General features: G+C 42.8%; 4 protein-coding genes across 4 annotated transcripts; 2 read left to right on the top strand and 2 right to left on the bottom strand.

Annotated features, from left to right (window-relative positions):
* Positions 1-41,457: 41,457 nt before the first annotated feature.
* On the bottom strand, positions 41,458-42,952 carry LOC135713263 (uncharacterized). The gene is made up of 3 exons (XM_065236353.1): positions 42,801-42,952; positions 42,545-42,740; positions 41,458-42,489 (listed from the first exon to the last, which is right to left on the bottom strand). The coding sequence occupies exons 1-3, from the start codon at positions 42,950-42,952 to the stop codon at positions 41,458-41,460; spliced, it is 1,380 nt and encodes a 459-aa protein (XP_065092425.1).
* Positions 42,953-45,392: 2,440 nt separating this feature from the next.
* LOC135713262 (uncharacterized) lies at positions 45,393-47,642 on the bottom strand. The gene has a single exon (XM_065236352.1). The coding sequence runs from the start codon at positions 47,640-47,642 to the stop codon at positions 45,393-45,395; it is 2,250 nt and encodes a 749-aa protein (XP_065092424.1).
* A 7,683-nt stretch (positions 47,643-55,325) lies between these two features.
* On the top strand, positions 55,326-64,094 carry LOC135713260 (cytoplasmic polyadenylation element-binding protein 1-like). Its single transcript, XM_065236351.1, is given in 5 exon segments — positions 55,326-55,389; positions 55,553-56,288; positions 56,290-56,433; positions 56,435-56,515; positions 62,867-64,094. Coding segments are annotated over 5 exon segments (2,253 nt in total).
* A 67,789-nt stretch (positions 64,095-131,883) lies between these two features.
* On the top strand, positions 131,884-288,041 carry LOC135713333 (cholecystokinin receptor type A-like). Its single transcript, XM_065236436.1, has 6 exons — positions 131,884-132,109; positions 256,288-256,485; positions 256,544-256,801; positions 259,591-259,599; positions 281,018-281,357; positions 287,379-288,041. The coding sequence occupies exons 1-6, from the start codon at positions 131,959-131,961 to the stop codon at positions 287,968-287,970; spliced, it is 1,548 nt and encodes a 515-aa protein (XP_065092508.1). The 5' UTR covers positions 131,884-131,958; the 3' UTR covers positions 287,971-288,041.
* The last annotated feature ends 317 nt before the right edge of the window (positions 288,042-288,358 follow it).

Here is a 288,358-nt window from a genome sequence, read left to right as displayed (position 1 = left end):
TCTTCTTCGGGATATTTCTGTGTACTACCAAGGCTTTAGTGGTAGCACTGATGAAGACTACACATTGTAGTCGAAATACGTATCTGTCATAATAAGTGGAATTAAATGGAAAATAACCTTTTTTGCTGTTATATTTACTAGACTCTAGTTCTGGTAAATTAAAACATTTCGAGAACTTTAGTGAAACCTTAAAACTTCATTAATTATTAAGTTTTAACTTCAGGAAAATACCATGAACCGTAAATAAATTTTGAGACTTTTAGGGAAGTACTTAAAACTCTGACTGAAATTTTAAAAAAAGCAAAACTTGAAAAACTTTACATAAGCTGTTAGAATTTCAGTGAAGTTTAGGAAATGCTGGGAGAACTTTGAGAACTTCAGGATAGATCTAAAGAATTTAGGATAATTACAAAAACTCCAGAGATTTTCAATGACGCTTAAGCAGATCAATTTTAATTGAAGTTCCGGAAACTACAAAGCAGTTTGAAGGATTGTGGAAACATAAGGGAAGATTATTGCAGTTCCATTAATTTCAGGAAAATAAAAATAAATTTGTATTGAAAAGATCTCAGTTTTTTAAGAAGTTCAGAGAGGTTTATTAAACATTACAAAAAATTCAGGAATTTTTCAAAAGTTCAGAGAACTTCAAGGGAATTTACCATCACATCGAAGACGAAATACATGAGAGGAAGAGGTTCTAGGGAAGACACCCCGAGGTAAGATTGATGGTGATGAAATCAAGGTGGTCGACGAGTTCATGTATTTGGGCTCACTGGTGGCCACTGAAAATGATACCAGCAGAGAAATTCAAAGTCGCATTATGGCAGGGATTTGGACTCCGGAGGACGCTCCGGTCGAACAAAATTCGCCGCCGCACGAAATTGACTGTCTACAAGACGCTGATTAGACTGGTGATCCTCGAGATCTGGACTATGCTCGCGGAGAACCAATGCACCCTCGGTGTTTTCGAACGGAAGGTCTAGCGTACCATCTACGGTGAAGTGCAGATGGATGACGGAACGCGGCGACGATGAATGGACGAATGAAAGACGAATTGCACCAGCTGCTGGGAGAACCATCCATGGTCCACATTGCAAAAAATAGGCGACTACGGTGGGCTTTGCACGACGTAAGAATGCCGAACGACGACCCAGTGAAAATGGTTCTCGAAAGTGACCCAAGAGGAACAAGAAAAAGAGATGCGGATCTTTCGCAGAATACGAGGCTGGCGACGTGTGGCCATGGATCGAGTAGAGTGGAGACTACTTCTTCGGACAGCAGAGGACAACAAGGCCTTACCCTGATCGGTAAGTAAGTACAGAGAAATTCCGAGAACGCTGAAGTTAATATAATTGCTCTGAGGTTCTTTGAATCAGAGAAGATCAAAGAACCTCAGAGCAATTATTTTAACTACTGTGGGATTGCAAATAATTTACAGATGTTTCGCAGAAGTTTCGAGAATTGCACAAAAAATACGAAAACTTCAGAGAAGATCCACGTACATTAGGAATATTAAGTAAATTTCAGGGAGTACAGAGATGTTTAAGGAAGTTTAAATATCTCACATGAAGTTCTGGGAGCATAAAAATTTCGAAAACTTCAGGAGAAATGCAGGAACATCCAGAGAGATCAAAGATCATCAAGGCAGTTCCATTAACGTTACGAAAATTGTACGATCTTTTAAGGAATACGAAGGAAGTCTAAAGAATTCAAGGGAAGTCCAGAGAACTTCATCAACTTCCCAAAGTCGAAAGAAATATACGAAAAAGTAGATACCTTTATGAAAGTTACGTGAACTTCTGCACTTTGGTGTGCTGCATGAAAATTAAGGGATCTTAAGGGCCTCTAGCAAAATACTCTCAAAAACAGCTTTGCAACGTCCTTTTCTAACTACCAGCTGGGGTCGGCTCCAAAACTCCGGAGCAGTTATCAGGCGAGTTATCAGGATCCGCTTCCAGTTGTTGAAGTCGGCCACCACATGTCATAATCCCGACAAATACAGTTCCCTTGGGTCGAATCAAAACCCTGAATACTATGACTGAAATTCCATATCTTATCAGGTTATGGGCCGAGATTTTGTGCGTGTCGGGAATTTGTAACAGTGAAAAGTTTCGAGTCGGAATGGGGAATGAACCAGAAATTATGCGCGTTCCGTTGTTTGATGGATCCAACATTGCGTCGTGGAAGTTTTGAGTTCAAGTGGTGCTCGAGGAGCATGAGTTGCTTGAATGCATCGAAAACGAGATGGTGGAGGTTGATGAACTTACCATCAAGCAAGAAGACACCGACGCTGTACGGCAAGCTAAGGAGAAGCTGACAGAAAAGCGCCCGAAGAAGGATCGGCGATGTAAATCGGTGTTGATTTCTAGGATTCACGACAGCATGTTGAAGTATGTGCAAGGAAAAGCGACCCCAAGAGCAATTTGGCTTGTGTTGGAGAAAGTTTTCGAGCGGCGCAGCATAGCGAGTCGACTGCACCTCAAGAAAAAGCTATTGACGCTGCGGCACGATGGAGGCAGCCTGCAGGATCATTTTCTTACTTTTGACCGAGTCACGTGAATATAAAGGTACGGGTGCAGTAATGGAGGACATTGACATTGTTTGTCATTTACTGGTAACTCTGGGGCCGGCATACGCGACGGTGGTTACCGCTCTCGGGACGATGCCGGAGAACAATTTGACACTCGAGTTCGTCAAATGTTGGCTCCTCGACGAGGAGATCAAATGCAAGGGATCCGCTGTGGGTTTGGTTACCCCTAAACGTGAGCCAGCTGCATTCACGGGGAAGCCGAAGGAATTTGTGAGGAAAGTGAAGTGTTTCGTTTGTCACAAAGTTGGACACAAAGCTCTTGACTGTCCAGAGAAGAAAACGAAGAAGGATAATAAACATTATAAATCCAGTGCTAATGTGACAGATAAGGGCGTTTGTTTTGTTGCTGGTGGTAGTGATGTGGGTTGTGATAAGCTGCAGTGGTATGCTGATTCAGGTGCCTCAGAACATATGGCTAACGATAGGAACCTCTTCGAAACGCTGGTTCCATTGAAGAAGCCGATCGATATTGCAGTGGCATTGAACGGAAAATCCGCGACCGCGAAGTTTTCGGGAACAATCAAAGTGATTGCGGTTATCGGAAACAAAAAGCGCGAGTGTACTTTGGAGAATGTGCTGTTCGTCCCAGATCTTCGCTATAATCTTTTTTCTATAAGAAAAGTTGAAATGGCGGGAATGGAGGTCGTTTTCAAGAACGGTGGTGTGAAAATTCTTCAAGATTCTGAAGTGTTTGCGAATGGTAGACGATGCGGTTTTCAATACGAGATGGATTTTTACCCCAAAAGTGTAAACTACCCAACATTGTATTCGTGTGGAAAAAATCTGAAATGCCACGAACTTTGGCATAAACGGTTTGGACATTTAAGCGAGAAGAATTTGGAGAAGATTGTGGCCAAGGACATGCTGAATGGCCTTGAAAAGCTTGTGAGTGACAACAAGAACGAAGTGATCTGTGAACTCTGCATTGATGCGAAGCAAACTAGAAAACCTTTCGGTGAACGTCCGGAGAAACAATCTAAACGAGTGTTGGAAGTGATACACAGTGATGTTTGTGGTCCTGTGACACCGATGGGACACGATGGCAGCCAATATTATGTCAGTTTCATAGAGTTAAGACACCCTTTGAACTTTGGGAGGGTAGAAAGCCTGATGTTTCGGTCTTGAGAGTCTGGGGTAGTCACATTCCGAAAGAACAACGGAAAAAGTTGGACAAGAAAGCGTGGAAAGGAGTTTTTCTTGGGTATCACTGTAACGGATACAGGGTGTGGGACCCAACGCGAGGAAAAGTTATTGCAGCTAGGGATGTGATAGTCGACAAATCCAATGGTGCTTCGAATACTTTGGGAAAGTCACAGGGAAACGAAATAACTTATATTAAACGTTTGACGGATTATAACAGTATCAACAGTGACTCGAAGAATGAAGATCAAGAAGATGATTTGGAGCAAGTAGAAAGTTTGGAACAGCTTGACTTGGAGGTGACCAACGAAGAGTTTGAAGACTGTGCTGATGGTACTAGCGACAGTGAGGGTTCAACAGGGGCCAATCAGCGGATGGTGCCTGCGGTTGAAGAAAGTGTTCGGAGGCGAGTTGCTCCTATTTGTCAAAAAGACTACGAGATGAACTTTTCTGCATGGGCTTTGAGTGCCGTAAGTTATGTTGACAATTTTCCTGATACGCTAGCAGAGATGAAGAAGCGTGAGGACTGGAAGATGTGGGAAGAGGCTGTTCGAGAAGAGATGACTTTGTGTAAGTTGCCAGAAGGAAGAAAGCCTATTACGCGTATATGGGTTTTCAAAAACAAGAAGGGTGATAATGATGCTCCTGATCGGTATAAGGCTAGGATGGTAGCTCGTGGCTTTACACAGCGGTACGGCTACGACTATGTTGAGACGTATGCTGAGCCTGAGGGTCTGCAGCAAGAATCGAATCTAGTGTGTCGTCTCAATCGTGCATTGTATGGACTCAAGCAAGCATCCCGGTCGTGGAACGAGAGGTTCCACCAGTTCATGGTGAAGCTCAAGTTCAAGCGCAGTGATAACGATCATTGTTTGTATGTGCGAACGGAGTGCGGAAAGCGATTGTTTCTAGTGCTGTACGTGGACGATATTCTCATCGTTGGTCATGATTCGAAGGTGATTGTGGCAGTGAAGAGCTGTTTGAAGAAGGAATTCGCAATGTCAGATCTTGGCGATATTAGCTGTTTTCTCGGAATGAGCATAGAGAGGAATATCGGGAAGCGGTTCATGAGGATTTCGCAGAAGGGATATTTGGAAAGTCTTCTTCGACGCTTTGGCACGGAGGACTGTAAGCCAGTTGCTACACCGATAGAATGCCATCTGAAGCTAACGAAAGGAACTGATGCGGAAAGAACGGGATGTGAAGGGATCTCTCGACGTCAGCCCGGAATTCCAAGGAGGTGAGGATGAACCAGCTCTGGTGGCGTACTCAGATGCGGATTGGGGAAACGATGTCAACGATAGAAGATCCATGAGCGGCTACATTGTACGAGTTTTTGGAGGCACAGTGGCTTGGCTTACACGCAAGCAACAAACCGTGGCGTTGTCGTCAACAGCGGCGGAGTTCGTGGCACTTTGCACCGCTGCTTGCGAAGGTGTTTGGATGCGAAGACTGTTGGAGGAATCTTGGAATCGTCATCAGGGGAGCCGTGACTTATTATGAGGACAACCAGTCGTGTATGAGAGTGGCAGAAGAGTTAAGGTACAGTCGGCGAATGAAACACGTTGATAAAAAGTTGAATTTCATCCGGGAACTAGTGCAAGAAGGTGATATTGAGTATATTCCATCGGAACAGCAGCTAGCGGATGTAATGACTAAGGGGATACCATCTGTGGCCTTCAAGCGTCTTCTGGAAGAAATTGGTGTTAAGCGGTCCAGAAATTGAGCAGGGGTGTTGAAAGACAATTTCAGTGACGGGTATTTGCGCAGCCCTGCTAGCTAATGTGACATTTCTTTGATGCACTGTCAGACCTTCTATCAGAAAGACTCTTGCTATGTGTGGGTTAATTTTTATTCGAAACTAAGTGTTCCGTGATTAGCGGCGCCGGTGGTGTAGTGGTAAGCGTGATTACCTCTCACCCCAGCAGGCCTGGGTTCAATCCCAGTCGGCGCCGCTGGGATGTTCTGAGGCATAACATCTCTGATCACGCCTTCCTTCGGATGGGAAGTAAAGCCGTTGGTCCCCGGTTCATGAGTTGATGGGTCGATAGGTAGGGTCCAGGTGTGGGAGCTGCCTTCCTGGCGTCGGTAGCATTGGTGCTCAGCACGGAAAACAAGATCGACGGAAAACAAAGCCAAGGAAAAAAAAAAAAAGTGCTCCGTGAATATACACGTTTTATACTTTCACTCTTGAATGCGTCATGTTTTATTTTCTGACTGGAATTCCATATCTTATCATAAATGTCTGCACTGTTTACTTTAATGATTTCGATTACGTCACTTGAGCTTGCATCTTCTTCTTCTTATTCTTCATTCCTTTATTTAACGTCGATCTCTGTTCCTCCCATTCGCACCCATTAAAACACACATGGGCCGGGACCAACGGCTTTACTTCCCTTTCGAAGGAAGAAGTGACACAGGGATTGAACCCATTGAGGTGAGACAGCAGTCACGCTTACCACCGGCGCAGGTAGGGCTTGCATCGGCTGATGTTTTGCGTTTTTAGTGTATGGGTAAACAATTATCAAATATTGACTGAAACTAGCTAAGAGTGTAATGTTTACGCTGGCAGAATTTCATCACAATCTGTCAAGTGGTTATAGAGCTGGCATCGGAGCAAGAGATGGATCGGGAAACACCTGGCAATCCATCATTCGACGATTTCTCGGGTTGTGGAGTCATTCAAGGACACCCAGACCACCCAGTGGCGGGCAGGCTCCGGCATAAAACCGAAGGCAGGTGTTGAGTCTGTTCAAACGTCGGCCGAATCTTTCGATCCATGACGCGGCGAAAAAAGGCGAAACGTGCCGGCATCCACGTCTACAAGGTCCGGAAGGCACCGAACCGGAACGACACACAAAACCTGCACTAGGAAGCTGTACCGGGAGAGGCTGACGATACGCTGTGATGCGCCGTGATGGACGATGAGACTTACATCAAGGCGGACACAACGCCCGGCAACTGCAGAAGTTTAACATTTCCACATCATAGTTGGCCGTTCCTGAGAAGTTAAGGAAGAAAAAGGTGGACAAATTCGCCAAAAAGCTCTTAGTTTGACAGGCCAGCAGTGGGTGTGGCATGATGAGCCAGCCATAAATCACGACAGGTACCATCAACGGGCAAATCTACCGAGATGAGTGCCTCCAAAAGCGCCTCCTACCCTTTCTGTGGTCTCACGGAGGTTGGCATCCTGCCACTACGCGTGGCCGGTGCTAGACTGGTACAGAGGCAACAATATTGTTTTTGTACCAATTTAATTGACTCTAATGAGCTAGCCTTGACAAAATGCAAATGGCATTGACTTTTCAAAAAATAATTTTTTTTTTTAAGAAACCGGATGCATTTGATGGAAATTTATAGAGCAGTTTTTATAAATCATCTGGAATGAGGAGATGTTCCGGATTTTGAGGGATATGTCAAAAACAGATTTTTTTTCGTCGCTTGTCTGCATTTAGGATATGATTATTTATTTCAATACATATTTTTGCCTAATATAAGAAACATTTCTGAAATCAATGCTGGCCACAGATCCAAGATCAGTTGAGAAACAACGGAGATCTGACCATTTCCTTGAAATTGGTTCCAGTAAAGGGACCAGTAATATGTGTCCCAGAATCGGTGTTGCGATAGCCATCCTAGAGCAGGTTGTGGGTTTCCCAGAGAAAGTGGCCAATTCGGGACATAACCGGAACCATATAAATGTGGGTGTGAAACTTGAAGATTTTGTAAACCAATTCCAATAGTAAATTGTTCGTATACACAGCTTGCCCCGGTTACACTGAAGCAGGTGCTGAGCGCCTCGGGAGAAGTGGTCAATTTCAAATTTGTCCGGAACCATGTTAATATGTATGTCAAACTTCAAGATTTTACAAGCCAACACCGATGACACTTTTATCAGGTAAACAACTTGTCATGGCTACTCTGTAGCAGGTTCCGCGTGCCCCGGGGGAATTGGCTCGGGGCATGACCGGAACCATATCAATTTTGAATTGCAAAATCTTGAAGTATGACACACATATTGATAAGGTTCAGGTCATGTTTCAAATTGGCCACTTTCCTCGGGGCACCCGGAACCTGCTCCAAGGTAAACATGGCAAGGTCTGAACATGAAAAAAAAAGCCGTGGCTTGCAAAATCTTGAAGTTTGACACCCATTCTATTGATATGGTTCCGGTCTAGGAGCGTCTCACTTTTGGAATACAGATTCAAAATGCATTTAATAAAAAAAAAAATGAATTTAAGTTCCATCGTTTGCATCAACCATTCTGTGGGATCTGAACGTCAAAACAAAGCATGCTCTTTTTTGGTGACACCATCGATACATGCATCGATGCATCGATACGAAGATAAACAAACACAACAGGAAAAGAAAACACGATTTCGGTGGAGTAGAGAATTCACGAGAAATTCCTTGCAACCTCCTCCGGCAGCAACGAAAATCTTCAACAAAATCCTGCAGAAGCTCCCTCCAGAACTTCCACTGCCAACATCGAAATCACGCAAAATTCGCTCCACCGAGAACGCTGTACAACTCCTCCACCGAATACAAGAGATAATACCGTAGAGATTTCCTGAAACTTCCATTGGCAGCACCAAAAATAACCACCGCGAATGCAAGAAAATTCCATTGAAGTTGGTGCCTCCGCTGGGAGAATCGGAAACACCCATCAACATTTTGTAGAACCTCCTCCGCTGAGAACGCGAGAAAACGGGATCGAAAATTCGCATTTTTTTAGGTCATACTTTGTTACCGCGAGACAATTAATCTACATATCAAAGCCATAAGCAAATCCACATAGTTGCACAAGGTCCGTTGATGTCGATACCAGTTTCAAGAAAATGAAATGAAAAGTAGGGTAAAACAAAAACGATCGCTCGTTTACATAATATGCCTGCACTATTTATCTAGGAACGCTCATGCTTTCGAGTGAAGAATAACACGCCCACGTGCGTATACCATAAGGCATAATTTTCCCTCTCGGTTTATCCTTAAGGAAGGATATGATTTACTGTTTAAGCGCTACAAATGTTTCAAATTCTTATTTGTTAACCTTTTCAGACCTGAGTAAAATAAACCAATAAACTTAGAAAAATGACGACCAAATCACGGTTCTGAAAAGGACATAGTACATAAGGACTCAATATATAAGTTAGCCCTTTGAAGGACAAGTGGCATTTTTTCAGCCAAGGAAACTAGTGAGAGGCCCGGTATTAAAAGGGACATGGAAAATTCCGTAAGAACAGGAAAGATTTTTACATAATTATAAATCACTTATGCAATACGTAGACCTAAGATCACTTTGTACAGAAATTGAAAATAAAGTTAAGTTCGAAGCTTACTCCAGGTTCTTCATTGAATCCGAAAAACTCTCGATCCTTAGAAGTGAAAACTTCTCTCCTAACGGAGAAAAAAGTAACTTCAAGAAGCTGTTTTTTGGCATAGGTGTCACAAAAGCGAAAGACTCTCTAATCAGAGAAGAAAGTAGCTTTTGGCAGTGACATACTTTATGTAATTTTAATTTATTTATTTCACAAAATCAACAGACTCAAACCGTGTCAAACGTAATCCTGGTGGATGAGCCCTTAATCAACAAACAAAAATCCTAGAACCTTCGTTGGCAGCATGTAAAATCTTCGCCGGAATCATGCAGAACCTCATCTGCCGAGAAGGCCGTTGGAATTTCCAAAAACTCCCGCTGGCAGCATCCAAAATCACCGAAATCACGCGGAACCTCGTCCGCTGAGAACGCGAGAAAACGCCGTCAATATTCCCTGGAACTTCTGTCAGCAGCATCCAATCTCTTCACTGGTATCGTACAAAGCCTCCTTTGTGGACAATGCGGGAAGCTCCGTCGAAAGTCCCTGGGAGCCTCCGTTGGCAGCATCTGAATTTTCGAGGGAAGTTTCGACGGAGTTTTCAACCTGTTCATAGCGAAAAGGGTTCCGGTAAATTTCAGTGGAGATTTTCGGTGCTGCCAACGAAGGTTCCAGTGAGTTTCAATGGAGCTTTCTCGCGTTTTCGGTGGAGGATTCCGGTGGAGTTTTGTGATGGTCGAGGAGCTTCTGAAATTTTTTTCTCGAGTCAGGAGTGTGGATTTGAGCGAACCCAGTGTGGATTCGAACAACAAAACAGGACAAAACTTTTCATGCTAATATGCATTTATTTTTTTGATTTTACAATAAATACACCTCAAGTGATCTCCCCCTAGATTCCGGTCATGTCTCAAATTGACCAATTCTCCCGAGGCACCCAAAACTTTCTCCAAGAAAACCGGCAAAATCCTGAAGTTTGACATCCATATTGATATGGTTCCAGTCATGTTCGAAATATGCCACCTCCCCCGGGGCACTCAGAAACGGCTCCAGAGTAACCGGAGCAAGCTGTGAATATGAAAAATCTACCGTTGGCATTGGTTTGCAAAATCTTAAAATTTGACATCCATATTGATATGGTTCCGGCCATGTCCCAAATACGCCACTTCCCCTCCAATTGCTTGATGCACGACTGGTTGTCCTCGTGAATTTGGATCGGTTTCGTCATGACAACGGAAAAATCTTATCCTTAAGAAACTCAGCTTCTGTGCTGCTCAAAGCAACACATGGCTGCTTCTGGGATGCCCAGTGGATTGGACCACCACCAAACATTACCAGAAATCCAGAATTCGACATCACATCGCCGGCCCAGTCAGCGTCGACGTAAACCTCCATGACAGCTCCTCCTGATCCAAGTACAAGTTCGTGGTCGTTGGTGAACTTGAGGTATCGAAGTATCCGTTTCGTTTCCGTCCAATCCGTTTGTGATGGACAGCTCACCGATATGTTTACTGCCACGTACAACAAACCACCAACCAAACTTGAGTACTGGTGATTGTTCGGCAGTCGCTCGTTCTCCTCCTTTTGTTGCAGGTGGCCAGGGTCGAAAGGAATCTTCGATGACTTTGCGTCAGTCAACCCAAAACGCTCCAACAACTTCTGGATGTAAGCCCGCTGGTTGAGAGAAAACTCCTTCTCGTTGCGTCGCACTTGGATGCCCAGGAAATGGCCGATGTCTCCCAACGATGTTACCGTAAAGCTACGGTTAAGGGCTGCGATGAACTCGCTGTACTCCTCTTCGGTGTGGCAAGCGATGACCATATCGTCCACGTAGATGACTAAATACGTGAATTTCTTGCCTCGACGTCGCACGTACAAACATGGATCATTTGCTGACTGTGTGAAACCAAGATGCTTTAATACGCCGTTTCTTGTTCCAAACATGTCCCGCTTGTTTGAGGCCATACAAGCTTTTCTGCCACAGACATACCACATCCAGCTTCGTAGCCTGGCGGTTGCCGCATGAAAATCGTTTCGTCCAGATAGCCGTGAAGATAGGCGGTCTTCACGTCTGCATGTTTCATCAGCATGTTCCGTTCGCTGGCAATCGTCAGCAGTGTCCTAAGTGCTGCCTGCCGCACCACCGGGGCGAACACTTCGTCGAAGTCCGTTCCATACTTCTGGGAAAATCCTTGCGCAACCAGACGCGCCTTTTACCGCACAATGTTGCCGTCCTCATCGAGTTTGCGCTTGAATATCCATTTACTACCGACTGCTTAGCGGTCTGCGGGCAGTTTCGCTAGCTTCCAGGTACCATATTCCTTCAACGATTTGATATGTTCATCCATCGCCGTACGCCACTGTTCCGCTTCTGGCCCGTTCATTGCCTCAGCGAATGTCCTTGGTCCACAAGCCTGCGTGCCATTCCAGTGGTTTCTGGATAACGTACCGGTATCTGTCCCCTCGTATTGCTGGTCGAACGCTGGATTGGCGTTTCCACAGCTGCAGTATCGCTTTCGTATTCGTTGCCCTCATCGATGCCGTCGCATGTTGAGTCATAGGACGAGGTATCTGACTCACACTCCTCCTGAACCGACTCGTCATCATCGGATTCTTCTTCCTCTTCTGGAGTTTCATGCGATACTTCAGGCTCGTATTCCACAATACTTGTTGAAGCCTCGTTTTCGATATTATCCTCCATTTCAGCGAATCGAACATAACGGTTGATTACGACCTTCTTCGTTGCTTTATCGATGAACCGGAACGCCTTGAGACACTCGGAATAACCGAAGAATGTTAAATTTTTCGCCGTCGGTGCCAGCTTGCTTCGCTTCTCAGCAGGAACGTGAACGAACGCAGTGCAACCAAAAATATGCAATCGTCCGTAATCCAGTTTCTGCCCAAACCAATGCTCGAAAGATGTTTTCTCGATGGACCGTGATGGAAGTATATTTTGCAGGTGCACGGCCGTGTTGACCGTTTCCTCCCAGCACTGGTAGCCCATCTTTGCGTCGATCAGCATGCACCTAGGCATTTCGACAATCGACTGGTTTTTCCTCTCCGCGACTCCGTTTTGCTCCGGTGCCCGTCGTATACAGGGGCGCTATTCCATTCTCCCTGTAGAATCGTCCCAAACGCTTCGATTTATATTCGCCTCCCTGGTCCGAGCGAACAACCGTTGGATTTCTTCCGAATCGATTGTGTACCATACTCACGTAATCCTCTATAATTTCCGCAGCTTCCCATTTTCTCTTGAGGAAATACACCATGGTGTATGGACTGAAATCGTCGATCATCGTCAGGAAATATCGTGCACCGCCAGGCGATAGCGTGTACATTGGACCGCAGTTATCCGTGTGCACTATATCCAGGATCCTTGCTGATTGTCGATCGAGTTTTCTTGGGAACGGTAGTCGAGTTAGCTTGCCTTTGACACAGCACTCACATGTCTTGAACACTTTACACTTGTGGATGGTCACGCCCGTCACCAAATTCTCACACACAGCTCTCTGAATTTCTTCGGGATCACGATGACCTAACTTCCGATGCCAATGGTGGATGCAGTCCTTTTTGTGGTGTGACGCATTCATACCGCGCTCTTCCGCAAACTTCAACTGCTACAGCCCAACAATTCTCTTCGCTACGGCTGCTACGACTCCGTTACGTTGGATCACGCAACCACGGCAACCTCTGCTCCCTTGGAAACCAGTCTTCCAATAGAAATCAGATTCGATTCCAAATTTGTTCTGTTCTTCTTCCTCGTTTTGGCAAAACAAGCTGCCAGATCCGATGCCTTTCACCAACGTCTCGTTACCATTGGCCAGCGTGATGGAAATCCCCGAGCTTGGCTTCAGCAATTTACGTTTCACCAGTTCCATGGTGAGCTCCTCGTCGGAACGGCTTTCCAACGCAGTAGTGAGGGTATAGAAAGAGTCAGGCATACTCTTCAATATCACGCTGGATTCGAGATCCTGGCCCGCGTTCGCGAAGCTTGCGAACAGTTGTTCCATCCCTAAAAGATGGCCTTCCATGTCCTCGTTGTCGTTGTACTCAGCTTTGCACAGCTTTTTCAGGTACGAGGCACGAGTGGACATCGTCGTCTTCTGGTGATGCTTCTTCAACTCGTTCCAGGTCTCCATGGCGGTCTTGCAGTTCCGGATCATCTACGAGCAAAACGATGGTGGCCCGTGCTTTGTCATCTCCTTCTTTCCACGCGTTCGTTAGAGGTTCAGAGGTGGCCTCCGTAACGTGCTTCCAGAGATTTTCTCTTACCAACAGCATTTCCACCTTGAATTGCCAACATTCGTATCCGCCACTCTTCAGCTTTTCCAGACCGAGCTTGCTTCCGTCCATACTGGGAACGTGAAAAAATCATGATTATACGGTGGAAAAAACTTTTGCTTGAACAGCTTCTTGAATTTTCTTCACAAAGGCCCATAACCTATGGGAATATGCCGTAGGTCAGACCGAAGAATGAAATGAACTTGTTTCATCGACGGTCAAGAACAGAATGAAAATTTTATTGAAACCAATTAAACACGCTCTTAGCAACTAATTCATGGCTTGCTGGAGTCTTCAGTCGCTTCATCTTCAACAAAAACGATTCTGGAGACATCGCGCTAGAAAATCATGAGAACTGATACCCATATTGACATGATTCAAAAGATCAACGTTTACATTTTGGACATAGGCCCATTTCAAATGCTACTCTAGGTATCCAGTTGTTTACGCTTTCTACGCTCGAGTGCCGTAGCAGTTGAATCATCCCTTTCTGACATATGACGATAGTCATTATGGCAAAGACCAAGATGAACATGATTGAAGAAAATTTTCTGCACTTCGACAGCGCAAGCAAAACAAATCTGATTTACATTTTGGTTCAGTTGATTTCGCGCATAATTTAATTTTAATCATTATTCAGAAGTGTTATAATTTCCCAGATACCGGAATACACCTGTAAAGTGTGGCGTGGATGGGTGAGCTTTCATCATCATTTGCCTTCGGTTCAAACGGCGCGTGATAATATTCGAAGAGAACTGTGGTTCTGAAGCCGTAGGCATGAAAGGAACAAACCAGTTCACGGTAACCGTTTGAACCAGCACGTTCTGATTTCGCAGTATAGCATTAACTCTGTGACGATGAATGGTGCTTCCGGAAGCGATCTGGTGTGCACCTCCCGGTTGCTGTTGTGTAACGTGCGGTAACCCGAGCAAAGCTGAAGATCAAATTGAAATCAAAATTTGCTGTTATGATGTAACTTATTTTGAATACTCCAGTTGATCTCATTTTGGTTGACTTAACGGTTAACACAGCAAAAATGAGAGCAAAATTTTACACTGTTGAAGCAAACGGAAAACTAATCCTGCTTTCAATGAAATCAATTTGATTACTGATTTTGCATTCATAATGTGTAACTGAATACGGGCCTAGAGTAAATGGTTACCATTCATGTTTCTCAAGCTGAAAGACTTAGGCTCCAATCTCACCGCGGGCAAGTCACGAATGACCTAAAATGTGTTAAACAAATCAGATAAACGATAATCATTAGTTCAACGACAGATGAATTTCAATTAAATTTTAAACAAGACGTAAACAGCAGAACTTCAAGTTAAGTTGCTTTCATTTAAAACGTCTTGACTGCATAATGAAAGCACAATATGATATCAGACTTATGTCGCAACATTTGAAATCAAAATGAGTTTTCATTATGATAGGAACTGCACACTTTAATATCGATTTGCTTTCATTTTGTTAACCGACTTTGATCGGGAATAGCACACCTCCTCCACCCTGAACCGAGAGCAGTCCAAGGGTTCGCTTCTGGTGGCCAATCACCTCGTCCAGCTTCGTGTTGAGCATCCGCAGCTGATTGTGAGTCGAAGTTTCTGGATATAGCTGGAATTAGGGCTTAACAGCTTTTGCAAACAATGACTTCTCTCGATGATTTCTCGGAAGCCATGGCTCTCCCTGGTAAATCGACATCACCATCGATTAGAGGAAGACTTCTCCTACCCTATAGATATGTTGGATTGTGTAGGCGTTGAATTCCGAGAAATCAACGAGAGGAGTCATTGTTTACAAAGGCTGTTACGCCCAAATTCCAGCTCTATCTAGAATTTATGCTTCCCAAATCTGTCTCAACTCCCGTTGTAATCTTCGAACTAATTCTCCAAATCGTCCATCTGCAACTGGGGATTTGTTTTTCGGTATTCTTTCATTTGCAATTTGAGCTTCCTCTGGTAGTCCTGATATTGCTAGCCCAGCTTGGCCTGGTCCTGATCCTGTTGGACTTCCTCCGTGGTCTGTCCGGGGGCATTGACCTGTCTGACGTTTATAACACGCGCACTTACGTAATCCCATTTACAAGTGCGAAGTTTGTTATCCTCACTTTCGCTTCAGCCAAAAATTTTGGTTTGTTACTGTTATCCTCACTTTCGTACTCGTGCGCATAGAATGGACAATGGTAGGAATGTTGAATCGTTCATTTTTCAGTTGTCACTTGTGAAAACAATTCAATAAATCATCGCCTTCTACAACTGTGCCATAAAAGTGGTAAGCTTCTAATGTCAAAGATGAATCGCCGCTCGGCGAAATTATCGCGAGCGTAAAAGGAGGGGGGGGCTGATTTTCTTCTGAGAAGATTTTAAATTCCGTAGATTTCCTACAAATCCAATTCAACTCTCAAGAAGGTAAATTGCAAGCTAAAATCCATAGCGCACGATTCAAAGATTTCGAAGCGAGCAATGAATCAGTAATTCACGAGGAAGCGCCACAGTTGAAGGAGATTAATCATCGCTGCCAACACTTATAGCTGGAAATGTCCTCACCGGCAAAATTGGAATGGATTCCTAGATCTGCACTGACGCAAGTCAAGGGAACGTTTTTTTTTTTTTGCGGATTCGCCATTCGAATGCGGGGCCGAGCGAGGAGTGCTTCGGTTGCTAATCAAATTTAAAGAGTGAAATGCTCGTTTCTGAAAAGCGACTTATCTCGAATGCGGGCTAGGCACAATGACGGAAATTGAAAAGGAAACCTGCCGGATTTCCCCATGGCGACAAAGAAGCGCAATTCCCCGCGTTTGAAACAGGCAGTTTCGAGGTTGGTATAAGGTAGGTGGACCAATTATGACACTACTCGATAAAAACTTCATAATTGGTGCAGCTCCCGTATGCCAATGTGATTGAACAATTTTGCAGTGAAAATTTGACATTCCATCATCGGTCCACCGTAGACGAATGTGAGCAAATATAGACGTTTCGCTTCGAAGACTATGTTTTACTGTCGAATAAGCAATAAACGGTGAATGTTGTTTGAACCTACACACTTTGTGCCGTAGACCATCACTCCCACTTCATCCGCCCCAAATAATGCAAATGTTCTGTGAGAATGGAGAAGGAGAAGCACTCCTCTTCGCTGTAGAGCGAAAAAAGAAACTTTGAAAGAAATCACACTGTCTCTTATTTTTTCCGTTTCATCTTGAAAGGTGGGAGGACAACCGTTGTTTCACAGACAAACAGACTCGCAAGTTGTTCTTCGAACAAGCATTTAACGGTCAATTTAAAAATATCGTAGTTTGCAGTTGGCAGTGCGTTTGACGTACTGCTCACCAAAATGCATTCAATAGATGGCGGTAATGTTTGAGCGACGATGTTTTAAAGTGAGAAGTATTCAATGCGTTATGTCGGTTGGTCTGTGGTTGTTGTATTGATTTAGTTCGACTTTGAAGTCAGCAAATCAATCAGCGATTTCTCGGTCTAAAACAGAGAAGTTGCCATTTTGTGCAAGCTCATTTGCAATAATTTTCTATCTCATTCGGCCGTATCTTAAGGCTTGCAAATCAATTCACTGTGGCCTTCATATCAAGCAATAAATAACGGACGCTGCTCCCAGCTGGTGCAGCACATTGGAGCCGATCGATCGAGGCAAATAAATTTTGGCTGGCTGCTGCTCCAACAGTGACCGTGTGCTTGAAAACTTTTAGATTAATTACGGTTCAAGATAGCAAACATTATCGGTTTTTATTCCAGCCTGACATCGGTCTCTGCCAACTGTCTCTTCTTGGCCGCAACTCGCCGTTATTAATGTGTTTGTGGGTCTCCGTTTATATTGAAAAATAAAAACAGTGTATACACCACAATTTACCCATCAAGCATATGACAATACACGCGATTGCCAAATTGCAAATGAAGATAAAATGTACAATAATTTGTATGCACTGCGTACATTTTTTTCTGTTTGCATGGCTATGGTTGTTTAAAGAGGAAGCCAACGCAGAGAATCGATCAATGCAGAAAGAACGGAAAGGACCTATTGAAATTGCCATCTAAAGCACAGAACAGAAGTGGAACGTCGGATCAGAAAGTGGCTCCACTTATCATGACGAACACTAGCGCACCTAGCGGTAGAAGGCATTTCTGCCTGCAGTTAAGATAGGCAGCATGCTATGATAGACTGAGTGCGCATAGAAAGCCCGTGTGGAACGCTACCACAACGCATCGCTTATTGTTCTGTGTCTAAAGGCATTCTGAAATGAATAGAGTCTTCACTATCCCAATGTTTATTCGTCTGATGAATTTTCAAGAGTTATAGGCACGAACCATGCCTCAATAAATCGTTGTGAACCACATTGCCTATTAATGCATAACTGTCCCACAATTCATACTTGATTTCCTATTCCTATGGGACAGCTATGCAGCATGGACTTACGAAACTTCACGGTTCATCAGGAGGGGGGCGATACATCTAAATCTCAATTCTAGATGCTCAAAAAATCTCACACTAGCGAATAAATCTTCGAAAAATCTTCTTTAATTTCTCGCATCTACTTGCATCGCGCATTATCTTTTTACAGGAAATCTTCAAAATCGTGATATTGTCGCGCTCATGTTTATCTATTAATTATTTATACGCGTGGTGACAGAGTCACCTCGAAAACTTTAGACAACCAGTTCGAGTGACTTCGCTCCACTCAGATTTCGACGACATGAAAACTGGTTCACTCAACACAAACGAACCTACCGAACCAATGAAGGGTAATGAAGGGTTGATATATGAGACTTCCAAGTCAGCGGTTGGTGAAATAATTGATATAAATTCCTGAGCTTGCACTCCCTAATGATGATACCCATAAAGAGACGAGATAAGAGGTAGCAATCACTTTACTGACTACATCATGTGTGTCTTCAACACCACCAGATCAATTGCGATAAACTAACCCGCGGAGAAGAACGTGCAATAAAGTATAAATAGATTGCATTGCAGCTGCCACAGCATGCCATGGAATGTTGCCTTCAAGGGGGAGTTTACATCGTTGGTACGTGAGCTTGTTCAAGTACAGTGTGCCATGCTTTCGAGCAGCGTTACCAGTATTCCAGATTTATCAGGACTGGCCAGAATTTCAGTCATCTTGCCAGATACACAGACAGAGTATTTTAATTGCCAGATTTATGAAATATACTCCAGATGTTCCCAGGTTGTTCAAACATAATTTTATCACTGCTATATCCAAGTAACCAACAAGCACGCTAATTCGCCTTTTTGCAATATAAAGCTAATATGCGGCTAATATGAAGCTTAGCATCCCCTACAGTATGACCCATAAAAAAATGCGACATTGATTACAGCTTATTTTTGGGTTTATTTTAAAACTGTTTTTACCACTATTTTATATGCGTGTATTCGTTAGAATCTCTACTGTCAAGTGATGTAAACAAAACAGTGATTTTCGTTTTAAAAGTTTGCAAAAATGTACGCAAAAGAAATTGTTACCAGTTTGCTTCTCGCCCAAAAGTCAGTGAAAGAGATAACAAAGATCGTAGGATGCCACCGGTCCACTGTTCATCGAATTAAACGTTCTCTCCTTGCTGGACCACATCCACGGAAGCCAGGAAGTGGACGTCCGCGATCGGCACGCACTCCAGGGGTCATCAGATCGGTCAAAAGAAAAATAACGGTGAATCCGGTAAGATCGATCCGGAAATTGGCAAAACAAGCCAATATCTCCAACACCTCGATGCAACGGTTGGTCAAAGATGACTTGAAGGCTTCGTCTAGGGCTAGAGTGAAGCGCCACCTGATAACGAACCGGATTAAGGGACTGCGGCTTGAGAGATCTAAGCGGCTTCTCTCCATCTTGAAGAAGAAAAAACCAATAATCGTGTTCTCTGACGAAAAACTTTTCAACATCGATCCGGTGTCCAACACGCGCACTGACCGGTTTATTTCGCCGAAGAAGATCGAGGAGGTTCCTGAGAACATAAAATTTAAGTTTACCACCAAGCATCCTGCAGGAGTTATGGTTTTCGGAGCAGTCGCGTCCAACGGCTTGAAAATGCCTCCGGTATTCATCAAAGAGGGTCTAAAAGTGAATACGGAGGTCTACATCGGCAATTTGAAGGACCATCTGATGCCATGGATTAAGGTCAACTTTGGAGAAGACCAATTAGTCGTTTTCCAGCAGGATGGAGCGCCCTGCCATACTTCTAACAGGACCCAAGCTTGGCTCACCGAGAACCTGAATTTTTGGTCGAAGGAGCTTTGGCCCCCCAGCAGCCCGGACTTGAATCCATTGGATTATTCAATATGGGCCTATGTTCAGGCTAAGGCCTGTGAAACCCCCCATCCCAGTGTGGATTCGCTCAAGTCATCCATTCGCAAGGCATGGAACTCGATGCCAGCGTCATATATTACGACCGTGTGTTCCAGATTTCGACCCCGCCTGGAGCAGGTGATCGAGAACCAGGGAGGACACATTGAATAAATGTATTCAAAACATGTCAAATAAACATGGGAAAGCAAAAATATATTTGTTTCAATCAGCAGTTTAGAAGGAATCACATTTAATTGGAAAAAATGTCCCATGTCGCATTTTTTTATGGGTCATACTGTATGTTATCCGTGTATCAGCTTTATATTGCAAAAAAGCGAATAAGCGGTCAAATCTCTGCGTACATCGTACGGGTTAGGCAAAAGGTGTGCGTTTGACTTCATACTGTCGCATTAATGTCCTTTCGGTCATTTTCAACTTCTTTTCAATTTTCATACTGCCGTACTCTAACGGAACTATCTACCAACCCCCTCCTAAAGACCATTCTCTAGCTTATAAATTATCACACTATAGTTTCTTGTTAGATAGCGTTTCTAATCAACTACAGTCTTGTTGGTTACTTGGGTGGATTCATCGTCTCATAAACTGCATAAACTTGACACCAAAGATGAATTGCACGCCAACTCGACTATGGGGTTGGCAGCACCCTCTCCGATTTCAATGAAACTTTGAGGATGTAAAAATTTCTTCTGCTTAAGAAATCTTGAAACTTTGAATACGTATTTTAAAAAAAATCAAGACCACCATTTGAAAAGGGACGAACTTATTTTTCCAACACTTTCTAAAAAAAAATATAACTCAAAATTTATAAGTCCTACAAAAATGCTTTCAAAAGATGATTTTTTGAAAATTGTACAAGGTGTCATAAGAAAATATTAAAAAGTAAAAAAAAAAAACAAAATATTGCTACAATAAAACAAGCTTTTAAACATTTCTAGTTTCTCAAAATCTTAATTTAAAAAAAAATCTGATTTCATTTAATGAGCTAAGCCACTTTTCTTCAACATATGTATTTTTACCCATTAATGGGTACTTTCAAATAAGCGTGTAGGTTTTCACTTCGCATCCTTCCCTGGACGGGACCGGTGGTAATTTTCACGTCGTCTATTATTTTAATACGCCGGATTTACGCGGATTTGAGAAAATCTCGGGTTTTCAAAAAGAACGCAACCAAAACAAAATCTACTTTCTCAAACACTTAAAAACGGTGGTACAACATGTACAAGAGGTCCTATTGTAAATGTAATATTTCCGTCAGGTTGGCTGATAGCGATAATTTAAGCCTATTAACCTGAACGGAGGCAGTCATTCCATCCCGAGCCCCTAAACTCTCCTAGTCTTGGTCACACGGGCGTCTTTTATAAGTGAGGAGTGGATTCAAAACAAACTGTCTTGGCAACCTATGCCTAGGTGCAGTGTTGTGAAAATATCAAAAGATCTAATCTCACCAATGTGCATAATCTCATTTGAGTATCGTAGACCAAAAACTCAACACGCAAACAACAACCGATGATATTACAAGCTGTGATACGGTTGCTATGATATCATGCTAACAAAACTCCCCGGCTACAATTCTCACCAAACTGTGTTGAGTTTGAGCTTCAAGATTTTTGCTGTACATCCGAACACGAAACGAAACTTCCATCACTGCTGGCAGCAGTAACTTCGTGTCTGCCATCTGTGAAGCGTAAAGAAAGATAGCAAACTATGCTTTCTCTTTCTAAGAAAACGATGTGCAAAGGAATCATTTTTGTGGTAAGTAAACAATTTTACATGTTCTGAATAGTCTCGCAATATCAAAGGAGCTTGTAAAAACAATATCATGCTTGATATTTTATTCCAATATCATGCGTGATATTGGGAGCCCTTGAGAGCGAAACAAAATCATTTGAGTGAGGATTATGCCATCACTGCCTAGGTGATATCTAGCAATACTGCCAATGCAATCAAGATAGGCGCTGCTCCATTGGCTCTTGACTGTGTTCGTTTGACTCAAAACCAGCCAATCCACTCCTCCATTATACTAAATAGACCCTCTCTACTTCTGCCTTATCTTCCAAATCTAAGATGGCTATCATCAACCAATTTTTCCAATTCTCTTTTCACCATATACAGCTTTCCCCCGAAGAACGCGTTACCCACTGAGTTCTACCCACCACTTTGTCTCGGTGGGTTTTCAACCAAGCGTTCTGATTTTCTGCGAGTGACTAGTTCTCCATTGGCACAATTCACATGCAAAAAATCAGACCGACTGGTTAAAACCCCGCCGAGAAAAAGCGGTGGGTGCAACTCAGTGGGTAACGAGTTTATCGGGGAATATGTTACTCCTTTTTTTACTTCCCTTAGTCCAAACATGGAAGGGAACGGTCCCAGGGGTCGTTTTACGCTTTACTCGATAGACCATAGATAGATGTTTTGCGACCATTATTCATGTGTTCATTTTAAGTAAACAGGGCCCCGCTGTTGTGTCACTTTTTGTCGAGTGAGTGAACTCAAATCCATCCGTGCACTAGTCTATGTCTGACACTGTAATCGCAGCATAAAGAAGAACCAAGAACTGGATGAACATTAAAGGGTTCATCGGCCAGGGTCGAACCTCCTAATTACACCGCCCTAACCTTTTCAAACCACGGCAAGAGTTAAGAAAGTGAGGGGTGGGAAACTTCCACTTTGTATGAAGTTTTCAACGTAGTAGAACGAATTCAAATAAAAGGTGTGAAACCCAAGGAAGACTATCTTCTTCTATTAATAGAAAAGCTACTCCCCCCTATTCTGCGAGTCACGTAACTCTCTCTCACCGGTGAGGTGACAATTGTCACCTCACCAGTGACAGAGAGTCACGTGACTCGCAGAATAAGGGGGACTAATTTGTGGTTTGAAAATCGAACTTCGTACATCGGGTATTATTCATTTCCCCATTTAACCTCACTACAAACTACAACGTGATCACGTTTTTAACTTGTTTGTGTATGTGTTTGTCTACCAATTTTATAATTTTAACAATTTTCGTGTTTTGTCTTATGTCCTAACTCTGCATGCATATCGGTTTTCAACAAAAAAAAACATAACCAGTCGCGACTTACGGTTTTTCAGGAGGGTGCTGTGGTGGTGGTGGTGACTTACGGACACAGGTGCTGATGAACTACGGTGGTTATTGGTAATGCGGGGTGGTGGTGAATCCACTGCTCTTCAATGGCCACCTGACCGTCGATCCGGTCAACCTGGAGGTCTCAGGTGATGTTCAATTTCAATGGCCGCTTTGCGTGGTGACTTCCAGCCAAAGTGGCCGAAACAATGGCCTTATCCAGGGGACGCAAAGCTCCCCAAAATGGCTGACACAATCGATGGTCCCAGCCTTTGTTCTGGCGACGTGTAGCTTCCAGAGTGACCGAAACAATGGCCGATCTTAGCCGTTGTTCTGCCACTAAAATGGCGTACTGGGAGAGATGTGGTGGACCTTACCACTCGAGAGAATCCCTCATCTGTCGTGGCCGCCAATGGAGCACCCGCAGGGACGATTCCTGGGTCTGGGATGTATTTTCCGGAGGACAACAATGTCCACGTGGTATTTGACCGTCGATTAACGAGCTGTGCGGTCCGAGGTCTATCTTTTTCCAATTTGCACTCCGGTAACTCTTCGTATTGGAGATGGACAATGGTCCCTTTCTCCGGCACAGCACCCCTTCACTAACACGTACTAACACTAACTTTTTCAAAAACTCTAACTTTTTCTATCACTAATTAATAATTAATCTCGATTATATTAAAGCGCCGCGCACTTCTTACTTCCTTGAATTCTTATCACTAATTAATAATTAATCTCGATTATATTAAAGCGCCGCGCACTTCTTACTTCCTTGAATTCTTGAGCCAGAAAGCACGAATCAGTCCGACCGAAGTAACTAGAAAGTTTTAGAATCGCAGGGAGCCTACAAATTTCCTGTTCATTTCTTCGACAAGCCCCGCACTGTTCAACCCGATAATTATGTTTCTCCCCTAGCTTGGATTTACAGTGTAGGACATCCTGGAGTAGACCCAATTAATTTGCTTAGAAAATGAACACAGATTTGTGACACACAGATAGCAGCACTTGACTACCAAATGCAAGGTGCGTTGAAAGGAGTAACTCGGTAACTTTATGTTAGTGCACGTGATAAAGTCAATGCAAATGGGTTTATGAAACCAACGGCTACAGATAGCTGTATGCGCATCCATTTTAAGCATAAAGCTGAGATTTTCCTCCCTTCATTATCGTTCGAGTGTTTTGGCAGCGGTACTACACAGCAAAAAAATAATTTTGATATCACATCAAAGTGGATGCACTTCAATCGTGACAATAATATGGTGTAATATTATTTGCCAAACAGGACAAAATTATGATTAATACAGTGCATGAACTGACATTACGCTGCTTTTACTGCATTTGTTTATTTTTGTGGCCATAAAAATTACATGAGATGATTGAAGTGCATCCTCTTGGATGTAATATTAAAATTTATTTTTTGCTGTGTAACCCTTCTGCTGCATTGTGTACAACAACAACTTATACAGATGCAAATCCACGCAAGTGGGCTAAAAGCATCGGTTTCAAAATTTCTACGGCGTTCAAACGCCTTGAATCAATCGGGGAGTTGTACGGAAGACGACGAGGCTGAAAATCATCGTAGTTACCCTCGACCGGACACCGACTTTTAAGCTGCAAGACAGTTAAAACTGCTTGCGAATCAAGGCTGCGAATCATGAAAATTATTGAGGCTAGCATTCCGCGTGGGCAACGTGACTCTTTGTTGTGCATCGATTCGGCAATCATCACTTCGCGGCTTCTCTACGGCATTGGACTCGTCAGCAGAGCATAGGATTCAGTCATCCAAAATCTCGCACCCGTCCACAACCGGATGGTCCGGTTAGCGTACGTCACCAGCCAGATTTCAGCGACCGTCTTAAGCTGGTTGATCAACGACTCTCGAAAATCGCTGTGCGGATACGATTCACCAACCGAAGAAGGCATGAACCTATGCCACGGATTGTGTGAAACGTGAGAAGACAAGTGAAAGCTGGAGATCATCCGGATATGGTGCGTTCCATTATGCAGGAACTTATAGCAAACCGTTTCAATCGTTCTTCGGTGCAGTAGGTGCAGGTGTATTCTTCCGTCACAGTGTAGCGTTTTTTTTTCGGTGGAGGCCTTTGCTATCTAATCGGCTCTCAACACGGATATATCGAATGAATTGGTCATCTTGTCCAACTCGGAAAGTTGCCTATTGGTCATAGAAAGTGGATCTAAGAGATCGAAGGGCTGTTACGAAACCGACCGATACAACTTTTTTGGATTTCCGGCCACGCTGGCATCCGTGGCAACGAAGAAGCAGATCGACTCACCGGTGAAGCACGCAACAGTCCGCCACTCAACATCGCCATCCCGAGGAAGGTTGCCATCAGGGCAATGAACCATGCCATTTGGTCTGCTATGGGAAGAACACTGGGCGTAATTAACGGAAGTCAAGTTGAAGGGGGTTAAACGCGAAATCAAAAAGTGGACCGACCAGCAAAGTTCCGCCGCTGCGCATCGGCCATACATGGCTTACAAACGAGTTTCTTTTGAGAAAATGCTGCGAGACGGTCGTGGATGTCCGCCAAGTGATTCTGCACTGCATGATGTTTTAAACAGCCAGGATGAAACACGAAATTGATCAAACCAGCCTACATGTGGCGTTATGCAACGACGATGACAAGGAAAACCGGTTGTTGAAGTTTCTGCAGCAAGTCAATATGTATCGGAAATTGTGACAAGAGAGAAGAGCGATAGCGACCCCGATGGTGCAGTGGTAAACGTGATTGCCTGTCACCCCCTGGGTTCAGTTCCAGTCGGCGGTGTCGGGATATTCTGAGGCATAAAACCATTTGTTGCGACGAAGAAGACAAACTCTTGAAAGCTGATACAGTTTTTATTGCTTCAAGCTGGGTAATGAAAGGATTCTTAGTTCAACTCTAACTGACTGCTGTTTTATACTCTTATACTCACATTTATAGTTTTTCTCTTCTATCTAGAGCAACAAATTACATCTTGTCTCTTGGACGTTTAACTTGGAAATGATTCCTTACTCGTAATATTCCATACCTACTTCTATTCATTCATCAATCGGAAAGTATGCAGCGCCTACCTGTTCTACAACAACATTCCCCAACCTGTATTGCTCGGAGCCTGCTTCAGCTATACGATCTACATCTAGAACATCCAGCTTTACTACAAGGCGGTGCAAGATTCCAGTAGCCGTTTTCACTTCTGCACTACGAACTCGTTGATCTCGTCCCGGAAAAACCTTCACCACCTGTCCTCTCGTCCAACTGTTTCGTGTTCGCTCGTCCACAATGATTACCAGATTGCCAACCTTGATTGAGCCTGTGTCTTCAAACCATTTAGTCCGTTTCGTAATTATGGGAAGATACTCCTTAATCCACCGACTTCAAAATTGATCCAGCAAGTGTTGACAAATATTCCAGCTTGACCGAAGTGTTGCTATTTCACCCACTGGTAATCTAGCTGGTTGATTCACCCCGCTGGTGCTTAGCAGGAAGCAGTTCGGCGTGAGTGCTTCCTGTTCAGCTGACCCCAAAGGAATGTAAGTAAGCGGCCTCGACAAGCTTGTGACAACCTCCAGATGAACTGCTCTAACCGTCAGACAAACAAACAGCGCCACCCACCTCTTGACTTCACTGCGACCTTGTTTAACAAGTAGAGGTCCAAAATATTCGATGCCAACGTAACTGAATGCTCGATTAAACGGTGTCACGCTTGCTTCAAGGAGTCCTTAGGGAACCTTACACCACATGCAGTTTTTCTTGATTTTCCGGAACAGAACTCTCAATTTGGCTACGTGAAATTTTTGCCGCATTTCGTTGACCGCAGTCTCGTTGCTACCATGCTTGTATTGACGATGATACCATTCCACCAACAGTTGTGTTCCATGATGTTCCTTAGGCAGAATGATAGGATGCCTCATACTATCTGGAACGTGCACAGCATTTGGAATCCTACTATCCATGCGAATTACACTTCGATCATCCATCATCGGGGATAACTTGTAGAGTTGACTTCTTTTCGTTATCCGTTGATACTCTTCACGGGGCACCTTCAGGTTTTGCTCCATAATTGATAATTTTCTCCATACGACTCTCTTTGTATTAATCGGCAGACAGTTTCTTCCGCTTTTTGAAGTTTATTTTGGTTTAACCATTGTGGTTTTGCAACCGATTGATTGCAAAAAAAAATCATGTAAATTTAAGTGCTCTGAGAGTGACATATACGAGCGTCAATTTTGACATAAATTTGAGTCATAACAGACGTGAAATATAGCTCAATCAAACGCACTTTTCAGTCTCGGAGCACATAATATTACATAACATGTTTGATTACGTCTCATCTTTTATGTCAAAGACGGATTCCGTCACGTGTAAAATTAGTTATTTCTAAGTGTGTATATCTGTGGACATAAGCAACTGTGCGCACAAGTCGGTCCCATTTTGAAAATCTCTTGAAGTTGAATAATTGTGGAGTTAAGTTGTGCACATTCACGCGAGCGGTACGGAGTTTTTCTTCATCTTCTTGAGGTTGTGTTGAGATTTCTGATTGCTCTGGCCATGTAGACTCGTTTTCATGCAGGAATCCTGGGGCATTAAACCAACGACTATCCTCGCTAGGGGTGGGGCCTTTTCCCTACTTGGTAGCTTCATCTGCAACGTTTAGGTATGAGGGAGCCCACCGCCATTCATCCATTCGTGACGCATCTAGGATTTCAGCAACTCGAAAAGCTACAAACGGCTGGTATTTTCATTGATCCGATCGCAACCAAGATATTACAGTTCTCGAATCCGACCAAAAGGTTCGTTTCGTAATTCGCAAAGTCTGGATTTCTTCAACAGATTTTGCCAATCTTGCTTCGAGTACAGCCGCCTGTAGCTCAAGACGAGGAATTGACATGAGTTTCAAAGGAGCTACACTCAGGTCTTTTTTTACACGGGGGATACGTACCGTGTAAAAAAAAACCGTGTAAAAAAAAAACCTACGAGATTTTGATTTTTCACATGTTTAAATATTTTTAAAAAATCGGATTTTGATGCCATTTGTAATTAAAGCATGATATGGTCCATATAGACATATTTTAAAAATTTCTGTATTTACACCAAAAATTGTGATTTTTTTTTTTTAAGTATGCCATTTGATTACCTATAGCTTTAAACGGATAATGTGATTGGAATCAAGTCGATAGGTTGTATCGTTGTCGAGAAATCGTTAAAAACGTACCGTGTAAATCGTGGAAAACCGTGTAAAAATAACCGTGTAAAAAAAAATCACTTAAAAAAAACCGTGTAAAAAAAGACTTCGTTTTTGACAAGATCAGCGAACATCGAATTTGACCTCTGTCGAGGATGCAAAAATATGCGACGGCAGCAAACGCGTCCTTGCTTGCATCCACGAACACATGCAATTCCAGGTTTCTATAACTTTCAGAATCGTAGCCAGAAAAATAATAGCTAGGCACTCGTACTTCATGCAGGTTCCTTAAGAGCTTTATCCATCGATTCCATAGCGGCAACAGGTCTTCCGACAGAACATCATCCCAATCGGTGCCAGCTCTCCACACTTCTTGCAGCAATATTTTTCCATGGATAACGAACACTGATACGAGCCTCACCTGTTACGATTGATTGATTATCCAGAAAAAGGAAGACGTTTGATTCCGACACCCAGATCATTCCTAGCACTCTCTCGAAACTTAAAGCAGGTTGTGTATTGAATTTCTTGACAGATTCTAGGCTCGAATCCCCGACCTGTTCCAGCACTTAAGAGCTCGACAACCAGGTTCGCATCTCAAAACCTCCTTTGGCGTGTGTGATATACCCAGGATCATCGGTATTAAATTCCAATCAAAACACTACGCTTACTCATTTAGATTATCAAAACACACCATCTTTATTCCACCTTCGTCGTCTCCGACCCTTTATGCCCAACTCTCCCAGAAAGCTCACACACACTTTAGTGCACGCTCAACCAGAATACCACATCCTCCCCATTAACAAAAGCATGAATAATCCAAGAAATAGTACTAATAAGTTTCCACATCACTTCAAATATCGTTGTTCACAGTATTAAGATATCTTTGCGACCGCTTGATTTCTCTTGTGTTTCGGCGTTTGGGTAAGGACTGTTCATCCGCTTTCATTGTTTTCGGTATGTGGTATGTGTTGAAAACCCGCTCAAGTGCATTCTTTACTGCTTCCGTATCCGTCTTATCCATCGGCAGACATTCCAGGATTGTTTCCTTCACTTCAACCGTGGTCAAAGCTAGTAGATGATCATTGATAATTCCTGGGTCCGCTGTAACTGAACATATATGGGTGATAATTCCGCGTACTTGACAATCAGTTCGATTTTATGCAAATTCGTTCAAAAAGCCAAATGCGTGTCATTCTAAATGTCCATCGAAAGCCATCCATGTAAAATTCAAAAGACGTTTAATTGTACATGCATGTAAATTTCAAGTCGTGTAAATTTAAAAACCAATTTAATTTTACATGAATATGCATGCTCGTTTTATGTGCATGGAAATTCGTGTAAAATTACAAAATAGTTTTAACTGTGTAGTACCAAAAGGCACAAATGATTTCCGGATGGTTATCGATTATAAGGCCGTCAACAAAGCAATAATTCGGGAACCTTACCCTATGCCATCGCTAGAGAAAATCTGGTCAAACATTCCAAAAGGGACAATGTTCTTCTCGAAGCTGGATTTAAAAGACGCATATTTCCATGTTTAAACATTACAATTAATTACACGAAAGTGTGCGTCATGTCATAACTTTCATGACCGCGAATGGACTTATGCGTTTCAAAAGGTTGCCTTTTGGTCTGTCATGTGCACCCGAACATTTCCAACGGGTGATGAAGAAATTGTTGATCAAATTCAAAAACGTTATAGTTTATCTCGATGATATTCTTATTTATGGCAAGAGAGCTGAGGAAAAATGTGGTGGCTGTTAAAGAAACGCTGTTCGAAAATAACCTCACCATAAATGAAGAGAGTCGATGTACAACCAACAGTTGATTTTTTGGGGTACACTATCGACGGATGCGGTATTCTACCTACCAAGCAGAAAATATCAGATATCAAATCGTTCGAAAGGCCCAAAAACATATCCGAAATTCGAAGCTTCCTAGGTATGCTGACCTTCATAGCCCGTTTATCAGTAATTTTGCGCATAAAACCAAACCGATATTGTCAGTCGACATTAAATTTGAGTGGAACGAAGAGCGTCAGATTGCTTTTGACGCGCTGAAGGATGCAGCTGAGAATGATTTGTTAAAACGTTGGGTATTTTGATGAAAACGATGTTACCATTTTGTACACCGATGCATCACCTTGGGGAATCGGAGGAGTTTTAGTACAGGATACAGCAGATACCGAAAATCGACGGATCATCGCCTGTGCGTCAAAAAGTCTGACCACGGCAGAGTGCCGTTATCCGCAGTTGCATAGGGAGGCGTTGGCTATTATCTGGTCAATGGAGAGATTCGCTTACTACCTTTTAGGAAGAAGATTCATATTGAGGTGTGACAGCGAAGCACTTATGTTCATGACAAAAGCGAAGGGCAAAGATGTTGGGAAACGGATTTTGTCTACAGCTGAAGGTTGGATGTTGCGGATGGATCATTATTGTTTTAAGTTCCAGCATGTATCGGGAAATGACAACATTGCTGATGTGGTTTCAAGAATTGGCAGCAGGCGCGACGATCCGCCGTTTGGTATTGATAAGGAACCCCATGAGCTATAGCACATGCACGTGGAATTACCCGCCTTCACGGCACAGTACATACTCTACACTTCCTCCGCTGCATCAAAAGTATCAGTTAGGAGAAAAAAGGAACCACGAGCGCATATTTGAATGTTTTTCTATATTTCTATATCCAAATTTTTGATTTTCTGCACGAACTAAATAAAACCGCTTTAATCAATATTTTGTCTGCCCTCCATTTTCTATTTGTGGACGCGCGTATGCACGATAAATCGTTCCACATACACAGATAAAAATTCTGAATTTTAATAGTGATGTAAACATTCATTCACGTAAACTTCTATTTCATTTCACGCAACCGAGCAACTTGTAAACAATGTTGTTTACAACAATGGGCTTTTGTATACAATATTTGCTACATTGCATGAAATGTCTCAGAACTTTACATGATATATCATGTAAACTTATATGATATGTGACGCTCCATTTATGTGCATCATACTGAACAGAAATTTACATTACTTTTTCGAACTGTGTAACCAAAACTGAGCGCACAAAACAAAACAAACCAAGTGGAGAAAAAACTGATCGAATAATCGGTCCGTCCGCCATATTAGCTTTCTCAATGTTTGTTGATTTAAATTTACACGAGCATGTAAATTTATAGGTTTCATCGTTGAAAATCGAACATCGATAAGTTTTTACATCACGTGGTGATATTAAACTGTAAGAGAAAATTAATCGAATTAACGTGTAATTTTATGAGTTTTATCATGCTTCTATTATGTGCATGATTTTTAATGTAAAATTAAACTAAAACATAGCGATGTAATTTTAAAATGGTTTTGGTTTACATGTCATGTAATATTCCTAATTTTTTTGCTGTGGTGAGACGTATCATGTTCCTTAATCATGTTCCCTATCTGCTCGCTCGATCATTCCCTTTAACTCCATAGTCCGCACCCTATCGCTAGTAGCATTCTCAAAAGCTTTCGGAATGTTATATCTAATAATTTTCTTCGGAGTTACCGAGTCGTCCATTTTGAACTTGACAGGGTCGGAAAGAATCTTAGGAAATTATCGAGCATCCGTCACCAGACTGAAGGTAGTTTGAGAATTTTGAACATAATCACTCCTATCTTCATCCAGGTCCAGCTTCTGTGACGTTTCAAATCCGAGCAATGATAGTTGAGTTCCCCTTACAACGAAAAATGTAATGGTTCCCTACGATTTGCCACTCCAATGTAGGCTCTAAAAGACCACTCGACCTCGAGAGGACGTTGATGGACATAGGCTTTCAAAATATCTACCAAATCATGAACCACCGATCTTCATTTTTTCTTGATCATGTTCCAACTATCGACTGTTATTGTGTTCACATTAGCACCAGAATCAATTAAAAAGCATTCAGTACCGATTACGCAATCAACAAGCCTAGGATCAAAAATCGTCTACTACTTGCAGACTTCATCAGTGCCAAGTACTCAACACCACTGAAGAATCCATCTTTTATCTACGAGTTATATACTAATCAGCAGGTATCCACTGCCATGTCAAAATTTACCTAAACAGGTACCTAAATTCAGTCTCCAACAGGTAGAGGCATGCTACGATGTGTTGTTTTAGGTAGCATGCTAAAGAGTCTCGAGTATCCGTTTCCTTGATCTCTATTAAGCAATGTTGATGGATTATGTTTAAATATTTCTAGACTTTCAGCTACATCTAGTTTCCAAGGCGAAGATACAGTCCGCAGGATATTAATGTTTTCCTTAGTCAAATTGTGCCCCTTTGTAACGATATGTTCTGCAACCTTGGATTTGAATTCATAATGAAGCCCTTTATCCATCTCATTGTTAGCCTTTTTTACCTCTGCGATGTGTTCCTTAAACCTTGTTTCCAAAGTCCTTTTCGTCTGACCAATGTAGATTTTATTGCAATCCGGACAAGAGATTTTGTAGGCTCCGGCTTTCCCTAAGACATTTATTGAATCTTTAGTTGATCCTAACAGTGACTTCAGCTGATTTATCCTACTGCTGAATACTAAATCTAGGCCAAAACTTCTAAATTTTGAAATCAATGGTTTGGTAATGTTTTTGTCGAAATTCACCGCTACTCGTTTTAAACCCTCAGTTACTGGTGTAAGAGTTGTCGAAATACGCCTAAAAAGATCCCTTGTTCTTTTATCGATTACTGCTTGAATTGTTTTTTTTTCTTGATACCCATTAGGTCTAGCGATTTCAAAAATGTGAGCTATTTCCTTTGATTTGCCTGTATCGCTAAGAGGAAGAGTTTGCATCCTGTGAACCATGTGGTGAAAAGCGGCAGAGACTAAAAAACTTTTTTTTTGTTTGCCCCAACCAGAGATAGGGGAAATGACGGCTTCGGCATGACAGACTATTTTCGGCAACCCAAATTGAAACACTATTTTCACTGGATTTTCTTACGAAAACACTTCGCTGAATGCATGCAAACGATTCTTTATGCTTTCAGCTTCAATTTGACTATATTTTTACCACTGATAAAAAGCAATCTAGCAGGGTTTTCTTGAAATGAAACACACGCACTACAAATTGTAGCTGATTTCGAGTTGCCGATAATAGAACAGCAGATTTACATGCAGTTCAAATGGAACGGTTGCCGAAGAAAAACTGGTTGCAATCTCTCGTTGTCTGTATCTGCAAAGAACCGATAGGAGCGACGTAAGGAGATCTGGTCCAGATAACATGGCTGAATTGAAGCTGTGTCCTCCAACCTTTGCGGCGGCGTCCCATATTAGTCGCACTTTATTTGTTTTTTTTTTGGATTGATGACAACTCCTAATGGCAAGTACCATAGACGATTTGGATCAAGCGACTTCATTTCTTCAACAGTTAGCTTGCAAATGTGCAGCTGATGATTATAGTCCGTTGTTGATGCTGCAGGTACTTGTCCATATACTGCCCATCACAATCTTGTTTTGGTAGCTACCGGTTCTCCGTTTTTACCTTCTCTAACCTTTAGCGCAAGCTTCAAGCGCGTATTGTCCAAGCCGATTAATATTGTTGGTACAGCGTCCTGGTAGTTGTGTGCTGGTATTCCACGCAGATATGGATATTGCTTGCTGAGTTCATAGAATTTCAACGACTTAATAGGTAACTGAAGAAATGATACAGTATGGACGTCGTTCAGAATATTCGCGAGTTCCAAAACCCTAAATCTCCAATTCAACCATCGTTGAATTTTCTTACATTCGTTCAACGTCTCCGGTTCACTGTAGGCATAGAGTATGCGTCTCCCCTTGCAATTCCAACGTTTCTGCGATTTTTTCTTCCATCAGTGTCGTCGATGATCCTTCATCAAGAAATGCGAAAGTTTCAAGACTTCGGCTCTTCCCATGGAGTGTCACTGGTAAGATTCTGAACATGATAGAATGATGAAGTTGGCGATGCATTGACAAAGTTCCTGAAGTTGATGGTGCTTCTGAGGGATTGGTGATAGATTCCGGATTTCCTGGATGTAGTAGTATATGATGGCGTTCGTTGCACTTTGCTATTCCACAGTTCGGCGCTTTGCAGGGAAATCTTCCGTGAGCCATAAGACAACGTCGACAGAGATGATTTTCTTGTACTTTTTTCCAGCGTTCACTCAATTCCAAATCAAAAAAAAACATGTCAGGCTTTTGATTTATGACCAGCTTTTTGGTAGATGATTTTCCTTACGTAGTATGTTCCCAAATTGACGACCTTCATTCTTTGAATCTGTTCCATCGGAAGAGTGAGCATTCACGAACAATTTCTCCTTTTCTTTGGGCTTCACCGTCCGCTGAATTTGGTACAGTCACATCACTAACGGCCCCCACGATGTTTCCCATATAGTCTCCAAACACGTTGAGATCTACTACAGCAAACTGTCTCTTATATATGGCCCAGTCTAGCTTTATGTTTGCTGGTAATTTATCAACGAGTTCCTGGAGTAACGATGGATTTGACAAATGAGCCATTTGACCTCCTAACCGGTAAATGCTCGCATAAGTTCTGACAAGTGATACCGAAACTGATGAGCGTCTCCAGCTTCTCAGGTTTTGGAGCTGGTGTGGAACGAACCTTCTGTAGAAGCGAATTGATCACCATCTCTGGACGCCCGTACAAGATCTTCAGTGTTTCCAAAACCAAAGGTACCGACGCAGGATTCATAAGGTGACTCCTTACCGCTTCCAAAGCAGCACCACGAAGAAATCGTTGGAGTCACATGAGATCTTCTCCGTCTGAGAACCCGCACATATCAGCAGAATTTTGGTAGCAACTCAGGAACAAAGGCTACTCCATAGGATCACCCGAAAAAAATGGTAATTCTTTGGAAACGACATGTCTTGCTGCAAGTTGTTGGGGGGTGGGTGCGCTGAACATCTGTTGCTGCTCTTGTTGCTGCTGCTGCTGCCGCACCTTCTACTGCTGCTGCTGATCCTGCTGCTGCCTCCGCTCCTTCTGTCGCATCTCCTGCTGCCCCATCTCCTCCTAGTGCTGCTGCCGCCGTTCATGCTGCTGCTGTCGCTCATGCTCCTGCCGTTGCACCGGGATTCTATTGTTGAATGTTGATACGAACGGCGATACAATTGGCGAGATATTGCTGGACACTGCATGCACGGTGGGTAACAGATTGATTGGTACACGCGACATGTTCTGTTGCATCGGTGGAGCTTCGGGAGTGATAGGAAAATGGGGGGGGTATGCATGGTTCGGTATTGACATGAGGCGTATTTGAAGCAATTTGTCGTTGGGCATTATAGGTCACATTGGGTTGGCTTATTGAATACCCGACTGGTGAATAGTTTGAATGATTGAAGTACGCTTGACTTACCGGGGCTGTTGGCAATGGATTCTGGTTAGCAGGTGGCCACCTGGCCGCTGAAGCATGGAACAGTTGTTCTGCTACCCGTAGTCCCGCTTATGACGATACTGCTACCGGTTGATTCTGCTCCGCTTGTAAATGATCTCTCGCTTGATCGTCGTGTTGCTCATACAGTTCGCTGGTTGGCTGTATTCTCTGTAGCGTCCTATTCAAATGTTCACCGCCATGCTGCGGTTGCTCTCGTAAGACTTGCATTCGATGTATTTTCGGATTTGGTTGTGGATTTTCCACAGCTGACCGCACTCTCGAAGCTCTTGAACATCTTTCATAATTTTGCTCATTGGTTCGTTGAAGGAAGCGCTCGCTTCCATTGCCGAAGAAGGGAACTCCTGCTGTGAAGTCGTCTGCACCTGTCCACGTGAGGGAAAACTTGTGTGAACAATTTCAGCATGTTGTTTTGGGGTGCGTATTATGTTCGTGCTACTGGAAACATCTTCGTCCTGCTGAGCGAGATTGTTTCCCGTTGCTATGGGAACATTCGCCATGGGAGGAAGTTGTTTGGAAAAAATCCGAATCTGGGAAAGATTTCCAGCAGCAGGGAACTGCACATTTGGACCATTGACTCGAGTACTCGTACTCACGTTTGGTTGATTCTCGAGCCAACTCCGAACGATTTGCTCGCTGTTTCCGAAGTTTGATCGCTACCGTTATCATTTTGCTCCTCAAGGCGAGCCTGCAACAAAACATATTTCCGCTTGAGATACCTACTCCTGCTCAGCGCGTAGTTTCTCCTGGGCCGCGTTTTCCTGGATTTTTCGTTCCTCCTCCAGTCGCTGCAAATCCAGCTCGATTCTTGCTGCTCGAGCGCTTGAAGTTGTAGATTTTCCAGACTGTGAACGAGAATGCATCATCTGACGTTGCAGTCTTCCAAGGCAAACACCGAGCAAACGAAATGCCGATCTTCTGCTTTTCGATACTGTCGTTAACGTCGGCTCAAAAGAAATGGTAGTAGCGCTAACACATTTCGCATTCGACTATTTTTTCCTCTGCATCATCCGGCCGACCACATCGGCAAGATGGAATCATCGCCATGGAAACGATTATAAATCTTGAAGATTTTTGTTGCGACGAAGAAGACAAACTCTTGAAAGCGAATACAGTTTTTATTGCTTCAAGCTGGATAATGAAAGGATTCTTAGTTCAACTCTAACTGACTGCTGTTTTATACTCATATACTCACATTTATAGTTTTTCTCTTATTCCTAATATTCCAATGCCTACTTCTATTCATTCATCAATCGAGATAAAGATTAAAAAAAAGGAAACTATGCAGTGCCTTCCTGTTCTACAACAACACCATTGGTCCCCGATCTATGAGTTGATGGGTCGTTAATTAGGGTCCAGGTGTGGTAGCTGCCTCCCTGGCGTCGGTAGCATTGGTACTCAGTTCGGAAAACTAGATCGATGGAAAACAATTCAAGGAATTTAAAAAAAGAGAGAAGAGCAAGAAGATTCTACAGCAAACATGAAGCGAGAAGATGATGAAGAAGGAACAAAATAAGATGGATCGGATGTATATGAAGTGGATAACGTAACGGAATCAAATGCAAAAAATGTGTAGATGACGGAGAGGATACTGAAGAAGACGGATCCGGAAGAAAGTTGCCGGAAAATGGAAATTTTGCGAAAATTAAGTTAGAATACGAGAACAAGCAAAGATACGGATGAAGAAGACGAAGCAGTAGACGTATCGGAGAAAAAAAGAAGATGAACAAGCGGGAAGTAAGGCGAAGAAAACAAGGATTCTGATAAGACGAAGGGAGATGCAAGAAAACTACAATGGTGGTGTGAAAATGAAAGAAAATATTGGATAAAGCAAGCGGACTGGATCAAAGTAAGCCGCGCTGCTGAATTGACGTATTTTTGTTTTGCTGCGTATTTCTTTTCATTTAAAATTAAATTCAATTTAATTTGAAATAATTAAATTTTAAGCGGAATTGTAAAAACTGTGTAGTGAAATTATAAGTGAATTGCGTAGCGGTGATCAAATGGAGTCCCACTCCTTTAAGTTGCTGTTGAATAATGGAGTTCCGGAAGACAGCAGCTTGTTCCAGCTGGCGCAGACGCACAGCTCAGTTATATAAATAAAATCAATTATGATGCTCATTCAATACGCATCAATCAAGAACTGTTCTTCTGCTTAATTGAAAGTTTCAAAACATTATCAGTGGTTCATTATCATCGATAATCTATTGGGCGGGGCTTATGCTGTGTGAACATAGCGTCGGAATAATTGCGGTCTTGAAATGGGCTATTGGAACTGCGGTAGAGCTGTCATCTACTAACTCCCGGATTCAAGCTTCTAGCAGCCAGATTACTTGAGTGCAGGGAGATTTTATCCATAATGCCACTGCCAGACAGTTGGGAATGGGATTGTTACAATATTCAAGAAAGAAATACGAAAAGCACCGAAAAGTGATAGAGGAAGCGAGAGAAGAGTATTCCACTGCAGATGCCGATTATTCAACAGGACTCAACGAGAATCGAGATGGCAAAGATTCAGCAGCAAGGACACAATACCTAAGCGGTGAGATCTAACTGATTACAACTAGATATGAAAATATGATATGTATCCTACTAAATACGTGCCATCTACAAAGCAGGAATTGCTTTGATGATGGAAGTGTACACGCAGTACCAATATACATTTTAAATCGGTACTACGTGTATGCGGGGCTTGTTGTAAGTTAAAGTAACCTCGGAATGGACGTGAGTGACCAGGCATTCTGAAATGGGCTACTGAATCTCAACAGAACTATCACCTTTCAACTTCCGGGCTAAAATTGTTTGCAATGGGATCAGCATCTTCTTCTTCTTCTTCGCATTTTAAGCTTATTGCATATCGCATATTAGCTTATTGCGTGCTCTCACCTTAGTGTTCTAGATGCACTTCCACAGTTATTAATTGAGAGCTTTCGATGCCTGTACAATTTTTGCATTGATATGATTGTGTGGCAAGTTCAATCATACTTCTATGCCCAGGGAAGTCGAGAAATTTTCCAACCCGAAAAATTCCTAGACCGGACCGGGAATCGAACCCAGCCGCCTCCAGCATGGTCTTGCTTTGTAGCTGCGCCTTTACCGACTGAGCTAAGGGAGCTGGGATCAGCATAAGACTAATTATAAGATAATAATAGATTATATTGCAAACATTTTTCTTCCATAAAAACACTGCCGGACAGTGGAAGTTGGATTGTATATGCATACAGAAGTTGGATAAAAGCAAGCTAACATAGAAAGATGACGAGAAGATGATGAGGATGATGAGGATGCAGACGAAGCGAAGCGGAACTGTAATGGATAGTAAGGAACGGCTACGGAGAAAACGAAAAATAATGTAGAGAAGATATGTGGAAGATCATGAAGAAAGAAGATGGTGAAGAAAGAAGACGATGTAGAATGGGAACACGACGTTAGGCATACGGTCGTTAGGCATAAAGGACGTTAGGCATAAGGACGTTAGGCATAATGGACGTTAGGCAAAAAGGATGTTAGGCATAAAGGATGTTAGGCATAATGGACGTTAGGCATAATCTACCCGATGAATTCCAGAAGGATGATAATGGGGACCGTCTATTGATTGCTGACTTCGGAGACAATAATGAAAGAGCCTTAATTTTTGGAACTCATGAAACCTTGCGACGTCTTGGACAGGCAAAGTATTGGTTTACAGATGGTACGTTTGCCACGTTTGATTTCAAGATATAGTTCAACACTATGCTGAGTTTTCATTGCCAGATTATTTAACCGCTATCGCTACTAATCTTGGATCTAAGTAAATATGTAGCTACGGCACTTATGATTTGATAAATAATGGATTCCAAACTGTGCTTGTTAAATAAACTATGTTTGTTTAACTTGTATCATTTTTTATTCAACGCTTAGCCTAATTTAAGCATTGTTCCCCATGCTCGAAGCAGGTTTCTAGAGTTGCACAGCAGCAAGGTATTTTATGCCTAACGTCCATTATGCCTAATGACTTTATGCCTAACGCCCATTATGCCTAACGTATATGGGGTACACTCATATAGAATAAAGAAGAAGTACAGATGCAATTTATGGAAAAGAAGTGAAAAACAAGAGGTAAGCAAGCAGACGATGAACCTCGTTGAAATGAGCAAACTATAAGAAAGGCGAGTGAAATTTAAATTGCACTTTAAACACTAACACTCTCCCTCACATAACTCTAAGCACACCCACATACTGTTATAATAAAACCAATAGAAGTGACATGAATGTGACTAATAAATAGCAACAGCAACAATCTTCGGAAGTACTAAATCACTTTAGAAAATGTCTGAATCACTTTTGAAAATACTGAATCCTTTCGGACAACACTAAAACACTTTAAATCTAGATTAATTAATTTAATTCTTGTAATAACTTCGGATAGCACTGAATCACTTCAGAAAGTTTCGGAATCACTTCAGAAAGTACTGTATCAATCCAATCATGTTTGCTATCACTTCCTACTGCATCACTTCAGAAGAATCGGAATCACTTTGAACTCAGTTCTAAAATTACTGAATTACTGCAGAAAAGTTTGAGCTCAATTCAATAAGTACTGAATCATTGTGGATATCACAGAGATAATTGAGCATTTGTTTGTTTGGTTCATTCAGAGTCTTCTAGATTTTTCAGACTTTATATTTCGACTATGCCAGATTTCCCTGCAACTGAGCTGGCAACGCTGCTTTCAAGTGAGTCTTTTGTTGAATAGTGCAAGCATGCTCTGGAGAAATATCCTTCACCGACATGATTGAAAAATCATAGCTCATACGCGATAAGATGGGATAGGATGGTCTTCCGCATCCATACTGAGAACTGCTCCGAAGCAGTTTGTGATGATAAAATATTCATAGATTGTCGAACAAGACGTCGAATTTTGATGTTGTTTTCAATTAGCCTAATAGAGTGCGGCAGCATCATAGAAGTTGTGTGGGCTTGGTGAACATAGAATTTCATTACTGGTCCCATATGATGAAGTAGTGTTGCACCCTTACACACATAGCTGAGTGGTGTACTTGGACGTCTCCGGATTGCAATGCAATATAAAAGTCAGTTGGGAATCAACTAAAAGGAATTCAGAATATAGATGCTATAGATTCCATCGATGAGCGGAGGCGAAGTAGAATGTAGCGAAACGCACTGTCAATTAGTGTAGCCAAATTATTATTTATTTTCACTTCATTTTAATTTTTTTCTTGACTAAATTAATTGAGTAAATTAAAAATCAAAAGTATACATCACCATACCCGACAATTGAACGCTGCAAATACGGTGCTGCCCGGTTCGATGGAAGTCTGCTGGAAAATCAGAAAACGCTTTCCACACTCCACATTCCGATTTATTTCGTGGAAAATTGAAGCAGGAAATATTACCTCTTCTCGATTCACTGTTGCAGGAATTTATTTTGCACTTCATTTTGGACTTTTGAGCACGAACCATATCCAAACAAAGCTGCATAACGAAGAGTTCATTAATGGCTTGAACATTTTTTACAGATGCCAGTAAGAGTATTTATTTTTCATAGTTGCCAAAAACACTTTTTGTGCCTTCGCTTGACATTTGATTCTTGTTTCGTCGAATGTATTATGACGTTTTACGCGTACAACCTTTTCATCGTCACGACGATTGATTATTGATCTGTTGAGATTTCAAATTATCATGACGTTTGAGTCACTAAAGGGCCACCTACATTAGATCCGTTTGCGTCGCGTGACGTAAATTTGACAGTTAGACAATATATTTAGCTGTTAGTTTGCTTAAATGCGTCAGATCCGGATCTAATGTGAGTGGCCCTTAAGGGTACAAAAACGCATTGAAATTTAATGCACAAAGTCCTCATCCAATGTCAATCACCAATGTCAGCTTCCAGTTGAAATTCAACTTCGGTGTCGAATGAGGATTTACTCAATAAATCCACCATAGGAATCATAAAGCTAGATTAGCCACCTCGCATCGAGTAAATATATTTCGATATATGCAATGAAATGTAGATCTAACTCCGAATAAAAAAAATGCCTCCAATTATTATTTCAACAAAATCCCCCATCGGATTAATTCTACCCAAAAAAACATAGAAATTCGCGATCAATCTTCAGGAAAAAAAAATCGAATACTACGCTCCATCACAAGCACAATCCCTCCACCCCCCATCCACAGTAGATAGAATCCTCCGCCCCGTAGACGAACGACCCGGGCCAGGTGAAGGATTTAAGCCAGCGAGCACTTTTCACGTCTGCACACGCTGTTTGCCATTCGCGTGCAAATCCGGTGGCCTTGTAATAAACGGTCACGTCTCGGTCGGAAATGAACTGTCGCCGTTGCGGGTTTGATTTATCATGCTGCTCCGTCCCAAACCGGTCCATTGAGATGCGAGTCAGAACGGTTCGAAGATGGTCGCGTTCCGTGACTTTTCCAACTGACGATTCCAAATTCCCTTTGAAGAAACGTTTGGCGCCCCGGGAGGCGATAATCTTGTCCAGATTTACCCCCGGCAACTCGGACCAATCTCCATCGAACGGATCACTGCAGACGTAGTAGCGAAAAACATTCAATTTCACCTCCAGCAGAGCTTTTGCCGATGCGAACTTTAGCTGGTTCAAACTCAAATCCGATGACGCCAGCGTGGCACTGCAGGAAACCACATCCAAGCTGCCCATCACGCTGAGTTCTACTTCCGGTTCCTGAGCCTCATCGATCGCTTCCTCGATGATCCGATCAATGACGGGAATGGCGACCGCCGTTGCCAACTGCTCGTCCGTATCGGGGGGAATGGCCGCCTCCAGAATCTGTTCGATCATTTCCATGGCCATCGATTCGGCACCGCACCAGTCGGATATGATCGAATCATCCGAGACGGTCATTCGGATGAGTCCCTCTATAACGTCCCGGGCAATTTCAGCCTTTTCCTGGCTAAGTTGAAGCTCCAGTTGGACGGCTTCGAAGCTGTCCCGTTCCAATTCAATGACGTAGTAGCTTCCGGTCAAAGTGATAACCGTGCCCCAGAAGCGGACGGCTTTGACATTTTCACCACGGCGCAGCAGCTCCATCTGGCGGTCAATGAAATAGTCCATGGATGGAGGAAGGGCAAAACCTATCTGGGCCCAGAGCGGGGCAAGCTGGGCAATGTTCAGCGGAGGACGAAGACCTTCCTGCGACTAAGTCTGACGCATTAAAATTTTAAAGAAGAGCGGAAAAAGAAGCGACAACTACCTTGATTTTGCGAAGCACAACGTTGGCAAAGTCCACCTTCAGCTCGTTTTCAGCTCCTTTGACATTTGTAATTTTGTAGTCCGGATGGATGAAATGCCCCTGCTTGACCAGTCGGCAGTACTCTTCGAACAGTTCGACGGCATTTTTCGGCTTTTCGGCAAGTATTCTGGATACCAAGCGCATCAGTAGAGTGAACCTTGGATAAAAATACTGCATTACATTTTATGGCTCGACGATCAAAATGGAAAGCATCTACATATTGTCACCATTGTCTCCGATCTGGGAAAGCAGCAGATTCCGGGCATTAGCCAGGGCATTCTCGGTACTCAACCGACGCTCTTCTTGGCGGTTGTTTGCTTCCAGGATGTCACGTTCCAAGACCGGACTTGCTGGTAGGTTACCCTCCATTTTGAATACGTTTTGACAGGTGCGCACTGACGCAGGTTTTTGGATCATGGTATGCTGCGTTGAATGAAGTTTGCTAATCTGCTCCTAAAGCCTAGTATGTACACTAGAGTGATGCAAATTTTGAAATTTTCGCTCCACAATACTTAAACAATTCCAAATCGGATCCTGAATAACCTCTCAAAATTTGAACCCATATGGTGAGAAACTGAGATGGCACAAACCATTTGAAGTTTATATGGGAATTACTATGGTAAAACCAAGATTTTTGTTCATGTCTGTCTAATAATCCACCATATCGGTCTGCTTCAAAAACTTTCTACTGTACTTGTAGGAAATTTTCCCAGCTACAACTTTGCTAAAGATCACATTTTGATTAAATGCAAGGATCGAAAGTTATCAATGGTTCAATACGCTGATGTCTTATGATCATGCTCAATCAACTGCTCAGCAGGCAACATTGGTGTTTTTGGGGCGTTGAATAGGACACAACAATCATGGCTACTATGTCACACTGCAAAATACAGTGTTGCCTACAGAGCAGCTGCTTGATCATGTCATAAGTTTACCAATCTCTTAAATAATTAATTACTTTTTCCTGTCTCGTTTTCCATAGAAACGATTTTCAGCAAAGTTGTAGCTGAGAAAATTTTCTATAAGAATGGCTATCGAACTGTTTCGCAGCTTAATATGGAAAAAGACTAGAAGGCAATGAACAAAAAGTTGAGATGTCCCATAGTAATTTACAAGTAAACTTCAAATGGCTTGTGCGAAGTCTGTTTCTAACCAAATGAGTTGTAACTTTGGGAGGCTAATCAGGACCCGATTTGAAACCATTTAAGCACTGTGGAGCGAAAAAGTCAAATTTTGCATCAGTCTAATGTACACTGAATCCTCCGTTTACGAATTCTTTTTTATGCAGTATTCAATTTACGTCCCTCGTTTTACGAAGTAAATCACAATTGACGAAGTTTTTTTATTGCGATTTTGCGAAACTGGGAAATTCTGTGAAATACCCCACAATATGGGTATTTTTGGAATCGGAGTGACGTGTAAGGACCAGAAAACCATAGTTCTAGATAGAGCTGGAATTAGGGCGTAACAGCCTTTGTAAACAATGACTTCTCTCCATGCTTTCACAAAGGTCATGGCTCTGCCTGGCAAATCGACATCACCATCGAGTTGGGATGACTTCCCCTACTCGATGGATATGTTGGTTTGTGTAGGCGTGCATTGAATTCCTGGCAATCAACGAGAGAAGGCATTGTTTACACAGGCTGTTACGCCCTAATTCCAGCTCTATCGAGAGTTGACGCCATTTTGAAATCTAAGATGGCGGCTTCCGGTTAGAGAAAAACTTGGAAATTCCGTCAAATACCCCACAATATGGGTATTTTTGGAATCGGAGTGACGTGTAGGAACCGGAAATCGATGTCTGATGTGATTTTGAAATCCAAGATGGTGGCTTCTAGTTACAGAAAAGCTTGGAAATTCTTATATTAGTTAAATACCCCGCAATATGGGTATTTTTGCTATCGGCGTGACGTGTAGGGATCAGAATTCGATATTGTGGCTGATTAACTGACTTTTTTCATATTCGGGAAGTTTTTAATGGACGTTTCGTGACCACGTAGGTCTGGAATTCATACACATAGGTATGAACCAAGCTTTACTGTTTATTATTCGGAAGACCTTGGATACGGAAAGAACTTTGTTGAAACCAGCCGCTTTCAAGATGGTTAGGATATCCAGATACAATATGTTAGTGTTCACACTACCGCTGTGTTGTGAGAAAATTCCGAGATGATCTGAATTGAGCATCCGGAAGACCTTTATCTCCAGAATAAATTTATCATGAACGAAAAACCTCTGATAGAAAAATTCCATTGTTTGTTCAAAGCGAGCAATTTGCGATAGAGCTATTCGCTTAGTGAGAGGAAAATCAGTCGAGTCCACCGGAAGCTCGATGTGGTATTTCAGTTGATCCGAAGCGGGTTTCCAATGAAGACCCAAAGACTTAATGCATTGGTCACGATCCAGATCAATTGAGGCTTTGAGAGCTCGGTTTTCCGGTGCGAGACCTTCCAAAACTGCTTCTTCGTTAGATGCCCATTTTCTAAGTTGAAATCCGCCTCTGGCTAGGAGTGCTTCTAGCTGTTGACGGAGCTTAGTTGCTTCTTCGATGCTGCTTGCTCCTGAGAAAAGGTCGTCTACGTAGAAGTCTTTACGCAATACCTCAGCTGCTTCAGGATAACTGTCCTTCTCGTCGTCTGCCAGTTGCAGGAGAACTCGAGTAGCGAGAAACGGTGCGCTTGCAGTACCGTAGGTAACTGTTAGGAGCTCGTAGGTACCCAATGGCTGGTTCAGTGATGGCGTCCAGACTATTCGTAGAAACGGAGTGTCACGCTCGTCTACTAAAACTTGACGATACATCTGCTTGGCGTCAGCGATGATCATCACTCGACGGATTCTGGAACGCATGATGATTGAACGGATCTCTTGCTGGACGGTAATGAGTGCACGATGCATCGAAGACTACTCGTAGCTTTGTTGTAGTACTCTCTTCTCGAACCACAGCGTGGTGAGGCATGTGATAGCATGGGGACGGAGGTGATTGATAGTCAAAGACTTGCTTCATGTGACCCAAAGCAAGGTACTCGTCTATGAAATCACGATATGGCTGGGCAAGTTCGGAGTTGCGACCGAGGCGACCTTCCAGCATCCGAAAACGGTAAACAGCAGTGCGACGGTTGTCACCAATTTGCTTGATGACGTCATCCTTTATCGGTAAACGAACGATGTACCTTCCTTCAGAGTTGTGCCTAACCGATCGTTGAAAGTGTTCTTCACAAGCTGCTTCTTCGACGGAGTAGCAAGGTGAAGTGTCGTTTTCTTCGATGGCCCAGAATTTCTCCATCCACTGGTGTAGTTCAGCAACAGTGGCAACGTTGGCGATTACTGGAGTCGTAGGAGTACCGTACGAAGCCTTTCCAGATACTATCCAACCGAGGACCGAGTTAACCAAGGTCGGAAGAGAATTGCCAAGTTGGATACGCCCAGAAAACTTGAATAGATCGAAGAACACCTCAGCGCCGATGATAATGTCGATGGGGTTTGCATTGTAGAAAGCCGGGTCGGCTAATTGAACACCAAGAGGAATTTTCCACGAGCTAGCGTCGAAAGAAGCAGTCGGTAGATCTATGGTAACCTTAGGCAGGACCAGGAATTCAACCGAGGTGGAGTAATCGCAAACTCTCGAACGAACAGTAGAGACGATCTTGTACCTTGCATATGTCGATGATTGTCCTATCCCCGAAATCGGTACAGAGACTTTGTAGCGCTTTGCCTTGACAAGCTGCGAGAAAGACTCGGTAATAAAGCAGCATTCACTACCGGAGTCGAGGAGAGCTCTTGCGACATGTGCAGTCCCATTGTCGTCGACCATATTGACGACAGCTGACACGGATGCCATTGGTTGTTCACCAGACGTAGAAGTAGTTGGTGTTTTGGTTTGAGAAGAATCCGTAGTCCTGGAGTTCGCAGCGACTGACTTCTCCTCAGAGCAGAGCTGGATGTGGTGGCGACCTCGACATTTACGGCAAGAACTAGCCGATGGACAGTCCCGAGCATGATGACCCTGTCGTAGGCAGTTACGGCAGAGTTGATGTCGTCGAACCTCCCTTTCCTTAGCCACCAAGTCGAGTTTGGCGAACGACAAACACAAATAGAGCGGATGGTGATCGGAGCAGACGATACATTTCCGACCGAAGTTGAATTGGCTGGCCCCATGACTGGCAACCGGACGTTGAGCAGATTTCTTGAGCTGCTGAGTGAACGCTGGAGCTTCCACAACTTTCCCCTGAATTGTTTGTAGGACAGTTACTCTTCGCTGAATAAAAGACGTAAGATTGTTGAAGGCGATGGCATCCTTCGTTGACGAATACTCCTCCCAGTCTCGTCGAGTGGTTGGGTCCAAACGGATACTCAGCATTCGTATAAGGATGATATCCCAAAACTCAGTCTTTTCACCAAGCTGCTTCAAGACCTTGACATTGGCTTCAAACTTTTCAACCAGCGAATGAAGTTCGGCAGCAGATTCACGTTTCAACGTAGGAAACTCGAAAAGAGCGTCAAGGTAGGATTGCTTCAATCGAGAAGGATTTTGGAAATGGTCTACCAGCAGGTTCCAAGCGACTGGATAGTTGTTCGCACTTATAGGAATCGTTTGAACCAGCTTCAGGGCATCTCCAGCCAAAGAAGAACGTAGATAATAAAACTTCTGGATATTGGACAACTCGAGCGATGCGTGAACCAGCGAAACGAACAAGTCATGAAAGTTGAGCCAGTTGTCTAGGTTTCCATTAAAGACGGGCAACTTCACATCAGGTAAGCGGACATGCGACGATGAAGAAGCAGGGATTTGCGAGCTCAAAGCAGTATTCAGGCAGGGTGTGGAAGGCGTTTTATTGTTTGACAGCAAAAATCCCTTTACACGATAGTATGCTGTCTCGAAATCGGTTCGCTGCTTTAGCTGCTGGTCGATAGTGGCCTCGTCAAGTGTCTCAAGCTCGGACTGGACTAGCTTAAACTCAGTCCATAGAGCGTCGAGATTGTCTAGGCGAACCGGGATCTCACACGCACCGGTTTCTTCATCGTTACTATCGACGAAGGCCTTGATGAGATCGGTAGACATGGTGTTGAGCAGGGTCTGTAATGCGAAAGACCGCGTAGCTCACACGAGAGAGAGTAAATGTTATTGGAAAATTAATTACCTTTTTGAAGGCAATTAGTGCCTTGTATTGAATAATTCCAAGCAGCTGCGGTAAAGATGAATGCGGGTTACGGGATTCAGCGGTTCTGCAAAACGAAAGACCGCGTAGCCCAAAAAAGGAGAGGTAGAAATAATAGGAATGCTAATTACCTTTTAAAGGCAATGAATTGCCTTGAATCGATTGTATCAGCCAATGGGCTTTTGTGATTCCCTCAGTGGCTACGATGGCGGATCCTACGTGACTCGTCTCACGGGTGCAATGGCGGTTTGCTTCTCCACGGGAGGGTTCCAGAAAGGTCGGAGTTTCAACGTCCAATTTGGTTCGAAGGACCAAATCTTCGATGGATCAGCGGAGAACAGTAGTTCTGTGTTAAATTTTCTTCTTTCAGGGCACCACAGAGCACAACGGGAACACGAAAGTCTTTTGAAATCGATTTCTTTTATTTTTAGATTCCTATTATTTCTAATATCACGCCGATATAGAGCACAAGTGAATAGCTACAGACTTCTGTAATTTAATTACTAACGTAACTAGGTCACTACTTTTATTTCTAACTTCTAAAAATATAATTCAAAAAAACTACACTGAACTTTCGGTTTCACTTTGTTTGTTGTGATTCTGGTTCGCTGTCGATGGGTGTCGAGTTGTCGCACGAAAAGAGGACGAGCACGTTGACAAGTCGGCCTTTTATAGGGGATTCCTATAATATATATTCCTAGACCGGATAGAGTGAGACCGACAATTCTCTTTTTAGCCGGGCGCCATGATCGACGAACGAGAATGGTTTATGCTGTCGGTCCATGAGGGTTGACTCCTAGATGGCGCGCCGATACACTTTTCGTCGATGTACGAACAATAGGTAAAGTGCGGATATGGCGGAAATTAGATCTTAACACTATGGTCCGTTTGTAAAATTCGACGATCACCAAACATTAATTGGTACCCTAATGCTAATGGAACACTATGCTTTTTTCAGTATTAAGCTCAAGGTAAAACTCAATGGTAGCATCCAAGGGGCAAGACAGCTCCTCAATGAGCAATTTCAGAGTTGCTTTTGGGGCACCTCGAGTAACTCACATTGCTTAGTGAGCAAGAACGCTGTCTTTTGCTTTCTCACTTTTCGCATCACAGCAACATATGGAGGTGCGAAGCCGAAAAGCTGTTGTCAAGCAAAACAACAACCAAAATCGGAGACTTTCGGCCTACAACTCCAGGGGAGTATGATTGCGATTCTGAAGTCCTAAATTTTTTCGGTTCCCAGCTCCCGGGATCGCTCTTCGAATGGCCTACGAATTAAAAACAAGTATCAATACGTCCGTGGGCTGAGGACTAAAATCGACTCGATTTTCTTGGCTGTTGCGGAGGTTGAATATGATTTGATCGTACTGATGTGGAAACGTGACGTCCCTGAACAGTCGAAAATCGCGCGGTGGAGGCTTTCTGGCTGCTGACTCAACTAGCCTAACCAACTACCTATGTAACTCGCCCATTTACAGCCTGCTGGGACAGCTCTGGATTGTCGTGGAATTTCCACAGAACATTCTCATTTTTGGCGTTGTCTACCTGTTGACTGCACGATCATCCGTGAGCATCATCGTTAGGTCTCGATTGAGTCACCGCTCTACCGTACTATTATTTGGTGACTACAACCAAGCGGGTTTACAGTGGCGCTTTACCGACAGCGGCACACTATTCATTGACCCACTGCTATCGCATATGCCGGTGGCTTGCTGTACTTTTTTGGACGGATTTAACTAACACGGGTTTAGTTTGAGCTTGAGCTAGTTCGACCGCCCACGGTTGCTACTCTGTTATTGCCAGATCAGCTGTAATTACACAGAGAACCAATAGACGATGCTTGGGACTAGCAATCATCCTCAATGTGTAAAAACTGGTGATCTTAAATTAGGCAATACCGGCGCCGGCCGCGCCCGAACACAGGTCAAGAAAGGAATGGGTAGGAATGTGTTGACGTGACACTCGCTTTGATGGAAGCCGAGAACACCTCTGCACTTCCACGAGGAATCACTGGGATGTTGGATAAAAGGGTTGGGTTTGCAGCAGGGTTCGTTTTGGTAAACGATAAGGTGAATTGATGTCCTAACGATCATATAACGCGAAGGAGCTTGGGACTAAACCCACGGTCTTCTGCTCAGTAAGCAAAAACGTTTGCCACTAGGCAGACGAGCACCTTTTTAATCACCGAGTTGCTGTTAGTACCATGTAGTCATATTAACAAATAAAACGATTGACGAATCTTGAATGTGGAAGGGCCTGATATTAGACTCATGATGTTCTGCTCAGTAAGCAAAAACGGTTGCTCTAAGGCCACCGAGCCCCTAAATTCACATAATATCGTTGCTCAAATTTTTGTATCCATTCAAACCCGGAACCAACGACAACAACGAGTTTCGCAAAAAAAACGATACACAAGCGATTTTACCATAAATCTCTTTGATATGTAAGGACCTGGGACCGCGTTTTTCTGCTCAGTAAGCAGGCCACTGTAACCGACGATCTTTCAAATCCGAAAACTAAAAACTACGAAAAAGTACTTAGGCCTTCATTAAGTTCCACGTGTCGTTCAATGACAGGGTCCTATCCAGGATTACATCTGAAAAATCCAACTCTGGCCAACGCCCACCCTAAACCTAAACCTGTTCTAATCCACCTGAAATGACTAACGAATGGAAGACTTTGACTACCCAGCCATGCAATAGTCTCATTCCGTGCCTTATGGCAACTTGATGATTCTATTGCGCTCATCTTCTGGCACCACCCAGGGAAGACTAGGTCCTGTACCCAATGCTTAACTTATCTCCATTCCACTCAGCTACTCGCAATTTCTTGTAACATAGTGGGCGGAATATTATTATATGAGACAATTCAATGCAGACGTCTTTCCAAATTTGGCAGATCGACAGGTAATCGGTGAGTTACCACGATAGTTGTTATTCACCAACTCGACAACGTCCCATCGTCAACGCCTGCTATGAGAATTTCCCATTGCAGACGCCAACGAAATGACGTCGTTGAGCTATCGATCAACTACCCTGGTTATCGCCTGGTACCTTATAGCACGATGCTAGGAGGCGAACCGGAAGAATCGATGAGCTACCTCTCCCCCCGGATTTAACTTACACGGGTTTAGTCAAGAAACACTTTTCCCAACCGAAACGGACGTTTGTTAGATCTTGTCCTGGCAAATGATTTCGCATTACCGGCCACTAATCAGTCTAGATGCTGACCATTCCGCTCTCGTCGTGTCATTCAGGTTACCTAACTCCGATTTCAAATAGACAAAATCTACATTTTCTCAATTCTCAATTCTCTTCATCGACTCTCTCTTTCGTAAATAAGTCGACAGTGAGCATGCATAAGGGCGTAAACGCGATGATCGATTCTCTTCGTCGATTTTCTCTTTTGTTAATAGCTTGCTAGATTTCGACAGTGAGCATGCATAAGGGCGTAAACGCGATGATCGATTCTCTTCGTCGATTTTCTCTTTTGTTAATAACTCGCTAGATTCAACGTTTCTCGGTGCATTTGCCGTTGTTTTTGATAGCCAATACAACCTGTTACAACTCTGCATTGAACAAATTCTAGAGCATTGTTTCGCTTAGCTGTAGCAATGCAAAGAGAAAATCTATGAAGAGAATCGATCATACCGTATACGCCCTTATGCATGCTCACTGTCGATATGAAGGCGTTAAACGGAGTAAGCCAAGGAGTAAACAGACAGTAAATCGATGAACGTCGATTTAATTTTGAGGTACATTGAGTTACTCGCGAGTTACTCGCAGCAAAAACGGAACTCAGAGTAAAGCTGTCTCACCCCTTGGTAGCATCCATTGACTATTTTCAGCAACCAAAATTTAAAGGTAAATTTCACTGTATTTACCTATCAAAATTAGAAAGGGTCTAGTATAAGAGAGGAGCTGGTTTTAAGCCCAACGAACTGTCAAAGCCAGAGCCAATTGAGCAGCGCCTATCTTGATAACATTGGTAGTGTTGCTGGAAATCACCTAGGCATAGGTTGCCAAGGCAGTTTGTTTTGAATCCGCTACTCTTTTATACTAGACCCTTTCTAGGATTGATATGGGGTTGCCAGCCTACTGATCGAAACCGATTCACTAACTTCAACACTTATTTTTTAGACCCGTCGGCATTTACATCTTCTTCCCGGATTTTCGAGTATTTCACTTGACTGTCAATAGCCATCTGATCTGATTCCTCACGAACGGCAATTCGATCCCGGTCCAGACGAAACTACCTTACCGTTGCGGTTAGCCATCACAACAATTGGGGACCACGTTTAGTTTTATCGGCACTTCTACTTCGTCGAGTTTCCCGATCGCTTTCACTACACGGCGAATGAGAACGACTCAAATTTGAGTTTAGTTCACTCATAATCGCCAAAAGTGCAGGAACTCAGCGATGAGTAAAATTTGTCCCATGGTTTCCTGTGGAAAACCTAAAAAATCTGCCGGAAAATGAGGAAATTGACGAAAATTGTATTCAGTCTCGGAGTAGTACCAATAGACTGAGTGAATCCAATCTTTACTTTTCTAGAATTCAGGAATTTTTCCCTGGAAAATCCTGGGAAAACATGAGGCAAATTAAGTCATCGCTGAGTTCCTGCACTTTTGGCGATTATGAGTGAACTAAACTCAAATTTGAGTCGTTCTCATTCGCCGTGTATTTTGTCCTCCAAATCCAACCAAGGTCCTATTGGTCGTTTCACTATTACCGGCTTTCTCTGACCCTGAGTTGATCAGAGCGTTCAATTTCCACGACTCGCACAAAGTTATTTTCTTCGTCTACTACCTGTATTCTCGAAGGTGTAGGTCTTCGATGACTTCGGATTCGGACAATTTTTCGCCATATGGCCAATAACACTACAATTGTAGCAGAATCTTTCATCAAACGCTGGACAAGACTCCACTTTATGCCCCGGCTGACTACATCTATTAGCACGTCGCTACCTTTTCAGCTGCGATATCAACTCTTCTACGGGCTCAATTCTTCCTCCCAACTGCACGCGGGACTTAGAGACGAACTTTCCCAATCCAGCGATCACGTATTTCAATATTATTACACCTTCACCAAAGCCACTTGAGACGACACATACTCTGCGATCGTCTCATCTCTCATTTTCCGACGCTTGGTCGCGAGCCGATAGGTAAGCTCGCGACCAACTTCGCCGAAAATAGAGCCCCTTGGCTTCATTTTGCCCACCAGCCCACCACAATTTAGCGGACCCTTCTAGATTCAAACGAACACAATGAAATTTTGTCAGCCCTTCCCATCCGTAATGCACAGCAGTAGTTTCGATCTCTTGTATCCAGTCTTTGGCCGAAAGACAGGTTGCTTGCTTCGGATCGAAGTTTCTTTTTTTTTACGTTGGACTACGTCTTTAATTTCTATACTGGGGTTCACATTTAAAAAAAATCTAAATTCAGACATGTAACGAAAAACCCCATACAAGGACGCAACGATAGAGCGCAAATCGAACAAACTACACATTGCGCATGTCACATGAGTGAGCTCAATGTCCGGTTGACCGCTCACCATTTCACTAATGAAAGGAAGGGAGGAGAAAAGCAGCGATCATAAAAAACGCTTGTCAAATCGTTTTCTTCGTCATTTGCTTTCGAGCAACGGACGGATAAGCGTCGGACAGTGCATGTCGGATTACTCCATCACTATTGAGAAATGATGAAGTATTCGATTTTTTTACAGTTGTAATTCTTGCATTCATTGCAAGGATCCGACTATAATTGAAAGGTCCCGCTATTTAAACCCTTCGGAGCAGAGTTACTTCCACTCACTTGCTATAAAAAATTGTGTTTCCGAATTATGAACACATTAGATGTGATAATGATAATTAGTACTTGTAAGTTACAAGAAGAGGTCGTGACGTATGTGTTTGACACATTACACCTGTCAACATTGCTTTCAATGCGTCACAATCAACGATTTAACGATTCGTGAGCGCTCACTCAGAGTGAACGCTCGCGAATCATAAGATCGCCGATTGTGACGTTCTGAAAGCGAAATTGACAGGTTTTATGAGTCAAACACATCCTTTACACCCTTTTCTTGTTACTTACAAGTACAGCATGTCATTATATCATCTAATGATCTCATAATTTAGAAAACCATTGTTTTATAGCAAGTGAGTGGAAGCAACCCTGCTTCGGAGTGTTGAAACACCCTCCAAAGCGCGCCCTTTTGTCAGTCAAAATAAGATTCCTTGGCAACAAAATTAAGGTATGACACCGATAATGATCATGCATCAGAACCCTAGTCTTAACCACTTCAAACTGGAGAACAACGAATAGAATATTAGGAACCACATAGGTGAAGACTAACTCATTTTTTCCTTGTTTCAAGATCATCCTCGGTGGACAAAGCCGAGTCTTGTCACTATCAACAAGGCATAAAAAGCAAAAAGGACTAAGATGTGTTCCTTTGATTACTGAAAAATCTTGTTCCCCTAGTTTGAAGTAGTCAGGACAAGGAATCGGTGGTAGATCTAACATCCCGTAACGTACCACGAAAAGGTGATCTACCCACGTTACGGGGCTTGAATTTACTTATTAGCTCTCGTAGCTCACGGAAATCTGGCCGTCGAACCGCCTCACGTGCATGATTACTTTCCGAATTTCTCGTAGCAACAAGTTCGCTGTATGTCTTCAAAAATGCCTTAGTCTTTAAGCATCAATCTGATTACATTTTTACGACTGAGCAATCCTGTTAGGCCACATTTTTCTATAAATGAAATACACGCACTACAAAATGAGCCTGATTCCGAGTTGCCGATAATATAAAAACTGGTTAACATGCAGCTCTAATGGAAAGGTTGCCGAAGAAAAAGAGGCAGCCGACAATAGTCGCACTCACCTGAGAAGTTTGGAGCGTTGTAAAAACGCTTTCAAACGGTTTTGAACAATTCTGTCGATTAGAAGGGATAGACAAGCATGCAGCAGATAAATGTAAGCAAACAAACAATTCTTATGAGTGTGGGACGCTTAGAAAATTCTCCTATGTTGATGTTGCGGAAATTCCCAGTCGATGGATGGTCTCGAAGCTGGTACTGAAATCGCGCCGAAATGAATTGGCGCTGTAGACGACGTTGGGGCGTTGATGTTTTACACGTGGCGGAAATGGCAAAATGGCCGCTCTGTCGAAACGGTTTGTTTCCTTCCGGCTTTCCTCTCAAGCCGGGACTTTTGACGCAGAATCGTGGGGTCGAGAGTCGCGCTTTATCTCGAGATGCGGTGTGTCGAGCTTCGGCCATATATCGCTAGAAGCGAATCCTACATAAAAAGCCGTCGAACGGCTGTTCGACGCGTTAACAATAAAATTTCCACACAAAACAATTATCCACGAATTACCTTTTCTCTACGTACGCACACACAAAAATTGACCGCACGTCAACTTTGACCTAACTGCTGAACTTTAGGCTAAACGAAGGAAACAAAAGTAACATTAAATTCGATCACTAGACTTCTCACATTTTTATAGGTACCAATTAAAACACACCGCGACACAAGAAAACTATTTCACGCACTCTCGCCTCTTCCACGGTCCAGGTCAAAATGGACGAGTGGACGTTCCGAAAACCCTCAGATCAAATCGTGATCATAGTCTTCGTGGCCGGAAGTACGTCAATTACCGAAGTAATTAACGACCTTTTCAAACGACAAATCTCATCAACTACGATCTCGAGCCGATTGAACACTCTATCTCTTTCTCGCTCGTACCGTTTGATTAAACTGTCTCGCTTCAATCTATTTCTGGTTTGATTGATTTTTTTACGAGAGAGAATGTTCGGATTCGAACCTCGGACTTTACGACGAGTCTCGCAAACCAGTGAACGTTTCCAGTGGCGGAACAAATGAAATTATAAGCCGAGGAATGCCATCACCGATCGAAGCAGAAAATGTGTCATTTTTGGATATTTTGGGCTCACCACAATCATCGCAATCTACCTCCAACTCGTCATCACACGATGCCAGCAGTAGTAACAGCAATAGCTGCAATATTTCATCGGGCATGAGCAATGGTTCCCATCAGCAGCTATCGCTGGCGTCCTTTTCGTCTCTTGAATGTCCTGACAGTGCCAGCATACTGAGCCTGAGTGGGTCCAACACGGCCTCGTCGCCAGTTATCAGCACCAGCAATCCCTTCCATTTCTCCGGATTGTCAATGTCCAGCTCCAGTCTGAGCTCACCGGAGATTGGCAGCAAGGGAGGCAATGGAGGAGGAGGTGGGGGTGGCGGCGGCAGTGGCAGCGGTGGCCAATCGCCAACCTACTACGGTAGCAGTGTGCACTAGTCGAAGAACTATGACGATTTTCGATTCGACAGCGACATCAGTTTATCCGGATCAAACGGCGCAAACAGTTTAACCTCAGAGACGTTAAAGCTGCTGCAGCGTAATATGGGCACTTATGACTGCTCCATGCCGACATCCCCCAACACATCCTCCACGGAGCAATGCACACGATATTTTCGCGGATCGCAACAACTCGGCGACCTGAATCAGAGCTTCGAGGCAAACCACATCCTCCCTCTTAGGTGGTAATCAGTCTCTGTCACGTTCCAATTCCCCGCCCGACAACGACTCCAGTTTGCTGTCCAATTTCGATAGCACCAACATTTTGGACATGATCAATTATCTCACCATCAGCCAACAGCAGCAGAAAGGGGAATAACCAGCAGCATTATACCAACAACGGTAGCAGCATTGGTAGCAGTAGTAACAATAACAACAACAGCAGCTCCCAGTATAGTCAGATACCGAATATGAGTCAGTTCTATCCGCATCAATCACAGGGAGGATCTTCATTCGGGAATGAAAATTGCAACAGTCAACCTAGTAGTAGCAACGGTGGCAATAGTTTCGCTACTGACTATGAACGGCTGCAAAATTTGCAGGCATCTCACTGCGTCCTAGCAAGAAGAACGGTCGACTTGTTTCGCGCTCCGTTAATTTGGAAGTTTTCTCGCTATTATCTGACGTAAATAATCAGTTTTTTCTCGCTTAGTGATTCCTGGCATAATTCCCGATAAATTTATCAAAAAGTGAGTTTTTTTTTCTGAGAAGAAAGTGTGTTTTCGGCATCATCGGAAGGAAAATTGTTTTTGCGATTGCCAATTCGCCAACCATTTTGCGCACCATCGGTGCGTGGTCACGCATACCTGTGCACGGATCATCGTCATCGAGTGTCAGCATCTGCCTCCACATTCAAACCGCTCATCCATCTCGTGTGTTCAGCTGAGTGCCGAGCTTCATACAAGCACACACCAACGAAGACCGCCCGCACACGCGGATCGAAGATCATCAAAGCTGCGCGTCGCTCCGCTGCTGCTGTGTAAACGCTCGGTGGTAGTAGTATAGGATTATCAGATAAGTTTTTGTTCTTGTTTCTTTCTCTCTCCCATCAGTTAAATTTTAAGTTTGTGTTTCTGTGTTTGTATTTTTTTTTTTTTTTCGTGTATTGTGTCCGAGTAATTTTGATTATCGTTGCAGTGGTAGAGCGTTTTTCGCTCCCACTAGTACGGCAAAATGGACATTTTGTCGGAAGACGAAATGGACGTTTTGTCGGAAGATGACACCACTTTGCCACGCGATAGCAAGAAGGGTCGAAAACGTCTGTCATCCCAGAAATCAGATGATGTCATCCCTGGTTCGTCATCTCAGTCTGGTAATGGGCAGGGACAGATAAGCCCCCGATCGCGAGCCTACCCAGAAGACTCGACTGGCCCATGGGTTGTTTACTTTCAGCCCAAAAAGAAACCTTTGAATGTAATGCAAATTACTAATGATCTGACGAAGCGGTTCTCGGCCGTGACCGAAATCTCGAAGGTGAGGTACAATAAACTTCGCGTTGTCGTCTCTAACCTGAAACAAGCTAACGAGATTGCTGCCTCCCAGCTCTTTACACTCGAGTATAGAGTGTACATCCCAGCTCGTAATGTGGAGATCGAAGGTGTGGTCACCGAAGCGAGTCTGACCCCCGAGATCTTGGCGAAGCAAGCGGTTGGCCGTTTCAAAAACCCCTTGCTTCCCACGGTTGAGATACTGGAAGTCCAGAAGCTGAACTCAGTATCTTTCAGCGAGGGTAAAAAGAGCTTTACCCCCACAGACTCGTTTCGAGTGACCTTTTCTGGTTCAGCCCTTCCTCACTACATCGAGTTGGGAAAACTTCGGCTACCTGTGCGTTTGTTTGTTCCTCGGGTCATGAACTGCCAAAACTGCAAACAGTTGGGACATACGGCCTCTCACTGTGGCAGCAAGGCACGCTGTTCCAAATGCGGGGAGAAGCACGAGGATGGCGCCTGCACAGTCACTGCACCAAAATGCGTGTACTGTAAGGGAACTCCTCATGGTCTCTCATCGTGCCCGGCGTACAAACAACGCGGGGAGAAACTAGAACGCTCTCTTAAGGAGCGTTCCAGGCAGTCTTTTGCAGCAATGCTAAAAACAGCCACACCATCAACCAACGACAAAAATCCCTTTGCTGTTTTGTCTGATGACGAGTCTGACTCTGACTTGGCTGAGGAGGGAGTTTCTTTCAGTTTTCCGGAAGGTTCTGCACGGAAACGAAAACGCATCCGTTCGCGGAAAGTTGCAGATAAGGAACCCCAAATCAGCTTGCCCAAATCAAGGAGTGATGGAAAAAAGGAAGTTTCAACTCCTCCTGGTTTCCGCAGAACTGACTATAACCAGAACTTTCCATCTCTCCCGGGGACATCAAAAACCCCTGATGGCCCATTTTTAAGAACAGAAGCCCCTTCTTCATCCGGGTTGTTCTCATTTGATAAAATTGTGGACGATATTCTCAAGTACCTCAATATTTCTGATCCTCTCAAAAGCATTGTTCTGGCAATGCTTCCTTCTGTGAAGACCCTCTTGAAGCAATTGACATTGAAGTGGCCCCTCATTGCAGCAATCATTTCCTTCGATGGATAATTTTCCAAACGAGGTCGAGGATTTGATCACTGTTCTACAGTGGAATTGTCGAAGTCTCATTCCTAAATTAGATTCTTTTAAGTTTTTAATTCACAATAATGATTGTGATGCATTTGCTGTTTGTGAAACTTGGCTCTCTTCAGATATCGATCTTCCTTTTTATGATTTTAACATTATTCGACTGGATCGTGAGGATTCGCGTGGAGGAGGGGTACTTTTGGGGATCAAAAAGTGCCATTCCTTCTATAGAGTGAATCTTCCACAATTTCCAGGTATTGAAGTTGTTGCATGTCAGGCTATTATTAAAGGTAAGAGCCTTTGTATTGCTTCTGTTTATATTCCTCCTAGAGCCGTTGTTAATCGCAAACAACTTTCAGATATCGGTTCGGTACTTCCTGCTCCACGGTTGATTATGGGAGATTTGAATTCCCACGGTACAGGCTGGGGGGAACTGCATGATGACAACCGTTCTACTTTGATATATGACCTCTGCGACAGCTTTAATATGACAATTCTTAACAATGGAGAAGTAACACGTTTGGCTGGCCCATCCTCGAATGGAAGTAGATTAGACCTCACACTTTGCTCTAACTCATTATCGTTGGATTGCACGTGGAATGTGATCCAAGATCCCCACGGTAGTGATCACTTGCCGATCAAAGTTTCAGTTGCCAGTGGGTTCAATCCGTCGGAACCCGTTAACGTCGCGTACGATCTTACCCGTAATATCGATTGGACAAAGTTCAAGAATGTGATAGAAGATGCCCTAACGTCGGTAGAAGGGCTTCCACCGTTGGAGGAATATAACTTCCTCTCCAATCTGATCTTGGACAGCGCGCTTCAAGCTCAAACTCGGCCGGTTCCAGGAACGTCTTTCCGTAGGAAACCTCCTTCCCCTTGGTGGGACCAGCAATGCACTGAGGTTTATCGTAAAAAGTCCGACGCGTTTAAGCTTTTCCGGAAACGTGGAACACCCGTACATTTCGAAGCGTACTCGGCTCTTGAACGCGAACTCAAGAGCCTCATCAAAGCCAAGAAACGCGGATACTGGCGGCAATTCGTGGACGGATTATCGCGCGAAACGTCGATGAATACGCTTTGGAATGCGGCGCGAAGGATGCGTAACCGGTCTTCAAACAACGAGAGCGAGGAGTACTCCGATAGTTGGATTCTCAAGTTCGCGCGAAAAGTATGTCCTGATTCTGTGCCGGCACAGATGATTCCTCGCGAAACGACGAATTCGGTAGACGAGATCAGCCAGCCTTTTTCAATGCTGGAGCTCTCACTCGCGCTCCTTTCGTGTGGCAATTCGGCTCCGGGGGCTGATAGAATCAAGTTCAACTTGTTGAAGAACCTCCCAGACGTCGCTAAGAGGCGCATGTTGAACTTGTTTTGTCAGTTCCTGGAGTTCAATATTGTTCCAGATGATTGGAGGCGAGTGAGAGTTATAGCCATTAAAAAGCCTGGAAAACCCGCTTCAGATCATAACTCGTATCGTCCCATCGCGATGTTATCGTGCATTCGAAAATTGTTGGAGAAAATGATCCTTTTTCGCCTCGACAAATGGGTTGAGACGAACCACCTACTCTCAGATACTCAATTTGGTTTCCGTAGGGGCAAGGGAACGAACGACTGTCTCGCGTTGCTTTCCACTGAAATTCAGTTGGCTTTTGCTAATAAAGAGCAAATGGCGTCTGTCTTCTTGGATATTAAGGGGGCTTTTGATTCAGTATCGGTTGAAGTCCTTTCAGACAAACTCCACGCTTGTGGCCTTTCTCCATTAATTAATAACTTTTTGTACAATTTGCTGTCAGAGAAACATATGAGCTTTTCTCATGGAAACTCTACAGCTTCACGATTTAGCTACATGGGTCTCCCCCAGGGCTCATGTTTAAGCCCCCTTCTGTATAATTTCTACGTCAGAGAAATTGACAATTGTCTAAGGGACAACTGCACGTTGAGACAACTTGCAGATGACGGAGTAGTGTCTATGACAGGACCCAGAGAGGCCGACCTGCAAGGACCCTTACAGGATACCTTAGACAATTTGTCTACTTGGGCTATCCAGCTAGGTATCGAATTCTCCACGGAGAAAACTGAGTTGGTCGTTTTTTCTAGGAAGCATAGCCCAGCACAACCAAAGCTTCAACTTTTGGGTAAACCGATCACTCATTCTATGTCCTTCAAATATCTTGGGGTCTGGTTCGATTCAAAATGCACCTGGAGATCCCACATTGAGTATCTGAAGCGGAAATGCCAACAAAGGATCAATTTTCTCCGAACAATTACCGGAACGTGGTGGGAGGCCCATCCGCAAGATCTTCTAACGTTGTACCGGACAACGATTTTATCGGTTTTAGAATACGGTAGTTTTTGTTTCCAGTCGGCGGCTAAAACTCACATCATCAAACTGGAACGGATCCAGTATCGCTGTCTTCGTATCGCGTTAGGATGCATGCACTCGACTCATACAATGAGTCTCGAAGTGTTAGCGGGCATGTTGCCACTCTCTGATCGGTTTTCGGAATTATCCCTCAGGCTCCTCACCCGTTGTGAAATTATGAACCCACTGGTGATTGCAAACTTTGAGAAGCTTCTTGAGCTAAACCCTCAAACTCGTTTTATGTCATTGTACTACGTGTACATAACACAGGATGTCAGCCCTTCGCAGCATAATCCCTATCGTGTTTGCTTCTCCGACTTCGACAGTTCTGTTCATTTTGATTTATCAATGACGCAAGAGATTCGCGGAATCCCAGAGCATCATCGTTCCATGATTGCTCCGTCAATTTTCGCTGCAAAGTTTGGCCAAGTTGATTCCGCAAGATCGTTCTTCACAGATGGATCACTAATAGAGGCGTCCGCTGGTTTTGGTATTTATAACGAATTTCATAGCGCCTCTCGAATGCTTCATGCTCCTTGTTCCGTATATGTTGCTGAACTGGCGGCAATACATTATACGATAGAAACGATCGCCTCACTTGCACCAGATCATTATTTTATTTTTACGGATAGTCTCAGTTCTGTCGAGGCTATTCGCTCCATGAGGCCGGTAAAGCACTCCTCGTATTTTCTCATGAAAATACGAGAGCTTCTAAGTGCTTTATCTTTAAGATCTTTTGTCATCACCTTTGCATGGGTCCCATCTCATTGCTCGATTGCGGGCAATGAGAAGGCGGACTCGCTTGCAAAGGTGGGCGCTATGGAAGGCGATATTTACGATCGACAAATCGCCTACGACGAATTTTTCTTCATTTATCGTCAACAGTCACTCGCCAGCTGGCAAAATAAATGGAGTGAAGGGAGTTTGGGACGATGGTTGTATTCAATTATCCCTAAGGTGTCGAAGTGTCCTTGGTTCAAAGGTTTGGAGGTGGGTCGAGACTTCATTCGTGTGATGTCTCGCCTCATGTCCAATCACTATTCACTAAGCGCTCACTTGTTCCGTGTTGGGCTGGGGGACAGTAATCTCTGTGAATGTGGACAAGGTTACCAGGACGCAGATCACATTATTTGGTCATGTGCTGAGCACCGTGGAGTCAGATCCGAGTTGTACGATTCCCTTCGCGCTCGAGGTAGACAACCTAATGTTCCAGTTCGGGATATTTTGGCTAGACGCGATCTGGAGTTTATGCAACTCATATATGTTTTCTTGAAGAATATTAACCATAGATTGTAAGTTTGATTAACCTTGTGTTTAGTTTGTGTTTTGTATGTGTGTGTGTATTTTTTTTTGTAGATTTGTTTCTGTAATAATTGTATAATTACAGAGTTGATATAACGTCGATAGGATTAAGTATTTGTTTTAGAAATAGTGAAATTTTTGAATCATAAATCATATTCCAAATCTCCTTTTCCCTCTCCCGATCCAAACAATTGTCATCCACTAACCTCGAGAAGACCGCGAGTAATCGGTTCCAATCCTTTAATTTTAGATTTAAGACATTTATAATGTATAAAGAAAATGATAACTTGGCTCTGTAAAGTTTATTCGAATGAGCCTGTACAAATAAAGTAATTAACAAAAAAAAAAAAAAAAAACATTTTGGACATGATCAATTATCTCACCATCAGCCAACAGCAGCAGAAAGGGGAATAACCAGCAGCATTATACCAACAACGGTAGCAGCATTGGTAGCAGTAGTAACAATAACAACAACAGCAGCTCCCAGTATAGTCAGATACCGAATATGAGTCAGTTCTATTCGCATCAATCACAGGGAGGATCTTCATTCGGGAATGAAAATTGCAACAGTCAACCTAGTAGTAGCAACGGTGGCAATAGTTTCGCTACTGACTATGAACGGCTGCAAAATTTGCAGGCACTGAACACATTGCGTATGTTGCAACAGTCGCAACAACTGTCGCAATTGCAGCTGCAGCAATATCATTTCAATAAACTGCTTCCGAGCTACAACAGTACTCAGCTCAAGAACTGGTCTTTGCAGAATTCACCTCCCTCGTCATCATGCAACGGTGCCAATGATATCAATCTGGACCGGATTGCACGATTTCACCGTTCATCAGCTGCACATTACGATGCGACTTGCACGTGGAGTGGTGTACTTCCCCCACGTTCCCATCGATTGGTGACATATTCGTCGAAATTTTTCCTCGGCGGGATGCCTTGGGATATCAGTGAACAATCACTAGTTCAGATCTTCAAGCCATTCGGCTCCATAAAGGTTGAATGGCCTGGCAAGAAACAACAGGCGACACAGCCCAAAGGTTACGTCTACATTATCTTCGAATCGGACAAACAGGTCAAAGCTTTATTGCAGACTTGTACCTATACAGACGCGAAAAGTTACAATGGTTCAAGCCGTGGTACCAGCTCATCATCGTCGGGTATTCTAACGTATTCATTCGGTGGGGAAGAACAGCAACAACAACTATCAGGACAACAACAACAGCTTGTGCATCAGAATAAACCCCTTCCAACACCGGGAGCTCGAATCAACTTCAAAATATCCTCCAAACGCATCAAATCGAAAGACGTTGAGGTTATTCCATGGAATATTGCCGATTCCAACTTTGTCAAGTCCACTTCGCAAAAACTTGATCCAACAAAGACCGTATTCGTTGGTGCGCTACATGGACAACTGACGGCGGAAGGTTTGGCTAAGATTATGAATGACTTGTTCGATGGAGTAGTGTACGTCGGCATCGATACAGACAAATACAAGTACCCGCTCGGTTCGGCACGAGTAACTTTCAACAATTCGCGCATTACTATCACTACAATTCGCTGCATGTCTCGCCCAAGTCGCCTTCGCCACCGTGCAATAACAGCAGCAGCAGTTCAGCAGATTCATCGCCAATCTCCTGTCACGGACCGGCCAATTTACACCAACAGCTGCAGCAACAGTTCGGCGGCCTCTAAACAGTGAGTGACAATCCTAATCTTCTCATTTCCTTTCCGACTGCATATGACTGCAGCACGTGTGGCCAAAGTCACATCATTCTGGTGTGAAGATTTGCACCAGCCGTTGTTATCTAGGTGTTATTTTTGATCATAAATGTTGCAACATTTTGTTTGTTACCTTCCTACCGTCGTAATCCTATGCGTTTTACGTATTTATCAATGCTCTACCTATGCATCAATCGGCCAATAATCATTCGTGAGATGTGAAACTAGTCGCGGATAGCGAAGTGTGGCACTGAAATACACCCGTCGAGGAATTTCTTTGGGAAATTTCTAGGCATGAAATATCCTCCATGCAAAGGAATTCCACCGGGAGGAAATCACTATTTCGCCTGCATCGATTCGTAATATCTCCAGCACGTTTGGCTGAACATTGTTGTATTTAGTAATAATAGTCTGAAATTATTATTTAAATTGCAACAAGTTGCAAAAACAAATGGCATACCATGGATTGAAATGGTACACCAGTAACATGACGTCAAGAGATCGTACGGGTTGATAGCGATGCCAAATACGAACGATGTATAACTTTCGACTATCCAAAGCGTTGAACAAGCTCCAATACTTAAGAAGGCAGTTGTTAGGGAAGAGTAATAGGCTAAGACTTGTAAATCCTAATATGTGTTTGATTACTTTTAAGCGGAATGAGAAATCGTTTAAAACAAAAACAGAAATGAAACGAAACGCTTGCATACAAGCTGCCTTCCAAATTCATTTGTAATGGTGATTTCAATTTAATTTAAGTGACCATGTAGTTATTATGTAATGAATATAAATAATAAATAAATAACGTGAACGATAATTATTAATGGAATTCAAAAATAGATGGAAAAAAACAGAATATAAATTCAAATAAATAAGTGGCAATCCTTAAATTAGTTAAATTATATTTACATAAAAGTGACCATGCTACAAAATATCTTAGGTAAAAATAAAAGGACCTTTCAAGAGCGTCAAGAAATATTTCATCCTGTTCTAAATGGTGGTTAACCAACTCGACTGACATTGTCATTATCCAGCAAGAGCTGTTGCATGGCACTGCATCAGCAGTGAAAACCGATGGCATTGTTAAGTGTAATCATGAAAAAGAACTTGCGATGATGCTGTCGTTAGCGCAATATTTCCGAATGAATTGACTTAATGAACAGTAATTAACAAACGCAAAATTACCATCAACCAATCGATGGCCACAGACAATCGCACATACAACATAAAACATTTCCCAAAATGATAAATTTTTCACCCCAGCAGGCCTGGGTTCAATCCAAGTCAGCGCCGCCGGGATGTTGGCATAACATCTCTGATCACGCCTTCCTTCGGATTGGAAGTGAACCCGTTGGTCCCTATAGTCGCTATATTCATAGTCTGGCGGATAGAATTTCGATCTATCAAAAAGCGGAACCAATTCAATATATTGTAGACCAACAATTAAAAAGGTACTATCAACTTTTAAAAACAAAACGTGGATTATTCTTCCCTCGCCAATCGAAGTTAAATTACCAGCTTCATCGGATAGGGGAAACTTTCCACAACCTAAAGATGGTGTTTGTTTGCGTAGGCGAGCCTTGAATCACGAGAAAAGGGGTTCCGAAGTTTCGTTCGCAACAGCTGATGTGCTCTTTTCTGTTGTTGGTCGAGATTTGCTCGATTGGTTCCGCTATTTGACAGTTTAATTGGTTCCCGAGATTCTATCCGCCAGACTATGAATATAGCGACTATAGTTGGTCCCCGGTTCATGAGTTGATGGGTCGATAGGTAGGGTCCAGGTGTGGGAGCTGCCTCCCTGGCGTCGGTAGCATTGGTGCTCAGCATGAAAAACAAGATCGACGGAAATACAAATCAAGAAAAAAAAATTGTTAATTTACAGGCCTGCTGAGAAACAGAATTGGAATAGAAAATTTCAAATTGCAAGCAAACCTGTCAAATGTCAGACTGGATTTCCATTATGACAACACTGTGAAATATTTGCACCAGATGCTGAACAGGTTGCACTTGGAAGCAATTGTGACGATGATTTTTCACGCATTGTGCTCTATGTATAACATCCAGATCCGCTTGGCTGTGCACGTGCCATCGTTCATGGAAATAAGCGATGACCCTCTTTTTCTCTGGAATATTTTTCCCGCCACCCTGCCTCTATCAATCTGCATTTCCCCTCCAATCTCGATGTTCGTTTTAGTTTGCCAGAATCGCATTTGCATAAATCTCGCAACAAGTTTTTCTACTTTAGCGAAGCAATAAAACTTCCAAAGCAAAGTTGGCTTCTTGCTAAGTGCAACGTTGTTCTATGCGCCATCGGAGAATGGGTCAGGCGGGGAGGTGGGTGGGATGACAACGCTATCACCGTTTTGCATAAGCTCACCGCCGCTCGGTTGTTTGTTTTGTCCGTTGAAAGGTTGACAAACAAAAATACGACCGACCGCACGTGCCGTGGACAGTCGACTTTTAATTAACCGAGATAGTGTGTCAACTTTAATTGGAAAACTAATGATTCATCGTTACGTAAGTACGGATTCAGGATTGATCGACTTTATAAGACATTAACTGAGGTCGAAAAAGCTTTACAAATTATGTGGAAATGCGAATCGCTTAGTGCTATCTGTGCAATATGTGCAGAGGATCTCTACCACTGAAGGCTTGTTTTGTAGTAGCCGATGACCAGACTTTTTGTAATGCGAAATTACAGCCCATAAACGAAGATAACGACTAGGACTTTTACTACATTCGCTTCGTTGACGTGCGCGATAGTCTGTTTGTATTTGTACTCTCATGCTGTACCGTCGTCTCTCTTACACAACACAAACGGTAGAACAATATTCGAGCAAAAATAAAATTATCAAATAACTATCATATGACATGTGTGATTTCGTTCTAGCTCCTCAATTTGGTATAAATTAACACTCCGAATACGATGCCTCCGAAAAACGTGTAACGGCAAGTTTGCAAAGGCACAACTTAGCCATTTCTTAATGAATTTCAAAAATTGTGATGCCTTTAGAATTCCTAGGGTTTCTAGATGATTTTCATTGCAAAAAACTTGAAAATAGAGTAGTCTTCTTTTTTAAAAAGCGAAAAGAGTTGTTACACGTTTTTTTGAAAGGTGTGTTTGTAGGGTTTTGCAAGTGGCGCAAGATCTGTAATTTAGATTAATGGGCACAAATGTTCACAATTAGCCAAAATACAGTCATGGTTCCTATATATGGATTCAGGAGACAACGGAACGGTCCTCGAAAAATCCGGAACATCCGTAAAAATGGTCAATCCATGATCCTGATCCTAGAGCTCTGCGGTTTTTTTGAAAACATTAGGAACTGTGATACAAAAAAATATTTGGGGTCGTGACATAAACATGCACCTGGATGGCCATGGGATCGTCCTCCGGAAGATCCGGAACATCCTTAAAAGTGGACAATCCATGAAACTGATCCTAGAGCTACGCGTTTTTTTTAACATCAGGATCTGTGATATAGAATGAATTTGGGTCATGGACCAAGATGGCCATCGGACCGTCCAGCGGAAGATTCGGAACATCCGTGAAAGTGGTAAATCCACGATCCTGATTCTAGAGCTCCGTGGTTTTCTTGAAAACATTAGGAACTGATAGAAAGAATTTGGGCTTGAGACATAAACATGAGCCTGGATGTCCATGAGACCGTCCTCCGAAAGATCCGGAACATTCGTGAAAGTGGAAAATTAACGAAACTGATCCTAGAGCTCCGTGGTTTTCTTGAAAACGTTATTCCACAGTTTTTGAAAAAACACTAAGAACTGAGATGATAGAATGAATTTGGGGTCGTGACCTAAACATGGACCTTGATGGCCATGAAACCGCCCTCTGGAAGATCCGGAACATCCGTGAAAGTGGAAAATTCACGAAACTGATCTTAGAGCTCCGTGGTTTTCTTGAAAACGTTAGGAACTGTGATACTAGAATGATTTTGGGATCGTGACATAAACATGTACCCAGAAGGCCATAAGACCGTCCTCCGCAAGATCTAGAACATCTTTAAAAATGGTCAATCCTCGAAACTGATCCTAGAGTTCTACGGTTTTTTCGAAAGCATGTGGAACTGCGATATAAGAAATATTTTGGGGTCATGACATAAACATGGACCCAAATGGCTATGGGGCCATCCTCTGGTGTGTCCAGAACATCCGTAAAAGAGGTTAATCAATTCAACTGATCCTTGAGCTCCGCAGTTTTTTTCCAAAAACATTAAGAACTGTGATATAAGAATGAATTTGTGATCGTGACTTAAACATGTACCAAGATAACCGGAAGATAAACAACATCCGTAAAATGGTCACTCCATAAAATTGAGAGGTGGAAGCAATACTATGACGAGCACCTCAACGGTGATGCAGAAAACGAAGGTGGCACGGCACCAGACCTTGGAGCATGTGCAGAAGACGACAGACTACTGGCCCCTGATCTTCAAGAAGTTGAGGAGGAGATCGGTCGACTGAAGAACAACAAAGCAAGTGGTGTAGATCAACAACCAAGTGAGCTATTAAAAAACGGTGGTGAAGCACTGGCTAGAGCGCTGCACTGGGTAATTGTCAAGATTTGGGAGGAGGGGATATTACCGGAGGAGTGAAGCAAGGTGTTGTATGCCCAATCTATAAAAAGGGCGACAAGTTGGATTGCTGCAACTACCGCGCGATCACACTACTGAGCGCCGCTTACAAGATACTCTCCCAAATTATACCGCGCCACCTGTCACCATTTGTAAGAGATTTCTTGGGCAATACCAGCAGGGATTCATGGGTTCATATTCGCGATTCGGCAGGTTCTGCAGAAATGCCACAAATACAACTTGCTTACACATCATTTGTTCATCGATTTCAAATCCGCATATGACACAATCGATCGTGATCAGCTATGGCAGATTATGCACGAGTACGGATTTCCAGATAAACTGACGCGATTGGTCAAAGCAACGATGGATCGAGTGATGTGCGTTGTTCGAGTATCGGGGACACTCTCGAGTCCTTTTGAATCTCGAAGGGGGTTACGGCAAGGTGATGGACTTTCGTGTCTGCTATTCAATATTGCGTTAAAATTTGTGATCAGAAAAGCAGGGATAAACACGAGTGGCACGATTTTCAGGAAGTCCATCCAGCTTCTTGGCTTTGCCGATGACATTGAGATTATGGCACGGAACTTTCAGATGATGGCGGAAACGTACATCAGACGGAAAGCTGAAGCTAGACGGATTGGACTTGCCATCAATACATCAAAGACAAAATACATGAAAGGAAGAGGTTCTAGGGAAGACAATGTTAGCCTCTCACCCCGAGTTCAGATTGACGGTGACGAAATCGAGGTGGTCGATGAGTTCGTGTATTTGGGCTCACTGGTGACCGTCGAAAATGATACCAGCAAAGAATTTCAAAGACGCAGCATGGCAGGGAATCGTCCCTACTTTGGACTCCGGAGGACGGTCCGGTCGAATAAAATTCGCCACGAAGTTGACTATCTAAAAGACGCTGATTAGACCGGTGGTCGTCTACAGCCACGAAACCGTGACTATGCTCGTGGAGGACAAACGCGCCCTTGGATGACGGAACGTGGAGGAAGCGAATGAACCAAGAATTGGGTTCTTTAATTTAGAAAAATGTATCGTTATTTATACATCATCTGAAAGAGTTTCGTTTTCTGAGCACAGCGATATTTTTTTCGAACCCACACACTTTCATCTCGATTTTTAAATCAAGATTTAAAGCAAAATAATAACTTCACTGTTTGACACTAAACTGACCAACTGTCAGCTCGCTCCCATATAAAGTGACACCAAGGGGCGCTAATAAGGTGATTTGTTTATTTGTTTATTTGTTATGGTTGCATCAACAGACTAGAAATAGTCCCAATGATGTGTTGTAAAAAAGTACAGATTATACAGACGACATACATATACTACAGTTACTACAGTTACAAACGAAAATAACTTGGAAAGCATTGTCAAGTTACTAAAAAATTATAAGTCTTAAATTTTACACTTAGCTGTTAGGTATCAAGCGCCTTCGGTCAGCAAAAAAGGCAGAGAATCTTCGGCGAAGCATATTCCGTGTCAAGTGGAAATCGAACATCGACGCTACTCGGTTGAACACTAGCTGCAAGCCGTAAATAGCGCTCCCTATGCTATAATTAGTTCGAAGAAGTGGAAGTCTCAGCATAAGACTGTTGCGTAGTGATCGAGGTTGAACATTAATGTTCACTTGTTGCAGAATTGCTTCGCAGTCGATTCTTCCTTGCAGAGTATCGGCGACGGTTAAGGCTCTGAAAACATCTCTTCGGATACGTAAGGGCTCGATATTGATCAATTGGCAGCGATTCTCGTAGCTTGGAAGACGAAGTGGGTATCTCCAAGGCAGCTTACGGAGCGCGAAGCGAAGAAAACGTCGTTGAACAGATTCAATTCGCTCGGCCCATTATTGTAGTTCGGGCTCCAGACAGCAGAGCAGTATTCCAGCGTAGATCGTACGAGAGAGCAATAGAGCGATTTCAAGCAGTAAATGTCCGTGAAGTTCTTAGTAATCTTGAAGGCAAAGCCAAGCGTTCTGGACGCTTTGTCGACGACATACGATATATGGTGTGAGTATGTCAGCTTTGAGTCTAGAAAAACGCCTAAGTCTTTCACGCAGTGCACCCGTTCGATAGTCGTGCCTAGTAGTTTGTAGTTGAAAATAATCGGTTGTTTCTTGCGTGAGAAAGTAATAACTGTACACTTAGCTGGGTTGACCACCAGTCGGTTTAGACTACACCAGTCAGCAAAGATGTCAATCTGATTTTGGAGAGAACGGCAGTCGGCGAGTGAGCGGATGCGCAGAAAAACTTTCAGATCGTCTGCAAACGATAATCGTGGCTCTGTGATAACATGGTGAACGTCGTCGAAGTAGAGGAAAAATACCAATGGTCCCAGATGGCTGCCCTGAGGTATACCGGACTTTGCGCAGAAGCTTGCTGAGCGACAAGTACCCAAAGTTACTGTCAATTGGCGCTCCGTGAGGTATGAATGAAACCATCTCAAAAGATTTCCACCGATCCCTAGCCTATCAAGCTTAGCGATCGCAATTTCGTGGTTCAGCTTATCGAAGGCTGCCGTAAGATCTGTGTAGATAACGTCCGTTTGGGTCCGAGCAATCAAACTGTCTGTGATGTAAGACGTTAGGCACAGCAGGTTCGTAGTTGTGGAACGCCCAGTTATGAATCCGTGTTGATCTGTACTTAGATATTGCGCATAGATGCGCATTTAGGAACTCTATGACAACCAATTCAAAAAGTTTTGATACAGCACTCAGCGACGTGATTCCCCGGTAGTTGTTTACGTCGCGTTTGCTTCCCTTTTTATGAACAGGAAACATATCCGCAGTCTTCCAGCAAGACGGAAAGATGCCGCTGGAAAGAGAAAGCTGGAATATGCGGCGCAGTGGATCTAAAAGACAAGTGATGTTCTTTTTAAGAATAATCGACGGAACACCATCGGGTCCAGCCTTAGTTGAAGTCTTAAGTTTAGATGCTGCTCTAGAAATCGTATCTGTAGTGGCTTCGACCATGCTGAGCGTTTGGTTGATCAAAGGAACATTACTGGCCGCGGAAGTAATGATATTAGCGGAGAGTTGCTCGGCTTCAAACACACTAGCAAATTTGGCTGAGAACAGGTTGCAAATGTCTTGTTGATTTCCAGCAGTTTCACCATTAAAAATCATGGAAGAGGGTAAGCCGACTTCCCTGCGTTGCTCATTTACGAAGTTCCAGAAGGATTTCGGGTGTGATTTTAGCCGCCGTTGAATCCTCCTTTGATAGCGTTGAAAACAGAGACGACTTAACCGCTTATACTCGTGGTTGAGTCTGACATAGTAGCATTTCAGTGGCAGTGTGCGGAGCTTAGTAAATCTTCTGAGAGCAGCCTTCTTAGTTCTTTTCAACGAGCGAAGATCTTTCGTCATCCACGGGACGCGAGAGTCGATATGGATGATCTTTTTGGAAACGTGTCTGTCAATGACATATGCCAAGACGTGAGAAAAGGTTTGTGCAGCAATGTTGACGTCTACAGGATCTAGAATATGCTCCCAATCTAGATTAGACAGCACATGGACGATACTGCAATGGTCAGCTCTACGGAAGTCATATGACACAGCGTTTGGAGTGCTGGTGAAATCATGGACAATATTATTTTCGATCACGATAACTAAAGCAGGGTGATGATGCACTACCTTGACTAAAGGTTCGGGTGCCGTGGAGAGGAAAGGAGCTGTATCACGAGCACTCACAAAGCAGAGATCCAGGGTGCGGTTGTTTTCATTCAACAGGCCATTGATTTGTGACAGAATTGCGGTACTATAACTGTCCAGGAGCTGGATGGTTCCTACGTGGAAAGATGAACGCTCGTGATCAGGACAAAAGAAACCACTATGGGTTGGAGTCCATGCAATGTCCGGTAGGTTAAAATCGCCAAGAACAATAACTTCGTCGGAAGGGCCTGCTTTGTCTGAAGCGGCCAAGACGGATCGACAATGTGCGTCAATAAGCTCCAAGTCACGGGTTCGATCTGGAGGAATGTACACTGCACAGAGAAGCAATTGACGATCACCAAGTTGAATAGCCACCCACATTTGTTCAACCCTGTTCCAGGAATCGTCCTCGATAACTTCTGCTTTCAGCTTGGAATTAACTGCGATAAGGACGCCTCCCCCAGTAGTTTTCCTACTATTATTCGTGTTTCGATCGCAGCGAAATATTTCGTAGCCAGCACCAAAGACATAGTTTGAAATGGTTCGATAATTGAGCCATGTTTCGGTCAAAACTAAAATGTCGTAGCAGTGATCCATGACGGCCAGATGATAATCTTCCACGAGGCCGTTCATACCACCAACGTTCTGATAGTAAATCGTTATGTCCGACCTCCGCTGTTCGGGAACAACGGAAGGTTCAGCGTGTAGTTGCATTTGGGAGCTGGTAGATGTCACTTGACGGAGGAAGGATGTTCGAGTAGGGTCGCTGGAAACCAAGATATTTTCAGGCGATAATATATTCGTCGGTTGATCATACTTGCCAATAACAGGAATGTGGAAGACCCCTTCTCCCATCTCAAACGCAGGGCTGGGACGACTGCTGGTTGCTGGCAGGAGGGGCTCGACTGCGATGAGTGGAATAGGGGCTTCCTCAGGGCGGACGGCAAGAATGCGTCCCGGAGTGCAGTTGACTGTGGTGGCTCCATTTTGCCGACTGGCAGATGTTTGAGGTGAGTTGAAGGCACTGGAATTATGATCATCATCAGGCAGTGAAAGTTCGCTAGTAAGTGTGTACTTGCCTAATATAGCAAGCTGGGAGACCCTCAATCCACATCTAAACTCAGGGCCAGGACGACTTGGATGAACGCTGGCTGCAATAGGCGCGACTGATTTAGAGGAACTGGGGACTCCCAAAATGCTTTCTACGTTGCGTCCTGGTTGAGAAGTAATTTGCCTCAATAGATTTTCAGAGGGCATCACCGAAAATTCGCTTTGGACCGGGGTCAGAATAACCTGAGTATGGGAGAACTCATCACGCAACGATAAACTTAAATCACAGAGGTACTTGCCTATGCAAGCATGGTGGAAGACCCCCTTTCCACCACCAACTACAGGGCCGCGACGACTATGTTGAACGAAGGCGGCGGTAGGCGGAACTGTGTTGGGGCGATCGGGGGCTTCCATCAGACTTTCTACGGTGCGTCTCGGGGGCATTGTTGATTCGTCAGATGAGGGGATTAAGGGGTGACTGTTATACTGGGTGTACCTAAAGGGGCTGGCATATCGAGAGGTGCTGGTGTCCCAAACGGTGTGCCCGTTGGACAGCCACCCGGAATAGTCTCTGGAACAGCAGGGAGTGCTGGGATATCAGGAGGTAGCCACACATTGTTTTTCGCCTGAGTATCCTCGAATTCTCTGTATACAATCCCCTGTGGCCAAGTTTCAGGGTTCGAAGCGTTCTCTTTTAGTTTCATTGGAATGCTGACCTTGTAGGAGATGAAGTTCATCGATAGTGGGTCGGTGCCTTTTTTGATTTATGCAAATGTAATTGTACATATTTAAAATAGTTCCAGTGTACCAAAATTGATGAAATTTTGGGTTTGGGTTCCTTTTTTAATGCAGATTACGAATATGCATTTATCTCAATACCCTTAAAGAACCCAATTGCACCAGCTGCTGGGAGAACCATCCATCGTCCACATTGCAAAAATTGGGCGACTAAGTTGGGCTGGCCATGTCGTAAGAATGTCGCACGACGACGCAGTGAAAATGGTTCTCGAAAGCGACCCAACAGAAACAAGAAGAAAGGCGCGCAGCGGGCAAGGTGGATCGACCAAGTAGAAGGCGACCTGCGGACCCTTCGCAGACTACGAGGCTGGCAAAGTCTGGCCATGGATCGAGTAGAGTGGATACGACTTCTTCGAACAGCAGAGGACAACAAGGCCTTAGCCCGATTGCAAGCCATAAAATTGATCCAAGAACGAAAAACCGTGGAACTGTGATATTAGAATAAATTTGGAGTCTTAACATAAACATGGAACCGAATGACCATGCGAAAGTCCTCCGGAAGATCCGTAAAAATGGTTCATCCATGATACTGTTTCAAGAGCTCCGTAGTTTTGTCGAAAACACTTCTAACTGTGATATATGAAAGAATTTAGGGTCGAGACATCAACATGAACCTGGATGGCCATTGGAACTCCTCCAGAAGATCCTGATCATCCGTAAAAGTGGATCATCGATGAAACTGTGAAAAAACCGTGGTTTTTTTTTTTTCGAAAACTCTTGGAACTGCGATCAAAGATAGAATTAAGGGTCGTGACATAAACATGGATCCGGATGGCCATGAGACTGTCCTTCAAAAGATCCGGAACATCCATAAATTTATCATACTGTGAAACTGATCCTAGAGCTCTGCAGTTCTTTTTTAAACACTGCGATATAAGAAACCTCTGGATCACTTTTACGGATGTTCCGTATCTTCCGGATGACGGTTCTATGGCCATCCAGGTCCGTGTTTTTTTTTATCTTTATTAAGGAGACTTTCAGCCCTGGGCTGGTTCGTCTCCGGTACGTTTTTATGTCATGACCCCGAATTCTTTCTTATATCGCAGTTCCACATGCTTTCGAAAAAACCGTAGAACTCTAGGATCAATTTCAAGGATTGATCATTTTTAAAGATGTTCTAGATCTTGCGAAGGATGGTCCCATGGCCTTCTAGGTACATGTTTATGTCACAACCGCAAATTAATTTATATATGACAGTTCCAAGTGTTTTTGAAAAAAACCATGGAACTCTAGGATCAGTTCCATACATTGAACACTTTTATGGATTTTTTGGATCTTCCGGAGGACGGTCCGATGGCCATCTGGGTCCATGTTTATGTCACGATCCCAAATTATTTCTATCATCACAGTTCCTAATGTTTATAAAAAAACGTGGTGCTCTAGGATCAGGATCGTAGATTTACTACTTTTACGGATGTTCCGGATCTTCCGGAGGACGGTCCCATGGCCATCTGGGTCCATGACCCAAATTCATTCTTATATCACAGATCCTAATGTTAAAAAAAAACACGGAGTTCTAGAATCAGTTTCATGGATTGTCCACTTTTACGGATGTTCCGGATCTTCTGGAGGACGGTGCCATGGCCATCCAGGTACATGTTTATGTCATGACCCCAAATATTTTTTTGTATCACAGTTCCTAATGTTTTCAAAAAAACCGCAGAGGTCTAGGATCAGGATCATGGATTGACCATTTTTACGAATGTACCGAATTTTTCGAGGACCGTTCCGTTGTCTTCAGGATCCATATATAGGAACCATGACTGTATTTTGGCTAATTGTGAACATTTGTGCCCATTAATCTAAATTACAGATCTTGCGCCACTTTCAAAACCCTACAAACACACCTTTCAAAAAAACGTGTACAACTCTTTTCGCTTTTTAAAAAAGTAGATTACTCTATTTTGAAGTTTTTGCAATCAAAATTATCTAGAAACCCTAGGAATTCTAAAGCCATCACAATTTTTGAAATTCATTAAGAAATGGCTAAGTTGTGCCATTGCAAACTTGCCGTTACACGTTTTTCGGAGGCTTCGTAGTCGACATAAAGTTTTTTACCCACCATATTCGGAGTGTTAAACCATTTCTGATGAGAAATGTTATTACTAGGACATCGCTGCTTGCTATTTTCAGAATTCACACAACCACAATATCAGCAGCACATTTTAGTTTGGTACTGTAATTAGATACCTAGCTTGTTTTGCAAGTGTCGGAAGCGAAGGCAGACAATGTTCACAGAAAATGTGTTGACAACGGGGACCGCTTACAAAACTGATAATGACTAATAAGAAAAATTAATGGTTTTGGCAACATTGCCGATTCACAGAAATCTTAGCATGCATCAAAATTTTACAAACAAGAAGAAGAAACAAGTGTAACTGTCAAATATTTTAAATAAAGCCAATTCAGAACAAAATTTACATTTGGCGTCAGATAATCAGCATTCATAGCATGCTGTGGCTGTCAATTACGTCGAATTATTTTGAAATGGCACTATGTATAGACATAACGTCAACGTCGCTAATTGATTTTGCGCAAGCACCAACTCAACTCTCTCATCAGGACATCAGAAAGCAACTCGGAATCGTGCAGTCAACGGTGAGTCGTGTGATTAAACAATGCTACGAAACTCGGAGCATCGAACGGAAAGAGAAATGCGGTCAGAATGGATGTTCTATCTATTAGTGATCAGGATCACAAGCGTGTCGTGAAAGCATTTAAGCGGAATCCAAATGGTTCGGTCAGGGATGAGGCCAAAATGTTGAATCTGTCCAAGTCTTTCGTTCAGAGTCACGAAGAGAGTGCCAGAAACTGTACACCCAGATGCTGATGAAACCTCATTTCATGCATTCATGTCAATGACAAAAATGACAAAACCTACAAATGCTCTTTACGAGGGGGGCGACACATAGAAAATTCCGTTTAGCTTCAACTCTATTTACATATGATTTTCTTGTTCAGTGTAGATTTGCAGGATTCCGTTTCCTACCGTTCCTACTGTTCGCTGGCATCTACTTTTTCGATGCTGCAGTAGATAAAAGTCAACTCCCCGGCAAGGTGACAGGTAATCTTAGTTTCACGTACCCACTTGCAAATAGTAGATGTCGCCACACAACGTAAACAAAGGGACTGCCCTTCACCGCCGCAATGGTATTTCTCTATGGGAAGGCAACTTTTTGTTTCACCATGTGTGGATGTCAAGCAACAAGCAAGAATGCCATGTGAAAAGAGCGATTTATGATTTTCGTGGTGAAATGAAATAAATCCAAACAAATCAAATAGAAATAAAAACACATTGGTTAATTCTATTATATTTTGCTCTTGAATATTATCAGTCTTGAGAATAATGTTTCTGAGCATACTTGTGGGGTGAAGACTTGCAATAAAAAGCTGTATTATTAAAAACAGTTTACTTCCCCATCTTTCTATTGAGGGGGAAAAAAAATACAAAATTGATTCTTATTCGCGGTGAGTAGCAGGTTTGCTGTGTGAACACTAACATTTCGTATATTCATTCAAACATGAAGAAATAAATAAAATAAATTAAAATAAGCGTCTCTCAACAAAAGATATTCATAATGAGCTTCTAAAACGAATAAATTTCAGTGATTGCCTTTTGTTACACCCGTCCGTTTAATTAACATTGTTCCCCACCAACTTGAAGTTTCAAGAAACAGATGAGGCTATCTGTTTTTATGTTCAGTATTTTATTTACTTTATTTACATATCTGCATTCGCCCTATTCAGATAACACTTCTGAAATTTGTGAGTTTGACAGAACCACCAGCACCAAATTTTCGGAGTACACTGGAAATGTACTGGACTTGTCAAGTTGCCCCCGGGTTGATAAAAGTCGATGGCGATAGGTACGGAATGATTTTTCATGTCAAGTAGGTGTGTGTGTCAATTCATTTGCTGCTAAGTAGACACGAGCCTACATATGTTTGAAATTAGTGAGCTTGCAGCTCTGAGGTGCCGCGGTCTAGAACAGTATGTTTCTCGGAAAGTGAGAGGATTATGTATACCGTAATAAAATTGGCATATTTCATAACGAACCAATACTCAGACATAATCAAGCAGCATACAAACTTTTGTATAGTAGGGGAAATTGTAACCGTTCTGTTACAAAGGTTCAATACAAAATTTAAAATATGCACCATGTGATCGAGCATTCAAATAAATTTGTGTAACACTTGCGGTGAAACCCACTGGGCAGACGATACGGCCATGCTTAACGGCCGACTGCTGAATAAGGCGCGCATGGCCGCGGCAAAATGGTGACACGGAGTCACGGGTGATGAGCTGAAGGGTTCTGCGATGCTTAGAGAACGGCCATCGTTCACTTTATCTCAGGCGAGCGTGTAGACCAGAAGTGTCTGTGGAATACATGTTAACAGAAAACAGTGCGAGTAGTGAATCAAGGTGCAGTGAAAATCACCAATTCAGCTGATTCAGGTAAAGTCCAAGTCATCCTCTAAATTGGTCCAAGGCACTAATGGATGTTACCTCCTCACTAGGACCTTTCTTTTCAACCAATCAAATGGTTTTCTGGTTGGCGAGTCAAGGACCGCCATTGCACGCTACGGTCTAGGTGACATTGAGTTACCTTGACCTAATCGTAAAGGACATCGTTCTCGGGCTGAAGGCCCTAAACGCCAAGGAGAATTTCCCTTCCCGGTTCGACAGAGGGTGGCCTTGCCGTCGTCGACCGGCTTCGTCAGAAGGAAGCGCCTGTGCATCGGAACCATCTCCACAAACCGCTATACCAGCCCCGGTAAAACCAACCCGCCATCGCACTACAGCCGACGTTCGGTCAGCCTCGCTTCGTCCGCCATTGTCGGAATTGTACCGGAATTTCACCGAGCGGTGGTACCGCCATCTTGCCGACAAGGTCGGCCTTTAAGGATCTTTCCGGAACCACAGCGAGCGCTCGCTTGTCTGCAGTCGTCGTAGTCGCCATCGTCATCAAGGGTATGTGCCAAGAAAATCGAACACAACACCACACAATCCACACTATCGGCAATTGGAGAAATATAGTGTTTAAATTGATCCGCGTTGTGTTTCAGTTTAATTGAAAGCTTGAGTGCCTTTTCATCCGCGTAGCCCCTCCAGTTTGCCCAGTAGTGCGCCGACTCTGAGACACAGCTCAAGGAGTCTCGTGCTGCTGAGTTGTTGTCGGGCAGAACATTAGTTTCAAAATGGATGTAATGTCGACCTAAATGCCCCTAATTTGGGCCCATACATAAATTCAACAATGGTCTAAATTTTCAATAGTGACCAAAAATATCCATTTGTACCGTCCCAATTGTGGGACATGCATATTCTCTGACATTTAGTGACTCCAACACGGTAAGCATATTCCCTGGGATTTAGTGACTCCAAGCATATGTTACGCAACAGCGTTACGCAATCACTATACTCGTAGTGTTGGCAACACGGCATTCGTTCGCCGCCTATCGAGTCCGAGCCGACTGCAATGCAGCAGCAGCTCACTCTTCATCTTTCGTATCCAGGACGTCAACGGAGTAAGTCGTGTTCATCGGTCGGGGGCGATTCTTCCCAACGGAAAGTTGAATCCACAAAATGGCGATCCTGCCAGACCTTTTTCGTTGCCGAGAGACGAAAAAAAGGGTTAATTTCCTGGCACTTCTTATCCACTGTGGAAGAATCGCCCCCATTGTTTTTTCGAAAGTGAAGCGAAGTGAAATTAATTGAAATCGCAAATTGTGTTATTTCTTTTTTTTTTCCTACGTTTTCTACGCGAGTGTTTTAGCCAGAATTTTGTGCAGTATGTGTGTGTGTGCAACAGATTTGGCTACCGTCGAGCTTGGTTTTCCAAGAATGGCGTGTTATGGTGCAGAATGTTTTGCTGTTGGATGGCTCAGGCAATCCAATACAAATGGCGCACTGATGAACTTGCCAGATTTCACGCGATGTCGTTGTTTTGCTGTCGTGCGGCTCTTAGGAGTCGCAGCGGAACGAAAATGTGTACCACAGTGCAGGTTGTTTTGCTCTTGAATGGTTTAGGCTATTCAATGCAAATGGCGCACTGACGAATACGCTAGTTTCAATGGCGATGTTGTTGTTTTGCTGTCGTGCGGCTCTCAGGGGCCACTGCGCAAATGTCACATCGCAGCGGAGCAAAATCCGAGACACAGTGCAGGGTGTTTTGCTGTCGAATGGTTTTTGCCATCTATCGCAAATGGCGCACTGACGGTGCCGATGAATTTGGCGGCGATGTTGTTGTTTTGTTGTCGTGCGGCTCTTAGGAGTGGCTGCACAAATGTCACATCGCATTTGGTGGTTGTGTTGCACAGTGTTTGATGTCAAATTTCATACTGTTGGAGTAGCTCAATCGTGTTGTTTCGCTGTCGTTGCGCGAATGTCACACCTTTCATTGCTGGAGATTGTGTATCATGAGCAAATACGCACTGATATAGCTCTTCTACTGTTTGTCTGATGAACTTGTGTCTTCGCATGAGACTGATGAAATACTTTTCTGCAATTATTTTTTTTTGCGCGACAGGTTCCACCGCGACAATGTCAGAGGCCGGACAGTATGTTCGAGCTTATCCGAGTGATGACAGTGAGTACTCATCAGGCGAATACGACGAGGAACGTTCAGCATGTCCGTTGGATTCAACAAAGCCAAACGAAGACATCCATGTGACAGCGGAGCTCAGCCATCCAGAACAACCTGACAAAGAAAATGCTCAGGATTCGAGCAATACGGAGAGAGTTAGTACGACAATGAACGACAGGGTCCTCCGTCTCGAAAATGCCATAGTACGGCTATCGGAAGTAGTAATAGAGAAGCATTTCCCAGAGGTTGCGAAAGCTAACAACAGCTCATGGACCGCCGATGAGCCCATATAGGAGAAGAGCGAACCTGCACACATCCGATGGGACCATGTGCCGACTTTCCCAAAGGACGTGCCAGCCTCCAAACTCTGGGAGACTTGGCGTCGCTACATGGAGACCTTCGAGATCGCTGCTTCTTTCAGCAACGCTACAGATCCCGCGCAGAGAGCAAAGCTTTTGTACCTAGCTATGGGAGATGACCTGCAAGCTATAGTACGAGCTGCGCAGCTACGTCCGAATCTACAAGATCCGGAGTGCTTCAAGAAGCTTGTGCAAAACATCGACGAGTATTTCAAGTCCCTAGCCGATCCAGCCGCAGAACATGATGCTTTCTTAAGCATGAGTCAACAGCAAGGGGAGTCAGTCGTCCGTTTCCATGCGCGTTTGATGGAGAAGGTGCGACTGTGTGACTACCATCTGGATGATCAGATGCAGTTCGTTCGTTCGCAACTTCTGAAGGGTATGAGGAATCAAGACATCGCGAGGGCTGCACGAACCTACGGCCACGACACTGCATATGTCGTACAAGCTGCTACGAGACACGAGGCTTTTGAAGCAGGCTTTCAATCCGGACCATCGACTTCATCGGGAGCTCCAGCGGTGCAGGCGATTGAACGAAATCACCATAAACGAAGGAACTACAGTGCGTCACGTGATCGGGACAATAACTCGAGATCCTCGAAGAATCGGAAGTTCGACGATAGGAAACCATCTGGGACACCGAGAACTTGTGCTATGTGCGGCCACTCCGGACATATCGATGAAAGAAGGTGCCCGGCGAGAACTCGCACCTGCAACGCGTGCGGTAAGCGGGGCCACTTCGCTGTAATGTGCCGACGCAAGCGAGTTAACAGCACTTCTGGAGACTATCCCGAGGATCGTGGTCTCCCTACAAAAACTCGTGAGCCAAGCGTCGAAGATGACAAAGTATGATCTTAAAACATTTTTTTCTATCTCACACTTTTATACTGCTTTTGTTACCCATAACTGCGAAGAACACCTGTTTTATTTGAATTTTGAAGTTTAGTGTTTTATTTCCTTTCCATGCTTGAAAACCAAAAAAATATAGAAAGCAAGTGTTTCTACCCCATTTTCTCGTTTGTTTTCATCTACAGTCTGTAAACTTCATTTCTTATGAAGACGCATTAGTGAGCTGTAGCGTAGGATCTTCGACACCCATTGAATTCCTGATTGATTCAGGATCTGCTGTAAATGTGATAGGCGGTCGTGACTGGGAGCTTTTGAGAAGGGAACTTGAAAATGGTTCAGTGAATATTGACTTCGTAGCGGGGTGTAAAGAACTCACAGTCCGTGCTTACGCTGCCAGTACACCGATGAAGATTGAGCGATCTTTCAAAGCAAAAATTACGACCCATGAAATTATGAAGCCGTCTACTTGGGCAGAATTTCTTGTTGTACCTGACGGTCGCCGATCTCTGCTGGGGAGAACAACCGCAGGGGAAATGAAACTTTTGATGTTGGGAACGGCCGTTAATGCTTGTGAAGCTCCAAGAAATGTCGAATTGTTTCCCAAAATGCCGGGCGTTAAAGTTAAATTCAGTGTGGATAAGTCCATTCCTCCTGTGAGGAATGCTTATTACAACATTCCTGCCGCATACCGCGATGCAGCACGAGAAAGATTACACGAGATGGAAGCCAAGGGCATTATTGAAAAAGTTTCAACCGCCCCCGAGTGGATTAGCGGTATGTCGGCGGTCGCAAAGGGGAAAGGAGACTTCAGACTTGTCGTCAACATGAGGGCAGCAAACAAGGCTATTAAAAGGGAGTACTTCCGGCTGCCCCTGTTAGAGGAGATGAAGATTAAGCTCCATGGAGCAAAATTTTTCTCTAAGCTGGATCTGTCTAACGCTTACTACCACTTGGAATTGGACAAAGAGTCCAGAGAGTTGACGACGTTCCTCTCCGAAAATGGGATGTTTTGTTTCACCAGGTTGATGTTCGGGGTGAATTGTGCCCCCGAAATCATCCAAAGGGAAATGACTCGAATACTCAAATGTTTTCCTAATGTCATTGTGTATATAGATGACATCCTTGTGTTCGCCAAGACCTTGAATGAGCTGAGGAAAACTGTGGCGTCGGTATTACAAGTATTGAGAGTAAACAATCTTTCGCTTAACGCACAAAAATGTGAGCTAGACAAGACCTCCATCAAGTTCCTAGGGCATAACTTAGACGAGCACGGATTCCATGTGGACGAAGCAAAAATAAAACTCATTCAGCAGTTTAGGCAACCAAAGACCGTCTCGGAGCTGAGGAGTTTCCTCGGCCTTGCTTCCTTCATAAGTCCACATATCCAACACTTCGCAGATCTGACCAGCCCGTTATGGGCCGTTGCGGGAAAGAATAGCTGGGAATGGGGACCATCTCAATCAGAGGCTTTTGAAGAGGTGAAGAACAGAATTGCAAAATGCGCTACAACCCTTGGATACTTCTGTGAGACCGATCGAACAGTTCTCTATACTGACGCATCACCTACAGCATTGGGGGCTGTTCTCGTTCAAATTTGCGAAAATCTCACTCCACGCATCATAAGCTTCGCCTCCAAGGCACTCACTCAAACGGAAAAACGATATCCCCAGAACCAACGTGAGGCTCTCGGTGCTGTATGGGCCGTTGAACATTTCGCGTACTATTTGTTGGGACGGCACTTCACTCTTCGCGTCGACGCTCAAGGGGTAGCATTCTTGTTAGACAGGACGAGGGAGGACTCAAAACGTGCTCTAACCAGAGCTGATGGTTGGGCCCTAAGGTTAAGTCCATATGATTATGACATAGAATGCATCCGCGGAAAGGACAATATCGCAGATACACCATCGCGTCTATACGAGGGAACCGATGATCCATTTAACGATGAGTCCAGTCCTTGGGAACTATTGCGCGGAAAGAGGTATAACAACCATTTTTTCTACACCGTTGTATCCACAACAAAACGGACTTCTAGAAAGATACATGAGAATCATCAACAAAGCCATGGCAGCATCCGTGACCTGTAAAACGAATTACAACGATGAATTACAAGCCGCCGTTCAATCCCACAACGCTGCGGCTCACTCGGTGACCAAAGTCCCCCCGGAGGAAATCATGCTTGGAAGAAAGATAAAAAGGGGCCTACCTTTGATGAATCGAGGAAGGGTGAACCACGATGAGGATTTGCTGAATAAAAGGGACCGAGAAGCAAAGCTGCAAGCAAAGCAGCGTGAGGACCTACGAAGGTCTGCACGGGTATGTCGAGTTAAACCGGGTGACATCGTTATAGTCGAGAAACAATCACGATCGAAGGGAGAAGCCAGATTTGGAGAGAAAAGGTACACCGTTTTGCAAGAGAATAATGGTAACTTGCTATTAGCTGATGAAGAAGGGGGCACTTTAAAACGGCACGTGTCCCAGACGAGCAAGGTATGCGAATGGTCGGAGATCCCCCAAAATTCATCTGCGGACTATGAAGACTCTGAGGCAACAATGGCACCTGGGCGACCAATCCGGAAAAAGAACGCTCCATCGTATCTGAAAGATTTTGTACGAATGCTAGCAGACGAGGTAAGGTAGCAAAATAACGTCATATGTGTAATTGCATGAATACTAACCCCTTAGATCGTGGCCCTTGAATTATCTGGAAATTTTATAACTGTTTTTTCAGCGTATTCAACAATAAGGTCATCAACCTCTTCGACTCCATTCCAAGTTCTCGATATTTTCCTTTTACACTTCAACTTTTTCGGATCATCTTTAAATGAGTTTCAACCGACAGCATCAGCGGATAAAATGTCTATTTTAGTATTCCATTGCCCAGCTCGGCAATATATTAACACGATCGTGCATTGTGCATTGTTCTCAACAATCTTAAAAAACGTTATTACCCGTTAAACCCCTATTTCTTGATTTAATTATTAGTAACTAGATTTGTTTAACAACATATTCCGAAGGCATCATGTATTTTTCAATTTGGTACGGTTATTATTTTATGGAGAAGAGGGAAGATGTGGGACATGCATATTCTCTGACATTTAGTGACTCCAACACGGTAAGCATATTCCCTGGGATTTAGTGACTCCAAGCATATGTTACGCAACAGCGTTACGCAATCACTATACTCGTAGTGTTGGCAACACGGCATTCGTTCGCCGCCTATCGAGTCCGAGCCGACTGCAATGCAGCAGCAGCTCACTCTTCATCTTTCGTATCCAGGACGTCAACGGAGTAAGTCGTGTTCATCGGTCGGGGTCGAAGTGACTTTTGTCACTTGTGAAATGAGAAAAATCACGTCATGGTGACGTGACTCTCTGTGCAAATGAAATGAAGAGTCACGTCACTACGACGTGACTTTTCTCACTTCATTAGTGACAATAACCACTTGGACTCTCGGAATAACCCCCGTTGACTGACTTTGACTAGAAAGATGCCGGAGATTTACGATCATTGCGTTTCTCATTGTAGAACCCTAAACTGTCAGTGGCTTTCATTGGCCGGTACGGTAAGGATTTACGTTTTGCTTTGCAGTTGGCACTAGCTTCCACAATGCAATTTCGAAGCGCTGAATTCATTTGCTCTTAAAAGTATAGATTCTTAAAATCTGCAATACTAGAGCTTTCTAAATGACCATCATTTGGCGGCACCATCTCTATCTCCGAACGAACCACTTAAAACTCAAAAATCTATAATGCTACGACGTTGAACAATTATCACTTGACCACAGTCTCACCGAAATGTAAATAAACACCTCCGGCTTGCTGCTTCGTCTGCTATGATTGTTTGTTCGGTGATAGCTCGATCACGAGAAGATTCGAGCATGCGCAAGTAGATGGTAGTAGATGCCACAGATGCAAACAGATGGTGTACGGTAAATAAATATATAAAAAATAGGACAGATTCACGCTGAAAATTAGATAATCTGGATGTGTCGCCCCCCTCGGCTCTTTATAGGTACCATTTTGCGGAATTCTGTTGATGAAAAAAGTTAGGGGTAAATGAATGCACGAAATGAATGTAAATGATTTTCCATGCCTGTCTGGGGCTACTGTTCTTCAGGGGAGGGAGCAGAAACTTTCAAAGTTTTCCAAGAAATACATGATTTGGCAAGCGATCTGCTCATGTGGCAAACGGAGTGCGCCGTTCGTTACTACCGGGACTGTAAACGGGGAGATCTATCTCAAGGAGTGTCTACAGAAGCGTCTGCTTCCTCTGTTGAAACAACACGAGGGCCCTACGATCTTCTGGCTGGATCCGCACCCATACACCGAAGAAAAGGGCAAATAAATGTGAATATTCCTGTGTACTTTGCCCGCGTAGCCCCTCCAAATACCCAGTAACATGCCGGCCCTGCGAAACAGTCTCATGCTACTGAGTTAGTTACCCGGAAGTGTTTGGTCATGCTATAGTCACAATTTCGAGCAGTATCATTTTTGGGTTTGTGTTTCTTGTTATCGAGTCACGATGAACATTCCTCCTTTCGAACATGTTTCGTTCGTCAAGAGCATCAGTTCATTTCATTTGAAGTAAAGATTTGTTTCAATTGACGTAATGAAGACTCGAAAACTGGTTCCTTCGTTTTTTTTTTCACTTTCACTTCGATTCGGGGCTAATTCGACTTGCCACGCGTCACGTTTTCAGGCATCAAAAAGTGGATAGGGGCTAATATCCAGTATTTTTCAATCTGGATAACATCCGCACAATATCGGATGCCGATAGGGATGGCATCTGAATTATATGTAGTAATAAATTGTTATTTTATATTGAACGGAAATTAAATTAACGAGGCTACTGTAGAGTCCAAAATGGTGGCCACCAAGCTCAGAAAAAGTGTCAAATCAAGAGCCACATGTGAAAAGGGCATACAAGCTTTTTGTAAACAAACCTTTGTAGGCCCTCTTCTCGCCAACCGAGGGTCGCCCACGTAAACTAATAACATCATCGGGAAGGGGAATGCTTCCCTTATCTGGTGATGTTGATGGTGTGCGTTGGTGTCATATGGGTGGCGAGAAAAGGGCATAAGAAGGTTTGTTTACAAAAAGCTTGTATGACCTTTTCACATGTTGTTTTTGAAATACCCTAAAATACGAGTATTTTTGGAACGAGGACGACACATAGATACCGAAAATCGATATTCGGCTCCCTTTTGGAATCCTAGCTGGCGGCCATCAGCTTCAGAAAAAGTGTCAAATACCCTGCAATATGCCTCGTTGGCGAGGTGTGCCAGTTTACCCTGCTGGTCTAACGTCAATAAATTCCATGATCCAATTCGTGTCCGTTGTTTTGCGCTAAAAGTCGTTGCTGTTAAATCAGTTCGATGTCTTTCTCTGTTGGTTTCTTGAACAATTATAAAGGTTTCAGCAAGGGGTGGTCACTCTACACACTTGTTTTGCACCAACTTTTTTCTCAGTGTACCTCAGTGTGCCGCAGCTGTACCGGCAGTGTCAAGAAGTCATTGAACTGACTTTTGATTGCTTGTGAATAATGCCTTGTTTGGCAACCCTGTATTTTAACAGCTCTTATTTTTGTTTTGTTTTTTCAATGTTTTCAAAAACGACACGGACTCCAGTTGGGACTACACACTGGATGCATCCGTCTCCAAGGATGCCTGCAACGGACGACGGACGAGCACCGTTGCTACACGATCTTTTCATCTTCGGCGGAAGGCCGACCCCGCACAACGAACGTCAATCATTAGTCAACCAACCCTCCTGGGAGCCGGCGGAGGAAATGGATTTGCATCGAATTTTTCACCGCCCGAGTATCATTGGTCGGAAAACTGGAAACCAACACCGGCCGGAACACACGTCGGACTGATAAAGGACGCACCGCTGACCCGAAACGGACCAGCCAATTTTCCAAGCTAAACTACTTGTCAGAGTCCACCAACCCGTACACCCTGCAGGACAATTCGATCAGCTTCAAGGTCTACAGCGCCTCCAAGAACAATCGCTTTCCAGGCCAGCAAAAATCGCATTCTCCATTTCTTCAATAACCCACCCGTATGCCGTCCGAGGATCTGCTGCTGACTGCATTCACCACCAAGGACTGCCACCCGTCGCAAGTGCAAATGTTCCCGCTGAAATCGGGAAGTTCCTCCTCCGGATTGGTCGAGTTCCCGAGCGTAGCCCTGGCGGTGAACGTCATCATGAAGTGCAACCACAGCGCGATGATCACAAATGCTCAAAACTCCCGTTCATTATGAAGCTGTGCTTCTCCTCTTCCAAGAAGATGAACGGTGCGTGGAGTAACGAGAACACCGAAAACACGTTAGCTTTGAAAGAGCGGAAGCTTTTTTTCTGAGAAAGGAAAGGATTTTCCTTTGTCTGTGTAGTTAATGTTATGATTCGGTATTATAATTTCTTATTGTGTTAGTTAAAAGTGCAAAACGGAACGAGAGTAAAAATTTGTCGAACTATTTGAGATTTTGCCAAGACGGTCCTCCAACATTATATATTGGACGATTGAATGGTTGATGTAGCAGCCACCGCCATGGATGTATTCAAGCAGTTCGAATGGTCGGATGGTATAGTTTTTGTTTGGTTGTTGACTTCCCGATTAAAACTCAATCACCGCTTGTCGTGACCGGCCCAAGATTTCCAGCGTTGACCACGGCTACACAAATTAGCGATGCAGTTCCCACGGCTGCGGCTGATTCCAATGCTGCTGCTGCTGCTGTTCCTTCGGCTGGTCCGTCTCCTCTAAAATTCGTCAAAAAAGACGGACCAGCAGCATCATTGGAAGCAGCCGCAGTTATGGGAGCTGCATCGCTAGTTCGTGTAGCCATGGCCGGAAACCTCGGTCAGGTCAAGATACCGCTGTCAGCTGTTCTTCGTATGGGAGGAAATGTGGATTCTCTGCCGTCACGGGTGTAACGATTTTGAGAATCCATGGCGAGACTTGGTAGAGATTCACGGTTGTTTTGAAAATAATTTGACTAGGAGTGGCAACGTCAATAACAAATTTTGACACATGCACACTGCGCAGGCGCAGAAAAAGTTCAGTGTTGCCAGTAACTTAGAAAATCATAAAAATTGTAACCATGGGTGCCAAACAACGTCAATGACTGCACCCGGGTGTGCCCTAGTTTGATTTTGGCACACTGTGTAGAGTGACCAACCCCTTGGGTTTCAGAGACAGTAGGTGGTTGGCCTAAGGTCTCCTATCCGCCGTGATGGGGCTGCCTTCTTAGGTGTAGCTTCCTGGGAAGAGCGTTTCTTATTCAGCCCCTGAATGCCAGTCAGACGCTGTTTGAGCCGCACCTCCATGGTGTACAGACACTCGGGATGGCGAAGCATTTCCTCTACGCCAACCAGCTGTGTCCATGTTTCAGCTGGCAGTCTTTTGTGATCATATGACTCGTGGAGGCGTGAGGTGTGAGTAAGTTCGCTCACTCGAGAGAAAGTGGAAAAAGCTGCGAGCAAAGTTTACTAATCATGAACATGAATAATGAATAATTAACATTTAGTGTTCATGATTAGTAAACATTGTCCGCAGCTTGTGCCAGTTTTTCTCGAGTGAGTGAACTCAAATCCATCCATGCATTCGTCTATTTTGAACAATATCATTTTCGTGTAAGTCATTGTGTTTCTTGTTATCGAGTCACGATGAACATTTCTTCTTTCGAACATGACTTGACTATCGCTTGTTTCGTTCCTCAAGTGCGTCAGTTCATTTCATTTGAAACAAAGACTTATTTCAATTGACGTAATGAATGACTCATGAAGCGTTTCTGCGGAGAGTTCGTTTTGAAAATGCAAAACCCTGCTTGTGATACAATTTTTGTTTTGTCGCACGTCGTTTGCAGACAATGTTGCAATGGTCGTCATAGTAGCTCAAAATAATTTTCAGCACAGACTAAAAAGGCGTTCGTTTTCCCGGCATCCGATCCGACAACAGCAAGGTATTTAGCAATCCGGTGAATGATCCCACACATGAATGGTTCACATCAAATGTGTTACCCATCCATCCGTACGTGCATCTCAACCAGCCGGATGCAGAAACGAGAACCATTCTCGACCAACAATTTAAAAGGGCCTCCGCTTTTACATTACAAATTTGGTTTACAAAAGCTGATTGGCCCTTTTCAACTGTTGGTCGAGATTTTTTTTTTATTTTCATCGCCCGAGTCGGATAAAAATATAAATCAAGCAAGAAATGCGACTCTAATTCGTTACACCTCACTTCCCCGAGAATTTGTTTTCCATTCGGAATTTAACTTTAAATTTCGATGCATGTTGTTGATTCTCTTCCTTACTTTTTTTTAGTCTTATGCCGGAAGTGGGGCCAATAAAGTAGTCCAACATTATAACGAAGTAGTGTTGCACCCTCTACACCTTCTGAGGATAAAGTTTCTGAAGTACTCCCACAGTGTGCCATCGTTGTAAATATTTTTGTTTTTCTTTTTTAATGGAACATGCATAAATGACGTAGTATTTGAGGGGGGAGGAGGTTCGCAGGTATTGTAACCAGTCGTGCATTAAGAGGTAGAGCAAAATATGATAGCGGATGGAGGTCTAAAATTTGTCGAAAATGTGCTACGTCATTTATGGATAGTCCCTAATATAATCCCATAAATCAGTGCCAACATTTCAAAGGGGCGTAAATGCATTTGTAAACAATGGCTTTAGCCAGCTCACTCATGAAAAATTATGACAATTGCAGGGGTGAGATTTCATTCGCCAGAAATTGACGGCTAAAGCCATTGTTTACCAAATGCAATTACGCCCCTTTGGAATGTTGGCACTGAAATGGAGCATCCTTTGTTGGAAGTCGTTACGTGCATCTGTTGTGAAACTGAAATCAATCCCCAGCAATCAGTGGGAAGGATTGTAGCTGAAGGGCAAAACAAAATGCGGATATGAATGAAAATAACCGACTCTGGATCCCGGGCATTAGTGCTTCATTCGACGATTTCCCAAGGGACGTTACATTAAGTACGTCACGCTCTGAGAGGGGAGGGGTGGACGGAAATGTGTGTCAAGTAGGCAGTGAATAAGGTCAAGGAAAAATGCGACGACGGGCATTGGTTTATCCTGAATTTCACGATACGTATTTAATGAATGCTCCCCAAGAAAAGGCTAGGCAGCAAGTGCGTAGGGAAAGTTTTACGCCATTGGATAAGAATAGAATAAAAAAAAATGTAAATGAAAGCGAATGGATTCGAATGAATGAGTGAATGTAATAAAGCGTCCGGCTTCTGGTGTTCTGTGTTTGAGTGCGTACATGTGAAGCAGAATGTGTGATGGGGAGTTTTTATCTGTGGCTTATACATAAAACCATTAAATAGGGATGATGAAAGGAGTGCAAATTAAAAATTATATGCTTGGCAACGACTGGTAGTTTGCTGCGGCAGGAAGTCTCTGTGGATGTTTGTCCCTGGGGTATTTTGAAAGTTTTTATTTTACATTTCATGAATAATTCTCGATGTCTTATTATTTTATAAGGCTGAATAATCGGTATACCAAATTCCATGTAATATGCAAATCACACTTGAAAACATTAACGTTCAACCGAGTGATCAGCATTCGTTATCTTAAAACCGTGACATAAGCTCAACTTATTGACAAATCAGTTTAAAGTACAGCGAAGCACATCTGTCACTTTGGTGTTGACCGACAAGAGTCCTTTAATGACATTATCCACGGAAGTCTGTTTTTCGTAATTTGTGTCACCAGTTCGCATTTTCTCGGGCGCATCCCCCAACGAGCTCTTCAATGTACGATGCTGAAATTTCTATTCAGTATTTTCTGATGAGGAGCACGCTTTTCATTATTTTATTTTTTTCAAATTTGTCGGCTTCTGGATCACGAGATTTGTGAATGCGAAGCTATGAACTAGAAAGTTGGTCAATGTCAAACTTTTACTTCATTTGCATTCATATCAGCAGAAATGCCGACCTACCAGATCAGGGACGAACTGAAGCCACTCGCTGGAAGCAGTGTATCCTCATCGTTATTATCGGCATGAACTGGATGAAGATACATAAAATTCAATGAAACATGACGCTAACTTTGTTAATTGAGGCTACGCTCTGACGGAATTATCCCCTCAACATTCACACACACACACCCCGGTGTTGACTCGAACTTTGAACCAACTTTGAACTAACTTTGGACTAACGATCTCTGTTCACGTGAATCCGTGAGAGTAAACGTCCGTGCTCTGAAACATACTACAAACTAATTAAGTAGGGTTTAAATGATGGTTTACGTCTCATCTCGCCATCCGCCGGCACCGCCTGCTGTGGTTGATATTTCTGTTTGACGTTCAGTTTAGTTGTAACTTCCACCGCTAACTTCGGTTGCGTTGGCATAAAAAGTAAAAGTAAACAAAACAACTACTAATAAACCTCAAATTTTCCCCCCACGATGATGGTCGCGTTTCGAGTGAAATGAAGCGAACTTGACTTGTGTGCCGCATCATTGGTGAAATAAAAACAACCTGTTTCTTGGGAAAACAAACTTCCGATCGCTGTCGGGATCTGCGGAAAAAAGCTACGCAACGGGGGCAGAAAAGTTGCCAACTTTATTATTATGTGTTTAAGTTGAGCTTGACGGAAGCCTTCATTGCGGAAAACTTCAAGTTGGCGCACGCTGGATATGTTTAAATACATCAATTAGTAACTTTCTTAATCGCTCAACCGTTTGAATGCTGTTGACATAATGCTTACGTATTCATGTGGGTTAATCAGGTCTTTAGAAAACGGTTGAGAAAAGCAGGATGCTAACTTCGCCAGAGAAACCTGAAAACCGGTAAAGAGTTGAGAATATATTTTCGTTCTTTTATGCAACGGTTCAATCCAAAAATGTTAGTGGTAGCAACAAGATATCAATGCACGCAAACCAAAAATGTATTACATTTTATGTTAGTTGCATTTCATATCATCTTCCGCAGCGAATTTATTTATTTAATTATTCCGTCAACCAACGTAGACTAAAGTCCTCTAGGTATAAGTAATAATTCAAGAGCAAATTTTCATTACGTCGAAAGTTACAAAGGTAAACAAAGTCGAGCTATCAGTGTCAATTGACCCTCCTGCTATTTCACTATATACTATCCGAATATAGGATCACATCCCATTTTTTGACGTAGAACTACGTCTGTGATTTCTATATGGGGGTACACTTTGTAAAAACCGAAAATGGAACATGTAACAAAATTATGAAAGATTTTGATTGTTAATAACTCAGCTGCCCCTGAACCAATTTCAATAAATGTATCACCAATCGATCAGAAATATTCCTACGCATCCCCAAACAACCCAACTATGGATCAAACGGGTAACATAACCGAGCACTCTTTGTAGTAGGTGAAAGTTACTACTACTACAATCATACATCGAGCATTTTAACTACAGTCACTGGAATCGTCTCTTCACTCAAGTCTTCGGTTTCTTCGTTTACTGTTTCATCAACTACAAACAACACTTGATAGAAGAAATTCCGGTCCGTTCCACCACAAGTCACTTTTCGTTAGTTCTAAAGGTAATACACCTGTCGACACCAAGTCCGCTGGATTTTCATACGTTCCAACATGCAACCAATCTGCATTGGAGGTGAGTTCGTGAATTTCGGCAATCCGATTGCGAACGAACACTAGTTGGTTAGACTACCATTTTTTAATCCAACAAATCATTATACTCGAATCGGACCTTAGCACGACATGCGAAATGTCTATACCCAAGGATCCTCGCACACTGGTCTGGCTAGTAGTACAGCTGCACACAGCTCCATCCTCGGTCCTTTCTTCTCCTTACGGTTCAGTTCCTTAAGCGGTGCAACTCTCGATTTGCCGCACAGTAACTTCACTTCAACGATTCCATCAACGGTCACGCTACGCGACGCGTCCGAAAACCCGTACAACTCGAACACCGACGGATTGTCAACGGTAACGCGGCGAGCTATCTTCATATTGTTTATTGCACACAAATCGGATCTCAACTTGTTCCACACCTTGAACACTTCAATGGGAATCGGCTCATTCCAATCGATTTTCTTCCACCATAGCTGTTGCATTACATTCTTCGCCAACACTATTGCTGGACCCAACACACCGAGAGGGTCAAAGGGTCTCGCGATCTCGGTAGGCACTTGTCTCTTGGTTTGTGGAGCGGCACACTCCACCATCGGTTTTACTCGCAATACAAAGCTATCACTCACTGGGTCCAACAAGAACCCAAGACCATTTACATCACTTTCTTCCAAGCGGAGTTGCTTCTCACGGTCTTCTGACGGAACTCTTTCAATAATCGCAGGATCGTGTGCACAACATTTATGTAGTTTGAAGCCTCCTCTTCCCAGCAAAACTTGTAAATCTTCACGAAGCTTCTGCTCCGGTAAGTGTATCATCTACATAGAACGACATCGAAACAACCCCTTAAAAAATATCCAGAAAATCTTTCTGTTCATCCTTCGCCAGTTGTACCAAAGATCGCGTAGCCAAGAATCCAGTAGGACCAACACCGTATGCACCAGCAACTCCTAATCCAATATTGGTTGCGTCCGGGCATCTTGAAATAGGCATCTCAAGTATTTCGTATGAGCAGCATGCATCACAAGGTGTCTATATACATCTGCTTACCAATCTCCACCCCAAAAACGATGTCAAACAAGGGGCTCTACACGATAGGTGCCTCCATCAACACACCGTTAAGTGATAAGCTCGTCGTGGTTTTTGCGGATGCATCGAACACCATTTTGTCGACGAGCTATTTGGTTTCAACACACAATGGCGCGGAAGGTCATATCATAGAGGTAACTCTAAGACCAGAAGGTTCCGAATAACCATGCTCAACTTTTTGGCTCAGCTCTGGTACTCGCTTTGGTCCCAAGCTAATCGATGCACCCCTCGAAACATAGGAAAATGCACGAACCCTTCATTTTATCTGTCAATCTTTCATAGCGAATCAAAACAAACATTGCGTAGTACTAAAATTTCGACTAGAATGGGATACGTTAATCGATATGCTTGGGACCAATAGGCTAGTCAAGCAGTGAACCATTTTAAAATCGTTAGTTTCCACCAGTTGATAATATGACCATTGACCATTGACCTTAATCTCATCTTCATTCACAATCTTCGCGTATCCGAGGTCTAGATACTCATGTACGAAATCGGAATACATCTTCTTCATTTCAGGATTTCCATCCAGTCGGTTTTTCCAGTGTCTTGAAGCGCTTCTCTGCTTGGTTGCGAGATTCTCCTAGGCTAACCCGTCTTCCGCAACCAACAAGCCAGCTAATTCGGCTTTTTGCAATACAAGGCTAATATGCGGGTAATGTAAAGCTTAGCATGCCCTATGTTAGCCGTGCATCAACCTTATATTGCAAAAAGGCTAATTAACGGGCTTGTTGGTTGCTTGGGGCGTCACCCTCATTCCAAACAGCATACAGCTCACCAGCCTCATCTGTGTTAAACTCCTTAATAGCTCAGCATTACTCAACTATCACGACAAAACAGTCATTTTAGGACCACCATAAATTTGTAAAAGAGTATTTTTGGACCTTTGTCAAGGTCATCAATCGGATGTCAGTTCCCATATCAATAAATTAGGGCGTAACAGCTTTTGTAAACAATGACTTCTTTGCTTAAATCTAACAAACCATGTACTTTAAGGCAACATTGGAGGTGCAATTTCAAAAACCAAAGTCGGTCGCGGCATGGAAGTGGTCTGATTTTAATCCAGAGATGATGGATTTTAATTATTAATACGCCAATCGATAGGATTTTTTTCTACAAATCTGTTAAAATTAAGACTTCTTCATTTTTTCAAATTTCCACTACTGAAAATTTCACGAATGTACAACTGTTGCTATGATAATTCAAATAATTGCCTGAGAAAAGCGAATTCCCTAACACAGATTTCAAAATTGAATTCCATCCGGTCTCACCAAACGGTGTTTATTCAATCACCACGTGGTCAGTGGTGGTGATCTCCAGTACTCAATGAAAGGCTGCCTGCAAGCAGTGAGCTGCAGCCCACATGACCATCCATAGAAGGAAGAAGTAGCCGCACCGCTATTGATCGCAATCAGTAGCTCTTCGGTATTCAGCAGTCGATGTTGCTCTCGGAGCCACTCTGTAGAGTGATTATAAAAGTATTTTATAAACTTCAAAGTGGAACGTGACAGCCTTAGCATGCCTTGCAGCACGTCGTACTGCTTCTCGGTGGGGTTTATGTCCTATTCCTGGGTGAAGTACGCGCACAGGATAAACCACATCGCATCCTTTCCGCACTCTAGAGTACCGTTTGGGGAATCTTGCTTCTGTCCGGCCTTGGCTTTCTTGATCTCTCTCGGGTCCATGTTGGAATCCTGTATAGCTGCTTCCTTCAACAAGATGCCGGTAATCACATCCATCGGATCGAATCCCGATGGGTTTTTTGACGTATGACTACGTCTTTGATTTCTATATGGGGGTACACTTTGTGAAAACCGAAAATGGAACATGTAACAAATTAAGAAAGATTTTGAACGTTAATAACTCAGCTGCCCCTGGTCCAATTTCAATAATTTTATCACCAATCGATCAGAAATATGGCAACGCATCGATAACAATGCTTCCGAATGTTGATTTTTAACAAGAAACTATTGAAAAACTGGTAAATGTCCAGCTTGGTCCAAGAGCGTCAAATTGACTAACAAATCCACCAATTACCTACATGCATATGCTGCTTCCCCAGCACAGTCGTCAGAGAGTAGTAAGTAGACGAAACAAGTCGAAATGGCATTCGCCTGGGATCCTCGGGCGCGTGCGAATTGGGAGGATGGAATTGCGTAATATTTTGCACATTCATCGCCATACTCAGAACCACACGCTCCGAACGACCACACCACTGTGTGGTGGTGTTCGGTCGTCGAAATTAGTAGCAACAATAGCAGAAGTAGCAGTGCTTTCGGCGTGTGGCGTTGAAAATTGTTCTCCAGTAACAACGAAAGGCTGCCTGCAAGCAGCGAGCTGCTGAGCCCACATAAGCAACCATCAAAGGAGGAAGAAGCTGCACCGATATGCTATGGATCGGAATCAGTAGCTCTTCGTGAGTCGCTGCGGGTCGGTCATCTATGCCAAGCGTGTCACCCTAGCTTCAAACGACATACAGCTCGACAGCCTCATCCGTGTTGAACACCCAGCTCAAAATTACTCAACCATCACTACAAAACGGTCCTTTTCAGGGCCACCAAAAAATTGTTAAAGAGTATTATTTGGACATTGGTCAAGGTCATCAGTTCCCGCAAGCAGCTAGCTATCAAGGCTCAACATGTCTATAGAAGGTGTGGAATTGTAGGCCTAAATATATTGGTGCAATTAGTTTTTCCTCGGCTTTCATTCCGCACGATTCGTTTCTTTCGTTTAATCAATCACCCTTGTAGTGACGTCGAAAAGATTGTTTCAATCGGCGATTACATATGAAATTTAATGTGGATTATAGAATTTTTTTATGTTACTAAAATGTATGCTTGGTTTGCCACTGATTATTGAATTATCACACTGTATACCATGAAAAAGCAGCCTGTTTGTGAGTTTTTGCCTGTTTTCAAGTAAGGAGTTATCATAAAAAAACAAATCGCCAGCTAGTATTTCCCGACGACTTTACAAATAAATAAAATCAAACAAAATCATCATGCAGAACTAGCTAGGATTTGTTTTACTTCATATTTCACAAAATTGCTTTCGAGTGTTAAGACATCGTCTCCCGCAAAGTTTACATTTTTCCCTCTACCAACACGTACATCAGGGCTAGATAGATCTCCACAGGATCTATAGAATTCACGCAATTTCACGCATTGCGTTGGTACGGAGTGCTCGTGGTTGAACGTTAACGTCGATTTTTATAGAATAGAAAGACAATCGATTCTGCCCTGTAGAATGTCTGCCACAAACAGGGCCCTTGTCGTATATCTTCGACCCCACAACGGTTCCAGGTGAGTTAGCTGGCACCGACTTTCGTAGCTTGGAAGGCGATGAGGATCCCTCCAAGGCAATCGTCGAAGGGTAAACCAGATGAATCGTCGTTGAATAAACTCTACTCTTTGTACACTGTTTTGGTAATTGGGATTCTATACAGGGCAGCAGTATTCTAACACTGACCGGACGAGGGAGCAGTTAAGCGACTTCAAACAGAAGATGTCCGTGAAACTTTTAGATATATTCTGAAAATGAAGCCAAGCGTTCTGGATGCCTTGTCGATCACGTACGATATATGCTGGCTGTATGTGAGTTGACAATCTAAGATGACTCCCAGATCCTTAATGTGATTCACACGATGTAGGGTAAGTTGACCAATAGTGGACCCCCTAGTAGGAACAAAAAGTATTTGTGTGTGATTTTTTCATTTAAACAACACAAATGTGATAAGTTTTTAATTGGTCATAATTTTCAACATTTGTGCATGACACCTGTTTGAGAAAGACATCGCTTTCTACGTAAGTTGGGTTAATAAAACTGGTTTAAAAATGTAGTGCAGTTTCCCTATAATAGACCCCTGCTTCCTAAAGTGAACCCCTGTCCACTATACGTTTAATGGTCCCGGGTCCACTAAAGGAAACGTAAGCACTGAGGTGGACAATTTATGCAAACATGTTTAGAGTATGTTGTTATTTATTGTTTTCGAAGTATAGAACATACAACTTGGTGCCCATCAATTGCGTCACGCTTAAAAGGCCTAATTTCCCCGCTATTTCACGTATTTTTGTATGGATCTGTAATGTTATCGTTTGCATCGTCACAATTTCTAAAACCCTCCCCCTTCCTTGCATGACATAATCAATGAGTGTTTCCTAGAGTGACAGTCCAATTTGGGGGCTGATCATAAACTACGTTGACGGATTAGGAGGTGGGAGGCGTGGCAGTTGTCTACGGTTCAATCAAATTTCTAAAAAAAAATTATATGGGCGATCGTCTACGCTGGGGGGAGGGTTGGGGGTTTAAAACGACAAAAAACATCAACGTAGTTTATGTATAGCCCCTTGTTACATATTCAATTTGTTCCCTCCTATCTCCAAGAACGATATTATTGTTAAAATAGTTTAGTTACGGTTAATAATTTTGTGCCATCTTAAATCTTGAACCCAGAAATTAACCATAACATATTTTAATTTTGATTTTATTTAATTATCTTTGTTGTGCTTAAGAAAGGGAGCTAACAATAAACATTGAATATCGTTGAATATTCAAACAATATTTGAAATAAGTGGAGGTTAATCTTTATTGTTGTTAATTTCTTGCAATCCATACTTCAAACGTTCCAGTCGCTCCGCCGCTTTTTTGATCATTTCAATTTGTTTGTCTTCTTCTCGCTTTGCTCGTTGTTTGCGCTTTTCTTCAGCCTTCCGAAATTTCTCTTGTTTTGAGTTTTCTTTGTCTTGTTCTCTCTTCTGATGAAGCTCTATACGTTTTCGAGAAGTCAAAACTGGTGGGCTCTTCGGTTTGTTGAACTTCCTGTTCTTCTTCTTAGGCGTACTGGGTTCACTTAAATAGCTCTGAATGGTCTTGTCTTGGTCAGTACAGTTTGACAAGGACAATGGATCTTTCTCAGAATTTGCATTTTCCATGCATAAGATGTCCGGATCATCAAAAGAAGCATCTTCCATCAGGTCATGAAACGAAGGGATCGGATCGCTCGTGTTGATTTTATCTTGCGATGAGCGGGTGTCGATATCGTCAGAGAAATGATGGAGATCAGTTTTGTCATTAACTTGACCGAGTTCGCCGGTTTCATTATTAAGCACCTTAGGGTGGGCCTCATCTTCTTCAGAGAAAGCTTTAATCTCGCTGTAATTAAAGATATCACAATGTTATTCAAAGAGACAAAGAAATAGGTAAAACGTACTCATCTGAAACGGAATCAGTGCACATCTGTTCACAGCTGAATTCGGCTTCATCATTATTCTGACCAAGTTCGCCAGATTTTTCATTAATCACACGTTGATCGAGGGGCTGAAGAACTGCTTTATACAATTGGCATACTATTTTCTCTGATTCCCCCGTGAAAAAATCCCCATTAAGTTGGCGGTAAAGGGCAGCTTGCGCTGGACTAATCTGCTGAATTATTCCCTCGAGCAATTCACGCGAAACAGCAATAGTGGATTCCTTTGTGGAAGGAACACTCGGTTCCGGATTTGTCTTGCCTGCTATACATTTCGAGTAATCGACAGCGTTTGCATCAAACGAAAATAGGCCACATACTCTGAATCCATTTCTGACAGTTTCTGCTTTAAAAGAAACGCCGATGGCCTGTTGTAAAACTCCACCGAACTCGTCCGTTCGAATTACCTTACCTAAATTTGGAAACGATGAAACAAAATAAGTAAAACCACAACATAACTTCATGAAATCTACTACCTGGATGTGGAGCCTGCCAAATCCGTACCTGCTTGGTCCACCCAGCCTTCAGCGAACGAAAAATTGCTACGTCAGCTGGTTGAATAATATGTGTACTGTTTGCGTAGCGACATACAAGGATGATCCCAAGTTGAATACACTCTTCAGCAGTTGCATACGCGGTATGGCTCTTATGCCCGTCAATGAAATAGATCACCGGAAGTGGAATCTTTTCTCGCACCAAATAAGGGTCGATGATACCTTTTCAGGTTTACGCACCGAAATTTCGGGATGACGCTTCATAAATCCATTGAACCATTTGTATCCTATAACATATGAATGATTTGAGTAATATTACATACGATGAAAATAATTGTTAGGTTATAACTTACCGGCTTTCATTTGAATATTTCCCTTACGAGGATTTTCAGCTAGGAATTTCCTAACAGTTAAAACCAAGCGTTCTTTCGTGATAGGAAAGCCCTTTCGTGCCATTCGCATAATCCACTGCACTATTTCCGATTCTTCCTGGGCCGTCAGCACTGTTGGTGGTCCCTTCCGTGCTTTCCCGGACCATTTTTCACTTTGCCGAAACTTGATTGTGGATCGAGGAATGTTGTACCGTTTGCAGGCCGTCTTGATTGGAACACGGTTCTGAATCGCTTGGAGACATTGAGTAACGTCCGACTCGGTGTACTTCCTGGATTTTGACACTTTTCCCATTTTCACACACTTCCCGAACCGGAATATACGACAGAAACCGTGAATCTGTTACCAGCACGACGATTCCATTACGTTTGTTTATCTTTTCAGTCAGTGAAAACTAGGGGTGTCCAAAATGGGAAAAGTGTGATTTTATTTTCCTTTAATGGACCCCGTAATTATTTAACAAATTTTGATGGTTTCCATCAATGTTCGCATGATTTTTGTCTAATTAATTCATATTCTATCATGTGGGAAACAACAAATGTCCCAAATATAATGAAAATTGCATGAAAATCTAAAAAGAATTGAACATGCTTTCTAACCAAAGCCATAGCATCTCAAGCAAAATTTTGATGCGTTTAATGTTACAATACTTTTAGTGATTAAAAAGAATAAAAATCATATAATTTTGCACTGAGGGTGTTTACAAATTAAGAGTAGGTATGTTCACTGAAATTTTATTTAAAGAAATCATTATTTTAATTGAATTATCATTGAAAACCCCTTGAGGGGGTCCACTATAGGAAAGGGGTCCACTATTGATTAATATACCCTACGTCGACGCCTTCTAGGATATAACTGGATTACTGAGGCTCTGAACCATTTGGTGGATTATTTTAACTTTTGGTTAAAATTTGACAGATGAAAAGTTATCGATTAACCCTGCTATCCGAGCATGGTTATTTCTGACAGACAAGAAGTTAAATTTTGACAACCGTGGCTCGAAAACCGGTCGATCGACAGCACGGGGATTTTCGAACATAGAAAATAACTTTCGAAATGTCACTTTTAACCACGAGTTAAATTTAACTCGGCAAATGGTTCACAGCCTGAACATTTTGTTAGATTTACAACCATGCGGTTCAGTTAGCACCAATTAGCAAAAGCGTTGAGTTGGAGTCAAGGGGGGGAGGTGGCTGTCAAATACGAACAATCGTCGCCTACCTCGCATAACTGGTTCCAAACGTAAACAAGCCATAAGAAACCTACAGCGTTTGTTTACGTTTGGAACCAGTTTCATACAAGATGATCAGTAGGCTGATTTGACAGCACATCCCCCCCAGGTTGGAGTTGGAGAAGGTGGCAGTCAGCGATGGCGCGGATTCGAAGATAGATTTTCATGTCGTCTGCGAACGCCAGTCGTGGACCGTCGAGGACGAAATTGACGTTGTTGAAATACACAAGAAATATCAACGGGCCGAGGTGGCTACCTTGCGGAATATCCGAAGTGGAACGAAGGAGATCGGCAGTCGTCGATTGCAACTTCCAACTGACGATCAGATAGATAAGATGCGAACCATCGATGGAATGGTTGACGACATCTCGCAATAAAACAGAGAAGACATTATGATGCAACTTAATAAAGGATGCTGGAATTTCGTCTGGACCACAGCTTTTGTTGGTGTCAAGATACTTTATTAACACGATGACTTTTTGCTCGGATGTTGGGTGTAAGAAAATCGAATTTCTCAACGGTGACAGACTGGCAAACTTAATGATATCATAGGAACTATTTATTGTCGAGGCTAACTGAGGTCCACCCGTACAAAAATTCTCATAACAAGTGTTTGCGACCGTTTTCCACGTGCAATTATATTTTGTCCAATATTTAGTTTTATAGATTCCTTGTTTTCAACACCATCGATAACTTTATTCAGATTGTTCCACACACTAGTTTGATTTGAGGTGGAAAAGATGTGAAAACCTTCTCCATGGTAAGCTTCAACAACAGCAAAAATGGGATGAAAACTGAAATTGTCAAACGTAAATTCATTTGACACCCTGCAAAAGCAATATGTTACCTAAATACAGCATTCCGTGAAATCTGTAAATCATATCTCCATTGACTGTGCAGCTTTACGATTTCATTTTCTTCGCGCAGGTACAACGAATGAAACCACACGAATTTTTCTATTATACCACATAAATATCGTTACATTTTTTTTCTCATCCCAGCATGCAACTCGCCATAAATCAGGGTAAGCATTCACAATTGGGTTTTCACCACCTTCACTCTTAATTTTTTTTTTTAAATAAATTCTATAAATTCCCGGTCGACAAACCGCAAGACCAAAAATTATACCTTCCCCCATCTCAATAAAATCGTGAAAATTCCAGTCATCGCATCCCCAGGATGACCTGCTTTATGACCGACTGATTTATGCAAAAAAAAACTAAAATAGATTCACGACAAGTCTACCTTTAGTACGAAGTTGATGATGCGCACTTTGCGACCGAACGTGGTTGCTTTCACCGTCTGCCGCAACTAGTGAGGGTCTAGTCTAGGACAGACCTGTCCAACGTTTTTAAACCGCAGGACGAATGCTAGATGGTGGGTCAGACATTTTCATTTTAAGCTGAAGCCGGTTTGTACACGATTTTTTTACGCGGTGCGAAATATAATCAAAATGCGTATATGATCCTATCATGCTAAATTTACATAATCTAACAGACCCCAAATATTTGAAAATGTGTGAATTTACCACCGACCGACCAATCGAGGCTTATTATTGGGTACTTTCAAGTTAGTGTGTAGCACACTCATCTTTCTATTCCTGAATGTATTCCCATCGCATCGTCGGAGCTGGCCATGAATCATGTATAAACAAACAAATTATGACACACCATTCCTAAAGCAGTTCCGATCCGTCGTCGTCGTCGTCCTCCGCGGTCGTCCAGCGGTGCCATTATGGGACATTGGGACGGATGATTTTCATCCGTGATGTTGTGTTTCTTCTTGCTGCCACCATTGCCAACTCATAATAAATAATATGGTGAATTTGTGTTAAACCGCGCATCACACCGAATGTGCTGTGCTGCGTGAAGTTTCTTTTACGGACATTTTTACGGTGTTTGGCTAGCCGTCAACCTGAATTAGTTATTTGTCACTGGGTACTAAACGCACGTAATGCGATTTGAGTTTCGGCATAGTTTTGGGTGGGGAAAGTTTCACTCAGATGGCAGTGGACATCGTTTCCTTCGGAATTAGTTGGTAGGAAAAAGTTCTCAAGAATTGTGTCGTGCTCGATGTAAAGCCGATTAAAACTACTCCGGGAACCATGTGTATCGGTTTGCATTGAAGCAACTTGAAGCTGCTTCTGGTTGCTAGCATCGGACGACAAGTATTATTTCAAATGAATAATGAAACGAGATTTTTACGTTTGATATGCAACCAGCCACTCGCTCACTCAGTCCAGACCATTTCTTTTATAAATATAAGCCTTTTAGCTTGCCAGGGACTTAAAAACACATTTAAATAATAGATCCCAATACTGAATACAAAATACAGTGAAGTCTCTATAACTCGATATTGAAGGGAACACCGAGATAAAGAATTCTGGAGTCCTTTTTGATTAGGTCGTAAGTAGGGTTTTGCATGCCGGGGTGTTGCATTCGACCCTGTGCATTTTAGTGGTATAAAATGTATTATAATGAGTATTATCTCAAGGAAACCGTAGTTATGATTTAATAGACCTTTTTAATTTTTTTTTGACGTAGGACTACGTCTTTAATTTCTTTACTGGGGTACACTTTGTGAAAACCGAATATGGAACATGAAACAAAATTATGAAAGATTTTGAACATTAATAACTCAGCTGCCCCTGGATCAATTTCAATAATTTTATCACCAATCGATTAGAAATATGTCTACGCAATGCTTCCAACTGATGATTTTCAACAAGAAACTATTGAAAAAGTGGTAATGTCAAGCATTATCCAAAGTACACATAAAAAGTGATAATTTTTTCACTGTTTTATGAAATAAACGTTGTTCCCAAACGCAGTCGTCCTTGATTATGACAGGAACAAAATCCAGGTTGCTCAGAACAGAGTGCTTAGGATGATCCTTGATCGTCCCTTTGACACAAGAATTTCAGACCTCCATCAAGAGGCGAACATTCCAAAATTAGATTTCAAAATTGATGACATTAAGACTAGGTTTATGCAGGAATGCAATACATCAGAACATGCTTTGATAAGCAATTTGTATATAGTAGGTTAGGTGTATATAGTAGTTACAAATTAATTGTAGTTGTAAATAGTAGTTATAAGTAGTCTCCTTTTTCAAATTCAAAACAAACCAATCCCACTAAGGTGGACATACTCTTATAACAGGCCTGATAGGACTAGGAACTGTAAATAATAATTGAAATCTCAAATGTACTAAAGTTGAAAAGACGCATCTGTGTCACTTGATAATCATACATGTAAACCAAACAAATACAAGAAATAAAGATCATTTAAATGTCAAAAAGCTTCAACTCATTTTCGGTTTGGACGCCGTGGTGAGCAGCAGAAGCAGCGAAAGCAGTCGTCTGGCTCGCCGCACAGTGGCGGGCCTCCATACAAAGGTCGGACAAAACCTCATATTGTTATCCGAAATGGCTAAAACTCACAGGTTAAGATGATTTTGGTATCCTGAATGTATTTCTGATATGAAACTTTACATATCAAGAGCAAATTTTCATTATGTCGTAAGTAACATTCGCACCGATCCGAGAAAAATAAAGTTTTGTTTTGATGACCGAAAAGTTATTCCTATTTCCAATTAAACACATAGGGTATACGTCCCTAACCTCGGTCTAATATGCAGCCATCGATTACGTTTTTAATCATAACTCATCAATGAATTTACCTGCAAACGATATTCTACTGCTAAATGGTATGCTTAGATATGCTTATCATGTCGTTTGCTATCAGAAACCACGAAAAGTTGAAAAACTTACTTTTTTTAAGACAATAACTCACGAGGGAAATGTATGTAATATGGGTCTATTGTCCCCAAATTGGGTCTATTTATGGATGCAACTTCGTCCTATCTTGTTTGATCCTCAAAAAAACGCTCTTGGTAACGTTTTCTGATGTATTTTTTTTTATCACTATCACTGTTAACTTAATGCTCTTCATTCCTCAAAACATTTCTTAGAGAAAATTTTACGAAAACTACATTAAATCACTCAATTTAAAAATTAAAAATTAAAAATTTCGCTTATCGTCTTTTGACCGCAGAATATCTAAATCAGAACATTGTGATGTTCATTATACAGGTTTGGCAGAAAAAATCTCCCTTCCTGTTCGTTCCTTATCATCCAAATGCAAAACAACATTGTTGACGTTACTCTTATTGCTATATGCTGTCAAATGAATTTCATGGGCCATAGTTAGGAACATAGAAAAGAAATGTGTCCCTAAAGTTGGGTCCATGTTTTACTTGTGAAAACGTTGTTAAACAATTAAAATAAACATAAAATATTCAAACAGCAACTGTAAGTTTTACGTCTAGTGTGTATTATCAGGTAATTCCAATCAATAAATGCCATAATCAGGCCATTTGATGATCGTCAGTCAACCTTCCCATCTTAACCTTATAAGTCATGGCGGCTAAAAACTCCGAACATTGTGATATTCTCAACCAGTTTTATTACTTACGAGAGCTGAAAATGTATTGAAATGTTGTGATATAAATTGATTTGTGTGTGGTACACATTTATCAACCATCAGTGATCAATATTTTCCTTATTTTTTGTGTAATATTCCTTAATTAATTATTTATTTGCGTGATAGGCCGAATGAAAGGACTAGACCCACATTACATACCGTAACCCTATAATCTCATATAGCACACCACCGCGTCCTAGCAAGAAGTACGGTCGACTTGTTTCGCGCTCCGTTAATTTGGAAGTTTTCTCGCTATTATCTGACGTAAATAATCAGTTTTTCTCGCTTAGTGATTCCTGGCATAATTCCGGATAAATTTATCAAAAAGTGAGTTTTTTTTCTGAGAAGAAAGTGTGTTTTCGGGATCATCGAAAATTGTTTTTGCGATTGGCAATTCGCCAATCATTTTGCGCACCATCGGTGCGTGGTCACGCATACCTGTGCACACGGATCATCGTCATCGAGTGTCAGCATCTGTCTCCACATTCAAACCGCTCATCCATCATCGTGTGTTCAGCTGAGTGCCGAGCTTCATACAAGCACACACCAACGAAGACCGCCCGCACACGCGGATCGAAGATCATCAAAGCTGCGCGTCGCTCCGCTGCTGCTGTGTAAACGCTCGGTGATAGTAGTATAGGATTATCAGATAAGTTTTTGTTCTTGTTTCTTTCTTTCTCCCATCTGTTAAATTTTAAGTTTGTGTTTCTGTGTTAGTATTTTTTTTTCTTCGTGTATTGTGTCCGAGTAATTTTGATTATCGTTGCAGTGGTAGAGCGTTTTTCGCTCCCACTAGTACGGCAAAATGGACATTTTGTCGGAAGACGAAATGGACGTTTTGTCGGAAGATGACACCACTTTGCCACGCGATAGCAAGAAGGGTCGAAAACGTCTGTCATCCCAGAAATCAGATGATGCCATCCCTGCTTCGTCATCTCAGTCTGGTAATGGACAGGGACAGATAAGCCCCCGATCGCGAGCCTACCCAGAAGACTCGACTGGCCCATGGGTTGTTTACTTTCAGCCCAAAAAGAAACCTTTGAATGTAATGCAAATTACTAATGATCTGACGAAGCGGTTCTCGGCCGTGACCGAAATCTCGAAGGTGAGGTACAATAAACTTCGCGTTGTCGTCTCCAACCTGAAACAAGCTAACGAGATTGCTGCCTCCCAGCTCTTTACACTCGAGTATAGAGTGTACATCCCAGCTCGTAATGTGGAGATCGAAGGTGTGGTCACCGAAGCGAGTCTGACCCCCGAGATCTTGGCGAAGCAAGCGGTTGGCCGTTTCAAGAACCCCTTGCTTCCCACGGTTGAGATACTGGAAGTCCAGAAGTTGAACGCAGTATCTTTCAGCGAGGGTAAAAAGAGCTTTACCCCCACAGACTCGTTTCGGGTGACCTTTTCTGGTTCAGCCCTTCCTCACTACATCGAGTTGGGAAAACTTCGGCTACCTGTGCGTTTGTTTGTTCCTCGGGTCATGAACTGCCAAAACTGCAAACAGTTGGGACATACGGCCTCTCACTGTGGCAGCAAGGCACGCTGTTCCAAATGCGGGGAGAAGCACGAGGATGGCGCCTGCACAGTCACTGCACCAAAATGCGTGTACTGTAAGGGAAATCCTCATGGTCTCTCATCGTGCCCGGCGTACAAACAACGCGGGGAGAAACTAGAACGCTCTCTTAAGGAGCGTTCCAGGCAGTCTTTTGCAGCAATGCTAAAAACAGCCACACCATCAACCAACGACAAAAATCCCTTTGCTGTTTTGTCTGATGACGAGTCTGACTCTGACTTGGCTGAGGAGGGAGTTTCTTTCAGTTTTCCGGAAGGTTCTGCACGGAAACGAAAACGCATCCGTTCGCGGAAAGTTGCAGATAAGGAACCCCAAATCAGCTTGCCCAAATCAAGGAGTGATGGAAAAAAGGAAGTTTCAACTCCTCCTGGTTTCCGCAGAACTGATTATAACCAGAATTTTCCATCTCTCCCGGGGACATCAAAAACCCCTGATGGCCCATTTTTAAGAACAGAAGCCCCTTCTTCACCCGGGTTGTTCTCATTTGATAAAATTGTGGACGATATTCTCAAGTACCTCAATATTTCTGATCCTCTCAAAAGCATTGTTCTGGCAATGCTTCCTTCTGTGAAGACCCTCTTGAAGCAATTGACATTGAAGTGGCCCCTCATTGCAGCAATCATTTCCTTCGATGGATAATTTTCCAAACGAGGTCGGGGATTTGATCACTGTTCTACAGTGGAATTGTCGAAGTCTCATTCCTAAATTAGATTCTTTTAAGTTTTTAATTCACAATAATGATTGTGATGCATTTGCTGTTTGTGAAACTTGGCTCTCTTCAGATATCGATCTTCCTTTTTATGATTTTAACATTATTCGACTGGATCGTGAGGATTTGCATGGAGGAGGGGTACTTTTGGGGATCAAAAAGTGCCATTCCTTCTATAGAGTGAATCTTCCACAATTTCCAGGTATTGAAGTTGTTGCATGTCAGGCTATTATTAAAGGTAAGAGCCTTTGTATTGCTTCTGTTTATATTCCTCCTAGAGCCGTTGTTAATCGCAAACAACTTTCAGATATCTGTTCGGTACTTCCTGCTCCACGGTTGATTATGGGAGATTTGAATTCCCACGGTACAGGCTGGGGGGAACTGTATGATGACAACCGTTCTACTTTGATATATGACCTCTGCGACAACTTCAATATGACAATTCTTAACAATGGAGAAGTAACACGTTTGGCTGGCCCATCCTCGAATGGAAGTAGATTAGACCTCACACTTTGCTCTAACTCATTATCGTTGGATTGCACGTGGAATGTGATCCAAGATCCCCACGGTAGTGATCACTTGCCGATCAAAGTTTCAGTTGCCAGTGGGTTCAATCCGTCGGAACCCGTTAACGTCGCGTACGATCTTACCCGTAAATCGATTGGACAAAGTTCAAGAATGTGATAGAAGATGCCCTAACGTCGGTAGAAGGGCTTCCACCGTTGGAGGAATATAACTTCCTCTCCAATCTGATCTTGGACAGCGCGCTTCAAGCTCAAACTCGGCCGGTTCCAGGAACGTCTTTCCGTAGGAAACCTCCTTCCCCTTGGTGGGACCAGCAATGCACTGAGGTTTATCGTAAAAAGTCCGACGCGTTTAAGCTTTTCCGGAAACGTGGAACACCCGTACATTTCGAAGCGTACTCGGCTCTTGAACGCGAACTCAAGAGCCTCATCAAAGCCAAGAAACGCGGATACTGGCGGCAATTCGTGGACGGATTATCGCGCGAAACGTCGATGAATACGCTTTGGAACGCGGCGCGAAGGATGCGTAACCGGTCTTCGAACAACGAGAGCGAGGAGTACTCAGATCGTTGGATTCTCAAGTTCGCGCGAAAAGTATGTCCTGATTCTGTGCCGGCACAGATGATTCCTCGCGAAACGACGAATTCGGTAGACGAGATCAGCCAGCCTTTTTCAATGCTGGAGCTCTCACTCGCGCTCCTTTCGTGTGGCAATTCGGCTCCGGGGGCTGATAGAATCAAGTTCAACTTGTTGAAGAACCTCCCAGACGTCGCTAAGAGGCGCATGTTGAACTTGTTTTGTCAGTTCCTGGAGCTCAATATTGTTCCGGATGATTGGAGGCAAGTGAGAGTTATAGCCATTAAAAAGCCTGGAAAACCCGCTTCAGATCATAACTCGTATCGTCCCATCGCGATGTTATCGTGCATTCGAAAATTGTTGGAGAAAATGATCCTTTTTCGCTTGGACAAATGGGTTGAGACGAACCACCTACTCTCAGATACTCAATTTGGATTCCGTAGGGGCAAGGGAACGAACGACTGTCTCGCGTTGCTTTCCACTGAAATTCAGTTGGCTTTTGCTAATAAAGAGCAAATGGCGTCTGTCTTCTTGGATATCAAGGGGGCTTTTGATTCAGTATCGGTTGAAGTCCTTTCAGACAAACTCCACGCTTGTGGCCTTTCTCCATTAATTAATAACTTTTTGTACAATTTGCTGTCAGAGAAACCTATGAGCTTTTCTCATGGAAACTCTACAGCTTCACGATTTAGCTACATGGGTCTCCCCCAGGGCTCATGTTTAAGCCCCCTTCTGTATAATTTCTACGTCAGAGAAATTGACAATTGTCTAAGGGACAACTGCACGTTGAGACAACTTGCAGATGACGGAGTAGTGTCTATGACAGGACCCAGAGAGGCCGACCTGCAAGGACCCTTACAGGATACCTTAGACAATTTGCCTACTTGGGCTATCCAGCTAGGTATCGAATTCTCCACGGAGAAAACTGAGTTGGTCGTTTTTTCTAGGAAGCATAGCCCAGCACAACCGAAGCTTCAACTTTTGGGTAAGCCGATCACTCATTCCATGTCTTTCAAATATCTTGGGGTCTGGTTCGATTCAAAATGCACCTGGAGATCCCACATTGAGTATCTGAAGCGGAAATGCCAACAAAGGATCAATTTTCTCCGAACAATTACCGGAACGTGGTGGGGAGCCCATCCGCAAGATCTTCTAACGTTGTACCGGACAACGATTTTATCGGTTTTAGAGTACGGTAGTTTTTGTTTCCAGTCGGCGGCTAAAACGCACATCATCAAACTGGAACGGATCCAGTATCGCTGTCTTCGTATCGCGTTAGGATGCATGCACTCGACTCATACGATGAGTCTCGAAGTGTTAGCGGGCATGTTGCCACTCTCTGATCGATTTTCGGAATTATCCCTCAGGCTCCTCACCCGTTGTGAAATTATGAACCCACTGGTGATTGCAAACTTTGAGAAGCTTCTTGAGCTAAGCCCTCAAACTCGTTTTATGTCATTGTACTACGTGTACATAACACAGGATGTCAGCCCTTCGCAGCATAATCCCTATCGTGTTTGCTTCTCCGACTTCGACAGTTCTGTTCATTTTGATTTATCAATGACGCAAGAGATTCGCGGAATCCCAGAGCATCATCGTTCCATGATTGCTCCGTCAATTTTCGCTGCAAAGTTTGGCCAAGTTGATTCCGCAAGATCGTTCTTCACAGATGGATCACTAATAGAGGCGTCCGCTGGTTTTGGTATTTATAACGAATTTCATAGCGCCTCTCGAATGCCTCATGCTCCTTGTTCCGTATATGTTGCGGAGCTGGCGGCTATACATTATACGCTAGAAACGATCGCCTCACTTGCACCAGATCATTATTTTATTTTTACGGATAGTCTCAGTTCTGTCGAGGCTATTCGCTCCATGAGGCCGGTAAAGCACTCCTCGTATTTTCTCATGAAAATACGAGAGCTTCTAAGTGCTTTATCTTTAAGATCTTTTGTCATCACCTTTGCATGGGTCCCATCTCATTGCTCGATTCCGGGCAATGAGAAGGCGGACTCGCTTGCAAAGGTGGGCGCTATAGAAGGCGATATTTACGATCGACAAATCGCCTACGACGAATTTTTCTTCATTTATCGTCAACAGTCACTCGCCAGCTGGCAAAATAAATGGAGTGAAGGGAGTTTGGGACGATGGTTATATTCAATCATCCCTAAGGTGTCAAAGTGTCCTTGGTTCAAAGGTTTGGAGGTGGGTCGAGACTTCATTCGTGTGATGTCTCGCCTCATATCCAATCACTATTCGTTAAACGCTCACTTGTTCCGTGTTGGGCTGAAGGACAGTAATCTCTGTGAATGGGGACAAGGTTACCAAGACGCCGATCACATTATTTGGTCATGTGCTGAGCACCGTGGAGTCAGATCCGAGTTGTACGATTCCCTTCGGGCTCGAGGTAGACAACCTAATGTTCCAGTTCGGGATATTTTGGCTAGACGCGATCTGGAGTTTATGCAACTCATATATGTTTTCTTGAAGAATATTAACCATAGATTGTAAGTTTGATTAACCTTGTGTTTAGTTTGTGTTTTGTATGTGCGTGTGTGTTTTTTTTGTAGATTTGTTTCTGTAATAATTGTATAATTACAGAGTTGATATAACGTCGATAGGATTAAGTATTTGTTTTAGAAATAGTGAAATTTTTGAATCATAAATCATATTCCAAATCTCCTTTTCCCTCTCCCGATCCAAACAATTGTCATCCACTAACCTCGAGAAGACCGCGAGCAATCGGTTCCAATCCTTTAATTTTAGATTTAAGACATTTATAATGTATAAACAAAATGATAACTTGGCTCTGTAAAGTTTATTCGATTGAGCCTGTACAAATAAAGTAATTGACAAAAAAAAAAAAATCTCATATAGACCTGTGCACCGCCGCGCCACGCCGCCGCCGCCGACGATTTTCATACGCCGCCGCCGCCGATGAAATTAGACCGGCGCGCCGCCGAAGTAAAATCTTCCACGCCGCCGAATACATTTATATCACGCCGATGAAAAATTCGTAGCACCTTTTAGGTAAAATGCATCTTGAACGCGTTGAAATTAGCGTGTAGTGCACCGATTGTCATTTAGTTTTTTTTACATTTGTTCGCACTTTCTCGATCGAGCACACAATAATGAATCATTCAGGTCGGATTTACATTAAGGTGAATAAGTGAATATAGGGTGTCCCAGAATGTCTAAGCACGACTTTCGAACACCCCTGCTTGTTTTATATGCCGTTTAAACAGCTGATTATCACGCTGAATCATTGTTTACATTTCGACCAACAGTTTCGCATATCGCAAGTTGCGGTTCTTTACATTTCCGTGACAATGCGAAGCATTTCTCTGGAAAAGCGCAAACAGATCGTGCACAAATGGTGTACTATACCCATTTTCTTTTAAATATCATTATTAAGGAGACTTTCAGCCCAATCTCTAACATTTCTCTGAGTAAATTAGCTAAATTGGAAGGTGTAAGTATCGGAGCCGTTCGAAACGCGATTCGGAAGTATGGTGATGAAGCAACTTTCCAGGACAAGCAAAAATCTGGAGGTAAACGGAACCCTGTTGACCAAAATCTGAACCGGAAAATCGTGCTGTGTAATTGTTAATCATTAATGGGTAACAGATACTCATTAATGGGTAAAATTGTTTAATCATTAATGAGTTAAGCCAGTTTTCTTCAAAATGGGTCTTTTTTACTCATTAATGAGTACTTTCAAGTTAGCGTGTAACAAAAACAGAATATTTGTACATTTATAAAAATTCACATTACAAAACCTACAAATTGACGTTCTAAGATCACGAATAGCTTATTTGGTTGTGGAGTAATCTCTTCTGAAAGTTAAAATTTCTAAAAATTTCGAAAATCCAGGGTTGTAGCCCAGAAAGATCTAGGCACTTTAGAGTAAAATCAAAAAAGGCGTTTGTTCAGAATGCCAAAATAAGCGTTTTGGCCAAGTTTGGCTCAAATCGGTGACATCGACCACAACTTTTTTAAATTCTGTACCCACTTGAGCTGGAACGACCTATATATGCGGCTAAAGCATTTGAGTTAACTTATTTCTTAAGGGCCACCCACATTAGATACGTTTGCGTTGCGTTGACGTAAATTTGACAGTAAGACAATAGAAGTGACATAGCCGCAACGCGTCCGATCCGGATGTAATGTGCGTGGGCCTTTAGTGTTCAAGTACTTACATTTGTTAACAGCAGTCAATGTTAATCTTTGAACTAAACCCTACGTAAAATCGATCTTTCCTTATGTGGTATTGATGCATTTTCAACTTTTCGCGGCTGTCGGAATCAACGCGCCTACGTCTACGGAGCTTACGCAGAAGTGATTCGCAATGCGGTAGAGCTCACCAAAGGTTTTTTTTTTTTTTGAGCTTCTGTAGTATAGAATTTGTCCAGTACGGTCGCGAAATCTTGAAATGATTGACGTGCGGTAAAAAAAATTAAATTGAAACAAAGCTCAACAGTAAAATAAGTAGAATATTTAGGGAGGAAACCAGGCTAGTCCTTCTGCTGTATTGTCAAAGATAGAAGCAAAATTTATTCAAATGGGTCAAGTCTTGAAAACTAAGCTGTCACGCAGCTCCAGCTTGATACAAAAAAAAAAAAAAAAAAAAACACGGGCTTGACGTTGTACTTCGAATCGAAGGCATCGCATTTTCCCAAAAACTACCTTGTTTGGCAAGCATTTTGCACATGTGGCCGAAAAAGTAAATCTTTCGTCACTACAGGCACAGGAGATTTACTAGAAAGAGTGTCTACAGAAACGATTGCTACCCTTCATCAAAAGCCACCATGAAATTCCTTTGTGCCCGATTTGCCAACATGTCATTATGCTAAAACTGTGATGGAATGGTACGATGCAAATCAAGCATGTTCACTCCGCACACCAATCTTGGGTCATTTTTTTTTTGTCGGTGTGCCGCATGTGTGCCGATTGTGCCGGTCATAGAGCAAGCTGCGATTGTTTGTAAAATACCCATCCCGGCAACCCGGTATTTCTGACACCTTGAATGTTTTGGTTTGAAATCGCAAGGATAAATCGGATTGAGGATGACGCGGGAAGTGGTGGGTGTGCGAGATTTTGGTGTTTTGTGATCCATAGGGTAATAAAAGTCCTGTGTTTAAGTGTTTTATAATGCCCTCAAAGGCAGACCAGAAGCCTAGCCTTTCGGCTGGAACGAGTTGGAACCGGTGGAGAGCATTGTTGGAGACCGACTATAGAGGGTGATAAATAGACTTCTTTAGTTTGTTTTGTGTGAGTTGCAGCATTATTTGAATCAAGGGTACAAATGAGGTATGATTAACTGCATCTTCCTCTTGAGTCCACTCTAGAACCTACATTTCGTTATTAGATCTATAAGTGAATTGCTGGTCTGAGTTCCTCTGGTATATTCAATTAGAATATGTCCCTGAACATACAGTCAAACAGCACGTAATGTTCTGAACAACTTCAATGACAGTTGTCCAGCAGTGCTCGCATTTTATTTACTACAATCTACGAGATTGTGCCGAAGGTATGCCGAAAATGTGCCGATGGATGTGCCCAAGCTGTGTTGAATGTAATTCCGGCACAATGCGCTCAGTAACTTACCCCTTGAAATCCAGTGAATATTGTACCAAAAACGGCAAATCCGTCAAATTGTCCAGAGTTGCGTCCAATCGAGAGATAATGGGCTCTGATGAAGCGAAAGCTCTCTGGAATGAAACAAGGAATCAAAGATATCAAACACTTCCAACAAATTTCAACAAAGACGGCTACCACGGTATCCGAGGAGTCTGATTAAACCCTAATGGATGGAGATATGCGCAAAGTTCGATCTTTTTATGCAAATACCGAATAGCTATGTTTTGACCTCGTAATTTTTAAATCATTCATTATTCAATGACTGATTCTAAAAAACGTTCCATTAAATAAGATAACTTGAATTAACAACTTGTCATAAATTACGTTACGCAATATTTCAATACCGCTGTTCTGTATACTTATTGAACTGCCAGAAAAGCATAATTTTAGTTTGTTTTACACTCTGGACATTTGAAAAGCTAGAAAAGTTTTTTGGGCAAGCTGTATGAAACTCCCCGGAGGGAAATTTGATTACACTCCCGAAGAAAGTTAAAAGAAATTTATTGAGGAAATTGGATTAAAAAACTTCAAGCCATTATTTGTCGAATTTTTACTTGTTTTCTGAAACAAATAATCACAGCAGGATTGTTGAAATAATCAAAAACTTTCAATGACAGTTTAGAACTCGTTGTTAAGGTGATTTCTTGTAGAGTCCACAAATGGCCACCACATGCTATACATGCAGTTCCACTTCGAATTGCACACATCTCGTAAATTAATGATCCTTTCACTTGAAATTGCTTCTTCATGTATGCTATAGTAGAGCGAACGTGGAGTAACAGTTTCATTGTGGTACGTATCGTAGAGCACTTAAAGTTTTGAAGTGGTTACGAGAATAAGGATCTCACAGTGACCCGAGTAGCACACTTCCGTTAAGAAAAGTTGCAGCAACTTGTTTATGACTGAAATAAGTCGTAAAGAAGTTTAAACAACCGATATGTGACAAGCGTGCTACTAGGGGAAGCACCTTAAATATAACTTACAATTTGTAGTGTAAAGGCTCGAAATCCAAACACTTTTGAGAGTTGATTATCGCTGCCTACTATGCTCAAAATAGCTACTATCGTTAAAAAAACCGTAAACTATCTCCGAGACTCGTGCTGCTGACTTGTTTTTAGGTAGAACAAAAGTTTCATATCCATTTGTGAATTGTGCTCAGAACGTCCTTGAGCAAGCATTAAGCTTCTTGAACATTACTTATAATATCATCCGAATGAAACAATTCAAATCCACATTGCACACATTGTAATACAATGAAGTTCTAAAGAATCCCAAATTAAATCGACAATCCCTTTGAGGAAAGCAAAATCACATCTCTTATGCCATTCCCAGTTACTGCCAGTCAAAGTCAGAACCACTCACTAAATCCCATACCTAACGAAGCAATGAAAGAACTAGATTTACGATTCATTTCCATTTTACGCCACGGTACTTTTCCAACGATACTGGTCCCATTTTTCGGGTCTGGTGTTGAAAAATAAAACTTCTAATGAAAAAAAAAACACACACACACACACCAACACTGAATCGGTAGTAGCAATAGCAACAGCAAAAAAAAAAACAAAGAAACGAGCAGTTACAGAGCTACTACAGAGTTAGATATTTTTTGGCAGCCTGCTTACTATGATCCTGCTGCGAGCCATTGGAAAAAGAAAAACCAATGGAGTGAGTCGTTCACTCCACCACACGCAGGAAGGTTCCCATGGGTCTGCAATTGAGTTTCGGGGCAGCATCCAAAGCGTCATGCATAATAGTGCACGTAGATAGTTATGGGCTCCTTTTATGTGGCTTGGGATCGTTTCACTCTTCATAGGAAACAAGGCAAGAACACGAGTTTCCCTTCAGACTTACATTGGATTTGGAACAGAACGATAAGCTTTCTTCAATGCGTTAACCAAAAAAAAATATGAACGGTATCATACATTGACGAGGAAATATGAAATCCGTTGCACTACGTGAGCTTTGCAATTCGATTTTGGCATGTGCTGACGGATGAGTAGATTCCTTTCCATCCATTCAGTTGCAATCCTGAGGCATGCATAGTCGGCGTCGAACAGGTACTGTAGGCTGATGCCTGCTTTGTTGATGTGTATTCCTGTGACAACGATGGAATCATTTTGATAAATCGATTTTACGTCACATCGTGTTGCAATGTCAATGCGGACCCTTGCTTTGTTTGTGTTTTGTGTGCAAATGTTACACTCAGCCTGTGAAATTTGAAAACATAGCCCTCACCAATCGTGATCGTATTTGCTTGGGTTAGTGAGAAGAAATTTTCATGTTAGCTGTTAGAACTGTAGAAATAAAAATTAAAATTCATCTAGATTCTAGAGCTGTCAACCATCACTTTCAATTGAAAGTCATTCCGTCATCTCTTCGCGCAGATCCCCTTCAACATCCACAGAACCACTTTCGATCAGTTTTCATGCTGTTTGTTTTGGCTTGACTCGTGTTCATTTCCTATTTCATTGTCAAATGAACTTACTTTAATATTGAAGTGAAACTGTTCGGTCCACATTCTGACTTTTGTTGATTGTTCACTCATTTAAGCGCATGTGCACGTGGATGACGTCTAGAAGCCGGAAATCGATATCCGATGCCATTCTGAAATCCAAGATGGTGGCTTCCGGTTCAAGAAATTGTGAAAAATACTGTCAAATGCTAGATCTGCACCGAATAGTGCTATTTGATCTGGTATTCACTGTTTACATGCGAAGTTTCGCTAATACTCGACCATTTTCTTACAAATGAGTGGTCGACAAAACGATTGAGTGAAATTTTGTTAGCTCAACCATTGATATTCGGCCGAATACTATGGGTATTTTTGGAAACGGGATGACGTCTAGAGAATAAAATCAATATCAGACGCCATACAAAATGGCGGCTGCCCATTTAAAAAAAAGTGGGAAATACGGTCAAATACCCATCAATATGGGTATATTTTTTATCGGAGTGACCTCTAGATGCCAAAAATCGATATCCAACGACATGTTGGAATACAAGATGGTGGCTTTCGATTTCAGAAAAAGTGGGAAATACTGTCAAATACCTATCAATATAAGTATTTTTGGAAGCAGATTGACGTCTAGAAGCCGGACATCGTTGATTTTTTAAATAAAATGCGGAAATACCACCGACAAACCGACATGAATGATCATACAAATAACAAATAAATTTCTGATCAAAGCACAAACTGACATCTGCCGCCGTGTTCGCGGAAAATATTTATCCTAGCCACGAGCACGCGTAATACATTTATGAGTTGGTTCGTGTCTAATCGATTTCGAACAAATTTTTGACGAAGGACTACGTCTTTGATTTCTATATGGGGGTACACTTTGTGAAAACTGAAAATGGAACATGTAACAAATTATGAAAGATTTTGAACGTTAAGAACTCAGCTGCCCCTGAACCAATTTCAATAATTTTATCACCAATCGATCAGGGCTAGGCTTACGCATCGATATCAATGCTTTTGACTGTTTATGTTCAACAAGAAACTATTGAAAAAGTAGTAAATGTCAAGCATTGTCCAAAAGCGTCGAAATAATTAACAAACCCACCAATTACGTACATGCATATGCTGCTTCCCCAGCACAGTCGTCAGAGAGTAGTAAGTAGACGAAACATGTCGATATAGCATTACGACGAGGTTCGGTAGTTCAGTGGTTACCGTTTCTGCTTACTGAGCAGAAGGTAGGGAGTTCAATCCCCCCCCCTGTTGCAATGTTTCACTTTGCCTTATTCTATCCCCACTAGATTTAAATAAAGAACAAATTCTGCTTTAACCGATCGCATAACTTACCACAGTGAATCCTAATCTAAAAATAACCTACCTCACTTACATTACTATTCTTCCCGAGATAGCCGTGGAGATGTAGAGGTATTCTCGGTCTCTCGTAACAACCGGACGTCGAACTAATCATCCTTCCCTCCCCAAAAGACCGGAAGGACGTGGCCGGCGCTGTGAATTGATCTATAGAATGAATTAATGTGCTTGTACTTTGAAGATGGAAAGCTTATCCCATGCATCCATCTATGTGGTTCTCTGTGCAAGTGGATCAGTTGTGATCATTCACGGAGGAGCAACTACGAAGTGCACATTCATTGATACGTTTATTGTTGTGGATGATAGAAGAGCATAGCAGAAATAGTGCGAAATAGGAAGCTATGGTCATCACAAAAGAGGAAATCGAAAAAGCGAATTGGCTTTCACCCTTCTGCTTCTAAGCCCCTTACAGTCATCGTCATAGCATCGCATCGCTTTTGGTTCTAGGGCACTTCCTGGTTGCAATTTTTAGATCAGGATTCACTGTGATTCGATCAGTTGTAAGCAGCAGAAATTTCCTTCCCAACTCTCTTGTGGAATCTTTCAGTGGCTCTGAAAAGAGCCGCTTTTGATAGATTTCGACGGAAAATTAAGAGCGTTCACCACAAATACGAAGAGCCAGCTGAATGTCCTTTGGCATAATTGTGACACGCTTGGCGTGAATGGCGAACAGACCGACCAGATAGGTCGGTTTATTTCACTCATCGAGGGTAAACTTATACCTGCGTCGAGTAGCATATTATTAATACAGGGAGGGTACAATACATACAGTGGGTAGCAAAATACTGAAAAGGGGAGGAGTTTCGCTTCTTATGGTACGGACAAGAAACGAGACACCACCGTCGAAACGACTATCATTCTCTGCTTGATCGTCAAGCAGTTCAGTTCGGTGTTAGCTCGCTCTCTCGAGTTGTTTGAAAAGTTCATTGCGATAGTGTTCGCGCTCTCTCTTTCGCGGTTTGTCGTGCGTGTGTGTGTGCCCCGTAATGGGGAAGCATCGGTCGCGAAGCCCGGCGAAGGTCCAGAACCCCGGAGAAGGAAGCTCCGGTGTGCCTACCTCGAACAGGTTTGCTGTTCTCCCCATGGATGGGAATATCCAGCCAGCTGTGTTGGAAAAACGCAGTAAGAAGAGGAAGAAGAATCGAGGCCAGTCCGATGTCACTGCGACGAACAACAGCAATGTTGGAGATTTCGGTGACGCTGCCGAAACCGTGAATACTGCCGAAATGAGCTCGGCAAAAGTGAAGCTACCTCCATTGGTAGTGAAAAATGCCCATCTTAATGTGCTCATTGCGGATCTAGCGACGCTGGGTGTTAAAGCCGAATACAAGTTGGGCAGAGTCGGCACTAAAGTGATGCTCCGTACCAAAACGGAGTTTGACGTGGTCGTCGCCCACCTGAGGACTTCCAAGGTGGAATTCTTTACCCACGACATTCCCGGTGAGAAGCCGTTCAAGGTCGTCATCAGGTGCCTACCAAACTTCGACCCGAAGTTTATCGAATCAGAAATCAGGGACCGGTACAAGCTGGCCCCAAGTGCCGTCTATCGGATGACAAGAAGAGACGAGAATGTGAAGGCGTATCCGGATAGCCTTTTCCTGGTACACTTCCAGAAGGGAACGGTGACGCTCAACGCACTGAAAGCCATCTGGTCCATCAATTCCATCATCGTTCGCTGGGAGCCATACCGTGGCGGCCATCGCGATGTGACTCAGTGCCAGCGGTGTCTGAACTTCGGACACGGTACCCGCAACTGCAACATTAAGCCACGCTGCGGAAATTGCGCTCAAGACCATGCCACCTCCGAATGTGCTGCGGATGAAGCTGTGGCGTCCAAATGCGCCAACTGTGGTGGTGCTCACCAAGGATCCAACAAGCAGTGCCCTAAACGCGAGGATTTCAAGCGCATCCGAAATCAAGCGTCCACCAACAATCAACCAGCACGAAGGAAGGATAAGGCCCCGGCTTTCAGGACAGAGGACTTTCCACCTCTTCGTGGACAAGCGAATCCCAGGGTGCGATCCACGCCCCCTCAAGAAACGTCTGGATCTTCTGCTGGACAAAGCTCTCCATCCCCCCCTGGATTCTGGAGGCAACCAACAGCTCAAACAAACAATCCCAATCTGTTCTCAGCAGACGAACTGATGAAGATTTTTATCAACATGACCGGTGCTCTACGTAAGTGCCGCAATAAGCCCGAACAGATCCAAGTGCTCGGTAAGTTCATCATCCAATATGGTGTCTAAACCGCTAACCATCGCTACCTGGAACGCTTGCTCTGTAAGAGCTAAACAGATTGAGCTTGCCGATTTCCTCCGCAAGCATAGCATCGACGTGGGTCTTCTAACAGAAACCCACCTAAAGTTCGGTGACAGCTTCTGGTTGCCTGACCACAACATTATCCGGCTTGATCGCACCAGCTCCAGGGGGGGTGGTGTAGCGGTCATCGTCAGAAAGGGAATCAAGTTTTGCACTCTGCCCCACATCCGCACTTCTATCATCGAGGCCATTAGTGTGGAGGTGGAATCACCAACTGGAAACGTCCGGTTCATCGCTGTTTACTGCCCACGCCAGTGTACCGCAAGCAACGGATTAGGAATCCAATTCAAGAAGGACCTGACCGCCATCACCCGTACTAGCTCCCGATTCATCGTTGGGGGCGACCTGAACGCCCGCCATGAAGCTTGGCGGAACTACCAGAGGAACCGAAACGGATGTTGTTACCAATACACTGGTAACATTTCCTTGCAGTCAAATGCTACATCCAGGTGGACATAGTCAACTCAATAAAATAAAATAATTATATTAGATTAGTTATTAATAAATTAAACTAGTGGCACATTAGATTAGGAGTTAAAATTAAAGTAAAAAGAAAAGGAAACAAAAATAGGTACAAACACCCCATAAAGACAGCTTACATCTCTGCCTACACATCAGCAGGCGAAATTGACCTGTCAGTTTATTTTGGCATATAAATATCCGGACAAGAGAGAGAGAGAGAGAAGGAAGAAGAGTAGATCGAGGGAGAGAGAGGGTGAAACACAAAAAGGGAGACGAGAGCTAGTTGCTGAAAAAACGAAGAGACAGTTTCCAACCACCGGAGAACACGGATCGAAAAAAAAAATTGAACGATAGAAGAAAAGTTGGTTAGGAAAAGGAAGAGGAGTGAAGAAGACTGGGACAGAACGTAGTTCGGAGTGGTTCCCCAGCGTGTGATCGATCCGCCGGAGTTTTCGCGTGAAGTGGAGAGGACGAACATCTTAACCGACGTTATCGGTGCAGTGGATCCCCGGTGAAGCAATTTGCCCGGTAGTTCGGCGAGCCCAGTGTTAGTGTGTGACGAGCGTTGAGCCATTGCCGCACCACACGTGGCGGGTGGGTGGTAACGGACGTTGTGGAGGTGAGGATTTGGCCAGGTCCGTGTGGGTTCGCCCCCGCTGGTTGGATCCAATATCCGATACGTTACCGCCCCGTTAGCGAGCACAAGGGACGTCGGACCGAAGACACGCACCACGTGAAATCGAGTCAGCCCGTAACCTCGAAGCCGATCCGCTGTCGAAGACGAAGAAGAAGTTATCGGCGAGTCCCGTGCTGGTGGTGGACGAGCGTCGTACTATTGCCGTACCACACGCGTCGGGTGAGTGGTAGCCGAAGCCTTGGAGGTGAGGGTCTAGTGAGGTCTGGCGGGTCCGCCCCCGCTTGCTAGTGCCCAATATCCGATGTGCTACCACCCCGGAAGCGAGCACGAGGAACGTCGACAGGAGTACCAGCATCGGACCAGATCCCGGAAACCCAGCAGAACCACCAGCTCGCTAAGGTAACGCCAAGCTCTCTCTCTCTCAGCATGCATGCTTAAAAAAAAAACAACGGCCGCAACGAACCCCCCCCCCCTTAACAATATGTATCCTTGGTTAAATAAAAAAATGTAAATCAGATAATTTATTGTGTTTGTGCCACTATCCCTCAATAAGAAGTCTCTGCATGTAGTCCGACTGTGTGGTTGTTGTCCCCTTCGATTTTGAAACGGGTTGTGAGTCCACCGAACAGGAAGCCGGCCTTGAGATAGAGGTAAGAGTACCCGGTTCGAGCTAGCCGCTACTTACAATGTCTATTGTTCGACCACGCACAACATGGACTGTACACAGTGCAATTTCCGGACGAACCAATTTTCATCTCTCCGGCGGGAAATCCCTCCACGCTAGACTTTTTCCTGTCAAACATCGGACTATCCAAGCCGGAGGCGCACAACGATCTCAGCTCCGACCACCAACCGGTGGTGACTGAAGTCGGTGTCAACGTGGTTCCTGCTAGAGGCTGCCTGCGTAAAGACTACCACCATGTCAACTGGGTGCAGTACGGTCGAATGGTGGACAGCAACATCGATGAAAATCCACTGCTCGACACCGTAGATGACATCGACCGGGCGTTGGAAGGACTCCAACAGGCCATATCCGAGGCTGACGAGACATGCGTTCGACAAGTTCCTGTGAGGGGTAAGTTTGTTGCTATTGATTCCCACACCCAATTATTGATTCGATTGAGAAATGTGCGTAGACGCCAGTTTCAGAGGACTGGAGACCTGGGCAAAAAACGTGAAATGGCCGATCTGAACAGGCAGATTGCTTCCAGAATGGACTCACTCCGAAATGAAAGTTTCGGGCGTGTTGTCCAGAATCTGGGCGACCGCTCCAGACCATTCTGGAAGGTAGCCAAGGTCCTGAAAAATCATCCCAAACCCGTTCCACCTCTCAAAGTCGAAAATGATGACGATCGGCTTTTAATTACCCCACAGGAGAAAGCAAATGCGATCGGCAAGCATGTCGCTTCATCGCATTTGCTTGGCTCGACTATCCAAAGTCCGCTCGATGATCAGGTTGCGCAATGCGTTCAAAACCTAGATGCCTCCCCTTGTGTCGTGCCTCCGGCGGATATGATTACAGTACAACAAATTTGCTCAGCGCTGAAATGCACCAAGAACATGAAGGCTCCCGGGTTTGACGGTATATTCAACTTGATCTTCAAGAGACTCAGCATGAAAGTGCAGTCTCTTCTAACCGCTATCTTCAACAGATGTTTGGAACTGCACTACTTTCCAAGCATCTGGAAAGTAGCAAAAATCATACCGATCCGCAAACCCGGGAAGGACCCAACGCTAGCTTCAAGCTACAGACCAATCAGCCTCCTTTCAGCGCTGAGCAAATTGTTCGAGAAACTCATTCTCAATCGTTTGCTCAAGTTTGTCGAGGAAAATAACATTCTCCTTCCGGAACAGTTTGGGTTCAGAAAGGGGCACTCCACCAATCACCAGCTAGTACGGGTAATGAATAACATCCGAAGTAACAAAGCTGTATCCAAGTCCACAGCCATGGCCTTGTTAGACGTTGAAAAGGCGTTTGACAATGTTTGGCATGATGGACTTGTGTACAAGCTTTGTAACTTCAACTTTCCTTTACATCTTATTAAAATCACCCGTAACTACCTCCAGCAAAGGTCGTTTAAGGCATCGTTGAATGGTTGTCTCTCAGGCACGTTTTCGATCCCAGCAGGAGTCCCGCAAGGTAGTCTGCTGGGCCCCTTGCTTTACAGCATTTACACTTCCGACATTCCTCCCCTCGGCGACGGTTGCGTGTTTTTCCTGTTCGCAGATGATACCGCAATAGCCGTCAAAGGAAGGATGCCTCGCGAAATAACGAACAAACTTCAACGATGCCTTAACGCCTTTGCTGATTATGCCACCACGTGGAAAATCAAAATCAATGCCACCAAAACACAAGCGATCATGTTCCTCCATCGGCAATCGCCCAAACTGAAACCGGCTCCATCTTGTACTGTAATCATGGATGGCACAAGGGTTGAGTGGTCCGCCGAAGTAACCTATCTCGGGATGTTGTTCGATGAAAAGCTCCTCTTCCGTTCGCATGTAGAGAAAACAGTAGTCAAGTGTTCTGCCTTGGTTAGGTGTCTGTTTCCGCTGATTTGCCGCAGATCCCGCCTCTCAAGGGTGAACAAACTGGCCGTCTACAAACAAATCATAGCACCTGCGATCCTCTACGCAGCTCCGGTGTGGGAATCATGTGCACAGACTCACAGGAACAAAATCCAGGTCGCTCAGAATAGAGTGCTGAGGATGGTACTTGATCGTCCTTTTGACACTAGAATAACAAATTTACACGAAGAGGCAGGCATTGCCAAAATAGATTCCAGAATTAACGAAATTAAGACTAAATTTGCACAAAAATGTAATTTATCAGAACATGCTTTGATAAGCAATTTGTATATAGTAGATTAGGTGTATATAGTAGTTGTAGGTTAGTTGTAGTTGTAAATAGTAGTTATAAGTAGTCTTCTTTTTCAAATTTTCAAGCAAACCAATCCCACCAAGGTGGTCATACTTTAAAATAGGCCTGATAGGACTAGTAACTGTAAATAATAATTAAAATCTCAAATGAACTAAAGTTGAAAAGACGCATCTGTGTCACTTGAAAAATTCATCAATGTAAACCACACAAACACAAGAAATAAAGATCATTTTAAGTCAAAAAAAAAATCATTTTAAGTCAAAAAAAGAAACGACTATCAGTTTTTCTCTACCGAAGCGAACAGCTAAATTAAGGCACCGAAAAGCAGTGGAAAGTCCGGAAAGGCGCAGAAAGTCATCGTTAAGGGAGAGAAGAAGAAGGGGAGACAGCGCAGGAAAGAAAGCTATGCCATCTACATCTACAAGGTGTTAAAGCAGGTCCACCCGGACACCGGAGTCTCGTCGAAGGCCATGAGCATCATGAACAGCTTCGTCAATGACATCTTCGAACGTATTGCTGCTGAGTCGTCCCGTCTGACTCAATACAACAAACGCTCGACGATCACCTCCCGCGAAATCCAAACTGCGGTCCATCTGCTGCTGCCGGGTGAGTTGGCCAAGCACGCTGTCTTTGAAGGAACCAAGGCCGTTACCAAGTACACTAGCTCCAAGTTAATTCGTACCATCCAAACAATCAATCGGCCCTTTTCAGGGCCACAAATTGATTTCCAACGTGAAAGAGGTTTTGATGACTTATTGAACTATTAAATGTTCGAAAGCAGCGTTAGCAAAGTTCGCGATAAGAAATCAGTTGATTTGCCTTATGAAAATAATGTTGACAAAAAGAATAAGAGGTTGCATCCATGACACGACCGTACGGTTTTGACGTAGAACGTCTGTGATTTCTATATGGGGGTACACATTGTGAAAACCGAATATGGAACATGAATTAATTGTGACACGCTTGGCATGGATGGCGAATAGACCGACCAGATAGACCTCGCTGAATTCCTGTAGGAGCATTAACGACCGAGCTCTGGAAGCGCATATCGGTCTTGAAGTCCTGGGCGATTTCACGGACCAGACGCTTGAAAGGCAACTTGCAGTCAGCAGCTCAGTCGATTTCTGGTAACGACGGATCTCACGCAGAGCGACAGTTCCTGGCCGGTAGCGATGAGACTTCTTCACTCCTCCATCTGTTTGAGAGGAGCCTTTCCTCCGGAGGACTTACGAGCAGTCTGCTTGGTGCGGCCATTATACGATGTGGATACGTTGAACGCAATCTGTTGAATAAAAATTTTAATTATCCAGCACAATCATGGGAATTGGCTCCAAGCAATATTTCACCAGATTCAAGAGAAATCTGTACGATAGTAAATAGAACAGAAAATGAAAATATGAAAATGAGGTAAGGAAAATAATTAAAATATGGTTCAGATTAATACCTGGCTGCATAAAGTTACACATTACCATTTATTATATAAGACCACGTAGTCCTACGTCACCATTGCGTACAACCCCATAGGGCTGTCCCTTGTAGTTTTTTTTTACTGCATTGTAGTTTGCTTAACAATTATTTCCCGTCCATGTTTTTTTCAGGTTGTCCTTGTAAGGGGGGGGGGGGGTGTTTTGCATAAATAACTTTTCCGGGTTTTGTATTAGGGGCTGTTCATTAGCTACGTAGACAATTTTTTGGGATTCTTAACCCCGCCACCCCTCCCCCCCCCCTCGTAGTTAATGAACAGCCCCTTAGTCGAACGAGACCCAAGTCACCTTTAACGACTGACTTGACCAAGCGCCACGCCGTCCGAAGCGGTAATGAGCAGAAGCGTTTTTTTTTTACCAGTTTAAATTATCTTTATTTCTTGTGATTGTGTGGTTTACATGTATGAATTTTCAAGTGACACAGATGCGTCTTTTCAACTTTAGTACATTTGAGATTTTAATTATTATTTACAGTTCCTAGTCCTATCAGGCCTATTTTAAAGTATGACCACCTTGGTGGGATTGGTTTGATTTGAATTGGAAAAAGGAGACTACTTATAACTACTGAGCAGAAGCGCGACAGCAGTGCTGTTTTATATCTTTTCAGAACGATGTGCAACCAAGTGGTGCTCGATTACGATGACTGGGTTTGGAAAAAAAAACGCTTATTTCATGAAAACAGTGATAAAATTATCATTTGTACATTTTTCAAAAGTTTTATTACAGAAAAATTAGAAACATATGTAATTCAGCAGGTTTGTACACGGCATGAAAATGGGCGCTTCATCGTGCGACTGCTGTTCGATGATTCAAAGCCGGCGCTGGGTGAGTCCCTCACTTCGGCCGTCAAGCGATTGCGATCGATGGAAAGACGTTTCCGACAGGTTGAGGAATTCCATACGCTGTACTCGGAGTTCCTCAGTGAATACCTGGCGCTGGGGCACATGGAAGAGGTGCTACCGGACGAACTGGAAGTAGAGACTAGCAAGTGTTTCTACCTTCCACACACAAGGCCGAAAGCAGGACGACTAAGTTGCGGGTGGTCTTCGACGCCTCGTGCGCGTCGTCGACTGGCGTTTCGCTCAACGACAGACTCCTGGCGGGACCCAACGTCAACCAGGATCTTTTCTCGGTGTTTCTACGTTTCCTAACCCACCCGGTGACGTTTTCAGCGGACGTAGAGAAAATGTATCGCCAGGTGATGGTTCACCCGGTGGATCGCGACTACATGAGGATCGTGTTTCGTGAATCGGAGGATCAACCAATCAAACATTATCGGTTGTGCAGCGTGACTTACGGAACCAAGTGCGCTCCGTACTAAGCGATCGAAGCCATGAAGCAAGTAGCCCGCGAATACAATCAAGTGTATCCCGAAGCTGCGCAGAGGATTGAGCTCGACACCTACGTCGACGATTTTCTGTCTGCAAGCGAGGAAATTGAAGGAGCAAGTTGTGGAGATTTTGGAGTCCGCTGGTATTGGACCACTAACTGTTCGGAACTACTCCAGGAAGCACCGTTGGACGATCAAGCGCCGGCCAATGTGAAACTAGCAGAGCAACCAGACGCAGTCAAGGCACTCGGCATTCAGTGGTTACCCAAGGAGGACACATTCTCGTTCAAGGTCAGCTTGAACCCGAACAGCGTGAACACCAAACGGCAGCTTCTTTCTGATTCCTCCTGCAAGCTATTCGGTCCGTTCGGATGGCTCTCACCAACTTTGGCTTACTGAACTCGCGTGGGACGATTGGCTACCTCCAGCGGTCGAACCAGCGTGGCTTGAAATCAAGGAAACTCTACATCAAGTGGAGCAGATACGCATCCCTCGATTCGCACCCAACTACAATGAGAAGATCGAATTGCATGGATTCGCGGATGCATCGGAGACGGCTTACGCTGCGGTAGTGTATGCTAGAGGTCACGACAACGAAGCTGGCGTCATAGTCGTGAATCTCCTGGTCGCCAAAACCAGGGTGGCTCCGTTCAAGCAAGTGTCGCTACCAAGGTTGGAGCTCAACGCAGCGGCTCTACCAACAATCAATACGAAACTAACGATTTTAAATTGGCTCACTACTTGACTATTGGTCCCAAGCAAACAATTAAAGTATCCCATTCTAGTCGAAATTCTACTACTACACAATGTTTGGTTTGATTCGCTTAGAAAGTTTGACACGTCGTTCCCGTTCCGAACATATGTACCCATATTGTTCGGTGAACTCAGTCGAAGAACACTTCCAAGTTTGTTCTTTTTTTGGCTATGTCAAGGGGTAGGTCACTCCGCACACAATGTTGGGTCATCTTTTTTGTCAGTGTGCCGCAGGTGTGCCGATTGTGCCGGTCATATAGCAAGCTGCGATTGTTTGTAAAATACCCATCCCGGCTATAGATACTATAGATTCCATAGATAAGTGGAGGCAAAGTATAATGTAGCCAAACGAACTGTCAGTCAACGCTAGAAGGATAGATAAAGCAAACCATTCCTCGATTAATGGTTGCACACAGATGCCAGTAAAATCATTTATTTTTCATGGTTCCCAAAACATCTTTTTTTTGTCTCCGCTTATCTATGGAATCTATAGTATCTATAATCCCGGCAACCCGGTATTTCAGACAACTTGAATGTTTTGGATTGAAATCGCAAGGATAAATCGGATTGAGGATGACGCGGGAAGTGGCGGAAGTGCGAAATTTTGGTGTTTTGTATTCATAGGGTACGAAAAGTCCTATGTTTTAGTCTTCTATAATGCCCCAAAGGCAGACCAGAAACCTAGCCTTTCGTGATGTGAAAAGCATTGGTCTGTCAGCGGCCGGGAAGAGTTGAAACCGGTGGGGAGCATTGTTGGAGACCGACTAAAGAGGATGATGAATAGACTTCTTTAGTTTGTTCTGTACGATTTTCAGCATTATTTGAATTAAGGGTACTAATGGGGGTGATTAACTGCCTCTTGCTCTTGAGCCCACTCTTGAAACTACGTATTTAGATCTGGATGGATGTGCCCAAGCTGTGCGGAATTTAATTTCGGCATAATGTGCTGAGTGACTTATCCCTTGGGCTAAGTCCATTCCTCAGAAACACTTAGAATTTTTGGACTTTAACCGTGTTATTTAAAAAAAAACTGTGTGGAAAAAACTGCGTTATTTTGAAAATCGTCGTAAAAAAAGACTTAAGTGTTCATCTATTGGTGTTTGTGAAAAACAGTGTTAATCTCAATTTAAAATTACTTATTTTTCATCGAACAAATTTATAAATTTACATGCACGTGTAAGCTTCAGCATTTATGAATTGAAAATCAGGCTGTTCATCAGTTTGAAGTTGAAATGTTCACTAACTATTTACATCAGTGAATGAAGCTTCCATTGAGGTTGGAGACTTCCCAGAAGACCGTCAAATGAAGTACCGAACATTTTGCAACCGGGGAATCGATCCAACAACAAAATCGCTTAATGGACACTCATTTTTTGGCAAGTCCTTCCTGGAATAGCCTCGCTTTAATATCTCACTACTCATGTGATTTCAAAGCTAAGAGCAAACACCAGCACACAGACACACACACGCATTTCCGCAACAGCTGCAAATCGTGGTTCCAGCGGCCAATTTGCGAAGACAAACACGTATCTTACCCTCGATCCGCCTCCTCTCCCCTCCTTTTTCAACCCATTTCTTGACTGCTGGTTGTGGCTTTCTCAATGACAATGCTCCTCCGGCTCCATTCGGCTTTTCCCAAATTCCCTTCTTGCTGTTTTCTAGGTTAGGGTCAATGAAAGTGGTTGAAATTTCGTACGTAGCAGGCCTTGGGAGGGAGCATGCGTCTGGTCTTCGTCGGGTGTACTGATAAAGACCGTATGGGGCCGGCGATGCGGGCGTCATTCGGTGGCGAGTTTCGGAACTATCTGCCGACTCGGAAGGATTCAAAACAAAACACCCAAACGACGAGCGTTCCGTCTGTCAGTCTATCAGCGACTGTGAACCGGTTACGACGGTTGTCCTACGCGAGTGTCACGTCCGGTTGAGGTTTCGGTGGGGGCTGAACGTTCGTTGGTGTCGGCTGGTTCCGAAGATAATTTATAGGTGCGAATAAATTTATTACCCCAGCAATCGTAGATTTCCGTCCCGGCCTGCTTGGTTGTGCACGGTTTGTGATAAGGTGTTAGTGCTCGTAAATATTGCTCCATTCATAATCGTTGTTCTATCTCGGTCCTTTTACGGTTGGAAGGAGGCAATCAAATTCCTATCTTTCGTTCCCTCGCGAGTGATTTGTACGTGGTTGTGTAACTGTGTTCCGTTCATTCTGTTAATCATGGATCAACGGACCCACGGAAACAGCGAACCAATGGATTCGTAATCATCATCATCATCTTTCGCGTTGTGTTGAATTCGCTTTTCCCGAAGGGAGAGCGCTAAATTGTGATAAATATATGCGCGCGTATTAACGTATTGTTTGTCCGAGATATTATCCACCCGTAGTAATATGAGTAGCAGTAGTGAATTGCAGTCCGTACTGGACAATGGAATCGGAAATGCGTCTGTCGTCGACCAGTGGCTGGTCGGTGACGTCCTCGAATGGAACAGTAACGCAACGGCCATCGGCGGCGATAACGTAACCATATCCGGAAACTTGTCAGTGCCCGGAGGATTGTTTCCTCCGTCTTACCCCACGACGACGACGACGTCGTCGGCAACGACAACGACTCTGGCCTATCTGCTCGATACGGGCCGGGTCCAGATTCCCCTGTACAGTGTTATATTTCTGTTGGCTGTGATAGGCAACTCGTTGGTTATTCTCACCTTGGTGCAGAACAAGCGGATGCGAACCATCACCAATCTGTTCCTGCTCAATCTGGCTGTGTCGGACCTGTTCCTCGGAGTGTTTTGTATGCCGTTTACCCTGGTCGGGACGCTGCTGCGGGACTTTGTCTTCGGGGAGGTCATGTGCAAGCTGCTGCCCTATCTGCAAGGTGAGTGTGATATTGTGATTGCGTTGCTCATTTCGGGATTTTTTTAAGAAATTAATTTTTTTTACTGCAATGATGTAGGGCTTAGATTAAATTTTGAGCCTCCTAAGCCCAACCAGCCCTTTGCCTCTGTTTTTCTAGAAGATTTGTTTTTACAATATTGAATATTTTTACTTTTAAATTTATTTTCCTTTTCGTACGTACCGTAAAATTTTATAATGAATGGTTGAGATATTGTTAAAAATCTAACACTGCTTCTTGACCTCAAACTTGTAAAAACATTCAAATTAATTCCTTTCATAGGTAAGGGAGCAGACGAGTGTGCTGGTCGAAAGATCATATATGATTACTTTAGTATGGGTCCCCTCACATTGCTCAATCCCAGGCAACGAGAAGGCGGACTCTCTCGCAAAGGAAGGCAAATTTTATGACATTTCACACGATGAATTTTACCATTTAGTGCGTCAGAGTACCCTTTCGAGTTGGTAAACCGATTGGGACACTGGAAATCTTGGACGGTGGCTACTTTCAATTATTCCTAATGTTTCTTCGAGAGCGTGGTTTAAAGGCTTAGTGCACGATTAAAAAAAAAATACACCAAATTTAGGTCGACCAATTTTTGACCGTTTCACCCTTTACCGTGAATCCCCGTTAATTTGAACGATTCTTCGTGCATTAACGGGGCTCATTTTTATTTGAATTTCTAGAAACCCTATGAGCATGCTTGGCATGCACTGTTGTATACATCAACTGCTCATTTGTTGCTAACTTTTCACTCAGTTGTTGAAATTTGTTTTTCTTTAAAGTAATTGATAGATTAGGATCATAGTTTACTATAGATATGCAAAGAGTAGGTAAATCTTAACATTTGAATCAACACCAATGAGTTTTACATTTAAATTCCGAGATGTGCAGTGAGCATTTCTCATTTCATTTTTATAAATCAAAAACAAATACAGTTTATAACTAGAATTAAAATCTACTTTTTTTTACGTATCTATAACAAGCTTAAATTCTATTCTATCAACTGTTTCAAACAGAACTATGTCTCAACAACTGTGTGCAAAGTTATTAGCAAATGAGCAGTTCGTGGCCAAAACTGTGTATGCCAAGCATGCCTATGAGCATCAGAAAACCGTGTTTTTGGCAGCCTTATTTGCTAATTTTCTTTGATTCTGCATTCCGTTACGTGCTATTCCGTTTTTCTTTACTCCATTCCATGCACTAAATATCGTTTATACTATTTTTAGTTTGCGCGCAAATTAACGGGGTTCAAATTAACATTGTTCATAATAAAAGCAGTTAAATTACCGGGAGTCCACGTTAGCACATTCAGGAAGTTTGCATGACACTGGCAGCACTAAAGCTGCGTAGTGAAAGAATTCTTGAATAATCAGCTTTGAGCTTTGATTGAGCTTTGGTCACCTATATAACATTGCTAGGTGCTCAGAATATGAAGATATAGCTTTTACAGGAACTACACATGTACACTAGCGCCGCGTAGTGAGTGAGCTCTGAACTAATTGGTCCACCTTCGGGAAAGGCTTGGTCATCTGAACAACGTTCTCGAAGACAGTAACTTTCTTGGTGGTGAGGATTTCGAGTTATAATTTATACAGGAAGCTCACATGTGTACTAACGGGTGTTCAATAAAAAATTATAATTTTTTTCAGTCATATAGCTAGTAAAAAAAATTTTTTTCAACGATTTCAGTATTTTTTTATTAAAAACATAATGTTTATTCTTCAAAAAAAAAAAACGTCAATGAATAGGGGCCCTGGTCAGCCGTACGACGCAACTTAGTCGCGATGCTCTCACAAAGCGCTGGACGGCACTGAAATAATTCTTATTGTGTGTTTGGTTTGAATTATTGAAATAGCACATGTACCACCTTACCTCGCAACGAAATGGCAATTGTGATATACCGTAGAACTCCGTTAGCGTGAATAGCTAAAATGGAAATTAAACAGCGCTCATTTAGGATTTGTTTAACTAGTATCCCTTTACAGGGGCCCCATGACGATACGCACCTTTGACTATGGTATTTTGATATAAAAAATTGAGTTTTTTGGAATACGAGGTGTAACAAAAGCCATATTGGAGAGTTATCTCAATAACCGTCAACAGTATGTAGCAATTGGAGAACACTGGAGTGACTTGTGTCATATATCCACTGGAGTACCACAAGGCAGTAAGCTAGGAACCTACTTTCGCTTATCTTAATCAAAACAAAATACATGCTGTTTCACTCATCTCGCCGACGAACCGGTCCTCATTCAACGCTGGAAATACATGGTCAAACCATAGAGAAAGTAGCTGAGTATCCCTTTTAGGGGCTTACGTTGGATTCCACGATGAGTTGATCTGTACACATCAACCAACTTAAAAGGAAACTGAGTTGTTTATGTGGACTACTGAGAAAAATCTCCTCGTTTATCCCGAGTACCTGATTAATGAAATTATACTTCTCGCTGATCCTTGCAATACTCCAGTATATGGTAGCGATTTGGGGCACAGTTAGTAAGTCTCGATTGAAGGAACTACAAGAACTACAGAACCGTTGCCTCAAATTAGTTTTGAACTAGCCATACCTATTCCCAACTGCATCGCTTTACACGAAGTCCTGCAACTCGATCCTGCCAATTAGAACAATGCATGATGGAATTCTGAAAAATTTGGCATCACTGCTCGTGAGACAACATTTTCACTTTTGAATTTTTATTGTTGGCTCTTTTAAAACCGGTGGTAAAGCGGACAAAATGTATGGGGAAAATACTGTTTCTATTTAATTGTAGCTTGTTTAACAAAACGACAAAGTCCCTGACTAATTTTTTCAGACTTTCGTTCACTTTTTCCGACCTGCATATGCATTAAAAGTAAATTACTGCCGCTTCTCTCAATTACTTATTACTTCCTACCAGAGGAACAGCGCCATGGCTGTGGAAAATCGCTTGACTATATAATGAATTGAGTAGAGGAAGTTTGTTGATTATAATTTATTATTCGAGTATTTGGGTGATCAAAGTAGGTCGCGCTGAAGAAGTGACGTATTTGAATTCCGTCCCGTGTTTAACAAAGTGTGAAGTTTCTTGCAAACATGTGTTTTTGCGTATTGGAATTTTTGAATCTGAGAGTGGAACAGTTAGAGCTGATCGGAACGGGGATCGTGAGCCAACATCCGGATGTTCATCGACAATGCTGCAATGACGGTGCGTTTATTCCGATGCACTTCTTCCCGAGGCCACAGCAAGGGGGAACTGATTTTATTATTATCAGGATCAAGGAGATGGAGCTCCATTTGCGAAAACAATTGATCTTACGAATCAAGAAGAGGTGGGCTAGTTACAGATCATTCGGGTGAGATCCTTCCTTTTTGTTTCATTTGTTTACATTATAATTCTACAGTGGGGGAAATTCGTTTAAACGCAATGTCATTTTTGCGTTTATTTTCAACACAAAAGATCGAGACAAAAAATCAAATATAGTTTGTCATAGCCCATCAGAAGTCTCGTATTTGAGAACACAATTTGATTGGAAGTTCATAATGACTTTTGAAAAAATCCCAAAAAAGGTGATTTTGGGGGGGAAATTCGTTTAAACGCACTTTTAGTTTTATTAATCAAATCGAGTTCACAGTTCAAAAATCAACAATAAACAATAGTTAATACTTCGTTTGCTTTCCGTTTTTCTGAATAGTTTCGAAAATTCTGTTCGGCATTGATTTCACCAGCTTCTGCAGAGTTGTATCAGGTATCAAGCTCCAGGCTTCTCTTACGGCTGACTCAAGTTCACGAACTGTTTTAAACTGCCTTCCGCCTTTGTAAACCTGTCGTGCCAGGATGCCCCACAAGTTCTCGATAGGATTTAGATCCGGACTACGAGCTGGCCAATCCAAAAGACTGATGTCTCGTTCAGAAAACCATTTCAAAGATTGCTTGCTGACATGAATTGCTGCATTATCCTGTTGAAATACGAAATTTTCCGGCATAACGTCTTCAGTAAACGGGATCAAAACATCTTCCAGAAGCTCCAAGTACTTTCCCGAATTCATCCTGGTTGAAATGGTGGCAATAGGGGTCTTTCCATGGATCGAAAAAGCGGCCCAACACATTAGAGTACCACCTCCAAAGTTCCTGCTCAACTTAACCTGCGGAGATTTCCTCAAATCGTGCCAATAATATGCGGTGCAGTCTGGGCCGTCCAAATTGAATTTCTTCTCGTCAGAAAAAATAACATTGTCCCATTCCGTAGTCCAAGACATGTATTTTTTAGCGAAATTCAATCTGGCGCTAATGTGGGCCGGTTGAAGATTGGGTTTTTTTGCTTTTTTGGTGTACTTTAAGTGGCCACTTCCATGTAGAATCTGCCATACACGCCTCTTAGAAATGGAAAGCCCCATTTCTTGCTTGATTTACGCAGCAGAGAAGTTTCCAGAGTCTCCCATTTGTATGATTTGGTTTCGGACACGGTTGGTGATCTTCGAATTTCCCTTTGTTTTCTTTTTTACGCCATACGTCTTGCCTTTTTTCAGCAGGTTCCTGATTGCTGCTTCCGATCTGTGGATCACACGTGCAATTTTGCGATTGCTCTCACCGCGACTTTTGAGTTCTCGAACCAGTATTTGCTCCGACTGGCTTAAATACTTTCCTTTACCCATTTTGCCGAAAACAAGCAACAACTACCGCGCAACGCAAATTTAAACTCGTGTTAATGGCGAACGAGGGCTATACAGTGTAAATATGACAGATGCGCAAGATAACAGGAGCATAGGTACGCTCAATGCGGCTTTACGTTAGTGTGCGTTTAAACGAATTTCCCCTCTAAAATCACCTTTATTGGATTTTTTCAGAGACCACAATGAACTTCCGTTCAAATTGTGTTCTCAAATACGAGACTTCTGATGGGCTATGACAAACTATATTTGATTTTTTGTCTCGATCTTTTGTGTTGAAAATAAACGCAAAAATGACATTGCGTTTAAACGAATTTCCCCCACTGTATTAGTATTCATAAAAAATTTACCAAATTATGTCCCAGGGTTTAAATTGAGGATCTCGCCTAGCTTGGTGGCTGCCGCTTTTGCTTACTGAGTAGAAGATCGTGGGGTTAATCCCAAGTTCCTTCAAAGTAAAACAATTCCAAGGTCGCATCGCCTGCTTAAATGAATCTTGATCCAATTCCGCAGCATATATGGGGGCGACGGTGAGTCGCTGGCCTCTCGTTGAGTAGATGGTACACCAACAATATCCTTCCTCTCCCCGTAACGGAGAAGATGGGGCTGGCCGGCAATGGCTATTGTCATGCTTTTCCTGTTCTGAATTCTGAATGGAAAGCTATTCACTCCCAAATAGTTTTCCTTAAGTAATTAGAATAAGCCTCCGGAGTCCAAAGTAGGCACGATTCCCTGCCATAATGCGTCTTTGAATTTCTCTGCTGGTATCATTTTCGGCGGTCACCAGTAAGCTCAAATACACGAACTCATCGGCCACCTCGATTTCGTCACCGTCAATCTGAACTCGGGGTGGGAGGATAACATTGTCTTCCCTAGAACCTCTTCCTTTCATGTATTTTGTCTTTGATGCGTTGATGGCAAGTCCAATCCGCCTAGCTTCAGCCTTCAATCTGATGTACGTTTCCGCCATCATCTCAAAGTTCCGTGCCATAATGTCAATATCATCGGTGAAGCTAAGAAGCTGGATGGACTTCCTGAATATCGTGCCACTCGTGTCTATCCAAGCTCTTCTGATCACACCTTCTAACGCGATGTTGAACAGCAGACACGAAAGTCCATCACCTTGCCGTAACCCCCTTCGAGATTCAAAGGAACTCGAGAGTGTCCCCGATACTCGAACAACGCACATCACTCGATCCATCGTCGCCTTGACCAATCGCTTCAGTTTGTCCGGAAATCCGTACTCGTGCATAATCTGCCATAGCTGATCTCGATCGATTGTGTCGTATGCGGATTTGAAATCGATGAACAAATGATGTGTGGGCACGTTGAATTCGTGGCATTTCTGCCTTTCTTCCGTGGTAGCGCCCGCCTGGTATTGCCCCACGAACTCTCTTGCAAATGGTGACAGGCGGCGGCATAGAATTTGGGAGAGTACCTTGTAGGCGGCGCTCAGCAGTGTGATCGCGCCTTGTCGCCCTTTTTGTAGATTGGGCATACGACACCTTCCATCCACTCCTCCGGTAATATCTCCTTCTCTCAAATCTTGGCAATTACCCAGTGCTTCACCACCGTATTTTATTAGCTCACTTGGTAGTTGATCTGCACCAGTTGCTTTGTTGTTCTTCAGCCGACCGATCTCCTCCTCAATTTCTTGAAGATCAGGGACCGGTAGCCTGTCGTCTTCTGCGCGTGCTTCAAGGTCTGTAGCCGTGCCACCATCGGTTTCTATTGCTTCACCGTTGAGATGCTCGTCATAGTACTGCTTCCACTCGTTCGTGAAAAGGTTACCCTCCAAGTCCTTGCACATATCGGCTTGCGGCACGTAGCCTTTGCGCGTAACTATTTAGCTTCTCGTAAAACTTCCGTGTGTCGTTTATGCGGTACAGATTTTCCATAGCCTCGCGATCTCGGTCTTCCTGCTGACGCTGCTTCCTTCGGAAAACCGAGTTTTGTTTGTTCCGCGCTTGTCTGTATCGCTCCACATTCAGTCTCGTGCGGTGTTGCAGCATTCTCGCCCGTGCTGCATTCTTCTCCTCTACTAACAATTTGCATTCGCCGTCAAACCAGTCATTTCTTCGGTCCAGGATTGCAGTACCTAGTGCTGCAGCAGTACTACCTATGGCGGAACGGATGTCCCTCCAGCCATCTTCAAGAGTCGCTGCGCCAAGCTGCTCTTCCGTGGGTAGTGCAACTTCCAGCTGCTGCTCGTAGTCCTGGGCAACTGCGGCGTCCCGTAGTTGCTCAATGTTGGGTCGCGGCGTTCGACTTCGACGGGTTTTATGCACCGTCGAGAGTTTTGAGCGCATGCATACTGCAACTAGGTAGTGGTCCGAATCTATGTTCGCACTGCGGTACGTGCGAACGTTGATAATGTCGGAGAAGAATTTCTCGTCGATTAGAATGTGATCGATTTGGTTTTCTGTGTGTTGGTCAGGTGATCTCCAGTTGGCTTTGTGGATATCCTTGCGGGGGGAAAAAGGTACTTCGAACTACCATACCCCGAGAGGCTGCAAAGTTCAGGCATCGTTGGCCGTTGTCGTTCGATACGGCATGCAGGCTGTTTGGCCCGATTGCCGGTCTATACATTGCCTCCCGTCCTACCTGAGCGTTTATGTCGCCGATGACGATTTTGACGTCCCGTTGCGAACAGCCGTCGTACACCTGCTCCAGCTGCACATAGAACGCTTCTTTCTCGTTGTCGGGTCTCCCTTCGTGTGGGCAGTGCACGTTGATGATACTGTAGTTGAAGAAACGGCCCTTAATCCTCAACTTGCACATCCTCGCGTTGATCGGCTGCCAACCAATCACGCGTTGGCGCATCTTACCCAGCACTACAAAGCCGGTTCCCAGCTCGTTGGTGGTGCCACAGCTCTGGTAGAAAGTAGCCGCTCGATGCCCGCTTTTCCATACCTTTTGTCCCGTCCAGCAAAGTTCCTGCAGTGCTACGACTGCGAAGTTGCGTGGTTGAAGTTCTTCATAGATTAATCGCAGCCCGGGAAGCCAAGCGATTTGCAGCTCCATGTTCCGAGTTTCCAATCGTAGTCCTTATTTCGTCGCGTAGGTCTGTGCCGATTGTTTCGATCCGTATTTCTTTCTTCAGTATTTGCGGCGGCTTGTTGGGCCTGCCCCAACCCCCTGTCTCACCGGGGGACCATCGTGCACAGCTCTGTTTAGAGTCCCACGCTGGCACTAGGACGGTGATCAGCCGCTCCTAACATGGAGAACAGACGCCGTTTTGAGCCGCACCTCCATGGTGAACAGACACCCAGCTGTGTCCATGTTTCAGCTGGTAGTCTTTTGTTATCATATGACTCAAGGAGGCGTGAAGTAGGAACTTGTGAGGACCAGGGCTAGGTATTTCGCTCCTTCCAGGTTGTCAACTCACTATTTTGTAGCCCAAATGATTATGTAATGACCCCAAATTCTTTCTTATTTCACAGTTCCAAATACTTTCGAAAAAACCGTGGAGCTCTAGGATCAGTTTTGTGGATTGACCATTTTTAAGGATGTTCCAGATCTTCCGGAGGTCCGATGGCCTTCTAGGTACATGTTTATGTTACAACCCCCAATTAATTTATTTATGACAGTGTCAAGTATTTTCGAAAAACCACAGAACTCTTGGGTCAGTTTCATAGATCGATTACTTTTACGGATGTTCCGGATCTTCCAGTGGCCGGTTCGATGGCCATCTGGGTCCAGGTTTATGTCATCACAGTTCCTAGTGTTTTTCAAAAACTTGCAGCTCTAGGATCAGTTTCATGAATTGACCACTTTTACTAATGTTCCGGATCTTTCGGAGGGACCGTCCATTTTTATGTCACAACCCAAATTCTTTCTTATCTTACCACAGTTCCTAATGTTTTCGAAAAAAAAAAACACGGAGCTCTAATATCAGGTTCGAAGATTGACCAATTGCAAACTTTCAGTTACACGCTTTTCGTAAAGTTTTTTACCCACCGTATTCGGAGTGCTAATCAATAAGCCAAATTTAATTAAATCCGTTAAATGAAATGTAGATTGGATTACTTTTGTCCCACCCTGAACTAAAGGGTGATACAGTCAAAATTTGGTCAATATCAACTTGACGTATTTCTTTCAATTTTGCATTTAAAAAACCTGAACACCCCTCATTTTGAAGGTGTGTGTGTGTAGAATGTTGCTCCTATTTTGATTTTGGAATTCACTCTTCAGTTGTCAAAATGTCGTCCAAGCAAGAAGAGCAGCGTATCAAAATTTTGCTCGCGCATCGCGAAAATCCGAGCTACTCGCACGCAAAGTTGGCAAAATCGCTAAAAGTTGCCAAATCAACCGTTACAAATGTAATTAAAGTGTTTGGGGAACATTTGTCGACAGCCAGGAAGTCTGGATCGGGGGGAAATCGAAAACCGGAAGCCGCTGAGACGACAAAGAGAGTTGCCGGTAGTTTCAAGCGAAACCCTAACCTCTCTTTTCGAAATGCCGCAAATAAGCTGGGTGTATCGTCTACAACCGTGCATCGAGCCAAAAAACGAGCCGGACTATCGACTTACAAGAAGGTAGTGACTCCAAATCGCGATGATAAACAAAATACGACGGCCAAAGCGCGATCCCGGAGGCTGTACACGACGATGCTGACGAAGTTTGACTGCGTGGTAATGGACGATGAAACCTACGTCAAAGCCGACTACAAGCAGCTTCCGGGACAGGAGTTTTATACGGCGAAAGGAAGGGGAAAGGTAGCAGATGTTTTCAAGCACATGAAACTGTCAAAGTTCGCAAAGAAATATCTGGTTTGGCAAGCCATCTGTACCTGTGGCTTGAAAAGCAGCATTTTCATAGCTTCCGGGACTGTCAACCAAGAAATTTACGTGAAAGAGTGTTTGAATAATCGTCTGCTGCCTTTCCTGAAGAAACACGGTTGTTCCGTACTGTTTTGGCCGGATTTGCCATCTTGCCATTACGGTAAAAAGGCCATGGAGTGGCACGCCGCCATCAACGTGCAGGTGGTTCCCAAGGACAAGAACCCTCCCAACACGCCAGAGCTCCGCCCAATTGAGAAATACTGGGCTATTGTCAAGCGGAACCTAAAGAAGACCAAAAAAACTGCTAAGGGCGAGCAGCAGTTCAAGGCAAACTGGCTTTCTGCGGCGAAGAAGGTGGACAAGGTGGCTGTACAAAATCTGATGGCAGGGGTCAAGCGTAAGGCCTGGCAATTCGGATTTGGAAAAGCGGAAGCCTAACTGAATATTTTTCCTGAATTTTATACTAATTGAACTTGAAAAATAAATTTAATTTGATTTTTTAAATAAACGATTTCACCGATTTACACGCGTTTTCCCTTGACCAAATTTTGACCGTATCACCCTTTACCTGTAACGGGCGCCACGGCGCCCACAAAGTTACTAGTTTCGACAGGTTTCGATATATTCAGCTAAGGTGTCCTGCCCCTTGGGTACGCTAGAAGTGCCAAGTGTGCATAGAGATTGACTGCCCATAAAAGCATAACAGTCCCGTATGGATTTTTGTCAGAAATGAGTTATCCATGAGAAACGATTGTAAACTATCGGAATTTTCCACAGAGTACTAAAATTGACATGTCCCATCCATAAGAGCCTGCAGACAAATAAGTTTTCAACAGCATTTTGCCGGTTTGCTGTTTTTTTTTTCAGGTGGGACTGATATGGTTTTATGGGCAGTTCAGTGCAAGGGAAATATTTTCCATTCGGAGAAAGACAGTCACTGCAACTATCCCTGTGGCTGTCAAACAATCTAACACAGCATGCTAAAAATTCTCTGTAGTGGCATAAACCGATGTAGGTACTTTGCGTTTCTATTTTCAAATGATACCATGCATCGGTCACCCTTTCAGTGCTGCTAGAAACTGTGGTGGCACAGCTTTATTCACTCTGCCCTTGTGTCTGTAAATGCAGAACAGTTTCTAACTCAAAAATGTGAGAATGTGTTTTTAACTTGTTCTTGCATGAAGTGCAAGAGGATGTTGTTTCACTAGCGGAGCAATAGCACTAGAGGTAAATGTAGCATTATCCTGAGAGCTAATGAAGGAAAGACCCAAGATGCAACCCATGCCGAAACAGCAATGAGACAGAATTGAATGGCTATGCTTGTTCACCCCGAATGGCCTAGTGGGTGCATGATTAATTATATCCTGACAGTAATTTTAAACTTTTATCCCATCAACAAAAAGAAAACATAACCTGGAGGCTAACCACCATTCATCGAAAATATAGTTCGTTCGCAGATTGGAAAACTTTGTGATGATTTTTTGCAGAGATTGAATCGATTGAAGTGGAAATTCCGCCACACAAGTAGAGCTTTTATAAGATCCTGTAAGCACAACGGCTAATGAAGTAAAAGTTTTCCATTCGGTTTGTTGTATTTATTCCGGTTTCTATTTACTGTGAGCAAATGGTCACAGCAAATTCACTCCTTCAAGTCTCCTCTGAAGATGTTCACAGTTGAAAGCAATTTTTCACTGCCATCCAACCGTAACCGGCTGTTTATTGGGACATGTGATACAGGCGAAGTAGCACTCGCATCGTCTTAGTCGGTTACTGTCAGCTCCGAAGTGAGATTAATGGTTCTCGTGAAGTGTGATGTCAATTTTTTACTCGTGTTGTACGCTTGAGTGAGTTTTTTGTTCTAGTCTTCTTTGTCAAGCTGCAGACCATGGTTGATCTCAAGAGTGAACTTTTCACCCCAGCATTCATCAGTCTGCTGTTCGTAGATCGTTAAGCGGTTATTGGTTTGGGTGAGATGTTTCTTGTTTCTTGTTAATCGATAACTACTAGAGCAAGATGAAAGTGGAATTTTTGCTAAAGCTAAGTAACAGACAAACAGTCATAAGTCTTAGAAGAAAATTCTTCAAAACATATCGACAAACTAATTTTGCATGCATGGAGCATCCCTCGTTAATGAATTTTTTTCAATAGTTGCTTTTCCCTCGTTTTTCAACACGTCAGCTGTGTTGAATAAAAGCAAAACAGATGCCAGTCAATGATGTCGTTCAACGAAATGTTCCGTAGATCTATAGAATTGATTCTATTTTGCAGAAATATGGTTCCGTAGGAGGAATTCACAGAAGCTCAGTCTTTTTCTAGGGATTTATTTTGTTTGCGTAGAGTGATTTTTTTCCATTGGTTGAACCCATTGGTTCCAAGAACAGCCAGGAATCCTTATTGCCGGGCAATAGAAGGCGTGAATACGGAACCGCGAATAAGGATACCCACAGCTTATGGGATTTTCACTAACAGGGGCTGTGTTGTTTTCGACAAAGTTGTTGTACTGGGTTAGACCAACAAGCCTGTGCCATTGGTTTCGTGTTTAATTGAGTCCAACATTGAATATCACGAGCCAAAGTTCCACTCTCCGAGCATAGTTGTCTGGCAATCGAAGTAGGCCGTGCATTTTTTAGTGAACGGACGACATCCAAAAATTCAAAAAAGATTGGCCAAAAGTGGTCAAAATGGTGGGAAGTACCACTGCGCAGAAGCTAATCGGTCATGTTCGAGGAAAAGTTAGGAGTCTTGGCTATGATTAAATATGTTGATTAAACGAGAGTAAAACAACTTTTGAAATACAAATACAAATATGATTTGCCAAATAAAATTATTAAAACTTAAAAAAACATGACTTTTTTGTTATTTTGAAAGTGTGCTCATACTTTCTGGAACAGTCTATATATAGTACGAAAGTACAATTTCCTTCTTCTTCTTCTTCTTGTTCGCATTTCGAGCTTATTGCTTAGCGCATATTAGCTTATTGCGTGCTCTCAACTTAGTGTTCTAAATGCACTTCCACAGTTATTAATTGAGAGCTTTCGATGCCAATACCAATGCATGAATTTGTATATTGTGTGGCAAGCACAATGATACTCTATGCCCAGTCGAGAAAATTTCCAACCCGAAAGATTCCCTCGACCGGACTGGGAATCGAACCCGCCGCCTCCGGCTTGGTAATACCGTGCCTTTACTGACTAGGCTATGAGGCCCCCTGAGTACAATTTCCAAATACTACTAAATAGGTGCAAGATTTCGAATCTTCACGTTTTGAAATCTGGCAGCGTGTTTGCAATACCAATATCATCCATATGATAACGGTAGTGTGTGTCATTCCTAGTTGAACACTCAGTCGGTTAACAACGTCCCGGTCTCAGTCGCGCGGCATCTAGTTTTTTTCGGTGTTTTTTCCGCCCGAGCGGTTTTTTCACCCCCCCATTGGGTGCCCCAAGTGACCAGTGTGCAACAGAGGAAGTGGAATTCCATGGGCCGAGCCCCTTGGAGTTGCCATCCAGCTTTAATCCACCCCGGTAATCCATCCGGTCGTCAAGCCATTTTTTAATCATCGTGCCGACCCACCAACACCAATCATCACCACCAGCAGCAGCAAACGGACCATCTAGCTGCAACGGCTGATAGGTTGTTTACAACCGGCATAAGTATTAGACAATACATTTTGCAAGTCCATTGCCTCCCTATTGTAGTTTAATTTTGCCTCGTGGCGCGTGACTCTGTCTCTCACCCCTGGTAGGGGAGTATGGGTCATAGTGAGACAACTTTTTGCAAGTAGATATAAGTTTTTTTTTTTTTTTTTTCGATTTTTTTTTTTCTTTTTGATTTGTTAAAAAAATTAATTACTAGTAATTAAAATTAATTAATTAGTGAAGGTTTTATTTTTTTTCCTTCTTAAGTGGTTGCGCACCGCTTTTGCGCAACACTTATGGCATCTTCCGATGCCTACGTTACGCGAACCAGATACTATGAACCGTCTTCGAAAGGACCATGGGTTGTCTTTTTTCGGCCCAAAAATAAACCTTTGAAAACTCTCGACATAACGAGAGATTTGCTGCGTAAGTATCCGGGAATCTTGGTACACAAAGAAAGATTCAACAAACTGCGTGTAGAAGCACCGACTTATGATGTGGCAAATAAAATTGCTGATCACGAGTTGTTTAGTGTTGAGTACAACATCTACATCCCTTCTCGAGATGTGGAGATAGAAGGCGTGGTCTCCGACGTGAGTCTGACTGTCGAGGACTTGAAACATGCCTCGGGAACTTTTAAAAACTCGACATTCGCTACCGCGCTAGTGAAGATACTGGATGTAAGGCAACTGCATTCAGCATCTTTGCTAGACGGTAAAAAAGTTTATAAACATTCAGACTCGTTCCGGGTGACTTTCGCAGGTTCAGTTCTCCCAAACTTTGTTAAAATTGATGGTGCTTTTTTTCCGGTGCGACTGTTTGTACAGAGGGTATATAATTGTACCAACTGCAAAAGGCTGGGACACTCGGCCAGCCATTGCGGCAACAAAACTCGTTGTGGCAAATGTGGTGAAAACCACAAAGAGGATTCTTGCCACAAAGAATCAGTAAAATGCGCTTACTGTGGCGAGAATCCTCACCCCTTGCAGGAGTGCCCGATGTACAAACAGCACTCCGATAAAGTGCAGCGTTCAATCTCTGGACGCTCCAAGCAGACATATGCTCAAATGTTGAAGGCTGCATCAGCCGTCCAAGATGCAAACCAATTTTCGGTTTTGTCAGTTGAAGAATCGGACTCTGACTCATCGGATGAAGGTGATTCTACGGTGGTACACGCACCTTCAAAAATGGACGGATCCTCAAAAAGAAAATGCCCCTCCCCGAAAGTGCGCCGTAAGAAAACTAAAGTCACCTCCAGACGATTGCCAAATTCCCAGGGTAATGGGGATGAAAAAACAAAACCGAAGGCTCCTGTTGATCCAATCCCTGGATGCAGCAAGAATTTTCCGCCATTGCCCAACAAAGATAAAAAAAATAAAAAAGCTGCTCCTCAAACTTCTCAAAAGAAATCCAAGTCCGAACGAGGTTTGCTAGCTTTTTCGGACATTGTGGAATTCATATTAAACATGTTCAACATACAAGACCCTCTAAGAAGCTTAGTTTCTGCCTTGCTTCCAACGTTAGAATCATATCTTAAGCAATTGACTGTTTCATGGCCCCTCCTTGCATCAATCATATCTTTCGATGGATAATTCGTCGAACGAGGTTGAAGATATGATCACTGTGCTACAGTGGAACTGCCGTAGTCTAGTGCCTAAACTAGACTCGTTCAAATTTTTACTTCACAATTCTGATTGTGATATATTTGCTCTCTGTGAAACATGGCTTTCTTCCGATAAAGAACTCAACTTCCACGATTTTAACATTATTCGCCTGGATAGAGACGATTCTTATGGAGGAGTACTTTTAGGGATCAAAAAGTGCTACCCTTTCTACAAAATTTCCCTTCCTGCTCTATCAGGCGTCGAAATCGTCGCTTGCCAAATAAATGTGAAGAACAAAGATCTTTGCATAGCTTCAGTATACGTTCCACCAAGAACCTCCATTAGCCGTAGTCAACTCTGGAATCTAGTTTCGATTCTTCCATCCCCAGTATTAATTCTGGGTGATATGAACTCCCATGGTACTGGGTGGGGCGATCTATATGACGACAATAGAGCGGCTATTTTTTACGATTTATGTGACGATTTCAATTTGACTATTTTGAACACTGGTGAAGCGACACGTATAGCAAAACCTCCGGCTCGAGAAAGCCGACTCGACCTATCTTTGTGTTCAAGATCGCTATCATTGGATTGTCAGTGGAAGGTTATCAATGATCCCCATGGTAGCGATCATTTGCCAATCATCATTTCAATAAAGTGTGGCCCTCACTCTGCAGAACCATCTCGGGTTCCATTTGATCTTACAAGGAACATCGACTGGCAGAAATATGCAACGGCGGTGACAATCGGTGTCGAATCAATAGATGCGCTTCCACCATTGGAAGAATATCGATTCCTAGCCGATTTGATTTACAAAAGCTCACTGGAAGCACAAAAAAGAAAAGTTCCAAGTGCACCCTTTAAAAGGAGACCAGCCACACCTGGTTGGGACGAAGAATGCACAAAATTGTATGTAGAAAAATCTGATGCTTTCAAAGCTTTTCGTAGACACAAAACCTCCACTTACTTCGAGGAATATTCAAAGCATGAGACAAAGCTGAAACAATTAATCAAAGCAAAAAAACGCGGTTATTGGCGCAATTTCGTCGAGGGACTCTCACGAGAAACCTCAATGAACACCTTGTGGAGGGTGGCTCGCAACATGCGTAACCACTCATCTTTCAATGAGAGTGAAGAATACTCCAACCGATGGATATTCGATTTCGCTAAAAAGGTCTGTCCGGACTCAGTTCCAGCACAAAATATTCTTCGAGAAGCGTCTCCTAGCGGTGGCTCTCTGGATAGACCATTCTCAATGCTGGATTTCTCTATGGCTCTTCTTTCATCGAACAACTCCTCACCGGGAAGCGATATGATTAAATTCAATCTTCTGAAAAATCTCCCAGATATCGCTAAAAGACGCTTGCTAGATTTATTCAATTCTTTGCTAGAAAACAACATTGTACCGCCTGAATGGAGACAGGTCAAAGTAATAGCCATTAAAAAACCTGGCAAATCAGCGTCTGACCATAACTCATACCGTCCGATTGCTATGCTTTCGTGCATTAGGAAATTGTTGGAGAAAATGATCCTTCGGAGACTCGATCACTGGGTCGAATCAAATAACTTGCTATCAAATACACAGTTTGGGTTCCGCAAGAGCAAAGGAACAAACGATTGTCTAGCGCTGCTTTCCACAGATATTCAACTGGCCTTTGCGCACAAGGAGCAATTGGCTTCAGTATTCTTGGACATTAAGGGGGCTTTTGATTCAGTTTCCATTGAAATTCTGTCAGACAATCTGCACAGATGTGGACTTTCTGGAATTTTAAATAATTTCTTGTACAATTTGTTGTCAGAAAAGCAAATGAACTTTTCTCTTGGAAAACTGACAACTTCCAGAATTAGTTACATGGGCCTGCCCCAAGGCTCATGTCTCAGCCCTCTTCTGTATAACTTTTATGTCAAAGATATCGACAACTGTTTGGCAGAACAATGCACGCTAAGACAACTTGCAGATGACGGTGTGGTTTCCGTAAGAGGTCCACATGCCGTGGACTTGCAAGGACCATTGCAAAATTCCTTAGATAACTTGTCTTCTTGGGCTATGAATCTAGGGATCGAATTCTCGCCGCAGAAAACTGAACTGGTAGTGTTTACTCGAAAGCGGTACCCAGCCCAAATGCATCTTAATCTTTTGGGCAGAAACATTACTCAATCATTGTCTTTCAAGTACCTTGGGGTCTGGTTTGATTCAAAGTGCACTTGGAATGCCCATATTACGTATTTGAAGCAAAAATGTCAGCAGAGGATCAACTTTCTCCGTTCAATTTGCGGCACATGGTGGGGTGCTCATCCGGGAGACCTCATAACGCTTTATAAAACAACTATTCTCTCTGTTCTAGAGTACGGCTCTTTCTGCTTTCTCTCGGCAAGAAAAAGTCACCTAATAAAATTGGAACGAATTCAATATCGTTGTCTGCGTATTGCTCTAGGCTGTATGCACTCAACGCATAACATGAGTCTCGAGGTTCTGGCAGGAGTAACACCCCTCCAGAACCGTTTCTGGGAGCTCTCTCTCAGAATACTAATCAAATGCGGAGTGACGAACACACTTATAATTGCTAATTTTGAAGAAATTCTTGGGTTGAACACACAATCTCGATTTATGAGAATCTACCACCACTACATATCATCAGATATGTGTCTTCCTTGTTATACTCCAGACCGTGTTCACTTCACCAATCGCAGTTCCTCAATTGAATATGATCTGACCATGAAACAAGCAACTCATGGGATTCCCGATCAACTTCGACCTATTATTATCCCACGTATTTTTACTGAAAAGTACCAACAAGTCAATTGCATGAAAAGATATTTTACAGACGGGTCCCGTCTCAATGGATCCACTGGCTTCGGTGTCTTCAATGAAAACTCTAGCGCCTTCCGCAAACTTCAGGAACCTTGTTCCGTTTTTGTTGCTGAGCTGGCAGCAATCAACTTCGCATTGGGGATGATTTCCAATATGCCCACAGACCATTACTTCATCTTCTCGGATAGTCTCAGTTCGATTGAGGCTATTCGGTCGATGAAACAAGGTAGGCACTCATCTTATTTCCTTTCAAAGGTAAGGGAGCAGATGTGTGTGCTGGTCGAAAGATCATATATGATTACCTTTGTATGGGTCCCCTCACATTGCTCAATCCCAGGCAATGAGAAGGCGGACTCTCTCGCAAAGGTGGGCGCGCAGGAAGGCGAATTGTATGACAGGCAAATTTCACACGATGAATTTTACCATTTAGTGCGTCAGAGTACCTTTTCGAGTTGGCAAACCGATTGGGACACTGGAAATCTTGGACGGTGGTTACATTCAATTATTCCTAATGTTTCTTCGAGAGCGTGGTTTAAAGGCTTGGGCTTAAGTCGTGACTTCATTCGGGTGATGAGTAGACTTATGTCCAACCACTACTCGCTAGATGCTCATCTCAATAGAATAAACCTCGTGGACAGCAACATCTGTCGGTGTGGAAACGGTTACGATGACATCGAACACGCAGTTTGGCAATGTACGGATAATGACGCCGCCAGAGAGCGACTTTTGAATACCCTCGAGGCCCAAGGAAGACAACCCTATGTTCCTATCAGAGACGTGTTGGCAACCCGTGATCTCTGCTATATGCAGTTCGTTTATGTTTTTCTTCAAATGTCTAGTATAAGAATTTAATTCCTTTTGTCTTTTGTCTCTCTTTATTAGTTTTTGTTTGTCTTGTCCCCCCGTCTCGATGAGTCTCATCGTCGCCCACTGGTCACCCACCATAGCCGGTCGAACTCCGGACGAAGCTAGAACAGCACTACCGTTCATACTGGCGACAACGCTCTGATGAGACAACGAAACCCTACCCCAAGCTCCTCCCCTGATCCTATCCTTCGAAAATGTTCCCTTTTAACCTCGAGTAAGCCGCGAGTAATCGGCCCAACTCCTACTAGACATAGAATTAAGTGAATTTTGTGAACAATGAATTATCGGCTCCGTAAAGCTAACGCGATTGAGCCTTCCAAATAAACGAACTAGATAAAAAAAAAAAAAACGGTAGTGTTTATATGCGATACTTATTGCATGTGAAAGTGACCTCGGAATGGACGTGAATTACCAGGCATTCTGCAATATGTTGCTGGATCTGCTATCAAATTCAAACTCCCACTTTTTTTTATTGATTATTGCAAGCAGATTTCTTCCATAAAACCACTGCCAGCCAGTGGGTGTTAGATTGAACACACACACACACACCAGGAGTCAGTGGTCGAGTGCAAGGATCTGGATGAGATCACAACGGAAGACGAGGTACGAAGGTGCAATAAAATCTGGGGGATGTGCCTATGAACATCCGGATGAGGAAGGCGTACGGTGGTACACAATCGGCGGCGATACGACTTGCGACGGACGCAGCTAACGAGTTTCTGAAGACAGGACGAGTCAAGGTTGGTTGGTCAGTATGTCCCCTGAAAGTTATCCCTCGGGTTACCAAGCACATGGAGAGTGCATGAACTTTGGTCACCAGGCGAGAAACTGCAAAGGCCTTGATAGATCGGAGCTGTGCAGGAAATGCAGAGAGAAGGGGCACGTTGCTAAAGACTGTATGAAGCAACCGAGGTGCATTCTCTACAGAAAGGATGATGGAAACGGCCATATGACGAGAAGTTTCAAGTGCCCAGCTTACAAAAAGGCGATAGCGGGCCAAATAAATCTCAATCATTGTGACACAGCACAGCAACTGTTGTGACAGTCGACAACGGAAACAAAGTGCGACGTTGCAATGATTGCAGAGCCGTATCGAGTCCCTCCCGATAACGATAACTGGGTGGCCGATAGAGCAGGGATGGCGGCAATACAAGTTATGGGCAGATATCCCATACAACAAGTGGTGACGAGGTCTTACGAAGGTTTTGTGATCGCCAAAATTAATGGAACCTTCGTAGGTAGTTGCTACGCACCCCCGAGATGGACAATGGAGCAGTTTCACCAGATGCTAGATGGACTCACCGGGGAGCTCACCGGACGGAGACCATTCGTCATTGGAGGAGATTTCAATGCTTGGGCAGTGGATTGGGGAAGCAGATGTACCAACGCAAGAGGGTATAGCCTGCTGGAAGCTCTGGCAAAGTTGGACGTCAGTCTGGCCAACGAAGGAACCATCAGCACCTTCCGCAAAGATGGTAGGGAATCCATTATCGACGTCACTTTCAGCAGTCCTTCGTTAATGGCAAGTATGAACCGGAGAGTGTGTGAGGAGTACACTCATAGTGACCATCAGGCGATTAGGTACAGCTTTGGCCAACAGATACCTACGGCAATGTGGAAAACGAAACTAAGCAAGCGGAGGTGGAAGACGAAGGCATTCGACAAGGATCTCTTTGTAGAAGCTCTCCGGGTAAACAGCAGCGTCCCAGACCAAAGCGCGGACGGGTTGACCGAATCGTTAGCGACACAACCATGCCGTGGAAATCGGAGCCAAGGAACATACGGCGCCCAGCTTACTGGTGGAACGAGGCACTTAGAACCCTCCGCGCTAGTGGTGTTTCGAGCAGCCAGAGCCGCTCTAAAACGGGAGATAAAGCTGAGCAAGTCAAACTGCTTCAAGGAGCTGTGCCGAGACGCTGATGCCAACCCCTGGGGTGGTGCCCAGACAAGCTGAAAGTCATCGTGGAGGGACTTTTCCCGAAGCACGACCAAATGACCTGGCCACCTACACCGTACAGCGAGGCAGAGGCAGACAACACCGAAGGTAGACAAGTCTCCAACGAGGAACTCGTAGCAGTGGCAAAAGGGCTAAAGACGAAGAAAGCTCCCGGTCCGGATGGAATCCCCAACGTGGCGTTGAAGGCGGCGATCCAGGCGTTCCCGGACATGTTCAGGATAGTGCTGCAGAAGTGTCTGGATGAAGGTGACTTCCCGGACCGATGGAAGATACAGAAGCTAGTGCTGCTGCCGAAGCCCGGAAAACCGCCGGGGGATCCAGCATCGTATAGGCCTATATGCTTGCTGGATACAGTCGGAAAGCTATTGGAGAAGATTATTCTCAACAGGCTAACGAAATTCACGGAGAGTGAGCATGGATTGTCGGTGAGGCAGTTCAGATTCCGGAAAGAGAGATCAACGGTGGATGCAATTCGGACAGTGGTCGAGAGTGCCGAGAAAGCGTCTAAACAGAAGCGGTGAGGAGATCGATATTGCGCCGTGATAACGATCGACGTGAAGAACGCATTCAACAGCGCCAGCTGGGAGGCCATCGCCGAAGCACTGCATGGAATGAGGGTTCCTGATTACCTGTGTAGCATTATAAGGAGTTTCTTCCAGAACCGGGTTCTAGTCTACGAGACGGACATGGGAGAGAAATCAATCCGGATCACGCAAGGCTCCATCCTTGGCCCAACGCTCTGGAACGTGATGTACAACGGCGTGCTAACGCTGAAGTTGCCCAAAGGAGTTGAGATCGTAGGATTTGCGGACGACGTCGTGTTGGCGGTAGTAGGCGAGACGTTAGAAGAGGTAGAAATGCCGGCAACCGAGGCGATCGACACGGTTTCCAACTGGATGCAAGGAGCGAAGCTGCAGATAGCCCACCACAAAACGGAAGTGCTATTTGTCAGTAACTGCAAAGCTGTTCAGCGAGCAGAAATTACCGTCGGGGAGAACGCCATAGCATCAAAGCGCGTGCTGAAGTATCTTGGAGTGATGATCGATGACCGGCTAAACTTCAATAGCCACGTCGACTACGCATGTGAGAAGGCGGCGAATGCCATCAATGCGATAGCCAGAATCATGTCTAACAATTCTGGACCAAGCAGCAGCAAGAGGCGTCTTCTGGCTAGTGTATCGTCGTCGATACTGAGGTATGGAGGTCCAACCTGGGATGCAGCGCTGAAAACGAAGAAGAACCAAAGAAAATTGAACAGTACGTTCCGCCTCATGGCCATGCGAGTCGTGAGTGCGTACAGAACAATTTCGACGGAAGCAGTATGCGTTATCGCCGGTATGATACCCATCGTCATCACCTTGGCGGAGGACACCGAATGCTATATGCGAAGATATACCAGAGGAGTTCGAAAAATGGTGAGAACGGAATCGATGGTTAAGTGGCACAGGAGTGGGACGCAGCGGAGAACGGTAGATGGACACACAGGCTAAAACCGACACACGACCTGGGTGAACAGGAAGCATGGAGAAGTCAACTTCCACTTGACGCAGTTCCTGTCTGGTCATGGCTGCTTCAGGAAGTACCTGCATCGCTTTGGACACACAACGTCACCCCTCTGTCCGGAGTGTGACAACATAGACGAAACGTCGGAGCACGTGGTTTTCTACTGCCCAAGATTTGAGGCAGTGCGAGTGGAGATGCCGGCCCTTAGCGCGAGAAATGTCGTCAGTGAAATGTGCGGGATGAGAGGACGTGGAGCGTCGTCAGCAGGGCAGTGACGCAAATTTTGTCGGAGCTGCAGCGAAAATGGAGAGATGATCAGCGAGTTAGCAACGCCGGCTAGCTGAGCTAAAGAGAAGTGCTTCGCTTGTGTTTCGGCTGCAGCTTTCAGTGGATCCGAGGGGGACGACTCTATCTACGATGCAGGAAATATTGTGCTTTGCTGTGGCTAACTCCGCGTACGCTGAGCAAATAGAAAGAATATTTATCAGGATTTTGAAGATTTTCTGCAAAAAGATGATGCGCGAAATGAAAGAAGATTTTTCGAAGATTTATTCGCTAGTGTGAGATTTTTTGAGCATCTAGAATTGAGATTTAGATGTGTCGCCCCCCCCCTCGAGTGGATCCTTTTACCTGTACCGTGCACCCCTCGAGTATGATGATGGACTCGAGGCTTCAACGGTCCCGTGGAACCGTTGGCCTACCTGTTTTCGTGGCACACTCTGTTAACTATCGGGAAACAGGTTAACGATCGTCGATTCAGACACACTACCGGCGTTTGGCGTGGTCGATTCTACGAACGATGAACGGTGTACGGTGGTCAATATCAACTTGACGTATTTCTTTCAATTTTGCATTTAAAAAACCTGAACACCTCTCACTTTGAAGGTGTGTGTGTGTAGAATGTTGCTCCTATTTTGATTTTGGAATTCACTCTTCAGTTGTCAAAATGCCGTCCAAGCAAGAAGAGCAGCGTATCAAAATTTTGCTCGCGCATCGCGAAAATCCGAGCTACTCGCACGCAAAGTTGGCAAAATCGCTAAAAGTTGCCAAATCAACCGTTACAAATGTAATTAAAGTGTTTGGGGAACGTTTGTCGACAGCCAGGAAGTCTGGATCGGGGGGAAATCGAAAACCGGAAGCCGCTGAGACGACAAAGAGAGTTGCCGGTAGTTTCAAGCGAAACCCTAACCTCTCTCTCCGAGATGCCGCAAATAAGCTGGGTGTATCGTCTACAACCGTGCATCGAGCCAAAAAACGAGCCGGACTATCGACTTACAAGAAGGTAGTGACTCCAAATCGCGATGATAAACAAAATACGACGGCCAAAGCGCGATCCCGGAGGCTGTACACGACGATGCTGACGAAGTTTGACTGCGTGGTAATGGACGACGAAACCTACGTCAAAGCCGACTACAAGCAGCTTCCGGGACAGGAGTTTTATACGGCAAAAGGAAGGGGAAAGGTAGCAGATGTTTTCAAGCACATGAAACTGTCAAAGTTCGCAAAGAAATATCTGGTTTGGCAAGCCATCTGTACCTGTGGCTTGAAAAGCAGCATTTTCATAGCTTCCGGGACTGTCAACCAAGAAATTTACGTGAAAGAGTGTTTGAATAAACGTCTGCTGCCTTTCCTGAAGAAACACGGTTGTTCCGTACTGTTTTGGCCGGATTTGGCATCTTGCCATTACGGTAAAAAGGCCATGGAGTGGTACGCCGCCAACAACGTGCAGGTGGTTCCCAAGGACAAGAACCCTCCCAACACGCCAGAGCTCCGCCCAATTGAGAAATACTGGGCTATTGTCAAGCGGAACCTAAAGAAGACCAAAACAACTGCTAAGGGCGAGCAGCAGTTCAAGGCAAACTGGCTTTCTGCGGCGAAGAAGGTGGACAAGGTGGCTGTACAAAATCTGATGGCAGGGGTCAAGCGTAAGGCCCGGCAATTCGGATTTGGAAAAGCGGAAGCCTAACTGAATATTTTTCCTGAATTTTATACTAATTGAACTTGAAAAAGAAATTTAATTTGATTTTTTAAATAAACGATTTCACCGATTTACACGCGTTTTCCCTTGACCAAATTTTGACCGTATCACCCTTTACTCTGCTTTTCGCCTATTTTTAGTTGACTTTTCAGTATAGTATAGTATAGGCCAATGACTGTGTCTCTTGGTGAACTATGACCCCAAACCGTGGCCTTTCAACCGTCGTACGTGCCAGAAATTCTCCACGCAATTGCCCCCATCATGCCACCCCTATGGTCGTCCATGCATGACTGCACCACCAGCGGTGGTTAGTGGCATCCCAACAAACATTGACAGTTGAATAAGAGCTTATTCGCGCAAAATTATGCTTCTTCAGCTAAAACATAGCTTATTCAGCTTTTAATCAGCTCAAATTGTTTGTTGGGATTGTACTACATTTTATAGGGAAGTGTCTCCCACTGGCTGCGTTCGTGAGAATTCTAGGACGTTTTACCTTGTACAAACATGTAAACAGTTCCTTGGATGTTAATAACAACATATACGAAAACTACACGTGATTAATCTCACCAATCTTGGACGCAACACTTACACTTGTTACAATGTTTTTGTTGTATATAAGAGGTTTTACCAAGGGATGGTCACTGTACACACTTATTTTAGGCCATCATTTTTCTCAGTGTGCCGCGCTATGCCGAGAGTGCCATTCATCGAACTTTGTGAATAATGTTTAGCAACCCGGTATTTTGACAGTTCAAATGTTTTGTACGAGCTGTCGCAGACAGTGATAACGTCAACGCCAGATAAACAGAAACGACCACGCGCTATACGGATGGGAAGTACGTCGGGGAAGCGATTCACTACGATGGCAACGTGATCGACATACTGGACACCATTTCGAATCAGACGCTTCCCTGCGGGAGGAAGGTCTACTGCATCTGGATTAGCCGGGATCCGGATTCATCGTACAACAACCTGGAGGATGATGGTAAGCATCAGAATCTGACGTTGATGTTCAACAGCAAGACCAGAGGACGGTGGACAATTCGCTTGGGCAGGCCATCAAGAATACTGCTGCTGTGCAGCACTCGGATCGGCCCAGTTCCATCTCCCGAATGTCGCAGTGTTCGAAGAAAAGTTGCGGACGTCGCTAGAATTTACCGAATTCATGAACATTTATTCTGAGAGTAAACGATGTTATAAATTCCTAAAAGGATTTAAGTATGTTAAATTTAGTATAAATTACCGGGTATCAATTACGACATACTTTTGCTAATTCAACACCTCTTCAAACATAAATCCGATTGCGTCGTAGGCATCCCTAGCTTGCGCAGTTTCAGCTGTTGCATATTAAATATTGATTAGCAAACGGGTGCTTATAATCTTTAAGTTAATTAATTTTCCCTTACCTTTTAGTTCGGTAATATAGACTTAATTGTAGTTTGTAGAATAATATAGCAGTTTCTCCTAAATTTCTATTTATAGATGTAACCTATTATTTTAGAACACTAGTCAGTAATTTGATTCGGTATTTGTAATTTGTTCTTCTCACCTTATGTTGATTTCAGTATTAACTGTAGGAAAACAACTATGTTTAAGCACTAGATAGGTTAGCTTAGGTTAAGAAACTAGATTTTAAGGAAACTTTTAGATATTAAGCATAGAATAATTTTCACTTTCTTTCAATCGAGCTACTTTTTCTTCTATACACGTTTGGCAAGTCATCAACGGATGACAGATCGCGATCACGGCAGCTAAGATGACATAGCGATCATGCAGTGGTGATCATGCGAGATCAGTGACGGGTCCCGCTGCTCACTTCTCATCACTCACAGGAAGTCGAGGGGTTCGCCGAATCGATAGGCGTAGTAACACTCCCCCCCGAATGCGCAGAAGGTCCTCCGGAAGCGTATTGATCCCTAACGCCTACGTCAAGCACGGCGAGTTTCACTGCGGGCCGTTCGTAGATGCCATGATCAGTCTGGACGGTGGCACTCCTCACTTGTCCATCCTGTCCAGGTCTAGTTGCGATGACTCGTCCCAAAGGCCAGCTGTTACGAGGGGCCTTCGGGTCTACGATGACCACCACGTCGTTCACATGGATTGGTTTCACCTTCATGAACCACTTGGTGCGCCGGGTGATAAACGGAAGGTAGTCCCTCAACCACCGCCGCCAGAACTCGTTGACCATAGCCTGTGATAGTTTCCAGTTGTTTCGGAGCACATTGGGACTATCGTTGTACGGCACCCATGACTTCATCCCATTTGACGATCCTAGCAGGAAATGGTTGGGTGTCAACACCGGTGATTCATCGTCTTCCATAGGGATGTCCGTCAGAGGTCGTGAGTTTATGACATTCTCAATTTCTAGTAACGTACTATAGAGAATCTCATCTGTTGGAAGTCTTGTCCACGGTAACTTATGGAGATTGGATTTCACACTGCGGATCAGGCATTCCCAAGCCCCGCCCATGTGTGGACTTGCTGGTGGTATGAAGGTCCACTCCGTATTAGGCGTCGTAAACTCTTGCATGAGCTGCTCCTGATCGATGTTCTGCATCACTGTTCTCAGTTCTTTGGATGCCCCCTGGAAATTGGTACCACGATCGCTGAAGATAACTGCAGGTGTCCCTCTCCTGGCCATGATGTTTCGTATCACCAGGATACACGAGTCGGTTGTCAGTGTGTGAGCTAGTTCTAAGTGGATAGCGCGGGTTGTGAGGCATGTTGCTAAGACTCCCCACCGTTTTTCGGAACGTCGTCCTACGATGACGGTTATAGGACCAAAGTAATCCACCCCCATGTATGTGAACGGTCGTGTGAAAGCAGCGAGACGGTACGGTGGCAGGTCACTCATTGCGGGAGGCTGCGGAGACGCACGGTCGTTTTTGCATTCCTGGCACTCTTTCCGTACAGTCCTGTACGTCGCTTTCAGTCTGGGAACACGGTAGCGTTGACGAACTTCGTTGAGCGTTGTTGCATGATTCTGGTGGTTGAATCGCTTGTGGAAATCAAGGAGGATGAGCCGTGTGATCGGATGCTCACGAGGCAGTATGATCGGTTGAGCGGCATCTCGGGCGATGAGCGGACAAGCTTGCGTTCGACCTCGAACCCTGAGGATATTGTGTTCGTCTAGAAAGGCACATTGATGGAAAAGTGGACTGCTTCTAGGGATCGAGCTATCTGGATTCTCCGTGTGCCGGTTTTTAGAGAGAATGGTGATCTCATCTGCGTAAACGGCATTCTGTGCTGTTCGGAACAGATAGCATTCAGCATCGCTCAGCTCTCGTCGTTGTAGGGGTCCGTTGATCCGTTCCATCTGATATACGCTGATTTTCAGATTGCGTACATAGCGAAGAACGTAAGCTGTGCAGCGAAGCATTTTCTGCCAGTTGGAGAAACGATGCAGGTCGATCACCGGGTTTGCGACTTCCGCATGCAACAGCAAGTGTGGGCGAAGTTCTTCGGTGGTGTTTCCGGTGCGATGATTGGTGGTAGGCCACTGATCCGACGGTTTCCACAGGAACTCTGGACCACTAAACCAGCGACTGGAAGCGGACAAGTCGGGATTGTTTTTCCACTTCGTTCCTTCATCTGCTACGTGCTGCTTACTCGGAACCCAATTCCATTCGCGTACATCCGACGTCTCGAGAATTTCGCTAACACGAAAGGCGACGAACTGGCTATAACGCCGGTGATCGGAATTCAACCAGCAGAGTACATCCTTAGAATCCGTCCAAAAGAATCGCTGCTTCACCTTGATTGACAGCGAATGGCCTATGGTGTCTGCTAGCCGAACTCCAATAATCGCGGCTTGAAGCTCGGAGCGTGGAATTGACAGAAACTTGAGAGGTGAAACTCTTGTCTTAGATCCCACTAGCGCACACTCAATGATAGTTGCTTCTTGGAACCTCAGATATACCACGGCCGCAAAGCCAGTTTCGCTCGCATCGACGAATGTGTGTAGCTGGATATCATTGTCTTCGGCTGTAGAGGTCAATGTCCGATAACATCGAGGGATCTGAAGCGTTGTTATTTCAGGAAGGGCTGCACACCATGTTGACCACTTTTCGAAATGTGAATCGTTGATCAAATCATCCCAACCGATTGAAGATCTCCATATTTCCTGCAGAAGCGTCTTGAGAACCATTAGGAAGTGGCCAATCAGCCCAAGCGGGTCGAAAATCATCATGAGAGTCCGAAGAACCTCCCGTTTTGTTGGTCGACGGCTTCCCGATAAAAGAAGTTCGTCTATACGATTGGAGATCTTGAACGTGAAGTGATCTGAGGTAGTGTTCCACCACATTCCAAGAATCTTTTCAACCGTATGTTCACCGCCCAGGTTTTTCTCCGTTGTGGCTGATTCGTTCAGCGCCTCCAGTACTGCCCGAGAGTTAGACGCCCAATTACGAATTTCAAATCCCGCCAATGCATGTATCTTCTTCACATCACCCGTTAGCTTGATTGCTTCTTCCTCCTGTTCGACACTCAATAGCATATCGTCAACGTAGTGACGCTTGACGATCACTTCGACTGCAGCCGGATAGTCCTGTTCGAATTTACTTGCATGAAGGTTTTTTACGTACTGTGCAGTACTCGGGGAGCAGCAGGCTCCAAAGGTCATCACTTGTATGACGTAAGTGCTTGGATTTTCTCCGTTGTCCGCATAGAAGAAGAGCTGGTAGGGCTGATCATCCTCCCGCATCAAGACTTGCTGATACATTTCACGAATGTCGCCGCAAACTGCCGTTCGGAATTCTCGGAATTGAGTCAGTACTGATGGCAGCGACGTTAATAAGTCCGGGCCCTTTAGTAATACGGAATTCAAAGAGACTCCGTGGGCGGTTGCCGCCGCATCCCAAATGAGCCGCGTCTTTCCAGGTTTGTTTGGGTTTACCACCGGAAACATTGGTAGGTACCAAACACGTGGATATTTCGCTTGAACCTCCTCATCAGTCAGCTTCCGAATGTAACCTTTCGTGATGTGATCCTCGATCTTCGCTTTTACTGCTTCTGCTAGTAATGGGTCATGTTTCATCCTTCGATCCAAACACTCCCATCTCTTCAACGCCATTGGTTTGCTATCCGGCAAACGAACGTTGTCGTACTTCCAAAGAAGTCCGGATTCATACCGCCCATTTTGAGCCTTCGTTAGCGTTTCAAGGAGCATCTGTGCACGCTGGTCGCCTTGCGACTGTAGAAGTCTGTCGGGCTTCACGATGCCAATGCTGTCCAGTGCGAAATAGTTTTTTACGGCTTGGTGAAGATCTTGACCCTTGACTGTCCACGTCGTCGCACAACCTTTCGATGTTGGATGATGGTGATACTGCATGGGTTTAGATGCATATACGCTGCCCGGAAGCCACCATATTGGATTTTGGTCCGCCATATTGGATTCCAAAATGGTGGCGGATGTTGGTTTCTTACTGTGACTGTAATACCAAGGTAATGGTTTTCCGTTTGGAGATTTTGATACCTCAAAATCAGCTAAGGTTAAAAGGGTAACATGCTATGGCAGATTATGCACGAGTACGGATTTCCGAATAAACTGACGCGATTGGTCATGGCGACGATGGATCGAGTGATGTGCGTTGTTCGAGTATCGGGGACACTCTCGAGTCCCTTTGAATCTCGAAGGGGGTTACGGTAAGGTGATGGACTTTCGTGTTTGCTATTCAACATCCCGCTAGAAGGTGTGATCAGAAGAGCTTTGATAGACACTAGTGGCACGATCTACAGGAAGTCCATCCAGCTTCTTTGCTTCGCCGATGACACCGACATCATGGCACGGAACTTTGAGACGATAGGAAAAACGTACATCAGACTGAAGGCTGAAGTTAGACGGATTGGTGTTTTCGAAGGGCAGATGGCTGACGGAACGTGGAGGAGGCGAAAGAACCACGAACTGCACCAGCTGCTGGGAGAACCATCCATCGTCAACACTGCAAAAATTGGGCGACTTGTAACCTGCTAAATGGTTACATTTTGTTTTTGTATATATTTTGTAAATATTCTTTATTTTAGTTTGTACTGAGTAGTTTAGTTTTATTTATTGAATTGAAATCGAAATCTAAAGTACAGAATTGAATAACTTTACATCCACCTTCCTTTATGAACATCCCTATTCCCCTATTCCCACCCCACATAAACCTTCCACTTCCATCATGCGTTACCACCAGCATTTACAGTTGACCACGACAAGAAACGTCATTGAGCGCGTGGTAGAGACGATCGGCAGAAAAGCCGATAAAACTGCTTGTCACCGGGAAATCAATCTCTATTAGTGAACGGACAGTTTTTGAGTCTGGTGCGCCGTTAGAAGAAGCGAATCCAGCCATCGGTGAAGTGCCGGGAAGACTGTGACCAACGCCTTCGGTGAAGTGTCCGGTGTATCGCATTGAACCGGAAGCCCTCCAGAGGCTGATCGATGCCATCGGTGAAGTGAGGTGTGCCTCTAGAAAACCCAGCGAGCCAAGGACTACACGTGGGACGAATCCACCGATGTCTGCCAACCATCCAATACATCACCCACGAATGGGTACGGTGCCAGGTGACGATTAAACCCCTCCCTAACCCTAGATCCCTTTCCTTCCAAATTAAAATTCCAAAAACATGAACTTAAAAAAAAACACAATGAATACACTAAATTAAATTAAGCCTACTCAGTTTTTAGTACATTATTTAAAACACGCATTCCCTATTTCCTCTATCGCTCTAGCTCTTCACCTTGATTAGTTTTTGGGAAGTATTTCCGCCCAATTCCTCTCTGGAGCAGGTTAAACGACCCTGGAGAGGGACAAAAAGAAGTCCCCAAATAAAAGAACTCTAACAGACTACAGTGGGCTGGGCACGTCGTAAGAATGCAAGACGACGACCCCGTGAAAAAGGTTCTTGAAAACTACCAATCAGGAACAAGAAAAAGAGGCGCGCAACGGGCAAGGTGGATCGGACCTGCGGACCTTCCGCAGACTACGAGGCTGGCGAAGTGTAGCCATGGATCGAGTAGAGTGGAGACGACTTCTTCGGACAGCAGAGGACAACAAGGCTGATTGGTTAGGTAAGTGAGGGTAACATGACAGAGAAATATGTGCAAGACAGTAACACCAATTCCATCATAGCAAAAACAGTCTTGTTCATCATTGTCATGACACCCATCTTTGTCCCAGCATAACTGCCATCGCAGCCGTTTTTTACCTCCCGCTGCAATTCAGTTGGCTTAGCATCGTTGATTTTCTATTGTAGTTCTTTTTTTTTCCTATAGCCGTTAAAGTGTTCTTCCGGTTCCACACAGTAAAAAGCCCAGTTGACACAGTTGGAGGTGCAAATAGAAATCGCGGTAGGAAGAGATTGCGAAATTTCATCCCAAAGGAAAACAAACAGAAACCCCAATCCCGAAGATAAACAATTCGACCCAACAATAGTTTCCCATACTAATTCAACGAAATCTCCATACAAAATTCAAATCACTGGCACGTCTTCTAAACGTTTATCAATCTTTACCATGTTATGCACAGGCTCTTGTTTTAGGGTTATGAATCGAACTGAAGGGTGGTAAGTTCACATTTGGTTTTCAACGTTAGCAGTTGAGCACGTGCGGTGCTCTGTGTGTGTATTTTTTCTTTCTTCCATTTGACTGCTGCACGCTGGTGTTGCACCTCCCGGATGACAGGCGCTTATCGAATGTTATCGTCATCGTGTTTGTGCGCTAAGGTTCACGGCGAATGAGAACGACCCAAATTTGAGCTTAGTTCACTCATAATCGCTAAAAGTGCAGGACTCAGCGATTAGTAAATTTGTCTCATGGTTTCCTGTGGAAAACCTAAAAAATCTGCCGGAAAATGAGGAAATTTACGAAAATTTTATTCAGTCTCGGAGTAGTACCAATATACTGAGTGAATCCATTCTTTACTTGTCTCAAATTCGGGAATTTTTCCCTGGAAAAACATGAGACATATTTTACTTATCGCTGAGTTCCTGCACTTTTGGCGATTATGAGTGAACTAAACTCAAATTTGGGTCGTTCTCATTCGCCGTGTTGTGTTTCAGAAATAAAATCGAAGTGTGCCGTGGCCGCTATAATACGCGTTTTTATTCGGTCGCTGTAGTTGTCGGTTTTGATTTCGGCGAGTTGATTCAGCTAGCACTGTACCTTCCAGACTGTGCACTGGTGAACTGAAGCCATTGTGTAGCGAGTGATTGATGATGGAAAGTGGCCACAGTCCTTTTTTTCTCTGCTGAGATCGCTCTAGTCGGTCGGTTTTGGGGTTGTTGGGGGTTTTCACTGCTATGTGAGGAAGGAACGGCGAGAGTGCTGTTTTTGACAACGGTTGAAGAAGTAACGGCAGAATGGCTAAAACACCGTGATGTCATGGATTCCTTTGCGACGTATCGGGTGAGATCTTTCCTTTATTTTTCTCTTAACTTTATTATTCTATGAAACATTAAATGCTGGGTGGGGGAGAGTCTACCTGATTGCAGCAAAATGGATGGGGAGAGTGGAAATGCCAACTCTCTATCTTCAACATTTCGTGAATAGAAGGCGGGCTCTTCTCCTCACTCATTGGAGCATCCTCCTGTTGGATGGGCTGTTTTTTGATCGGTTGTTGGAAGAAGTTTCTCATCTATCCCGTGGGCTATGTGCCCACGGATTCACCCAAACCATTTTTGGCCCTTCAAACAATGACAGGTTGATTACAATTAGAGGTTATTAAACTTGACTAAATGCTTTATTTATTGATTAAAAAACAAAAGCAATCTTACCAACCCAAACGCTGTTGATAAACGAATTGCAGTTTCCCACAAGTTTTCCGAATGAAGTTGAATGAAGCAAATACATATCTACGTACAGAAAATCACATGCTTGGGACAAAGGAAAGACCACAAAGACTGACAGGAGCGCTCGCTCACGTCTCACACAAAAAGCTATGGAGCGATGATGAATTATCTTCGATTACGCTGTAGAACGCTGTGTTACCTTGGAAGTTCCACTTCGCTTTGCCCCGGGGAAGATGAAAAAGTTTTACATTGAATACCTACCAAGCATGTTCCGAGCTTGATTCGGTGAAGTGCTGTACGGGGTGTTTTTCTACTTATTAAATTTACCGTGAGTGTACGTTTTCAATGGGAATTCATTATGCCATACTAGGAACACATCATCATAATAAGATGACTGTTACATCTACCACCATGTCGGAGACAAACTGCATCAGCATGCCGTCATTTGACGATTGAGTGGTTTTGATGAATTTTTAGTTGGAATTAATTTATGGAATTGTGAGAGCTCAATGAATGAGACTTGGTGGCAAGTTTAAAATGCGCTCAGTCAGATACACGTATATTGAACATGACGTTTGGAATGAATATAGAATTGCCACAGTAACCGATAGCCAGTGAAGTGCAACCACATAACATAAAAACCGTTGACGTGAACGAATGAACGAGATACTTGAAACATCAGTTGTGTGAATTCCATGCAACACATCTACCTACCAGCAAATTGCCATCCCTGCCAGTTTGTCGTCATGGAAAACCGACAGGCGCAATTTCTTATTGCCATGTTCAACCGCTTACTCGAAGTGACAGAAAATTTCCTTCTGATCCAGCTTGTTGCAAAGCTACAAATGCAACTCTGAATGCTGCCATTCTGGCTATGCAAGCTATTCAGGAAATGGATAGACGCATTCTATCTCCGTGGGAAAAAGCGAAAATCGCTCAGATGTGAAATGCGCAAACATCGTTAGTAGCAAGCAGTATGTCTCTACCATGATTACTCCTTAATTGGCTTCGCTTGCACTAATGCACCGCTTGTCAGGCAAACATCAAAGAAAGCGTCATGCAATTTGCAAACTTCGATCGGCGATAGTTCTGATAAATAGAGCATTCTCAGTCCACAACGCACAAAACAATGATCATTTCCGATTTGAATGAAACTTTGCTTGTATGCTACATTTTTCATATAAATATGAATATTTTTCTCTAGAGCAACTTTTTAAAACGTCAAAATTAACCGCGTTACGAAAAGTGGTCAGGTTTTGACCACTTATAACTTTTTCAATAGCTTATGGATTTTAATTCTAAACAAGCCAATAGACTGAATTTTCTTCCACAAATCTGATAAAATCAGTTTTCAATAGGTCACTTTTGAGAATAACACAAATGCCCAACTTCTGCAATGGTGATCAAAATTATCACCAATTTCCTGCAAAAAGTGCTTTCCCTAACACAGATTTAAAAATTGGAGCTTATTCAATCACCATGTGTGATGGTTTCAGGTGGGTCGTCATCAGCAGCAGACGTGCCTTCGACGTTGCACATTGTTCTCCAGTACCTAACGAAAAACTGCCCACAAGCAGCGAGCTGCAGAGCCCACATGAGCGTCCATTCACCGAAAAAGCTGCACCGCTGCTGATCGGATTCAGTAGCTCTTCGTGAGTCGCTGTGGGCCATCTATGCCAAGCGCGTCACCCTCGTTCCAAACAACATACAGCTCACCAGCCTCATCCGTGTTGAACACCCTAATAGCTCAGAAATACTCAACCATCACGACAAAACGCTTCGCTCGCCTTGCTGCCAGCCACATCACCTCCAAAGCTCTTTGATAAAGTACCCAGCAACCAAACGTTTGTGGTCAAATGCGTGACAGTTTTGAAGTGTTACATACAAATTCTGCATTGATCGAATACCACATGACCTTTTCAATTAACCAGTTACACTTCGAGTTAAAGTAAAGTATTCTCCAGGACGCTAGAAAAAAAGCAAAAACATGTCGAATGTATATGATTGATCGTGAATATCCTGCGATGCGTAAAAATTTTAGTAATAAATTCCTTCAATAATTTTTCGCTTTTTAACTATCAATTCCAAAAATTCCATTCGTTTTTTTTTTCCTACGTAAAATCTACGGTCGTTTCTTGTATACAACCTTATTTTTCGCTTTATCGACCTTGACTCAGAGCTTCCCATTTTGGGAGTTCACTTGGAGGAGCCAGCCAACATCGCAATAGCATGCGAATATCTGCCTTGTGGGAGATTAGCAAACCTCAGCGGTCAAATCGACAGCATCTTCGATAACCTACCTGAACCGCGTATATTTTTGGGAGACTTGAACGCGCACCACTCCTGCTGGGGTTCTTCCGGTTCGACTCGAGAGGTTCCACACTGGTAGACAAGTTCGAAAGGGAGGATATGGTCATCCTTAATGGCGGATCGCCGACCTTTTTCAATGGACGGCACACCACGGCGATCGATGTAACTGCTGGCTGTAACTGGCCCGGAGAAAAGCCCATCGAAGAGTCAAACGGCTTCCCATCGATAATTCGGATAGGGAAAACGAGCTCGAGAATGACACAACCAGTGTCGACAATTGGTCCAAGATGCCGAACGATCCAGTTGGACGGACTTCCTCGAAAACATAAGCGCCTCACAGTCTTCGGTGGAGCTCTGGGGAAAGGTCAACGCCCTCAGTGGAAAGCGCCGCACGGCCCCACTCCAGGTAGACGGCGCTGCAGTCTCCGACCCCACAATCGTTTGTAGATAAGCTTGGCGATTGCTTCGCTGACCTCTCGGTGATTTCCTAGTACAAGGAGACCTTCCAACGGCAAGCAAACCTATCGACTTAGTCCGTAAGCAGTTTTCGAGTTTCTCCGGACACGAACTACCTGGTAAGTAGAAGCAACGGGAAATCAGTCGGCCCAGACGAGATTGACACTTCTCAAGAACCAGCATACTCCGGGTAAAGTAAAAATGCAGGAACTCTTAAACCAGATTTGGCGGACAGACTCGTATCCAGAGCATTGGAGGGAGAGCTTGGTTGTTCCCATATCCAAAGCAAACGAGCCGATACGGGACGTGGTGAAGTTCAGGCCTATTGCACTCACCTGCTGCAAGGCAAAGGTGTTCGAGCGGATGGCGGCTTTCTAGACCATCGACAACGCGCATTCTGGTACACGGTACATCCACGTATTTTGCGACACTAGGAGAGCTCCTCAAGGATGCCAAGGATAATGGTCTCCACACGGAGTTGGTTTCCCTGGACATTCAGTTGGGGCCTTAGCGGCCATACCATTCATTTCGTCCGAAATTTTCTGACTGGAAGATCCTTCCGAGTCTCAGTAGGTAATACCTGGGAGGGAGAAGCAAATACTACACACAAAATCTAATAAATCAATCACAATATTGCGCAAGAAAATTCTTGGCAAATAAAAATTATCAAGTAATTTGTTCCCATAATGAGGGGTTTCGGTTTTTCGTGTCTCTGTTGTTTACGTGTTACCATCGGATGACTTAATGCTTGTGTAAAGTTGGAGTTGAAAAATCACTTGTAGAGACTCGTAGTGAATCAGCCAAAATGAAGTGTCAGGTGAAATACTGCGGCTGGAAAAACAGGAATTATCCTGGATTGAGTTTTTTGCGCTTTCCTACTGATTATATCACAAGATCCCAATGGATTAAATTCTGTCGGATGGATTCCGGAACCGGCGAAATTAAACCAAGCTCGCGAGTCTGTAGCGTAAGTGTTGACGGTACAAGTGTTTTGCATTTTATCAATGTTGCTATGATCTTTTTTAATTATTTGCAGGCCCATTTCTTACACGCTAAGATCAGATAACTCAAATATAAGTTTACTTTACCCAAATCAGGCGTAAACTGCACGAACTCAGATGTAGGTAAATTTTTTAACCCAAATATGGGTAAATTTAAATCAAATTTGCATAAAAATAAACCATTTATGGTTCACAAGAACCCATATTTGGGTTAAAAAAATTTACCCATATGTGAGTTTGTGCAATTTACGGCCAATCTCGGTAATCTCTTTGTACCGTCTAGGTAAACTGATCTTAGCGTGTAGAGGACTGCTTCCGCGTCGATAAAAATGGGAAGAAAACGAAAAAAAAGATGCCGTTCCGTCGATTGAAGCTTTCTTGCTACCTCCTGAAGACGAACCGGAAGAGAGCGATCGGTTGTTGGACTTTTATAAATCCCGTCCCCTCTACTCTTCGCCGGCTCTTCTGGATCATAACTACGCGAACTTTGCTGCTGTGGTGCCATGGCCATGGCCATGTGGCAAGAGTTCGGAGTAAGCACGAAAAAAAGCACAATTCAAAACGATCTGTCGATCGATCACCCTGTCGATCCCACTCGCAGACTTGAGTTCGTTCCAGACCGGGTCCATGTTTTTAAGAATTGCATCCACGGATGGATTTCCAACAATGTTATCATTCTTCCTTCATGGTACATGGAACAAAAAGGTCTCACTCATAACGAAGTGAGAACGGATCATTTGAAACAGCTGATTGAACTTGAGCGGAACCAAAACCTAACAATGGCCCACAAACTCACAGAAGCTGATGTGGACTTTGGGAAAACCAAAATCTCAAATGTAGACAAGATGAAAGTGAGCAATTCTACAAAATACTGCAATCATTCTGTAGCAGCAGCATTAAACGTTTTGTCCGATGAAGCCGATTATTCGTACATGAAATCCACCGCTGTTTTCTTGGAGGACTTAGCCCACTGGTTTGATTTTATGTCCTCAATAACAGATAACGACGCATTGCAAGTCTCAGATCGTGCTCAATACGATTTCAAAATCAATCATTTGAATATGATGGTTAAATTGGTATCTGAAATCAAGGTAGACGTTTAAATGGTATATTGATTACATTTTTAATTAGCAATTGCTTCACAGGTCGGTGTTGATGGTCATTGGAAGCCATGGTAAGCTGCTTTGGTGATGGCCACGAAAGCTATTCTAAGGATGCAGAGTAGATTTCTGTTCGATTCCGGATATTCGATTCTTTACACTTCACGATTTAGCCAGAACTGTGTCGAGAATCTTTTCTCAGTTGTTCAGTCAAAGCAACGTAGACCTACACCTTTACAGTTCAAAAGCCATCTTCGAACAATCACATTGTCCCAGTATATGCAAGACGTCAAAAACTCTTCTTACAACATGGACGAGAGAGAATATTTGTCAGGATTTATGGATCACTTGAACAACGCAGAGCAACCTTCTTCAACGCAATCTACAGCGATCCTGGAAGAAACTCTTGATTTTTCCAAAGCTGAAATATCAACAGACAAACAGACATAACACTCACAATCACATTCATCGCAAATAATGTTTTAGTTGGAAATGTGCTTGCATTTGTCAGGGTGGCGCCACTGAAGCATTGAGCAAGCCACCAAATTTTGAACTTATCAGTGATGCCAGTTCTTTTTCACGTCTAGGTAGTAGATGTCAGCTCTTGAAAATGATAAGTGGTCAAGGCATCCCACTGGAGACACACACCACATCTGACGAATACAGAAAAAATAGCTATTGAATATTACATCGAAAGTGCTGCACATTAGTCATTCCGTTCCTAATATTACGCTGCACGATTAACATAGAATTCGAGAACAAATCATGTTGATGTATGTAATATTCTATCAACTTATACCCAAGTTATTGATGTTCAATACTTCACCATGAATTTCATTGATTGATACATATTATATTTTTTGCTGTACACACAAATCCCTTAAAAAAGTCTTAGCTTCTGAGAATTTTCCCTACGGATCCGTATTTCTGCAGAATTCAATCAATACTATAGATCTACAAAAAAATTTAGTAGAACCGACATCACTGACTTCCATCTGTTTTGTTTTTATTCAACACAGCTGACGCGTTGACAGAACGAGGGAAAGCAACTAGTGAAAAAATTGCATGAACGAGGGATGCTCTAGTTGCACATCAATGCTTGGGAATGTGGATGATAGATGGTGCTAGTGCGCATGCAAAATACGCTTGACGATATTTTTTGAAGAATTTTCTTCTAAGAGTTATGTCTGTTTGTCTGTGTATCAACTATGGCGAAACAGATCCTTCTAAATTTGAATAATGCCGAAACTAACGCCTTATTTCACATTGTGGGATATTTAATGGGAAGCATAAGAAAGAACAGCACTTCATGCTCCTACTGTATACAAGATTGTATAACTGCGATTCCGTTTGAAAAAGTTATGGCAAATTCTCATGTTTACTAGCAAAAGCGAGAGGAAGGCCTCATGCCTATGTTTCGAAAGAAATATTTTATTTCTTTACGTGTATGGACTCAATTTTCAAAGAAAATTTCATTGACAAGGCATCAACTACACACTTAGAAAGAACTACTTTTACACGAGACGTAATCCATATTGGACGTAAATCATGGAACGTAAACAAACTTTTAATGTAAAATTAGGTGTTCTCAAACCGAAACATAAGCAACTCGACGAAGAGAACGTTTGATTGAACTGATTTTCTTGTTTCTTTCAACTGATTCTTATGTCAAAAGGGCCGCTTACATGTGTTGGTCTTAGGGAACCGACATTGATGTCGCTGCCGCTGCAAATTCAGAATTGCCATAATATCAAATTCAAGCTTGTTAAAAGATTTTTGCTCTTCAAATGAAAACTAACAGAGTTCGTAAAATGAGGAAAAGAAAATTTGATAGCCGAAGTATGTTGAGTTGATTTGAGCTGAAATTTTGTTGTTACCAACTGTTATAAAATGATGAATAAATGTGTGAATATTTTAAGCATTTCCTTTATTTACCAATAACAATACATCACATTAACAAACAATCCCATAAAGATGGTCAGATATAGACATTTGAATACCCGAACCAAGCCCGTACCCAATTCATAAAAATTTCAAGAACCCGAACCCGACCTGACCCCTGTAATTAATGGCTACTTCCTGTGCCGGAATTGAAGTTTTTGCGTGCCCCTCGATGCTACCCGTACCCAAATATACCCCTTACCCGATCCGAACTCAAAAATATTTTCTTCGTATACTCGTACCCGACACGAACCCGAAAATTTAGAGTAATAGTACGTTCAGACTACAGAGTTATAACATGTTATAGCGCTATTTTGATGGTGGTTTCTGTGTTGCAATTATTTGACAACCGTTATAACATGTTATAACTCTCCAGTCTGGACAGCGTTTAACCGTACCTGAATATCTCTACAACCCCCTCCATTTTGAGAAAACTATCAAATTTACGATATAACATGCTTGATACACTACAATTTAGCTAAATTACATACCGATTCCTGAACTGAAGAAATGAAAATTTTGCAGTGCAAATTGTTTTCAAGCAAGAAAATATTTTGTATTCGATATCAATACTTCCCATTGATTGATGTTTTGTACTGCTGGCTCCCACTGACAGTTTGTGACAGCTCATTTCTGGCTTCACTTGACATTCACATTTTCCGAGTCTGTTTCTCCCTCCCAGGGTAATACCAAATCCCGCACTTTCTGCGAGGAAACTGGTTCCTCAAGGTTCAGTGATCGCTGTCCCCTTGCTCCTAGTAGCCATGAACAGTGCACAGTGGTCCAGAATGCAGACTTAAGTGGAATTATATGTTTTGAGCCTGAAATTGAAACTGTAGACTAAAAGTCTCTTCTACAAAGTTGTTCCTTATAGCTAGGCCCTCATTTTTATGACAATGACATATTATCATTAAAATCAAAAATCTAACTTTTTTGTTTGAATAAATTAAGGTATACAATGCGAAAAGTTATAGCTGAGCTAATTTCAAGCAACTTTGTTCAAAACAACTTTTTTGTATTTCTTCAATTGGCCGATTAAGAGCTATTTTCTTGAATAGAGTTAGGGTGGCGCTAAAAAAACAGTTATTTTGCTCTAGTTTTCTTATTTCGAATTTCTCAGCAAAGGTGTCTTTGAATGACTTTTAGATCTTAAGAAGGCGCAAATTTTTGCTGCACAAAGCATGTCAATATCTTTCGCCTATAAAGAGTTATTGACGTTTTTATACTAAAAATATGCACTTTTTAAATGTTAATATCTCTGGTTGGGGCAAACAAAAAAAAATTTTTTACGGCTTTTGAAAGGGCGTATGTTATTCTCAATAATATGAAAAAAATGGAGGTATGTTATTTTTTAAACTCGTATAAAATCAATTAGAAATTATTCATCTTTTTTACTATATTTGGGTATATCTTTTTTTTCTAGAAGAGATACAGGCAACAAATTCAGCTATAAAACATTCGTCTTAAAGAGTTTTAAAAGTCTCTAGAATATGACTTTCATGAAAAATTTCAAATAAAAAAGTTATTGGCAAAAGATGGATTTCATAGGACCACTCTAATGACAAATTTATATAAAAAGTGCTAGTACATTTGTTTCAATATTTGGACATGTAGTGTCTTCGAAGAAGCTTTTGTTCTTAAAAATTCCCTTCTTTTGGTGTTTGCAAACGTCAGGGTGGTCCTCAAATTAGGGAATTTTTAAAACTAACTTTTTTGTTTTACAAAATAAAAACATGTGTTGTTTAAAAAGTTGTAGCTAAGTTAATTGCAAGCAACTTTGTCGAAGAAATTTTTTTTCTATCTCTTAACGTTCTCATTTTAGAGTAATTTTTCGGAGTTGCCTTAGGGTGTTCCTGAAAAAAATAGTTTTTTAGCAATAACTTTTTTATTTGAAATTTCTCATGAAAGTTATATTCTAGAGAATTTTAAAACTCTTGAAGACGAATGTTTTATAGCTGAATTTGTTGCCTGTATCTCTTCTAGAAAAAAAAGATATACCCAAATCAAGTAAAAAAGATGAATAGTTTCTAATTGATTTTATACGAGTTTAAAAAATAACATACCTCCATTTTTTTCATATTATTGAGAATAACATACGCCCTTTCAAATGCCGTAAAAAAAAATTTTTTTTGTTTGCCCCAACCAGAGATATTAACATTTAAAAAGTGCATATTTTTAGTATAAAAACGTCAATAACTCTTTATAGGCGAAAGATATTGACATGCTTTGTGCAGCAAAAATTTGCGCCTTCTTAAGATCTAAAAGTCATTCAAAGACACCTTTGCTGAGAAATTCGAAATAAGAAAACTAGAGCAAAATAACTGTTTTTTTAGCGCCACCCTAACTCAATTCAAGAAAATAGCTCTTAATCGGCCAATTGAAGAGATACAAAAAAGTTGTTTTGGACAAAGTTGCTTGAAATTAGTTCAGCTATAACTTTGTCCAAGAATGTATACCTTAATTCATTCAAACAAAAAAGTTAGATTTTTGATTTTAATGATAATAAGAACCACCCTAGAATTCATGGTCATAAAAATAAGGGCCTAACTACAAGGAACAACTTTGTACAAGAGACTTTAAGTCTAAAGTTTCAATTTCAGGCTCAAAACATATCATTCCACCTAAATCTGCATTCTGGACCACTGTGCAGTGTCTTCGAATGGTTACCAGCGAACATCTATTTACATCTTCGTGTACGCAGTCGACGTGCTAATCGTAGCCTCTGGTCAGACTCCGGGACGAACGAGGATCAGGGCCCAAGCAGGGGTTTCCGCCGTGGCCAGATGGGCCGCTTCGAAAGACTTTTGGCTGTCTTCTGGAAAGAGCGCTAGGTGCCGCGTTTGTCAGTACTGACACCGGGACTGCGGACCTTCCATAAGGATAAAATTCTATGCCGATTGAAAAACGATTTAACTATTGCCAGTAAAATACAGCTATACAAATCAATCGTCTCTCCTCATCTAGACTTTTGCCCTTCCATTTGATTTTTGGTCAATGCAACACAAATATCGATATTACAGCGCTTGCAGGATAAAGTAATGCGTTTGATTTTGAGATTCAATAGATTCACTTCCTTAACTTTGGTGCTAGACGCTTTAAAATGGTTGTCGGAAGAACAAAGAAATGGAGTTGTGGGGGGGGGGGGGGGTTATTTATATTTGTAACTGTAACCAGTTCGATTTTGTTTGCTAACCTGGTTAAAATGTCAAATTTAATTATCTTAAAGATAAATCGTCCAGCTCAAACCTTTTTAGGGGTAAGAGGTGGGATCACCATCATCATCAACATAAAAATATACATCAAAGCAATCGTGTGTTTCAATGAAGGTAAAGGAGCCTTTTGAAACACACTAACAAACAAGCATGCCCTTTATTTAATCCTGATGTGGGTTGATTTTTACATTGCAGCAGAAATCATCAGCTTGCTTTGATCAAGCCTGCAGAGCACACTTTATTGAACTGCGTTTCACTGCGTCACATCCCTATACAACTGACTGACCGGTATAAGCACACGTTTTTTTGCTGAACGTAATTCAACTTGTGAGTAAAGCAAGTCCTAAGAGCAAAACCTAGCTCTATCATTTTGTTTTGTCCATTTCTAGAAAGAGCTGGATTTAAGACGTAACAGCTTTTGTATACATTGACTTCTCTCGATGATTTGCAGGGGAAATCTGATGGTGATGTTGATTAAAGTTACTTTATAGAAGATGTAACACCCTAATTCCAGCTCTATCTAAATATTCACGCATACGTCATCAGAAATGGGATCCATCCAACGAACAAAGGCGGAACACTATCAGAAGCGACTGAAGGAAACACTCGTGGCTAGCAAACTATTACAATCGACCCTTGAAAAGGGTCCACTCTGGGACAGATCGGGCAAACTCTTGGACAAAACCTAATCCAGTGGTACTGTTTATGTGGACTTAGTCGATTTTTTCTTAAGTACATTTTCTCGATAATTTTTCAGACTGCAGTGAGATGTAAACCAAACTTCTTCAATGTCCGCGATTAACATCCTTTCACCGCACATTTCCTCGACAATTTTCCAAATTAAAAAGCGGCAACTAAAAAAAAAAAATATATTTGAAAAAAACTGCTTGTAAACAGTATCACTGAACTATCATAAAGTTTCAGCCAATTAACACTGAGTTTATTTGTGACGTCACGGTGCAGTACCTAATTCACTTGAAAAAGAACCCCTTTTCCAATTCGCATTGCTGATAACGCAAGAAACCGGAAATTAATATAATTAGATCTTTTGGCGACTGTTCACACCCGTCGCGGGAAATCTTTCGGACACACAAAAAAAACTTGCGGTTTACAAACAAAACGGCTTTTATTGCACGAACACTAAAATACACTTATTCCGGGACGAAATTACTGAGGAGATGTTTCCTCCGCGACGGTTTATTGTATCTTCCTGGCCACACCGCACGATACTGCGAGAGTCACTGCCAACAGAACCATCACTCCTTGCTGCATGGCGCATCATCTAGATGTTGTGACGGCCGGAAATAATTACCACAACAGCTTACACTTTGTAACTATTTATTTATTTATAATAATACTTCTTCACGCATAAGGCGCATCATCGCATGGCGAGAGAAAATGTTTGACAGGAGTCAACTTGCTCGCGCGGGAAAACAAAGCATGTACGAAAGAAGGTGTGCGTGAGCAAGATAGTATCAACAGTAGTATTATGAGAGGTATGTTCTACTATAGCAAGGTTAATATGACGGTATAACACTTCTCCCCCTCGTAAAAAGAAAGTTACAGTTGGTTATGCAAAAGAAATTACAAATTCAATATTTGGGGAGGTATGGATTACACGGCTGGATCGTCGTAGGGTCGTCGGAGCAGTCTCCAACGTAGCAGATCGACCGGCCACGGCAGTCGAGGAACGCCCCTGGGGTCCAGGAGTAGACATCATTGTCGTAGCAGCAGGCGTAGCGCAACGAACCCCCGGTGTTGTACCAGTAGCTTCCTCAACAGGATTCGCAGCAGCTTGGCCCACAGGCGCAGCAGACGAAGTTGTAGGTCCGTCGAGTTCAATGTACTCCTCCCTTGTAGGGTCCACCGAATCGCTTCGCAGATTAGCCATCGTGAAAAAATGTGACGTTCCCAGATTCGACCATCATCCAATCGCACTGTATATCGAAGTTTTCCAAGCTTCTCGACGATCTTTCCAAATTTCCATTTATTGCTCGACAAGAAATCGCGAACACGTACTTGAGTTCCTCGAATCAGGCATCCTTTCTGTAGGGACAACTCGTTCTGCTCGATTCCAAACCGATCCTTCGCTTCCACCAGCTGACCGTGCTTGATTCTTTGAACAAGTTTTTGCACCGTCTGATCCTCCGCAGTAGCTTGACCTAACTCGACCGCAGTTAAGGGTAGAGTGTCGATTTGACTCAACTCCACAGCATCAGATTCTTCAATTTCGTTCTGAGGATCAGTTACTCCTAACGGAATTCTCGACATGGCCTCCGATATGATCCGTGGACTTCCGGAACCGGATTTCGTAGTCGAAGCTCTGCAAGTAGGTAGCGTAGTGCTGCATCCTCAACGTTGACATCACCGGAAACCCTTTGTGCTCCCCTAAGATCTTTGAGATAGCCTGGTTATCGGTAATCAATCGGAACTTCCGACCGTATAAGTACTGGAAAAACATCTTCACGCCGAATATGATGGCGTACGCTTCTTTGTCCACCTGCATATAGTTCTGCTGCACACGGTTCAGGGTCTGGGACGTGAACTGGATTGGACGTTCCATGCCATCTAAGTACACGTGACTCAGCACAGCCCCTACTCCGTAGGGTAAAGCGTCCGTAGCACGCAGCAGGGGCAGTTTGGGTGAGTAGTGGACAAGGCAGTTGTCGGACTGCATATGTTCCTTCACTTTCCTGAAAGAATCTTCGCATTGCTTGGTCCATCTGAATGAAACATCGTTCTTCAGTAGATTGTTAAGCGGATACAGGACTGACTTCTCCAATTCGTCCTGAACCGCTCTCTGCATATTGAAGTGTATTTTCCGTGCCTTCAAAAACACGGCTCGAGCATTGTTCTTCAACGGTAGGTTAGCTTGAACGTTGGAAATCTCTCCGATCGAATCCTCGAAAACCTTCGGGAACTTCCTCAAAACTTCCTCCAATGCAGCATCACGACGTGGGTAAATAGTGGCAGCAATCGTATTCACAGCCCTCGATCCCTGGAACATGTTGTTTCAGTCCACCGGCATTTCCTTCAACCACTCGTGGCCTAGTAACGGGTGCTTCCCGGAATTCACAACGTACAACGGCATCGTCATTGTTTTTCCCGCAAATTCCGCATACGCGTCGAGCATACCAAGAACGTCGATGCTGGTATTGCAATAGCTAACCAAGTTCGTATCACATTCACGCAACCACGCACTCGGAAACAGTCGGTTCCGGCATTCCGCACTGATGATACTGACCGGCGAACCAGTGTCAACTTCAAAACGAATGTTCTTTCCGTTCACTAACACATCCAATACGAGTTTCTTGTAACGCGACGTCGACTCGACCGTACAAAACTTTACGCACTTCCAGCGGCTTGACAATCGCCGGATTGGTCGACGTAATTTGTCTGAACCGAATGTGGTTTGTTCGTCGTACGGGAATCGGATTTCACGGCGGTCGTTTTCTTCAGGCAAACCTTCGCGAGGTACGCCTTCAATTTGCAATACGAGCACACCGTTTGCTTATGCTTGCACGCATTCGCGAAGTACGATTTGTCCCCACAGCGATAGCAGCTTGCACCTCCTGTCTCTGGTGGAGCCTCCCTCGATCTCGGCCCCTCCCTTGCGAGAAAGTTCCATGCTGACGGCAATATCGCGGGCATCCTTCAATGTTAGCTCCCGCTTTTCCAGCAGCCGGCTTCGGATGTCATTGCGCTGTTTTCCATCCAGCTGGTTTTGCAACGCCGTCTCCAAGTACGCGACGAAATTGCACGTAACCGAAATCTTCCGCAAGGTCACCAGGTATTCATCCACCGTTTCTTCGCCAGAAGTAGCATCTTTGTCCCCCTGACGGCGGCACTTTAATCGGAAATTTTCGCTAATTTCCAGTCGTCGGGGGCTGAAGAAATTGTCCAGGGTAGTCACAATCTGCTCTCCAGTTTTGTCTCGGGGGGCATCCGGAGCAACCTTTTCCCAAACGACATCGTATGTCTCGGATCCCATGTAATGGAGAAGAATTTGTTTCTTCATCGCCACATCCGCAATTCTGTAGATGTGAAAAGCGGTCTCGGTCAAGATCCTCCGTTCCACAGTCGCACTCAAATCATCCGACACAAACCAGACGGCAGCCACCATCCAAGCCAACAAGTTCAAACAATTCAGGCACAACCTTGCTTTGAAAGCAGCTTCACTGCGCTCGGGAACTTGAAGACGTTGGAATTTGCCGCAGACGAATGCAGAATGCCACGATCCACTGCAGAATGGGCACTTGCTTGTAGATCTCGCGGTAGGATGACTTCGACGACCGTTGATCAGGATGGCTCGGCTTCTCGATGGAGTTCGTTGGGACGACGGATTGCAGCACTGCACAATGACTTCGAAGGAGACTGATTAGGTTTTCGTACGTCGGTACACCCTTTGAGTGGTGATTGTGTTTCCCACTGCCATAGAGTGGCAGGATCAAGCCGGGAATACACCATGTATGCGAGAATCGTACTCCATACAGTAGTTATTCTTGTAAACGCTGGTGAGATTGCTCAGGCCGTCGTAACTTTCTCGCTTCAAGCCTTCCACGGTAAAAAGGGAATCCAAATGTGCCTTCACAATCAGCTTCTTGTCCTCGTAGCGGGACTCAAGCGCGTTCCACGCTATGCTATAATTCACTGCCGAAAGCTCAGCCGACTCGACTTCCTGCAGGGCCTCTCCTGACGGGGCTGACTTCAGATAGCTGAACCTATCCATATCGGTTAGTTGCTTGTTTTCGTGGATCAGACTGCGGAAACTATCCCGTAATGAATGCGAAATCTTCGAAAATGATGCTTCGGATCGGTCACTAAGTTGACCATTCCCAGCAGACATCGATGTAGATGATAGTGGGGTCTGCTGTGACAACAAACTGGCCTTCACGGAGTAATATCGCTCCTCGAAACTACTCAAAGCTAGCAGATTTTCCTTCTCCTGCGTTTCCTCGTCAGCATTAGCATCATCAACATCGTACATCAACAGCTCAATTCGTTCCTGAGCCTCGTAGAACTCCTTGCTGACAGACGCTAGCGTTTCCAGTCGTACCATAGAGGTAACTCTGAGACTAGTAGGTCGTGAAGAAACGTGCTCAACTTTTTGGCTCAGCTCTGGTACTATCTTCGGTCCCAAGCTAATCGATTCACCCCTCGAAACATAGGAAAATCCACGAACCCCTCATTTAATCTGTCAAACTTTCAAAGCGAATCAAAACAAACATAGTGTAGTACTAGAACTTTGACTAGAATGGGGTACGTTAATCGATTTGCTTGGGACCAATACGCTAGTCAAGTAGTGAGCCAATTTAAAATCGATAGTTTCGTATTGATTGATGGTCGTACGCTGACTTGGCACTCGTCTCTAGCATGATCATATTTCGTCGCGAGATTCTCCAGTCCAGCCTGAAAACTGTATCAGGAATCAAAAGTAATTTTTTTTTTATTTTAAATAAAATGAGAAGGAGAAGGTGAACTTTGTGGAGTAGGAAATGGTTGCTCAGAAGGAACACCAGCAGGGATCTGACTCATCTTGTCCTTCAAGAACTGCGATATAAAGACGAAAAAGGATTTCAAAACTTCGCCAGGATGTCGATACCAACTTTCGACAAACTAGTTGGAAAAGTTTTCTATAGATCTACATGATTCCTTGAACTCAATTTTGCATATTTCTTTAAAGTTCTGTGTTCTTCAGAAGTTCTGAAAATCTCTCTAAAAATCTACAAAGTTCCTGAATCCCAGCAGATTTAAGATTCTTAAAGATCAACAATTATCTCTGATGTTCACTAAGTTTCTAGTTATCAACGAATTTCTCAGAAGTTGTGTAATTTTCTCTGTAGATTTTCATGATTCAATGAACAACTGCAAATATCTCTGAAAATCTACACAATTCCTTAAAGTATTAAAAGTTGAGACTAGATGAGACTCACCCTATGTGGCTCAACCAAGACTCCCGGATATCTAGCTCAGTAGCATGAGACCCCTGAACTGTGTCACAGGGCCGGCATGCTACTGGGTAATTCGGAGGGGTACGCGGAACAAACTGTGCAGAAACTGTGGGATTTCCTAAGTGATGGTGAAATTAATTGGAAGCTTAAGTGTGGGTGGAAAAAGTCTAGAAGTTTATTCAAATGGAATCATGGTGCGGATGGTTTTATTGGGCTATTATGGGGTGTGCTATGGGTTTCTGCTTCCTTGGTACGTACCGGTGGTGTTTGCTGGACGATGGCGAGCGCTCGCTAGTGGTGATTATATTGGGCAGCTGTTGTTTGACCGCGATGGCGGTCCGTGGCTTGATCACTCTGTCGACAATGGCGGATCGGTGTCTTCAACTGGTCTGGAAGATGGCGCCTGGTGACTGAAGCTGTGGTCACTACAATGGCGGATTTGAGGCTTGGGTTTGCGCGTTGCGATGGCGGTTTGCAACCACGGAATATAGCAATCCCTGTGCAGCTACCGAAGTAGCCTTTTTGGTGTCAACGGCGTCTCCCTTCGTTGGCGAACACCAGCTGACCGTGACAAGGCCACCTTGGTCGACCGAGAAGGGTCTTCCTCCTTAACAATTAGGACTTCCGAGTCCGAGGATGCTCTCCTTTCTGGCAATTATTAAGCCGGAGAGTGGAAGGTCCTTGACATTAAGACCAAGACAGTCGAGACTGACTTGGTCGAAAAGTGCCGATCGTGAGGATATCCGTGGAATAAACCAAAAAGGTCCTAAAGGACAAATGGTTGTTTTAAACAAAGCCAAAATCATATTTGGTAAAATTAAGTCTCCTGAATGAACACCAGGAACATAAAAAAGTGATTCACTGTACATACTTTGGTTCACTTTTGTACTCCACTCACGTCTTCTAGGCACAAACGCCGGTTTACTTCTGGGCAATGGTTGACCATCCCAGCTATCAAAAGCCCTCCTTTTCTCATCCAGTTTTCAATTCGTTCCTTATTTCCTCCATTTTCCTTCCTTGTAGCTTATCACCACCCATCCATATCATCTCCTTCGCCTATTGAGTTTTTCTACCACAGTTGATCATAACATCCTTTCGATCCTGTCGCACCCAATTAAGGTTATAAACAAATATCAATTTCAAACTACCTACTAAGACAAACTTATACATTTTTCAATAACAGCAATTTTACCTACAATCCTACTAATCTTACTATCCCAACACTGACACTGAACAAACACTACAGTTTCCTAAAACAACATGCACAAATTAAAACCTAGGACATTGTAACTAAACGGTTACAAAGTTTATCAGGAAATTTTTGAGCTTCCCGGAAGTTTTAGAAAGTTCACTGAAGATCTACTATTTTTTTCCGAAATTAAGTAGGTATCTCTAAAGATCAGTGAACTTTCCTGAAATTTTGTAAGCTTCTCCTAAAATCCAAGAATCGCAATAAAATTCAGAAATTTTTTTTAAACATCTGCAGATTTTTCCGTAGCTCTACGATCTACACTCTGAACTTTTCTGAAGTTGCAAAAATGTCTTTAAAATTCTTTAAAAGTTTTCTGAAGTGCTGTATTTCTGCTCTGAAGATCTACGAACTGCCCTAAAGTTCAATAAATTTGTTAGTAGATCTCCGATCTTCTTTGTGGATGTTAGGATTCCCATAAAGTTCTGCAGATTTATCTTAAATTCTTTGAAATTCCTCATAGCTTTTCTAATTATCAGAAAATATTTGAACTTCGCTGAAGATTCTAAAATTGCTCTGAAGATTTACGAATTTCTATGAAGTTGTGTGAATACTTCTAAATATCGGCGAACTATCCCAAAAATCTGTGAGTTTTGCTGAAGTTCATCTTCAGCACATCTCACATTTTTTTGGAACAGTGAAGCTTTCTGACCCACTCAATATCTCCGAAGATCTGCAAAATTCCTTGCAGTTCTGCAAATTTCTCTTAATTTCTACTCTTCTGAAGTTGTGCAAATATCTTTAAAGTTCGGTAAAGTTGTCTGAAGCTCCGTAGTTCTATTCTTAAGATCTACGAATAAAAAAATCTCGAGGCTCAACAAATTTCTCTCTTAGCGGCGCCGGTGGTGTAGTGGTAAGCGTGACTACCTTTCACCCCAGCAGGCCTGGGTTCAATCCCAGTCGGCACCGCCGGGATTTTCTGAAGCATAACATCGCTGATCACGCCTTCCTTTGGAAGGGAAGTAAAACCATTGGTCCCCAATCTATGAGTTGATGGGTCGATATGTAGGGTTCAGGTGTGGGAGCTGCCTCCCTGGCGTCGGTAGCATTGGTACTCAGTACGGAAAACTACATCGATGGATACCAAATCAAGGAAAAAAAATTCTCCGTAGATCTGCAAACTTCTCTGAAGTTTCGGTAATTCCACTTTTGGGTCTCTGGTTACTCTGAAGATCTGAAAATTTCCCTGAAGATCTTCTTAATTACCTAAAGTTCTCAAAATTTGTCTGAAAATATTTTAGCTTTCTTGATGTTTTAAATGTCTCTCTCAAAATCTACAAATTTCTCTTAAATCATATAAATATTTCAATCGACAAAATTTCCCTGTTGTTAAAAATTATCAGAAAATCTACACACTTTCTTTAAGGTCTTCAAATTGATCTGAAGATCTATGACCATTCTTCTGAAATTTTTCAGAAGTTCTATGATTTTTTTCAAAGTTCTGTAGCTTTTTTTTATCTAGTTCGTTTATTCGTAAGGCTCAATCGCGTTAGCTTTACGGAGCCGATAATTCATTGCTCTTTGTTTGTAACAAAATTCACTTAATTCTATGTCTAGTAGGAGTTGGGCCGAATACTCGCGGCTTACTCGAGGTTAGAGGGGTACATTGTCGAAGTATAGGAAAAGGGGAGGAGCTTGGGGTAGGGTTTCGTTGTCTCATCAGAGCGATGTCGCCAATATGAACGGTAGTGTGGTTCTAGATTCGTCTGGAGTTCGACCGGCTATGGTGACCAGTGGGCGACGATGAGACTCATCGAGACGGGGGACAAGACAAACAGAAACTAATAAGGAGATACAAAAGACAAACGAATTAAATTCTTATACTAGACATTTGCAGGAACACATAAATCGACTGCATATAGTCAGTTTTGAAGCTTTGTTCTGAAGATCTACGAACTTCACCGATGTTCTGTAATTTTTCAGTAGATCTTCAAACTTCTGTGAAATTCTTTATATTTCACTGTAGGTTCTTGGACTTGTCTAAAGTTCTGCGAATTTCCTTGAAGATTTGCAAAATGTCGCTTATAGTTTAACAAATTGATTTGGAAATATTTTAGCTTGCTTGAAGTTTTGAATATTTTTTGAACATTTATCTGAAGATGTATGATCTCTCTTGTGAATTTTTCTGAACGTGTGCAAATTTCTTGTAATTTCTGTAATTTTTTTTTAAAGATTTGTAGTTCTATTTTCAAGATCTACTAACTAATTAATTAATTAATTTATCTTTATTAGGGAGGCTTTCAGCCTTGGGCTCTCTACTAACTACCATGAAGCTCTACAAATATCTCAGTAGATCTCCGAACCTCTCTGAAGCTTTAAAAAAAATCTTAGTGGGCTCTCAGACCTGCTGTCTGGCATGCTTATTCTTATATAATACATGCTTCGTATTATATAAACACAGTTTTGTTGGCCAGGCCATGATCAAAGCCATTACGGTATATATTAAATAGTAAAATTTGTTTACCTTGTTGCTGGATGCCATCAAAACACAAATAAAGCGTTCTTTGGTGGTTCAAATCCGTAAAATTTTTAAGAAAAAAAAATAATATTTGCACCTCTTTTGCGGCTATTTTGCTGAATGAGTCGAATGAAAATTAAACACAAACCTATTTCGTTCGACAAATCAAACGTCAAATCTAATCATCATGTCGAAAAAGTGTGAACGTATCCGAACATTGCATAGCTTAGCATAGCATAAACCAGGTTGCACAATGTCATAGGTGGTACGAGCTCCATACTGTTGTTAAGAAGGAGACCCACCTTCATCCGTTGCTGTTAGATAGTAATTTGTGATTAATTACTACCTCTTAGATAAAGGATGTGTCTCCCTCCAACAGACCAAAGCTGTCCTGGCTACGTCCTTGCATCTGGTGGGAAAAGGGGAGAAATGTTAGTCCGATACTTACTCAAACGAGATGCAGAGAACTCTACTGTGCACCTTACCTTGTGAAGAGCTGGTCCGAAAGTGAGTTGAGAGTTGCCCGTGTGTGTTTATGAAGCGTTGCCATAGATACCTCTGTTTACCAGCATTGAACTGATGCGCTTACAACGGAGGGCTGTACACATGGCTTGCTGACTCGTTAAGCGTCAAGTTAGAACCTGCTTACACTAGCGCTAATATATGCCACACATCTACGACCCCTCATAAGTGTCACGGGAAGGGTGGATTTTTGTTAGTAGGGAGGGTAAGCCATAGGAGATGCCCAGCCGGCGTTGTTGGCAATCGTTATATCAAGGATTTAATAAATAGAAGCTGTAAGTAGTTTATCGGTCCGTTGTTGCTGCCCATCACCTAAACATATTATTCAAAACAGTCTTCATTTTTTGGAATTAAGAAACGTTATCAGCTCGATCCGATCCTAAACATACGCACAATTCATTCTGATGTCTAAAAAGTTATTAATAGTATGTGGAATCGTAGGTTAGAATGAAGATTCGCCTTTGGCCTAACTCCCACTGTCTGGCAGTGATATTTTGGATAAAATCTGCCTGCAATCATTTCTTATGAATGCAAAGAAGCTTGAACCCGGGATTTAGAAAGTGGCAGCTCTACCGCAGCTACAAAAGCCCATTTTAAGAACGCAAGCATTCCGAAGCTATTTTCACAAAGGATAAGCCCCGCTCCAATACATTATCTATGCAAATACACACCAATGATAATGTACTGACACTTTCAATCAAGCAGTAGTGCAATACTTGATTGACATGTACTTAGTAATTTTTGAAATAATCGTCTTGAATTAGATGGGTATTTCCTATCGAGAACAGAGGAACGAAAAGGTAAATAAACTTAGCTGAGCGTAGCTACGCGTAGGTTAGAACAGTCGGCACCACATGCAACGGATAGGAATTTGAAAATTTTCACTTAATGCAATTTTCAGCATCACTTCTATACTTTCACATTAACACTTTTTAAAATGAAGTTATTATTATTATTATTTAGCTTTATTTAGGAGGCTTTCAGCCTTAGGCTGGTTCGCCTCCAACTAAAATGAAGTTGTAAATTTATAACATATTCACTAGAACGAAAACGACGCAGAAAAACAAAAACACGTCATTTTCGCAGCGTGACCTACTTCGATCTCTTTGAACGCATCTGAACATTGCATCCGACAAAATTATCGAGCAGTTCGCTCGAATCAGACCAACAAATCAAATAGGCTAAACGAGAGCTTTTTCCAATCTGAAATGATGCATCGAAACAAACTGCTTTTGAATCGATCGAATATGCATCAAAGCAAATTGAACCTTAAATTCAAGCTTGATGCCAAACATTGCTTTATCAATGGTTGTTAATAGATTAACAGTTCGATTAACAACCATTGAAGAAGATACAAACCAAAAATATAATCATCCTTAAGTCATTGTCTGAATCTGATTGGCTCCAGCAGAGCTAAAACAGCTGGGACCACCACAGATAGCTATCAACGATTCTTTTATTTAACAACCATATCCACATTCGATCCCGTCCCACCTGCTTTGATCTTTCCGGTTCAATCTGGTGGGAAATTCACTCGCATGGCGTATCCAATTTCACTAAAAGCAAACGCAGCTGGTCGATGATACATGAATCCCCCGAATAGCGCGGTGGGTGATGCAGCCCACCCACTGCTATGAGTACTTCAACCTATTAGCGTCAGTCATATACTAGGTAAATTGCACCACCCACCGTGCGCTGTTCGCTGGGGATTCCTGTACTTGTTTGATCCTTCCCCTATCGTCCTGGAATAAACGATTGATTTCTGCCAGCGAATGGATTCGATTGGCTGTCTACACGCTATTTCAAAACTACCCAAATTTGGGTAGAATCCATCCAGATCTGTCAAAACTGAACCTACCCAAAAATGGGTAAACTGTGTTGGGAGTGACAAGTTGACAAATGAACAACATTGCTATAAATCCGATCGACGTTGTTCATTTGTCAACTTGTCACTCCCAACACAGTTTACCCATTTTTAGGTAGATTCAGTTTTGACGGATCTGGGTGGATTTTACCCAAATTTGTTTAGTTTTGAAATAGCGTGTAACATGCTCCGCTAACAGGGATGCACTTAATTAAAATCCGCTCGTTGCTTCGTCGAAAAATTGTGTCACGTGCTAAGGTGGCAGGATTTTGTACGCCTGGTTGGCAAAATTGGTTACCAAATTAGGTGCTACTTTTCGTGTCAACTATAGTGTGTTAATTTGTGGGTTAGATTGTTTGGGTTTTGCACACGGTCAATGAGATCAACCCAAATTTAAGTTCAGTTTACTCATAATCGACAAAATTTGCAGGAACTCAGCGATGAATAAATTAACCTCATGTTTCCCTGTGGAAAACCTCAATAATTTGCCGGAAAATGAGTAAAATTGACGAAAATTTTACTCAGTCTAGGAGTAGTACCAATAGACTGAGTGAATCTAACCTTAATTTTCTCATATTCGGAAAATTTTTCCAGGGCAAACAAGTAAAAACATAAAGCAAATTTACTCATCGCTGAGTTCCTGCACTGTATATGATTTATGAGTAAACGTTGATTTCTAATTACAGTACTTGTTCGCTAACTGGACGATCTTTAACTGGGCTGCCTTTTAACTGGGCTGTAACCCAAGTATACGTCAAAAATAGACGTCGCAAATAGACGTCGCAAATAGACGTCGCAAATAGACGTCAAAAATAGACGTCAAAAATAGACATCAAAAATTATACGTCAAAAATAGCCGTCACATTAAGTTTGACATTTAGTTGCCATGATTGGTGAGGGGCATTCGAATTGAATATTAAGTGATAATGTAAATAAATTTGAAATTATTTTCATTTCACACTAAAATCACGACTTAAAAGCGTTATAAGCAAAAGCATTAAGCCTTTCTAAACTAGCTAGATTGAATGCTGTGAAAATAACAATGACACTGTATCAATTCAATGCACATGAATTTTTATAAACGTCGATCAAACAATCCATTGAAGCTCCCCTAAGTGTTTTTTGACGTATGACAAGTCAGCCCAGTTAGCTAGTGGAATTCGCTAACTGGGCTGCGCTTTTAGCCCAGTTAGCGAACAAGTACTGTATTATTTTTTTACTCTGGCTCACTGCAAGGATACCGCAACATAACAGAATCGAGCGTGGTTGCAGGGGGGAGGGGGGTCGATCTGGCTTTGGCAATTATCCACGGTCCACACAAATTTTAAAAATTGTGTATGGTAAATTGTCTACGCAGGGGGAGGGGGGCAAGAATCTAAAAAACTGTCAACGTAGCTAATGAACAGCCCCTTATGACCGAAGAAATTCGAGGTCGTCCAGTAATCAACCCTAGAGTAAACGGTGGGAGCTGCCAACGAACGACAAAGGCCAAGAATGTGCAGAAGATAAACGTTGTCCAAAGGGTAAGGCAAAGGTTCACGTTTTAGCGAACTGTTCCTCTTTCAAGAAGCTAGCGTTGGATGAAAGGTGGAAAGTGGTAAAAGAGAACAAGCTGTTTCGCTGGCCTTGTGAAGGTGAAGTTTGTGGCATCAACGGTTGTGAAAAGCGTCATCATCAACTTCTACATTATGAGCCCGTCGCAGGACCACCAACACTACTGTCACCATTCATCGTCAGCCTGTTTCGTCGACGTTATTCGGGACAATAGCAGATGAACTTGGAGCTGATGGAAAGATACAATCCTTGTGTATCCAGTGCACTGCAGTGGAATAGCGAGATCAACAAAAGGATTGCCACTACACGACTGGTAAAGCTGGGAGTATCGAGAACTTGGGGCTACCGGAGCAATCGTTGGATTTTGAAAGCATGGTAAAGCAGTACAAACATTTTCGAAACTTGCCAGTCAAGAGTTTTCAGAGGGCAACTGACCGCGTCGAAGGTTCGAGAAGGAGAGAAACAAAGACCAATCACTACGAAAACTCGTATCGGATGGGTAGTCTACGAGGGGGAGCTCATCAATTCCAACACCGGCAGAAGCACATGTGCGTGGAACCAGCTCGAGAAATGTCTTGAGAAGAATCCGCAACTCTACGAAAGCATACGGCATCAAATAGTGGATTACCAGGCAAAAGGATACATCAATGCCGTAACGCAAGAAGAAATTGCAGAACTCGACCTGCCCCGCACTTGGTACCTTCCCCTTGGAGTGGCTCTGAATCCTAACAAACCGGGAAAGGTAAGGGTAATATGGGACGCGGAGTCTCGGAGTCTCGTTAAACACGTTGTTGCTGGAAGGTCCTGATTTGCTGACTCCGCTGTTGTCTGTTACGTTTCCGTTTGAGCTTGAAGACCCATTTGGGTACAACTATTTTGCGCCCCCGCGGTAACGGTACTAAGTTCCAAGTACCATTTCTTCAATGGGAACGATGGGATGTTCGATAGCTGCTTGGTAATCTTCTGGTTCTTCAATAGCACATGATGCTACACCGACGACAAAATCCTCGAAATGCTTCGGAACTGCTCCAAGATTCTTCCTCTTTGACTGTTGAGTTCCACCAGAAGTTTCTTCATCCTGGCTGGCTGTATCGTAATCTTCTTCGTTTGACGAACCATCTTCTTCTTCATTCTCATCGGGCTCCTCCTTAAACGGAAGCAGCTTGATCTCATCCTCAGCTTCTCTGATATCATCCGGAAACGAAAGCGGAAATTCCACAGATGACGTTCCATTTCCCTATTCGATGAAACGTGCGTCTCGACTTATAGCTATGGAATCCGTCTCACGATCTACAAACCGTGTTCCATCGAATAGCCTACGAAGTTCAGCTTCTTCGCTTTCGCGTCTAGCTTGCTCCTCCTAGTTTCAGGGATGTGGACGTAGGCTTCGCTGCCGAACACCTTCAGATGTCCTATATCCGGTTTTCTTCCCCACCATAGCTCGTAAAGGGTTTTCATCACCGACCTAGATGGCAAACGATTCTGCAGGTACGTAGCGGTTAGCTCGGCTTCACCCCAGTACCGTTTCTCTAGCCCGGAATCAACAAGCATGCAGGTTGCCATCTCGTTGAGCGAACGATTCTTGCGTTCCGCTACACCGTTCGGTTGTGGAGAATATGGTGTGGTAAACTGAGGCTTGATCCACTCACCTTTGTAGAACTTCCTCAGCTTCTTGTTGTCGAATTCGCCCCCACCATCCGAGCGAATCACACGCGGCTTGCGTCCGAAAATATTCTCCGTCCAACGCACGTAATCGATGATATTCTGCGACGCTTCCCACGTGTGCTTCATAAAGATTCACTGATAAAATTTCAAAGATTGTTTTTATGTGTCCCACACATGAACTTTTGCAATGTGATCAACAAATAATATCTATGTGTCGGACACATACTTAATATGTGTACACATAAAAGCCATGTGTAACCACAAATAGTATTCATTTGACTCATAAATTTCATATGTGCTTCTATGTGGATTCTGTTTATGTGTGGTCACATGAAAATCATGTGGAATTTTACATGGAAATTCGCCAATAAAAATGTGTGGAGTTCTATTAGTGTTATCATAGTGAAACGACTATAATCATCGATGAGGCTCATTTTGTACCGATTTCCGCTCGGGGTAGTCGTCTTCATCGGCCCGCACAAGTCCGTGTGAATGATGTTCAAAACCTGGGAGACTTCCCCTCGATGACTGCAGGAAAAGGTGCTCTGGCTGCCTTCCCTTCCAAACAACATTCGCAAATCAATCTCAGACCACAATCGTTCACCTTTATTCCAGTGGCAAGATTCTCCTTGACGAGGCGCTCTGCAGCCGCCCAATCGCGGTGTCCTAGACGCCGGTGCCACAGATGCTGGTAATTCGGCTTGTGTTGACCTGCCGTTGCCTGCATAGAGCATTCAGCCAGACGAAGACGATACAAACCATCGTAACGAACGCCTGTCGCTACGACATTTCCCGAAGAGTCAACAATTCGGCAACCTTTATTGTCAACAAAACTCACTTCCAAATTCTTCTGCGCCAGCTTTTCTACCTAAATCAAACTGGTCCACAATCCAGGAACGTATTTCACCTCACTAATATCAATTCTGATCGGCTTTTCGTTGTCGTCAACTCCGTTTAAAACAGCACTGCCTTCGCCAAGAATCTGAGTTTTCTTTCCGTCAGCAAGAGTAATCCACCCTCCGACAAATTCTTTCAACGAACCGAAAAACGATATCAACCCTCCCTCTATCCCTCACATGGGCGGGTGTTGGGAACGGATGGTACGATCTGTAAAGACTGCGTTGGGATCGTTGCGAACGTTACGCAAGCTAGACGATGAATCCTTCATGATGCTGTTAGACGACGCAGAACATATGATCAATTCACGGCCGTAACTTTTGTGCCGCTGGGCAATGAAGAGCAGGAGTCGTTGACTTTTTGATGCTTAGTTCGAGCGGAGTTCGACAGCCGTTCAAGACTCCCGCGGATGAAAGAAAAGCTCAACGTCCTCTTTTGGTTTTATTATCTGAAACTCATATTGTAGAAACTGAAGGTTTTGATCAGTATAGTATTCCGGGATATATTGTTGCTGCTTGTTTATCGCATTCTAGACACACTGGTGGTGTTGCTATTTATGTCAAAGAATCAGTTCAATTCAATCTTCGTACCAACGAAGTTATTGATGGCAACTGGTTCTTGGGCATTACAGTTGTACGTGGCATGAAGATGGGTAATTATGGTGTTTTGTATCATTCTTCCAGTTCTAGTGACCAGCGTTTTGTTGAAGTTTTAGAGAACTGGCTTGAGACATTCCTTGATTCTAGTAAATTAAATATATTGGCTGGTGATTTTAATATTAATTGGCGTGATAACCATAATTCGTTTAGCTGAGTTTTTTTTAATTTAAAGCAAACGGTAAATGAGTATACGCGTATTTCCAGGCACAGTAGAACTTTAATTGACCACGTTTATTCCAATTTTGATTCCATTTGTTCAGTTACGGATACTGATTTGAAAATAACCGATCATGAGACTTTAGTGATTAATGTCTTAGACCATGTTAACGATAACGATAATTTTGTAAAATTGAAGTGCTGGAGGAAATATTCGATGCAAGCTGTTTCGAATCTTGTTGAGAGAAGCCTGGATTTTCCATTTGCGGCTGGTAACTTAGATGAATCTACAGCTGTTCTTTATAACGCTTTGAAAACGTGTACAACCAGTTGAGCAAAAGTTTGTTTCTTTGAAAAACTCGAACAGCTGGTACAATTTTGATCTTTTGCGTCTTAAACGGAAAAGGGACAAATGGTACAAAAAGTTTTGTAGATCAAATAATGACACTCATTGGAATAGGTACACAATTGCGCGTAATAAGTATTCACAATCGATAAAGAAAACTCGTTGTGAATATGTTCAAAGGAAGATTGATCAGCATCAAAACAACAGCAAAGAGTTATGTAAAATTTTGAAATCTTTATTAAAACCTAGTAATTGCAAACCGCGGTCAATAACTTTTAATGGCACATTAGAACAGTCAGAACAAGTCATTGCAGCTAAGTTTAATGATTATTTCGTAGATAGCGTTTCATTGATTAATCAATCTATTGAATTGGTCGATGAACCTAACGAAATAAAACAGCCAGTTAATAGCAGTTGTAGATTTGAAGTTTTTCACCCAATCACATTAGATGAACTTAGAGTTATTTAAGATTGCTTTCATGTCATTGGCCACGTCTTGCTGGACCTTATTAATGAATCATTACAAACTGGACATGTGCCACAAATTTGGAAGGAATCCTTAGTGGTCCCTATTCAAAAAGTTGCTGGAACGATTAAAGCCGAAGAGTTTCGTCCTATCAACATGTTGCACACATTAGAGAAAATTTTAGAACTTGTTGTTAAAGGCCAGCTGTTGGAGTATTTAAATAGTAATAGTTTGTTGATACCAGAACAATCGGGATATCGGGAAGGTCATTCTTGTGAAACCGCGTTGAATTTGGTATTAGCGAAGTGGAAAAATAACTTGGAGTGTAAAGATACGATTGTTGCTGTTTTTTTGGATCTTAAACGCGCTTTTGAAACAATTTCTAGGCCTGTTAAGATCAATCAAGCGCTTTGGAATTACGAGTACTGCATATAAATGGTTTGAAAGCTATTTGTCTGACAGAACTCAACGGACTGTTTTTAATGATTCTGTTTCCAGTCCCGTGGGGAATAACCTTGGAGTGCCCCAGGGAAGTGTATTAGGGCCCCTGTTATTTATTATGTATATTAGACTTGCAACGTGTTTTACGATTTTGCGACATTAATCTTTTTGCAGATGATACTGTGTTATTCATTGCAGCTAAGGATTTAGATGATGCCGTTTTACACTTTAATGAAGATTTGCGTTCTCTAAGTAGATGGTTGAAGTATAAGCAGTTAAAATTGAATACAAGTAAAACTAAATTTATGGTAATTTCACGGAATCGAGTAAATGAGAACGTCTCTGTTGTAATTGATGATGAGACTATTGATCGCGTTCGGGAGATTAAATATCTTGGCGTGATTAATGATGGCACACTTAAGTTCAACTCTCACATTGACAATGTCATCAAGAAAATTGCCAAGAAGTATGGAATTCTATGTCGACTGAAAAACGATTTAACTATTGCCAGTAAAATACAGCTATACAAATCAATCATCTCTCCTCATCTTGACTTTTGCCCTTCAATTTTATTTCTGGCCAATGCAACACAAATATCGATATTACAGCGCTTGCAGAATAAAATAATGCGTTTGATTTTGAGATGTAATAGATTCACTTCCTCAACTTTGATGTTAGACGCCTCACAATGGTTGTCGGTGAAGCAAAAAATTGTATATTTGACTATGGTGTTCATTTTTAAAGTAGTTAACGGTTTGCTGCCTCGATATTTGTGTGATCGAATTGAAAGAGGAAGTGACTTTCATAGATATAATACTAGAAACGCGGTTGAAATAAGAACACCACATTTCTTGACTTGTGCTTCACAAAATTCATTATATTATAAAGGAATAAATGTTTTCAATTCGATGCCTAGACATATCAAGCGTTTAGCAACACTTACAGAATTTAAAAGACACTGCATTTCACACGTTAAAACTGTCTTTTGAACAGTTATCCAGTGATTTTTTATCAATTGACAAATTATGTATCATGACGAAGTTATCTCTAACGGATTATTTTATATGGATAGCTGTCATAACGACTTTTTAATAATTATTGTAGCACTGCAAAAACTATTTCTGTTCGCCACGAGGGTGATGATGGATTTTTAATATTTGATTTTATAGTAGATTAATTTAAAAAAAAAAGTAGTCTACAAAGGTTTGAGCCTCGCACGCGTATTACGGATATAGAGGACTGAATTTAACATTTGATAAAAAAAAAATGCAATTTTGAAGCTTATTTGAAAGATACCTTGAGTTAACAGTTGCAACACCACTTTCGTCAACGGAATTGCCAGCGACCCTTCATCTGCCTACCTCTTTTCCCGAGCTGTGTCCCTTGAAGTTCCGTACGGCTACCAGTAATCAGCATCCTTAAAGCCAGCGGGTAACTTGTCTTGAACAAAACCTTCCTGCAGCTGCTCCTTCTGATCCTCATCCGAAGATGTGAATCCGATAGATCCGGGTCATTGTCGATAGCAGCATTCAGGGGATCGCTGGATGTTCCTTCCAGCTGCTTTAAATATTCTTCATTTAGAAACAAAATATCATCTCTTGGAATGGGATCAAATTCAGCTGCTTCCTCGTTTTCCAGCCGCTGTTTTTTGGACCACATCTTTCTGAAGGTACAAGCTGAGCTAGTAAATTGACAATATGATACATTTTGATCATATACTTACCCTAGGCAATTTAGGATACTCATTTAATAATGTTTGTATTTACATTTAAAACAGCGAGAGATTGGCACGGTTGATGGAAACGCAGAAACGTCAATCTGATCTGTTCAATGTATGTGTGACACGGGAAAAAAATTCACGCAAATAATTCTCGCGTAGCAGTCTAAGAAGGTGGAATCTGCGCAATATATTGCTAAATAATAAACCTTTACAGCTTTGAGCTGATCTCATCGCAAAGACGAGTAGCTTCAAGGAAATCCGAAAAGTAAACTCTCGCAACAACATCTATATCACACAAACAAGCTGTGTTTGTTCACGTCAATTGATACTGAGTGGTTGCGGTACAAACACATATCGATTGTTGTGTACTAGAAAACGCTTGTCGTCAACCGTAATTGAAAAATAATACAATTCGTCTATTGAGTAGCCGTATTATCCCCCGAAGAATCATCGAAAACAAAGTAAGAGGTTGTATCCAAGACACGAGCGTAGAATTGACGTAGGATTACGAAAGGTAGTTTTGATGCCGCAGCAAAAGTATAATAAATATTAAATTGATAATTGAAAAAGTTCAATAGGTTGACCGCTCTGTCGGTGTCCATGGTGAATGTATTTTACTGAGTTGTTAACAAAAGTTGTAGCTAATAACAAAACCTACAAAAGTTCCATACATTGTTTTGCGGAATTTTGTTGATAAAAAAAGTTAGGGGCAAATGAATGTAAATGAATGCACGAAATGAATGCGAATGATGTTCCATATGCCTGGTCGTGATGGTTGAGTAATGCTGAACTATTAAGGTGTTCAACACAGATAAGGCTGGCAAGCTGTATGTTGTTTGGAACAGTGACGCATTTGTCATCGATGGCCCACAGCGGCTTACAACGGGCAACTGAAATCCAATCAGTAGCGGTGCAACTTCTTCCTCCTTCTTCAGCGAATGGACCGCTCAGTGGGCTGCAGCTCGCGCTTGCGAGCAGTCATTCGTCGTGTACTGGAGAACGCGCCGAAACCACTGCGGAGGCTGCTGATGATGACCACCACTCACCACACGCGGTGATTGAATAAACACCGTTCAGTGAGACCGGAGCGAATACGATTTTTAAATCTGTGTTAGGGAAAGCACTTATCGCAGTCAATCGGTGATAATTTTGATTATTATAGCAACAGTTGTACATTCGTGCAATTTTCAATAGTGACCTTTTGAAAATTGATAAAGTGTTCATTTTAGCAGATTCGTAGATGACATCCCAAACGATTGGATTGTTTAGAATAAATATTCATCCGCTATTGACAGAGTTATAGTTGGTCAAACCCTGTCCACTTTTCGTAGCGCGGTCGATTTTGTTTTTTTTTTTAAATTGCACCTCCAATATGGTGCCGAAAGACGTAATTCTACGCCAAAAATAACAAAATCTCAATTTGAGAAAAAGAAGCATTTTAAAATTTCAATCCCATGCCCGACAACATATTGAAATCTGCTTCATCAAGCCCTTTTTTCAAGATGTTTATGCGAGCCCAAGTTTCCTCCTATCCGTGCAGCCTTACTTCAGTTTGCAAAGTACATACTTGCAGCAGGCATGAAGTCGTTGACTTTCGAAGAAATTGTTTCCTTCTATCCTCGGCAGAGTCGCGGTTCAAGGAGACGAACTCTACCATCAAAGCATTGTTTGCATTCCACTTCACCTAAGTAGGCTTCGAGTGGAACACGAGCGTGAAAAGCGTTTGGAACTTTTTTCTGTCGATCAAAAGCCTCCTACGGATTCCTCGCATTTATGTCGATGATTTGGCAATTTGAAATGCCATTTATATCAAATCTGCTGAATGTATCAACAGTCAAAAGTCAAACGGCATGACGGCTCGCGGAAAAAAACCATGAACTTGAAGTTTTTATTTGCTCATTTTCAGACCATTCTCACAGCTCAAATTACTTTTCTTTTCACCCGACCATTATCATCATCCCGCGGGCGGCATGGAAACCTAGAACATTTCTGACCTACTTGGTAGGTTGAGGAAATTTTCCAAATTTCCGATTTTTTTTTTGTCATGCCTCCTACGATCCTTCGCAGCTTGCAGGTCGTAAAAGTTTAAAGGTATCCAAGGGGCGAGACAACTTAGGCAAATTTGAAAATGTCATCAAATATTTCTAATTATCAACACTGAAGTATTTTTCAAAATTAATTACGTAATTGTCGGCTTCGGCAACCAAAATTGAAACGGTAATTTCTCTATATTTACCCATCAAAACACTTCGCTGAATGTATTCAATCGATTCCTTGGTCTTTCAGCTTTAACCTGATTCAATGTTTACGACTAAGCAATCATGCTAGGCAGATTTTTCTTTATATGCCAATAGTCACACTCACCTGACAAGTTTGGAGCGTTGTAAAAACGCTTCCTTCAGTTTTGAACAATTCTGTCGCTTCGAATGGATTGAGAAGCAAGCAACAGATAAATGTAAACAAACAAACACGTCATATGCGTGCGTGACGCTGAGAAAATGCTAATAGAAGCCGCGGACGCTGCTTGGATTGACGAGAAGATGTAAATTCCCCTACATGAAAAAGATAGTGCTTTTTGTGCTGAACAACGTTTGTTCTACCGATACAAGTTCAAGTAAAAAAAATGAAAATATCAAAAAATATGCTGATATATTCAGCCAAGGTGTCCCGCCCCTGAACGGTATCATGAAAAATGCAACAGATTTCGCAGCAACAAAAACACCGACAAAGGGGCGGCCGATTTGTTTTCGCTAATTCAATTCACTTTGCCCCGTGTTGGCAAAAGTTTAATGAATCAAGACGTTTATCTTGGCCTTCGCCAATTTACGGATTTTTATTTTGCTGCCGTGTACATGAGTGAGCTTTAGGGTCAAACCCTACTGCTGAGAAAAAGATAATTTTTGATTACATCCCTAGTAGCATTTCATGTTATTAAGCCTTGAGTCATTATAAGCGAGATTATACCAGCATTGATGCTATAAAGCGTGTGCCAGAAATTATAAGTACACTTTGAAATCGCAGTCATTTGTGTATCCCGATGACAATTGGCAACTGTTCACCGATGTGTGATGGTCAGTTTTCTAGTTAAACGAAACTCTATCACCGCTCTTTTAATTTATTTAATATGCGTTGTGTCCCGTTCTCGTTATTTTATTTTTTTTTAGATATATATGTGGATGGAAGATAAATTAAACATATTACTTGTAATATTCAAGTGTGTTTACGTGAGAAATGCTTTAAATATATATTTTCATTTCCCGTCATATACGTCGTGAAACCTCTGTTGAAGTGTTTCATGGATGAAAGAAGAAACTATCAAAGTCGAGCGCTCTTTCGCGCTGGTGATAGCTTCGATAGGGGCATGTACTGTACTACATTTCATAATAATATATTTGAATTATGCAAAAACTGACTTTGCGTGTTTGAGAAAAATTATCGCGGAACTGAAAAGCAACACAATGAAAACGGCGAACAAAGGCGGAATAGCGTTATTGCGGGCTGAAAGCTTCAAGAACGCTCCGTTCGCTGCCCGAACGGTCAGCGAGATTCTTTGTTATGTTTTAGGAAACGAAGGAAATTTATGTATGATCTTGCAATGTTGATGGCGCCTTGACCTCCTACAAAATGAGCTATAAAATGCTCGTGCGAAAAAAAAACAGCACCAGACAAAGTGAAGTCAGGTTCAACATGGCTCGATAGTCTCCTTCGCTTTAAAAACAATGCTCTGCGGTCAGCATGGGGAAATTTCAGTTCAGTGAATCTGTGTTTGACTTATGCCTGCACGTTGCATGTGTACTCTAATTAAATATAAACGTGGCTATATTATGTAATGGACATTTAACGTTGTTACTGTTTCGAATAACTGAACGCTAGGAATGCAAGCACTTTTGCTGAATCGAACCCAAATTCCAGCATCAATCCGAATAGGAATTCTTTAGATCAATAATTACCGTTCAATGAATCACTTTGGAGAAATTCTAGGAACTTGTAAGTCAAAAATCCAAAGGACTATACGCGTAGTGAATCTCAAAGACAAGCTCAGAGGATTGCAGAATATTTCAACCATGAAGATAAGTCCTGTTGACCATGTGATGTCAGTTAAACAGATTAAAAAAATGTAAAGAACAATTTTAGTTCAGATGAATTCTATGAAAAAAAAGTAGAAGGGTCTGTGCCTAGGGGCACGAACGGAAGCTTGACATAGGACCGCTAGTGGACGGAATAAATGTAAAGGGCATTTAGTTCTTTTAATTGATCAATTATCTATTATCTCAACTCTTTCCGTTTTTGAATTGCAGGCGTACCCAATTTGTAGTACTTCTTTTTTTCAAAGAGAAAGTTGATTAAGAGAATCAATCAAAATCACTTGCACCCCTGCTTCCAAGTTTGGTTACAAGATTACAACTCTGGAGAGCATTTTGTGTGGTCATTGGGGGCTTGTGGTTCTGAATATGGACAAACAAGCACAGATAAATTCTATTCCAACTCTTTACTGATGTAAGCTTGATGGCCCAGAAAAGGGCCGTTTTATTGTAGAGGACATCCATGGCCACTTGTGTTTGGCGTGTTTAGTGTAGGTTACACCTTCAGCACACCTCGTAGATCAGACCGGAGATACGTTTAACACCACCGGTGAGCCAGACGACCGATGGCGGTTATCTCGAAGAACTTTGCGATGACGCTTGGCGCCTCCTTTACCAGACCTTTTCCTCCTTTGCCACGACCAGTCAATTGTTGCTTGTTAGGTGTGAAGAAGTGGATTAGCCACCACCTTCCTACTGCTGCTATTGCTGTTCACCACGCCGTCCGAAGCGAAAATGAGCTAATGCCTTGACTTTAAATGATCTTTATTTCTTGTGTTTATGTGGTTTACATGTATGAATTTTCAAGTGACACAGATGCGTCTTTTCAACTTTAGTACATTTGACATTTTAAGTATGAATTACAGTTCCTAGTCCTATCAGGCCTGTTTTAGAGAATGACCACCTTGGTGGGATTGGTTTGTTTTAAATTGAAAAAGGAAGCTACTTATAACTACTATTTACAACTACAACTACTATATACACCTAACCTACTATATACAAATTGCTTATCAAAGCATGTTCTGATATATTACATTTTTGTGCAAATTGAGTCTTAATTTCGTTAGTTTTGGAATCTATTTTGGCAATGCCTGCCTCTTCGTGTAAATTTGTTATTCTAGTGTCAAAAGGACGGTCAAGTACCATCCTCAGCACTCTGTTCTGAGCGACCTGGATTTTGTTCCTGTGAGTCTGTGCACATGATTCCCACACCGGAGCTGCGTAGAGGATCGCAGGTGCTATGATTTGTTTGTAGACGGCCAGTTTGTTCACCCTTGAGAGGCGGGATCTGCGGCAAATCAGCGGATACAGACACCTAACCAAGGCAATACACTTAACTACAGTTTTCTCTACATGCGAACGGAAGAGGAGCTTTTCATCGAACAACATCCCGAGATAGGTTACTTTGGCGGACCACTCAACCCTTGTGCCATCCATGATTACAGTACAAGATGGAGCCGGTTTCAGTTTGTGCGATTGCCGATGGAGGAACATGATCGCTTGTGTTTTGGAGGCATTGATTTTGATTTTCCACATGGTGGCATAATCAGCAAAGGCGTTAAGGCATCGTTGAAGTTTGTTCGTTATTTCGCGAGGCATCCTTCCTTTGACGGCTATTGCGGTATCATCTGCGAACAGGAAAAACACGCAACCGTCACCGAGGGGAGGAATGTCGGAAGTGTAAATGCTGTTAACCCGTGAAAGCCCGGGACAAACTTTTTATTTTCAAAAATTTATATCTCAGAGATGCCATGGACGATTAAAATGACTTTTTTTTAACATCATTCCGGTGAGTTGTTCTTACATTTGTTGGGTGGTACTCCCCCCAGGACCCTCCCTCTTTTCTATTTATTCAAGAATGTGTTGGCACGGGGGTACTTTTTCAATCTTTATCATATATCTTACATATCATTGCGACAACATATTGATTTTTTTCGTGGAACTACTGGAAATGATAGAGAACATTCATAAGACCACATGGCTACCATGAAATCGGTTCCGGATGTTCCGGATTATGGTTCCAAATGGTCAAATGTATTGTCTGTCATAACAATATCAAGCAACATATCAAATCACATCTACTCGACGAAATATGACCAATGGCACTCAAAACGACGTCCACAGAGCCATATGACCACCGTAAAATCGGTTCCGGATATTCCGGATTATGGTTCTGTATGATCAACTTTGATATCGCTCATAACCATACCAAGCGACATATCAAATCACATCTACTCGACGAAATATGACCAATAGCAATCGAAACGACGTCCACAGAGCCATATGGCCACCGTAAAACCGGTTCAGATATTCCGGATTATGGTTCCACATGGTCAAATTTGAAATCTCTCATAATTATATCAAGCGACATATCAAATCACATCTACTCGATGAAATATGACCAACGGCACTCAAAACGACATTAACAGAGCCATATGACCACCGTAAAACCGGTTCCGGATATTCCGGATTATGGTTCTGTATGGTCAAATTTGATATCGCTCAGAACCATACCAAGCGACATATCAAATCACATCTACTCGACGAAATATGACCAATGACACTTAAAACAACAACTTTAGAGCCATAGGGCCACCGTGGAACCGGTTCCAGATATTCCGAATTATGGTTCCGTATGATCGAATTTTATATCTCACACAACCATATCAAGCGACATATCAAATCACATCTACTCGACGAAATATGACCAATGGCACTAACAAAACAATAACAAAAACTATATTTTCAACATTATGGCCAATGTTTGGAAAATCATCCTCTCATATATCATTCATTAACGAGCCTCCCAGAGAGAATAACAGCACTGTTTAGAGACCCACGGTGGCACGAGGACGATGATCAGGTACTGTAGATACAAATTACCAATTGTATGAAATGTAAAATAGATAACAGTACTAACTATGAATAACTCCAAAATATAAAGCAATTAATTTTTGAACCTCATGAGTGATTGCAAGGCAAAACTCATAGGTGAATTAACTTATGCTTGAGATTTGAGTTTTTAGTTTGTCCGAACTGGATGCAGGAAAATCCGTTGTCTATCAATTTTTGTTTCTAATATTTAAAATATTTGGTTTAAAATTTATAAAGAGACATAAGAAAGACGATGCAATTATATAAACTGCCTAAGATACCCAAAACCGTTTCAATTGGTGATACTTTGAAATTTGAAGATCTATTGTTTCTTTGACAGTTTATGGAATTTATCATTTTATTCATAAAATTAAAAATTACATACAGGATTCACTTGTTCATGCAAGAAATGCACACTGAAAAGGTTTTTTCAACTGAGCAGTTTTGACAAACAGAGGACAGACAAAAGCAGCACATTGATTTTGTCCTCATTGGTTTATACTTGCGTTTTGTACATATCTGACAAAGTTGACGATGATCAGATTTGGGGATCCTTTTAACAGTCAAATTTGGGGTTTCATCGCATATTTTACATACATACAGTGCAGTATCATTTTTGTGAAAATTGGAACACAATACGCATTTTATCATTGCTGTCAATCCACATGTTGTGCAATTTGTGTATTTCGATAGAAGATCCCGAATTCCATCACTTACGTCTTGTGGAAGGTGACCAGCTGTCAATCGGTTCTCCATTTGTTCCATCGACAGTTCTTCTGAATGAATTCGCAAAAATTCGGAATGTCGGCTGGGATTTGAATTTTCCCAATTTGGGTACAGCTCAATGAAAATCATTTATGCATTCATCCATCCAATGTCAATAATTTCAAAGAAAATTTTTTTGCTCCACACTGGACTTCTCCTTGCAACGGTTGTATTTCTCGTTCTTTGATCTCCTGCATCGACACCACCCTTGGTATGATTGTAATATTTAACAACATCCGGTTTTTCAATTCGAGGATCTGTTTCTTGGATGCTTTTTGAAGTAATCAAGACGATGGGTTTCTTTCTCTTGCGTTCAAAATATGACGTCAATGTCATAAATGTGCTGAATCCTTGAATGATTGAATTTGACTCTCGTCCTTTTGAAATTAGAAATTCTGGTGGAATGAAGGGTTTGTTTGATCTGACTGTTCCTGTATAGTAAGTGCTGTTATGCCACAGGTAGTTGACGAGGTCTATGGATGAGAATAAATTATCTGCTGTTACCTCCCTCCATTCATTCAAATATGGAAAGACGAGATCAGTGACCACCCGCATGGCTTGATTTTTTTCGGGCAAATTATTCACCTTGCCCGTATATACTTGCAAGTTTAGTATATATCCTTGAATTGAAGAACAAACCCATATTTTGATCCCATATTTGCCGGGTTTCGATTTTATATAAACGCGGAATGGGCAGTGTCCTGTGGATACGAAGAAATGTAAAGCCGTTTTTATCAAATCGTGAACTCGTTGTATACATATATCAAGGAAAGCAGATCTGGCCATGTGAACTAGGGTAAGTGAGCTAGTGTTTGGTCCTACTGGTCCTCTAATTGGCCCTACCTTTTTTTTTTTATTAATTTTTTACACCATTTATTCACTTGTACGATTAGAATTTGGATTTTGTCGTATATCTATGAAAATAAAGCCATGAAAATTAATTTTAAATTTAAGTTAGGCGCTAGGACCAAAAACTGAAGAACTTGTGCCATAATTGGCACACTTACCCTATTGCTTTTTTCTTCTAACGATGCTTATAAACACTTGTGTCAAAGAATTAAATACAAACTACATTTTCTTTCATACTCTTAAGCAATATTTTAATTTAAATCCTTACTTACCTCTGAAAATTCACAGTCGTTCGTCTACGGTCAAATTTTTGGGAGCGACGTAATTATCTTGACACCTGACAACAAACTTGTCGAACACCGATCGAATTGGTTCAAGTTTGTCATTGCTAACTTGGAACCGCTGAGGACGAGTGGACCGATCGTCAAACCGTAGGCCGATATAGATTTGCTTGAATCGATTTTTACTCATTACCAGTCGGTAGAACTCAATCCGCCAAACTTTATCTGATGTCCATAGTTGATCCAAACTGACATGGTTCTGTTTATTTCGACCGGTCGCAATCAAGATGGCAATAAATCCTAGCATTTCAGTTTCTTGTAACAGGTTTCCAGTTTTCTGAGAGCCTTTGTACGCCATAGCCATTTGTACAAGAAACCACTTCTTCAATAATTTCGGCTGTAAAGAACGCTTCGAAAACATGTCGTGGAGTTTTCATGTTTTTACAATGACTCGCTGGCCCAATATTGAGTAGATGAAATTCACCACCAACGAATGCACTTTCGCTCGAAGTTACCTCCCATCGGTATTGATTTTTACCGATGAAAGCAGGTGTAATTGATTTTGAACTGCATACACGGCCATGTGTATAGCGTAGGTTTAGAATTAAAAAAATCGAAAAATATATGTAAAAAATACCTGGCATTATCGTCGTCCGATTCATCTGAGCTACCAATATCATAAATTGTAACGTTCGAGCAGGCATCTTCCTCTTCGTCACTAAACTCAAAATATTCAATTACTTCACACATTTTAAAACTCTGAATATGGCGACCAGAGATGCAATTACCAGGGTAAAGCAATGATTATAATCGATAGACTAAGTGCCATCACTACTACTAGTATTATACGCAATGTCTCTTAGAACGATGGCATTTTTATTTTTGTTCACTAATACAACAATATGCTGTTCAACTTCCACTATGATCCTCACTGTCAGTGATTTTTATTTAATGATGTACAAAAGTGTGCGTGAGATTGCTGAGTGCAGGTGGAGCATCCTAGTGAAAGTTGAAAAGAAAACAGAGTAAATGTGGAAACCGACTATATGTATAGGCCTGTCCATAAGCTACGCATACCGTTTCGTAGAGATTTTAGAACCACCTCTCGTCCATGAAGACATTATTCATGCACATTTTAAATGCTTGTCAACCCCTGGGGATTGCGGAGTCGATCGATTTTATTTTGCAAGCCAATGGAAAACTGCTTGAAAAATTTCTCAAGTTTAAAATTGTTTTGCTCCTTCTCAGTTGATTCCCACCAAAAGCTCTGAGCCAGGAGTGCTCGAGCCCCCATGACTCTACCAAAGTTTACTTTCATACATGTTTCGCCAAAGTATGTTTTACTTTTATTGAAAGCTAAGATGAGTCATAAAAACTATGCTAGATTTTAAACTTGATCACTGAGCCTGCTGGTTTTTGTCTTTGAGTTTAAAATTAAGAATGTGTTATGACAAAGTACGGATCATTTTTATGAGATTGCAACTGCATTTGTTGATTCTGAATGTTTGGCTCCCGTTTGGCAGTTCACACTGGCTCCCAAGTGACAAGCACATTGAGTGTGTCCGCAGTACCCAATGATGAATGATGACAGAGATATTTCATAGTCTCACTAATAGCGGCGCTGGTGGTGTAGTGGTAAGCGTAATTGCCTCTCACCCAAGCAGGCCTGGGTTCAATCCCAGTCGGCGCCGCCGGGATATTCTGAGGTATAACATCTCTGATCACGCCTTCCCTCGTAAGGGAAGTAAAGCCGTTGGTCGGGGTTGATGGGTCGATATGTAGGGCCAGGGAACTGCGTCTATGGCGTCAGTAGCATTGGTGCTAAGCACGGAAAACAAGATCGACGGAAAACAAAATCAAGGAAAATAATAGTCTTACCTATGTCTCCTTGTAAATTTGTTACCAAATATTTGAAATCTTCGAATTAAAAAATTGATAGACAACGGATTTGCCTGCATCCAAATATCTGGAGCCGTCATATGATTTTATAATTTTTTTTATTTGACATTGGTGATAAAGATTTCGTCGAGTACATATGCTTTGATGAAATGAAATTAAATGAAATTGAAGAAAATTAATCTATTACCATCGGATCATCGGATCATCGGATCATCGGAAACCTATTCTAAGTTATCAAAATAGCTCTATTTATTTTTTTTCTGAATATCTGGAACCGGTTCCACGGTGGCTCTATGGCTCTAAAGTTGTTGTTTTAAGTGTCATTGGTCATATTTCGTCGAGTAGATGTGATTTGATATGTCGCTTGGTATGGTTCTGAGCGATATCAAATTTGACCATACAGAACCATAATCCGGAATATCCGGAACCGGTTTCACGGTTGCCTTATGGCTCTGTTAACGTCGTTTTGAGTGCCGTTGGTCATATTTCATCGAGTAGATGTGATTTGATATGTCGCTTGATATAATTATGAGAGATTTCAAATTTGACCATGTGGAACCATAATCCGGAATATCTGAACCGGTTTTACGGTGGCCATATGGCTCTGTGGACGTCGTTTCGATTGCTATTGGTCATATTTCGTCGAGTAGATGTGATTTGATATGTCGCTTGGTATGGTTATGAGCGATATCAAAGTTGATCATACAGAACCATAATCCGGAATATCCGGAACCGATTTTACGGTGGTCATATGGCTCTGTGGACGTCGTTTTGAGTGCCATTGGTCATATTTCGTCGAGTAGATGTGATTTGATATGTTGCTTGATATTGTTATGACAGACAATACATTTGACCATTTGGAACCATAATCCGGAACATCCGGAACCGATTTCATGGTAGCCATGTGGTCTTATGAATGTTCTCTATCATTTCCAGTAGTTCCACGAAAAAAATCAATATGTTGTCGCAATGATATGTAAGATATATGATAAAGATTGAAAAAATACCCCCGTGCCAACACATTCTTGAATAAATAGAAAAGAGGGAGGGTCCTGCGGGGGAGTACCACCCAACAAACGTAAGAACAACTCACCGGAATGATGTTAAAAAAAAAGTCATTTTAATCGGCCATGGCATCTCTGAGATACAAATGTTTGAAAATAAAAAGTTTGTCCCGGGCTTTTACGGGTTAAGCAAGGGGCCAGCAGACTGCTTTGCGGGACACCTGCTGGGATGGAAAACGTGTCTGAAAGACAACCATTTAACGATACCTTAAACGACCTTTGCTGGAGGTAGTTACGGGTAATTTTAACCAGATGTAAAGGAAAGTTGAAGTTACAAAGCTTGTACACAAGTCCATCATGCCAAACATTGTTAAACGCCTTTTCAACGTCTAACAAGACCATTGCTTGTGGACTTGGATACAGCTTTGTTACTTCGGATGTTATTCATCACCCGTACTAGCTGATGATTGGTGGAGTGCCCCTTTCTGAATCCAAACGGTTCCGGAAGGAGAATGTTGTTTTCCTCGACAAACTTGAGCAAACGATTGAGAATGAGTTTCTCGAACAATTTGCTCAGCGCTGAAAGGAGGCTGATTGGTCTGTAGCTTGAAGCTAGCGTTGGGTCCTTCCCGGGTTTGCGGATAGGAATGATTTTCGCTGTCTTCCAGATACTTGGAAAGTAGTGCAGTTCCAAGCATCTGTTGAAGACAGCAGCCAGCAGAGATTGAACCTTCATGCTGAGATTTTTCAATACTAGGTTGAATATTCCGTCAAACCCGGGGGCCTTCATGTTTTTGGTGCATTTCAGCGTTGAGCAAATCTGTTCCACTGTGATTCTATCCTCCGGAGGGATGGCACAAGGGGAGGAATCAAGGTTGAGTACGCATTGCTCAACCTGAGCTTCGAGCGGACTTTGGATGTTGAAGCCAAGTAAGTGCGATTTGGCAATATGCTCACCAATCGCATTTGCTTTCTCCTGAGGGGTGATTATGAGCCGATCGTCATCATTTTCATCTTTGAATGGAGGAATGGGTTTAGGGTGCGTCTTTAGGACCTTGGCAACCTTCCAGAATGATCTGGAGCGGTCGTCCAGATTCATGATACGCCGCCCGAAACTTTCGTTCCGGAGTGAGACCATTCTGGAAGCAATCTCCTAGTTCAGATCGGCCATTTCACGTTTCCACGCTAGATCTCCGGTTCTTTGGAACTGGCGTCTACGAACATTTCTCAGTCGAATCAATAGTTGGGTGTGGGAATCAATGGCAATAAACTTACCCCTCACAGGAACTCGTCGGACGCACGCCTCGTCAGCCACGGTTCCGGAAGGAGAAGGTGAAGTCCCCCCAACGCTCGGTCGATGTCCTCCACGGAGTCAAGCGGCGGGTTGTCGATGATGTGCCTGTCTACCACGCGTCCAAACTGGGCTCAGTTTACGCGATGGTAGTCCTTGCGCAGGCTTGGAGCAGGAGCTACGTTGTATCCCAGTTCAGCCACCACCGCACTATGGGCAAAAATTGGTCCAAAATTACTCAAAATTCAATATCTCAACAGCACGCTAAATTCCGGCCATGAAAAACGACTTTTCCGAAGGGAAATCGTCCGGGGAATCGATTGCACGTGGTCCCATAGACCGGAGAGCCTTGTAGGTATGTGTTTTGGACCATGTTACCCCATTTTTACCTACTTTTTGGAGGAAATGTTTTTTCACAGCTCTATTTTTCGTAAAATATAAGCACTTTATGCATGGTTTTAGAATACTATGTCTTTAAACAACAGTTCATGAGATATTAGGGGAATACGGGGTACACTTTATAAGGGAGTAAGGGGTAAAAGTGAACCCTCGCTAAATTTATTTTAATTCATATAAATGTTGAACGATGCGATTGTTTGAATGACCCCAAAGGTTGCCTGCAATAATAAGTTTTTTTTTTCGAAATTTTAAGGTTAATTGGGGTTAAATAAAATTTAATTTACTGCTATCTGTTTTAAAAGAGTTTTCACTTTTTTTGTCTGTATACAGCAAAACGATATAGTGGTTCTCTCTTGTAAAAATTGGTAGTTTTATTCCTTATCGCAACATATTAGACCCATATTTTGTATTTTGTCATTAGGGTGACTATTTATATATTAGGGCGGTAAAAAAAAATGTTTTTTTTCGATTTTTTTCAAAAATTTATAACTTTTGAACTGTTTGGCTGATGACGGAACTCAAAATACCAAATGAAAGTTAAAAAAAAAAAATATTATGATATTTAAAAGAATTGATTTTGTATTAAAAAACATTGATTGTATTTTCACATTGACCCCTTACTCCCCTATACAGTGTACCCCGTATTCCCCTAATATCTCATGAACTGTTGTTTAAAGACATAGTTTTCTAAAACCATGCATAAAGTGCTTATGTTTTACGAAAAATAGAGCTGTGAAAAAACATTTCCTCCAAAAAATAGGTGAAAATGTGGTAAAATGGTCCAAAACACATACCTACAAGGCTCTCCGGTCTACGGAACCACGTGCAATCGATTCCCCGGACGATTTCCCTTCGGAAAAGTTGTTTTTCAGGGCCGGAATTCAGCGTGCTGTTGAGATATTGAATTTTGGGTAATTTTGGACCCATTTTTGCCCATAGTGCACCGGTTGATGGTCGGAGCTGAATTCGTTCAAGGCTACCGGCTTGGACAAGCCAGTATTTATAAGAAACAGGTCTAGCGTCGATGGGTTGCCTGCCGGTGAGATGAATGTTGGCTCGTCCGAGAACCAAACGGAGTACAGCCCATGCTGCGAATGGTCGAACAGCAGACGACCGTTCTGGTTCTGCCGGTAGTACCGCCAGGCCTCATGGCGAGCATTCAGATCTCCTCCAACTACGAAGCGGGAACCGGTACGGGTGATGGTGGCCAGGTCTTTCTTGAATTTAGCCGCTAGTCCGCTGCTGGCGGCACATTGTCGAGGGCAGTAGACGGCGATGAACAGGACGTATCCAGTCGCCGACTCCACCTCCACACCAAGGGCCTCGATGATAGAGGTGCGGATATGGGACAGACTGCGGTATTTTATCCCTTTTCTGACGATGATCGCAACACCACCCCCCCTGGAGCTGGTACGATCAAGCCGAATGATGTTGTGGTCCGGTAACCAGCAACTGTCGCCGGACTTGAGGTGGGTCTTGGTGAGGAGGCCCACGTCGATGGTATGCTTTCGGAGGAAGTCCGCAAGCTCGATGGTTTTGGCTCTTAAGGAGCAAGCGTTCCATGTGACTATGCATAGTGGTTTAGACGCCATAATGCATAGCCAGTTTCACGATAGTTTCGAACTGTTCGTTCTTGTTGGTGCACTTGCGGAAAGCGCTTGTAACATGGACGAACATGTTCCAACACTCGTCTACCGAGTACATACCTTCTAGCGTTGGTGGTGTTCTCCAGGATCCAGGGGGGAGTGGAATTTGTTCACCGGGCGTTGGTTTGGGGGGGGGGGGGGAGGGCGGTGACTTATTTTTCTTACGTCCTGGTTGGTTGGAGGTCGATGCATCCTTTCGGATACGCTTGAACTCCTCGCGTTTGGGGCACTGCTTGTCAGAGCCCTGATGAGCACCGCCACAGTTGACACACTTGATAACCTCAGGACTGTCATCTGGGCAGTCGGAGAAGGCATGGTCGTTGGTGCAGAAGCTGTAGCGCGGGTTGATGTTGCAATTTCGGGTGCCTGTCCGAAGTTGAAGCAGTGCTGGCACTGCGTTACATCGCGGTGGCCACCACGGTAGGACTCCCAACGGATGATGACGTTGAAGAGCGAGCGGATTGCTTGCAACGCATTAAGCGTCACCGTCCCCTTCTTGAAGTGTACCAGCAATCCTGGTACTTCCTCTGGTTTTCGTTCCTCCTCTTGATCCGAAAGACGGCGATGGGGGCCAGCTTGTACCGGTCTTTAATTTCAGCTTCGATCACCTTCGTTTCGAAATTCAGAAGGCCTCGGATGACTACCTTAAATGGCTTGTCGCCCGGGATGTCGTGTGTGAAAAATTCCACTTTGGAATTCTTCAGCGAAGCCAAAGCTTTGTTGTAGTCCGCTTTGGTGTGGAGGATGATTTTCGTGCCAATCCCGCACAGCTTGTATTCGGCAGCGACGCCAAGGGATGCCACCTCTTGAGCCAGCTTGTCGAGTGGTACTGACTTCACCACCAGAGGTGGAAGTTTCACTTTCGGACCGTTCTGGCCGCCCGTGGCCAAGTTTTCAACGGACCCGCCGAAATCACCGACGTCACTACCGTTGATTGCTGTGGCGTTATCCTGGGGACCACTATTCCTTGGGGTATGGACACTTCCACGGTCGGATGCGTCTCTCTTCGTCTTTTTGCCGCCTTGGGCAGCGTTAGACTGGGCTGCAGGGTTCGAACCCTGGTTCGAGCCTGTCTTCTTCTTCCGCTTCGACATCACACGCGATGCACCGAAACGACCGAAAACGTGAACAAACGCGTAGCACTATTAATATCACTGGCACTGAGCGAGCGAATCAAACAACCGACTGTACTGCACAACGGTTTGATGCAGAATGATCATGAGCTAATGCCATACAGCAGCGCTCTTTTAACTATATCTTTTCAGGTTAAAGCAGAATGATGTGCAACCAAGTGGTATAAAAGCTACAAAGACTCCTCCCATTATGAGTAGTTTTCTATCAAGTAGCGACACTGGCTCTTTTCCTTTTGCGTACACGGCGAATGAGAACGACCCAAATTTGAGTTTAGTTCACTCATAATCGCCAAAAGTGCATGAGCTCAGCGATGAGTAAATTTATCTCATGGTTTCCTGTGGAAAACCTAAAAAAATCTGCCAGAAAATGAGGAAATTTACGAAAATTTTATTCAGTCTCGGAGTAGAAGCAATAGACTGAGTGAATCCAATCTTTACTTTTCCCAAATTCGGGAATTTTTCCCTGGAAAATCCTGGAAGAACCTGGGAAAACATGAGGCAAATTTACTCATCGCTGAGTTCCTGCATTTTATTTCTTATTTATGAGATATCTAAACTCAAATTTGGGTCGTTCTCATTCGCCGTGATATCACCTTGAAAGATATCGGCACCGGTGGTTAGCGTGATTACCTCTCACCCCAGCAGGCCTGGGTCCAATCTCAGTCGGCGCCACCGGCATGTTCCAAGGCATAACATCTCTGATCACGCCTTCCTTCGGGAAGTAAAGCCGTTGGTCCCCGGTTGAGTTGATGGGTCGATTGGTAGGGTAGAAGTGTGGGAGCTGCCTCCCTGGCGGCGGTAGCATTGGAGCTCAGTACGGAAAACAAATCTCGCGTCACTTTCAATAGGTTCTATCTACATTGATCGATTCTCTTCATCGACACTCTCTTTCGTAAATAACTCGGCTTCACAAATGTTTCCTGCCGTCTTCGTCGAATCGTTGGTTCTGAATATGGACAAACAGGCAGATGAATTCTATTCGTACTCTTTACTGTAATAAGCTTGGTGGCCCTGAAAAGAGCCGTTTTGTTGCCAAAGTTGGTGATGATTTAACCTCCGAAACCAAACAGAGTGCGTCTCTGTCACTTCAAAACGTAGATGACATCCATGGCCGCTTAAGCTTGGCGTGCTTAGTGTAGTCCTACGTAAAAAAAAAAAAAACAAACGAAGGGTGAAAGCACACACACGTCCATTGACTGGCTGCCAGGATTCGTGGCTATAATAAGTAGTTCGGCAGTCCAAGAATATCAGAGCTTCCATCCCTTTTCCGAATAATAATGGGCTTGGTTCACAGCATAGCACAGTGGTTGAAAAGTAAATTTTGACGCTCTTAATTTGTAGCACCATGGAGAGCGGATTTAGAGTAAGGACGTCTTGAGCAAAGTTGATGAGTATGACATGCTTCATATTTTGAAGGCATGGGTTTTGTGATTTATCCCCCTAAAAATGAAATGAAAAATTTATTTTTTCACAATGTCGAGATAAATTTCACTCAAATCGAGATAGAGAGCGTTGTTTGAGGATGGACCCCCAAAAACACGTTTTTCATTAAAACACATATTTTCTTTAATGAGTGAAGGCGAACCAGCCCAAGGCTGAAAGCCTCCCTAATAAAGATAAATAATAATATTTTCTTTAATTTTAGGTCTTCATTATGTTCAACAAAGTTTATTGGTATACTAAAATACATATCGTTCTAGAACATACTATACCTGCATCATTTTAATAGGATGAGTTATTGATAAATTTTCTTCAATTTTCCTCATATTTTGGCCTTGCGTATCTTTCTTAGGTGCAAGAAGGTGCAAATGAAGTTGAGTGCATCTAAAACTAGATCAAAAGGGCTTTCAAATGGTGGTAAATTTGTCCGTCCACGACAGTTTGCAGGAGAGTTATGATCAAAACAAACACCCGTTGATAGGCTTTATAGAAGTCATGTCAACAACATGGGGGCTACTGTGTTTTATACCGCGTAATAAATTCGTTTCCATAGTAACTGGCTCAATAAACAAATTTCCCACTTTTCAGAGCTTATCAAATTCAAGAACGGCACATTTTCTTTTCAAAAGTTGCCCAGAAGGCAAAACTGAAGCTTCAAGAACGAAAAAAAAAAAAAAACTGTCAAATTCAGTTAAACTTGTGAGTCGATAAGTGTTTTTCCATAGTGCTTATCACTGTTTTTCATCAAGCGTGAAGCAATAATTATTGGGAAAGTATATGAAAGCATGTAATGCCTTGTTCAGACTACAGAGTTATAATATGTTATACCGCTATCTTGATGGTGGTTTCTGTGTTGGAATTATTTGACAACCGTTATAACATGTTATAACTCTCCAGTCTGGACAGCGTTCAAGATAGAAGAACTGCGGAAGCCAAACGAAGGAGAGAGAGAGACTTATTCTGCCAAAGAAACTGGACAGCAGAGGAAGCTACGAGAGCAGGGCTTTGAAGTTAAATGGCATTATCTGGTAGGGCTTAATTTCTTTAAATTTTTTCAATTCATCGTTAGATCACAACAAGTGCCAATGATCTTGTTTTTTCTAGATTCAATTTAAGTTGAAATTGATAAGCGTGATCTCTTGTCACTCTGGTCAAAAACGAATGGAGGCCGATCATCAAAATTCAAATGCGTTTATAAGAAGGTATACTCTAGCGTTATGCCATAAATGTGAATATTATGCCGGATGTGGCTGCGCATGTCGGAAAACCCGTGAAAACAATGTGCGACTTTTTTGAAAAGCTCTGAACCAAACATGCTCGTGCATGGTTGTCAAGTGTCACGCCGAGTATTTCAGTAAGCCGTTCACGCTTCCTGAAAACGTTTTAAACTTGTTTCCGTCTACTTCTGAAAATGCATAAATGATAGCTGGTAGCGCCGTCAGTTTGTGGAGCCTAGCAGTACAGCAGCCGTAAAAGCAAAAAGCAAAAAAACAACTACGGGAACAGTCCTAATGCTCCAAGCTCCGCAAGGCCACCTCCATATTCTAGCAGCAGATTCATAATCATAACCTCATTGGAAACAACTGTTCATCATTAAACCGAAATCGTGGTTTGTATGTACACTACTTAACTCCATAAAGTTTCATGTTCTCCACCGCAAAGTAACATTATCCACAGCAATAATGGCGTGAAGTGCTGTGGACGCATCAACCAAAATCAACCGACGTTGGAATGCACTTGCCTCCAGCATCGAAGCAGTAAATCGTCTTGTTTGCCGCATTCCAGAACGAGCTCGAAACCTCTCATTTCTGATATAAATGGGTTTTTCTCGGGAATTGGTATGTTTGAGCAGTTGTTACCAATGACGAGGATGTGTGTGTGTGTGTGTAGCTCGAACATTGCGGATCCATTCTGCGTTATGTCTATGCAGCATGATGTACTACTGGTACTACTGCGAATGCAATAAATAAGATGCGGAATGCGGCACATGGAGGAATGCTGGTTTTCAGCAAGCAAGAAATGGAAATCTATGGACCTTCGAAAATGTTTCGTGGGCTTATTTTTTTGAGGTTTTAGAAAATTTACCATCCGACGAACTTTGTGTCAGCTTCTGCAGATGCTGCAGGATCGTTTCCAAGTAACAGTAATCTAATGAATCAATTATGTCACACACTATCTATAGTTTTGAAGACCCCGTATTCTTGAATATCTATGCAAAAAGAAGCAACATCCTAAATGGCAGGGGTCTCGTGATATAATCGTCTTTTTAATCAAAATATGCCACTTCATGGGTATAGTTTTACAATTACCCCTCCTCCCGAGAGATGCGCCCCTCTAAAAAAGTTTGATAATTTAAACAGAAATTCACCGAAATTTACTTTGCTCAGGTGTTTTCAGCTAACAGATCGATCAAAGAAGCTTTTATCTAGCATCTAATACCACAAAGACGACAAGAAACGGTTATGTGCTCAATCTATTAACGAAAGAGAAAGTCGACCAAGAGAATCTGTCAATGTTACTTAGGACCTAGTGCAATGTTCAGCTTGATTTTTTTTATAAGCCATTTTATATTATATTTTTCGTGTCATACTTGTCAACGTGTGCCTCAGCGTGCCGAACAGTGTGTCATGGTGTGTTTTGGCACAGCCAGCGTGCAGACTTGATTACCCCTTGTTTTCATTAGTAATGGCAGATGAAGTCATCTGAACCTGAGGGGTTTGTTTAAGAGGCATGTTTTCTTTGTATATGCTAATGAATACAAAGTACGAAACATGCAGATGCTTATTTATCAATATTAGACAAACATGCGAAAAGGGCCAATGAGCCACATGTAAACAATGACTTTAAACATCGAGTTCTCGCGGATACAAACCACCACCAGCATCTGGTAGGGTACATCTTCCGTGAAAAATCGACGTTTAAAATCATTGTAGCACACGTAGCTCAAGGGCCGTATTCACATGTTTGTCTATAATATTTACATACGCAGTCTCATTGTTTTGATTTATCCAATGTAAACATAATCTCATCTTTGCAGCTGTTTGGCATGACTGCCCTTGACGTGAAGTATACTAATTGATTGTTTGTTTTCTGCTTGATTTGTTGGCAATACGACAGTAGCCAGAATTAATTACCTACATCACATATGGTTTTGAAAATAGAATGATTAGGGATAACTCTGCGACCGCACACGGGCGATGAAAGTGGCTCACTTGAAAAGGATTAGCAATTTAGGTATTGGAATTAAGGCGATTTTGAACGTATTTTTTGTTTTGAGTTTTAAAGCTTTGTATAAGCTAAGGAATACAAATTTAAACACGAATCATGCAAACGCTAATTCATCAATACTAGAAAAACAAATCAACCGGAAGGCTTCCTCTACCAGATGCTGCTATTGGTTTGCCTGGTGAGTCTCGACCAGCGAGAAATCGATTTTTTTGCCATTGTGGCTCGATAGCCCTTTTCACATATTTGTCTAGAATAGTTTGCACCCGCAATCTCATTGCTTTGATTTATCCGATGTAAACATAATCTCATCTTTGCAGCTGTTTGGCATGATGGCTAGACTGATGCAAAATTTGTCTTTTTCGCTCCACAGTGCTTAAATGGTTTCAAATCGGGTCCTGATTAGCCTCCCAAAGTTACAACTCATTTGGTTAGAAACAGACGTCGCACAAGCCATTTGAAGTTTACATGTAAATTAATATGGGAAATCTCAACGTTTTGTTCATTGCCTTCTAGTATTTTTCCATATTGAGCTGCGAAACATTTTGATAGCCATTATTATAGAAAATTTTCTCAGCTACAACTTTGCTGAAGATCGTTTCTATGTAAAACAAGACAGGAAAAAGTTATTAATTATTTAAGAGATTGGTAAACTTACGACATGATCAAGCAGCTGCTCTGTAGGCAACACTGTATTTTGCAGTGTAACATAGTAGCCATGATTTTTGTGTCCTATTCAACGCCCCAGAAACACCAATGTTGCCTGCTGAGCAGTTGATTGAGCATGATCATAAGACATCAGCGCATTGAACCATTAATAACTTTCGATCCTTGCATTTAATCAATAATTGGTCTTCAGCAAAGTTGTAGCCTACTAGCACATATGAAAACTTTTGAAGCAGACCGATATGGTGAATTATTAGATAGACATGAACAAAAATCTTGGTTTTACCATAGTAATTCCCATACAAACTTTAAATGGTTTGTGCAATCTCAGTTTCTCACCAAATGGGTTCAAATTTTGAGAGGTTAGTCAGGATCCGACTTGGAATCGTTTAAGTATTGTGGAGCGAAAATTTCAAATTTTACATCACTCTATTGACGGCCCTTGACGTGCAGTATAGGGTGTCCCAGAATGTCTAAGCACGACTTTGGAACACCCCTGCTTGTTTCAGAAAGCGCAAACAGATCGTACAGAAATGGTGAACTATACCCAACATTTCTATGAGTCAATTGGCGAAATTGGAAGGTGTAAGCATCGGAACCGTTCGAAACGCGATTCGGAAGTATAGTGATGAAGCAACTCTCCAGCAACTCTTTCACTCGCAAGAAAAGTGCTTCGGTTCGAGACGTGGCTAAAAAAGTGGAATCCTCGAAGAGTAACGTCCAGCGGGCCAAGGCAAGAATCGGTCTAAAGACGTATAAGAAGGAGAAAAAGCCAAAGCGGAGTGAAAAACAAATCGCATCCGTCAAACCTAGGGCTCGGAAGTTATACGACTAATTGCTGTGCAGAAAAGGGGTGTGCGTGATTATGGACGATGAATCATACGTTAAATTTGATTACAAAACTCTTCCTGGTGATCAGTACGACAACGCCGTTCGTGATGGCCGAAGTGTTGACGACGCGGATAAGTCGATTTTACCGAAACATTCGGTAAAAATGTTATGGCTTGGCAAGCCATGTGTGAGTGTGGTATGCTTTCAAAACGTTTGTGACAACGGAGACAATGAAAACTGATGTTTACGTGCGTGAGTGTTTAAATACGACGCATCAGCAGGGAGTCAAAATCAACGATTCAGATAAACAAAATGGCATTCTCATTTTGGTTACACTCGTGATTAATACAAACCCATAAATCACAATAGACAGTTCAGGAAACGATAATGTGATTATCATTTGTGTAACAGATCATGGTCATTTGAAATGACATGAAAGACAAGGCTAATCAAATATCCTATAATGTGCGAGGGGGGCGACACAACTAAATCTCAATTCTAGATGCTCAACAAATCTCACACTAGCCAATCAATCTTCGGAAAAATTCTTTCGTTTCTCACATCTACTTGCATCGCGCATCATATTTTTGCAGGATATCTTCTGAATCGTCATCAATCTTCTTTCTATCTACTCAGCGTGCGCACACCTAACCAAAGCAAAACAAAAATTATAATGTGGGTATTTTCGGAATAGAGATGACGTATAGAGATCGAAAATCGATGTTTGCTGTCATTTTCAGAAAAGGACCTGCCAAGCCAGCATTTTTCTGTTGTCTGCCATTTTTAGACCACACACTTCCAACGAACGCAAAACAAACACATGCGGTGTAAGCGACAGTTGTAAAATATGCAGTACAGCCGCAAAGTTCGGATGTGTTGTTCAAGTTTGTTATGGGTCATATATGTTTCGATCGTAAATATCGCCTTCCGCTATGGCGCTATGCCCACCTTAGCAAGTGAGTCCGCCATCTCATTGCCCGGAATCGAGCAGTTGTCACTTAGACAATTGTCAATTTCTCTGACGTAGAAATTATACAAAAGGGGACTTAAACATGAGCCCTGGGGGAGACCCATGTAACTAAATCGAGAAGCTGTAGAGTTTCCATGAGAAAAGCTCATATGTTTCTCTGACAGCAAATTGTACAAACAGTTATTTATTAATGGAGAAAGGCCACAAGAGTGGAGTTTGTCTGAAAGGACTTCAACCGATACTGAATCAAAAGCCCCCTTGATATCCAAGAATACTGAAGCCATTTGCACTTTTTTTTTTTAGCAAAAGCCAACTGAATTTCTGTGGAAAGCAACGCAAGACAGTCGTTCGTTCCCTTGTCCCTACGGAAACCAAATTGAGTATCTGAGAGTAGGTGGTTCATTTCAACCGATTTGTCCAGGCGAAAAAGGATCATTTTCTCCAACAATTTTCGAATGCACGATAACATCGCAATGGGACGATACGAGTTGTGATCTGACGCGGGTTTTCCAGGCTTTTTAATGGCTATAACTCTCACTTGCCTCCAATCATCCGGAACAATATTGAGCTCCAGGAACTGACCAAACAAGTTCTACATGCGCCTCTTAGCGACGTCTGGGAGGTTCTTCAACAAGTTGAACTTGATTCTATCAGCCCCCGGAGCCGAATTGCCACACGAAAGGAGCGCGAGTGAGAGCTCCAGCATTGAAAAAGGCTGGCTGATCTCGTCTACCGAATTCGTCGTTTCGCGAGGAATCATCTGTGCCGGCACAGAATCAGGACATACTTTTCGCGCGAACTTGAGAATCCAACTATCGGAGTACTCCTCGCTCTCGTTGTTTGAAGACCGGTTACGCATCCTTCGCGCCGCATTCCAAAGCGTATTCATCGACGTTTCGCGCGATAATCCGTCCACGAATTGCCGCCAGTATCCGCGTTTCTTGGCTTTGATGAGGCTCTTGAGTTCGCGTTCAAGAGCCGAGTACGCTTCGAAATGTACGGGTGTTCCACGTTTCCGGAAAAACTTAAGCGCGTCGGACTTTTTACTATAAACCTCTGTGCATTGGTGGTCCCACCAAGGGAAAGGAGGTTTCCTACGCAAAGACGTTCCAGGAACCGGCCGAGTTTGAGCTCGAAGCGCGTTGTCCAAGATCAGGTTGGAGAGGAAGTTATATTCCTCCAACGGTGGAAGCCCTTCTACCGACGACACAGCTTCCTCTATCGTGGTCTTGAACGCTGTCCAATCGATATTACGGGTGAGGTCGTACGCGACGTTAACGGATTCCGACGGATTGAACCCACTGGCAATCGAAATTTTGATCGGCAAGTGATCACTACCGTGGGGATCTTGGATCACATTCCACGTGCAATCCAACGATAATGAGTTAGAGCAAAGTGTGAGGTCTAATTTACTTCCATTTGAGGATGGACCAGCCAAACGTGTTACTTCTCCATTGTCACATTGAAGTTGTCACAGAGGTCATTAGCTTGTTTAACCAGGGCTTAAATAATCGTCACGTTGGTCATAGCTTGTTATGATTGCCTAAAACATGCGTAAAGAGCAAATCGAAACAAAGAACGACGCGTGAAAGTGGAGCTTAATGAAGGCCTAAGTACTCTTTCGTAGCTTTAAGTTTTCGGATTTGAAAGATCGTCGGTTACAGTGGCCTGCTTACTGAGCAATTAAAAATGTATGGTGGGATCGCTTGTTTATCGTGTATTTTGTAAAACTTTTCGTTGTCGTCGGTGCCGGGTTTGAATAGTTATAACAATTTGAGTAACGGTATAATGTGATATGAGGGGCTCGGTGGCCTTAGAGCAACCATTTTTGCTTACTGAGCAGAACAACATGAGTCTAATCTCAAGCACATCCACATTCAAGATTCGTCAATCGTTTTATTTGTTAACATGACTACAGGGTAATAACAGCAACTCGATGATTCAAAAGGAGCTCGTCTGCCTAGTGGCAAACTTTTTTGCTTACTGAGCAGAAGACCGTGGGTTCAATCCTTAGCTCCTTCGCGTTATATGATCGCTAGGACATCAATTCAGCTTATCGTTTACCAAAAAGAACCCTGCTGCAAACCCAACCCTATTACACAATACCCCAGTGATTACTCGTGGAAGTGCAGAGGTGTTCTCGGCTTCCATCAAAGCGAGTGTCACGTCAACACATTCCTACCCCTTCCTTTCTTGACCTGTGTTCGGGCGCGGCCGGCGCTGGTATTGCCTAGTTTGAGATCACCAGTTTTTACACATTGAGGATGGTTGCTGGACCCAAGCATCGTCTATTGGTTCTCTGTGTAATTACAGCTGGCCTGGCAATTGCAGAGTAGCAACCGTGGGTGGTCAATCATGCTCATGCTCATGCTCAAATGTTGTATTTAATTGCATCAACAATAAATAAATAAATAGCAGATATCAAATATTTCGTGAAAATGACTAAACACTTTTATCATCATTGAGAACAATACTCCTTTCTGGTGAATTGAGCGAACAGTAATGTTTATTTACTTTGCTCGTTTGGCTCAGCGTTTGACGGTTCGTTTGGTTCTTCTTGCTTCAGTCTATGCGTGTCTCTATTTAACATCTCTATTATAGACCTGTTAAGAGAGTTCTGTCAAATTTGCGAAATCCCATAGTGAAAACATTTCTAAGATTTGAAAAGGTACGCCCTTTGTAAACAAACCACAAACTACTCGATGAACACGAAACAGTAGAAGAAAATATCACTTCAAATCATCAAAAACGTTTCTTCCTACATGACGTATTTTCAACTTTCAACTTATGATGCATCTGGTTGTTACGCCTTGTATCAGACTACGATTTTTTTCCCTTTATTTACAAGGCTTTCAGCCATTGGCTGGTTCGCCTTGGGAACTCCAGAAGGGAGTTCCAAAATGTTTGTATGAGCTGCTACAGTGTTTGTATAACCATTAATACCATTGACATAAAACACAAATCAGTATAAACATAAAAGACATATTAAAATAAGAACTGGCGTGGTACATCTGCGTTAATTCAGTTGGATTTCCAATTGGATTGCGGTAAGTTGTCATCAGGGTTCAGGGTTGAAACGTATCGTGGTGTATGCCGGTAGTTGGAGCTAGTCATTGAGGGTTGCGTGGGTCGAGTATTTTAAATTATATTGAAGAGGGACTTCCCGGATGCTGCCGGAAATGTCGTAGCTTCTCCTGGTTCCATCGTATTTCGGGCATATGCAGATGAAGTGCTCGACGGTCTGTGGGATGTGGCAGTGGTCGCATATCCTCCGGAAGGGTCCGTCCCCCTTATAGTTGTGGGAGACGTTTATGTGGCGATAAAACGACCTGTGGAGGGGTGGTTCCTCCCATCTGCTGGTGTCCCCTTTTATCTTCCGTATAAACAGTATACTTCCGGCGAGCCAGTCCCGGCTTCAGGATTGGTCTACGGTCTTGGTGACCCACTTCTTCAGATCCTGCCCGGGGACCTTCCGGGTATATTTGGTCATACGACGGCCTGATCTGGCGAGATGATCAGCTTCCTCATTCCCTTTTACACCGCAATGTCCAGGCAACCAAATGAATACCGTATTGGTTGGCGCGTACTCTTGGATGGCCTGTATCCAGGGGTGCCTGCTGGTTGCGGATTCAAGAACAGTGACTACACTAGCAGAGTCTGTGAAAAGTGCGATTGGCCCGGATACACGGGTAGTAACTGCGATAAAAGCTGCGGCTGCCTCGGCGGAAAAAATAGAGCACTCATCCGGGAGCCTGTGACACTCCTTTGGGCGGTCACCGGAGATGCCGATGCCCACCCTTTTCTGGGCTACGGAACCGTCCGAGTAACGGATGGCGTATCCAGCGTACTTCCTTCTCTGCAAATCCAATACCGCCTGATTTAGCGCAGAGGGATTGGAACCAGCCTTGAAGTGCCGTTTGATGGTGTGATTGGTCTTAATTGGCGGTTTGTTCCAGCCTCTGGCTCCAACCCAATGTGTCTTGCACACTGGGGGGAGAGCTCGCTTGGAGATTTCCCTGAGGAGCTTGTTGGCCTCCTTTAGGAGGGAACCTTCCTCGTCTATACCTAACGTTATCTCATTCAGCCCGATGGCGCGTTTCCATATAGTCCCGGTAATCAGGCGGTCGAAGGGGAGTACTCCTCCCTCAATGCAGGCGGCGATCCCGGGGATACCAGGAAGGAGTCCGGAAGAAATTCGAAGTGCTTGCTGGTAGACTGGTGTAAGCCTTTCCACCAGGCGCGGTTTGGCAAGGTACGTAGCCTCGATGCCGTAGGTCAGCCGCGAGTTTACTATAGCCTTCACCTTCGCTAGTGTCCTCAGGATGTTTAGGTGCTGTTTGCAGGCACTCTTTACCTCGTTCAGGTGCGTGTTGAATGTAAGAGAGCGGTCGAAATGCACACCAAGTATCCGAAGGGTTTTTCTGAACGGAATTACCTCGTCCTGGGTGCTGATCTTCGTGCTGAGGATCCGGTGATTCGACGGACAAATATGAGTGTACCCGCTTTTTGCTGCGGACATCTGAAATCCCGCGTTTGATGCCCAATTCGAGATGTAGGCCGTGGCTTGAATAATTTTTCTACGGAGCGCTTTGACAGTCTCCTTAATTGCCATAAGGACGATGTCGTCTGCATACACGAAAATGAAGATTCCGACCGGCAACCTCGTAAATACCCCATTCATCCTAACGAGAAAGAGGGTGACCGCTATCACCGACCCTTGCGGTACGCCAGTCTCCTCGTCGAAAATCTTGGATCGGCAGTTTCCCAGGACAACCTGGAAGGTCCGGTGCGAGAGGAAGTTCTGGATGAACTTCAACACGTGCCTAAGAATTATATTGTTTTAATATGCCAAACGTACTGATTCTGTAGTATCAAGTCACGCCCGATTCATTTGAAATGCATCCGATTGATATTTCACGCGTAAACAACGAACAAAAAGAAGACCAAAACAAAAATCTCCAGGCGTTATTCCAATCCCACAAAATTTGCGAACGAAGAACCAAGGCGGAACAACAAACGAAAAATCCCGAGGGTGTATTTCCACGGTGTATCACCAGTGTTGGCAGTTGGATGGAAGATCCGGGGGGTAACAACATGTAAGAAATTATCAGTCCCGTGATTTCAGAAAAAAAAACTGTCAATTACCCTACAATATGGGTATTTTTGAAACCGGGATGACGTGTAGATGTCGAAAATCGATGTCGGCTGCCATTTCGACTAGTTTATTTGACAGTTTTATCTTAAATCAAAGGCCGCCAAATTGGATTCCAAAATGGCGATGGACATCGATTTTCGGCATCTACACGTTATTCCAGTTCCAGAAATATCCATATTGTAGGGTATTTGACCTCTAGAACAACTTTTCCGATGACAGACATTACAACATAGATACATTACAAAGTGATTGTTATCATATCAGTAGATTATCGTTTTTGTTGCTGATAATGATGTGTAACACAAATGATAATCCATGATCTTACTGTACACTGACCACGATTCTGTTTACTAGTATTTTCATCGTCGGTAAGCATCAGAAGATAGCATTTTCTTGATTCCCTGCGCCTCAGTACTGTTTTGGCCGAATTTGGCGTCGGTTCATTACTCCAAGGACCTGGTATAAAGCCAAAAAGGTCCAACTCGTACCCAAGGAGATGAATCTGCCAAACTGTCCCCAGACCAGGCTAATCAAAACTTTTTGGGCCCTGACCAAAGCTTATTTGCGGAAACATGTAAAGACAGCGGATTCCGTTACAAAGTTTGCGGGATATCATCCATTTATGGGATAGTTTACCCAACCGGGATATAGTTCGTTTATGGTACTTGTTTATGAGGGTTGTGAGCGATTATGACGAATGCGTATACTTAGAATAAGGATAGTTCGTCTTGGTCTTAGCCTCGAACATCTTAGAGTCATTTCCCTAACTTCTTAGTCCAAACGTTTAATTTTTCGCCTTCGAAAAAGGCAAAACTATAAAATTAATTTAAATAGTAAATACCAATTTTTTTAAACTTTTGATACCGATTAGCTTGAAAAAATCTGACAACACTGACTGACTTTTCATCTTAACTCCGCCAAATAAAAAGTTTTCTGTGGATAAGCAATTATTTCCAGCAGCAAGTTAAGGAAATGAGGTGGATGGACTCTGGTGTGCGATAAAATCTAGACCAACAATTGAAATAGGCGGAACAACCAAACGTAAACAATGGCTTTAATCGCAAATTTCTGGAGAATCAAAATACACCCATACAAACAAACAATACCATTCGATAAAGGAAGTTTGCTCTATCAGATGGTGGTATTAGATTGCGTGGATGTGTTTTGATTCTCGAGAAATTTGCGATTAAAGCCATGGTTTACGTTTGGTTGTTCCGCCTATTTCAATTGTTGGTCTTGGAATGTGGTTCAATTCAAAGAAGTACCGACTTTCAGATCATGGAGCGGAATTGATATGCTTATTAAGTGGGAACACGTATAAACCATTTCCATAGCATTGTAAATTGTGAATGATAGTTTGACAATTTCCTTCTCTATTTTGTGCGTGTTTGCCAAAAACAGCAGGATATTTTATACAGGTGTAATTATTTCGAAAATAAACTAAACTCACTAAGTCACGGGGAATTCGAGAATAGTCTTCCTTATGTATCCACAGGGATTTTTTCATCGCAATGCACTCCTTTTTTTTAGCAGCGTTGTGTTTCCGGTGATAAATGGAGAACAACATGGTCACATACTAGTAGATACATAAACCATCAAACCGCTAAAAAGAAACTCCCGGTTTGATGCGCGAGATTTATTTACCTACATGCACAGATAAACAAATATAACGCATTGAATACTTTCACTAAAAAACATCAGCACTAAAATACTACGTCCATCTGTTGAGTACACTATCACGGGCGGTTCGCTCAACCAGTCTACCAACTATGAAAAATATAAACTAACCGTTAAATACATGTTCGATGCAAAACACGCAAGTGTTATGTCTGTTTATCTGTGCTTTATCTGGTTCATACTAGAGTCGGTGTATAATGAATCACGCCAAGAGAAAAACAATTGAACTCGCATCACGGTTTTCGAAAGATTCCCTTTCTTTTAACTTGGCAACAAAGGCTGTATTAAATCATCATATCAGTGATTTTGTCATATTATCTTAACAAAAAATAGTAGAAATTCTCATAACTGATCATTACCAAACGTATCCCATGACAATTGAATGCTCACTGCGTGTTTAATATCAGTTTCTTCGATTATATTTTATATTTTATTGCAATACCTTTCGTGGACCTTTCATAGCATCGTAATGTTTGTTTACTTTGCACGATAGGTAGCTGGTTTGACAGTTCGATAGGTACACTTGGCTTCACTCTTTTTTTCACTCTTGGCGTGGCTCATTATACACCGACTCTAGTTCACACCACCTGTCAAACGGTAATGTTCCATCGTCCATGGCATACTGTTTTAAAAAGTGCGGAATAATAATCAATCATTCTCGATTTTGGTCGTCTCTCTTGATTGGCAGTGGATCGATTGCAAATTGGTGCTTCATTGCGGAAAATGACCTATGACATTTGTGCATTTTTTACTCATTGATTACGTTCCTGTCAAAACGTATGCTAGCTCTCAGTCGAGAAAATTTCCAGCTCGATGAATGACCGGTTCGCTTTTCGCTTGTGGCTTATCGGGGGTTCCGGTCATTGGGGAATACGTGCCTGATAATTTGAGCGACATTTTTGCGGAACGTGCCATTAAGCAGTGCAGTTATTTATTTTAGCGTCACTCAGTTAAAATCCTTCAATGTTTGCATTCGCTTCCGCTGGTGCCGTGTCCAGGAATGATTAGTTGGTTAAGGGCAAGGTGGCGAGAAGCTTTGTCTGCTTCACCAGGGGAACAAATTGAATTATGCAGAAGCTGGGCGGATCTGAACATTTAAATTGATGTTTGCTTGTCTGCAGCACACACTGAGTAGCGTTTGCAATTTTGTACATTTATGAGGTGTTTACATCTGTGCGGATTTACTCGCGCTAGTGTACTCGCCAACTAGCACGAATTTCAGTTGCTCCTGAAATCTCATGCTGGTAGACGCTGATGCCCTGTTTACATTATGCTGGTTTATGCGTTTTTGCAAGCAGCGAATTCATTAGTGCTAGTGAACTAACCTAAGTGTATACACCGCATTAGCATGGATGTAGAAAGTAGGTTGTTAACTATATGAGTGTTAGTAATTTGCAATTGTTGTTTTATGCGAAGTGGTTACTGAAAAGCAAATGTGGCAGATGTTAGGTGGAATCATAGTTGTATCCATCCGGCGTTTTGCTTCCAGTATTGATTTAAACGAAATTCAATATGATCGGAACGATTTTTTATTTCATACAAGATTAGGATTCCATAAGTTTACGTTTGCTTGCTGATGTTTTGCGCAGCATATCAAGAGACTCAGTACACATTAGAGTGATGAAAATTTCGAAAGTTTCACTCCACTGTGCTCAAATGGTTTCAAATCCCATAAATTTGAACTCATTTGAATGAAAACCAGCCCCGATCATCTTGGCAGATCAGCTTATGTCGTTTTCGTTTTTAAACCTGGATCAGAGTTGACCCCGACTTTCAATAAACGAACAAAAATTGATCAGTATTGGTGTTTTTTTTTTTTGAGAAAATGTACACTCTATTTTAACAAAATTTAATTTAATTAACAAAAAAAATTACACAAAATTTAAACCATATTAAAATTATCCAAAATTCATAAAAATTACAAAACATTTACAACCCACTTACACAAAAATTACAAAGCATTTACCCTAAATTTACTCAAAATAAACATAAAATTTTCAAAAAATTTATAACGATTAACACAACATTATGAAAAATGTAAACAAAATAAATTAAAACTTTGCACAAATTTTACCCAAAATTTAATCAAAATTCACACAAAATTAATTTACCACATAATTTACAAAATTAACAAAGTCCACAAAATTTACAAAAAATTTACAAAATTATATAACATAACCTTTACAACAAATTTATACCAAATATATTAAAAATTCACTCAAAATTAACACAAAATTAAAACAGAATTTACACAAAATTTGCACAAAATATACACATTGTAATTTTTTTTTAATATATATAAATCCAAAGCGTGGTGAAGTTAATATAAGAAATCAATAATGTATAACAAAAATGATAACTCGGCTCTGTAAAGTTTATTCGATTGAGCCTGTACAAATAAAGTTATTAATAAAAAAAAAAAAAGCGTGGTGAAGTGGTATTCGTGATAACCATCATACTGTTCAATCCCAATCGGTGCCGCCGGGTCCCCGGTTCATGAGTTGATAGCATTGGTACTCAGTACGGAAAACAAGATCGACGGAAAACAAATCAAGAAGTAAAAAACAAATTTTCCAAATTTTCATAATTAACAAAACTTAGAAAATTCACTTAATTTACAAAAAAAAAATTAACTAAACTGAAATAATTTATAAAATTTATAAAAAAGATTGTCAGTGTTCACTCGGCTGTCGACAGAAGCAGACCACTCTCAATGTGTGTCACGCGATCGTCTGTTTACTCGGCAGCAACCATTGTGTGGTCCTCCTCATTGTTCTTCATCAGCAGTTCTTTCAGTCGATGCGTCGTCGACTTTGGAAAGCAACCGTTTCGTGATGAATGTGTGAGTGCTGACCACGTTTTGCGTCCATTGCTACAATGGAAGCGCTCTGACCATCGTTGGCGAATCTGCCATACAAGTAAACCACTGGAAGCGGCTCCCGTTCTGGTAGAGGCGGCTTATTGGATAGCGGAAGATAAAATGTTTATTGTGTTGTACCTTTTGACTATATTTTTAAGATGTATTGTATAGTGAACAAGAATCCTCGACTCTGTAAAGTTAATTCGGTTGAGCCTTATCAAATAAATAAATTAATAAATAAAAAAAATAAAAAAGATTGCATCCAAATTTGCAAAAAAGTACACACAAAATTTGCACCATAGTTACACAAAATTATCTCAAACTAATAAAAAAATATACAAAAAATTTGCAAAATTATCCAAAAATTTAACCAACATTTAAAAAAACTGTACACAAATTTTATTAAACATTTTCATAAATTTTGAACAAAATTTACACAACACTTAAAAAAGTTTAAAGTAAATTTAGAAAAAAATACAGAATTTACCGACTTTATAGAATTGACATAATTTACCAAATGTGAACAAAATTTAACCAAAATGTACACAAAACTAACAAAAGAATTAAAGAAAATTTGAAAAAAACATTTTTTAATATTAGCAAAAGGAACACAAATTTACAATATTTATTGAATCTTAAAAATAAACAAAATTACAAAATTTTCAAAAAAATACAGTACATATATACCGAATTCACGGAACAAACAAAAATTAAAATATTTGCTTATAAAATTGCAAAAAATTAACACAACATTTTTTGCACACCGTTAGAAATTTACTCAAAATTTTACCAAATTTAAACAAAATTCAAACAAAATTTGCACAAAATCAACACAAAATTTCATAAATTTACAAAATTTACAATATTAACAAAGTTTTCAAAATAAACAGAGTTTACAAAATTTTGAATTCACATAATTAAAAAAAAATCAAAATTCTCGAAGTTTATTTAAAAAAAATTAAATTTTCGAAATTTGCAAGATTTTCAAAAATTTAATAATTATCAAAATTAATAAAAAAATTGCTCAAAATTAACAAATCATTTGAACAAAAATCAACATAACTTTGCTCTATCGTTACACAAAATTCACTTAATATTAATACAAAATATACAATAATTTTGCAAAATTATCAAAAGAAACCTACACAACATTAACAAAAATTGTATACAAATTCAACTTAAAATTAACCTTAATTTTAAAAAAATACAAAGCATTTGCATAATATTTACACTTCATTAAAAAAAATTAAAGAAGCTACCAAATTTCTAGAATTAACATATCAAAAAAAAAATTACAAAAAAATTTACACCATATTTTATTTTATTAAGATTTTACTAAAAATTTAAACAAAATTTTCACAAAATTGTCGAAATTTACAAAATTTAAAATATTCTAAAATTTACAAAATTTACGAAGCTTACATAATTTCCTAAATCTACTTAATTCACATAACTTATAAAATTTAGAAAAAATATACAACTTTAACAAAAACTTTGATGAATTTAAAAAAATAAAAAGTTTTAATCAAAATTATCATGAAATGTAAACAGAATTTCAAAACATTGACAACAAATTTGCACAAAATCTACACTAAATTTATTTAAAAAAAACACCAAATTTACACAAATTTCCATTTCTTATAAATAAAATTGAACAAAGTTCACAAAATCCAAAAAATTCTCATAATTTACAAAATTTACAAAATTTACAAAATTTACAAAATTTACAAAACTTACAAAACTCACAAAACATATAAAACTTACAAAATTTACAAAACGTACAAAACTTTTTTTTTTTTTTCCTTGGATTTGTTTTTCGTCGATCTTGTTTTCCGTGCTGAGCACCAATGCTACCGACGCCAGGAAGGCAGCTCCCACACCTGGACCCTACCTATCGACCCATCAACTCATGAACCGGGGACCAACGGCTTTACTTCCCTTCCGAAGGAAGGCGTGATCAGAGATGTTATGCCTTAGAACATCCCGGCGGCGCCGACTGGGATTGAACCCAGGCCTGCTGGGGTGAGAGGCAATCACGCTTACCACTACACCACCGGCGCCGCTAACGTACAAAACTTACCAAAACTTATAAAACTTACAAAACTTACAAAACTAACTAAACTAACTTAACTAACAAAACTTACAAAACTTACAAAACTAACAAAACTTACAAAACTTTCAAAACTTACAAAACTTACAAAACTTACAAAACTAACTAAACTAACTTAACTAACAAAACTTACAAAACTTACAAAACTAACCAAACTTACAAACTTACAAAACTTACAAAACTTACAAAACTTACAAAACTTACAAAACATACAAAACTTACAAAACTTACAAAACAAACAAAGCTTATCAAACTTACATAACAAACAAAACTTATCAAACTTACAAAACGTACAAAACTCACAAAACTTACATACCTCACAAAACTTACATACCTTGCAAAACTTACAAAACATACAAAACTTAACAAACTTACAAAACTAACAAAACTAAAAAAACTCACAAAACTCACAAAACTCACATAACGTACAAAACATCGAGGGGACGACTCTATCTACGATGCAGAAAAGAATGTGTTTTACTGTGGCTAGCTGAACGCACGCTGAGTAGATAGAAGGAAGATTTATGTCGATTTTGAAGATTTCCTGCAAAAAGATGAAGCGCGATGCAAGTAGATGCGAGAAATGAAAGAATATTTTTTGAAGATGGATTCGCTAGTGTGAGCTCTTTTGAGCATCTAGAATTGAGATTTAGATGTGTCGCCCCCCCTCGCAAAACATACAAAACTTACAAAACTTACAAAACTTACAAAACTTACAAAACTTACAAAACTAACAAAACTTACAAAACTTACAAAACTTACAAAACTTACAAAACTTACAAAACTTACAAAACTTACAAAACTTACAAAACTTACAAAACTTACAAAACTTACAAAACTTACAAAACTTACAAAACTTACAAAACTTACAAAACTTACAAAACTTACAAAACGTACAAAATTTACAAAATTTACAAAATTTACAAAATTTACAAAATTTACAAAACTTACAAAACTTACAAAACTTACAAAACTAACTAAACTAACTTAACTAACAAAACTTACAAAATTTACAAAACTAACAAAACTTACAAAACTTACAAAACTTACAAAACTTACAAAACTTACAAAACTTACAAAATTTACAAAACTAACAAAACTTACAAACTTACAAAACTTACAAAACTTACAAAACTTACAAAACTTACAAAACTTACAAAACTTACAAAACTTACAAAACTAACAAAACTTACAAAACTTACAAAACTTACAAAACTTACAAAACTTACAAAATTTACAAAATTTACAAAATTTACAAAATTTACAAAATTTACAAAATTTACAAAATTTACAAAATTTACAAGATTAACAAAATTTACAAGATTTACAAAATTTACAAAATTTACAAAATTTACAAAATTTACAAAATTTACAAAATTTACAAAATTTACAAAATTTACAAAATTTACAAAATTTACAAAATTTACCAAATTTACAAAACTTACAAAGCTAACTAAACTAACTTAACTAACAAAACTTACCAAACTTACAAAACTAACAAAACTTACAAACTTACAAAACTTACAAAACATACAAAACTTACAAAACTTACAAAACTTACAAAACTTACAAAAATTTACAAAACTTACAAAACTTACAAAACAAACAAAACTTATCAAACTTACAAAACTTACAAAACTCACAAAACTTACAAAACTTACAAAACTTACAAAACTTACAAAACTTACAAAACTTACAAAATTTACAAAACTTACAAAACTTACAAAACTTACAAAACTTACAAAACTTACAAAACTTACAAAACTTACAAAATTTACAAAACTTACAAAACTTACAAAACTTACAAAATTTACAAAACTTACAAAACATACAAAACTTACAAAACTTACAAAACTTACAAAACTTACAAAACTTACAAAACTTACAAAACTTACAAAACTTACAAAACTTACAAAACTTACAAAACTTACAAAATTTACAAAACTTACAAAACTTACAAAACTTACAAAATTTACAAAACTTACAAAACATACAAAACTTACAAAACTTACAAAACTTACAAAACTTACAAAACTTACAAAACTTACAAAACTTACAAAACTTACAAAATTTACACAAATTTGCCAAAATTTACAAAATTTATAATTTTTTTAAATTTTATACATACATTACAAAGTGACAGAAAGTATCTTGTGTGCAGAATATGTAAAAAAGGATGGACTTCAGTTGTTAATCTAATTGCATTTAAAGAGGTACCAGACATGTTTCACACTATTTTGCAGCTGTAAGAGGTACAGCATACATGGCATACAACTTTTCTCTCAACTTGAATTTTTGGCTCTTTTGGCGGGTAAAAAATTAACATCAATTCTTTTTAGATTGTCGTTATAGGAGGATGGGGTGTTTGTTATATAAAAATAACATTTGTCGCGTTTCATATTATCTTTCTGTAAAATATGTATGGTCCTAAAAAGGACCAATTGTTAGATCTCCAGACATCCTTTCCAACCCATCGTTGGTTGTCATCAAGGTGATCACGCTGACTGCTGCAATTTTACCAACACCGTCCGTCCGATGCGAAAATGAGCGGATTCACAACAGCAGCGCTCTAGGCTGACTGCGGTAATGTTCAGCAGAGGCAGAGGGAAAAATTTCACCTTTTCCTGATTTTCTCCTGCTTCTGCTTGCCATGCCGTCCGAAGCTTTAATGAGCGGAGGAACGACAGCACTTATATAGTTTTACAGGTTCAAGCAAAACGATGCGCAACCAAATGGTACTCGATTATGATGACGTGGTTTGGGAAAAACGTTTATTTCATTGAAACTGTGATAAAATTATCACGATTTTTTAAGAACATTGGAAAAGCATTTATTGTAGCAGATTGTGAGAGTTATTTCCTACCGATTGATGTACTTGGATTTTAATTTCATCTATAAATGACAAAGTTATAAACGTTCATAACCTTACACCTTTTCGTGACGGTCGCAATTTTAGATTTTCGATTTACCCCCAGCACCTTCCCGTAAGACGAAGTCTACGTCAAAAAAAAGGAGCCCTTCATCCCATTTTGCCCGACAATAAAAAAAAACCCCCTTGCCTCCACTGTACATTAGATCGGAATTTCCTTCACTGTTTCCGAGATTTAATCCAACCCATCATTGCATTGATAAGATTCCATTCGCACAATCAACCAATGCAGCCCTCTCTCCAGAAAGAATCGTTGGGAATTCCAGTTTTGCAGTAGCTTTCAATCAAATCAAAAGAGCCCTTTCCAGGAAAAGGCCGGATGCCAGATAAGGGGTCTTCTCTTCCAGTTCTGTGTGAGCAGTTTAATTCAGGATCGTTATTCCTACACGCTTTCCCATTTGCATACTTTAAGAAGCAACCGCAAAAGTAACCGGAGAACAAGCTTTTTATGGAGCTCCGTGCGTCGTCTTCGGTCCCACTTTTTTTTTTTTTGCATAGCTCAGCAGTAGGCAGCAAAGGGCCGGATCCAAGTTAACGCTCCCGTGAAGCCTACACACATTCAGTTTTCACATGGTTTCCTGTGACGGCGCCTACTACGGGTAGAACTGCTTATGCCTTCTTTTCCTGATGGTGATAGGGTGTGAAGAACGCAATGGTGGTGCGGTTGGCCGAAGGAGGGAATTTTCCAATCGATGTACGCCTTGCAATTTATGGATTGGTTTATCCCCTCGTTCGTGGCAGACCAAACATTTTAATGTAAGCTTTAATCCATAACACGATGGAATGTATCATACTGTGGGTTGAATATAAACTTATGGCTATAATCGCATCATAATTAACGTTTCCAGGTGGAACCTATATGATTCTAGGAAGTTAATACAACCACCAATCAGAGAGTTAATAATTGCCAATGAATGATTAAAATTTGATGTTTAATGAATATTATTAATAAATAAATCTTAAATTTATAATTTCCTACAATTTTCCGCAACGCCGACCATGGCAGTACCGCCGAGTTACTCTCCAGTTTAGATTGGGACGACTTATTGGACACCGTTGACATTGAGTCCGCCGCTCTAACTATGTCCAATGTCTTGGCATGTGTCATTGACAGACACGTTTCGAAAAACGACAAGGGACAGCCCTATGGGGTTGTACGCAATGGTGACGTCTTATATGATAAATCTCATTTGTCAACAGCAGCAGGAGCATGTGTTTTGTGTAGGAATAGGAATTTGAGCGGGGTTTTCTCTGTTTATACTCTCTAATATGACGCGCTTTACATATATGGCCCACAGCAACTCACGAAGAGCTACTGATTCCGATCAATAGCGGTGCGGTTTCTTCCTCCTTCTATGGATGCTCATGTGGGCTGCAGCTCGCTGTTTGCAGTCAGCCATTCGTTGTTTACTGGAGAGCACCACCCCTCACCACGCGGTGAAATCTGTGTTAGGGAAAATCGCTTTTCGCAGGCAATCGGGGATAATTTTAACTATCATAGCAACAGTTGCACATTCGTTAAATTTTCAATAGTGACATTTTGAAAAATGATAAAGTCTTAATTTTAGCAGATTTGTAGACAAAATTCCTATCGATTGGCGTATTAAGAATTAAAATCCATCATCTCTGGATCAAAATCAGACCACTTTCATGCCACGATCGACTTTGGTTTTTGAAATCACACCCCCAATGTTGCCTTAAAGTTCATGGTATGTTATATTTAAACATATCTAGATACAGCTGGAATCAGGCGTGACTGCTTTTGTAAACATCGACTTCTCTCGATGATTTTTAGGAATTCAAGACACGCCCACGCAAACCAACATTACAGTAGGGTAGAGGAAGTTTTACCCTACCTGATGGTGATGTTGATTTGCGTGGGCGAGCCTTGACTTTCAAGACATCATCGAAAGAAGTCATTGTTTACAAAAGCAGTTACGCCTAATTCGAGCTCTGTCTTCATATAGAAGCTGACACCCGATTGATGACCTTGGCAAATGTCTAAAAAATATTCTTTCACAAGTTTATGGGGTCCTGAAAAGAACCGTTTTGTCGTGATGGTTGAGATGCTGAGCTATTAGCGTGTTAAAAACAGATGAGGGTGGTGAGCTGTATGTTGTTTGGAATAAGGGTGACGCGCTTGGCATAGATGTCCCACAGAGACTCACTCAGAGCTACTGATTCCGATCAATACCGGTGCGGCTTATTCCACCTTCTATGGATGCTCATGTGGTCTGCAGATCACTGCTTGAAAGCAGCCTTTTGTTGTGTACTGGAGAACTATGTTTAACGCCACGCGCCGAAAGTAATGGTGCTACTGCAACTGATGCCAACGACCGGACACCACCACACACGGTGAATGGAACTGAATCAGATCAGTGGTTGAGGCCAGCCTTGGTAGCTAGCTGCTTGCCGGGAGGCTTTCGTTGTATACTGGAGAACACCATCGCTCATTACGCGATGGTGTGACTTAATGGAATTCAACTTTGAAATCTGTGTTTGGGAAATCGCTTTTCGCAGGCAATCGGTGATAATTTTAACTATCAAAGGAACAGTTGTACATCCGTTAAATTTTCAGCAGTGGTATTTTGAAAGATGATAAAGTCCGAAATTTAAGTAGTGCGTGGAAATTTATCTGATCGATTGGTGATACAATTATTGAAATCGGTCCAGGGGCAGCTGAGTAATTAACGTTCAAAATCTTTCATAATTTTGTTATAGTAGAGAGCTATTTTGGCCTAAGCACCCATTTTAGGCCTAGCAAGCATAAAACATCAAATAAATCCATGATTTTAAAGTTAACAGGTAAATTATGCGTTTGGTACGATACTTTAATTCAAATGCTACCGAACGAAGTCATTAGGAACGCGTGAAACGAATGTTTGCACCCAATATTCTCAAAAACAAATGAAGCACTCCGACCGAATCAATCTTTATCTTCATCGGATAGGCCGAAGTGAATTCATTCATTCAAAAATATCTCATCAATTCGTTTCTCTTTATCAAATTTACGGTACGTACGGAAAGGTTAATAAATTTGGTAGCCATCAGTATTAATAAGTTAATAAGTTTGCTGTTTCCACTGCTGCACGTTTTTCAACGGTCCGTGGACGTCAACGTTTTCCCATCCTGTTGGAAGCTACCGCACATATTTCCAGTACACAAGAAAGGCAGCAAACAGGACGTTGGCAACTACCGTGGCATCACTTCGCTTAGCTCTGTTGCTAAATTGTGCCAACTCATTGTTATGAAACCGTTACTCGCTCACTGTAAGCCGTATATTAGTATCGACCAGCACGGTTTCATGGCTGCCCAGACAACCAGAATGCACGTATATTCATAATTGTTTTCGTGATATACAAACATATATACAAACAAACAATTCGTATAGAATGCAAATAAATGGCTTATACGTACAAAGGTGGAGGCCATATGCATATTTAAATTTAATTTTAAACGAGTTGATTTAACATCATAAACGATTTAATCTGTAATAACAAATTCATTTTGAAAAGTCTTACGATGTAATCCGATTTAATTTGTGATACAGTACGACTGAAAAATGAGTCATCGCATATAGGTCGGAAATTTGCATTCTATACGATTTAACTTAAACATAATGCGAGGTATGCCATTCTTATATGCGATTTTGACTTAAACTGTAGCAATTTACGATACTGTCTGTACATTGTTATACGTCTTCTGGTTGTCTGGGTGGTCACTCCACTGCCACTAACTTGCTGTGCCTTACTTCCTACATCTCTAACGGTATGTGGGATCGTGCTCAGACGGATGTCATTTATACTGACTTATCTATTTATGCAGTCGTCGATTAATTGAATCACCGCATATCTATCGCAAAACTGGACAGGCTTGGTATCCACGGCTGCTTTTAGCTATGGTTTCAGTCGTACCTCACCGATTGAGAAGAGAATCTCGGATGAAATCTCCTACCGAGGAGAATAACAAACACAGGTGCTGTCGTTCTAGTGTATAAAACTGAGTGAGGTTTATTATTATAAAAAACTACATAAATGTCAAACTGGTCAAGGTGGACAAATACACAGTAGGTGTACTCGCTATGAAATGTACTCTAAATGTAAAGTGATCAGATTGATCTCAACACCCCTCCTCAAGCTTGAATTCTCAAGGTCAAACAATGTTTCTTAAAGACCTTTGGTCAAGAGATCCGCTGGTTGATCACTGCTGGGCTTAAATTGTATGGTAACCTGTTTCTTCTCGACGCATTCCTTGATAAACTGCAGCGTCACATCTGTATGCTTCAGCTTCCTAGATGGCGCCTCCGATTCAGCAATTGCAATCGCTGACTGATTGTCTTCAAATATGACAACAGCCTGCTTGTCACGCAATCCCAGCTCCTCGAAAACTTTATGGATCCACAATGCTTCGTATATACAGTCGGCCAAAGCACTGCATTCCGATTCGGTCGATGACAGTGCAATAGTTCTTTGCTTCTTCGTGCTCCAAGATGTTGTAGAACCGTATATCTGGAACACATGCCCAGAAACAGAGTGGCGATCACCAGGATCTGTCGCCCAGTTTGCGTCTGCAAAACCAACTACCTGCACAGTTGATTCCTGTCGGATGTAGATCAAACCACGCTGCGTCGATCCTCTGAGATACCGAAGTATTCTTTTCAGGTGTGACCAATGCTCTTGTGACGGGTTGCACTGAAACTGACTGAAATAGGACACAGCCGAACTCAGGTCTGGACGCGATGTGACCATGAGGTAGGTCAGGCAGCCTATCAATTCCCGATACGGCTTATCGAGGTTCTGGTCTTCATTTGGTCTCTGGAGCTGCAAGTTAGCACACATAGGGGTAGACGCCAGCTTGCACGATTCCATTCCGAAGCGACGAAAAACTGCTTCAGTATAGCCTGGTTGGCTGAGCTTCATGATGCCCTTACATGCATCTCGTTCGATCCTGATCCCCAAGAACATCTGCGCTTCGCCCAGAACCACCATACAAAATTCACGCTGTAGCATATTTTTCACAATCTGCACTTGGATCAAATCCTTGCAGATAATGAGCACATCATCTACGTAGAGGAGGAGATAAACCGGACCAAACTTGCTATCCCGCACATACAAACAACTGTCCTCAGAGCAACGCCGAAAACCAATTCTAGCCGCAAACTCGTTGAACCTATCGTTCCATGCCTTCGATGCCTGTTTCAGCCCGTAAATTGATTTGCTGAGTTTACACACCTTACTCCCCTCCTCAAATCCTTTGGGCTGGCGCATATATATGTTCTCGGTTAGCCTCCCGTTGAGGAACGCGGCTTTCACTTCCATTTGGTGGACAACAAGGTTTTGATGGTTTGCTAAGGCGAGCATCATTCGAACGGTAGACATTCTGACAACCAGGGAATAGGTCTCACCGTAATCAAACCCAATACGTTGGGTGAAACCCTTGGCAACCAATCTTGCTTTCATCTTGTTGATTGACCCGTCAGGCTTCGTTTTCAGCCGAAACACCCATTAACAGTCAACGACCTTCCGACCTTTCGGCAGGTCAACCAGCTGCCACGTATCATTTTCAGCTAACGAGCTCAACTCGTCATTTCTTACCTCCTTCCATTCCGGCCAGTCAGGTTGCAATTTCAGCTCTTCGCTGCTCTCAGGAACGTTCTCCACATAACTTTCTTCGTTGAGTGCAAAAGCAACGCACGAATATTCACTCATCCTGGCCAGTGGATTCCGGATACGCTGACTTCGACGAATTGCTAGAGGATCTTGCTCGTACTCTTCCAGCTCCATTTCTTCCAGACAGTCATTGAATTCTTCTTCATATACATCTGCCGTTTCCAGCTGATCCGCAACAATAGGATCCGATGGCTTCTCTACAGCAGTCGACAATGGTGGCGAAGGACCAGCCGAAGAACCAGCTGAAGGGCCTATCGAGGAACTACCTGACGGACTAACCGATGAACCTGACGGACTAACCGATGAACCTGACGAGAGACCGGCCAGTTCAACACTGGTACAACGCGGTTTCTTGACTTGACTTTAACGGCAACTCCTCCACGACAACGTCCCGAGCGATAAAAATCTTACGACCATCCCACAACCGATAGCCGTTTACACCGTATCCGACGAAATGACAGCTTTTACTTCTGGACTCCAACTGGTTCCGCTTTTCCTTCGGTACGAAACTGAAAGCTCTTGCACCGAATATGCGAAACTTCGAGACGTCAGGCTTGTGGCCGTACCACATTTCGTACGGTGTCTTGTTAGTCGTTAACGCCGCCGTTGGGCTCCGGTTAATCACGTAGACTGCCGCCAGAACCGCTTCAGACCACAGCGCCTTCGACAATCCAGCATCTTGGATCATAGCCCTTGCCTTGTCCATCACTGTGCGGTTGAGCCGCTCACTGACACCATTCTGTTGCGGTGTGTACGAAACAGTGTACTCAAGCTGTATACCCTTTACTCGGCAGAAGTCATGAAAAGCCACTCCTACATATTCACCTCCATTGCCGCATCGTAGGCGAGAAATACGAATGTCGAAGTGCGATTCCGCCATAGCAGCATACGTTTCGAAGGCCTCGAACACTTCATCCTTCGTGCTCAGTACGTATACAGCGGTAAAATGGGGAATATCATCGGTAAAAGAAACATAGTATCGCTTACCGTTCCAAGCAGCCGGCGTCATGGTTCCGCACACATCGCTGTGGATCAACTCTAGAGGACGGGTACTCCGAGGCAAGGGCATCTGCAAGAAGGGCTTTCTCGTCTGCTTCCCTTTGAGGCAGGGCTCACAGACCACACGTGCCACTAATTCACCTGTGACAGATGGGGTACTCCCTGCCCAGCACTAATGAGACCCCCCTCTATACTACCTCAGGGTCGGCATGCGCGCTTGAATATCACGGCCAAGGAAACACTCGAATATCTAACACACACAACACTTGTTTAACAATAGGCACCTTTATTGTTCCCACGTTCGTCCCACTTTCTTATTCGCTATCTCCTACCTCGTTTCTTCTAATTCTTCAGTGCGGGCCCGCTGTTGGTCCTTCCACAGCCACTCCTTCACCTTCCTCAGCTTCCTTCTGGGCACTTTTCACAGGCCAGTCGGTTCCTTTCCTCGACTTGGTTCGCAAACCGGTCGCGTACTTCGGTACTTTCCGCAACGGTTCTTCAATCTCTCTCTCTCTCTCTCTCTTCACTATACTCGTGGCGTGGCGATGGGCCGTTGGTTAGTATTCCCGGATACCTTCGTATCGGAAGATGCTCCGTGTCTAACCGCGCCGTATGCCGAATGACGGACACTACGGGGTCTGACCACGCCGTGGATGAATTGCCAGCGGTAAACTACGGGGTCCTGGATGGTTCTGCACCTCACTCTCCTTCTTCACTTTTTTTTCACGTCCTCACGGTTTTTTACTGGTTTCGAACTTGCTTGACCTAGCTTTACGAAGTATCGCTGTTGAGTATCGCCAATCAAATAATTCTTGACGATGGCGGCTGACCTATCCTCTCTCCTCCTCGCTGGGCCATCGTCCTTCCGCCCTATTTCGCCTCATCATGGCCCCATTATGCCACCTCCTAATGGCCTCCAAATCCAGTAAACAGTGCCATCTGGTGGTAGGTAGCGGATCTTCCTGTCGTTTAGTGGTGTGGCTGTGTACTGTCAAGTGGGTGATTTTGTGGGCGATGGGTGCTGTTGGTAGCTTGTATTCAAACCTTTCCTTGGCATATTGTTATACATAAAATACGAAACACTAATCGCGACAATCTCACTAATCTCAGACAAACAGACACACCACTGGTTACACACCTTTCTTCAGCATTAGGCCTTTTACCATTTCACTGTCCACCATCTTCATAAGTCCACTTCTGCCGATATGGCCAAAACGCCTGTGCCATAGCTCTTCATTGCTCATGGAGTTTTGAGACACAAGAGCAGCCGGCTCTTTCACTCGCGACACATCCACGTTCAGTTCGTACAGTTTGTCATTTCGTTTTCCCGTGCATACAACCTCGCCATTTCGCAGAATCTCGGCACTGTTTTTTTTTTCGAAAACCACTTCCATCCCCAACTGTCCAACGCGTTGGATCGAAAACAGATTGTACCGCAGTCCGGGGACGTAAAGAACTTCACCGACAACACTGTTCAATCTTCTGCTTCCAATCTTCGACACAATGTCCACTACACCGGAGTGGTTGCTCTCGAGTGTCTGACCAGAAGCCACTTTGATCAACACTGGTTTGTCTAGTTTCTTCACGTCACGCAACCAATCAATCGTTCCAACTGTTCCAAGTTACTAATGATCCATCTGGAGCCCCTGTCGGTCTGAAGAGAGACAGCAAGGGCGTTACTAATTTCACGTATTTTGGGTTCATAGACAAAAGGTTGAAAAATTAGAAGATCGAGATGCCAAAATGTCGAAAGGACACAAGCTTGAAAGGATAAAAGGTCAATAGAACAGAAGGTCAAATTGACAAAAGGTGAACAGACAAAAACCGAAAGAAACGTGCTCAACTTTTTGGCTCAGCTCTGGTACTATTTTCGGTCCCAAGCTAATCGACGCACCCCTCGAAACATAGCAAAATCCACGAGCCCCTTATTTTATCTGTCAAACTTTCATAGCGAATCAAAACAAGCTAGATATTGTAGTACTAGAGTTTCGACTAGGATGGAGTACGCTTATAGCTTCACTTGGGACCAATAGGCTAGTCAAGTAGTAAATCAATTTTTAAAATCGTTAGTTTCCACCGGTTGGTAAAAGCTCGAATGGATGAAAGGTTTTTTTTTTTCCTTGATTTGTTTGTCCGTCGATCTTGTTTTCCGTGCTGAGCACCAATGCTACCGACGCCAGGGAGGCAGCTCCCACATCTGGGACCCTACCTATCGACCCATCAACTCATGAACCGGGGACCAATGGCTTTACTTCCCGTGATCAGAGATGTTATTGAACCCAGGCCTGCTAGGGTGAGAGGTAATCATGCTCACTACTACACCACCGGCAACGCTGGATAGAAGGTCGAATAGATAAAAGTTTATGTAAACGTATGCGTGATAATGTTTGCACCATCGTACAAATAAGGTTCCTGTTTCACCTGTGCATACAATGCCTTGGTTTTCTTTGCATGCACGTAACCTATAGAGATTGCTAAAGTATGATTGTGTCAGTGATTTGTTTTCATCGGGAAAATTTTTCGCTATGAAGTTTTTTTTTCCCGATGAAAACATTTTGCGTATACGTATACGTGACGTAGTGTGCGTACGATAAACGTCAGCAATCTCTATAGCTCATACCGTAGTAGGCTGTGTATAAAAGAAAATGATTTACTTAGTTTGACAGTTGCACCATGACGAAGTGCCAGCGTATTCGTGATTTGTCCCACGCGCAAATGTCGCAAAAAGAGATTTCAATCGCCGTGGGAGTTTCCCGGTGGACCGTCAAAAGGGTTTTAGAACGAGAAAAGAAAGGACAACTATCCGCGAAGGTGGCCACAGGTCGCCCGAGGTCAGCTCGGGTTCCGAGGGTTATCGCTGCTATCAAAAGAAAGATTCGGGTGAATCCAGTGCGTTCAATAAGGAAAATGGCAAAGGAACACGGGATCAGTGACTTTACGGCACGGAAGATCGTAAAGGAAGATTGCGGGGCGAAGTCGAGGGCATGAAAAAGTAAAACTCACATGATTACCAACCGCATCCGGGAGCTACGAGTCGAACGATGCAAGAAAATCTTGAACTTCCTTAAGCGAAAAAATCCGGTAATCATTTTCACCGACGAGAACATGTTTACCGTCGATCCCGTATCAAATTCCAGAACCGACTGGTATATTAGTTCTCTTGCGGTAAAAGACGTGGCCGACGAGCAGAAGAACGTGTATCTGACCAAGCATCGTGCTAACGTTATGGTGTTTGGATTGGTGGCTTCCGATGGCAAAAAAATGGACCCGGTGTTCATTCCTTGGGGCTTCCCTTAGCTCAGTCGGTAAAGGCACAGCTACAAAGCAAGACCATGCTTGAGGAGGCTGGGTTCAATTCCCGGTCCGGTCTAGGAATTTTTCGGGTTGGAAAATTTCTCGACTTCCCTGGGAATAGAAGTATGATTGGACTTGCCACACAATTATACCATTGCAAAAATGGTACAGGCATCGAAAGCACTCAATTAATAACTGTGGAAGTGCATCTAGAACACTAAGTTGAGAGCACGCAATAAGCTAATATGCGATATGGAATAAGCTTGAAAAGCGAAGAAGAAGAAGAATAAGAAGAAGAAGAAGAAGTTCATTCCAGAATGCGACAAGGTCAACACGGAGGTCTACATTGAGATTTTAAGTAAGTATGTTCTTCCGTGGATCAAAGAACAGTACGGTCCGAAGCCAAATGTTGTATTTCAACAAGATGGGGCTGCGTGCCACACCTTGAACTGCATTAGAAGTGGTTGCAGGAAAATCTTCCGTTCTGGGCGAAGGATATGTGGCCGCCATCCAGCCCCGATCTCAATCCGCTGGATTACTCAATGTGGCGCGTCATGAAATCCAAGGCCTGTTCTAAACGCCACCCGAGTACAGCAAGCATCATACAAACATTGACCCGTACCTGGAGAGAAATGGATCCAGACTACATTATTAGAACCTGCCGTGCATTCCGGAAGCGTGTGGAGGCCGTAATTGCTCTCAGAGTTTTCCTCTTCCCGCTACGTACCACTCGTTTTCTTTACAAACTGACGAAGCGCGATCGCCTTAGAATTCTCATCGTGGTGGCGACTGCTTCCTGGCGCCGTGCGAAGTACCTCCCAATTTAAACGTTTTAATGACACCCATCGGAAAAGTTCCGAAAGCACCAGCCATGTACCGAGTAAAAATTGAATTTAATTCCTCCCTCCTCTTGGCTCATGCAAAATTTAACAGACAAACTCCACGATCTGCAAATATATCCCCCACCACCAACCACCAACCAACCACGGCGAGAACGGGCGGATGTAATTGGATATGCCAGCGAGGCAATTCGGCAGTGCGGAGCGGAGTGATTGCCAGTCATGTTGTGGTGTAGGTCTAAAATTTAAGTTGAAAATTTAATGGAACACGAGATTTATTGCCAGCCACTGCTACCACCACCGGCGTACTGTGCGAGCTGGCAAACTTCCGGGCCAGGCTCCATTTTTCCGGCATTGAATGCGGATGTTTTGATTTACACCGGATGGAAGATTTTGAATTGTTAAACAGACCTGCACAGACCGCACGGAAAATGGAAATGCTCCCTGGTGACAACTCGTCAGCAAATATGTACATTTACCACCGCAGGCACAGATTGAACAGAGGACCTTCCAGGTGGAAATTTCACCCCAAAATGACCTTCTTATGTTCAAGTGAAACTTGATGCTGAATTTTGTGCTAGTAGGGTTTCATTTATACTGCTAGCTCAGTTACGACTAAATTTGATTCAAATGACCACACTAACCAAGCGCACTTGCATTCCAGCCGAATCGATGACTTGCGTTATTTATCATGGCGCATTTCCGCATTTCATGATGCATTGCCGATTCTTATTGGTACTGAAAATAGACTTCCACTGTATTTTAAAATGTTATCGGTGGATAACGTCACCGTATGTCAATTACTAATGCATATTTCCACGGATTGCTCAATCCATAATTTAACACAATAGATTGTCATCTCGATGTTGGTCGGTTAAAATCGATGCGGAGCTGCATGTAGCCACACGAACTATTCTATTCTACAACCTACCATTTGTGCGGCTTTTGTTCATTCAACAAAGCGTTGCTTGCTTCATGCAACCATCAGAGCATATCGGTACGTAGGAGATAAGCTTTTGGCACAGACAACCGTCTGAAACAACGCACAGTGAGAAAAAAAATGCTATATTTTGGCTATGGATTGCTGGATCCTGGAAGGGAGACACACCCAACAAACAATTTGAGCTGATTTAAAGCTGGATAAGCAATTTTTCAGCTGAAGAAGCGAATAAGCTCTTATTCAACATTCAATGTTTGTTGGGCAGATAGCACACACTAGAGAGGGTCTAGTATAAGAGAGGGACGGACTGTCTGGTTTTGAGCCAAACGAACTGTCAAAGCTAAAGAGGCTGAATTTATAAAAAGACGACTTGTCAAAATTGGAACAATCGATTATCTGTCAAAGTCATAGGAAAAGTTATTCCAATCGAGCAGAAACCTGTAAAATGGATAAGATGTTACCTCTTTACTCAATCCAGTCTCTTTAGTCAAAGCCAGAGTCAATCGAGCACGAGCAGTGCCTATTTTGATCAATGACGTTTATATAAGGTCGGAGCCAACAGGCAGCTTGCTGGTGTTAGAAGCAAAAATATTGTATACATTCCCATTTGTGACACAGACCTAACTGGTCCATATTTGATTGTAAACATTGCTGAGCACTCAAGTGACGACGTCACTCTACTATAACATCCCAAGTAACAATTTAACAGCCTTTTGGCTTCCACTATGATTTATTATGGTTTTATAACGGCAATAAGGAATCTTTTTAGTTTAAATACAGCATTTAAACTCCCCCAAAATGGTGAGGACCACAGGGGAAAGAGCGTCCAACATAGCTCTGGTCTTCACAAGCTCCTACCTCACGCTTCCACGTGTCGGATGATGACAGCCAGTATATGCCCATATATGTGCTGATAGTGGGGTGTGGGCAATGTCATCACGATTAACCCATATCGTGATGATAGCAAGGATGAGGAGGTGCGGCTTAAACAGCGTCTGTCTGGCATCCAGCGGCTGAAATAAGAAATGTTGAATCGTGTCAACTAAACCTAAGATGGCAGCCCCATCAACACGATGTAGGTATCGCGACCCTGGTACGGTAGCATACTGAATTATAAAAGTACTCAGAAAAATGAAGTAAGAAGAAGAAAAAACGAACGGAATTTTCGGCAACTGACCCAACGGCAACGAAATAAGGACAATGAATGGAAACCCGGTTCTTGGAATGTCAGAACGTTAAATGAACCTGGACGGGTGGGCCTTCTGGCCCGTGAACTGCAAAAGGTGAATGTGAGTGTGGCTGCTATTCAAGAAATACGGTGGCTTAGATCTGGAGAACGTGAATTCAGGGCGGTAGATCCTATCGCCAACACATCGTTCAAATACCATATCTACTACAGCGGTGGCGATAGAGCAGAACAAGGAATTGGTTTCGTAGTGATTGGGAAACAGATGAAGCGGGTTATGCGGTGAAAACCGGTTAGCGAGCGCATTTGCGTTTTGAGGATTCGTGGCAAATTCTTCAATTACAGCCTGATCAACATCTACGCACCGACTAACGATAAATCCGATGACGTGAAGGACGCGTTTTATGAAAGCCTGGATAAAACCTATGATGAGTGCTCTAAACACGACGTGAACATTGTCATCGGAGATGCAAACGCGCAGGTCGGAAGAGAGGAATTCTTTCGCCCAATCATTGGAACAGAGAGTTTTCACTCTGCAACGAATGATAATGGCCTGAAGCTGATAAACTTCGCTGCTGCTCGTGATATGGCCATCAGTAGCACCCACTTTGCACGCAAGGATATCCGAAAGCACACCTGGAGACACCCTAATGGCGAAACTTGCTCCCAGATCGACCACGTGTTGGTGGATGGTCGGCATTTCTCGGATGTCGTAGATGTCAGGACCTTCAGGGGTCCTAATATCGACTCGGATCACTACCTCGTTGTGTCGACCGTTACGAGTTCGAGAAACCGGAGATCGATGTGTTTCAACATCCAGCGTTTGACAGTAGATGGTGTTGCTGCAGAGTACCACCAGAAGCTGAATGAGCGGATAGCGGAAATCAACGTGAACGAGAATCTCAACAATCTGTGGGAAGCTGCCCACGAAGCGGTGAGCACAACAGCACGAGAGGTGATAGCTACAGCTCAGAGGCGTCCTCGGAACGGGTGGTTTGACGAGAAGTGACAGCGAGTGACAGAGGAGAAGAACGTCGCCAGAAGCCGGATGTTGGTGTCTGCCGAGAAACGAACCCATCGCAGGAAAAAAAAAGGCAGTACGAGGAACGCGTTATTGCTGAGGCGCAAGAAAGTATGGAGCAGAATGATATGCGAAGGTTTTACGCAACTGTCAATGGCGTGAGGAGTAAGACAGCGCCGTCTCCCGCCATGTGCTATGACCGTGAAGGTAATCTGCTGACAGATAAAACGATGGTGGCTGCCAGGTGGAAGGAGTACTTCGAGACGTTGCTGAACGGAGAGAACGAGAGAGCATCTACAAACAGAACACACATCGACGACGATGGTCAAGCTGTGGAACCACCAACGCTAGAAGAGGTGAAAAAGGCGATACGAGAGCTGAAAAACAGTAAGGCTGCGGGGAATGACGAGCTCCCGGCCGAACTTCTCAAACACGGAAGTGAGCAGCAGCACCAGATGATCCACCGTATAATGCTCAAGATATGGGAGGAGGAAGAATTGCCCGCTCTACAAAAAGGGACACAGACTGGAGTGCGCCAATTACAGAGGAATCACGCTTCTGAATTCGGCGTACAAAATATTATCACGTGTTCTGTTCAACAGATTGAGACCGCTTGAGGAATCCTTCGTCGGTGAATACCAGGCTGGTTTTCGTGAGGGTCGATCAACGACGGATCAAATTTTACCCTGCGTCAAACGCTTGAGAAGTCCCGGGAATACAACTTGCAGACTCATCATCTGTTCATAGATTTCAAGGCAGCGTACGATTCAGTAAAGAGAAACGAGCTATGGCAGATAATGCAAGAAAACGGTTTTCCGACGAAACTAATAGGCTGATTTGTGCAACGCTGGATGGTTCGAAATCATGTGTACGGGTTGCAGACGAGATTTCGGCCTCGTTCGTGACCTTAGATGGGTTGAAGCAGGGAGATGCTCTTTCGAACTTGCTATCCAACATCGCCCTCGAAGGAGCGATTAGGAGACCTGACGTGCAGAGGAACGGTACCATCATCACAAAGTCGCACATGCTCCTTGGTTTTGCGGACGACATCGACATCATCGGAATCGACCGTAGAGCAGTGGAAGAGGCGTTCGCGCCTTTTAAGAGGGAGACAGCGAGGATTGGTCTCACGATAAATTCTACCAAAACAAAGTACACTTCCCACCCCCACTTGTATCTGCGTTCCTTTGTGTTTGTGTGGCCTGTGCGTATCCGCCCGATGATAGTTTTCTCTTCTGCGTTCAGGTTTGATCCATGGAACCAGATTTTTTCCCCAGGCGTTTCCATTATTTCCAGGTGCCATATTCTTTTCTCCTCGGACATTTTTCTGTACGATGTTATCCAGTCGTCCCAGATGTCAGCTTTCGCCAGCAGGATGGCATCGGGTACCCAAGCAACACAGAAAACATCTCAATTCTTTTATTTTTCTTTTTAAGTTGCCCAGAAATCCCTCAAATGGTACAGGGAATACATCTTGATACGACAAAGTTTCAACTTTGTTGCTTCATTTACTTTAGGTCACAATAATGAAACTCAATTGTTTCAATGTACTGCTTAGATGACCTGTCAAATAATGCCTCCAATGGGAGGAGCAAACATGTTACACTCAAATTGGTATGAAGTTATATGCTACGTGATATTGTATGAAACACTTGAGCAACAAATCTAACTTGTGTTGTGTTTGTTGAATGGGAGTTCCATAAAACATTATGTTTCTTAAAACTTTAGTGCAACAGAGTGTGAACTATATGTTTTCTGTACCTATTGAGCAACTGTTTCGAAATGTTACTTAAAAGTTGACGAACCAAGATGTGTTGAAGAACCTATTTGCAATCTTGTTCCAATTAAGCGTATGAATCTATAAGTTTTCAAACTTCGTTTTGCAACCAACTGAATCAAGTTGTCACTGTAAAGGTTTGTTGTAACCATCTAGTATCTACCATGGCTCAAATATGTCTTGTCACTTTGATGTTGTAAAATATTTTTGGACAACATTGGCGAAAGCGGAGAAAACGTAATGCATGTGCTAACATCTGCATAAGAAATGGAAGACCACAACGAGGCAAGCGGGTGTTCCAAAGGGCTAAATAGAACGGTGAGAAGCCTGAGGTGACGATAGATTGGTTGTTGGGGGCAGCAAATATATTGATACCGCCGAACGGAGATGTGGCCGGTGAAGATCCGTTAAAGACGGAGCTCGTATTTGCCGAAACTGCTGGCGAACTGGAAACAGCACCAAATAGCGGCTTATAATGCCGAAACCTGATGACTGCTGGCGGAGGCGCACTATAGTGTCAGGTAGTTGTAATTTGTTTGTGGTCCTTGAGTGGCTCGAACCGCTTCTTCATCAGCCTTTTCGTTACCCGGAATCCCTTGGTGGCTGGGAATCCATTGCAGCTTGATCTTGTGGTTCCTGTCTTGTTTCAGCAGTTTGACGATTTCCCACGCCAGGAAGTTTTCATTCTGCTTGCTTCTGTTTCGGATGGTTTGACAGGCTCCCTTGGAGGCGGTAAAAATCACTGCTTTGTGATATTTTTTCTCCTTTGCGAGTTCGATGGCCGAATGAATAGCCAGTAGTTCGGCGTTGGTGATGGTGTAATTAGGGTTGATTTTCTGCGTCAAAACTTGCTGGTCTGTGTGGCCAGTGCCGTTCCCGTCGTCGTTTTGGATGCATCCGTATAGAGGTGGTGAAAGTCTTCATAGTAGAGATTCTTTATTTCCAGGAATTTTAGGTTCCAGAACTGCTGGCTGTAGTTTTCCTTTTTGTTTTGGTGCTCAAACATGTCCTCTTTGATGTTCCTCTCCAGTGTATAGTCCAAGTACTGCCGTCTATTCAAGAAGGCTATTTCGCTGTCTTTGGGGTTCATTTGGCATATGATGTAGTTGAATTTGACGGCCGTTTCCGTCCAGTAGGATCCGTTTCCCAAGTTGTTCCTGATTGAACGATCGGAGAAAGGCTGTAGCTGATTGGTGTGGTAGGTGCTTTTCAGGAGCTCCTTCAGAGTGAGCAGCTCCCTTCTGATGTCCAGCGGCGTCTGTCCGGTTTCGGCGTGGATCACATGGATTGGTGTGGTTTTTAGGTAACGCATAGCGCTGCGAAAGTACGAGTTGTGTACAGTTTGTAGCTTCTGAAGGTTTGTTTTGGCAGCATTTCCGTATATTTGAGCTCCATACTCTAGTCGACTGCGGATGATGGCGTTCCCAATCTTGACTAGTGTGTTCGGGCTGGCACTGCGCTTCCCGAGCATCTTTATTATTTTTACTTTTGCGGCTGCTTTGTCTCGGATGTCCTCGATGTGTTTTCTGTGTGTGAGAGTCCTGTCGACTGTGTATCCCAAGTATCGATGAGTGTTGTTCAGGTCCACGTTCTCTCGTCCTATCCTGATCCTTACTACGCTGGTGTCTTTTCTCGTGAAAGCGACTGCAGCGCTTTTGGAAACGTTGATTTTGAGTTCCAGTCTGACGAGCTCAGTTTGGAGCTGGGATAGATAGTTGTTGGCTTTTGTTGCTGCATCTTCTGGACTGCTGCCGGTTGCCACCACCGCAAAGTCATCAGCGAACTGGACGAGTTCACATCCTTCGTGTTCTATCCGGTGCAGACCACTGGTGTAGAGGTTGAAGAGGATGGGTGACAGTGGGCATCCTTGAGGGAGGCCTTCGCTAACCTCTCTGTGAGCGTCTCCTTCGTTTGTTTTGAGGACAAGATGTCGGTCGCTGAGGTAAGTGTGAAGCCAGGAGATGATCTTGTTTGGGATGCTTAAGGTTTTTAGGGTGTTGAGCAGTGTTTGCAGGTTCACGCAGTAGAAAGCCTGTGATAGATCGAGGAATACGACGACGGTGTCCTTCTTTGCCAGCTGGGCGTCTTTCACCTTGTTGACGACGTAGTTGACGCAGCTCTGTGCCGAACGGTGTTTCCGAAAGCCAAACGATCGGGGAGGGTGTAAATTCTCTACTTCTGCTATATCAGCCAATGTGCTGTTAATCACCGAGTTGATCAGCTTGAGGTTGGTGTTCATGAGAGCGATGGGTCGGTTCGATCCTGGGTTGGGTGGGTCACCTTTGTTTTTTGGAATTGGCTTTATTTGGGTGGTCCTCCACCTTTCCGGAATTACTTCCGAAACGAAGACTTCGTTGAGCATCTCACATACCTTAACTTGCATGTCTAGTCTGAGGTTCTTCAGGATGCCGTAAGACATGCCGTCTTCTCCTGGGGCCGAATGGGGCTTTTTCTTTTTTAGGGCTTCCAAGATTTTCTCGACCTGGAGCGCCATTTCGTAGCCCTTTAGGTGGGAGGGGGTTACGGATGTGGGTTTCCCAACCGGTTTCAGCTTCCCATCGTAGTAGTATGCGAGGAACTGTACTGCGTCATCCAGCGTGGTTTCCGGTTTTCTGCTTACCGGCTGGGTTAGCGCGGTATCCAAACCCTTGATGATGTTCCACAGCTGTCTGGAGGGAGTGTCCTCGTCAACTGTTTCAGTGAGTTCCTGGCAATAAGCCCGTTTTGCCTTCCGAATGAGCCTCTTGAGTGCCCGTGCTTTTTGGAGTTGGTTATGCTCTTGTTTCGGTTGTAGATTCGGAGCTTCTCTCGTTTGGTCTTATAGCATTCGTTGATGTCCTCGGACCACCAGCGCTTCAGGTAATCTCCTTTTTTATCTTTGATTATGAAGCTGGCTTATTCTATGCTATCCTCGAATATTGTCATTTTGGCGGGGTTATAGATGTATTGAGGCTTCAACTGGTTGATCAATTCCGCTGCTTTGTCCTTGTTGACCCGTTTCATTTTTCCTAGTGCCACCGGAATCTCACTTGCGATTTCGATGACTATCGATAGATGGTTGCTTCCGAATTCTTGTGGGACCACTTCCCAAGAAGCCTTGGTTGCTAGACCGGCGGTTGCCAAAGAGAGGTCGATCGCTGTGCTGCTTCTGTTGACCGTGGACATACATGTTGTCGTACCGTCGTTCAGGAGGATAAACTTGGAGGGCTCCAAGTTTATATCCAGAGGGAACGTATACGGAAACCAGTGTGAGCGGAAAAAACCCCTTGCTTATTTTGACCCCTACAACTTTGACCGGTAGAAGGTCCTCGAACTGTACCGTTTTGTAGTCCAGAGTCTCGTGCACTAGAATTCCGACTCCCCCGTATCCTTGATTTCGCCTGGCAGATTCCAGTCTAAAGTGAGCCAATCTAAAATTTTCTTCCTTCCTGAGCCAAATTTCCTGCAACAGTGCCACGCCCACCGAGTTTTCCGAAAGGAACTGGCTGAGCTCTTCGCGGGTATCGACAGGGCGAAGGCTTTGGACGTTGTGCTGCAAGATTATCAGCTTTTTACACTCCACTGTGAAAGCTTGTGTTGGTTCTCGTGGTTTCTCCTTGGAGCGGTTGCCCCTCGATGATTGATTGGATGTCTTGTCCGATGTCGACGCGTAGTTGGTCCCTGTCCAACTCTGACTCCGCGTGTTGTACCCTTAAGCCGATCCTTTGTTGCAGGTCTCTCAGTGCTCCTACCCAGCGTTTGTGTCGCACCTCTGCGAAGAATTGTTGCCGCAGCCACGTGATGAAGCGTTCAAAGTCCGTTGCCTTGAAGGGGTTCTCCTGGCATATGGGACAGGTTGAAGCGAGTTTCCTTAGCACCCCACGCTCACCTTCCTCGTTGGGTGTGGTGGGTTCCTGCCTCTCCCGACTCATGTCTCGGGAGCGAGAAGACTGTCTTCTCTGGGGCCTAGGTCCTCTTCCGAGCCTTGGGAAATCACCTTCATTTCCTTCGTCTCCCAGCTGGTCCAGGAGATTGAATCGATTTTGCAGCTTCGGGAAGTGGGTTTCTGCCTGGGTGAAAGTGATCTGCCTCTCCCTCATAGTTTCTCGAATGTTCACGTGTCTTTTCCTTTCTAGGCACTCGATATCGCTTGCTCCATATCTGAGTTAGCAGTTTGGGCATTTAGCGTCCATGTTGCAGTCTGCCGTTGAGTGCGTGCCTCCACAGTTGGCGCATCTTGCACGAGAGGTGCAGAACTTGGCTCCATGTCCGAATCTCCAGCAGTTCCTGCACTGGCGGATGCGAAAAATGTACAATTCGGGCCTGAAGTTACAACCGAAGATCTTTACCCATTTTGGCACTTGCGCACCCTCAACTGTTACCTTGATGTTCGTTGTGTCCAGAAGCTCTCCATTCCTGCTCCGTCGCTTGATGCGTTGAACTTTGGTCGCTCGGTGTTCTGCTTCTATGTTCTGAAACATCTCTTCCTCATTGAAGCTGGTGGGGACTCCCCTGATGAAGGTGATGGTATGATCCCTGCTCTTGGGTTCGTACAGTCTCAAGTTGGCATCTGCCAGCTTTAACTGTCTCAGCTGGGTTTCGAACTCGGTGTCAACCTTGAACCTGAATTTCCCTAGCTTGGAGATTTCAGAGAAATCGTGGAACCCTTTGTCCCTTAGGTATTTTCCAAGGAGGGTAGGATGACTTGGGAAGTCTTTTCCAATGTCGATCATCTCGAGGACTACGGTTTTGCGTTGGGCTTCCTCGTTGTGTGCCCCGTCTTGCGTTTGGTCCTTTTTTTTCGTCTGTCTGGTGACCCGTCCAGCCCCGGTCTTCCTGCTCTATCAGCAATACGCTTGATCCTTGCTGCGGCCTCCGCACTTGATCCTGCCATGGTAGGTCCGGAGAGAGCTTGCTATGTCGATAGGTTTCACTTCCTGATTCAACGGCTTGCGTATTTCCGTCTTCCCGAATTTCCCCGGAAAATTCCCGTATCGGGCAGTCGATAGCCTACACCAACTATAATTTCTCTTCTGTTATTATTTACAACCCTGCACCCTCGAGCCGACGAGTTGAGGTTAGGTTTGAAATTCCCTTGGTTCTCCTCAGACGATTTTTGCCTTCCTTCCGGTATCCCCCTTCTTCACCGACTTCAAGAAAATTGACGGGAAAATTGATCCGATTCGGGTACGATTACTAGCTGGAAATCGCACTTGTAACCTGATACGCAGCAGGCTTATAAATCGAACACCACGGGACACTTCCAGCAAACACAAATGGCTGCCATAGATTTTTCCCGAAATCGATTTCACTTTTTCCTATTTTCTGTTGATCCAAAATGCACTTTGCTATTCAATTTTCACATACAGCGCACGGCGGTGCGGGTAACCGAATGACACTGATTTTGCAAGGAATCACTCGATGTTTCACGGTACTTTTCACGATTTTTCGATATTGATTATTTTTCTCCGCGTCGTTTTGAAATAAACCTCGGCTTCCCTTTTCAAATTGACCGGTTTGCTTTGTGCGTGTAGTGAATCAAGTAAAATTACTGATTCACAGAAATCATGGCATAGACGAGTGCACGGATGGATTTGAGTTCACTCACTCGACAAAAAGTGCACTCGTCTATGCATCAACATTTCACAAATAAGAAGAAGCAACATCCGCTTTCAAACATAAGCACAACACGAAACAAATCACAAGCGGATAATAACTGTCATTCTTCGAAGCCTCGGTAGAAGACGGATCGAACTGCTTGATGCATACGATCCGATCCGCTGGTTTATCAATTGTATCACTCAGGCATACTGGAAATAAGTGGGGAGACGGATAATCCTCTTGTGCTAATGCGCTGAAATGCTGTTTTCATTTACTTTTCTATTCAAATAGCTTCAGGTTTCTTCAATTTATATTGCGAGCTTCCATCTGACTAGATGTTTTAAATGTTGTCTTGAATGTGTTATGTGTTGTCATGCGAACATGGTCTCCAACTCGGTTCAGTTTTCGAAAATCCCAAAAGCAGCTGTCAGTGACGATTGTCAATTACATGTCGTCCTTTAGGATATCATATGTTAACCCTTACAGTTCAGTGTTCACTCGGCTGTCGACAAAAGCAGGCCACTCTCGATGTGTGCTACGCGATCGTCTGTTTACTCGGCAGCAACCATTGTGTGGTCCTCCTCATTGTTCTTCACCAGCAGTTCTTTCGGTCGATGCGTCGTCGACTTTGGAAAGCAACCGTTTTGTGATGAGTGTGTGAGTGCTGACCACGTTTTGCGTCCATTGCTGCAATGGACGCGCTCTGACCCTCGTTGGCGTACAACAATTTGCCATACAATGAAACTACTGGAAGCGGCTCCAGTTCTGATGGAGGAGGCTTTTTGGATAGCGGAAGATAAAGTGTTTATTGTGTGGTACCTTTTGACTATAGCTTTAAGATGTATTGTATAGTGACCATGAATCCTCGGCTCTGTTAAGTTAATTCGGTTGAGCTTTATCAAATAAATTAAAATACAACCCTTACAGTTGGTTTTGCAGAGCTGCATTTCAAACACCATCGACCATTGCGTCAAAAGGAAGATTTGGGAGTTTGGACATATATAGAGCTATTTCTGCATATTGACGGTATATGAGCAAATCGGCAACCATTTCGTAACGTTACATATATTACATACATACGTCAATGGGGCCTATTGAAGCCTGTTGATGGAATCGATTAAATTAACAAATCTCGTGTCTCCAATAACCCCCAAATTTATTTGCCAATATTTCGCCCTTACAAACGGACAACAAGCCACAAGAGTGCAATGTGGACGGCAGCGGACCGGAAACGGAAAGCTTGACAGTTGTCACAAATGACATCAAGAAGCCTAACCGATGTCGATTTGGTTCTAACTAGTTTTCAATCCGACAAGTAGGCTTACTCAGATCGGGCTTTTCCGCTGCCGCTGCCGTTCCGCTTCCGCTGTCATTGCGCTTGGGCCTTAAGAGAGTTATTAATTTTATCCCACTAGACTCCACATCTGACCCACTGTGCCCAGCACGGATATGAACTATCGCATAGTGAAGAGTCGCCTACATGGCAACATCGGAGCATGTAATGTTTTCCTTCCATTCTTTTCTTGCACGCTTGGGTTTGGGTCGCATGTTGGGTTTAATGAATTCGCACACACACGCACACTCCAGATTCATCCCATGGAACGAACAACCACCGAGAAGGTTGGATGCTAATCTTAATATCCTGCACCGTTCGAAAAATTCATGTAAATTTCAGCGAGATATAGCGCACATAAAATTAACGCTAGATTTGGCATAAATTTACGCGATATTTCTTGTAAAATTAAGCGCAATATCGCATAAATTAGCAATATTGTATGCAAGCTTGTAAACGATTTCGCTGTTTATGCCAAGTATAGCTCAAAATTAAACGAATGGACATTTTACGCGATAGTTAAAATTCAGAATTTTTTTCTGTGTGGTCTCTCGGTTACTAGCCTATTAGAGGATAACGAAGCCCCCTTAACTTCAACTGTTTCCATAGTATTCAGATTACCATCTCCCATCCAACTCACGCCACCGTTCAATTAACAACCAGAGATAATGCCGTAATCGTGTTGTGGCTGCTGCATTACAGACAGGTCCGTACCTCAATCCACAAAAACATGTCACACCGTAACTGTAGGTACAGATGAGTTGCATCATCCACACGATGGCTGGCATGAACCGTCTCAAGGATTGAGCGTGTACGTGATTGGCATATTAAATCGATTCATCGCGAACCCGATGGCGAGCAGTAACATTAAAATGATCCATTTCAATTTTCTCCCATTACAGCTTCGTCGGTGGCGGTATCGGCTTGGACGTTAGTTATAATCTCTGTGGAGCGTTACTATGCCATATGTCATCCGTTGCGGTCCCGGCGGTGGCAGACGCTCAGTCACGCCTATCGGCTGATCGCACTCATCTGGTGCGGTAGTCTGTTCTTCATGCTACCGATTGCTGTGCTCAGCAAACTGATTCCCACCAATCAAGGTAGGCTTTGAGCAGCAAGAATTTATCATTAATGGACAGTTTGTTTTGTTTTGCTTAGGTCACCACAAGTGTCGGGAGCTGTGGTTCGACCGGGGCTACGAGCGGGCCTACAATCTACTGCTGGATGTAATCCTATTGGTGCTACCGTTACTAATCCTAGCCGTCACCTATTCGCTCATAACGCGAACCCTCTGCCGAGGGATGAACGATTTCCGACGGTACTCGAAAGCCCTGTCGACACGCACTGGTGATGGGAAGCAAGCGGCAGCAGCGGGACGGGAGCGCTCGCTCCGGCCGCTTAACAACAACAATCGAGGTAGGTCATCCTTCGCCCGTTGTGGGGTTTTGTCGTTGCGATGCTTTTAACTTGGCAGATCGCTAATTGGGCGACGTCCCAAATGGAAAACAGTTATTGCGGGGATTTTAAAAAGTTTTGAGGGCTTCGCGGAAATTACGTGCACTAGTCTATCTCCGCAAAGAAGAAATGGCTCGTACACACTAAGTTTATATCACCGAGGTCGGCAAAATAAATTGTCGAGAATTCAACAGCCGAGATTTCGTTCAAAATGTTGGTGAAAGTTTGGAATACCGAGCACTTGGCAATTATTATTTAGATTCACCTGTCAAATTTAATTGAGTACACCAGTACTTATTGACCGAGAGTTCAGATTTTCGGTCAACCATTCATGGAAAAGGGTCTACTATTTGCCGAGGGTTTAGTATTAGAGTTTAATGGAATGAATCTAGAAAAAAAAATCGTTGTTTTCGTGGTCCCTGTGTGTTCGGTTCCTTTCATCAACGCATGTATGGAGTGTGCTTTTTATGCGTTTGCTGCCCCCTCACACGCAAAATCAGTGATGTCCCATTTTTAAATAACTCGATTAATAACCAGTCAATAATTTTTTGTTTGCTGTGCTGTCATTTTTTCCACCAATTAGTGTGCAGAACACGTTTGAACGATGGTCGATAATCCTCTGAAGAATTGAATGCTTACTTGGCATGATATAACCGATTAAAATATTCGACTAAAAATTGAACACCACTAGGTGAATGTGAAACGTCATTTTGAAATCCACCGTCAATGTCAAATATAAGAACCGTTCCAAGAGGTGTTCAACTCTGCACATCTCAATCTGTGCCGAGTACATTATCTGTGCCGAAAGCTGGGTCAAGCGTTGAGCCGAACGTGGCGAAGTATGACAATCAAGGTATCAGTCTCAGTATCCCATGAGTTTGGCATCCCTTCAGTTATGACTTTTGAGATTTATTTGTTTACAATATCAAGTTCTTGCACGGAAAAATTTTGGAACATAAATTTCTAGATAAATTTCCATATTAAACGAACTCGTTGCCAGTCATCCGCTTCAAGGAAGTGATACTCGAAATACAGCCCCTCCGTGAGAAAGAGAAGTGTGACTGATGACAGAAGCTGGAACAGGAGAAGACAGCTATGAACCTTTAGTCGTTCTGGCAGACGTTTGTCAAAACCAAGTACCCAACCGGCAAGTGGAAAATGCATCGCCGGCGAGTGGAAGATTCTATGCATTGTCAAGTGCCGGCGATAGTAGAAGCAACAATAGACTGCATTAGCTTCCCAGTGTCAGAAATCGTGGTTGGGTACTGAATTCGTCTGAACTGGCCTCACCTTTTTTATGATGGAGTAAAACAACTTCGTCCATGGTCTAGACCTTTTGAACAGGAGACCCAGGAAACCGCTGAGATTAGCCAACGAATAATTTCCAACTGCATCCAAATGTCGGTCCAGGTTCTTGATAATGGTTTCAGTCGTTTGATGACTACCATCTCCTTGTATCTGCTTGCTGTTCCTTCATATTTTATTTCTTTTCTTGGTCATGCCGGAATCGCATATTAGTCTTTAACTTTTACGTAGGCTACTTTTACAATTCTGTTAGCAGCATCTTTCTGTTTAATTGCTGTTTCCATCAGTGAAACGAACACCCAGTCGCGAATGAGCGTATAGAGACTGCGAACCGGTAATACGGGATCTACTGACTCCACCAGCTTCCACAGTTCGTACATGAGCCCTGCAATCGGAGCTGAATTCTACAATACTCTTTACCCATACAATTGGCTCTCGGTTCGGATTATATGGCCATCTGGGGGTAACACGTATTCAAGCCTATTTTACGTGGCATGGTGACTCTGACTAATTCGTTTAAACTCCCGCAATAACAAAAATTCTTTCAAAACTATGAACATCTCTCAAAAGCCGTGAGGACTTTCTGTAAAATTTCATTCGGCAAAAGGCATAAGGACATGAAGTGTCTCGTCAATTACACAATATCTTAATATTAAAAAAATAGCAATGGCACTGGCAACAAAATTTCCCTTTTCCCCTTACTTTGAAGTAAACGAAGTAGTAAACCTTAGCAACGATTGGTAAAATTTTATCGCAAAACAGTGATGCCGTTTTATGTTATATTTTGTGACAAACTTGTCATCGTGTGCCATGACATGCCGATCAGTGTGCCATGATGTATTTAGGCACAGTGTGCACAGTTGATTACCCCTTGGACCGTTCATAAATTATGAGACAATTTGAAAGGGACCGGGGCGAATCAAAAATGACGTCCCCACGGTAAATGTAAAAAAAAAACAGGAGTGCTATTAGCGTATGTCTAGCATACCTGAGTAAATTGGTGTCTACCCATCGTAACGGAGGATACAAACGCAACCAGGTAAATTCATATTCGTAGTCAGGGGCCAAGTGGGCGTCGAATCTTTCCACACTCAGAGTATCCTTGTTACGTTTGATTACAAGACTCACCGTTGACTTTGGGAATTTTAACACTTTTGCTATTTTTTAGGCAGACCACGAAGGGTTCTCTAGATATTTGTGGACAATTAATTTTCTTTTCTCAAGTTCCATGATTCGTAATTTCAGGATGCATTGATCAATCGAGAAAAAAATTTCACCAATTTCTTTTTATTTAACCACCATCTTTGACATTTTAGCCATACAGACTGTTTAAAGTGACTTAATCCTATTCTTAAAAACTGGTCTACTTATATTAAAATCAAAAACATCACACGCATTATTAAACAGTCTGCAACATATATCGAGAGGATTGTTATAACCGTAAGCAGTACGATGTCCGGGAGTCCACAGAAAGTAATAGTTGCGGAGACGGCGAGCTGGAGTGTGGAAATTGATGTTCCCGAGCAAACAACTGCAGTCAATATGATTACTAATCATGTCAAACAGTGTTGTGAAAATCACTTGTATCACAAATATCACGCCAACGAAATATCAGCACTGATTAACACTCATTTGATATTTTTAAATTCGCCACTCATTTGAGTTATGGACAACCCAAGCAATGCAACATTACAACTCAGTACTCACTTATTCTTGTTTTTTCACTCTCAAAGGATTATACCCATGCACTTTCCATTCAATGAAACGAAATATACAAACGTTTCCTTTTGAGTACAACTCCTTTTGAGTGGTATCACTGTGTGCTAGCCGAGGTGCCAGCTACCACTCAGCTAATAGTACATTAGTACATTCTAAATGTGATTTGATGAATTGATGTTCCAAAAGCGAGGATAACAATAACAAACCAACAAAGTGGTGTTGAGTACTTGGCACTGATGAAGTCTGCAAGTAGTAGACGAAATACGCGTATCTGTCAAAAGATAAGCAATTATAACGGAATTTAAAGGAAATAAACCAACCCACTCAAAGCTCTTCATAAAGGGATTCCGTTAAGAGGTTCGATAAATTTAAAGGAATAACAAACCAATATTTTTGGCTGGAGCGAAAGTGAGGATAACAAATTTCTCACTTGAAAATGGGATTACTCAAGAGTGCGTGTTATAAACGTCAGAAAGGCCAATGAAAAACAAACTGTCTAAACGACCAGCAGCAAGCAGCTATAGAGATTGCTAAAGTGCTATCTGAATTGTGAGTATTGTGAGAGAACTTTAAAATTTGTTTGTGAAGTGTATGGGAAACGTAGGAACGTAAACCAAAATTATTAATGATTTAAAATTCAGCATTTAGCAAGTCACCTCGCGCAAGTTCGCTGTAAAGCCCTCTTACAAAAGTATAGACGACTATCACCACAAAACTGAAAAAAAAAACTGTTCCAATCGAGCAAAGCGGTGCATTTTGACGGTTCGATTGAAACAACTTTTGATAGATGGCCATACTTTTACTGTAGGACTTTAGTTCACTGATCTCATACGCCTGATAGGTTTTTATGGAGCACTTTGTCAAACGTAAATGGTTAATGAGTTTTTTGCACAGAAATCATATCAATTTCTGGCCTTCGAAAATATTGTTTTGCATATTTTGTACAATTGATGTCTCAGGTAAGGACAAAATACATCAATAAATTATGGTTTTGATAAACACATGAGCTTTCTTTAAAGTTCACTCGAAAATCTAAATCATTACATTAGATTCGTTCAAATCTTTCACAGAGGTCAGGGACGTCAAAACAAATCGAAAAAGTAGTGGGGAACAAGGTGTTGTAAACTGCCATACAAATTTGAGCAGATGGAAAATTACTAAATCCCTTTTGAAAATCATGGACCTACAGTGCCTACGGTAGATGCCTAACTGTCCTATATTATATTGAACATACGACAGTTAAGGCATCGATCTGGTTTGCATAAAATTTCATGACAATGGGCCTTATGACGGCTGTCACTTCACGGTGAAAAGAAGTACGGGGTTGGAAAGGTGATTTTCCATTCCAATCGCTTGTAGATGTCCACACAGATTTTGGACAACTAGACCAAACTGGATTAGAGTTTCCAGCTTGTCCGCTCTTGGTGCGGGAGTGGCACGAACTTTGGTCACCATGTGATGCACGATTTGCTCGGGCCTCCCATACAAGGTCTGTAGAGTTGACATAATTTGAGGTACTGTCGATGGGTGTAGCAGAAAGCTGCTCACCGACTCCTTTGCGATTCCTTTCAACGAACGTTGTAGACGCAGCAAATTTTCCGAGTCTGAATAGCCACATGCATCTGTTGAATGCTGGTAACTACTTACAAAGAGAGGCCATTCAGTAGGATCCCCAGAAAACGTGGGGAGTTCCTTTGGGATCACCTGTCTAGCTGCTAGCTGTTGACGCGTAGGTCCGTATTGGGCATTCAAGAAATTAGTCCTACCGAAATTGTCTAACCCTGGAGGGTGGTATTGATTAAACTGCGTTACATTTGTCGGCCCTATCTCTCGATTTATGGTAAAAGTGCAAGGTGTTCCTGCTCTACCCACCGTACTAATGACACTAGGACAAGGTGTCTTTCTATCCGCATACGCTACAGAATCTGCTTCGAAACTATGAAATCGAGAATCACTCACCATGGACGCCAGAGATGTACCACTTCCCGTGGACTCCGGTAATGCTGCATGTGATGGATGTCCGATTTTCTCTCGTAGAAGAACCGATTCCAGTTGCTGAGCAAGCTGCTGCTCTCGTTCTTTAAGTCGCCGTAGCTCTTCTTCTCGCGCAGCATGTTCTTGCCGCCGTTTGGTTTCCAGTGCCTGATATCGTTTCTGACTATCCTCTAGTTGTCTTTTCAATGCGTTTTCCACTTCCTGTAGCTGTTGCCGCTCTCCTGCACGCTGCTCCTCCAGTCGATTCAGTCGGTTTACAAGTTCTATTTCTCGCCTTCGCCTCAATTCGTTCTCCTGCTGGTGTTCTAGTTCCATGTGACGTTGCCGTTTCAAGTTCGATTCAATTTCGTGTAATCGATTCTCTAATTCCTTCTTCTCGTCGTATGCTTGCTGCAGTTCCGCTTTGCCACGCTTTTGAAGTTCATTTGTCTCACGCGTCCATTTTTCAAAGGGGGTAGGGCGAGAGATAGGGTTCGTTAACTTTCCGATGATCTTCGGGTTCGCACCGGTATTCGGTCGCTTCAAGGTCAGTTCAATACTTGGAAAGTTTGGTCCTGACTCCTCCAAAAGCCGCGTGTATGGTTGAATGTTTACCAAATGCAACTTGGGGAAATCTTCCTCCGGACTGTCACCAATAGTGATGCTCTCGATCGTACGGGGTACAGATGCCCGTTGCTCGTCAGCAGCTGGTTGCTGATTTCCAGCAGTGATTGCGCTACCACCCAACGGAGTAGACGAACCAACAGGGATAGACTCTTGTGGTTCGACCGACTCTGGAATGTTTTCTTTCTCACTACCACCGACGGCGCCGGTGCGGGAAATATGCTGCTCAACCCATTTCTCCACCTTTAGTATACTACTACTGCTACTACGACGACTCACAAAGCTCTCAATGTCATCGTCCTGCTGGCGGAGCAACTCGTGCTTTCTAGCTATGAACTGCTTTTCCCGCTCCAGTTTCTCCTTAGCGGCTTTCTCAATCAGCAACTTCTCCTGCTGTATCCGCTCCTGTTCTACCTGCTCTTCAGCTCGCCTCTCGTCCTCCAGACGTTGGATTTCACGGTCAATGTGGGACCTACGACCGCTTGTAGCACTCGATCGACCAGATCCCGACCTAGCTGATCGCTCTGGTACTCTCTTCGACGAACACTCCGCACAGCAAAACTCCTTCGAATAGACAGTATTTGTATCCACCCTCGCGCACGAAAAATGGTTCCAACGCTTGCATCCTCCGCATTGGACCATATACAATTCTGCATTGTTGGGTTGATCACATACAGCACATTCGAGATCCTGTCCGTGCTCAAAATCGATCATCGAAGGCATAAATCCATCCTCTGTCAGGTCCAGATCGTGTTCAGAAGTACTAAGATGTTCTTCACCGAAGAGATTAGACTGTTTGGCAGCCTTGGTCTTGGAACGAGTCTGACGAACAAACGATTTCTCCATTCTCGGTACTCTATAAATCTTTGAGATTATGTTGAAATTATTTCGGAGGTCTTCAAAGCAACTCGTCTGTGTTCCCGATCAAGATAGCTCAAAGCTGCAAATTTATTTAAGGTTAGGATAGCAACAATATAAATTCATGTTTTCTTACATTTAGTCTCCTTACACAATGTACCAATGAATGTAACAAATAAAGAATTCAATTTTCTCTTATCCAGTCTAGAAACAAGAATATAAATCAAATAAAAGGTACTAATTTACTGTAGTATAATATTTACGTAATAATATATAATGTTGCACTCGATTCACCAGATAATGACAAAGCAATTCTACATTTGACATTTGTATCGTCTGACAATTCGACTGACATTTATCCTATATATTCTTCTCGTTCACGAATACTCTCACGCTGAAACAAGGGACCGCCCGGTGACTGCATTAACCACAACAGTGACAGTTGTCACTCACGGTGAAGTGATTGGCGTATAAATCAAATGGGAATCACTTCACCGTCAGTGATAAGTTGTCACTTCACCGTGAAGTGACATCGGTAATAAGGGCCCTTGTAATTTGATACCCTAAAAGCATTACCACATTGGCCCTTATTACCAATGCCCCTTCACTTCCTTTTTACCGTGAAGTGACAGCCGTAATAAGGCCCTTGTACTTTTAAGGATTCCTATTTAAATCAATCAAATAATAGTTTTGAGTCCATCTCTTTTAATTTATTTTTTATAATTTTTTAAAACAAGAGGTTCAAAAGAAATAAGGAGAAGCCGATAGAAGTACTATTTCATTGATTGATAAAAGAGAGGGTATCGTAAACCACTCTAAAAAGCAATGAATTAGTTCTTCATTTTTTATTTAAAATTCGCTGCATAACTTTTCTGTAATTAACGGTAATCAATAATCGCCCAGTGTTCTAAGAAATCTTAAATACAAAATGCAATGAAATAACAAAGAGAAATAGAAGTAATCTGTTTTAAAACTAACTGAGTTCCTCGAAATCATTTTGGAGCATTAGAAAGAATGATTTTTGTTCTCGCAGAGACTTCAACATAAGGAAGATTGCGTTCCATCTTGTCGCTCCAGGAATAGGTGGAAGATGTGCTTTGTGAGCTTAGAAAACTTCTCTATTTTTACCCAGTCGAGTTTTCTTACATTGTTTTTTTTTTTTACGTTCTCGATTTGGCGGCAATGCTTTTTAAGGACATCAAATACAGTCAACTGGCAGGTGTGAGCAGCGCAGTAACGGACCAAATTTCCTCGTCGTCTTCATCAAAATCACTTTGGGTACCGTCTGGCTCGTTTTCGTCTGTTTCGCCAACCTCCTCGTCAGCCTCTGGCTCGATATCTTTTTGAGGTTCATCTTCTACTTCCATATCGATTGCTGTTTCTTCGAGAGCGACATCCGTTTCCACCAGGTCCACCAAACGATGACTGGACGAATTTCCGATTACCTCATCGAAGGCTGAGGTTTCCTTCTTCAGCAGACTTGCGATGCCTTCTTTGATATACTCGCGCAGATTTGTAGCTGAAGCCACCATGTTTGCGCCGTTGTCATGGACAACCGTCAATATTTTTAGACCAGTAATTAAAATAGGCGGAACAACCAAACGTAATTAATGGCTTTAAACACAAAATTCTCGAGAATCAAAACACTTCCACGTAAACTAACAATGCCATTCGAAAAAGGAAGTTTGCTCTATCAGATGATGGTGTTACGTTACTTGAATGTGCTTTGATTCTCGAGGAATTTGCGTTTAAAGCCATTGTTTACGTTTGGTTGTTCGGTCTATTTCAATTGTTGGTTTAGATTTGTTCTGACAGTATTCCATATCGTTGGATAACCTCCTCAATGATTGTTTGGCGAAGATTCTTCGTCGTGTGACTCTTTACCATTTCCTTGATTACTGGAATTAAAATGAATATTATGATTGTGCCTCAAGTACGCCAATTTTAACCTACGAAGCGATCTAGTAACTATTTTTCCATCTTCCGTCTGGAGACACTATCAATCTTTAGATGGAGTGGACGAACTTTCATCTCATCTGCGAGGAATTTCCTTCCTAGAGCGCTTCCTTTATCGACCATATCGGTCAAAGTTTTTCTGTTCACTGACAGATTAGAAGCTTGCCACAATGGCCCAACCAAGGTTTTGAATCCCGTCCATTCAGGGTAGCTCAAAGGAAGTGAATGAGCACTTACCAGCTGCAACGTTCCGAGTAACACGTTTGTTTGTGATGTTTCGACACTGATTTTTCTTGTTTTCCTTCGCTTTGGCGTAGGCTCCGAGTCCTTATCAAGAGCTGGCAGGCCGAGGAATACCAACTTCTCCGGATGATTTGTTCGCACAAAATTACCATGAACCAATTTCCCTTTCTGAACATAGTCACAGTTCTGTATAGCGACACACCGGAATTTATTGTCCTCTGTCACTAAAATAGCCGGTGCGATTTTGGATCTCTGCGTTGTGCGTCGCTCCATTTTCACTTTTTTCCAAGTTAACACACACCCGTAGCACACCAGCAGATAAAGAAAATGACAGAAAATCTCACGTGAGTTTTTTTATTATGACTCAAGCGAGTTTTTTATTATGACTCAAGCGAGTCATTTGAGATTGTAACGATTGATGTTTTGAGTGAATTACCATTGCATATCACTAGTGAGTGCGGATCTATTTTAAGAGCAAATTGATATCATATTTATCATGAGTGGAACAACACTGATGTCAAATATGAACATCCTCTGGAGAAAGACTTGGCAATTTGTTAGTGTTTGCAGTCCAATAAGCGCACATCTATGCTCGTACGGAGGTAAGCTATCTGGATTTGTCCATGGCAGCATGGCAGACGTCGTAATGCAAACTTTATAAACTGTTTCTGGATTCTCTCGATGCGCAGTACATGAACAGCATGATATGAAGCCCAAATTTGTACTCCATATTCAAGAACACTGCGTACACGTCGTCGAATTGTGCAGTTTTGCGGCGCAAAAATCCTAGCCTGGAGTTGGCCTTTGCAACTGTCATGGAAATGTGCTCGTTGAACCGTAGTTTGCTGTCCAAGATGAGCCCAAGATCCTTAATGGCATTAACCCTTTGCAGCGGCGATTGATTCATAGAGTAATCAAAAATGATCGGAGAGTGAGAGCGGGTAAAGGTAATCACTTTGCATTGGCTTGCATTCCATTCATCTGACACCAGGATGACAATCGCTCTATATCAGCTTGTAGTGCGCAGCAATCCACGGTCGATTTGATCACACGGTACAGCTTAAGATCATCCGCATATAGCAACTTACAGGAACTTAGCATATCACACACGTCGTTGATAAACAGAACGAAAATGAGAGGTCCTAGGTGACTCCCTTGTGAGCCCCCGATGGTATGTGGAATACCTCGGATCTGGAATCACGTACCTTAACGAAAGCCTTTCTGGATGATAAGTATGATTTCAACCAACAAACTATCCACGGTGGAAGACCAAAGCGGTTTAAACGGAGTCCACTTGCTGACGCTTCTCGATGCTACCTATAAGAGTGTTCGTCTAAGTCATCAAGTTAGAGACGGTCGAGCGCTTTTTCATGAATCCATGCTGAAACTCTGAGATTATGGATTGAACAGCTGGATACAACTTCTCATGCAGAAGACTTTCGAGAACTTTGGCCAAGCAGTTCAGGATCGAGATAGGTCGGTAATTTTCCACTTTGTGCATGTTACCGGACTTGAAGATTGGTGTAATTGAGGCGAGCTTCCAGGCATCCGGAAAAACGCCATCCTTAAGCGATCGATTGAAAATAGACATAACGGGAGTGGCCAACGATGCTGCACAGGTCTTGACGGAAGACGGTGGAATACGGTCCGGGCCTGGAGCAAAGGGCTTTGAGAATAGCGTCTTGACTGAAGATGAGCTGCTGCAGGTGAATGTCGTATCTTGGTAGCTGATCAATGTATTGCTGCGGTGGAGGAGTTTGATCGGGTTCGAAAACACTTCGGAAAAAGTCAGCGAAAAGGTCAGCAGAAGGGGTGTCGGTGGTGGAGCTTCTACTACCGTAGGTGACGTCCACGGGAATACCAGCTGATCTTTTCCGAGAGTTGATAAAAGACCAGAACGACGATGGATTTTCCTTGAAACCCCGATTGTCCCGGTTGTCGACGCACTCACGAAAGCGAGCTTCCTGCAAACTATTATTCTCTGCTTCTACTAGCTGCACCGTATACTTGTTTGCTGCGGTCCGCGAACGAAGTAACGTTTTCGAGCTTTACGCAGCCGGTTACGCAGATTACGCAATTGCGGATTCCACCAAAGTTGTGGAATTGCAAACAAGATTTTCGTGTCTTCACCGGAACAGTATCTTGGATTATTTTATAGATGTTGTCGTAGAATACGGCGACGGTGGCATCAATGGTGGGTTGGTCAAGTATTTGTACCCAATCCAAGGTGGCAATCCTCGTGTTAACAACATCGAAATCACATTGTGCAAAATTATACTCACTGCGGGCTGCTGGGTACGGGAGCGGATGATCTCTCGAACGGGAGTCAACTTTTAGAACCAACGGCTTGTGGTGACAATCAACTTTCATAATTGCAGAGAGTGGTTCAAACAGCTCGATGCAATCGGGGTCACTGACGAGAACCAGGTCAAGAAGCTTACCATTCGTGTTCACCAGATCGTTGATTTGCTTCAATCCAGCAGACAGCATGGACTCCATTACAGCGAGTTTCTGTTCTGATGAAGCATTGAGAGGCACAAATCCTCTGACGTCCTCATCGAAGTCCCAAGCTAGATTTGGCAGATAGTAATCGCCCACAACTATGGTTGTATCGTGAGGGTTCGCCATACCAAGGAGCTGTCGGGCTGACTGTTTGGTCGAATATAGATATGCAACACAGGAAGATCGATTGATGTTGTAAATCGACTTGAACAGCAATTTGTTCGAGGCTCTCAACGCCCACAAGATGCACAGCCTTACACTTCAGCTCGGATTTCACGGATTTCGTCGTCAATGAAACATCAACAAATGCCTGTCAAACGTTTTTTGTTCCAACCACCAGGGGCGCGGTGGTGTATTAAACCGTGCGTCGAGATTTACTTTGAATCGAGCTTTACTAATTGTAACAATCTCCCAGACAAAGACATATCCCTCTCCAACAGTTAAGGATTGTCCTGGCCACGTCCTTACAACTGGTAGGGATGGGAAAGTTATGTTAGTCCAACATTTACTTAAGAGAGATGCAGAGAACTCTACGACCCCACATAAATGTCTCGGGAATTTAAGAATTATGCTAGTAGGTAGAGCACTTCCATTGCAGCAATGGACGCAAAACGTGGTCAGCACTCACACACTCACCACTAAACGATTGCTTTTCAAAGTCGACGACGCATCGACCGAAAGAACTGCTAGAAAAATAGATTGAAAGTAACTGCAATTAATTTAATCAATTGAGATTATTAAGGTTAATCATAAAACGCATAGTGCCAAAAGTTAGAAAGGTAAATTTCAAGAAAATTTCCTGAAAACAGAAAATACTTAAAATCAAGTTTTCCTGCTCAAATCTTAAACGATCACGTTTTTATGGTTTTAGACCACTACGTAAACACAAGCTGATAGGATGACAAAAATGCATTCGCCAAGAAGGCACGAACTAGTTTTACGTACCACTCACCCTTGTCGGATGCTGAAAGTTAAAAGAAATTAGAGAAGGGAGAGACGGGAAGGGCTTTGAAAAGTTTGCTTTTGCAACGAAGTAAAAGTTGGTAAACAGCTGCGCTGCAGCAGAGATAAAATCATTTACAGATCTGCACTTGCGGGCTGTTACACAGTACTGTGCCTGCTCTCAAATGTCTGTGTAGCAACCAGTGAAGAGTATTTCCGTTGGGGTTCGCTTTGAGATTCAGCAGTATGACAAATTCCAGCGTGAATTGCCTTGGCACTTGAATCGCGAACTGTCGTAAATTCCACCAATTGACACCAGCCCAACCTCCCATCCCTTGCGATTGCAAATTGAATTTTTCGACACGCCGTCGTCATAGGTCCATTGGCAGCGAGCAGTGCGCGGTGGGGTGACTCCATACAAAAAACCGGTCGTAATCAAATTGTTTGTTTGAATTCTTTTCCAACATAGTTGGCATGAAATTTGGTGCTCAACATTTATCTGAGAATTTGAATGAATATGAAAAAAATAATAATTCATGAAAAAAAAATAGACTTCGCCCCCCCTGTGCAGTGGGATCATTGTTACCTCTTAAGTGAGATTTGTATATTCAATCAGGTGTTGCCGTAGCATTTTATTATCGCAGCAAGCCCAACGATGTGTGAATCGTGCTTGTCATTGAACTTGCCTTCTTTGTCGAATCGGGGCACAACATCTTTAGGACAGCTCCCTTCTGGTGTGATGGCGATGTGACATCATACAACATGTCAAAACATCATGTCGATGTCGATTGGCATGAGGCGAACATCGGTATGATGTTTTGACTTGTTAGTAGGTGTCACATCGCCGCCACGAAAGAATAGGACTGTGAAACGAACGGTAGGGGAGAATGGATACACTTGATTCCCAGTTTTAATTTTTGATATTTCTCAGCGGGAGAGTCAAAATTTTATGTGGTTTTCACACAGGTTCTTAGAGAAATATCTTATGTCACTTTATAGATACACTGAATCCTCGAAAGTAATGCATAATTTCTCAAAAGTTCGGTTTTTATTTTCCGAAAAATGACCAAAAATGCATTTAGAGAAATTGAGGAGGCTGGAGTCCCCTTTGTGTTATATTTACGTTCCTAAAAGTAGGCGTAGTTTTAAACATTAAGAAACACTTGATCCCTTTTCTATGATATGTATCTTAATATAAATTTTATCACACATTTCGGGATGGAGTGAGGGAAAAATCCGGGGATTCAAATATAGCCACAAACAGAGTTTTATTTTTTTTTTTTTTTGGATCAAGTCTCCCCTATCTGAGCTTCCAAATTCAAATAAAACTGAGCAAAAGATCAAAAGATGCAGTACCAATACAATGATTACAATTGATTCTACTCAATCGAAGTTTAGAGCTGTGGAAATTTGATGCGTTTCAATATCCAAAAAGGTACTACGAATATTCAATTTAAGCAAATGGCAACTGGCCCGAAAAAGAAAACCCTTCTGGAATTCGAAAAAAAAAACAGAGCAAGTTCAAGTGTCCCCAGAGATCGAATGTGTCCAGTTTCCCCTACGGATGATTAAGGGGCGTTTCATATGGCTGCGAATACGAGGAATTCGTTTGCGCCTAGTGTTGCCTCGAAGAAGCGCTTGCCTCCGTTGGGCGTCTTTCGTGTTTGGTGCCTAACGAGTGAAATATGTACGTGAGTACGTTTTTTTTTATTGCCATCAGCTCGTGGGAGCACGCAGCAAGTGACAAATTGATTGCTCAATGCTTTCGTTGCTTTTTGCACTTTATATCGTCTAAAAGTCTCGCCTTGGAATCTCTAGAGGAATATAGCACCATACGTTTTGCAATCCCTGAGTGTCCTCGAGATTTTGAAATGACAACTGAAAAGTAAAATACAATTCGACAGTGAGCATAAGGGCGAATACGCGATGATCGATTCTCTTCATCGATTTTCTCTTTGCATTGCTACAGCTAAGCGAAACAATTTTCTAGAATTTGTTCAATGCAGAGTTGTAACAGGTTGTATTGGCTATCAAAAGCAACAGCAAACGCACCGAGAAACGTTAAATCTAGCGAGTTATTAACAAAAGAGAAAATCGACGAAGAGAATCGATCATCGCGTATTCGCCCTTATGCATGCTCACTGTCGTATTTGAAATTGGTACCTTTACACGCTAACTCCAAGGTACCCATTAATGAGTAAAATTTTACTCATTTTCAAGAAAAGTGGCTAGTCATGAAATGAGTAAAACCGGTTTTTGTTCTTTAATGAGTATTAACCGAATACATCTTTTTTTTCTTCTTATTTTCTCAAAATAAGTGAAAAGTACCCATTTTATTGATTTTTTTTTCATGGGAAACCAGTTACCAAACCAATTTATTCGTTTAAGAATGTGTTTTCGAAAAAAAAAACGGAGCTCTAGGATCAGTTCCATGGATTGACCACTTTTATAAATGTTCCGGATCTTCCAAAGGACGGTCCCATGTTTATGTAACGACCCGAAAAATGTCTTATATCACAGTTCCTGCAGAAGGGTCTGCGCCTAGGGACACGAACGGAAGCTTGACGTAGGACCGCTAGTGGACGGAAAAAATGTGAAGATAATTTAATTCTTTTAATTGATCGATCATCTATTATCTTTACTCCTCTCGTTTTTGAATTGTAGGCGTACTAAATTTGTAGCTTTATTTTTTTGTATTTTTGATGTACCACTTTGATTTCTATATGGGGGTACATTTTGTGAACACCGAAAATGGAACATGTAACAAATTAAGAAAGATTTTGAACGTTAATAACTCAGCTGCCCCTGGTCCAATTTTAATCATTTTATCATCAAACGATCAGAAATATGGCTACGCATCGATAACAATGCTTTCAAATGTTGATTTAAAACAAGAAAACTGGTTAATGTCCAGCATTGTCCAAAAGCGTCGAATTAACTAACAAATCCACCATATGCTACTTCCCCAGCACAGTCGACAGAGAGTAGTAAGTAGAAGAAAAAAGTCGAAGTGGCATTCGCCTTCGATCCTCGGGCGCGTGCGAATAGGGAGGATGGAATTGCGTAATATTTTGCACACTCATCGCCATATTCAGAACCAAACGCAAATTCTTCGAGATAACTACCATCCGTCGTCTGGCTCGCCGTGGCGGTGTCTGACGTATCTCCGGTCTGATTTACGAGGTGTGCAGAAGGTCTTCCTGAAAAATGAGATCCGTGATGCTGTCACCTACACTAAACACGCCAAGCGTAAGCAGCCATGGATGTCATCTACGTTTTGAAGTGCCAGAGACGCACTCTGTTTGGTTTCGGAGGTAAAATCATCACCAACTTTGGCAACAACACGGCTCTTTTCAGGGCCACCAAGCTTATTACAGTAAAGAGTAGGAATAGAATTCATCTGCCTGTTTGTCCATATTCAGAACCAACGATTCGACGAAGACGGCAGGAAACATTTGTGAAGCCGAGTTATTTACGAAAGAGAGTGTCGATGAAGAGAATCGATCAATGTAGATAGAACCTATTGAAAGTGACGCGAGATTTGTTTTCCGTACTGAGCTCCAATGCTACCGCCGCCAGGGAGGCAGCTCCCACACTTGGACCCTACCAATCGACCCATCAACTCAACCGGGGACCAACGGCTTTACTTCCCGAAGGAAGGCGTGATCAGAGATGTTATGCCTTAGAACATTCCGGTGGCGCCGACTGAGATTGGACCCAGGCCTGCTGGGGTGAGAGGTAATCACGCTAACCACCGGCGCCGATATCTTTCAAGGTGATATCACGGCGAATGAGATCGACCCAAATTTGAGTTTAGTTATCTCAGAAATAAGAAATAAAGTGCAGGAACTCAGCGATGAGTAAATTTGCCTCATGTTTTCCAGGATTTTCCAGGGAAAAACTCCCGAATTTGAGAAAAGTAAAAATTGGATTCACTCAGTCTATTGGTACTACTCCAAGACTGAATAAAATATTCGTCAATTTCTTCATTTTCTGGCAGATTTTTTAGGTTTTCTACAGGAAACCATGAGACAAATTTACTCATCGCTGAGTTCCTGCACTTTTGGCGATTATGAGTGAACTAAACTCAAATTTGGGTCGTTCTCATTCACCGTTTACGCAAAAGGAAATGATCCAGTGTCGCTACTTGATAGCAAACTACTCATAATGGGAAGAGTCTTTGTAGCTTTTATACCACTTGGTTGCACATCATTCTGCTTCATTCTTTGCTCGACTGTCGAGCTGTTCAGTCCGTATTTTCACTCGAGTTCTCGATTCGATTTTGTTTCGTTTTGTGCTGTCGCGTTGCGCCGTGGAAGTGTCGCCACCTTCTCGTGTTCTGGCAAGTTTAATTGAACTTGCAAACACGAAACAAATGGTGCGTAAACGTGCCAATGAACCAGCAGCGGGCCCTTCAAAGAAGGTGCTAATCAAGCCCAGCGCGTCGCAGGATGACGTCGGAAAACGAGTTCTGCAAGCCAACCAGTATGCAGTACTCCCGAAAGAAAATGGCGATGGTGACGCCGTTCCCATTGCAGGACGAGAGCGGATTCCCCCGCTTTTCACGCCGGTGAAGGATGTTGCCAAGCTGGGTGCCGAACTGGCAAAACACAAGCTGCTGCCTCGCTTCAAGCTTTGCAGCATTGGTACCAAAACCATGTGCTCCAGCCTGGAGGAGTACAAACAAATAGGAAGTTTCCTGAAGAACAACAACGTGGACTTCTTCACACATGATCTGCCATCGAGCAAGCCACTGAAGGTGGTTTTGCGTGGATTACCGTCGTTCGAGGCTGATGCGGTAAAGTCCGAGCTGGAGCGGCTTGGGCTCCAACCTGAGGCCGTGTTCCAGATGGACCGGCGTCCCAACCAAAACACCAGCTTCCGTGATCAGTTGTTCCTGGTGCATTTCACGAAGGGATCCACCAGTCTTGCGGCTCTGAGATCCAAAATCCGGGACCTGTTTCAGGTCATCATCAGTTGGGAGCATTACAAACCCCAACATCGTGATGTAACGCAGTGTATGAACTGCCTCTCATATGGCCATGGCACCAAAAACTGCCACATGAAGACAAACTGCGGCAAGTGTGCTGGAACTCACTCAACTGCGTCCTGTGAGCAAGTCGATGACATCGAGCCAACGTGTGTCAACTGCGGTGGAAACCACCAAGCCTCCAATCGCGGATGTCCCAAGCGAGTGGAGTTCATTAATATCCGTCGGAAGGCCACAATCATCAACCAGCTCGGTCGCCTTCGTAATCATCGTTCGCCTCCTGTACTAACGGAAGTCCAGTACCCAGCTCTCCAGCCCCGTCGACATGTTCCGAACCTAGCACCGCTTCCGCTCAACAACCAACAAGCCAATCCCGCGAGTATCCAAATGGTTCCCAACAGTCGGACAGTTCAGCATCGTCTTGCTGTGTCTGCGGCCCAGCCAATTCCAGGTTCATCCACACCGCCCCTGGTTTATCATACGCTGGTGCTGTCTCAGGTGAATTTGTCGACGATTCTCCGTTCACCTCGGAGGAACTTGTGACGCTCGTGGCCGAGGTCATCATCATCATGCGTACCTGCAAGACTCGATCTGAACAGCTTCATGCTGCCTTGTCACTCGTCACCAAGTATGGACCGTGAAGCTATAAAAATTGCAAATTGGAACGCTTGCTCACTGACGAACAAGCATAGAGAGCTACTCGATTTCCTCAACATCAAGGAGACATCACCGAGACGCAATTGAAGCCAGAACTGAACGTATTCCTGCCCGACTTCCGGCTCGTCAGACTTGATCGCACCTGCTCTGGAGGTGGAGGAGTGGCCATCGCTGCAAGACGGAACATCAGTTGCCGGCTGCTACCAAACTTCCAGCTGAAAACAATTGAAGCCATCGGAGTGGAGGTGAGCACATCACTTGGCCCAATCACCAACATTGCGGCCTACTGCCCCAAGCAAACCAACATCAGGGACGGGTCGTCAGTGGCCCTCCGGAAAGACATCATCAAACTCACCCGGAGGAGCGGGAACTTTATCATCGCTGGCGATCTGAACGCAAAACATCAAGCTTGGGGCAACGGTCGGAGCAATGAAGACCTGCAAGAGGGCCACTATACCATCTTGGCCCCGGACTCTCCCACCCGGTTGAGTCGGTCTGGGGTCCATGCGACCATCGACATCTTCGTAAGCAACATGGGACACAACATCTCGCAACCTGTGGCATTCCAGGAGCTGAGCTCGGACCACTACCCGGTGGTGGCCGAAGTTGGATCCTCGGTAAACCGATTCGAAGCTTCCCGGCGCAACTACCATCGAGTCAACTGGGCGCAATATCAACACTGCGTCGACACAACCATCGACTACGATGTCCAACCGGGGACGTCGGAAGATGTTGACCGGTGTCTACAAACCATCGAAGAGGTGATTTCCCGGGCCAGAGAACAACACGTGCCAGTATCCAGACAGGTGAGTAACATTCTGAACCTTGACAGCCCTACCAAAGATCTAATTAGACTGCGTAACACCATTCGTAGGCAGTACCAGCGTACTGGCCTGCCTAACTTGAAGACGAATTGTAATAGATTAACAAAGATCATTCAGGCCAGAATGGTGGATCTCAGAAATAACGATTTTTCTAGTAAGATCCGCTCTCTCCCAGATTGTGCTAAGCCCTTCTGGAAACTCTTAAAAACAAGCCTAGGCCCATTCCACCACTGACCCCACTGGATCGTCTCGGCGACCCAATGGTTCATCTGATAACGCCTGAAGAGAAGGCTGCCGCGATAGGTCAACACTTCGTCAGCTCCCATAATCTCGGACAAAACATCGTCAGCCCTCATGAATCTGAGGTTGCTGAAAATGCATCTAATCTTCTTCAGATTTCTAACATTTTTCCAGAGGAATCCGAGATTACGGCTGACGAACTGTTGGCCTATATAAAATCATCTAAAAACATGAAGGCCCCAGGTTTCGACAACATCCTGAATCTGGAACTCAAACACTTGAGTACCAGATTCTACAACCATCTGGCACTGATTTTTAATCAGTGCCTCAGACTTGGCTACTTCCCCTCGTGTTGGAAGTCAGCTAAAGTCATACCCATCCGGAAACCTGGGAAGAATCCGTCCTCTCCTTCAAGTTATCGACCAATCAGCCTTCTCTCAGGGTTATAAAACTGTTCGAAAGAGCACTGTACCACCGGCTCCTAACATCTGCCGATGAAAACAACTTGTTACTCGAGGAACAGTTTGGTTTTCGGAAAGGTCGTTCGACCGTCCACCAGCTGACTCGAGTCACAAACATTCTCAGACGGAACAAGTCTGTTTCGAAAACATCTGCCATGGCGTTGTTGGACGTTGAAAAAGCGTTCGGCAATGTCTGGCATGATGGCCTGGTGTTCAAATTGCAGCAGTACGGTCTTCCAATCTTTCTAGTGAAGATAATAAACAACTATCTATCAGACAGGACGTTCCGAGTCTCTCTGAATGGCATCACATCGGATGCATTCAACATCGGTGCTGGGGTTCCACAAGGAAGCATCCTTGGCCCCATCCTACTCAACCTGTTCACCTCCGATATGCCGGCTCTCCCTGATGGTGGATCGTTGTCTCTGTTCGCAGATGACACATCCATCGTCTACAAGGGTAGGTTCATCGGAGCTCTGACTGCCAAACTTCAGAGAGGCCTGGACGTCCTGTCTGAATATTTCAACAGCTGGAAGATCCGTATCAACGCGGCAAAGACCCAGGTCATTATCTTTCCACACTCTAAATCTCCTAGACTTGTTCCGTCGGAGAATAACAAGATCTGCCTGAACGGCACAGTAGTGGAATGGTCCAAAGAGGTCGTGCTTGATAAGCTTGCTGTCTACAAACAAATCATCCTTCCTGTAATCGAGTACGGTATGCCAATCTGGGAGAGTTGCGCAAAATGCCATCACCTTAAACTCCAAAGAAATCCACCTCCTGGCTGTAATTCAGACATTAGAAGAACGGAGAGTATTCATCCTGGAAAGGTTCAGAGACACCTGTCTGAGATCAAATCATCAGATCATACGTGATCTAGCACGATAGGTTAAGTTATACTCGTAGTTAGGTAGGTTATCACTTTTATCAATTCAAATAAAACACATCCCCAAAGGGGTATTCTGTAAACTAGTTGAAAAACGAAAATATTAAATTAGAATATCAAATTAAACAAAGATGAAGAGCCACGTAGGCTAATCAATTAAAATGATAAATCAATGTACTACCATAATCAACAGAAATAAAAATAATGTTACTACTACTACATCATTCTGCTTTACCTGAAAAGATATAAAAGAGCGCTGCTGTATGGCATTAGCTCATTTTCGCTTCGGACGGCGTGGTGAACAGCAATAGCAGCAGCAGGAAGGTGGTGGCTAGTCCACTCCTTCACACCTAACAAGCAACAATTGACTGGTCGTGGCAAAGGAGGAAAAGGTCTGGTAAAGGAGGCGCCAAGCGTCATTGCAAAGTTCTTCGAGATGACCGCCATCGGTCGTCTGGCTCGCCGTGGTGGTGTCAAACGTATCTCCGGTCTGATCTACGAGGTGTGCTGAAGGTGTTCCTGGAAAATGAGGTCCGTAATGCTGTCACCTACACTAAACACGCCAAGCGCAATCCACGGAGCGGTGAACACAACAGCACAAGAAGTGATAGGTACAGCTCAAAGACGACCACGTAATGGCTGGTTTGATGAGGAGTGCCAGAGGTTGACGGATGAGAAGAACGTTGCCAGAAGCCGGATGTTAGTGTCTGGTACCCGGCTGAACAGAGAGCGGTACAAGGTAGCAAGGGCAGCTGAGAAACGAACCCACCGCAGAAAGAAAAGGCAATACGAAGAACGCGTGATTGCTGAGGCGCAAGAAAGTATGGAACAGAACGATATGCGAAGGTTCTACGCGACTGTCAATGGTGTGCGGAGTAAAACAGCGCCATCTCCCGCCATGTGCAATGACCTTGAGGGGAATTTGCTGACAGATAAAACAATGGTGGCTGCCAGGTGGAAAGAACATTTTGAGACATTGTTGAATGGAGAGAGTGAGGGAGTATCGAGGAACAGAGTAAACATCGCAGACGACGATCAAGCTGTGGAGCCTCCAACGCTAGACGAGGTTAAAAAGGCAATACGTGAGCTGAAAAACAATAAGGCTGCTGGGAAGGACGAGCTCCCGGCCGAACTTTTCAAACACGGACGTGAGCAGCTGCATCAAGCAATCCACCGTATTCTAACGAAGAACTGCCTGCTAGCTGGTTGGATGGCCTCATTTGCCCATTATTCAAAAAAGGGCACAGACTCGAGTGCGCCAATTATCGAGGAATAACTCTTCTGAATTCGGCGTACAAAATACTGTCACGCGTTCTGTTTAACAGATTGAGACCGCTTGAGGAGTCCTTCGTCGGTGAATACCAGGCTGGTTTTCGTGAGGGCCGATCAACGACGGATCAAATGTTTACCCTGCGTCAAATCCTTGATAAATTCCGGGAGTACAACTTGCAGACTCACCATCTGTTTATTGATTTCAAAGCAGCATACGATTCAGTGAAGAGAAATGAGCTTTGGCAGATTATGCTAGAACATGGTTTTCCGGCGAAACTAATTAGACTGATTCGCGCAACGCTAGATGGATCGAAATCAAGTGTAAGGGTTGCAGATGAGATTTCGACCTCGTTCGTGACCTTAGATGGATTGAAGCAGGGTGATGCACTTTCAAACTTACTGTTCAACATTGCTCTTGAAGGAGCGATTAGGAGAGCTGGTGTGCAGAGGAACGGTACCATCATCACACGATCGTACATGCTCCTTGCCTTTGCGGACGACATCGATATCATCGGAATTGACCGTAGAGCAGTGGAAGAGGCGTTTGTGCCTTTTAAGAGGGAGACGGCGAGGATTGGGCTCACGATAAGTTCTACCAAAACAAAGTACATGGTAGCCGGTAGACAGCGTGGGAGCAATAGTGGTGTTGGTAGTGTAGTGTTGTTAGATGGTGAACAATTTGAGGTAGTGGAAGAATTTGTGTATCTTGGAACACTAGTGACATGCGATAATGATGTTACCCGCGAGGTGAAGAGACGTATTGCAGCTGCAAACAGGGCCTTTTACGGATTACGTAGCCAGCTGAAGTCCCGTAGCCTGCAAACGAAAACGAAATTCGCTCTGTATAAGACGCTGATACTTCCGGTAGCCCTCTACGGCCACGAATCGTGGACGTTAAAAGAGTCTGACCGGAGAGCATTTGGTGTCTTCGAGCGTAAGGTGCTGCGAACAATACTCGGCGGTAAACAGGAGAATGGCATCTGGCGGCGTCGCATGAATCACGAGTTGTACCAAGTGTATAACGGTACGGATATAGTGAAGCTTATAAAACACGGCAGACTACGGTGGGCTGGGCATACAGTGCGGATGCCGGAAGAACGACAAGCAAATATTATATTCAGCAGAGAACCCGGTAGAGGTCGTCGACTCCGGGGTAGACCTCGGATACGTTGGCTATTTGCAGTTGAGGAGGACATCAGGTCGCTAAACGTTCATGGCGACTGGAAGCGATTGGCTCAGGACCGAGTCCAATGGAGAAGAGTACTTCGTTCGGCGTTGAATCAACCTGGCAATTCGTAGCCCATCAAGTATCAAGTAAGTAATGCTGTCACCTACACTAAACACGCCAAGCGCAAGTGGCCATGGATGTCCTCTACAATAAAACGGCCCTTTTCAGGGCCATCAAGCTTATAACAGTAAAGAGTTGGAATAGAATTTATCTGTGCTTGTTTGTCCATATTCAGAACCACAAGTCCCCAACGACCACACAAAATGCTCTCCAGAGTTGTAATCTTGTAACCAAACTTGGAAGCAGGGGTGCAAGTGATTTTGACTGATTCTCTTAATCAACTTTCTCTTTGAAAAAAATTACTACAAATTTGGTACGCCTACAATTCAAAAACGGAAAGAGTCGAGATAATAGATAATTGATCAATTTAAAGAACTAAATGCTCTTCACATTTATTCCGTCCACTAGCGGTCCTACGTCAAGCTTCCGTTCGTGCCCCTAGGCACAGACCCTTCTACTTTTTATTGATTCCTTGGTACTTGGTGTTTGGTAATAAAGATACAATTCAAGACTAACAATTGAAATGGCCTTAACTCCATTTTGTAAACAAACCTTGTAAGGCCATTTTCTCGCGAACCGAAGTCCGCAAAGGCTAACCAGCATAATTAACAGGTAGGGGAAATTATCCTCTACCCGATTGTGGTTTAGGTTTGCGAATGAAGGTTTCGGTTTGCGAGAAAATGGTTGTAAGGCTTGTTTGTTTACAAAATGGAGTTAAAGCCATTTCAATTATTGGTCTTGAATTTGCGGTAAGAATTCTTACTACCAAAGATCAGGCAGCTTGACATTGGTAAAAAGGAATACCGGCTAAAACTCCAACCGCAAACAACGTACCGTAAACGTCGTTTCCGTGGAAAAATCTGGAGGAAACATGTATCAAATTACTGAATTCTCGATTAAGGGTATGCATTTTGATCTCGTGAAATTCTGTTGAATTCTTTTTTCTTCGTTCAGAAACAAAAAAATTACAACGATGTTTTGGAATTCGAGTTCCATTTAATTTCGCCTAAACAACAGACCCCTATTTGTGATGTCACGTACGGGGAACGTCAGCGGTTTTCAAGTGCTAGCAAAAATATAATATTGAAAGTTCGAATTACTTTGTTAATCACGATGGCATGACAAAATAAATAATGCTTTAATCATGCCGGAGAACATAAAATTAATACCGCAAATCAAATATAATCACAAACCGCTTCTTAACATTTTATCCCCCTCCATCGTACAAATAGCTACAAACGAATGAAAAGTTGCCCCTTAAGACGCGATGAATCGTAAACAAGACATCAATTTCCCTTCAATTACAGCCCTCCCTCGTCTTGCCTTCGATCGGAATCATCCATTGAGTTGAGCCTAACAACGCTCGTTGACTCACTTCCAATTGAAGACAATCTAATTAGGTTCACTTTTTTCTCACTTGTCTTCCCACCTCGCAGCGGACCAGTACATGGAGGTCTACATCCGTCCGAACGGAAGCACCAAGACGCGCTGCCCTTCGATCAAGTGCCATCGAACAACCACGGCAGCAACCACGGCGACTGCGACGACGACGACGACGACGACGGCAGCAACAGCAGCATCTTCCGCAGAAACAATGGCAACGACCACGGCAGTGATGAACGTGACGGCGGAGACTGTTCCAGGAAACGATGTCAACGCCGTCGTCGTCAGCTGGAATCCTCACTCTGATTCGTCCTCCAGCCCACCCTTCCGGAGCTATTCGTCCGCCTTTGGAGGAAAGGAATCGCTCCGACTGAAGAATCCCGCCCTAAGGAAGTGAGTGCTCAGCTTCTATATTTAAACTGGGGGTGAAAGAGGTGTTTTGTTATTGTTTTCCCCAGCAGGTAAAGAGTTGCAGATGTCGGGGTGGCAGAAAGCTTAATTAGTAATTCCCGTGCACCCTCCTTTTGCCACACGAAGCCGTCGCGGAGACTTTCTTTTCACTTCATTTCGCAGTTAAGAGTGTCAACGGTAATGAGCTATGCTCGACTAGACTGGCTCAAAAAAAAAAAATGAAAGTTCTAATTTTCTACATGCCAACCCCTAGAGTTGTGCCTTTTGGTGAGAAATCTTTATCCGAAAGTTTCAGCTCATTTGGTTCTAAGATGAGATTGAATTGAAAATAAATGATTAAAATTTCCCCCCATATAAATGTGGGCCAGTCTAATGCTCGACTAACAACCTGCAAGTGCCATTGACGTCTAATCCAAGCAGGCACGCGGCGACGGTAGTTCATTAATAGGCAATATCATCCTCTGAAGGTTGCTGAAGGGGAAGTTCGTGGCAACCGAGTGGTAGAAAGTAAAGAGCTTAAAATAAAGAAAATACTGCGCATTTGTGGGAAATTTACATAAATCTTTGAGTGCTTCGAAAGTCGGGCGCTCAGTGCAACACCGAAGCAACAGCAACAGAGCAAAACCCAGTGCTGGAAATACAAGTTAAACTATGCATAAATTGTACTGTCTACTTTGTCTAGACTTTCTTTTATTTAGCAATATAAAACCCAAGCGCTTGACAGCTAGAATTCCAATTAAAGGTTTCTTCTTAGATCACTTTTTTAGGGAAAACAGGATTTACCGACATCTAAAGCAAGGTGACATATCTAATGGTGACAAAGCCGATGGCTGCTGATTGATATGTCAACAACATTAGAGTAAGGTCAGTCCGTGTGGATCTATTTGATTTTTGCTGCAGAAAGTGTTACTGCTACCTAAAGCTATAACAAATTTAAACAGCACTTCTCAGTGCTCAATATTACCTGCAAATTGTCTATATTGTTTGACTCTAATTCCTCTTCGATACTCGTTTGGACCCTACCCGAGGTAATGCTGCTTGGATATAGATTTGGAAAATCCAACTTCGATCTTTCGGATTATTATAGTAATTGGCTTGGAAGTCGATTTGGAGAAACGTTCTACTGCCGCCATGGTGCCTAAGCGCAAATAAAAGGGCAATCTCTTGATCCCCCTGCTGATGAAATAAATTTGAGCCATCAACTTGATTTGCTCACGGATGATGAGAATAATCCATCATCCAGATAAAATTCTAGTAAACTTTCCCGGCTTAATGCCTATAGCCTATTGTGATAACCACTTCTGATTTCCATGCTCTTCGCATGGAACTTTTGAACTTCGATAAATTCAGGTTTTCACTTCAAATTGGCCGTCGGGGTGAATGCCGTGTATTGGTTGAAACCTTGGACGGATTCAAACGTCTTCTCAAGTATCTTACTGATAAGCAACACACATTTTTCATTTACGATACCAAAACTGAACGTCTGTTCTAGGTTGTCTTGAAAGTCTGCACAGTGGTTTAAAAGTGAAAATTGGTGAACTTAATTGTATCCTGATGTTTGTGTACATTTTAGCCATTTGACGTGTTCAAATGATTTTCAAAATGGTCTGTTCCGCATTTTTTCGAATATTCACCTTAAATTTTTCTTAAGGTGCAACTGGTGGGCGTTGGCCAAATTTGGATTTTTCAGATACACGCCTTCATTCGGAAGGGAAGTAAAGCCGTTGGTCCCCGGTTCATGAGTTGATAGGTAGGGTTCAGGTGTGGGTAGCAATGGTGCTCAGCACAGAAAACAAATCCAAGGAAAAAAACGGAGAACATTTTGTATTCTGAATTGGCAGCAAAATGTTCCGCAATTGCATCCTCCCTATTCGTACACGCCCGAAGATCAGAGGCGAATGTCACTTCGACTTGTTTCATCTAGGAACCATTATCTGATGACTGTGTTGGGGAAGCAGCACATGCATGTACGTAATTGGTGGATTTGTTAGTTATTTTGAAGCTTTTGGACAATGCTTGAAATTTACCACTTTTTCAATAGTTTTAATTTAAAAAATCAACAGTCAAAAGCATTGCTATCGATGCGTAGAAATGTTTCTGATCGATTGGTGATAAAATGTTTGAAATTGGTCCAGCGGCAGCTAAGTTATTAACGTTCAAAATCTTTCATAATTTCATTTGTCGGTTTTCATAAAGTGCACCCCCATCTTCCCGAAAGACGTAGTCCTACGTCAAAAATATTTGGGGTCGTGACATAAACATTAGACTGATGCAAAATTTGAAATTTTCACTCCACAGAGCTTAAACCGTTCCAAATTGGGTCCTGATTAGCCTCCCAAAATTTGAACTACTTTAGTAAGAAACTGACTTGGACAAACTATTTCAAGTTTATATGGGAATTACTATGGGAAAACTTATGTTTTTGTTCATATGCATCTAACAATTCACCACATCAGTATGCTTTTAAATGATAGCAGTGATTGTAGCAAATTTTCTCAGCTACAACTTTGTTGAAAACCACTTGTAAGGAACAAAAGTTATTAATGTTACAAGTCACTGATGTCTTATGATTATACTCATTGAACTGTTCAGCAGGCAACATTGGTGTTTCTGGTGCGAAGAATAGATCACAAATATCATGGCTACTATGTCACACTGCAGAATGCAGTGTTGCCCACAGAACAGCTGCTTGATCATGCCATAAGATCATCAATCTCTTAAACAATTCATAACTATTTAATTTAACATTTGGCTGAAAAACGATGTTGCGCTAAGTTGTAGCTGTGAAAATTTCCTGTAAGAATATTTATAGAAATTTTCGAAAAAGCAATACGAAAAATGGGTAGAAGATAATGAACAAAAAGTTTGGTTTTCCCATAGTAATTTCCATATAAACATCGAATAGTTTGTGCCAAGTCAGTTTCTTACCAAATGAGTTTAAATTTTGGGAGGCTAATCAGGACCTGATTTGAAACCGTTTGAGCACTGTGGAGCGAAAATTTCAAATTTTGCATCAGTCTAATAAACATGAACCTGGATGGCCATGGGACCGTCCTCCGGAAGATCCGGAACATCCGTAAGAGTGGACAATCCATGAAACTGATCCTAGAGCTCCGCATTTTTTTTGCATTAGGATCTGTGATATAAGAATGAACTAGGAACTGTAATGATAGAATGAATTTGGGATTGTGACATAAACATGAACCTAGATGTCCTCCGGAAGATCCGGAATATCCGTAAAAGTGGTCAATCCATGAAACTGATCCTAGAGCTCCACAGTTTTTTCGAAAACACTTTCAACTGTCATATATAAATTAATGTGCGGTCGTGACATAAACATGTACCAAGAAGGCCATGGGATCGTCCTCCGCAAGATCTAGAACATCTTTAAAAATGGTTTTTTCTAAAGCATATGGAACTGTGATATAAGAAGGAATTTGGGGTCATGAAATAAACATGGACCCAAATGGCCATGGGGCCATCCTCTAGTAAGTCCAGAACATCCATAAAAGAGGTCAATCAATGAAACTGATCCTAGAGCTCCGCAGTTTTTTTTTTCCAAAAACATTAGGAACTGTGATATAAGACAGAATTTGTGGTCGTGACAAAACATGGACCTGGATGGCCATAAGACTGTCCTCCGGAAGATACGGAAAATCCGTAAAAGTGATCCAGTAGTTTCTTATATCACAGTGTTTAAAAAAGAACTGCAGAGCTCTAGAATCAGTTTCACAGTATGACAAATTTACGGATGTTCCGGATCTTTTGGAGAACAGTTCCATGGCCATCCAGGTTCATGTTGATGTCTCGACCCTAAATTTTTTCATATATCACAGTTTGTAGTGTTTTCGACAAAACTACGGAGCTCTAGAAACAGTATCATGGATGGACCACTTTTACGCATCTTCCGGAGAACTGTCCGATGGTCATTCAGGTCAATGTTTATGTTAAGACACCAAATTCATTGTTATATCACAGTTCCATGGTTTTTTCGTTCCTGGATCAATTTGATGGCTTACTTGCTTGTAATCGGGCTAAGGCCTTGTTGTCCTCTGTTGTCTGAAGAAGTCGTCTCCGCTCTACTCAAGTCTGCGAAGGGTCCGCAGGTCGCCTTCTACTTGGTCGATCCACCTTGCCCGCTGCGTGCCTGTTCTTGTTTTTGTTGGGTCGCTTTCGAGAACCATTTTCACTGGGTCTCGTGCGACATTCTTACAACATGCTCAGCCCACTGGAGTCGCCCAATTTGCAATGTGGACAATGGATGGTTCTCCCAACAGCTGGTGCAATTCGTGGTTCATTCGCCTCCTCCACGTTCCGTCATCTATCTGCACTCCACCGTAGATGGTACGCAACACCTTCCGTTCAAAAACACCAAGGGCACGTTTGTCCTCCACGAGCATAGTCACAGTCTCGTGGCCGTAGAGGACCACCGGTCTAATCAGCGTATTTTAGATAGTCAACTTCGTGGCGAATTTTATTCGACCGGAGCGTCCTCCGGAGTCCAAAGTAGGCACGATTCCCTGTCGTAATGCGTCTTTGAATTTTTCTGCTGGTATCATTTTCGGCGGTCAACAGTGCGCCCAAATACACGAACTCATCGACCACCTCGAACCTCTTTCTTTCATGTATTTTGTCTTCGATGCGTTGATGGCAAGTCCAATCCGCCTAGCTTCAGTCTGATGTACGTTTCCGCCATCGTCTCAAAGTTCCGTGCCATAATGTCAATGTCATCGGCGAAGCCAAGAAGCTGGATGGACTTCCTAAACATCGTGCCACTCGTGTCAATCCCTGCTTTTCTGATCATACCTACTAACGCGATGTTGAATAGCAGACACGAAAGTCCATCACCTTACCGTAACCCCCTTCGAAATTCAAAGGGACTCGATAGTGTTCCCGATACTCGAACAACGCGCTTTGAAATTGATGAACAAATGATGTGTGGGCACGTTGTATTCGTGGCATTTTTGCAGAACCTGCCGAATCGCGAAAATTTGGTCCGCGGAAGCGCGGGCACCCATGAATCCCGGCTGGTATTGCCCCACGAACTCTCTTGCAAATGGTGACAGACGGCGGCATAGAATTTGGGAGAGTACCTTGTGGGCGGCGCTCAGCAGTGTGATCGCGCGGTAGTTGTAGCAATCCAACTTGTCGCCCTTTTTGAAGATTGGGCATACGACACCTTCCATCCACTCCTCCGGTAATATCTCCTCCTCCCAAATCTTGGCAATTACCCAGAGCAGCGCTCTAGCCAGTGCTTCACCACCGTATTTTAATAACTCACTACGCTCAGCTAAGTTTTTTACCTTTCTGTTCCTATGCATCTAATTCAAGACGATTATTTCAAAACTTACTAAATACGTGTCAATCAAGTATTGCACTACTACTTGATTGAAAATGTCAGTACAGTGCGATAAAAAAAAGTTTGAGGAAATGTTTCACCAGTGCTCTTCCCTATACATTTCTAAATTTGATTCACAATATGATCTGATCCGTCGTACTGCTTATTGACTGCGCCTAATGGATCTTCTCAAGCTACCAATCATCACACTTCTAAGTTCTAACTACGAGCTAATTTCAACCCGGAAATGGGGACACTGCCTGAAGTAGGTGTTGTGTTGATATGCATACGAGACAGGCATCATTCTGAGAAATCAGAATGCACATCTGACGAGACGTCATGGCGCGTCAGCTCCACTGGTAACTGATTGAAATTGCAATTAATTTTCTCAGTGGTGGCACCACCACGTGCTACTTTATTTTCGATGAATTCAAAGCATTTTTTTTTGCGACGCATCATTTCGGATTGCAAAAAGCTATACCTTTTACTATTTTAAACAAAATGACGCGAACTTTTTATAATCCAAAATGAAGCGTTGGAAAAAAAAACTGCTTTGAATTTATCGAAAATGCATCAAAGTAACTTGAACCTTACTTTATCCCACATTCAACCAACCAATGCAACTAACTTTCCCTTTTTCGTTTCACTATTTACATGCTGCCCAGATCCAACATGGAAAAGAGCCTGACGAACAAAAAACGCATCATCAAAATGCTGTTCGTAGTGGTGTTGGAGTTTTTCATCTGCTGGACCCCGTTGTACGTAATCAACACGATGGCCCTGTTCTGGCCGAGCACCGTTTACCACAATCTGGGCTACACGGCCATCAGCTTCTTCCAGCTGCTGGCCTACTCGTCGTCCTGCTGCAATCCCATAACGTACTGCTTCATGAGTAGCGGTTTCCGGAAGGCTTTCCTCAATCTGTTCCGCTGTTTCCGGCCCGGTTCCGGCGGCGGAAGGAACCGTCGAAATAGCAGCGCCATGGGCGGTCTCTACGTGGCCAGTGGGTGCAGCACCGCCAGTGGAGTTGGGACGATTGCCCTCCTCGGAAGGTACAGCAGCCGTCGGAAACAGACCCAACACTCGACCCGGGACGGGGACACCATCGATACCATCCTCGACACGGACGGTGTGGTAAGCCTGAAGCATCGGAACGATAATGTGTCGGCCGGGGGCAATCATTCACAACTCAATGTTCATCACCGCTACCTTCATCATCATCATCATCATCATCGTGACCATCAGGTGCAGGAATAGCCTACTGCACCTGCTGTTGCTGCTGCTGCTGTCCCTATGGGTGATAAATAAGTGAAAAGCAAAAGCTGGGACCTGAGAAAGGCATTCGTTCCGTGGAGGTTTGGGCGATAAATCGATTTTATATATTTTGCAGTGTTTGGCTAGCGTTATTCGATATCGATTTTGGCAGGGATACTCAAGTGGTGTGTTTTATCGTTCCATAAAGAAAACAAAAACTTGGATCATTAATCTTCTAAGGATTTCCGTATGCTGCAAATGAGCCTAGAAGGCCGTGCTGCCATTATTTTGCTGCAGTAATCTGCCAATAAAAGCATAACTGTCCCATATTTGCTTGATAGCTCGATCCAACCCAATCCAACGTCGCTATTTGGAGAAACGAAGCACAGCA

This window comes from Ochlerotatus camptorhynchus, unplaced genomic scaffold (genome assembly GCF_037179485.1).
Source record: "Ochlerotatus camptorhynchus isolate MF236.1 unplaced genomic scaffold, CSIRO-AGI_Acam_v1.1 ptg000550l, whole genome shotgun sequence".
Taxonomy (NCBI): Eukaryota; Metazoa; Arthropoda; class Insecta; order Diptera; family Culicidae; genus Ochlerotatus; species Ochlerotatus camptorhynchus.
Note: the sequence above shows the minus strand (reverse complement) of the source record. Positions and strands in the feature narration are given on the sequence as shown.

What these genes read in the sequence shown, in the direction of transcription:
- LOC135713263 (XM_065236353.1), bottom strand. Translation starts at nt 42,952, where the DNA reads ATGGAGGGTAACCTACCAGCAAGTCCGGTCTTGGAACGTGACATCCTG. An exon ending in GGAGACAATGGTGACAATAT is followed by an intron (nt 42,741 to 42,800) that starts GTAGATGCTTTC and finishes TTTTTATCCAAG; the next exon opens with GTTCACTCTACTGATGCGCT. An exon ending in TTGTGCTTCGCAAAATCAAG is followed by an intron (nt 42,490 to 42,544) that starts GTAGTTGTCGCT and finishes CGTCAGACTTAG; the next exon opens with TCGCAGGAAGGTCTTCGTCC.
- LOC135713262 (XM_065236352.1), bottom strand. Translation starts at nt 47,642, where the DNA reads ATGTCTACCGATCTCATCAAGGCCTTCGTCGATAGTAACGATGAAGAA.
- LOC135713333 (XM_065236436.1), top strand. Translation starts at nt 131,959, where the DNA reads ATGCGAACCATCACCAATCTGTTCCTGCTCAATCTGGCTGTGTCGGAC. An exon ending in ACTGATTCCCACCAATCAAG is followed by an intron (nt 256,486 to 256,543) that starts GTAGGCTTTGAG and finishes TGTTTTGCTTAG; the next exon opens with GTCACCACAAGTGTCGGGAG. An exon ending in AAGAATCCCGCCCTAAGGAA is followed by an intron (nt 281,358 to 287,378) that starts GTGAGTGCTCAG and finishes CATGCTGCCCAG; the next exon opens with ATCCAACATGGAAAAGAGCC.